This window comes from Miniopterus schreibersii, assembly GCF_964146895.1.
Source record: "Miniopterus schreibersii genome assembly, chromosome: 2".
Lineage (NCBI taxonomy): Eukaryota > Metazoa > Chordata > Mammalia > Chiroptera > Miniopteridae > Miniopterus > Miniopterus schreibersii.
In genome coordinates, this window is record NC_138102.1 from 160,305,550 (window position 1) to 160,593,907 (window position 288,358).

The following is a 288,358-nucleotide window of genomic DNA, read 5'->3' on the forward strand; positions in this document are numbered from 1 at the left end:
GCCTGGATCCTAGGTCGACGTTCAACCGCTGAGCCACGCCCGGCTGGGCAAAACATGCAATCTTAATAACAGTGTCCATAGGTGACTTGAATTTTGGCACAACATGTAAGATTCCCAGGTTTGTGGAGAGTCCATAGAAAACTTGTGTGTGACCAAAAAGGCACTGCTTGCCCAGCAGGTGTGGCTCAGTGGTTGAGCATCGACCCATGAACCAAGAGTACACTGGTTTGATTCCCGGTCAGGGGACATGCCCAGGTTGCGGGCTCCATCCCCAGTAGTAGGGGGCGTTCAGGACACAGCTGATCAATGACTCTCTCATCGTTGATGTTTCTTTCTCTCTCTCTCTCCCTCTCTGTTCCTCTCTCTAAAATCAATAAAAACTTTTTTTTTATTTTTTAAAAAGGTGCTACTCGAGGACAGACACAGCCTTGTGGAGGGAGCATGCTCAGCAGGCAGTGGCCTGAGGATGTGCAGAACATACACTGCCTGCAGAGCAGGGCACATACAAGAAGCAACCAATGAATGCATAAATAAGTGGAACAACAAGTCAATGTTTCTCTCCCTTCCTCTCTTGCTCTAAAATCAATTAAAAATAATAACAATGAAAATAAAAAGTGCTTTCTGCCTGTAACATAGTCAGTGCTCATTAAATGCTATTTTCCCTAGAAGAGCTTAACAGAAATTTAATAAATATGTTTTCTTCAGGAGATATTCCAGCAGTGGTGGAAGTCTCAGATCTGTCAGGACCTGAGATGATGATGATTAATAATAATAACAAGTATTTATTCAGTTTTTACTTCTGCCAGGCATTATCCTAAGAGCTTTACATGTATAATTAATTCAATCTTCCCAAACCTATGAGGTTGAAATTTGTAAAATCCCCATTTAGAGATGCAAAAAGGCCCTACCCAGAGTCCCGGGGGACTTGTCAAGGTAAGAAACATCCAAACCTGTAGGGAATTTTTATGAGTTTATTTGAGCCAAAAATGACAACATATGCCAGGGAGCAAGATCTCAAATACTCCCCAGAATATGAGTTTTACAGTTTCTTTGTGTTTTTGTTTTCCCCACACTGTACAACCTCCTTCAGTGCTCACAAACTATAGGTAAGGAGGCTGGGCAATGGTTCGAGGCTGTAATGTATTTCCTCTGGCATAGGTGCACCCTGAGAGGCCCACAGAGAAGAGCCCACTAAAATCCATTACTGTGCGCTGCAGTTTCTATTATGTATTTGAAATGAAGAAGGAGACAAAAAGACAAAAGGTGTGTTAACCTTCCTCAGCAATGTAAATTACAGCATAGGAAATATAATCAATAATATTGTAATAACTCTGAATGGTGCCAGGTGGGTACTAGAATTACTGGGGGAGATCACTTTGTAAATTATATAATTGTCTAACCACTATACTGTGTGAATGTAAGAAACATTCAAACCTGTAAAGAATTTTTGTGAGTTTATTTGAGCCAAACTGTAGACAATTGCTGGCAAGCCAAATCTCAACACATTGAGATAAGGCTCCAGAGAATGGCAGTTTTGCACCTTATTTTATACATTACAATCAAAAGAGAAGATGTAAGTGGTTTACATGAAATTCATTGGTGACAGAGGTGAGAGAAAGCAAGAGGATGGGGAGCTCTGGGATTGGAGAAAAAGTAAAATGATTCATCTTTTACATAGGTGGGTACGGGATAGTTAACAGTCAACAATGATCACGATAAATTAACACTAGGGGATGTGTAGTCTCTGCCCCGATGCACTGGTTGTGCCCCAAGAGGTCTGGAAAATGGGAAGTTGCTCTGACATTCCAAAGGTATGTTAGCACAGATGCAGAAAACAATTGACAGTTAAGGTAGAGATTGACTTTTGTCAAAGAAGATTCTAGCCTAGGACATGACTACCTGCCATAAACTGCTTTTAGTTAAAAAGTTTTAATTTCAGACCATCCTTTATGGTTACTTTAGATCTCTGAGTTTGCAAGGCCACCACGCAGGCCTTCCCTGAGCTTGTCAGGTTAGCATGTGGCCCCTTTTCGTCCACAGCTGTATACCTGAAACTAATATAAAATAATATTGAATGTCAACTGTAATTCAAAAATAAAATAATGCCATGATATTGGGAGGAAAAAAATGTGGATATCTGGGCAGCCTGAGTCTGCTTAAGGTGGGGTCCATCAGTCAGGCACACACACTGCCTGCCCAGGAGGTTTCCATGCTGATGGTGAGCTATATCCTTGCCCTTGACCAATTTCTAATATTGTGCATTCTCAAATAAACTGTGTGTGTGTGTATATATATATATATATACACACACACATATATATATATAATTTTTATTTATTGATTTTAGAGAGCGAGGGAGGGAGAAATATCGATTTTTGTTGTTCCATTTATTTATGCATTCATTGGTTGATTCTTGTATGTGCCCTCACCTAGGATTGAACCCACAACCTTGGTGTATTGGGATGACACTCTAACACCAGACCAGGCAGCTGTATACAGTAGTTATTTTTTTAGTATTTTTTAAAAATTGATTTCAGAGAAAGGAAGGGAGAGGGATAGAGATAGAAACCACCATGAGAGGGAAACATCAACCAGCTGCCTCCTGCACGCCCCCTACTGGGGACTGAGCCTGGAACCAGGTCATGTGCCCTGACCAGGAATTAAACCTTGATCTCCTGGTTCACAGGATAGCTCTCAACCAACTAAGCTACACCATTCAGGCTACAGTAGTTATTTTAACACTTGAGCTAACAAACACTAGGTTGTAAGCTGATTTCCCTTGTTTCATGAAATGTGTTTGTTTAGTGGACTTAAACAGTTTCAAATCTACTCCCAAATTGCAGTCCAAGCTCCCACACACCGACTTCTAATCTTTTTCTAACAGCCTTGCTAATACTTTAGTTTATCTGTCACTAAAATGGTGTGTTTCATCTGTTCCCATTCCCAAGAGCTTTCAGTGAACCCAATCATTGTTGTCATCAACTTCTCTGCCATTGATATGGAAGCTAACTTTAGTTTAAGTAACAAAAGTTAGTTTGCCTGTAACAAATTATGCATTTTAGCGCCTGTAAAGCATGTTAACCTTTCCCTCCTCTGCCTCAATAGCAGCTATCTATGTGTAGTGGCATATCAATGACAGATCTCTTCAAGCTCATCTCAATGAGAGATCTTCAAAACACTTTTGGCCCCAGAATTCTTAGCTATTAAGGTCCATTTGGGCAGAGACAGTTCAGACAATTTCCAACAGTCTGGCTAACAGGCCACATGTGGCCATAATTTAGTATTTGTATTTATTCCACAAATATTTTCTGAACACCTACTATGTGCTGGGATTTGTAGTCTCTGGCAAAAAATTCAGAAGTCTCTTTCTGGTTGGAGAAAGGGGTGGATAAAGCTCAGAAACAGGAAAGAAGCAATTCCTAGAGGCACAAGGAGGCTATAGGGAGAGCCGGGGAGTTCTCATTGGCTCTCTCAGCTAAAGAACATGTCTATAAACAACCAGACATGATGCAGGTCCTGTCTAAATATTTGAACCTATTCCATCTGTGGTAGGCAGTTAGACGAGCAGAGCAAGGACGATGGACCAGGTAGAAAAGGTCACCAGGGCAGAAGTCCTGGGTAACTAGCAAAGGGGTAAAACTGGGAAAACAAGGACATCACCCCAGGGTATCCCTTCCTCCCCTAGCATACCTCTGGCCCTTTAGGGCCAGACCTTTAGACCCCTGACCTTTCATATCATTGGTCAAGCTATTTGGACCCTCCCCTGGCATGTTGCTAGTCAAGTGGCTGGAGAATAGTCCTTAAGAAGAAGCCCCCAGGACAATGTGAGGTTCTGACCTGCATCAAATACATCTAGACTTCAGTTGTGTTTCAGCCCCAGGCCCAGAAAAGCAGCAAAACCAGACAAGCGATGCCACCACTGACATCAGGACCAGCTGCCTTGACTAATGACAACCCCCCACCCCCCTACCCTGCCCTGGTGCTGACCAATCAGTCGAGACCATGACCCTGAAAGGACACACCTGGAAAGCTGATGAATATTCTACTGAGATCCTCTTCTGAGACCCCCAGAAAAATACCCTAAGGAGAGGTCCCCGTGTGGCTCTCTCTCTGGAGCACACCCATGCCTTTCGCTCAGGGGGTTTTCCTGGCTCTCTCTTTCTTCTAAGCTCCAAAGGCCCTTTTTGTGCCTCTGTAAAACTTGTTTCCTGAGCCCATTTCTTCTACAGCTCCCTTCTTCCACCTCTGACTTACTTTTTTTTTTTTTAATTTCTTTTTTCTACCCCTCCCTTTTTTGGTTTTTTCTTTTTCTCTTTTCTGTGACTTCCTAAATAAATTTCCTCTTATAGTTTGAGTCTTGGCTCTGAATTCTTAGGCAGAACTCAAGTACCGAGGTCACTGAATTAAGGTCCAGGCTGACTCCACCTGTCTAACGCCTGCTCCCGTTTTGCTCCTAACACATCCACACCATTTGACTGGTGGGAAGCCCTTGCTCTCTGTGGACTTACTCAGGGGAGACACAAACCTCTGACACAATGAAGTGGCAGGCGGCGTGCTTTACTCCAGCTTCCCTTGAAGGGAGACAGTAACAGCGTTTCTCCCGTTAACCCCAGGGTACACATTTACGCGAGGCTGCCCATACTTGTATGCAATCGTCTGTTAAATCCAACAGGCTTCAGCTCTGCAAGATACAGTAAATTAATTCATTTATATCCTCAAACAAGAAGAAAAAGGAAACTTAGCAGTAAAGTTAGGACACTGGGCCATATCTTGGAATGAGACAGTCTGATCCCTGAGAAGAGCAGTTCTAAATGTATGGATTTTTTGCCCTGATCTACTCCATTCTTGCACATTTCTGACAACCACACAAACAAGCTACAGGCTGAAATCGGTTCCCTTGAGCATATTTAGCTACCAATGAATCTGGGGGAAACTCTAGACTTTAGAAGGCAAAATCTAATGGTGATTCAAAAAGTTTGCTTTTAAGGAAACGGAATATAATTATTGCTCAGGAGAAATTTGCATGCAACCCAATGATAATTAGGTACAAAGCCTAAATTAGATGCAGCACTTGCTAAACTGACTCTCTGTAACTTACAAAAAAAAGATTCCTAAGCAAAGCCCACAACATTATAATGAAAAAAGCCATCTACTAAGTCTGGTCTGATTGAGTTGGTCAAATGGTACATAAATTAAATCCATCTGAAGAATCTGATCTCCAAATGGGATTTTCATTTCCATAAGACTTCAGTTTAAACATATGTGTGAGGTAAGAAAGTAAGAGTAAAATCATTTCCCCCCACGGCTGGTGAACTTGGCAGCCCATGTGGAAAGTGAGCCAGCGCTTCCCTGCTGAACAAATCCATTCAAAGTGATTTCATAGTTTTCCTTCCTCAATTTTGGAATGTGGAAGCCATTTTCCAGTGAGCTTAAAAATTATTTTCTCAATCTAACCCTCTGAGAGAAAACACTCTTTTTTTTAAAATTCTCCAAGGGTACCACAGGATAATGCAATGGGGATTTTTTTTTTTTTTAAGCACAAACGCTGTAGGCAGAAAGTTGATTCAACCTTGTTTAATTAGGACCCAAGGGGAATGGTTGAGCCTAATATAATGCAAAGTTCGGTAATTGAACTAATATGATTTTGCAACCACCTGCCAGAGAAATAACAATGCAGGTAGATTAAATGATATCGGAAGTGGGTTTTTTGCTTTTGTATTGCAAAATTAAATAAGCTAATTAAAATCAGCTTGTTAGCTGGAGACAGCTAGCTTTTATACTCAAGTTGGATTCTTTTCGTGGGTGTCTTATTCCCCTTACCTATTTTTTCCCTCTGCATCCTAACCCAAACTCTGTCAGGTAGGAAAGATACGTACATATTTGCTTGTCTACGCATAAAAATATATCTTCTAGAACAGAAACGCACACAAAACTTTTTAATTTTTGCATTTTTTATTTTCTGGTTATTTTGTATTGGTAAAGTTAATTTATATATTGGGACCCACAAAATGAAGGCCACCCCAGTGGTCCGCGCACGTTACAAATCTAAACCTGAGTCAGCCTGCACTTAGGGAAACACGTGTCACAAAACCGTAACACACACACCAATCACAACCCTCGGGCTCAGCTTTAGCTAGCTTACTCTCCCCTTAGGAAACAGGACCTGCTGGCCTTCTAGAGAAATCCTGACCAACTAGCGAATCATCACGCCCCATCTCCCTTTCGCCTTTCCTGACAGTCTATAAAACGCTAAAAACTCGTTCTTGTCCCGCATCCCTCGGGGACAACGCCCAGCTGTGTGCCAGGCACAGCATTCCCCCAATTCACGACTACCCCTGCATAAAGAACATCAAACTCGTGACGAAATTGCTTTGCTATTTGACAGTAAAGGTCATTTCTTCACATTCATCCAAACCGAGGAAGGTCACCCAGAAAAGGCTTTCCACCCCTACGCCTCAGCCGCCCAGTTTTCCTTTCCAAAGAAACTAATATTTTAAGTGTGTTTCTATTTTGTTGATTCTTTTGCTGAAAAAAAGTATACCTTCTTTTTCCCCCGGAGGCGTGTAAAAAACAACAACACAACAACAGGTCAAAATGGAGTCGATTTGTCTAAGCCATGTCACCCGACCAAAACTAAACGATGCCTAATTGCAGCTCCAGATACTCCCAGGAATGGAATTTTTAAACCAGTCAGTCGGCAATGTTCTGGTCAGCACTGGTGGGGTGATCTGCCTGATGGCACTCCCTGCCTTCCCCTAGGGGAGGGTGTCCTTGCCTGAAATAATCCACTCTTCTAACTTCTTCCTTCCACCCACCCTCTTCCTGCCTATTGTAGACAAGAAAGGGGCCACGTGCTAAGCCTGACATGCTCCGGGGAGGCCTGCATGGCGGCCTACAGACTCAGAGACCGAGAGTAGCCGCGTAGAATGGTCTGAACCTAAAACTTCCTAACTAAAATCGAGTCACGGCGGGTAGTCTCGATCTAGACTGGTATCTTTCTTGACAAAGGTCAGTCTTTACCTTAACTGAGCCTGTCTATTGTCTTTTTGCATCTATGATAACTGCCTTTGGAGTGACCCCCTTCTTCCAGACCCCTCAGGGCACAGTCTCCCACTAGGCCTTACCTTGTTGCCCAAATACCTTCTCTGTGCTGTAAATGTTAATTGTTAACTATCCTACATCCACCAATGTAGAAGAAGTATGTATCTTTCCATTTTACTTTTTATCCAATTTCAGAGATTTCCCTGCTTTGCTTTCTCCCAGTGGATTACATGTAACCCTCCTTACAGCTCCTCTTTTGATTCTAATGTATAAAATAACCAGTGAAACTGCCATTCTCTGGAGCATTTTTTCCATCCATTGAGATTTTGCTTTTTGGCAATTGTCAGTTTGGCTCAAAAAAACTCATAAAAATTCTTGACAAGTTTAGACATTTCTTACTTCGACATTATAAAAATCTTCCATTTTGTACAACTCCTCAGAGTGCCCTTCTAGTTGCTAAATGGGATGTTGCTTGATTCATGAATCACTTAATAAAGCCAATTAGATCTTTCAATTTACTCGTGGGATTTTGTTCTTTAACAAACATTTTATGGATATTTAAGTAACCGCATGTATATATTCTAAATTCCAATCTTTATTTTTATACAAAGAGTAGCATAGCAAAATATTAATTTGTTTTACTTTTTAAAAAATTTTTGATTGGTTGATTTGAGAGAGAGAGAGAGAGAGGAAGGGATAGAGAGACGGAGAGACAGAGATAGAGAGAACATGGCTTTGTTGTTCCACTTATTTATGCATTTATTTTATCATTCGTTGCTTCTTGTTTGTGTCCTGACCAAGGATCAAGCCCCAACTTTGGTGTATCAGGACGATGCTTTAACCAACTGAACTACCTGGCCAGGGCCGGGTCTTTTTTAATCTAAAAGTATATACACTTTTACAAAGGAGCAAAGGCCGAAACAACTGAATATGCACATTTAAAAAAAAAAGAATCTAGACACAGATCTTATACTCTTCACAAAAATGAACTCAAATGGATTGAAGACCTAAATGTAAAATGCTAAAGTATCAAACTCCTAGAGGATGACATTGGAGAAAACCTAGATGACCTTGGGTATGGGATGTCTTTTTAGATATACCACCAGAGGCACATCCATGAAAAAAGTAATAGATAAGCTATTCTTCATTAAAATAAAAACTGTCTGCTCAGTGAAAGACTGACAAAAGAATGCAAAGACAAGCCATACACTGGGAGAAAATATTTTAAAAAGAAGTTCTGTGAGCCATTCTAGCAAATGACTGAAACTGAGAGGGGTTCATGGGAACCCCTGAATTGTAATTGTTTGGACATCTGAAGTGAGGGCAGACTTCTGAGACTGACCCCAGGTAGATAGTGCCAGAAATCAACTGATTTGTCAGACACTCTGTTGGTGCCAGAGAATTGGAGAATTGATTTGGTGTTGGAAAAGACACCATATACTTGGTGTCAGGGGAAAAATACCCTCACATTAAGACAATGAACAACCTGATTAAAAAATGCATGAAAGACTTGAACAGACATCTGACAAGATATGAAAAGATGCTCAATATCATATGTCATTAGGGAGTTATAAATAAAACGACGAAACACCATTCTATACCTATTAGAATGACAAAATGCTGGCCAAAATGTGGAGCAACAGGAACTCTCATTCATTGCTTGGAATGCAAAATGGCACAGTCACTTTGGAAGACAGTTTCTTAGTTTTTTACAAAATTAAACATACTCTTACCATACAATAAATACAGTATTGTGCTTCTTGGTATTTACCAAATGTGTTGAAAATTTATATCTACACACCACAAAGCTTGCAACCAGGGCAGTAATAGGCAGTGGCAGTTCATCCCAGGCAAGCCCCCTGAACCTTTCTGACTTCTTAGTGAGCCAAAGTAGGCCAGCCTAGGCTCATCTCCGCAGCCCTTTCTTGTTTCACTGTCCTCAGCTTTAATAAATGTCCTCTAAAATTCAAAAAAAGAAAGAAGCACAGCTGGCATGGCTCAGCGGTTGAGCATTGACCTGTGATCCAGGAGATCGAGGTTCGATTCCCAGTCAGGGCACATGCCTGGGTTGCAGGCTCGATCTCCAGTCAGGGGCATGCAGGAGGCAGCCGATCAATGATTCATTATTGATGTCTCTCTTTCTCTCTCTCCCATCCTCTCTCTGAAATCAATAAAGATATATATACACACACATATATGTATATACACACACACATATATATATATATATATATATATATATATATATATATATATATGAAAGAAAATTTATATCTACACAAAAACCTACATATGCATGTTTATTCATAATTGCCCAGACTTGGAAACAACCAAGATGTCCTTCAATAGGTGGATGGATAAATAGACTGTGTGATATCCAGACAATGGAATATTATTCAGTCCTAAAAGGAAATGAGCTATAGAACCATGAAAAGATATGCAGGAAAATTAAGTGCATACTACTAAGGGAAAGAAGCAAATATGAAAAGGCTACATAGTGTATGATTCTAACTATGGGACACTCTTGAAAAGGCAAAACTAAGGAGACAGTAAAAAAACAAAACAGTGGTTCCCAGGAGTTAGAGGAGGGGGGAGGGATGAATAGACAGAGCACAGAGGATTTTAAGGCAGTGAAACTATACTGTATGACACTATAATGGTGAACGCATGTGATTGTAATTTGTCCAAATCCATAGAATGTACACCACCAGGCTGGACCCTAATGTAAACTATGGACTTTCAATATAGGTTCATTGAGAAACAAACGTACCACTCTGGTGCTGGATAGTGGGGGATGCTGTGCATGGCTGAGGAAAGGGAGTATATAAAACTCTGTATTTTCCACTCAATTGTACTGTGAACCTAAAACTGCTCTAAAAATAGCCTATTAAAAAATTCCAAAAAAAACCCAGAATATATATCTTGGAGATACTTCTGTATCAGTACTGAGATTTTTTTCAGTCCATTTGGTAGCTCTATACTATTGTGGATGAAAATGGGTGCTGTAATAAATCATAAATTCCTAACTGCACGGGTCATGGTGGGTAGTCATGCCCCAGGCCTACAACTTTTTTTAAAAAAATAAATCTTTATTGATTTCAGAGAGGAAGGGAGAGGGAGAGAGAGAGGTAGAAACATCAATGAGAGAGTCATTGATCGGCTGCAGCCCTGACCAGGAATCGAACCCCGATCTCCTGGATCCTAGGTTGATGCTCAACCGCTGAGCCACGCCCGGCTGGCAGGCCTATAACTTTTTAGTAAAAGGTTTATCTTTGCCTTAAGCAAGCCCTTTCCGTTGTTTCTGTGCATATAGGTTAACACACCTTTGAAATGCCTCTTTTCAGACCCCTGCTTCTAATGTGTGAACCACTCTTTCAGATCCCTCCTTCTAAAACATAACAGCCCTCAAGAGAGCAAATAACCTTAACTATCCTGTAATCTAATCCCTGCCTTATTTTCTCCCACCTTCATATAATCTTCCTTATGTTCCCTCCTCAATTTTCTCTGCATAAAATCAACTGCAAAACTAGTCTTCCCTGGAGTATTAGAGATCTTGCTCCCTCGCATATATTGTCCGTTTAGCTCAAATAAACTCTTATAAAAATTCTCTACAGTTTGGACATTTCTTACGTTAATACTATGGATGTCCCATTATTTGTATTACCAGTTTCTTGTCAATGGACACTTAAGTTTAAGCTTTAATCTTTCTAATCTTTTGCAGTTATTACAAACCATATTGTTACAAAGTATGCCATTTCACATGCGTACATGTATAATTTTAGTATAAATGTGCCTTTGTAATTTCTATAGGTGCCACCAAATTGCCTCTATAGAGGTTGTATCAATTTTTACTCTTATCATCAAAATATGAGTTTCTGTGTATTTCCCAGAAACTCACAGAGGGTTTTATCAAATGTTTGGATTTGTGCCAATCTGATAGGCTCAGAAAATGTTATCTCAGTTTAAAAAAAAAAATTTTGTCTCATGAGTAATTTATATTTCCTGCTCTGTAAGATTTTTAACTTTTTGACGGTTAATCCATCTGGAATTTATTTAAGGAACAGTGAGAAAGAGATAACTATTTTTCCTTCAATATTATATTCATAGCAACTTTATTCATAATTGCACAAACTTGGAAATAACTAAGATGCCATTCAGTAGGTGCATGGACAAATAGACTGTGGTATATCCAGACAATAGAATGTTATTCAGAACTAAAAAAAAATGAGTTATAGAACTATGAAAAGATGTGAGAAATAAATAACGATTTTTCCTTCAATATTATGTAATAGGAGTCATTGTCCACCATTTTTTTTACCTATTTCAAAGGCTCCCTCTTCCTGGATGTTGTCTTTTGTGGCTGTATTTTGTTATACCAAATATGAATTCCTTTATGGTTTTAATGACTATAGTATTAGACTATGCTTTACTGTCTAAAAGGGCCAACCTTACTTACTAGTCTTCCTTCTCTGAAATTGCTTTTCTATTAATGGCCATTTATTCCACCAAATGAATTTTAGAATCAGCTTGTCAATTTACATAAAGAATACTTATGAGAAATGACCACTTACATTGAATTCATAGGCTGATTTCATGACATAACTGCTGTATTTTGATTTAGGAATATGGTATGTATCCCCACTTGTTTAAGCCTTCTTTACTTCCTTCAGTGATGCTTTATATTTAAGTTTATTTCTAAGAATTTTAGAGGCTACTCAGTTGTTGTGACCCAGATCTTCCTTTATTACATTCTTTTGAACTTTCCAATGGTTATTCCTATTGGGTAGGATAACTTAAAAAAAAAAAATTTCTTATGAGACATATCTTCTATCTCCTTCGGAATGACGTAAATTATTTTTCCCGAATTGACATACAATTTTGAACTGGTAATATTTTTTATGCAAGTAGAACTACTGTTTGCTGAATATCCACTACTACGAACAACAGTTCATTTTTTTTAGTGCTAAATAATATTCCACTGTCTGGATGTACCACAGTTTATTTCTCCACTCACCTATTGAAGGATATCTTGGTTGCTAACAAGTTTTGTTTCTTTTAAAAAAAATTTTAAAACTAATTTTTAGAGAGAGGAAGGGGGGAGAGAGAGATGGGAATTGAACCTGCCACCTTTTGGTGTACAGGATGATGGTCTAACCAACTGAGCCACACTGGCCAGGGGCTTCCAAGTTTCGGCAATTATGAATAAAGCAGCTATAAACATCCATGTGCAGTTTTTTATGTGGACATAAATTTTCAGTTCATTTGTGTAAATACCAAGGAGCATAGCTGCTGGATCATATGGTAAAAGTATGTTTAGTTTTGCAAGAAACAGCCAAACAGCCTGGCTGTAACCACTTCGTATCCAGCAATGAATGAACTCAGTTTCTGTTGCTCCACATCCTATATACCCACTAGAATGGCCAAAATACCTGACATTTTTTAACCTTCTACCTAAATGGATGGATTATATTTATTGATAAAGTGATGTGAAGTAGCTCTCAGAGCTAAGAACTACTTAGGGGTCTCCAAATTCAAACTTCTAAAACTTTGAGTAAAATTAGATTCAGAAATAAAAATGTAGATTTTCTGTATTTGGCTCCACTCAGTATACAACAAGTATTCTCTCGATTCTTATAACAAGCATAACATAGGAGATTAGTAAGGACAAGGGAGAGCTAGTTACTGGGTATACCTGCAGGTCGATTAGTAAGACCGTCTAAACGAGGAAGTTCATTAAAAATGTTAAGGAACCCCAGCCGGTGGGGCTCAGCGGCTGAGCACCGACCCAGGCTCCAGGAGGTTGCGGTTCGATGCCCGGTCAGGGCACATGCCCGGGTTGCGGGCTCCATCCCCAGTCGGGGGCGCGCAGGAGGCAGCAGATCAGTGACTCTCATCATTGATGTTTCTCTCTCTCTCCCTCTCCCTTCCTACCTCTCTGAAATCAATATAAATATATATTTTTAAAAATGTTAAGGAACGTTTTGGGCAGTTTATTAATCTTTGCTGATTAAAATCAATGATAGTAACTTACTGTTCCATATCAGTTAGGAAGGAATATGACATTAGCCCAAGTCTTAAGTTATGTCCACAATGCTTCCTTATCTACCAGAAATGCCCTTTAAGGTCCTGCTAAGAACTCTCCAATTCCTTAAGAATGCTTGAACTTCATAAATTGTGAGCTGTTTGGACAGACTGATTCAATTAAGAGTATACAAAAGAAAAACACATATAACTATTGTCATAAAATTCTTTAAAATTATGCAAAAGCCACATGATCTTCCTCAGGTAGGACCGAAACACAGAGCTGTTTTCTTTCAACTGTGTGCTATTGAGTTTAATTGCTTCATTCTCGTGATTGCTTTTGAAAGAAAATAAATCAATCAAGCTTTCACCAAAAGCGGATGCCACTGCATTATGTATGAGGTTGGCAAGGGAAGAGAGACCTGCGACCTAGAAGGAAATCGGCATCTAAAGCACATACAAATGTGAGGCTCTTACGTGTCCCAAGTCTCCTTTGTCAAGAGGCAAGCTGCCTTTGAACACGAACTTCAACATTATCCACTTAATATAAGTCTCTCAAGTTTACTTTTATTTGTTTTTTATTTTAAGATAGAGCAATCCCTTGACTATAACGAGGATGCTACTATACAGACCAAAAAAAAAAAAAATACAAACACACTTTGCCCAGGAGTGTTGAAAAGGCTCTGTCTACACGGCCTCCTTACAAAAGCCTTTGGGAACTTCCAGCATTCATTTTCGAGATGGCAAAGCAGGATCAGGGGTGTTGGTGATGGAAGGAAATGTGCCTGTTTGAACCTCCTGGCCCTCTTGGGGAAGCCCTTGGCCTCACTGGCACCGGAGTTCAACAAGCTGACTGAACTGGCATAGATTCTTCGCTTAAATGCCATTACTGTATGTCACCTACGTTAGACAGTAGGGGTAGGAAAAAATCCTTGCGTTTCTCCTCTAATTTCCAAATCTGTCTCCACATTAATGAGTCTGTTTCCTTGTTATAACAGCAGGTGACCGTTGGGAACCACAAACATCCACCGAGACTGATTGATTGAGTGATTGATTTAATTGAGATATACATCCAGAGTTTTAAAGCCATGTTATAAGCCATGCTATTCTCCACCATAGCTCCGCAGCAGTTTCTCACTGAGAGCCTTCCCATCCAGCAAGACTGGGCTTCATTAACGTGTAATTTGTCATCTCTGTAGGCAAGATTTAGCAGGCAGCAGAAACAGCTAGCAAAGGCAGGATATTTTAAGTGGGGTGGACTCTCTAGAGGGAAAATGAGGCATTCTTTTCTTACATGTCTAGTTTCCCTTTTATTAAGTATAACTTTAGTCTACTAAATGTTTGAACGTGGAGCCAGACTTCCTGAACACACATTCCCTCTTTCACTGCCCTTAGGATGGGAAGGAAGAAAGGGGCACTACCATTTTTTGAGAGCCTCCTTAGGGCCAGGTACAGAACTGGGTAATATTCCAGCTTCCTTTATAATCAGATGAGGAAACTCTGGGAGAAGCTTGTCTGAAGGGAGGCAGATGGTTGGGTAAACTGTGAGCAGGGACCAGCCTGGTTCACGCCCCTCTCCTTGCTGAAGACCTGGTCCCTTCTAGGAAGGGAGAAAGGGAGGGGTCAAGGTTGTACAACTGGGGCGGGTAAAGTGAGGCGTGGGGGTCCCCTATGCTCAGGCAGTCCTAACGGTGCTCTCCTGTGCTGTAACTGTGTCTTGTACGCCCTGCACAACACAGAGCACAGAGCGGGAAGCATGGTGGTCCTCAAAGCGTGGTGTGCAGCGAGACAGTCACGAGCAGAGAGCAAGGACGATGGGCCAGGTACAGAAGGTCACCAGGGTGGAAAGCCCCGGGTGCCTAGCAAGGACAATTGTAGGGTGGGACCTCGCCCGAGGGTGGCCTTTCTTCCCCTAGCATATCACTGGTCACAGGATTTGGACTCCTGACCTTTCCGCCCTACAGATAACATCTAGGCCTCAGTGGTATCTCAGCTCCAGGCCCAGGAAAGCAGCAAAACCAAACAAGTGACGCCAAGGCTGACCTCAGGACCAGCTGCATTGAGTAATAACCCCCCTGCCCCGGCGCCGACCAATCAATCAGTGGAGACCACAACCCTGAAAGGACACACCTGGAAAGCTGCTGAATATTCTATTGAGATCTTCCCCTAGGATCTCCCCTAAAAGTTCCATCCACCCTTAAAACCCTGAGAACAGAGGACCCAGGGCGTTCTTCCCCCTGGGAGCACTCACACCGTTTCCCTCCCCATCCCCTCAGGGGTGCCACCTTTACCTTCCTCACTCCCAAGCTTCTTGGGCCCTTCCTTTACCTCTGTAACTTGTGTCCTAAGACCCTTTCTTCTACGAATTACTTCTGCCTCTGTGATTTCATAAATAAATGTTCTCTTACAGTTTGAGTCTTGGCTCCGATTTCTTTCCTAGCCAGAACCCAAGGACCGAGGTTGCTGAGCCCAGACCAGTGGGGTTGGACTGGACCTAACACCCAGTGTGCTGTTCCTGCTGCCCACAAAAGGAGGTTTTGGGAACTGGTTCACATTAGCATCATTTAAGACATATGTAAAATGTCAGAGTCACCATTGCTGTAAATAGACTTTGGTCATCATTTGAGTGTTTTTTAAAAATTTATTGGGGTGACATTGGTTAATAAAATTATATATGTTGTTCACCACCTCAAGTTGAGTTCATTTTTTTTGGACAGTTTAAACACTGTTGCTGGAATAGAATGACAGGAGCAAGTGCTGGGTAGTAAGCTCCCACTGCAATTCCAGCAGAAGAGTCTATTACTAATATTACATTAATAGCTCAGAATTTGGTTGCCTTCTTAATTAAGAGGCACTAGGCAGGACCAAGACAAGTTGACCCAAATAAAGTTAGCTGTCAGGTGCTACAATATTCGTCTCACGTGCCGTATAATCCCTCTGATTCATTTCAGGGCTCGGAAAGCATCAGGCGGATGGGTCAAATGCCCACAGTACCTCCAGGCAGGCGGGAGGAAAGGGAAGGTAAACTGAGGGAGGGAAACTTGAACAGTGCTGTCAGGGAGCAGCAGAGTCATAAACAGGCACCCTGCCTCGGGGGCAAAAGGTCTAGTTTTGTGAAGTTAGTAGAATCACTTAACTTGGAAACGTGGCCTTTCTCTCCCCGCCCTGTTTAGAGATGTGGGGGGAGAAAGGGTTCTCTTTTGCACAATTTTACAGTGAATTCAATAGGTAACTGCTCAAACCGAGCTCCCCGCTAAGGCTTAAATACTGAAGTTTGAGTCTTGTATTGGGACTCTCCTGCTGGCATTAGGGAACGAGGGGCTCGAACCCTCAGGTGTTCACTCACAGTTCTGCAGGTGACGTCCCGGTGGCTCCACTGGGTTCTCTGCTTCAGGTCTCACGAGGCCAAAATTCAGGTTTTCAGCTGGGCCGGGCTCGTGGCGGGGAGCTCTGAGAAAGATTCCCCTTCAAGCACATTCACGTTGTTGGCAGAGCTCAGGTCCTGGTCGCTGTGGAAATAAGGGCCCCAGTTCCTTGCTGGCTGTCAGCCAGGGGCTGCTCCCTGCTGCAGGCCACTCGCATTCCTTCTTATGTAGTCTTTTCTATCTTCAAACCACCAATCATGTGGCAGCGAGTCCTTCAAACTTTAGACCTCCCTGACCTCTTCTGCTACTCAGCAGAGAAGTCTCCTTGATTTTAAAGGGCTCATTAGGGAGATGTGGCCCATCTGGATAATCTCTCTTTTCCATATAAATGTGACCTAATCGCAGGCAGGGTGGCTCATCACAGCTTCCACCCACACTCTAAAGAGACAGCCAGACACACCTTGGCGGGCCTCAGTCCAGTACTTCCCTTTCGGCCTTCTAGTTCTGAGGATTGGAAAAGGCAAGGTCGGTGATCCTGATGGCACTGGCGAAACGCTCTACCTGGGGCCTGAAGAGCTTGGTGGGTCTCACCTTCCCACTTGAACGCGTTGTTCTCTTAAACACAGGGTCACACTTTTAGAAAGTCAACACATTTCCTGTTATTCTCTTTCCCTATCTTACATTCCTGTAGCCTTGGGGGGGAGAGAGAGATAATGAAATTTGATTACTGAAAAACCGCATTTATTACATACTTATTCAGCAAAGATTTACTGTGTGCAAAGCACTGCACTGGCGGTGGAGATACAGGATGATACATACAGTTGCTGACGTCACAAGATGACTACGTGCCAGGATAGGGGAGAAGCTAAAGCAGTGAAGGACACAAAGAAGGAGTGTTTCATGCCAAGAGGGATGATGCAGTCAAGAAACTCTTCTCGAAGTACTTGAGGTCTCAGCTGAGTCAAGGTCAAGTAGGAGTTTCTTAAAGGGCAAGAGTGTGTGAGTACTTGCACGCCTGTAGGGAGTGTCCCGAGCAAGCCTGTCTTTCCCATTCATTTGGATCTCCACCCTCCAGGAAGCTTGAGCAAACAGTACGATTTGAAGTGACAGGTAGTCAGAGGATTGTTGTAATTAAGTGCACAGACTCTGAAGCCCTCTGTGTTTTTTGTTTTTGTTTTTAATTTATTTTAATTTATTTTTTCCCATCACCATGTATCCCCTCTATGCCCTCTTTCACCTCCACCCCCCCATGTGTTCTTTTTAATTATGGTAAAATACATGTAATATAAAATTTACCATTTTAACCTCTTTTAAAGTGTGCAATTCAGTGGCATTAAGTACATTCACAATTATCTAGTGTGCAAACATCACCACTATCTAGTTACAAAATTTTTCACCACCCCAAATGGATACCTCATACTTATTGACTAGTCATTTCTCACTTCCTCCATTTCCCAGCCCCTAGAAATTACTATTCTGCTTTCTATCTCTATGAATTTGCCTATTTTAAATACTTTATATTAGTGAAATCATGCAATATTTGGCCTTTTATGTCTGTCTTCTTTCACTTAGCATACTGTTTTAAGGTTCATCCATGTTAAAACATGTATCAGCACTCCATTCCTTTTTTATGGCTGAGTAATATTCCATTGTGCTAGTATAGACCACAATTTACCCATTCATCCATTATGGATATTGGATTCTTTCCATCTTTTGGCTTTGTGAATAGCACTGCTATGAACATTTATGTACAAGTTATTCTTTGAACACCTGTTCTCCATTCTTTTGGGTATACCTAGGAGTAGAATTATTGGGTCGCGTTTAACTTGTTGAGGAACCACCAATTGTCTTCTGTAGTGGCTGCACCATTTAACCTTCCCACCAACAATGTGTGAGGGTTCCAGTTTCTCCATATCTTGCCAACCCTGTCTGCTTTTTAATCCTGGCTCTACCACTCACTAGTTATAAAATCTTGGCAAGTCCTTATCTTCTCTGTACCTCAGTTTTTCTCATCTGTAAAATGATGAAAATGAAAATGGTCTTCTTTTCCAGTTTGTTGCAAGAATTAAATTTAGTTAATATGTATACATTTAGTTAATATGTACAGGGCAGTCTTTGGCATGAGTTCATTGAACCACAGTAAGTTGCTGATTGACTCTTACTGATGCACAGAAAAGGTAACTTTATATGACTCAACCTAATAGCAAACAGTTTATAACAATTTGTTTCTATTAGGTAAGAGCCAAGTCAACATAGCTTATCTTTTGTCTGAGATAAATAGGGCCCTCATTAACAGGGGTTACAAATAGGGCAGTAATATGATGACATAGAAAATAGACAGAAAGTAAGAGGTAAGTCTGCATTCAGTTTGAAGGCTGGTATAGTAACTGAGGTGGGAAATAATACTGGCAGTGAGGATGAAACTAAGTAGATATAATCAAGAGAGTTTTAGAAAATAAAATGGACAGAAAAGGCATATTGATCAGATGTGAGCAGATGCTGATTCTGTTGATTTTATGTCTTAAATATAAATATTAATCAAACATAGCTAGTTTTCTCCACCTCGTTTATCACATCACCAGTCTGTCATCACCTCTCAAGTAAACTACGGTAATGATCTCCTAATAGCCTTTCCCTATCAATTATTATTTTTATTTTTTAAAAAAGCTTCCTATTTATCTTTAGAGAGTAAGAGGGAGAGAGACAGAGCCAGAAACATTGATTTGTTGTTCCACCCATTTATACATTCATTGGGTGATTCTTGCATGTGCCCTGACCAAGGATTGAACCTGAAACCTTGGTATATTGGAACCGTGATGCTCTAACCAACTGATCTACCTGGCCAGGGCCTCAATTATTACTTTTATTCCATATCAATTCTTGATTTTTCCATTCCATTCTCCATGTTGTAAAGTGGTATTAATGAGGTATTTCAGTCACACAGAGAGAATAAGGAATCATGTATATTCATGAATCCAAGTAACATATTAAAAAGTGAAAATAGATGTGGTTGTGCCCCTCTTGTGACTCTGTCCAATCATATCATTCTCTCCTCATTCTATCTGTAATTAAGTATTTCAAATAGAGGCGACTACTGTCCTGATTTTGGTATTTATCATTTCCTATACTTTTACAACATCCATGTGTATTTGTGTATTTCCTTGAATTTTAATACTTCCTATAGGTGAAATCCCATTGTGTGTATCTTCTGTCATTTGTTTCCCAGCCCCAACCCCTGCTTAAGCTCATATTAGTGTGAAGTTTTCCTGCTGAAACAAGTTGTTTTAGTGCATTTATTATCAGTGCAGTGGAATCCTTTCATTGTAAGAGTATACAAAAATGAAAAGACAAGTTATCTATTCAAGGGGCAAATCTGATCATGTCCATCTCCAGCTTGAAATACCTCAGCAGCTTTTCCACTGCTCTGAGGCTCGAGACTACAATCAGGCCTGGCTGGGTTTCAGCTCCTTCTGCCGCCAAAGCCTCATCTTAAGCTCCTTACTTCTTTCCCTTCTATTAATTAACTCCAGCTTCTTCTTCAGATCTCAGCTCAAATCTACTTCCTTGAGAAAGTCCTTCCACCACCACCAAGCTTGCTAGATCACATCTCTCATATGCTTTCATAACAAAGCAATCTTTCCTTTACAGCACTTAGCAGAACAAATGATCCCGATGGAATTAGTGTTAGTCCCTCCCCTCCCCAAACTGGAAGTTTGGGAAGGCTTTATCTATCTTTGCTCATCACTGCACCTCCAAGAGCCATGCAGAGTGGAGGTTTCAAGGCTGTTCTCTCAGTAACTGATATCATTTTGGGGTTTATGTTTTTTCTCTTCGTACTTAGTTTTGAATCAACCTAGAGAATCTTATGGCTAAGACTTGGAGGTCACTTGGGGGCAGGAGGCCTCATCAAATGGTAATGGTCTACATCCTGATTGTGGTAGAGGTTACATGGGTATATATATTTGCAAAAACAAAAACAAACCAAAAACAAAAAAAAACCCTGTAGATTTAAAATGGGTATATTTTATTTCATGTAAATTATAGCCTAATAATAGTTGATCTGAAAAATTAAATGGTTAAAAAATGCAGCTTCCTTGGATACACTCCAGACTTAGTGAATCATAAATCTGGGATGGCGGGGCTCAGGAATTTGCATTAAAACAAAACATAAGCCCTAAATGATTCTGTTGATCAGCTAGGTTTAGGAAATGTAGATAGTTTCGGAAATATGAATAGTCAGGGACATTTTAAAATTTGATTTTAAACAGTCTATTCTTTGGGTTTCACATTTTATAGAGCTGCTAAGTGAGCTCTACCCTTGCGTGCCCTTGGCCTACGTTTTTCTCTAAGCCTCAGCCCATCTACCCGCTAGTCCTCGGTCCTTCCTGCCCCCAGTCCTCATGTTTAGATCCTTATTATCGTTTCCAGATTTCTACCTTCACTTGCTTTTTCTTTAGGATTACTTTACTTCTGTAAAAGCAGGTGAAGCGTCCATGGCTCATATATTCTTTCTGCAAAGTGTATGTGCTGATTCTCCTTTTGGTCTCCACAGGAATCTTATGAGAATCGATTACTGTCACTTTGAAAGGAATCACAGCCTGGCCTGGCGTGGCTCAGCGGTTGAGCATCGGCTGGTTGAGCCAGGAGATCAAGGTTCGATTCCCGGTCAGGGCACATGCCCGGGTTGCGGGCTCGATCCCCAGCAGGGGGCGTGCAGGAGGCAGCCGATCAATGACTCTCTCATCATTGATGTTTCTCTCTCTCTCTGTCTCCCCCTCTCCCTTCCTCTCTCTGAAATCAATAAAAACACATTTAAAAAAAAAAGCAATCACCGACTCCTTTTGAGACGGGCTAGTAAGCTAGGACAAGTGGACTAGGGAAACTGAGAGAGATAAACAGCAGTTTGCCTCCATCTAGTAAATCCTATCTTCCCTAAACCAAGTGTGCACTTAAGAGTAAATCATTTTCACTTTTCCCCAACCAGAGGGTAAATAGCTTAAATCACCCTACTCAGGGAGAGAGGGAGAGAGAGAAGAAGAGAGAAGAAATCCAATTTGTGCCATTTGCCAACCACACCCAAGGATAGATTAAGTTAAGGGAATAAATCTCATTTTGACACATCAGCATAAAGCTGAAGGATATTCTATTGAGAGCCTCCCCTAAGATGGCCCTAAACACCCAACATTTATTTATTTATTTATTATGGGATTTTAAAAAATATATGTTTTTATTATTTCAGAGAAAGGAAGAGAGAAACATCAATGATGAGAGAGTCATTGATAGCCTGCCTCCTGCACGCCTCCTATTGGGGATCAAGCCCACAACCCGGGCATGTGCCCTGACCAGGAATCAAACCACGACCTCTTTGTTTGTAGGTTGACCTCAACCACTGAGCCATGCAGGCCAGGCAACAACCAGCCTTTAAAACCCCTCAAAAGGAAGGTCCCAGAGCTCTCCCTCCCAGGAACATGCCCAAGCCTTCCCCCCCTCCTCCCATCCCTCTTCTTCCCCCACGGGCATGCATCTCCTAAACTCCAAGGGACTCCAGGAGGCTTGCAACCAGGGCAGCAGTGGGCAGTGGCTGTTCATCACAGGCTAACCCCCTGAACCTGTCCCAAGGCCCCCTTTCTCTGACTTCTTAGTGAGCCAAAGCAGCCCCGCCCAGGCCCATGTCCCCACCTAGTCCCTCTCCGGTTATCCTAGGCCCTCCCTTATTTCACTGTCCCCAGCTTTAATAAACGTCCTCTAAAGTTCACATGAATTTGTGTTGTGAAATTTTTCCTACATGATGTCAAGGACCCACACACTACTGGCTGACCCTAAGCAGACCTGGTAACGGCCAGGTCACCTTTCTGGTAACACTTTGAATTTTCCAGAACATTTTGGCCAAAGACTCTTCAAATCAAAGACTTTTTGGATAGGATAGACTTGTGCTATTTGTTTTTTAAAATAGGGCTTATTTTGATTGAAAAATGTACCTCTGCAAATTGTCTGTTGCAATGTCTTACGTTACTTATGAACCATCCGGCCAGCAGCCAAACAAAGGAAATCACTTGAAACTCCAAGGAGAGCCTATGTTTTATGTTGCTGTTCCTGAGATTTCCTTGGAGCTGACACAATTACAGTATCAAATTCTAGCAGACCGATTCACAGCAGCTTTTTCCTTAGCACACTCACCCATGACTTCTTGGCACGCGGCTCCGGCTTTCTCCCACATCGGGCTCTTCAGGATTCTGAGCTGAGTCTATTCCTGCAACAATTCTCACCTGGCCTCATCAACTGAGCTTTGTCAGACCACTGAGGAAATGCTGGAGTTTGTCCTCGAAGAAAGACAAGTGAAATGTAACAGGCTGCAAGGGACTGTTTCCAAAGTAACTTATTTATGGTTTTCTCTTTATTCTTGGCTTTGACTCAACCTTGAAGATTTTATGGCTAAGATATGGAGGTCACAGGGGTAGGGGGGCAGGAGGCCTCATCAAGTTGATTTTAACTGACTAAAGATCCAGGATTAACATTATCATGTGTATCAAGTTTTACTGTGAATGTATAGTATACGCATGTATTTTTAGCAAAATGAGATCCCATGGAACATATTATTTTATTTATTTATTTATCCTCACCTGAGGATATATATATAAATATATCTTTTATTGATTTCATAGAGAGGAAGGGAGAGGGAGAGAGAGAGACAGAAACATCAATGATGAGAGAGTCATGTGCCCCAACCGGGAATCGAACCGCCATCTCCTGAATTCTAGGTCAATGCTCAACCGCTGAGCCATGCCCAGCCAGGCGAGGATATTTTTTTTCCATTGCTTTTCAGAAAGAGTGGAAGGGAGAGACAAAAGGAAAGAGACATCAATGTGAGAGAGACACATTGATTGGTTGCCTCCCACACATGCCCCAACTGGGGCCGGGGATTGAGCCTGCAACCAAGGTACAGGCCCTTGGCCAAAATCGAACCTGGGACCCTTCAGTCCGAGGGCCGACACTCTAACCACTGAGCCAAACCTGCTAGGGTAGAACATATTATTTTATAATCTACCCTTTTCACTAAATACACAGTGATTAACATTAACCACACCACAGTTACTGGCTGCATACAATGGATATTCTCTAATTTAGATCAATTCCTTTCTGGTGGACACATAGGTTGTGGGCTGTTTTTTGCAGCTTGGCTCACTAACACCCACTTCAACTCCCTTCTCACTGCCCTCCTCTGTTCTAAAAGCTGGAAAGATAAACACTTGCTTTCCCAGATACCCTTATAGGTCAGGTGGCCCAGTCATTTGGTTCTGGCCATTGAGACAGATGGAAGCAGTTGCTAATGCCTCTAGGGCTTCCTGCTCTCCACAGGTGACACTGCCCAAAGTGTAGAGGTCGCTGCTGATAGCACAGTGGGAAGAGAGCATCTCCCAGTCTCCAGTCAGCTCTGGGCTCCCTTCCACTGTTGGGACTTCTTATGGCATGGGATAAATAGACCCCTTATTTGAACCACTAACAAAAAAGACTCACTGGGTTATTTCTTTAAGATAAATTCCTAGAAGACTTGCCTGTCAAAGAATATGCATTCTTTTTTTTAACTTTTCTTCTTTTGTATGTTTATTATTGATTTTAGAGAGAGAGGAAGGGAGAGAGAGAAACATCGATCAGCTGCCTCCTGCATGCCCCCTACTGGGGATTGAGCCAGCAACCCTGGCATGTGTCCTGACCAGTAATCAAATCAGTGACCTCTTGGTGTATGGGGCGACACTCAACCACTGAGCCACACCAGCTGAGCAAAGAGTATGCATTGATTAGAAAGTCACTGATGGGCCACCTCCTGCACGCCCCCGACTGGGGATCGAGCCCGCAACCTGGGCATGTGCCCTGACCGGGACTCAAGAGATCTCCTGGATCATGTACCAATGCTCAACCACTGAGCCATGCCAGCCGGACAAAAGTATGCATTCTTAATGCTTTTGAAAGGTTTTATCAACTGACACTCCTACAACCTCATATGAATATGCCCCTTTCTCTACACCCTGCTAACTCTATCACTCTTACTTTTATTATTTAAGTATATTTTTTATTTATTGATTTGAGAGAGAGAGAAACATCGACTTGTCCCACTTATTTATGCATTCACTGGTTGATTCTTGTATGTGCCCTGATTGGGGATCAAACCCACTCACAACCTGGGGGGTATCGGGATGACGCTCTAACCAACTGAGCTACCGAGCCAGGGCTCTATCACTTTTTTTTTTTTTCAAAACAGCTTTATTGAGGTATAATTGATATATGAAGAACTGCACACATTTAATGTGCACAATTTGATGAGTTTGGACTGAGGTACATGCCCTTGGCCGGAATCCAACCTGGATTTCAGTCCTCGGGCTGAAGCTCTAACCTCGGAGCCAAACCAGCCAGGGCTAAGTTTAACTCTTTAGAAATTTTGAAGTGCAAAATACCATACTACATCATTACACGTTTTTGGCATCATTTCCAAAATGATGAGTTAAAAAAGGATCTCATGGTCTTAATTTGTGTGTGTGTTTAAATATGTTTTTAGAGAAAGAGGAAGGAAGGAGAGAGAGGTAGAAACATCAACACGAGACACTGATCGGCTGCCTCCTGCACACCCCCTACTGGGGATCGAGCCCGCAACCTGGGGATGTGCCCTGACCAAAAATTGAACAGGGGACCTCTTGGTTCATGGGTTGAAGTTCAACCACTGAGCACCGGCCGGGGCAATTTGCATACTTTTATTGCCACTGATAATGAGCATCTGTTTGAATGTTTATTGAAAGCTTATATTCTTTGTAAAATTCAAGTTAGACCAAGGGACCTTTCTCGAAGTGGTTGCTTCCGCATCTTTGCTTGTGGTCAGTTTTGAGGGATATGACTAGGGGCCAGTTTGTTTAAAATGCTAGCAACTCCAGCCCTGGCCAGGTGGCTCAGTTGGTTGCAGTGCCCTCCTGTGCACCAAAAGGTTGTGGGTTCAATTCCCAGTCAGGGCACATACCTAGATTTCAGGTTCGATCTCCGGTCCGGGCATGTACAGGAGGCAATTGATCGATGTTTCTCTCACATAGATCCTTCTCTCTCTTTTTCTCTCCCCCCTTCCTCACTCTCTAAAATCAATAAAATCATACCCTTGAGTGAAGATTAAAAAATAAAAATTTCTAGCAACTTCATTATCTGTCTGCCACGTTCCAGTAGAATATGACAAGCATGAGCTCTGCTTCAGGCTTGCTCTTTGGCAGTTTCCAGATGCTTCTACAACACACCACACTTGGCAGAGGCCTAAGTGAGGTGTCATTTCTTAAAAAAAAAAAAAAAAAGCTGGGGATCTTTGAGCATCTGCTTCTTAGGGCATATCCTGAACAAGTTTCCAGACAGCTTTAGTTGCTACTTCAAATACAAAGGAATGAGTCATTTGTTTTCCTGTGTTGGTTAGAACCAGACAACTAGCAGGCACTAGTAGGCAGAGAATAGAAACTTCTTATAAATAACACAAATGTCCCCGTATAAATCATATATTTCAAATAATATAATTTGAATAAATGACACAATTTTTTTTCACAGGTGCTACTCCATTTTGATGTGGAATAATACATCTTCATTGACCCATTTTTTTTTTTTTTAAGTATGTCTATTTATTTCAGAGAGAGGAAAGGAGAGAGAGAGAGAAACATCAATGATGAGAGTCATTGATCGGCTGCCTCCTGCACACCCCCCCCCCCGGGATCAAGCCCATAATCCGGGCATGTGCCCTGACTGGGAATCGAACCTCGATCTCCTGGATCCTAGGTCGATGCTCAACCACTGAGCCACGCTGGCCGGGCTTCAATGACCCATTTTTAGTTGATGCTTCTGTAATCACTCTAGGCTAATGAGAATAGAAAGACTGAATTGGGCATGAAGGCTAGATACAAATCCAAGCACACCTGGGAACCGAGGAAGCTGACACAGAAAAAGAGCGCCTCACCCTTTCTAGACCTTTGCATGCCTGCACACTGTTTCTGAAGCATTTTCCAGGAATGACTCACAGCCCGCAGGGCCTATGAGGGACCCACAGGCTCTGGATGGCACTCAGGGCGGCTCTCAATTCAAGGAGCAGGTGCCATGATTTGCAAGCGATAAGAGCAAGCAGCCTTTTTATTGGGGAGATGGGCTGATATTTTCTATTTGTCTTTCTGGATCTGCTATTTTTCAGCTGCGCCCTGTCGCAGGAGGCTGACCAGTATGAACTGGAGGAAGGAGGTTTCTCCAAGTGCTTGGTCTCAAGGTTCTTGCATGTTTAACAATCGACTGTAAGTAGCTTGCCTTGTGGGTTATACCTATTGGAACATACTGTTGTAGAAACTAAAGCTGAGAAGTGTTAAAATATTTTCTCATTCATCTAAAATAAGAGTAATAAACCCACTACATGTTAAAAATAAACAACATACTTTTGAAAAAAACACTGCTTTCCATTTTTGCAAATCTCTTCACCCTCTGAATTAACGACGACCACTAATTTTCACATCTGCTTCTGCACTCAGTCTGCTCAAATAGCACAGGTCAGAGAGTCTTTGGAAAACACCACTATTCACTGTTAAGAATGAAAGTGAGAAAGGCAAATGACATCTTAGTGTTATGAAAATAGTTTTGACTTCAAGGCTCTCCTGAAAAGGTCTTGGAAACCCCGAGTTCCTAGCCACACCCAACACAACTCCTGTGACCTCTGAATCCCACTGAGTTCAGCCAGTGGGAGCCTGAGCAAGAACCTGGGGACAGTGCCATCAGAATATTCATTCTCCTGCTCAATCCCCGTGGGGCTGCCTACACCAGGGGTGGCTTTGTCTCTTGAAAAGAGAGGAAGGGCTTCTCTCAAGTCAACTCCTCTATGGATTCCAGTTCCTTCTCCCGCCATCCCTTTGGGCCACAGGGTAAAACCTCCGGGTTGTTCCATTATCCTTCTTAGTCTTCTACACTCCGTGCACCTTTGCAAATAAAAACTGAATTTACCCTAATTCGATTCCATTACACGTAAATGAAACAAAAATTCAACAAACAGCACAGAGCCTTATTATACGCCAGTGGTTCTTAAAATGTGGGCCCCAGAGCATCAGCATGAGTATTACCTGGGAAGGTTTTACAATTAGAATTCACATTTTTGGAACACACTCCAGACTGACTAAATCAGAAATTCTAGGGCTGGGGCCCAGCAATCTGTGTTTTAACAAGCTTCTCAAGGGATTCCAATGCACGCTAAACTGCAATCCAGTTTGAAAACAAGCACTGTTCAAACAATAATAGTGCTCTGGCAAATTTACTTATTTAAATTTATTTTTAATCCTCACTTGAGGATATTTTTTCCAGTGCTTTTCAGAGAAAGCGAAAGGGAGACAGGGAGAGGGAGAGGGAGAGAAACATGGATATGAGACAGACGCATGGATTAGTTGCCTCCCACACGCACCCCAGCCAGGGATCGAGCCTGCAACCTAGGTACGTACCCTTGGCGGGAATCGAATCCCAGACCCTTCAGTCCGTGGGCTGGGCTGATGCTCTAACCACTGAGCCAAACTGGCCAGGGTATGCCCTGGTAAATTTAGAAATTACAGTTAGATGAAGTTAGCCCTTGGTTAATAGCTAATGGCAGGAAGCAATTACATGTGGCCAGGCATTGCTCTAAACAATTGACAGTTTACTTACTTAGTTGTTTTTTTAAAAATATGTTTTTATTGATCAGAGAGATGGAGAGGAAGAGAGACAGGCATCAATGATGAGTCATTGATCAGCTGCCTCCTGCATACCCCCCACTGGGGATCGAGCCGGAAACTGGGGCATATGCCCTGACTGGGAATCAAACCGTGACCTCCTGGTCCATGGGTTGATGCTCAGCCACTGAACCACACCAGCTGGGCAACTCACTTAGTTTTGACAACAACCTTAGGGTGTAATAACCATTAGTAGACCAATTTTTGATATGTAGACAAAATTACCGAGAGAATAAATACGCTAGCCCAAGGACACATAGAGCTAGTAAGTGGCAGAGCTGGATTCCAACCCAGGCAATCTAGTGCCAGAGTCCGTGCTCCCAGCCACTACATAATAAGGCCCCATAGCAGCAACAGGGGTCTGGAGGGACTTGGGTTTCCTAGCAAGAGTTGGTGGAGGGTCCCTTCCACCACCCTGCCAAGCAGGGTGATCACCTAGACTCTTTCCCAGCACTGGAAGGACTTCTAGGGAAGAGCTGGAATGGTGAGTCCCCACTCAAGTAGACGAGCCAGGCTTTTCTGAGCCTAGTTAACAGAGGTGAGGGATCTTCGAGTTTGTGAGGCACCAAGCTTGAGGGACATAGCTCAGGGTTTCTGTCCTGTGCTTCAATGTGTTATCCCAACCTTGAATTACATGAAACAGCTCTGCTGCATTCCAGCCCCCGTGCCACTGACCCAGTCTTTCACCTCATGTTTTAGGTTGAGTTTTCATTGTAAATTATTTTAAAATTAAATAAAAATTTAAATTTAAAAGTTAAACTTAAAAATTTAAAGTTTCTGCTTTTCTCACACAAAACCATACACTTCAAAGGATTCTGGGACACTCCAAATTACTTTAGCAAAACAGGAAATATTTCACTTCTGCATTAAGTGAATCAGTTTATTCCCCATACATTTCACAGTGTTGTTCAAGTTGTTCTGTAGTGAGTTCCTCTGCCTTGGTGTTAAATCTACAGAACAACTTTGTATGATCAAAGCGGCAAGTGTGCAGAAATCAATAACCTTACACGTTTTAATGGCCAAAAGTCTAGGGCAGCAACTTCAGATCAGCACGCAGAAACATTTCCAGGGTATGTACCTGGGTGAGGATGATTTCACTGGGCTCAGCACTTAGATCTTTACCATCCACATGAACTCCTGCCTAAAACAGGTTACCCCCCAAGCTCCTGAGATCAAGGCACCTCTTTCATAGCAGCTCCTTCTCCTTTACAAGCAAAAATCTTACTTCTCTCAATCTTGCTCTTAGATTCCAGGGTGTAAAATCCTGCAGGATGGTTAAAAACTGAATGACTGCAATGGCTGAGTAACGAGATTTCACAGAAATGGATGGAATTGGAAATAATTAACATACTGTAATTTGTTGTGATCAAGTATGATGGGGGAAATAAAATGGCAATATAAGTTCAAGGAGAAAAATGATGTAAAATATCGTGTATTAAAAAAAGCTTGTGCCCAGCCGGGTGTGGCTCAGCAGTTGAGCGTCGACCGAGGACCCAGGAGATCGTGGTTCGATTCCGGGTCAGGGCACATGCCCGGGTTGTGGGCTGCAGCCGATCAATGGCTCTCTCATCATTGATGTTTCTATCTCTCTCTCTCTGTCTCCCTTTCTCTCTCTGAAATCAATAAAGATATATTAAAATAAATAAATAAATTTAAAAAGCTTGTTTGCATCTTTTGAAAATAGATGGAAGTATCAAAACAGTATTTAGATTCTGTGGGCTGTGTTTTTAAAAACTGCTCTAACAGCTTTATTTTAAAGTCGGTATTTACAGTGTGTTAAAACTGGCATCCTTTTCAACTATTGTACTTATGAAAAATTGTACATGTCAAACTGAAAATGTGCTAAGGGGAACATAATGTTTAAAAATATCTATTTTTTGTAAGCAAAAGTTTTTTGTTTTGTTTTTTAAAAAATATATCTTTATTGATTTCAGCGAGGAAGGGAGAGGGAGAAACATCAATGATGAGTCATTGATCGGCTGCCTCCTGTACGCCCCCTACTGGGGGTCAAAGCCTGCAACCCGGGCATGTGCCCTGACTGGGAATTGAACCAAGATCTCCTGGATCCTAGGTTGATGCTTAACCACTGAGCCATGCTGGCCGGACACAAAAAATTTTTCAGATTACTTGTTTATGGTTATCTGTTTAATTTTTGACCACCTTTTTTTTTTTTTTGGTATGACCATTAAGTTTCTATACATTGGGGGCTGGTAAATGTGGCCGACTTGGATGTAATGACCAAGAAAAGAACCTAACAGGGCATGCTTGCCTTAAACTTTGGTGCTTGCTTCCATGCCTGAGAGGGGCCCCCGTGGCGATTTCCCGACTTGGAGTAATTGCCCTCTTTACCATGCGCCTCCTGATTTCCTGGGCTGTGCGCCTCTCCAAGAAGAAAGAGGGAGTTGGGTAGGTGAGGTTTAGGTGAGATAGAAAATACTGATCTAGTTCAAATTTTTGAAGACCTAGTAACCCTTTACTACATCCTGTAACAAGTCCCTATGCGGACTTATTGTTTGTAAGTATATGATTAGCATCTGGCTTTCTAAAATGTTGACAGAATTACAACTCCTCTAGACAGCTTTCTTCAAACTCCCGAAGCTTCCAAGTTTCCCAGTATGGGGACACGTTTCCCTTCATGAAATAGTTTAAAAAAAAAAAAAAGGTTGTACTTAGATGTATATACACATACATACAAATGATCAAGACATAAAGATGGAAAAAAATTATAGATGATGCCACCTGGTTCAACTGTGGATAATAAACACCTAAAACACTAAAAAAAAGAAAAAAAAGTTGTGCTTAATAAAACCAAAGCAAAACACACACCACACACACAGTCAAGACAAAAGCCCCACAAAAAACCCCAACCAAAACCAAAGAACAGCAACTCTCCCCAACACACTGACAAAAGATCTGTAACGGTGACCGGGATCATAACTCAAGGGAAAAATAACCTGTTGACTGTTTCCCTTGAGAAGACCTGTGTGTGTCATCTTTAGATAAAGGCAATTTGTGTAAACATGTTTATATGGACACAGAGAGCCAAACACTATTCTCCCATTTAACCTCGCTTTTCAGTCACCCACGACACTAAAGAGTGTATAGATGTGCATTTCTTTTTGAGTGTTTCTGTTTGGAGCCAGATGAATTTTATATAGCTGCATTTTGAATTAAATCTAAATCCTCTTTAATATAGCATGGGGGAAAAAAAAAAAAGACTGACCGCTGCCAGTTTAGTTTCAGCCATTTTATACAGGAATCCAAGAGCATCAAGTTTCCTTGTACTCTGGGAACAATATCGAGCGGGAACAAAAGGTTACAGAGGGAAGAAAATGTAATTGATTCTGAAGAGCGTGAACATCTGCAAAGAATGAATTGTAAGAGAAAATGATCTCTGAGGGCCCGACTTATGATGAAAGTTTCTAGTTACTCATGTTGGAGAAACAACGCTCGGATCTGCACACCCCTCTCCAAATCCAAATCACCAAGCAGAGTGAGACCACAGATGCCTGGAGCTCGTTTCCACAACTCAGAAACTAGCAGGAACAGGTATAGGCTTCAGAAAACTAAATTTGCCCAGTGGTGCTGACGGCCTTAGAGGAAAAGGCAGAAAAACTGTATCCTGGTCCAAATTCTGTCATTAAATGAAATGTGACTGTGGCCAAAGCAATTTCTCTCTCTGGGCCTCAAGTTTCTCAACTTGACGGGGGAGGGCTGGACTACATGACAGAAAAGGTCCTTTTGTGATACTCTCAACAATGGTAAGTTTAACACCCTTTTTTTCCCCTTCTAGAAGTCACTGGGGCCTCAGACTTTCCATTTTAGATGGAAAGAGCAAAAATTCTAACACAAGATTTAAGAACATCAACATTTATTTAACATGATAAAAAAAGAAATGAGATATGAACATTTGCATTTAAACAATAGTAAGTAGCCTTTAATACTTACATTACATGTGCTCATTGTATAATATATACACAATGAACATAATTACATTTGTACACAAACTAAGTACTGGATTTGAAAGCCTTATTGCTGTACACATCTATTCCAATGAAGTATGAGCCCAGTACTTCAAAATACCCACATTTTATAGTTTTTCAAGAAACAGTAAGCGATAACATTTGTGTTTAAGCTGACAAGAGTGTGGCAGTAACTGCTGACATTGCAATCTGACTGAGAAATAATTATAGCAGGAAACGAGACATACTTCACTGAGCAATAAAATGGCACATTTTAAATATATATATAAAATTTTTACAAATAAAGTGTGAAACAAAGCATTGCAGTAGCCAAAATGGGAAGGGGAAAAAAAAAACCAAAATAAAAACAAGCTTCACCGGAAATAACTAAAATGATGTACCGAGAAGAAAAAAGAAATATAACTCCACCTAGACTTCAGAAACATCAAAAATCTGGAAATCAGCAACTGAGTGAGCTGTGGTTGTGGACCGCACAGGAAAAAGCACCTTGACTCGTGTGCTCTGAAATCATAGCAGCAAGCTGGTGTCAGAACGATAACCTTGAGATTACGGAGTGCACATATGGGCCGTTAAAGCTGTTTTGGAATAAACATTTTCCAGAAGTGATAAAATGATGCTCTGTGGCCAAAAGCATCAGAACTATGAATTTCATAGATTTAAAATATACTGTACAATATCTTCTCACATTGCCGAAGGTCCATGTCCTTAGGTCTGAATAGTTTCCACAGACGTCAGTATAGCTGAAAAATAAAGAGAGGGAAATTTACTTCGACACCTGCCAGTTAATGAATGACCGTTTCCTAAAGTGACAAAGGGCGACATTCCGTAACAATAGAACCGACGAGCATGGCCATGAAAATTCGAAAACATAATGCAATTAAAGGACATTTTCTCTTCATTTCCATAAGCTTAACCCACAAAGCAAAGAAACATAATGCAATTAAACAGCAATTCAGAATCCAGAAGATCAACGAATGAGCTAAGATGCGCATAACTTCGTATGTAATATATAGTGAGCTGCCCACACAGCAGTCATTTGTAAAACTTTCCTAAGTTCTCCCAGAATGACTAGTGCAGAAAGATGACATATGTACTATACAAAGATATAAAATCAGCCACGTCTGAGCGTCACTGGTTGTTCCTGGTGGCTGCCCGCCACGAGACTGGAAAATATCCGGCAATAACTGTACCTCATTCTAGTATGTAATGCTAGTGGCTCTGGAAAGAAAAGTAAAACAAAACTAAATCCAATAATAACAACTTAAGGAAGCTGGAAATGTACTCGAGGTTTAACTGTGAACACTCTTGATTACCAGAATGGCCTGTGTGCAACGAGTTGTAACCTGTTTATGGAACAGATAGATAAGAACGTTTTTTAATGCACATTTCTCCACTAAGACAGAGGCCCCTGACCACCTCTTTATACAAGAGGAATCAGATGAGCATGTTTACTATTCCTCTGTCTGATGTTATTCTGTCACTAGTGAGAACTGTAACTTCCCAACATATTAAAAGTTTAAATACATGAGTGACAGGGGCAAGGCACAGGTAAGACTATAACTAATAGACGGTTTGTGGCGCCCGAAAGGATGTCAGTCCTGCACAGATACCAGCAGACAGCAAATAAAGGCCTCTTCCAGGCTTCAGGTGGACATAATCTTAAATAAAAGTTACAAATAGGACAAGACAGTTAAATATAAACCTTCTTGGCTGAAAGGAAGGGCACAGTTCATAGCTGCTACCAAATGTGAATGGAAATGGACTCTAGAAAGGAAGCACTCCTGAATAAACATAGTCGAGTTAGTATCTGTACTCATTTCTCTCGGTGTTTTCGCTGCTTATATTTGTGTAACAGAAACCGGTGGTCACCTTAAGGCACCAAACATTACTAGATCTGGGAGATACTTTGAGAGAGAAAAAATGCAGAAAAAGGCATAAAATGCTCACTCCGCCCTCACAGCTCTTCTGAAAAGTTAAAAACAGTGTACACCTACATTTCCAGAAGTGCAGGCAGCATTTAGTGATTGAGACCTTAGGAAACTATCGTCACTTCTGAAACTGGGGTCGAAGGAACACTACTCAAAGGTTTTCTCCTTCCCTGCATTCCCACCCGTGGTTTTCTGAATAACTATTTCCCTGTCTTAAAAAAAATTAATTATTTAGAAACAATTTCTGATAGATCTTAAAGATTTTAATATTCCATCTATTTGGCTATACCATAAACATTTCTTTGTCCCTTAAAATAATTAACAAACTCCCAATGCGGTAGATATGTCAAACTAACTTAAAAAACATTACTCAATCAAGATGTAATGACTTAAACAGACTTCTCAGGTCCGTCTATGGAAAGGAACGTTAAATGCGAACACAGCTGCAAAACCCTGGGGCCTGCTTTGGCATAGGACGCACCCCTCCAGGTTTTGCTGGTTTTACGGATGAAATAGGAGACGGAGAAAACGCTGTCACACGGCCAGTCGCTGGAAGGGCCAACGCTGGAAACGTGAGTTACTGCCCGCGGTTCCAATACTTGCTCTGCCAACCATCCCTCAGCACGGACCAGAATTAATCTCAGTTTTTATTCACTAAACCAGCAAATGGATACAATTCCGGTCAGAAAGTCTCAGGGCGAAGCACAAAGGGGACCACGTACTTGTTCTGGGACTACACACACATGAAATGCGATCCTTCCGTGAGCTGCGGCTGAGCGGACGGGCCCGGGGAAGCCGAGGACTCGGGAGACGGGGACAGGCTTTTCACTACAACGCACCGAGAGGACGAGAAGAGAAACATCCTTAGGACACTCAGGGAAGGAAATCTGACGCTGTGATCCCACCCGATAAGAACATGTTTGGAGAAGGAATTAACAGCTGCATTGGGGTTGTTACTTTCTAATCCAGGAACTGATTATTCAGTATGAAATGTCCACGGAAGACGGTATTCTTCTTCCTTGCACACCTTAAACTTTACGATGTTATATGGCAATTGCATCTCACTAAAACTGGAAAACATTTTTTTAAAAAAATCTTTTTTTGTGGGTGCTTTGAAGTCAATTTTTAGGCATCTCTCAGTGAATCACTTTTAGAAGCTTTCCTAGTTCTGTGCAGCTAGACCTGCCACAACAATAACTGTCAGTGATTATGAAAAAAGTGAGAATTCCTGTGTACACCACCTTGTAAGTGATAGAGACAAAGGACAAGGCAGTGGTTAATATTGGTTACAAACAATCATGATGGTATAAATTTGCATGTTATATGCATATAAGATGCAAAAATGCTCTACCTAAGACCAATCCTGAATTAACTTATTTCTATTGTAGTCACCCTTTTGCAACATGGATGGGGGAGAGGGATGACTACTAGGAATAGTTTTTTGAGCTGATAATATCCACTAGTGGTATCATACCCACCCTCACCCTGTACCAAAAATCTTGAATAAAGAAAGAGAGAAAAAAAGATATGTGAAGAGTCTAAAAAATGTGAAAGAAGAATAGCACAGAAAATTTTAATTTTTAGCTATGGATCAAAGTCTTCTACTATTAAAGAAAACCCCAGATGTGGCTTACAATCCATTACTATGGTAGGGGCTAGAGTAAACAAATCCATTCTACCAATTTAGATATCCCAGTTTCCAAAGGAGTAGGTTTGTGAACACTCTGAGAATCTAGCCTCAGGGACTCTAACAGGTAAATTTCCCAAGTACTGAAGAATCTTATTAGAGAAAATTTATGGTATGTGTTAAGATTAAAAGCAACACCAAAACCAACGAGGAATTAACTGGGTTTGTGCCAGTCTCTGCGTGGATCTAGCTGGTCAGAGGCATCCCCCCGAAGGTGCTTGTGGAAGGCAAAAGTTAATTAATCTGTAGTCAAGGTACTTAAGTGGCTCTCTTGCTGAAACCTTCACATGGGAAATAAATTCAGAGGTCCAGAGGAAGCACCAGTGAGAAAATGATGAAATGTGTCATATCTACCTGCCATTGTTTGGTTTCCTTTAGAAGCCTCATAAGAAACAACACTTTCTTCCTGCTCATGAATGCTGTCCTTTGTATTTTCTTCAGGGTGGCCTTCTGATTTATGATTTGTGATCTGTGTCTCATCTTGAAGACTAATGAAGATAAGATATTTTAAAATTTATTATAGAATGCAATTAATTTTTTCTTCCAATTTATTGTTATTAAAATTTTTTAACCATACAGAAAAGATGCCACCATCCACATTTAACAACTGCTAACATTTTACTTACAATCAATCTCTTTTCTTTATTCCCCTTTCTTACGGAACTTGTAAACATAAAAAAAAATTATAGCGAATAATATGAAACCTATACAGAGTTTCAGTAATTATCTACATTTTGCCAATCTTGATTCATCTAAACTCCGAAATTATTAATTTATTTATTGATTTTAGAGAGAGAGAGAGGAAGGGAAAGACACTGATTTGTTGTTCCACCCATTTATGTCTTCCTTGGTTGATTCTAGTATGTGTCCTGACCCAGGATCAAAGCAGCAACCTTGCCTGGCTGAGCATGGCTCAGCGGTTGAGCATCAACCTAGGATCCAGGAGATCGGGGTTCGATTCCTGGTCAGGGCACATGCCCAGGTTGCGGGGTCCATCCCCAGTCAGGGGCATATAGGAGGCAGCCGATGAATGACTCTCTCATCATTGATGTCTCTCTCTCTCTCTCTCTCTCCCCCCTCTCTTTCCTCTCTCTGAAATCAATAAAGATATATTAAAAAAAAAAAAGCAGCAACCTTGGCGTATGGGGAAGATGCTCCAACTAACTGAGCTACCCTGCCAGGGTTAAACTTCCAAATTCTTATTATTTAAAAAAAATTAAAAAAACCCAAACATATATATCTTTATTGATTCCAGAGAGAGGGAGGGAGAGAGAGAGAGAGAGAAACATTAATGATGAGAGAGAATCATTGATCGGCTGCTTCCTGCATGCCCCCTATTGGGGGTTGAGCTGCAACACAGGCATGTGCCCTGACCAGAAATGGTCTGGCAACCTCTCAGTGCACAGGATAATGCTCATCCAATTGAGTCACACCAGCTGGGGCTAACCTCCCAAATAATTTTGAAAGCAGACATATCATTCAATCTGTAAATACTTCAACTTATATGTTTTGTAAAACTGATTTTATCGATTGGCTGCCTCCTGCACACCAGGAGTCGAACCCTGCAACCTCTCGGTGCGTGGGGTGACAACCAACCAAGCCACACCAGCTAGGGCTCATAGACTTTTTTAAACATTGAGTTTACTGGGGTGACACTGGTTAACAAAACCATTCAGGTTTGAAGTGTACAACTCAACAAACATCTGCACACTGCATGATGTGCCCACTGCCCAAAGCAAAATCTCCTGTCTCGTTTATCCCCTCTGCCCACCTCTGCCTGCCTCACCTCTTTCCCTGTGGCTGTCACCATCCTGCTGCCTGTGTCTTTGTGTTGCACATATATATTTTATATACTGGATGGGTTTCCATCTATGCCTATTAACACACATTCAGCAGAGATATTTTTCTTATCAGCTTTTGCCAAATATTTTTCAAATTCAATTCTGCTATTCATTGAAGAGATAAAGGCATTGCAAATAACATTAAATCATAGCAGTTCTCTTTTCCAGCACTGATAATTTTTTTAACGAAGGTTGAGATTGAGGATACGCACTTAAGAATGCTGATTAACAGCTAAAAAATAAATAGCGCCCAGCCGGGCGTGGCTCAGCGGTTGAGCGTCAACCTAGAATCTAAGCGATCAGGGTTCGATTCCCGGTCAGGGCACATGCCCGGGTTGTGAGCTTGATCAATGGCTCTCTCATCATTGATGTTTCTATATCTCTCTCTTTCCCTCTCCTTTCCTCTCTCTGAAATTAAGATATATTAAAAAAAAAAAAAAAAAAAAGGCTCAATTCCTGGTCAGGGCACATGCCTGGGTTGCGGGCTCGATCAATGACTCTCTCATCATTGATGTTTCTATCTCTCTCTCTCCCTCTCCTTTTCTCTCTCTGAAATCAATAAAGATATAAAAATAAATAAATAAATAAATAAATAAATAGCAAATGACTATAATTTTTGGAACGATTACAACTTAGACTTTTGATCAATGTCTATCATTACGTAGGCAATACTGAGGTGCTTACTTTGCTATAGCTTATGTGCCTTGTGGCATTTAAAAAAACAGTGCTGCCCAGCCGGGCGTGGCTCAGCGGTTGAGCGTAGACCTGGGATCCAGGTGATCGGGGTTCGATTCCTGGTCAGGGCACATGCCCGGGTTGTGGGCTTGATCAATGACTCTCTCATCATTGATGTTTCCACCTCTCTATCTCCCTCTCCTTTCCTCTCTCTGAAATCAATAAAGATATATTAAAAAACAAAAAAACAAAAAAAACAAAACAAAACAAAACAGTGCTGACTGCTTCCTAGGTGCTAAGCACAGTGTTCAGTGCTATGCATGTATTTTCTTTTTTAAACCTTACAACACACTTTTGAGGAAGATATTATCACTATTTTTACAAGTGAGCAAACTGCATCTTAAGAAGGTATCTAGCCTACTGGGACTGGAATCCAAGACTTTTTGACTCTGAAGTTCACTATTTTTAAGCAGTTATACAAATGTGTGAACCATTTCTTTTTGTTTTCCTTCATTATTACCTGTATGAAACATCCTCTGGCATTTCTTCCTTGTTTCTTTCTTTATCCATCACTTCCTCAGAATCTACTCCATTTGGCTCAGGCTTGCGAAGTGTTTCATAAAAAACATTTTCACTTTTTTTAAACTACAGAAGAAGAAGAAAGATTTTCTTTTTCAAAGCATTCATACCACATCTAATATTTATTAGTAAATCTAAAATAATTTGCAAATAAGTTTATTTAAAAGAAATCATATCCTGTCAAATACTTATTGAAATATAAATTTATATTCAAGTTTCTTAAAAATATTAACATTTTTGGGGGGAATTTTTATGTTTATTTGCACCAAATTGACACTCCAGGGAGCAAGATCTCAAATGCTCCTTAACTTTTACTACTAATATAAAGAGCAATTTGCCCAAAAGGAAGAAGCACATTGCTAAGGGGTGTAAGATTCCAAATTTAATTGGGTTAGCAGTAATTGAGTCCAGCCTTGATTAATCATGTTTTAGGTCTTCAATTAATCAAATTATATAAAACCGATCATTTCACTTAGATCTTTGGCTTTTGTGGCAGAATGAAACAATACTTTCACCCTTATTACCATTTGATCTAATCTTCAAAAACCTACAGCCCCCCCCACCCGGGAATATCTGCCCTAAAATCATCTCTCTACCTCTTCGCTGAAATCCGTGTTTTGAGATTCAGCTTCTTTTAGTCGAACAATTTCTACAGCAGGAGTTTCATGGTTTGGCTTTACATCGTTTTCTCTAATGACAGTGTCCAGGTCCTTAACGTTATCATCCTTCCTTCGAGTCTGTCCAAAAGATACACAGCATTCTTAGAGTCACACTATGCAGCCATTTAGATCGCACCTGTCCACACTGAAAAAAAGCTGGATCTTCACTCACAAGGAGGCTTCTTTATGAAAACCAAGCGGAACTGGGTATATTTAATATACATCAATATACTTATATACATTAATTACTTGCATATTAACCATTTAAAATTTTAATACATGGCATATTAACATCTGGAAGTATTCCACACACTTTTTCACCCTCATCTCTTTAATTTTTTTTTTTTAATTTTATTATTGTTTAAAATATTACAGATGTCCCTTTTTCTCCCCAATGACCTGTTCCACCCTGTTCCTTCCCCCTCCCCAGTCCCTCTCGCCACCACTGTCCATGTCCTTGGGTTGTGTGTATATGCATATAAATTCTTTGGTTCATCTCTTTAATTTTTAAAACTACCCACTTTATAATTCGTAGAATGCAGTTATTCAATAGTTAACCAGCTGCCTACCCATTAGCAATGCCTGCTCTTGATCAGATAAAAAGGGAACTTCTACCAAGACAGGGAGGCATTTTTACCTGATCCATGTCTACTAACAGGGACAGGCCAGAAGAAAGCTACTGAAAAGGTTCGCTCTGTATTTATGCATCAGGGTAACACACAAACAACTAAGAAGAAATGAAATGGTGTCAGTTTAAAAGGCTCAAATTGAAATGCAATAGATAGTAGAACTTTAATTTAGAAGCTCTCTCTTCTGCTACAATTTAGGTCATGTTAAATTAGGCCACAGAGTAATACATTTTATTGGGAGGGGAATTGGGGACTATCTTGGTAACCTGCGTGGCACTTTACATTTGCTGAAAGCACTTTCATCTTCTTAGTTTCTCTGTGAAGGAGAGAGGGCACCACCTGATTTACAGCAGAGGAGACTAAGTCCACAGCTGGTTGAGGGGCATCCAACAAGCAATTCCGCTTTGGTGTTAGAACACACGGCAATTTCCATTGCACTAAAAGCTTCTTAGCGTATTATTATACAAGTTAAACAATATAAAACTGCAGACACGTGAAAACCCACAAAACACGTTAACTATGATTCAAAGATTCAAGTGATTTGAGATTTTCACACAAGAGTGATTAAAAGCAACTGACATACCTGGGTAACCCTGAACGGATTGTCCCGTAAGCCGGAGGGGCTCTGCAGGGGTGACTGGTCTAGAGCGCCGACACCGAACGCTCTCTTCTTCTCCCGTAAGCACGCCTGTTGGTGCCTCCTAATTCTCTCCATCTGCTCTTCCACAGTCATCCTCGGGCGAGTGCTTTCAGCCAAACAGAGCTGTTCCACTGCGCTTCTTGGTCTTTCCTTTAAGTTAAAAATACACATAGAAACACATAATTATACAGTGACTTCTGAAAGTATATAGAAATAAAACAGGCTCTAAAATGCATTTCTTTTGTTGTCAGAATCAAAAGTGGAAGTTTTGAATGTCATTTCGATAATGCCAAAAGCAAATTATTTTACCCTTTACAGGTAATTGGTGATGCATGGTCTATAAAGGAAAGAAAAAGAGAAGAAAGAGAAGAGAAAGTAGTCAGGGTATTTCTCTCTCTCTCTTAAATACAAAAGGGTATGGCAGCTCTGGGATGATTCTACCCCATGGCCCTGAAAGAGGAAACTATAAAACGCAAACTAGGAGGAAATAAGGGACATGGTTTCTAAATATCAGCGATTTATTTTAGTAAAAATGTAATGTTTTTAAGTCACTGTCAAAGACTAGTAGAGAAAATATCCTTAGTTTATGATCAGTAATAAAACTATCGAAATAATCTATTTTCTATAAATCAGAGGGTTACATTTGAAAACACTACATACATATGGCTCATTTTTATGGTTTACTAAAGGGTTTAAAAACATTAGTCCCATTAAACAACCAATTCTTACCTTTCACTTTCTTACTGAAGATGTAAAATGGTATTGGTATAAGATCCAAAAATAAAGACTATAATAATGAGTCATTATTATTAAGACTATGATACTGAGTCCAATGTTAGCTTATTTTATATAACAGAACTTTTAAAGATGAAACATATTCTAGAAGATGTGGAATTCATAGGTTTTTTTTTGTGCCCTCTTGTCTGAATTGGTGGAAAACGATGAAGACATTGGAAGAATTGTCGGAGTTTTTGGGAGAGCCCAGGACAGAGGTAAGTATTCCTGTGACCAAGCACTAAGTCAGTCTAATGGCGAAGATTCTTTTCTCTCCGCTCCGATCTGAACAACGCCTGTAGGGCAGGAGCTGTAACTCTAGGACTACCTTCTACTGTACAGAATAAATACCATAAAGTGCTCAAGTAGAAACTAAAGGGAAAAGGGAAGATGAAAAGGCTTAGTGGGCAGAAACTGTGATTCTCATTTATTTGTAAAATAAAACATATTTGCTTTGGAAAATAATAAAGAAGTAAAAGTAATCAAAGAACTTATATGTTTATAAGCATAACCCATGGACAGAGACACTGGTCTGGGAAGGCCTGCGGGTGGGGTGGAGGGGAGGTAGAGGGGATCAATGGGGGTAAAAAGGGGACATCTGCAATATTTTTCAACGATAAAGATAATTTGTTAAAAAAAAAAGTAAAAGTAAATTCTAGATACTGACTAGGAGGCTGGCTACTTTAGCACCCTTTCCTTTTATTTTTAGTAATCACAAACGTGTATTCTTCCTGGTTTTTCTATGATTACATAAAAACGTTATCACACTGCAACTTACTTTATCAAGCTATTATACGAATCTACTTTTTTCTTTTGAAATGCTGGATATTACTAGTTTTTAGGTCTGTTTTCCAATATGATAACTGGAAAAGAGTATCTCACTGGGGTAGCTCAGTTAGCATTTTAGAAATTATTACTGAGGCTGAGAAATTTTCATTTATTTGTGAACTACTGTTTCATATTTTCCATAAAAACCCTCACCATAGATAATTTATATTTACCCCTCATATATTATGGACCTTGTCCATACATGGCAGGTATTCTATTCCGGTATTGCTTATAAAGGTCTTCCTTGCACCAACATTATATAACTACAGTTTTCTATACCCCCCCGATTTGTTATGTATAAGTCTTCCCTTCTAGTATTTAAGGGAGCTGTAGAAAAAGGTAGTTAAAAAATAATATAAATCCACTAATATCTTTCTGCTTGATCTCAACATGCATTTTTAGTTCTTTTTCTGTTTATTTTCACATCACAATTCCCACAGAAACACCCTCCAATCTGCAAAAAAAAAAAAAAAGCCTAACTCTATCAATAAACAATAGTGTTCTAGAACCATGACCACTAATGTTAACACTGATACAAGCTATTTATTATTTTTATTCTACAATAATTACTTTTATAAGTCTTTGTAATTTTGGACTAATTGAAAATATAGTTCTTATGTAGGGAGATAAGCTCCCTGAGAATCTTCCCAAGAATAAGATCAGACTGGTTTAGAGCCAGTTTGAATTAAATGGATCTCAGATGGAAGTGTGAAATACAGGATTTATTTCCCAATCCCCAATTCACATTTCTCAGAGTAACCGAAGGACTGGCAAACTCCAAATCTATCCAGTTGAAAGGCCCTGCAAACTCAGGCTAGCTGGGAAATCCATCAACTTGGATGACCACAGGACATGTCTATCACTCGCCTCAAGGAACTTCTCAGAAGTGTCCAGGGATGTAACACAGGGCAGTGACCTGAGAATAGGTTCCACCAACTGTGGACTAAGCCCCAGGTCAAAGACGATCACAGGAAACCTGGATTAGGTATTGAGTAGGTTTGTCCTCTCAGGTGCTGATTCTCTGTATTTAATTCTAAAAAGACTACTTTTTCTTCGAGTATGTAAAATTTTGATAGAATACTAAAAATGGACACATATATAAGAAAGCAATAAATAGGTATGAGACTCCTTCTAGAAATTAATTTCTAGCTAAATACCGTTCTTGAATCCATCATCTTCTTAGTTTTCCTTAGGGTTACATATGAGGCTATTGTTGAAGATTCAGGCGTCGGTGACTTTGTTCTTGGAGACACCACTCCAACAGGAAAGTGGGAACCTAAAAATAAAAATAGTAGTCATCTCTCACACAACATCACTTTCTTTGACATACTTGATTTCTGAGGCTTTTAAAATCACAGTGCAAGTTTATTGTTTGAAAAGAGCCAGGGAAAATGTAGTAGCCTTCCATTATTTATTCTACATCATAAGACAGCCAGTGGTATTCCCAGACAAATTTACGGTTAGATTTAGAAATAAAGTTCTACAGATTAACAGATGATACTAAAAATTAATGCCCTGGCCAGGTAGCTCAGTTGGTTATAGAGTGTTGTCCCGATACACCAAGGTTGCCGGTTTGATCCCTGGTCAGGGTACATACAAGAATCAATCAATGAGTGCACAAATAAGTGGAACAACAAGTTGATGTTTCTCTCTTTCAAATCAATCAATAAAAAATTAATTATAAAATTTAGTATACTTAATGGATCATATACCCTTCACAACCCTGTAAGAAAAATGTTAAGGAAGGGCAGTACATGGGCTAATTTGCTTCCTCAAGTCCACAGCTCAGCAGCAGTGTGGCTGTAGCCTGCATTAGCCCTCTGGGGCTGCTCTGCTTCTCCATGGAGCAGTCACATTTTCAGGGGTTGAAAGAGCCTTAATCTAACCTCTCACATATTACAGATGACCAAAAATGCCCGGGAAGGTTTAAGTGATTTAAATGTTTTTTTTTGTGTGTTTTTTTACCCAAATGTTCTTAATTTCCAGTTGGTTGCTTTCAATTACATTGTACTGTCTTAATAAAGAATCTACTAACAATGTTAACAATAGTTAACTAAAGTAATAACTGTCACTTTCTCTTTTACAATTAGAAAACAAAAAAAACCTCACATCAACTAGAAAAAAGAAGTGTCTTACCCCTACCCCCACCCCTGGCAAAGACAAATGGTAGGTCAATCACTCACGGCCCCTTTAGGTTATAAACCAAACAATTTGCAGCTTAATTAAGTTTTAATATTATTTATGAACTCTCTGAGTGTTTATTATAGAGTTGTATATTTGAGAATGTGAAGAGCTGAACTGACACAGAACACAGGTAATTTTGCAATTCAAACACAGAAAAGGCTCTACTATGCCAGTCAGTGGCCGATTTTTAAAAGTCCTACTTTAAGTCACGTGCTACAAATACACCGCAATTGATCTGTGTACTTTGGACAATTTATTTAGATGAGAACTTACGATTAAAAGTTAAACATCCAAAATTTTAAGAGGCAAAACTCTGAGGAAGAATGCAAACCATATTAAAGAATATATTTCAGATGTTTTTATATTTTTTATGAGTAAACACACACATTGGTGGAACAAATGATCATCTACTTCTTTACTTTCATGTCATCACCATTTGAGAAATATCATCATTACCTTTAATAGCCTTTTCTCAACCTTCCTTAAACCTCTTTTATGTTTTTGAAAATACCGTAGAGCTGTAATTTTAATTCAGTTTGACAATCTTTGTTCAGGTGAAGCATTTAATTCAAACACACTTATAATTACTGATATATTTAGGTTTATTTCTAACAACTTATATTTTGCTTTGCATTTTCCCTACTTGCTATTTCTTTCCCACTCTTTCTTCTTTTGGATTAGTGTTCAGCTTGCCTCCCTACTAGTTTGGGAGATCCATAGTCTACTTCTTTTCTTTATCTTACACCCTAGCATGCATACTTAACTTGTTAAAGTGTAAGTTAGTCAGGATCATTACAATCCTCCGGAATAATACAAGGACCTTAGAACATGTTAATACCAATGAGCCTCCTCCTGTTTTATACGCTACTGTTGTCAAATTTTAGTTCTATGTTTCTTAGATCCCCTTATCTGACTACTTTCCTTCTACCCGAAGTATTACAGAATTCTCCACCAATGGTCGGTAAGTGGCAAACTCTCCCAGGTTTGTATTTACTACCCTACCCCTCAAGTTTTATTCAGGCAAAATGTATATGGAAGTGTAGAGATCCTAAGTGTACAACAGGTAAGGTTTGACAAATGTATGCCTGCACAACCATCTGAGTCAAGATGAAGACCATCCCCATCACCCCACAAAGTTTCATTCCAGTCAATCCTACCCTCTGCCAAAGGCAACTACTTTTCTGCTGCCTATCACCAATGGACTGGTTTGCCTACTCTCAAATTTCATATAAAGGGAATCTTATACCATGTCTCCTTTGTGTTGGCTTTGTTCATTCAACATAATTTTTTTTCATGTTTATACATGTTGTTGAGATTTCAGACATGTTGTATATCTGTTTGTTTTTTAAAAGTACTGATTTCAGAGAGAGGAAGGGAGAAGGAAAGAGAGAGATAAAAACATCAATGATGAGAGAGTCAATGATCTGCTGCCTCCTGTATGCCCCACACCAGGGACTGAGCCCGCATGTGCCCTGACCTGGAATCGAACAGCGATCTCCTTGATCACAGGTCGATGCTCAACCACTGAGCTACGCCGGCCGGGCTATTAGTAGTTTTAATTGTTGAGGAGCATTCCATTGTATGGAGATCACAATTTGTTTACCTATACTCTTGTTGACTAACATATGGGTTGCTTCCAGTTTATTTTTTTTCCTATTTTGAATTAAAGCTGCTATAAAAATCCTTGTATAAGTCCTTTTGAGCAATTATGTTCTCAGTTTTCTTAGGTACAGATATAGGAGTAGAATTACTCTCTATGCTAATTGCATGTTTAACTTTCCAAGAAACTCCCAAACTGTTGTTCTATCCTATACCACCATCAGGAACATGTGAGTTCCAATTGTTCCACATCCTAACCAACACTTGGGAATCTTTTATGTTTAGCCATTCAAGAAGGTGTAAACTGTGATTTTGATTTGCATTAAAATGCATTTTTTTATGATTAATCAGTTGTAAACTTTTTCATATGCTTAAGGGCAATTTGTATACCTTATCTGTTAAGTGTCCAAGTCTTCTGCCTACTTTTCATTGGGTTGTCTGTGTTTATTACTGATTTACAAGAGATTTGAAAACTATAATCTGGATACAAGGCCTTTGTGTCAGGTATATTTATTGCTAATATTTTCTCCCATTATGGTGGGCAGAAGTTTTAAATTTTGATGAAAACAATTTTCTGTGAGAGTAAGTTGTAAATATTCTAAGTGTTTCAGAATTCACATAACACATTCTCCTACATAACCACAATATCATAGTATTACTTACTAGTAGATAATAACTAAAACATATTTAAATTTCTACAATTATTCCAAGATGTCTTTAGACTTTTGCGTCAAATCATAATCCAAGCAAGATTCAAGCACTACATTATATCTGGCATTTTCTAAGTTTTTAATTCTGAATAGCCCCCTTTTACCCATTTCCTTTACAACATTGAAGAATGACCAGCATTTCTGCCCGGCCAGCGCGGCTCAGTGGTTGAGCGTCAACTTGTGAACCAGGAGGTCACAGTTTGATTCCCAGTCAGGGCACATGCCCAGGTTGCAGGCTCCATCCACAGTAGGGGGCGTGCAGGAGGCAACTGATCAATAAGTCTCTCATCATTGATGTTTTTATCTCTCTCCCTCTCCCTTCGTCTCTCTGAAATCAATAAAAACATATTTAAAAAAAAATCAGTATACACAGTAAGGGTATTATTTTATGGAATTTATTCATTATATAGAAACTGTATGAAAATTTGTTTCGAACCTTAATCTTTTATGTACAATTTTTAAATAGAAAACCAACAACCAAAAACTGTAAGGTGAAAAAAATGCCTTTTAAAAGTGTGTCATAAACTTATTTCTCAATAAAACCTAACCTGAATTGATATGAAGCTTTTCAGTCTTTATCCCACGTAGGATGAATATCCCAGAAATATCAATGTGCTTAAAAGGGGGTGCGGCCTCATGCCTAGCTGAGATGACATAATACATGGTTTGGGTCATCTACCTTTCTAATATGTGAAAACTTCCGAATTCAAACACTTATCAGATTCCACTGTTTTCAGATAAGTGACTGTGGACTTGTTCTTGTACTAGGTCAACATGAAAACTGAATTTATTGCCAAAATTTCTGAAAAACACAGGAGATGAAACATATCCCAAATGCTGACCTTTAACTGACGCTTCTATTTCTGAAACAGGTTCTGATTTTTCTTCCCCATTAGATTCATCAACCTCTGCCACTGTTGTTAACTCTGGTTCACTCTTGTAGAGTCTATAATCTGGACCCTTGAAAGGAAGGTATGAATTAGAAAAACAATTGCTAAAAGTTTCTTTTAAAATGTTTACCTATAAAGACCCAAATCAAACTCTAAAAGTTAAAAGTCTCAGTTAGCTATCATGGGTATAACAATTAATTTATATAAGTTACAATTAAGGTAGAAAAAAAAAAAAGACTTTGAAGTATTTTTAACAGGCAAATGTTTTGGTTTTAAAATTAAGAATATTCTTCCTGGGGATAAAGTCCTTAGAACATTTTTGTCATAGTCTGACAATAATTATATCATATTAACTCAATTAGCCCTATTGACCTTTCCTCATTCTCTCCTCCTTGCTTATTGCATTTTACATTTATTTGTTTAACCCCACACCTCTGCTTCCAGTTTCCATGGGTAATGTCTCTGCTTGGCAATGTTTAACTAGACTGAACTGCCCACACCCCAATCCTTTTATCGCTCCTGGTAATCCTTTTTGTTTCTCGCTTCTTTGTGATCTAAAGGTTTCATTTGCCTGATATCCCGAAATAGTATATTTAAAATACCACCCGTTTGCCAAATACAAAGTAACCATTCTATAGAAAAATATTTATGAAAAAATATGAAATTATGGAAGATTATTAAAGCTGTGAAAATATTAAAAAGTGAGAATGATACAACCAAAACAGCAAAACACAAAAGGATAACATTATAAACAGAAAAAGCGTTGGCTAAAAGTGGTGTTATTAAAAAAAAAAAAAAAAAAAAAGTCTGAATGTAACATAAATTCACTTTCAAAAAAACCGAGAGGGCATGTGTAACTGATTGTTCTGTGGCTACTGCAGCCACTTACACAGTGGGATCCATTTCTTGTGTATCCTTGAACCTGATGAGTCTTCTTGTCTTCAGGCAGATGGACTGGGCCCCTGCTATAACAGAGCAAGGAGCTGCTGTCACTGGGCAGAGGGGGGACTATGGGAGGCTGCTCTGTAAAGTCATAGGACCGAGGAAGTGGAGGACGAGGTGGGACTACTTCCTCTTCCTAAAGATTGTAGAACAGTCACCTTATTTAGATAAGCATACTGAAGTAAGTGTATCTAAATTCTCTGCAATGGTAAGTCAACTTAAATTAGCTTTAAGGCAATTAAAGGGACACTGCCAAGCCCAAAGTCTCATACTGAGACGTGAAACATAAAATGCTTATGACGGCCAATATGGTTTTCAATACGGTTGCATCTCTTTTCGGTAACACAGGCGAGCTTTACTCTGAAGCTCAACATCTAAACGGATGTATGAAACTACTGTATTTCATTTTTAAAAATAGAGGGGGAAAAATTAATTTGAAAAATCTCACTGCCTATTTTTTTGGACAATGCTTAAGGGCAAAAAAAATACACATTTCTTTTTGATTGCCTTTTATACATAATTTAAGACAACAGATGCTTTCAGTTCGGTTGACAGTATCTCTTTGTAGTTGCAGTTTCTTTACGGTATGCATGATACACAGCCAACTTATCTATCAATCATCCTACAAACGTTACCACGTATAACAATGATAAATATTCAAATTACTTATAGTAGAGAAAGTATGACAATGTTAAAATTCTAACCGATGAAAAATAGTGATTAAACTCTTAGCATGAAGGGAAGAAAAAAAAATCACATTTGTTAGAAGTACCAAATCACCGAATCAGTGACGTTTCATGATTAAAACAATAACTAGAATATATTTAGAAAACATTTTTTTATGAGTAGAGAACACAATTCTAATTCATGTTTTAAACATTTAAAATAATTTATAGTTAGACAAACAATTCACACGTACCTCACTTTTGTACTTAACTGCTGAGAAAGTCTTTGATACTGCCATACCTATTAAAAAATTAAACAACACAACGCACTAAACATCTTTTCAAATCTACAGAAAAAGGGAATAATTTCATTTCACTTATTTTAAATTCAGCCTTCAGTTTCCAATTCCTCACTTTTTAATGTTTTCACAGAACTTGATACCAATTACATTTTTAAAAATACACATTAAAACAACGAGTTTAGCCCTAGCTGGTTTGGCTCAGCGGTTAGAGCGTCGGCCTGCGGACTTAAGGGTCCTGGGTTCGATCCTGGCCAAGGGCACATACCTTGGTTGCAGGCTTGACCCCTGGCCCTGGTTGGGGCACGTGCGGGAGGCAACCAAGCCAAGCCCTGTGTCTCTCTCACATCGATGTTTCTGTCCCCCAAGCCCCTTCCACTCTCTCTGAAAGAGAACGGAAAAAATATCCTCAGGCGAGCATTAAAAAAAAAAAACCCCAAAAACCCCCACAACTAGTTTAAACAAGGGTACAGGGAAATGAGTTTTTTCCAACATTTACTGGTATAAGTACATTCTGATATAATCTTTTAGGAGGGCAATTTGATGTGCCTATCAAAATGGAAAATGCGTGCTCATTTCCCACTTCTTGGAATCCATAAGTACTAGCATATGTGTTTAGTTATATACACAATAATGTTCGTTATAGCATGGCTTATGACAAGAAAAAACAAACTCCAAAACAAAAACATGTTCATCAACACAGAAATGGATATAGTCCGTCAATACAATGAATTTAAAAAAAAAATATGTTTTTCTTGATTTTAGAGAGAGAAAGAAGGGAGAGGGAGAGAGAAAGAAAAATGGATCACTGGCCTCCTGCACACCCCCTCCTTGGGATCAAGCCCGAAACCTGGGCATGTGCCCTGGCTGGGAACAGAACCCACTGACGTTTTGGTGCATGGGGCGACACTCAACCAACTGAGCCACACCGGCCAGGGCTGTACAAGGAATTCTTACACAGCAATTACTGTATTGTAGTTAAGAACAAAAAAGCAAATAGTTGAAAATAGGCATAGTATAACTCCATTTTTTGTTGTGTGGGGGAAGAAATCTCGTAAAACCAACACTGTTTGTGTGTTTATAATTACAATACGCAAAAACCATGATTTATTTTTGAGTGGGTAAGGTTGGCAGAACTTTTGCCTTTTTACTTTATAAACCTGTGTACTGACTCAATGATACCAAGAAAAGTGCCCGTTTTCTGAAGTCTATTAAAATAACAAAGGTAACACAATGCTCTGTGTCATCCCATTTAGATATAATAATATGGTCAATTACTGCGGAACACAATACAAAAAGCTAACCTACCTGTTTCTGTAGTGCCTCTTTGCTGTTTGTGCTTACTCAGTCCTTCCATGACATCTTGAATTCTCCAAAGTTCTTTCTGAATCTGTGCACGCTGAATTCCTGCTGATTCAGTCTATCAGTAAAAACAAACCACATAGAGAAAAAAATCATTAAAGTTATATATTCTACTAATTATGTATTTTAAAAAGAGAATTTCAGTGGCAAAGAGAAAAGATAAAGCAGAGAAAAGAATCTGATTTTTCACCCTTAAGTGTACTATTTCACATCTCCTCGATAAGCTTTGCCTTGTGTTATTTATGACTCCAGGAAGGAATACTGATCAGAAGGGACTAAAATGGGAAAGAAAAAAAAAGCAAAAGGAAAACAGAACAAAATAGAAACTCTCACTCCCTGCCCCCCCAAAAAAACAACACAAAAAACATATCTGGAAAGTATACTAATTTCCTAAATTCTAGAATACAAAGAGACATACCCCTCACCTCACCCCCAAATTAAAATGTATTTAGGATTGTTTTGACTCATGGAGTTAAATGTATTTGCAGAATTCATTTTCAATTTTGGAATCGTTTTTTTAAAAATATATTTTTATTGATTTCAGAGAGAGGAAGGGAGAGGGAGGGAGAGACAGAAACATCAATGATAGAATAATTGATCGGCTGCCTTCGGCACGCCCCACCACTAAGGATTCTAGCATGTGCCCTGACCAGGAATGGAAACTCGATCTCCTTGGATCATAGGTTGATGCTCAGCTGCTGAGCCACACTGACTGGGCTCAATTTTGGAATCTAAACTTATCATTGCCGTTTTTATTTTATTCTAAGTTACAGCCACTTTCTTACTGCTGCTACCCCAATTTCATGCCTTCAGGCTAAGTACTCTAACAGAACCCAAATTAAGATCATATTGGTTTTCAGCAGGACTGTAATAGAACTCTATGACTCTTACTGGTAGATACTTAGAGTAACAATAAATATCATTTTTAGTAATAGAACTTTATTTTTAAAAAAAGGCCATGAAGTATAAAACCATCACATTACCTAGAAAAACATGTTTTTCACTAAATATCAGTTTTTGACAACATTAGGTATCAGAATATAATCAGTATTTCATTAGTAAGCTAAAAAAATCCTCCGAAGGGTAGAAATAAGTTTTCCAAATCTATAAACATAAGGACTACACGCTAACACTGCCTCAAAAAGGCATTGCATACCCTTAGTTACCCAGTTTTCCAAGCCACAGGCTGAAAACATCAAAGTAAAAGAAGAAAGCACTGACATGTGACCCAAGATGATGACAGCCCAGAGATGTAACTTAACACTGATATGGCATACAGGGGGGGAACAGCAACTTTAATATCTGACACTTGCACATGTTCTATATAGAATATGTGTTACTTTTGCAACAATTAAAATATTATATATATGTATTTTTGCCTGTCTGAAAGGTACACAGCGATAATGTCATTTTTATTTTGCATTTCTCTGATTACTAGTGACTTTGAACAATATACAAACACTTGTTAGCAATCTGAATTTTACTTTTTATAAATTAAAACTACTCATTTTCTTTGTTCATTTTGTTGATGTAATGTTTCTCCATATCAAAAAAATTCTTTGCAAATCTAGATAGTAACTCTTATTGAATTCTAGTAGTCAAGATGCTTCTTTCCAGTATGTCACCCATCTTTTGAGTTTGTCAATGTTGCCTTCATCGTTTAGTTATTTAACAAACACTTATATAGTATGCTTTATGTGCCTGATGCTATCCTAAGTACTCCAAAAACATCAACACATTTAATCATTATAACAGGCCAATGGAGGTAGATACTATTATTATTTTCATTTTACAGTTGTAGAAACTGAGGTGTAGAGTTGCAATGTAACTGGTCTAAGGTCACATGCGCAGTGGTGCTTCTCACAAAGTGGCTTCTAGTTCTTTACTTTTACTTCACGTTCGTTACTTTTTTTAAAAAAAATGTGCTCTTTATTATACCTTAAAAATATTAGAATAAGTTTGTTAATTTTTCCCCCCCAAAAGTTTTAGAAATTTGGCTGAAATAGAATTGAGTTATAAGGAAGAATTTTCATCATGATATTTAGTGTTAAATCAGGCCACTGAACATAGTATACCATTTACACTTTTCACTTATTCAAGCCCTGTTTTACGTCCTATAATGTAATAATTACATATTTATGATGAACATTTTTTGTTAGGTTAAATCAGGGTTGGCAAACCCTGCTATGACCTGCAAACTGAGAATGGATTTTTATATTTTTAAGGAGCTATAAAAAATAAAAACACCTAAAATTATGTGATAAACATACATATATATATATCTGCACCATTTAAAATATTTACTATCTGGGCTTTTACAGAAAAAGTTTGCTGACTCATGGGCTACATCTTAGATAGTTATAGTTTTTTCCTATTGTATTTAGTATTTATTAGTGTAACTTAACTTGAGTCTTCAATATATGTCATAGCCACATATAGCTACTTAAATTTAGATAATTAAAATGAAATAGCATTAAAAAAAATGCAGTTCCTCAGTCACACTAGCAACATTTCAAGTGACCAACAACTGTATGTACTTAGTTACTACTACACAGAGTGGGGCAAAAGTAGGTTTACAGTTGTAAGTACGAGAAACAGTTTATTCTTGTATTATTATTTATTACTGTATTATTTATTAATTACTGTAAACCTACTTTTGACTCACCCTGTATTAGACAGCACAGATAGAGGACAGTTGATTTTCTATGAGTCAACCTTACTAACCTATTTAATAATCTGTTGTATTGATTTGTCTACTGAGTCTGCTGGGCTTCCAAAATGCAGATGGTCAGATTTATACAGGGCCACAGCATGAAATGATTTAAAAAAATTTCTTAAACAGCCCGGCCGGGCGTGGCTCAGCAGATGAGTGTCAGCCTAGGATCCAGGAGATCATAGTTCGATTCCTGGTCAGGGCACATGCCCGGGCTGCGGGCTTAATCTCCAGTCGGAGGAGTGCAGGAGGCAGCTGATCAATGACTCTCTCATCATTGATGTTTCTCTCTCTCTCGCTCTTCCTTCCTCTCTTTGAAATCAATACAGATATATTAAAAAAAAAAACACACTTAAAAAAAAATTTCTTAAACATGTACTGTCTCCATTTATCAAAGAAAAGCTTTAGGACAGGTATTATTCTTTTTCATTTTATAAAAAAAAAAAACTAACACCTGGAACTTGATCCCAGATCTGCCTGTTTACAAAACTGTATTCTTTATTCCAAACTGTGCTGTATCTTCCCCTATTCTAATAATAATAGGCTAAATGTAGTTTGTTAAAAAAGAGACATTTAATATAGAATGAATGAGTAAATAAGAATAAATAGAAGAAAGAGAAAATATCCATTATTTCATAAATTCATATAATTAGACACCTCAGTACCAAGTGACATACAGTTAGCTAGGAGCACAGAACACTACAGGGCTCACACCATGTACCTGACAGAAGAACCTTTTTTTCCCTTTTTGGTAACTTACCTGGGGGGAGGAGGAGAGGGAAGGGAAAAGGAAAGGCACCAGAAAGGAGAGTGCCAGAATAAAGAACTTTTAAACAATGAGAGATGGAGTACCTTGTGAGATAGTAAGATTCCTGTCATTGAAAGTATTCAAACCCAGGTCTTAGGTAGCCAATATTGCAAAACCTGCTATGGGCTTACACAGCTCTAACAAGGTGGGCAGCAGTCAAAACCAGTTAAAACAATGTAAAAAACATGAGAGTTTTGTACCTGAACTTCGCCAAGGCGATCTAGCTGCTCTTGCATCTGGTTCCTGGTAATAGTTACATCGTATTCTAACTTATCATATTCTCTCCATGCTCGTTCCAGTTCCTAAAAATCAGAGAGCTTTAATTATTCTAATGGACAAAATGTGCTTTTATACTGTTATCACTGCAATTATGTAGTTTACATTGGGCAAAATAAAAAACCTTTATATTCATTTTCCTTTATTGTTTAAAGCATTTTTTTTATATGCCTTGGTTAAAATTTTTCCATGAATAAAAATACTAAATATGCTGTATTTTACCATATTAGGTTTTCAATAACACCAGAAGCCTTACGTGGCTTTACTTAATTCAGCTAACTACACAGGCCAGTGAATCCATAGAGACTTAACACAGGCACTACCCACCTATACTTCTCTCCTTTGGAAAAACCGTCACCCTCAAACCCTAAAACCATACAGAGGTTTTTCATACTTGGTCTTTAACTACCTGTTATCTATTGAATGTAGAATGATCCTACAAACGCTCGAATTACACCATCATTTCATTCTGTTTTAGGAATGCTGTTTGTGGGAGGGTTGGTATTCTTCTATGGGTTGTAGTTACCCTTCAGACATTTTAGAGAGCGGCACGAGGTCAAGAAATTGGTAAACTAAGGGCAGGGATGATATTTCGTTACTATTTTATCACCAGTTATCTACTGTGGTGCTGGTACTCATAGGTACACATAACACAAACAACAAATATTTACTGAATGCTGTTGTACAATGAATTAGTAACTCTTGTCAAGAAACTCCCGTGACCAGGGATCTCTTGTCTCGAACTGCTGCGACTGCAGATCCCCTGGGAAATGGCCGTTTAAAAACAGCAATCATCTGGAGATAGGAAAGAGGGTACTGAGTGTGGAAGAAAGTTAAATTTGGCCATTTGGGATAAATGCTTTTCTGGGGGGAATATTTGCTTTTTGAATTTAAGATTCTCCTTAACAGGTTTTACAATGAATTATATTTTTAAAAAAGCAGAGATAAACCACTGATTGATTTCAGAGAGAGGAAGGGAGAGGGAGAGAGAGAGAGAGAAAGAAAGAGAGAAAAACACCAGTGATGAGAGAGTCACTGATTGGCTGCTTCCTGCACGCCCCCCACTAAGGATCAAGCCCGAAACCTGGGCATGTGCCTTGACTGTGAATCGAACCATGATCTCCAGGATCATAGGCTGATGTTCAACACCCGAGCCACGCCGGCTGGGCACCACTAAAGACTTTTTTATCATCTCTATATTATATAGGTAGCTTAAGGAGTCTAATAAGCAGATTTCATAATGAATTAAATTTTAAAAAGGCAAAGTGATAAAGGACTAAAGATTTTTATCTCATCTATATGGTATAAATATTAGCCTCCTTACTTGGCTTCAGCAAACTCTTTTTACCTGAATAAATAAGGATATTATCTCCTCTAATAAAAATAGCTTCCAGCCAGCTTCTAATTTGTGCACATCACAAAAATTTAAATAGTGGCCTTGCAAAGGCTTCCGGAGGGTAAGATGAAGATAAGAGACCCGGTGCCAGCCCAGAGATTAGGGAAGACGGTGCTGCCAAGCTAACACCTAACCTCTGGTAGAAAAGCCAGAGTTCAGGGTGGGCCCAAAGGCACCGCACAGGCAACTGAGTATAAGCAAATTTTAGGATGGTGTGAATCCTTGTCTTTCTTACAGAAACATATGAGAAAGAGAGATTGAAAGCTAAAGATTACTTTACTGAATAATGCTGAAGGCAAGAAAAACAAAACAAAACGAGAAAAGTGATTACATAGGATAACAACCAGAAAATGGGAAACTAAAACATAACTGATTCCTATTAAAACATTTTTAATAAACTTCCATCAGTGCTGGAGTTAACCTTGGGATGAAACAAATTCTAAGCCTACTAATGAGATTTAAGTGTACATCCCTAGTATTTCCCCAAACAGGTACCAATCATGAAACAGTTCTAGCATTTCCCCAAACAGGTACCAATTATGAAATAGTTTCCAACAAAATTCTGATTTGACTCAGGTTGTCACAGGGATACTGAAGTTTTCATTAGCTCTGCACTGACAGCTTAACCCCATTTCCCTTTCAAATCTCATATTCCGGATCCCCTAATTCTGGTCAGTCTGTTCCATTTCTTGCTTCTCCAGACATGTCTCCGACATTCTCATTTCTGTGATGTGAAGCATTTTGTCCTGTATGGACCACCTTTCACTCCCCCCCTTGATTCCTATCCAAATCCTACCCATCATTACCATCTTGCAGACAACATTTCAGGTGTATACATTTTCTTTATGACTAGATTACAAAAATCCATGTAGATCTAAGTCTTCAGGACTATGGTCAGAAGATCCAGATTTGTGTTCTGGGCATAACTTTGAACTGGATGTGGTTCTGATTTCAAGGGGACCACAACTGAAAGGATATTAAATTCTCAAAAAAAAAAAAAAAAAAAAATCTATAAATATACAGTGTGACTAAGAGACTAAATGAGATAATTTAAATAACTTTCAAAATCAGAAATAGGTATATTAAATATAAGGTGTTTAAGAATCACAAAATCTAAGTTTTGATTTATTTTAAACCATGCTGTATTCCTTTAAAAATAGCTCATGCTTGGAATGTTATTTTATGTGTTTAGAATTGGAGCCGTGTTGAGATTCTGGTATCCTGCCAGCTTGGAAAGACCTCTCTTAGTTAAGCTATAATGCCTGTGGACCTTTTTAAAAGGTAGCTGTTCCCTAAAGAGCCCACTGAAGCTACAGACAAGGGTGTGTTAGCAGTTTTCTTTAACAGGTGGCTTTTGCAAGGATTTCTCTTTCAAAGGGCTGCTTGGGCAGGTGCTCTTACTATGTTTAGAGATGACTGCATCATAGGATCTAAAGCAGACTGTTTAGACTCATAAAACACTTAATTTACAAACTCTTAAGTAAGACTTTTGGATTTGGTAATCCTAAGAGACTCTTTATAAAGCGACAAGACTGTAGGTTAAAAGGTTCTACTAATTATATTTCTTACTCAAACCTATCATCTAAACTTAGATCACACTGCAGCTACGAAATGGTAATGTTGACAGTTTCTTAAAAGCATTTCACAGGTGCCTTTTATTGAAATGGCTGGTTAAGTGAACCTAATTACTACCTTCTCAAAATTACCCTAACTCCCTTAAAACCCAAAAAGTATTTATTTTCCTAATACAATGAACTTTATTTAAGGATATTTCATTTGCATAATATGTAAACAGGAGTATTTACCTTGTAAAACAACTATTTCACAAAAAAACAAAATGCCTACTAATTAGAGAAATAAAGACCACCCTTTGTTTTTGATATTAATAACAAATTAATTTCTTGTTATAATAAAGAACAATCCTAAAGACAGTCCAATCAAATAGAAATATACATTAAATAGAAAAAAGAAAAAACTGCATAATATTTCAGTGAGTCTTACTAGTAAGAAAAACAAACCCTGCTACTTACAGCAGTGGCTCTAGAAAGTTCTCGACATGTACTGAGCAGGCCGTTCTGTAAATCGTCCCTCTGTAACACCACAGTCTGAATGGCTGCTGGGTTATCGGCATTCATTTCTATCTCTTGGCTGGCTGATAGCAGAGCTTGCTCAAGCGTGTACTATTATAATAAAAATAATTACATTTAATGTTCTGCATCATCGAATGAATTCTTTTTTGCTTTAGTTATCACAGTGTCCTGATAATAACCATTAAAGTAACATCAATTGTAGATAATAAACATAATTGTCCTACTTTCTCCTTGTGGAGTTGCTGAAGTTTCTCCTCCAAAGCATGTACCACTTTATCTTGTTCACACAGACGGCTTAGCTTGGCCTAGGTTGTAAGAGAAGATATCCTTCGTTAGCAATTTTTTCTCCCATTATTGGAGGTACGTTAGTCATCACTCCTGTAACTGGAGGTGATTATAACAAGAGAACACATTTAAAACAGTTACGGAACATCTAATTATATGTCAATCTTTATTTCAATGAGTAAAATAAAAATGTAAATATAGCTTATAAAAGATAGAATGCTTTAAACAACATAGAAAGTGATAAAGCATTTCAGCCATACTATTTAACCTAAATAATTCAAAATATTCTTAGTAATCAAGCAGTCTCATATGCTTTATACAAATCATTTCAACATGGCTATGATTTTCCCCCCTTTCAAACTATTGGATAGAGGTTAAGTGATATATGCAGCCCTTAATTAAAACACCAAATGGATTCTGTTTTTGTATTCTTAAAATTACGCTCTTATGTTCTTAGAAAAGAATGTAAATGAAAGATTGCTTCTAACTGCAACAACACAAATAAAAATGTTGCTAGTGGTGAAAAACCACTTGTAGTAGTTTTAATGTTTTTTGTTTTTTTTTAAAAAACATATCTTTATTAATTTCAGAGAGGAAGGTAGAGGGAGAGAGAGAAACATCGATGATGAGAGTCACTGATCGGCTGCCTCCTTCATGCCCCGACTGAGGATAAAGCCCGCAACCTGAGCATGTGCCCTGACCGGGGATCGAAGAGCAATTTCCTGGATCCTAGGTGGATGCTCAACCGCTGAGCCACGCCCGGCCAGGCGTACTTTTAATGTTTTAAACTCTTGGCACTACTCTACTTTTCAAATTATGAAAAATAATTGCACACTAGTAAAATTTCAGTATCATAATAAACCAGTTCTCCAAATGTCTGAAAAACCTTAACCAAACTCTAATAAATATGACCCAAACTTTATAGCACAATGAAAGCACTAGGAGATTTCACTTTCTTTTCTATTTATCTATTAAAGTAACTACATCATCTTTGTTAGACAAAACTCAAGCTACACCAAATGCAATACAGTGGCCTCCCCTTCCATGGGGCATACGTTCCAAGACCCCAGTAGATGCCTGAAACTGTAGATGGTACCAAACCCTAAGTATACTATGTTTTTTCCTGTACATACACACATTTTTACGGCTTAACATGGGCATATCTGAATTGCCAGCATCACTACTCTTGAAGTTTGGGGTCATTATTAAATAAAATAAGGGTCACTCAAACACAAGCACTCAACACTGGCTCTGATAACGGAGATGGGTACTAAGTGATGAATAGGTGCGGAGACGGTGGACAAAGGGGTGAGTCACCCCCTAGGCAAGATGGGTGGGATGGCATGAGGTTTCATCATGATACTCAGAATGGGATGAAATTGAAAACTTATGAACTGTTTATTTCTGGAATATTCCATTTAACATTTCAGACCATGGTTGACTGCAGGTCACTGAAACTGCACAAAGGGGGGACTACTGTACACTGAATTGAGAAAGAGGTACAATTCAATGAATAAAGCCAGGGGGAATGAGGGAAAAAGAATGAGACACAAACAGGAATGAATGGCAAGCCGCCGGCCTGAAGTATGATTAAAAAATACTACATTTAAACAATGAAAAAGGAAGGAGTAATAACAGAATTTGTAGAGGCTGATACTTTCTCCAAAAGGCTTAGACAATTTCACTTTGTCTCCAGTACCTCCATAATTTTTAATAAAACAGTCTTTTACTTTCCTTTATGTGATTCTTAATATAGTCAACTGCTAACTATGGGGGTGAGGGTAGGAAGAGAACAGACTGCGGAGTGAGCGTTTAATTGAATCTAAGTGCAAAAGAAGAAAATGCTAATTTATTTGATGTCATTTTGGAGGCCAGCGGAAGAGAACTTTTTGGTCGTGCTTATTTACAATGTTCTGGCAGAGAAGACGACAGCACTGACACTATACAGCAAAGTAATACTTACATCAATATCTACCTCGTCAGGTCTGTATTTGTATAGGGTGCCTCTGCACTCATCTTGTGACAGCTACAAGAAAAAATGTCATATAGCAACTTTAAAATTAATATTTAAAAATATACTTACTTAGCCTACAGTTAATATTTTAGACTTATATAACAATAATAAAGATGGGATTTTAATGACTCTCATAGTTTCATAAGTTTAATTCAAACACAGATCATTACAAAAATAGAAAAATATTTAACAGTGATACAATATGTAAGATACATAAAAATGATGTTAACTTTAGCTTATCAAACAAAATAATAAGCTGGTCAAACAAAACTATACAGCACCTTACATTTTCCGTTTGTAAAGACACACACTTTAATGGAAATTGACAAAAACAATCATAGCAACTGTTTGAATCAAGTATTTGAATCAGGTATATTTCAACAGTCAAAACTGTCCTTCACAGTATACACATAATCACACAACTGTGTATGTGTACACCCAAATGTCAACACATCTTAGTACAATTTTACTAACAAAGCCTGTAACATATTGTATACATATACATAATATATAAACACACATACACAATATAGACTTATCTTGTTCTTCTGTCTTAAGAACTAAAAGATAATGGAGGAAAAGTATGGGTTTAATTGAAAAGAGGAAAAAATCATTCAAAACCTCATAAAACCGAAAGCCTGTGTTATAAACTATGATAGTGAAATTTCATAAAAAGCTCTATGTGTTCACTGAAACCATTATATTGTAAATAATTATCAGTGTATTTAAACATGGTTTCTTCAGCTTCTTCCAAATATCTTTTGGTCAAGCAAAGCCTCGTTTCTGATTGAGCTTACCGAGATTTCAATAGCCACCCCCAGTCAGTTACACCACAGATCACATCATAGCCTTGGCAGTCAATATTTCACTCTCTCGCACTTTTTGACTTTATATTGTCTGCTAGACAGTAACAAAAGCACAGTAGAAAAATTTAATTGGGGCTCACTGCATGTTTATGAAATGGCACACTTTTTCTCAAAGTGGGGATGGGAGTAGTGTTTCCCAACTACAGTCTAGATTAGAAAATTAAATTTCATATATACACATAAAAATGTATAAGAATGTATAAATTGTAACTATATATGCCCCTTTTTAAAGAAACTGCTTGACAGCTACATCTTTAGAAGGAGCCATAATTTAAACAGCAGATAATTTTGAATGGATCTGGAAATGTGGGAATCGGGAGGTTAAATGTAAGCATTCCAAACATACAATAATCATCCTGGATTTCCGTGTCTCATTTCAAGACATGACTTTCACGTACCTCATGCAAATGAACCTGTGACTATTTAAGGGTATGCACAGTGATTATTAACCACAAAACTTTCATAGAAATGAACGTCACATGAAAAATGAATTTAATGACCAAAGTCAGGATACTTGTGCACTATTTTAAGATAAAGATCGCTGAATATGTCCTGTCACTCTAAATGAAAGCACCTAAATCCAAAAAAAGAATTTATACTCCTATTATTAAAAAAAATTTTAAAATGCCTAGATCCATGACAAAAAACGTAAGGTGACAAAATTAAATTTTCTCATTCATAAAAAGTGAAAGATATAAAGCCTTTAGCTACTAAGTGTCCACAAAAACTTTGCTTATTTAATATTTAAAGTTAAATGCAGAACAGCTTTACTAAACTATGGAATATGTAATTTGAATATAACTAGTGGATAGTGCGACATACAGATTGAAATATGAATTGTATCCTATATCCCAGGGTCAACAGCAAAAAGACAAGTAATTTTAAATAAAAACTTAGTAGTGTGTAATAAATATTTAGGATATTTGTATAACATTTTTATTTAGGAAATATTGCATATTCATTTTTTATCAATTGGCATATTATAAAAAAGAAAAACATGTACTGTGTAGTTATGATTTTAGAGTGATATATCTTTATAGATATCGAAATATATTATCTCCACAAATTAAATTTTTGTTGTGCCTATTTTTTAGTACCCCTGAAAATTTTATTGAAACCTTTTATCAAATTATTCAATAAAGATATTCATCATTAGATCCAAGTTAACAAAAATCTTAAAATAATCAACCTTCTACTATACATTGCTTTTACCTGTCAGAAGAAGAGTATAAGAAAACAAGGTTATTCTTTAAATACTTAACTTTTAAGCATGGCCTATTTTTTCATTACTGACAATAATTACTGAGGCTTTTCTTAAGAAAAGACGAATATAATTTATTAAAAAAAAACCAATATGAAAATCCTACTAAAATGGTACCTAATAATCTTTTAAAAAAATACTGGCTTGGAATTAAGTTAAAACAAAATTAGTTTTGTTCATTAAAATTCAACTTTCTACAGTTTCCCCTTTTATGTATGTGACATGTACATACATACACAAACCCCAAAAAGGATTTTCAGGAAAATAGTTGATAAAATTAAACATTATATCCCATGAGGATTAAAAAGTGCTCACAGGGCTCTAAGTATTTGCTAATATTAGTGTGTATGTTTTAAAACAATTATTTATCAGGTGATTAATTTCACTAATTATATTATAAAAACTCTGGTACAACAACGTAATTATAGAAGGTGGTAAGATGATTTATAAATGCAGAGGAAGTTTTTAAACTTGATGCTTACTGCCTTAGCATTTGTTTTCCTTCAGTTTTAGGTCTTACTTATTTGACTAATTTTAAGATAATTACTGCCTAGGCAATTTCTTCTTCTAAGAAAATGCCAATATAAAGGTCCTCCTGAAAGAAAACCTGAAATGCTGTCATTCAGAATTACAGGTCATCAAACATTACATTGTCACTATATTTTCAGCTACATTTCAGGAGCCATTAACAATGTATTGTAATGCAATGTCAGATAAAGCATAACAGTGTTCAATATAAAATCGGAAAAAGGTTTTCTTTAGATGATAATATGATAAAGAAAACCTGGAGGAAAAAAGTCTAATTTCAATTTGTGCAAATTTATAAACACAGTTTAAGGAATGTGTCTGACTGTAACTTTTATCCATCAACAATGCTCTTCAAAAATTAAGTAATTTACCAGTGGCTGAGTTAAGAAAAAAGTCATCCCTGAAGACTCTTTAGACTCAACAGCGCTGAGAGTTAAGAGTGATTACTCAGCAACTGGTTGCCCATCTCATGCCCAGTGATGGCTGTTTATATTAGACATTCAGATCTTCCTGTTGTGTACAATTTTAGTTCCCCCCCCGCTTCAAGTATTAATATGAGAAATGTATTTATGTAAACCTATTGTTCTTTCCGTACTTAAGGTCACTGATATGACCAGTCTCAGATATTGCCATCCTTTCTAACTTAGTTTTTAAATTTTAATTCTCACGAGAGTGTGTTTTTTCCATTGCTTTTCATAGAGTGGAAAGGAAAGAGAGACAAAGAGAGAGAAACATCGATGTGAAAGAGACACATTGACTGGCTGCCTCCCGACCAGGGCCGGGGATTGAGCCTGCAACCGAGGTACGTGCCCTTGGCCGGAATCGAACCTGGGATGATCTAACCACTGAGCCAAACCAGCTAGGGCATCGTCACATTTTTAAAAAAGCTTCAATCAGAACTTTTAGTGTGAACTGAGTAATTTCAATCAGCAATGATGTCTGCATCATCAATGCTGATTAGTGATCAATATAAAAAAGAAAAAACAAACCAAACCAAACAAGAAATCCAGGATAGTCTCTTATTGAAAATACGCAAAATGTACAAAATGAAAACATAATCTAATACAACAAAAAGGCTTTGATCTGATATCAATTTAGCATTATAAAAAACAATAAACTGACAGCTTCAGACACTGGAAAAGGTATCAACTCTGGAACTAGTGCTGAGGCACTCAAGTGTGATAATCTGGAAATGGAGTGTCAAGGTTCTATACTCTGGTGACTTTAAGAATGGAAAGATTCCATTTTCTTTTCAAAAGTAAAGCTGTTTAACTTTAAATATTTAGTACTTTTTCTCCTTATTGCAAATGAAAAACTATGTTTAATCAGATAATATACTTTAAATGTTTTGAAAACTGCTCAGAAATGAGTCACCCTCCCCCGAACTGTTTCAGTCTCACAGTTGCAAGGCCATGATGCAGACCCCAAGGCAACTAAAGCAAACCAGAAGGCCTTTAAAGCCAGTGTGGCCTCAAGGTGCTCTTTTTCTTAAAAAAACAAACAAACAGATGTTTTACATATTTTAATCAAAACATAGATTCATTTTTCATGTTAGTTAATTTTCTCCTTCCGTACGATTTAAGTAACTGTAACAGGTCATAGGCCACAGTCAGTTGAGAGTATTGAGGTGGAAGAAGCTGATGTTGCAAAACACACAGCTAAGAACATTTAGACCATGACATACAAAAAAACTGGAGAGGAATGTATAAAATGACTTCTTTTGCAGATCTGCAGATTACCAAGGTCCTAAATGAAAGGCAGCCAACTCCATGGTACACATTCTCAGGGCAAAGACTGAGGAAAGACATGACTATCCTGATAACTGCGTAACAATGATAAGAATACAGGGAGCAGATACTCCCAGTATGTTAAGAAATGGCCATCGTTAGGTTTTACCATACCACAGTACAGAAACCAGATTTAAAGAACTCCCACACAAATATAATCTATTCCTAAAACATTGAGGGGAGGGAGGCTGCCCCTGAAAGGAAAAAAAGTTGTTTTTTAAGCTTCCCCTAAAAATCATGTTTTTACAGGTAGTCAAAATTAATGGCAATCTATTAAATTTTTGCAAATTGCACTGCAGACCTCCAAGTACAGATCAATCAAATACTCTGCACAAAAACTTCAGGAAAATGGCACACTTAATATTCAATAGCAAAATGTTCAGCAAAGCCATGCTAAGAATACTGCAGCATCTTGAAAAGCATGGATGAATTGCGTTTTTCCAAATAGACATAAACAAAAAATGGAAGAAGAAAAACACTGATGTTATGAGTAACTCTGAGGATAAACCAAAACTGTCACTGAGGGATTTTGCAGATGGTAAAGCAGTGTCATTCACTGTCCAAGACCTTACTTGCTGGTACAGTTGGGGTCTTAGCGCCGAGTTCTCAATCATTGTGTGAACCATGGTGATAATAGGTTCATTTTCTTTCATCTATTTCAAATCAGGAGGAGCATACAGCAAACATCAGTTTACAGCATAGCTAGATTTGAAAGACGACACTGTAAATATAGCCTCTACTTTAATATCTCCTAATAGTGCAGTTGTTTACATTTTACCCCAAAGTTGTACAGATCTAACTTATATAAACCATCCTGAACAAGTATTAAATGCTATAAAATATGTTCAAGGTTATTTAAAAAAAGCTTACTAACAACAATATTGCTGCAATTAGGCTTTACTTAATAAATATAACCAATATAGTCAATTTATGAAGACTCCTAAGTAAATTAGAATAGATGATAAAGCATCATGACTCCAAGGATAAACTAGAGGGTGACAACAAATGAACTAACAAGGAGAAACACAGCCTCATTTAACTGATTACTTAATCAGTAAAAGCTTAAAATGATATTCAGTTCTTTATAAGGTTAATCAGAAAATTTAGTTCTCTACAAATATTAACATTTTTAATAAAATTGATGTATCTTGTCACTTAATCACACATTTTATTAAATTTAACCTTGACATTTATATATACCATAATCTAGATCTTCTCACAGTATAACACCATATGTAGAATTATTTCAAGGATATGCATACTAAAATTTATTTAGCAAAGACTTAGTGTATCTCCCTGGCTTCTAAAGAGGCTGAGCCCATTCTCACATTTCCAGCGATGTCGTACTTAATTACTGCCTCTAGAAAAATATTTGTTTTAGCCGGCTCTGGACTCAAGAGTGAAAGCATTCAAAAGACAATCATCATGATGTATATAGAGTAAAAGGCCAACAGAGTTCACCCCATTTGCAAGCAGACAAGCCTGTTTATAATTGCAATTTGTGACATTTAGTTTACCCTCCATAATTCCCACCCTCCATATTATAGAAAATAAGCATTTTTAATCATGGTTAACATGCTGTTTTACTGATTTAGCTAAATCTACAACAAAAGTTTACTAATCTTAATAAACACATGAAATAAGTGAAAAATAAACCTTAAAAACTGTATCTAGACAATTTTATTTTCAGTCTAGTTACCAATGTTTTATGTCAATAAAGTCTGTTTTGGTTGTCAAATTAGAAACTTCCTGTCACTGGTTTCAGCTGCTTTTAAAAAGTTTTATTCAAGCTAAGTAATGTATTTTTAAATCTACACATCTACATGTTAATAGAATTTCTACACAACGGTGGGACTCAAATCTATACATCAGTTAATTTCAAACTTCTTTTCCCCCCTCCAATATTATCTAGCAAGAAACCAAGGCATTTGTAGATGGGATCTCATGCCCACAGGAAACAACTGCATTGATATGTAGTACAGAATAAATTTTTTACAGTGTTGTAAAGTAACTTATAAATAGGAAGCTATGGCTATAATACAAGTAGTTTAAGTCCTTATTCATTTTTGATATTATTTAATTATTTGTTATTTTTCAACAGCATGCCATGGAAATTAGACAGAAAAGTCTGTGACTCTAAGATTACTGGGGGTGGGGGGAGTGGAGGTCAGGGGCAACAATGCTTAAGAAGTAACGGAAATCAGATAGTATCCAAATGTAAAAAACACTCAAGGTCAATCTGAGATTCCCTATTGAGTCTTGGATGTCTGGCACTACAAATGGGCCACTGTGTCAAATGGCCAGTTCTGTCCACAGGGCTCACTCCTTTGAGTGGAGCTTCAGTGTGGTACACATCAATGACTAATGTTCACACTCTAGGCCTGAGGAACTTACTTAGAGAAGGGACAATATGGTTTCTGCAGAAGGGTAATAAGGCATGATTTATTTAGTGGAGTACTTTGAGAGGGTAAATATGCATGGACATATAAGGAAGCCATGTGTATGATTTTAAAATGCCTGTTTTATTTACATGTCAAAGATCATTAAATATTAAGTCACTGAGAAGGGATCATTGCAAAAGCAACTGGCTTAAGGACAGATAAACAGCGAAAATAATGTTTAAAGAACACCAACTGCAGAGTGTCTCAGAGTCACTTCTTCATTATGAAAAATTTCAAACATACACAGCAAATCCTAGAGTATTAAAACTAGAAGGCCTCTTGGGAAGCTGGCAATTTAGTAGAACAACAAAGGAATGAAAATGTGAGCAGCAATTATTTTCAACGGTGGGAATGTGGATTATTCTTTTCTTTTTCTACACTTCTCTACATTTCCCAAATTTTCTCTGCTGAACAGACGGCTTTTCTAATAATAAAAAGTTATTGAAGAGTCAAGAATAAAAATACATAAACACGAAATAAACTAAATTAATGGAATTATTATCCTCTGGCAAATACCCCTCGGTGACATAAAGAGGTAAGAAAAATGTTAGCCCTGTATGTTCATACCATGTTAATCCTGGAGTCCTCTACTGAAGCGAGGCTCGACCTGGAGAACTATTCTCACAACCTTTATTGTGGCTTTTGAATCTATATCCACATCAGAAATTTAGTGGAGGAAATGTTAACTAATTAAACAACAAGCCACCCAATGCATTTGTAAATACATATGGCTATCTTTTAACACCGTCTTTCCTTTTTCTTACTGGCTACTTCAGAAACTGAAGTTCAAGCTTATTTAGACCAGTGGTTCGTTACCCACACCAGAATCACGTGAGGGCCTTGAAAAGAACAGTCACTCTGATTCCCATATAATTCTAACGTAAATCTTGAGTCTCTGATGTAGACAGTATCATTAAAACGTCAAGGTGGCAGGCTGGTCTAAAGATCCCTCTGGAGTTAAAGTAAGCCAAGTGTGATTTTATCATAGTGAGCGCTCCTCAGCTCACATGCTCCTTGGGATCCCATTTTGTTCAAGTTGAAGAGATGGGATAAGACAATATGCAGAAAGGCAAAAGCAGTGGGGCCATTTCAGAATTCCCGTGGGCATTGTACCCACCTACTAGTGGCTCCCAGGATGACTGGGTAGTGGGCTGTAAAATGACCTGCACCCGTGAGTGGTCCTGTATGTGGTGGCGCTCTCCCTGTACCTGGTATGCAACGGTGGAAGCCAACTGAACAGAACAATCAGAATCCCATACTACGCAAGTTTGGTCCCCATTAAACAATTTCAATGATCTGATGGAATCTTCACTCTTTGCAGATTTACTGAATTGGAAATACTGGATCAGCTTTGTCTCCAAATATATCCTAGAAATAGGCTAGTGGTTACCTCTGAAATATTCTGTATCTTAATACTTAGAAATTAACTTGTTTCTGTAACTTACACTGAAATGGGACACTTTATCTGGCTTTTGCTATGTGAACTTTGTAATAGTTTTTGAGTTACAGCAGTCAAGTCTAATCTAAAAAATAAAACACATAATGCTCCATGAGCTCCTTGGAATTTTGTGTTCAAGTTCTTAAAAAAAGGGGGGACAGGTAGAATATCCAACCAATCTCTCTGCTGCGAACACAAGAATCCTAGACAGCATTATGATAATGGTGTTGACAGCAGACATGTTTTAAGAAATGAGAGCAGGAGAAAGACTAATTAGTATGTGGAGGATGTTTAATAATTTACTTGGGATTGAATTAAATGCTTTGCTTCCTGCTTTAATTCCTTCTTTGAAGAAACAGGTAATACAGGTTCAGGTTTCAGTTAATTGCTAAATTATAAAAGTTCCATTATTTTATAATAATAAAAATGAGAATGAATGATTCAGGAATTCCATTATTTTCATAATTAACTTCAGCAATAAACAAGAAAAAGTTTAAGCGGAAACATCTTAAAAATACATCTGTGTGCCATACAAGAAAAAGGTTAGAAAGCACTAAGATGGTGCTTGAGAAAAACTATAGACTTCTTTCTTTGGTGTTCTTGGTGAGTATTTACCTCAGTAGTTTTTAACCTGACTGGAAAAAAAAAGTAACCTATGGAGATTTAAAAATATATGCAGGGCTGGGTGGAGCTCTGGCAATCCTGACTGGCAGACAGAGGGCCTTGAGTATTGGACACTTGGTTTTTGTCTTTCCGAAGACCCACTGGAGGTTCTGACAGGCAATCAGGCTTGAGAGTCTTGGTCCCATCCTGGCACAAATGCACGTAATTGAGAACTAATTCAATCGTCACCAGTAAAGACTTTTTCAAGGTCCTAGTGGGTGAGGATACCTGCACAACTATCAAAAGATGAAAACTTCGAAACAAATTATCCAAACCCAAGTTGCATCAGATTAAAATATTCTCTTGTCACTGTATAAGATATAGCATTAAGAGACTTAACCCCCTTTAAAAAATAAATGAAATCTTCTTATTAATAGTATTAGTAGACTCAGTAGAATGAAGGGGGATCTGGGACATTCGTCAGGAATCCAATCTCCAATTGTCAGTTGTTCTATTATTCTAGCAACTTCTAAATATTGGTTTCAAAGACTCTATTGCTTTAGAAATTAGACTAGCTACAAATGCAGAAGGAATAGGAAGTCGTAACTCATGAGATAAATGTGCCTGAATAATGTTTAGGGGGAAGGGGTGAAAGGAGAAAGAGATTAGCAGTGAGCAGTGCCAAGATGTTCATTCATATAATTTATCCTTGGAAAAGATTAATTCTCCAAACCTCCTTTAAGTATAAGAGGTGGTTAAGTAGTGGCTTAATTGCTATTTAAAAAGTTTATATAACAAATCATCTAGAATGGCACTGTCCAACAGAACTTTCTGTGATGAGGGAAATGTTCTATATTGGTGTAGTCCAATACCGTAGCCACCAGCACACGTGGTTCTTCAGCCTTTGAAACGTGTCTAGTGCAACTGAGGAAATGAATTTTACTATTATAGAAACACAATTTAATTTGAACAGCCACATACGGCTAGTGGCTATCACATTAGACAGACGGTCTAGAAATTCTAGACCAGTAAAATAAGAATAATCCGCCCTCCCCACACCGATCTGGATCTCATTCCACCGAGAGGAAAGCCTTTGCTAAGCTCTGTCTCGTAACCGAGTTTCCCCAAGTCTGAATCTGTGCTGACAGCTTCCTCTTTTTCTCCTTTGAGCAAGCAGCCTACGCCACACAGCTTTTGTCCTTCCTTGATAACCAACGAGAAGACCAATTTCTGTGCTGTCATTTCCCATTTAAAAGGAAAATGGACTTTTCCCAAGTTCTTAATGACGTCTTAGGAAAAGAATTTTTAAGTTGGGAATCTGTTTTAACAATAGCAAAAAACCGTGATTGCCTAATCACTGAAGAATCCATTTCTTAAGAATGTCCTCCTGCGTAGATCCATAACTCTTAAGATGTGTGGCACAACTAGAAAGCTAAAGAATTTGACATGCCTGGGGTGAGGCTTTGAGGAATGCAGGGGTCTTTATAAACAGGTCATTTAGACCATGACAATGAAATGCCTTCACTCTCACTGGGGGCACATCTGAAAGTCCCAGAACCTGAGAGTGAAGGCTATGACTGACTACCTATAGAAACTACTTGCTGTTGAACAGGAAGCAGGGAAATTCGAAGTGACTTTTTCAATAGAAGAATGTAAATAAGCCTCTTTGTAGCTGATGGGGCCAAGTATGGAGGCCTATCTGAAAATTTTAAAGCAATCAGAATAACTGACCATGCTACATATGTTTTCTAAAAATAACACTTAGGAAAAATATTGCAATTGTTAAGAATTAGAAAGGAACAACAAATTGGGACACTAACATAGGAATCAAACATACCTGACATTCCCTTAAAAGAAAAAAAAGGCATTTTCTTATAAAGCCCACTTACTGAGAAACATGAAACTACCCTGAACCCAGCAAAACAAACTTTTAAAGTTGCCATTTTGAGATATATACCTGTGTTATATTTTGAAAAAAACTTCAAAGGTCTAAGCTAATGTCTTTCTAAATCATTAACTTATATAATTTACTTACAGCGGGTTTTACCATTAAAAAAAACAAAAAACTAACGGTCTTTTAAGTATTTTTTAAAAATTAAAATCCTTTTGGCTATAGGATAAATTTTACAGATCTGATTTTTACTTCAGTGGCTTAATCTATTTGCCTCAAGATTTCTTAACCATTGTCCCTTTAACTTCACGTAATATATTACAACCTCATGCAACCACCTTTATTCCTGGCATTCACAGGCCACCAGAAATATTAAAAGAACTCAAAACCCATTTTGTAAAGATGCTTTACTGTATAATGTTCAAAATGGTCATATTTTCCTTTTCTTAGCAAGCGTTTAAACAATACCATTTCAAAGGGACAAAAGATTCCAAAGTGGAAATCTCACATCTCTGTTAGTAAAAAAAAGATATCTGTTCTGGCCATGGGTATCTACTCTAAAATATATCTGAGCTTTAAATCAAAATGTCTTCTAGATATAAGGATCTGGGTTTTATTAATAGCAACTGTATTCTTACTGAGTTACAACTGGCACTGAGTAGCAGAATTCCTGCCATTAATTCAAAGATTTATCGGCTTATGTATGTAATTAAAGACATAATCATACCCTTAGGTCAACCCTAGAAATGTTTTTGGCATTTATGCTCAACTTTATTTCCTTCCTGGGCTTTAAAAATCATTTATGAATTCTTACTTTGTAAGCACTAACACGTTGCCCTACACTGAGCTCCATAAATCTTCGCTGAATAATTTTCTGAAAAAAATAAAAATAAGATAAAGCAAAAGCTACGGTAATTGGGTTATAAAAATATAAATACAAAATAGGCCTGTTATGCATTTTAGGAGGGGTGGGGAAATTCCGTTTTCATTTTCCTATCTTGTTAGATAGGAAAATAACTAGTATGTAACCGGGAGCTGATAGTTCTCAGGTAACAAAGAACAGCAACCTGAAAGAGAACTACTCTAAGTATAAGAACAACTCCATTAATTTTAAAAAGTCAAAAGTGATTAAAAAAAATTCACTAATACAAGGTATTCATCCTAGCTTTGTGATTTTAGGCAAGTTATTAAAACAGTAAATGGGGATAATGTCATTAAAACAGAACGGGGTTAGAGGCCACACGAGGTTATAGATGAGAAGCCAAGTGGGACACTGTACACACAAGTGCTCTGAAACTGTCACGTGATATTCAAGCTATGAGGATGGACCGATGCTGGGCAGGCGCACAGTGCAGCGGATGGGGGTGCTTTTGGAGTCCTGGGGAAACTGAGTCGCTGGCTGGAGAAAAGGGTTCATAGGGGAAGAAGTGTTTCACAGGCTGGGGGATGGTGGTGGTGGAGTGAAGGCTTGAATGACAAACCAAAAAGAGACCTTACTTTGTAGGGAACAGAAAGTTTGTGAAATTTCCCAAGTTAGACGAGGCATGTGGCAGGTGGTTTTTGCACTGCCAAGATTTGGTGACTAAATGTTGGGGATGTACTGAAGGGCAGAACTTCCAAATGGAGATCTCCATGAGCAACTAGAAAGAAACAACTGAAACTATGGGGGGAGAGGGGGGAGTTTGTTTTAGAACTTTTGTGCATGGGGACCCACTGGGTGCTCATGCATGTGTAATGTCAATGTGCTGGCAAGTTAGTCGTAAGGGGAAACCCTTGGTCAACGGAGAATGAAAGCCAGTACAAATGTTTCCCTCCTCTATTGTTCAGGTGGGTAATTCTGCAGTGTTTCTATGCATTTGTCAACAAGAATGAGTCAGATGAAGCTCAAATTGCCTATGCAGCTGATAATATACCCATGCCCTCCTTGGTATCACTCCCCAAAATAAACTTTCTGCAAACAAGCCCACATCACAGGCCCTGCTTTCTGGGAGAAACCCAGGGGCTAGAGATGAAAAATAACAAAGAGACAACTAGTAAAATGACTGAGTAGATGAATGCTCAGATGAGAGAACACCAAGAAAGAGGAAACCTCTACAGTTAGAAATGAGCTGGGTGAAAACAGCAAAAAGGGACAGATTAATTACTGGAAGAAACAGGAGAACCGTGATAATACCTTGTAAGCACTGGACAGGCCAAGAGATCAGAGTACCGATGCACACATATTGTCTTCCCACATTCTAAATTCTAATCTATCCATTGTCTTCTTAGAGTTCTACCACTATGATGTCATATGCAGTTTAAGAATTTTCTGGGTTTCTCCCCCTCCCCTCCCCACTACTTCTATGATCAAATATGCAGAGGAGAGGGGAGACTGAAAAGGACAAAAAAGGAGGAATGGGGTGTGAGAGAAAGAGAGACAGCATCATTCTTAGTAGCAAGGCATAAGAAAATACAGATATTCTGTACCATGTAACTAGTTTGGGTTAGCAAGTGTTAAATAACATACATTCAGTTTTCTATTTCCCTTGGTTTGCTCTTTCCAAATGCCTATTCTGTATCGCCTAGAAACATGACCACTCGTAGCTCTCAATCATCCTTAAAAATAGAAGCTCCAGGACCCCTTGAAATATTAGAGAAAATGGGATCTTGCTTAATAGCTCAGTAGAATGAAGTTGCTGAACTGACATGAACAATGAAAGCCATCAAGAATCTTTTCAATCATCTTGTTAGCATTTCTTCCCTCACAGGGAACTGTCTTTCATGAACACAAAGAACAAAATGCAAAAAAGTTCTCTTGGATTTTTACCTCGAGTGGTTTCAGTACCAATTACATACACCCAGCTAACCGTTCCTTTTTGCATTTTCCTTGGCATGGTATATTTGAAAGTGGTCAGAGTTCCTGTCTACAGAGTTTTCTCATTGTGGTTCCCTGAAAGGATTTAGAAAGCGTGCTGATGAGGAATGTCCACAGCAACCAATGACAGAATATCAGACGTCTTTCAAAAGTCACCAGTAGTTTTAATATACAAGTTCATAAAATATGAATATTTATTTTTAAAAAATTCACATCATAAAATCTGAATGTTACTTTAAAATTTTTGTAAATTAGAAAGTTTAGCTTACTCTTCAAGATGGTTTAGAAGTTAGTATTTAAAAAAAATGATTTTCTTATCTTTCCCACAAGTACTTGGTAATACTTTTAAAAAAAAAAAAGTACTGATAAAACAAAAGAAGGATTTAGCTACTGACTCTTGCGAACCTTAGACGTTTTCATGTAACAAAGAACACCGCAGGAATGCTTAAGCTGTATGTTTCTTTTAGTCTACTGTGGCAAACTGGTTTGTCATGAGAAACTTCCAGCTTCTCCATTAGAATTTAAGGATAAGGCCCTTTAGCCATCCGGTGTTAGAGAATTGAGAAAAGAGAGATAAATCGAGTCATTTCAAAACATAGCTGGAGCTGTCATCCCAGAGGAAGGCTTTTGTACGTCTTGTTCCTTGAGCCTTTGGAATGTTTGAACAGGGCAAAATAACCTTTGAACTGGCCCAAACCAACATTGTCTCCCAAACAACTGTTTGTAAAGCTAACAGGAAGGCAGACATCCTGACTACGAGGACTGAACATTACGGACATTCTTTAGAAGTTGCACCACTATGAATAGCTAAAGAATAACTTAGCTTATTAGCACCTATAGGAATTCCTTCATTAGCTTATTAGCACCAACAGCAATTCATTCCTTCTATTCATGTAATTATTTCCTTTCCTTTCTCGTAAAAGCCCCTGCCTTTACCCCATAATCAAGACATACTTTTACTGATTTCAGAGAGAGGAAGGGAGAGGGAGAGATAGAGACAGAAACATCAACAATGAGAGTCACTGATCGGCTGCCTCCTGCACGCCCCCTGCTGGGGATCGAGCCCGCAACCCGGGCATGGGCCCGGACGTGGAACTGAACCTCCATCTCCTGAATCCTAGGTCGATGCTCAACCGCTGAGCCACTCCAGCTGGGCCATTGCAATTCTTCTTGATCTCAAGGAAATGCTTGTTTCGTCTCACTTTGGCTTTTATTTTTAGGTTAACAGAATATAGTATTTGATGCTATACTAAGTATGTTCTAGCTGGGTGGCGACAGCTCCAGCTGGGTAGAGGCAAATAAAGTTCATGGAATGATGGCAGCAGAGGCATATTCTTTTCCCAGAGAACATAAGTGTGGCCAACTGAGGTGTGTTCCTTCCTTTCCCATTCTCACGCAGATACTTCTTCTGCAATTAACTACACTGACTGTTGAAGGGAGGGGGTAAAGACAGAATGTCATAATTTTAAGGGCAGATTTGTAAAAGCACACTGTACAGTACACTTTTATATGTAAAAGATGAAAAAAATACCTGCTGCAGTACCAGTGCAAGCAAAGCTCAGATGTGTCAAAGTGTAGAAGTTAAACTCAATTAACTGTAGCAGGTATTCTCAAGGAGGGCGGCTGGCGACTGAGGTGTTCTAATCCTAAAGGCGGGGGTGCGGCTGGTATATATTTAGTTTACCCACAAGGGGGCAGCATGCTTACAAAAGGCTTGTGAAGCACGGCTCCAAGTTTCTTGACCCTCTGTCCATCCCTGCCTGTGTGTCTCTAAGCATCTCATTTTCTGTTATCAGTGCCTAATATGAAAACTGGCGGGAAGGTTTTAGGAAGAAGAAAGAGGGAACATCACTTAAATTCCCTCATAACCGCTCCTCAGTCACTAATAGGGGAAAGTTAGAGAGAGGAAGCAAGTGAGGAAGAAAGGAACAAATGGAGGAAAACAGGTGAAGGGAAGGGGGGAGTTTTAGTTCCCTCATTCCTATTAACCCTCCCTCAACACTGATCAAAAAGGCTCCAGCTTTTGTTCCACGTCTTCATGGAGGGGACTTCCCTAGTTCCTCGCTTTAGCTCCTGGTCTGGTCTCTAAAACCCCAACTTCATTTTCTTGCTCAGTCCAACCAGCTCTGGTCCAGGCTGCAGGAGCCAAGAACTAGACATTGGTCGGGGTATATGACACTCTGAGTACAGTTTCTAGGTATAATAAATACATAATTTTATGGCCTGGGCTGGGAATTTAACCAGCAGGGGGACTATTAAAAACATTTAATAACCAGTAAGGGTGCAGGAACTCAAACAATCAGTTTGCCCTTTCTGTATCTTACAGCTGAACACCAGATGGTTGACTACAATAAGCTTCTATGGAAACTGTTCCTTCTGTTACAAACAAATGATTTACATTTAACTCCACAGAAACATTAGGAACTCCTAATAACCAAGTTCTTGTTCAGCAGAGCCATGTAGTTCTATAACTCATACTCACTCTGCCGTATTCTGAGAAGGAAATATATCATGATATTCTCCTTTCCCTCACTTTCAAGGAATTACAACATTCTTTTCCAGAGGAAATACCATTCTAAGGGCTGATAATCTCGAATTTACTTCCAACCTCCTGGGAAGTGCAGAGACACCTGCAAAACTTTACCTATAGTTCCCGCCACCCGTTTCTGTATTCTGCTAGGCAGAGGGATAAACAAGGGAAAAACTAATAAATGTTAAATCCATGTCATAGGTATATTTTAGGATAATGTTTGAAGTTTCATTTAAACTGTAACCAAAAGTTCCTCAAATATTCAGTGATAAGTAAGCTGAATAAGAAAATGAGTTAATGACATACTATGTACTTATTCATTTTTTTCTTTTTAAAATTCTTACCCGACGCTATTTTTTCCATTGCTTTTCAGAGTGGAAGGGGGAGGGGAGAGAGAAAGAGACAGAGAGAGAGAGAGAGAAAGAGAGAAAGAGAGAGAAAGAGAGAGAGAGAGATCAATGTGAGAGATACACACCAATTGTTGCCTCCTGCATGAGCCCGGACCACTGGGGCCGGGGATCGAGCCTGCAACCGAAGTACATGCCCTTGGCCAGAATTGAACCAAATTATTAAAGTGCTCAAGTTCCTGATATCAGAAGTCAAGATTTTTTTGGATTGACTGTATAGTATGTAAATCTTCAGAATTTCAGATAAGGTATTTTCATTTTTTATTTTAAATATTCTGGTAATATCAGAAATGAATCTACCCGTGAAGTAACTCAGAGACTACTCCTTGGTCTTATTTTTCATGAATAATGATAGAGATTAAGAGAATTTAAATCAATTTAAATTCTTCTTTTGATGGTGGTGGAAGGGGCAGCAGGAAGACTGCATTTTGTTGGCCTTAGGCTATTCTGATGATTTATTAGATCAAGCAGAATAAATGTTGAAAGTGAGTATCAATTAGTACATGTTCATCTGGTATGATAAATAGCATAAAATGGGACCAGAGCTTTTTTCCTTTAAGATTTTAAAATCTACTTTCCAATTTGTACTTAGATAAAATTGATGAATTAATTTATAAACCCAGGCAACCAATAATGCCCATAAAATCAAGAGACCTGGTAATCTAAAATAGGTTACTGGCAGTAACAAGAGTAAAAGCTGGAAATGTTTGAGCTGAATAAAACTTATTGTTAAATTTCAAATTTATCAATAATTCTTTTTATATAACTTAGTAACCTTACTACTGATATAAAATATAGGATACTGAGAAAGTAGCAATTATTTGATACCATAAAACATTTTGATTTATTTAAAGAGAGATTTTCTTTAGGAAACCTTAAGGACATATACATTTAGGAATATCTGAGTTTCTGGGCAAAGCTCCCACCATGTTTTCATAAATTGTCTAATTACTACCTAAAAATGGCCCATTTTCCCCCCTCCAGAAATAGTCTTATTTCAAAGCAATTCAAGAAGCTGAATTTTGGAATTCCTTTTTTTTTTTTTTTAAATATGTGTTTAATGATTTTAGAGAGAGGAAGGTAGAGGGCGAGAGATCAACATCGATATGAGAGAGAAACATCAATCGGTTGCCTCCCATACACACCCTGACCAGGGATTGAACCCGTAACCTGGATGTGTGCCCTAACCAGCGACCTTTCGGTGCACAGGAAGACACTCAACCAACTGAGCCACACAGGCCAGGGCAAATTCTGTAATTCTTTACATTATCACATTATTTAAGAGTTGGAATACAACTTTATTTCAGGATCTAAGGTAAGAAAAAGATGAATTATTGGAAACCCTTTGCTGACATGTTGAGAGAGTAGAGAAGCTCAATAAAAAGTTGAGATTTTTAGAAGCCACCTGTATGACCACTAGCAAGGTGCAACAGGAGAGGCTCGGCAGAGGAATGACAGGAATATAAACTCAACCGTGGTCTGGGCCGCTTAGGTAAAGGGAGGGACCCAGGTTGACCTGGGAAAGAGCGCTGAGGAGAAGCATCTCAGCAAACAGTGGTATTTTTGATATATTTACCTGTCCTTTCCTAAGATTTTCCTGAGTTCCATGTCTCTGCAATTCTAGTTTTGATTATTGGGGTGAGTAATAGATTATAGTAAACCACTAGATTTACCTCCAGAGATTCTAGGTAACTTTAGATTCAAATTTATATAATTATTTTTTAAACCTAATTTTTATAACAGCCCATTGTTTTCCAGAACTATTTCTAGAGCTTTTTAGACAAAGGGGCTTTTAAGAAAGTTATTTCCCACGTATCTTAGTAGTTTTCAGGCAGCATGAAATTTTGAGGCAAGACTTTGCTAGGCTGCTTTCAAAGTAGATGATATACACTGTGGTTAAATTTCAACAGCACCAGTCTCTGGAGTGAAGATCTGAATTTGAATTCATGAAATGCTGACTTCTAAAGCATTCTAACAGGCAAAATTATGAAGAAAACATTTCGTGGAAAAATAAATAAATTTCACATTAACCAACATCTGTATTTTGTTAAATAAACAAAAAAAAATGATTTAGCATCTTTTAAAGGGTTATCCTAATGTAAAATCCCTCTTTAAATTAGAAAAATAATTTAAAGCAGTGCATTATTTTGTTTTCAAACAGGCAAGTAAGTATCATGTTTTCCATAGTAACCTCTTTCCTGATCAAACAGTCAAGTTTGAACATTTTAAAACAAGCTCAAATTGTATTCACCGAAGAAATTCTACGTTTAAGAAGCTATCAAAAATTCTCATCAAATTAAAATAAAATATTAATAGAGAATTTCATAAAAACTAAAATATGGAAGTGTCAGTCCTGGTTCACGAACTCACACGTCCGAACCTTCACCTTAGCCAAGTGCACCCTCTGCCACCACTGAGGTAATGCTGGGCCCTGTAGGTCCCTGTAAAACTGACTCATGTGGCTTGGCAAAGACCAGACACTGGGAGGAGATGACAAACAAGGAAGAAGAATGCACATTTTAAAATAAGCCCCGTGACACGCTTCCCCCATCTTTAAACTCCCCTTTGGGAATACGGAGCGAGCTGCAGCTGCCCTCCTGGCCGCCCAACAGGGCACTCACAGCTTGCTCCAAGCCGAGAGAAGCCTCACCGAGGAGGAGTTTTCTTGGAGAAAGAAGCCTCGGGAACTCAGGCTCTCAATTTTAGGTGACCCAGCCTTTGTACCCTTCCTCTTTTCACTTCTACAACTCTTTCTACCTGTTTTTCATGGTTTTCCTGAATTTACTCGGTGAGGGATTTCTTATCCTGTCACTCGTAAAAGTCATGCTATTAACTAAAAATGACAGAAACATCTGGTTAGCCTGAAAAAATGGCACTACATTTAAAGAGCTCTATTAGGTATTATACGTAAGAAAATTCTTCAAATCCCACCTGATGATCCAAATATATGGTGTTCCTTTGAAGGTGATGCGAAAGAATTTCATTCTAGCAGGCATCAATCAAGAAACAAAGGAACAGAGAAAGAAGGTGCAGAATTCATGAAAAGGTAAATTTTGAAGTAAGAAAAGCAGGTAGTTTACCACAACCTATTATATCACAATACACGATAACTCTGACACACATGCTCCCCTGTAAACGGTACAGATGACGTATTAATTATAAAGTTGCACTTGGTTTTGGAAGAAATTAAATAGACATGCATACAAGCGGAAATGTCAAGCAGAAAAGTCCTTTGAGTGGCTTTCGCAGATGCAATGGTAGAAGCGTTACAGGCTAATTCTTTTCTGCAATATAGCACCGCTTCTCCGGGTGTTTCTCATATAGCTGAAGGCTATTAAACCCTTTGAGAAATGTTAACATGTGTTCATTCTTTTTAATCAAGAACAAAAGAAATATCTTAAAATTAATCTTTGACATTTAATAGGTACTAGTATTAAAACCATAATCAATCTTCAACTTAATACTTTACGGGAAAGTACTGGACTTTTCAATATCTGTTTTACGACAGTATTTGGTAAGTGACAGCACTGTTTTGAAGTCTGTATGCATTTCCTTGCTCACAGCCGAAAGCTGGCAGGTAAGCGGGTGGGGGGAAGGCTAAGAAGAAATGCATCCTAGCCGTGTTTTCCTTCGTAACGTACAAACAAGTGAATTCTCAAAGGGTCAATAGGAGGTCCTAACGCTGTCACCGCAATGAGGTATGGGCTCATGCTCACCACTAATGACATCGATCAAACTGATTAATGAGTGGCTCAAAATAAGTGACAATGGCAGACGACACAGACAACTCTGTTGATAGCTGACCTTTGGGCTGTGGGCCTCAAGCTTTAGCTGCATGAGCTGTGCTAACGTATGCTCCCGGATACTACTCAGTTCGGCTTGCTGCCGTCTCAGCTTTATTAGCAGCAGCGTAAGCTCCTCTGGCTGAAGGAGTACAATTTAAGAATCCAAACAGTGGAAAACAGATTAATTGTTGTCTTAAGTGACAGACATTAAACCAAGATTTCTTGGCAAGTTTCCTCTTATGGTTGACATCAAACATAGTGCCTAGGCACTATGATGATAGGTCCTACATAAATGCATAGAAATCTAGAGAAATAGAAGGAACAGTGTTACTTTAAAAGACACAGCAAAACAACAGTATATTAAGGCAATTTTCTCAGAACTCATGAGAGAACTTTAAATGTTAAGTATAAAAAGGCATAATGCCAAAAAACATTGCAAAGATTTATACGTAAGAGGTATATAAAGGATTATAAAAATATTTTAATAAGATGTGTAAAAATGACACCTAAGACTTTTACACCAAGGGAATAATACTGGCATGTCCAACACTCTATTTTACAGAGAACAGAAGGTAAATAAAAAGAATTAAAATTCACGTAAAACTTGGACAGTATCGGTATATTTACCTCATTAGATTCAGTACCTAGGATCTGTTCACTGCTTCCCAGTTATGTTTTTAAATGCCACTGTTAGTGCTTTCATAGGATACTTTATGTGATCAAAAGATCAGTGTTGACTTTTTAAGGAAAAAAAAAGTTTAACACACAGAGAAAGTTTCATGGGTACAAAAACCTCCTTCCACCTTCTGGGGAAAGCAGAGAACCTTTTGGTTCCTGATTGCTTACTATGATCCTTAAGTGAAAGAAAAATTTCAAAGGTAGATAAAATTCCTTAACAGTTCAATCTGATAAATCTTTCTTCGTTAGAAATGTAGTAAAGTATGAGCACTGGTAATGTTATAAGGCATAAAATAGTACTTGGTGTTTCTCTGAGCTTTGTTATGATTAAAAACTGCAGCTGGGCCAGAGGGAGGCCCTCCTCCCGTAAGGGCTACAGTGTGCTCTTAAAACTTCCAGGCCAAAAAGCATTCCTGAGATTGATTTGTTTTGCCTACAGCACAGCATTTATACTAGTCTCTTCTGTTCTGTTCATTTGCTGTTGCTCTTTTTTCCCCCCATACATTTTTTTTTAAGGGACAGAAATCATTTTAAACTAGTATTTAAAATTACATTTAAAACTTGGGCCTTCAGGTGAGAAAAATGTCAGAATAAACCAGTTGCTATTGGATTCTTTAGTTAAATGGAGTCTATAGATGAGACAAGAGTCTTTTACATACAGTAAACAGCCTAAGAATGTGTATGACTTAAAGAAGAAATTTCATAACAAAAAAAATAGCTGCTTTTGATCTGATGCCAACCACATCTTATGACCTCATGACTGTGGGTAGTCCGTGTCTTATGATCAAGCCCTTGAGGTCTGGCCAGGCAGAAGGTAGGGTGGGTAAGGAATTTAAATACTGTAAGACCCAGGGTGCTAGTTGACAGAAATACCAGAAGAAGAACTCCTGAAACTTTGGTTTGTTGTTTACGGAGTTAAAAAGATAAATATATTTTCACACAAGGATGAAATATTCCAATAAGCTTGCAAGGTATTCGAATTTTGAGACAAAATCAAAAGAGGCACATTCGACTCCCTCGAAAATAGGTGGTAAGTAAATTTTATCCTAAACATCCACTAGAGGGAGCAAGGCAGAAGAGAAAATTTTGTAGTACAGAAAATTTAGCATTATCTTACGGTTAATGTCTGTTAGATCTACAATTTACTATTTTAAAATTCCAATACCTAAAAGTTTTTAGTTTTAGCCAAGCAATATTTTTAACCTTGAATAAACAAACCACAAGTAGTTTAAAGCCAGGGAATCTTGCTTATATCTAAACATGTAAGAGATAAAATAAAAGAATGTTTGCAAAATACATGTAAGATGAATTTGTTCTGATTACAGCAGGAAGACAATTTTAAATAAGTAACATCTATATAGGTCCTCAAATCATATCTTCACAGAAAGTGAAACTACCTGATATTAAAAGAATGCCATTAAAATAAAATGAAGTGATGAAAAGTCACCCTTTCTCTTTCATTTGAATAGTGTCCTGATAATATAACTCCTCAATTTGAACATAACACTGACAATAAAATTATAATGGTAAGTATTTTTATAGTCTTGCTTTCTCTTCATGGCTGCCTGCTGACTTTGTCCCACTAATGAACTACACCCCAACGTCTGTTTTAAGGATGAGGGAATTAACATCCAATGAAGTACAGAAACCCACCCAGGTTATACAATAAACCTTGAAAATGTCATCTTACTTATACCGAGGCAGTCAGGCATTTAGGGAGAGTTATCTAGTTAGACTCTGAAATGGCCACATGATTCCAAATTCTTCTGATGAGCATGCTCTTCCACAAAAACAGTAATGTTTTTCCTTTGGGAGGCACCACTCTGAAACCTCAAACTTAAAAACTATGTCATATATGTGCTTTCACGTGTAGCACATAAATAAAACATGATATGATAAATAAAGATATCGCACTCACTGTTTTGCCTTGGAGGCTCTGGGGACTAACAGACTGTAAAGTCAGGCCAGCTGGCATTGATCTCCTGTCAGGCACATAGACATGCTAGGAAATAAAAGCACAGTATACATTTCTGTGGTCAATGTTAGCGATGAGAAATCTTAAATTGATATTGCAAAGTATCATTTAAAAATTGCCGTCAGTGCTTATGAAAGAAGACATAATGGTGGAGGTGGAATAGGGTATGGGGGGAATAAATGGTGATGGAAAAAAAAAAATAATAAAGAAAAAAAAAAGATACTAAACTTTCTTGACTAAAATACAGAAGCCAATAAACAGAGTAATTCTCTATAGTTTGGCTCAGTGGTTCTCAAACTTATTGGTCTCAGGATCCCTCTATATCCCTAAAAAGGAAATTTAATGACAACAGTGGTATTGTTTTAGTTTTGTAAATCTGCTTAATGCCTGGCTAGATTTTCATATCTGCTGCTGTATTCAATCTGTTGTGATTATTTCTTTTAGTGGAAGTACATGAAGAAAATCACCCTCAATGTGTACACATATGTACTGAACAGGAAAGAGCACTTTAGTAGCTTTTTTGATAATTGTAACTATTTATCTTTGATAGTACACTAATCAAAAAGTTACCACTTTTCTTAAAGATTAGTTGCAAAGTGGTATCTGAAACTATATCAATGAACTTTTTGTACTCTGTTACAGTAACACCCATGAGTCTATTTGCACTTAAAATGAATCTCCTACCCACTGGTGATTTTGTAATATCACACATTGGTCATGTGGAACATACTGGTCTAGTGAGTTATGCAGATGTTCCCAAAGTTGACACATATCAGTACACAGTATTAGTAACTCCCACTTGTTAATTTCACCACTGACCTTAAAGCACTGGAAAGCTATCAAGCTCTCAGTGGCAAATACAAGACTTCTAAAATTCTAATTTTTGTTTGAAAGCTAAAATGTTACCACCAGTGACAAATACTGTCAGCTGCTTTCCTTGAACCCAGGGCCAACATTTCACTTTGAGAAGTGCCTGTCAAATACAAAGCCTGAAAAACTATAGTTTGTCTGTCATTTGCTCTTCCAAGTAAAAATGGTGCTTCATGAAAAAAGCAGCTAGTTCAGCTTGCAACTCAAATAACCATGCAAGTGTTTTTCTGGGAGACAACCATTAGTACTTTAGTATGCAATAGAAATGCTTGAAGTGTATTTCCCATTTCATCACACAGAACATTAAAATCATAAAATTATCCTTTACTGTTTCATCAAAGGGATTCTTAAATGAAATTGGTCCTTTACGTATTTATTTTTACTGCAAGTATGTGGCTGTAATGCACACAATGACCTTTAGCATGGTTTGGAGCCCCTCCCTTGATTTAGGCTAAGGTGCCAGTACTTTTACCCACCACTGCTTTTGTACTCTTAGAGAATGGTAACACAATGAAAAATGCTTTATTATTATAATAAAAATAGTTTTGAGCTTACTTACAGATTGTTTGATTGGATCATGCGGACTACCAGGGACACCTCCACCTCCCAGAGGTCTATGGACCATACTTTGAGAACCACTGATCCCATCAAAGATAAGATCATTTGGGGGGGGGAGGGCAATGTTGGAGTTTTTTGGGCAGAGGAGTTAACTGGGAACTGGATAAAGAGTACATATTTTGGCCAAGAATATGAAAAACACTAATAAACACAAGAACGCTTTTCAACCACACATTAAGATATTTGATCAGGTTTCTCTTGAATATGGTTACTATTTTCATCAAACGTGATTTGCCTTTGGATATACGAAGTGACAAAACACTAAACATTGTGACAATGAAGTTCAAAGGGAGCCTTGTCTTGGTGAGGCTCACTTCCTCCAATCAGAACTCCCGGCTGGCATGGCTCAGCAGTGGAGCGTTGACCTAGGACCCAGGAGATCGGGGTTCAATTCCCGGCCAGGGCACATGCCCGGGTTGCGGGCTCAATTCCCAGTCAGGGGCATGCAGGAGGCAGCCGATCAATGACTCTCATCATTGATGTTTCTCTCTCTCTCTCTCTCTTTCTCCCTTCCTCTCTTTGAAATCAATAAAGATATATTAAAAAAAAAAGGTGCATCTTAAAATGGTGTAATGCAAGACATTCTTTAGAATTAAAAGAAAATGGCAGGACAGACATTGGAGAACTGGCTGCACACAGGCTGTCCGACCGAAACAACTCTTCAGCATTATATGACAAGTTGATCAATACAGAGCACTCTGAAGTCACTTCTAATAATCTACTAAGCAACGCTTATACTAACTTGAGGTACAAATTAAAACATGATGTCTATCTTAATATTTCAAAAGTATATACCAGTAAGCATGGCTATTCTAATACTAGACTGGGTATCTGAGGAGATATTTAAGTATGCCATATATTCAGCTGGTGGTTAGGAGATGAGGTTGGCACTTTTAACTTAGCAAAGAACAGGACGAGCCTGATACAAGCTTGCAGGCATGTTAGAAAGGGAAGGTGCTGAATCTGCAAGTGAGTGAAGAGCCAATAAAAATGCATGTGGTCTTAACCTACAAGGAAGGCTGATGAGATATGCTATCAAGCAGAAGGATGCATAATGCATCCGCTCAAAAGAACTGTTCCTATGCTCTTGAGAGATTTTATACATGAGACTTTGACACTGTAGAATATTCTTCCTTAATTTTTAAAGCAAAAAAAAAGGAACCCTGGCTAGTTGTGCTCAGTGGTTAGAGCACTGGTCTGTGAACTAAAGGGTCCTGGATTCAATTCTGGTCAAGGGCACATACCTCAGTTGCAGGCTTGGTCCCCAGCCCCGGTCGAGGGCACATGTGGGAGGCAACCAATCAATGTCTCTCTCTTCCACTCTATCTAAAAAGCTATGGAAAAAAATATCCTCAGGTGAGGATATGTAAGCTGCCTTGCTTACATCTCCCTATTTATTTTTTAAATATGCTTTTTTAATTGATTTCAGAAAGAGGAAGGGAGAGGGAGAGAAACAGAGAATCACTGACCAGCTGCCTCCTGCAGGCCCCCTATTGGGGACTGAGCCTGCAACCCGGCATGTGCCTTGACCTGGAATGGAACCCTGGCCTCCAGGCTCACGGGTCGACGCTCCGCCAATAGGCTGGGCGCTCCTCCCTATTTATAGCAACTGTTTTGTGAGTTTAAAAGGATTTCAAAAATAAAAATAGACACACAACAAAAACCATAAAATAAATAAGTGTACTAGAAAAAAACAAAACGAAACACTACAGCATCATATAAAGTAGCAGTTAGTGCAAGATGGGCAGACACTCACCTTAGGGTGGTGGGCCCTGTGCCTGCGGTCCACCGTCACGTCTCCTCTCTGAACTGGCGACGACACCTCTGATCTGTAGGTCCGCTGAGGGGAGTACCCTTGATAAGCAGCTATTGACCCATGGGAAGGTGACGTGGGAATGGAGTGCATCGTCTGCTCAGAAATATTAACCATGGTTTTCGGGCTGGTCAAAGCCCCGTGGCGAGGGAGGGTGCTCTGCTTGTTATAAAACTGGCGCTGCTGCCACTCGTAAAGCTGCCACATCGTGTCGTCCCGCATCGATCTCCGCTTCTCTTCCGCGCCGGGGCCTCCTGTTCTGTCGTGAGCAGAAGGAGTTACGCTGCAGAGGCTTTCCGGCCTGGTCTTGCTGTTTCTTGGGAGGGTTCTGTAACCTTCGGGATATCGGGCCATAATCTGGGCTCGGTGGCTTGGCATATTTCTTGGTAATGTTTGGTAAGAAATAACTCTAAAATAAAAGAATTGAAATGTGAAAATGAAGGGGAGAGTTGCTTTCCAGATTCTCAATTAGAGTACGTCTTTTCCTTTCTGGTAACTAAAATACACATTAGGACTTGTTTTTTTAAAAGGTCAAAATGTTAAGTATTATACAAGGTATAAATTATTAATGAACACATTTTAATCTTATGAAATTTAATTTGATGGATTTAATACATTAAGTAAACAGCATCTATGCCACTTACATAAAAGAGTGTCAGTTCCGCACAATGTACAGTTTGGTTTAAAGAATAATATTCATACTTATTTTAGAACTAAGAATATTCAATATCTAATCCCAAATCTGTCTCACATCTTACTTGTTTTTGTATAAAAAACAAACTCCTAGAATCTCATGCTCCTATATCTCACCAGAACAGTTAAACAGGACTTCTGTGTATGGCTGGAACACTGAAGTTTTGAGTTGTGCCCAAAGAACATGAAGACAGGAAATGAACTATTTATTGCAGGTCTATGTGACTACTCTATTGGACCATTTCCTTCAGAAAGCATGACCCTGGGAAAAGGTACGTCAATACATTTGTGGTTTAAAGAAATAATTTCCCTTGATTACTTTTCTTAACTTGAAAAATAAAAATGACTTAAAGCTAAAGCTCAAAATTTAAAGACAAAATAATTCAACAAAACATATCAGACATAAAATTGCAAACAATATGTGGCCAACTGAAAATGTGGGGGATTTGGTTTTCTCATCTAGGTGATGATGTCATCACCATGTTATGTTACAGCTTGAAAATCCCATGTCTTCTTCTGTATTCAAGATATTTCCAGTTCTTTCAATCTTTTCCCTTAATTTCCTTCACCATGCTAACTGTTCTTCAGCTTTTCAATGTCTCTAATCAAAAGAGGCTTGCTCAAAATTGAACAATGCCCTCCTAGACAAGAAACACTGCGAGGCCAATCATCTGGTAACGCTGGGGTTGAAGTGCCCAATGCTCTGATATAACCAGTATAAAAAGTTCAATTCTTTGCTGCTTTCCTTCCATGTGTATTTCCCATTTTTCACCTGAGTGGCTTCCCTTCCTGTTTCCCCATCTTCTCTGCTAACATGAAAGCCAGAAACTGAAAAAAAGTCCAGAGTTGGCAACCCATGGCTGCCTGCTTAGGGAGCTTGTCAACCAGGAGAAGTTGATTCCATCCAAGAAATTCTGCCCTAGTCCTAAAGTAATTTACCCTAGCATACCTTGGTTTATTTGAGCATTCATAAATTTGAGAAATACTATAGTGGACTTAATATGTGAAAGGCTCAGGATTGGGCACTGACCCATATCACAGAAGCATATACTGAAAATGTAAATAATATGAACTTTATGTCAAGTTTGTAAATGTGTGAAAAGATAATTTATAATCATATGAGGAAGGGGCATACATTGTCAACCTATATAACACACTAAAAGCTGCCTATAAACTAATGTGTAAATTCCAGTTCAGGAAGTATAATCACACCAGACACCTCTGCCAGTGCTGTGAAGCATTCCTAACATGTGAGATGCTCCGTGTTGTAGAGATATGTACTGATCATGAACTGTTAGACCATCAAATGATCATTAACACAGGCTGTTTTCCTACTAAGTTTGACTAATTAATGACTACAAAGTTCAAAACGCTCTTCTGCCATCTTTGGGATCACCTTCAGGGAATTTTAAAAAACCAGGCTATTTATCAAGTAAGTTTATTTTTGCCCTTTTATCGTCTAGCATTTTGAGACCTGTTTTTCAAAAACTACAGTTTCCTTCAGTGGTCTTCCCCAAAGAAATTCAAATTAAGGAAAAATGTGATTTACTTTTAAGTGAAAGCTTAAGAAATGAACACTGTAAGCTCCTTTATTGGGCTTAGCACTCCATTCACCAGCAGCTGCCTGTCAAGCACCATGAAAACCCGGGCCCTGTGATTCTGCCATGCAGAACAATGGCGTAAGACACCGGGAGTCTTAACAGTGCCCGCCACTCACAAAGAAACTTAGAGCTCTGTTCATAGACCCAGGGATCTACTCTTTGACTACATATTAAACCTGTTTTCTTTCTACCAGAACGTCAACAATAAAAGCAAGCTTTTCATCAAGTTTTACAAAATAAATTATACCATGGATTGCCATTAGGCTTCTTTCCACCAATAAAAATTAAATTATTTCATTATAAAACATCACAACTACTTCTTTTTAGTATGAGGTTTATATAATAATGGAGATGATATATCTCAATGATCCAAACTGGAAAGTAGCCAGTGAACCCAAAGTTGGAAGAGCAACGCAGAGAAAACCTTACCTCAAAATAACCCAAGACAGGCCTTCAGACGCTGCACGTCTGCCTTCAGAGAAAAAATTCACAAAAAGCCTTGATAGGTGTTAATTATATCCATCAAGGGACCTAAAAATACTTGGAAACTAATCTTTATGCTCAATAATTTAAAAACTAACTTCCAGGTATTTGTTGAACTCTTTTAACTATACACTTTCAACCATAAGAAAGTATGGTTTTACTTGTAGAAAAGTGATTCCACTAAGAAGTGAGATTTAATTTGCTGGGTGCAGATTCTGCAAATCTTCTGGCTGGGATTTTTATTATTGCTTCCCTGAAAATGATTACTACCTTAATAAGTATTTCTACACATCCTTTCTTTTTAATTTTTCTTCCCAGAACCACCTCTGGCTCCTCTTCTGTCTAATCAAATTTTACTTTTGAAACAGCAAATATTTCTGACAGTTCTCCCTTGGGAAAGTTAGAAGAGTGAGCACTGAGGGTGGAGAGGAGGAATGTGGAAGTGAACCACACATCACAGGAGACTTTTTAGCAGCCTTGCTGGAGATAACAAAAGATGAAGCCATGTGCACCCAGGCTTTTGAGCTGCATTGCTGAAAAGAAGAGAGACTTTGGCAGACAACTGCGGACATGAGCCATGAAAATCGAGCAAACTAGACGTGCCCTCTTAAACCTCAGGAGTTTCACTATTAAAATAAGTTAATCTTCATTTAATCAAAACATGAATGCCTTTGTTTTCTGGTTTTCTATTACTGAGAGGTAAGAGTTACAATAACTCGCCAGTTAACTTTTATGTACATACACCAGTGCATTACAGTACTTCTAAAATTCTGCATCATCAAATTCCCAACGAATGACAGAACGCTTTTACTCATCCCACAGGCACCTGCTTTTCCTCCATTTCTTCTGGCCTTCGTTTTTGTCTCCTTTGCAGACCTTCCCCCTACTCCCTTTTCCCCCTCCTTAAATGTAAATACTTTCAGGTTTTCCCTTAGAATTTGTATTTTACCCATCCCTGTGCTGAAGGAACTGACCTACTCTCATTCTTACTTTTCAGTACTTTTGATACAATGGTGCTGCTGCAACCCAATTCAAGTCCAGTTCTCTCTCTGGAGACACAGACTGCCAGCACCTCAAATTTAACATGTCCAATCATTCACTGCCTTCTCAATCTTGCCAAATCTTTTCTACGCAGTGAAAGGCACCAGACGACCCTTGATGACCAGGCCCCAGATTTCGCCCCATCACTCAGACCAGACTTGAGTGAGGTCCCCGGGTGGATATAATGAGCACATGTGAGCACTCAACTAGACTTGTCAGTTGTCTCTTGAATACATCTCCTTCCTCTCCTCATTTCAGTTACCCCAATAGCTTCTGAACTTCCTCCAATTCATTCTCCAGATTTGGCAGCCAGGATGATCTGACTGGAACACGAATCTGACTACATCTCTCCCGCCTGTTTCTCATCCAGCATCACAGCAGTTGTGCCTAAGCCCTACTGGATGTCTCTGGATCCCCTCCCTGCTCTCTCATCTGGAGTTCCGCAGGTCCTAGCCAAGATAAGCAGCCATCCTTTGCATGCCTGCCGCAGTCTCTTCCTCCGGAAAGGAGTTTCGCCGGTGCTCAGACGGTGCCGGCAGTCATATAGCACCCTCTCCCCCTCCACTCTACCCGCACCGTATGCCGCACTTGTTTATCTCCTAGGTAAGGGCCTCGGGAGAGACCTGGACCGCACGTTTTCATTATTTTACCTTTTGGTTCATGATTAGCACATAGTACTTAACAATAAATATATGAAAGGGCAAGTGTGTGCACGAATGAATAAGTGCTGAGGTGAATAAATATAATACTTAGTCATGTATTACGAGTTGAGAGAGTCAGGCAAGGAGATGGAGAACTAGGCAGCACAAGCCTTTACTGTCTCCGTTACTTGTCTCAGGAGATCTCCACACAAGTTACTAATGGCAGACAGACCAGGGAGGTGGGGAGGGAGCGAAGGGGGGAGGGATAGGGCTTACTCCCTTCCCTATCCCAGACAAATATGGTCTCTACCCACAACCTAAGCCTTCTCTTGTGCTGGGCCAAGGAAGAATAACTCCTTGTCATTATTAGTAAAGTTGGGTGACAACAATGGTAGACAGAGAAAAAAACATTTATATTTGATTACTATAAAAAAGATATAGCCTGGAGAGGCGTGGCTCAGAGGTTGAGCATCGACCTAGGATCCAGGAGGTCATGGTTCAATTCCTGGTCAGGGCACATGCCCGGGTTACGGGCTCGATTCCCCGTGGGGGGAGGGGGGCGTGCAGGAGGCAGCCAATCAATAACTCTCTCATCATTGATGTTTCTACCTCTCCCTCTCCCTTCCTCTCTCTGAAATCAATAAAGATAAATTTAAAAATATATATACACTAACAAAACTGTACTATCTAAATCACATTTTAAACGAATACTTTTAATTGGCATCTCAGAAACCAATCTCCACCAACAGAGCATGAAAGAAATCTAAGTTCGTAAACACGTAATAACAAGACACTTACCCTCTGGTTTCTTCTTCATGACCCCTCCCCTTCTGGATTTTAATCCACTGCTCCAGCTGTTGCATTGAATTGGTTCTCTGTATGACTCGATCAGCCTCTGTGTGGAAGGGCCCTGTATTTGGGTGACTGCCACCTCTAAGATCCGCCAGGCTAACATTGACTGTTTTGTTCTCTGAACTATTCACACTGACTGCCCTGTAGTGTCCGGCCTGAGCTGGGCATGTTGACCCATCATATTCAGATGGCAGAGGATTCAACTTTACACTATTAATTTTTGTTAAAGGTCTATCTTGACCATCCTTCTGAAAGCCATATTTTTCAGCTTCCAATGCCTTTTTTTCTTCATTTTTGCTGATTTCCTTGTTTTTTTGGTTATTCTGGACCTCTGGTTTAATGAGCACTCTGTGGTTGGGGAAGTTATTGATTTCTTTAGCTGGTACACTTTCAGATGTGATCTTGTCCACTCTGAAATCAGAGAAGAAAATCATAGTAAATCAGGTGAAACAATGGACATATTATTTCTGGGAATCAATCTGGGAAAAATGTAAAACTACTTTTTACTTTACGGAAAAAAAACCTGAAAGGGTCGCAGAGGATGAATCCCCAATCAGCTGTGGTAGGAAACAAAACATACAGCGTATAAAGCACTGGAGGGTAAAAAGTGAGCGATGAGTGTCCCCACCATTAGAAATCTGGAACTATGATTTCACTCATGTGTGGAATTTAATGAACAAACTGAACTACCAAGCAAAAATACAGACTCACAGATAAGACAGCAGGCAGCCAACTCTGTTGGGGCAGGGATGGGGGGTGGAGGGATTGAGCAAAAAAGAGAGAACTCATGGACAAGGACAACATTGTGGTGATTCTGGGGGCCAAGGTACAAGAGGCCATAGAGGGGATAAATGGGGATTAAAAAAAAAGAGAAAACGGCATATTTTTAGAGGACACTAAAGTGGAGAGGGTAAAAATGACATGATATTTGAGAGTTGCTCTAAAATGTTTATAGAAATAAAAAATAAAAACAAAAAGAAATCTGGAAATAAAGCCAATAAGAGTGCCCTTTCACAGTGAAACCACAAAACCCACTTAAAGGGTTAACTCATCATGAGACAGACATGAGTCTGGTTTGTGGAAATGAGGACACCAGGAAATTACAGTTTGTTGCTATCAGAGATTTGAACCACATGACTAACCAACTCTGTTCATATTCAAGAGGACCTGAGTTTTAGGTTAATCACTTTTGGAGCCAGACTGCACATATTCAGCTTTCAGCTCTACCTCTAACTAGTTGTGTCTGTCTTAGGGCAAGGGGTAGGAATTTACCATGCCTCAATCTCCTTTGTGGTAAATGGGGATAACTGTAGCACCAAGATTACAGGATGTTATGAGGACCAGATGAGTAAATCGGTGGCTGCCACAGACTTTATTACCATTATCACTCCATCTCATCAAGCGATTTTGGATCAGAATCTGGCATCCCATGTCCATCTCTCAGAAGAATGTGCTGCTTAACAGTGTGTGTCTGGACCACTGGACAGTTTTACTGCTCACCAATGCAGTTGCTATGCCTAGGTCTTTTTGATGAGAATCAGCTGCCCTGAGACTAATCACTTCCAGGCTCTGATAAGACCAAACTGAGTGTGTGAACCTGAATAAAAATGGCCAAGATCAAGCCGCTCTGGGAAGCCTCTCAGGAACTGGCCACGTTTTGATATGTGAAAATGCTCCTGTTGAACCCTACGTGTGTGCTGCCGGTTTCAGTGATGTGTAGAAAATAATCCACAATAGCCCAGCCGGGCGTGGCTCAGTGGCTGAGCGTCGACCTAGGATCCAGGCAATCGGGGTTCGATTCCCAGTCAGGGCACATGCCCGGGTTGCGGGCTAGACAGCTGATCAATGACTCTCTCATCACTGACGTTTCTCTCTCTCTCCCCCTCTCCTTTCCTCTCTCTGAAATCAATAAAGATATATTTTAAAAAAAAAAAATCCACAATATACAGCCATCAATAGATAGCTTGGAGTATCATCAGTGAGGAAAAAATAAAACAGGACTACTTTTCTTGGAGTTAAGTTATGGACTATCCATATATTTAGGTTAGGTAAAACTTACAGCATCTAGACTGGAAGCAATATTAGATATTGAGAAAGTTTACTAAGATATGCTGTGGAGCTCTTTTACCTTGAAAGACAATAGTCAGAGGAGACTTACACAAAAGCACACTCATCCTTGCTAAATCTGGGGGGGATTCTTAACACTGAATATCAAATATCTGAAAAGATTTTTTAAACTCAGTTACTTCCAATCTATCTAAAGCTGTATTTAAAAAAAATTATATATATATATATCTTTATTGATTTCAGAGCGAGGAAAGGAGAGGGAGAGAGAGAGATATAAACATGAGAGAGTCATTGATCGAGCCCACAACCCGGGCATGTGCCCTGACCGGGAATCGAACCCCGATCGCCTGGATCCTAGGTCGACGCTCAACCGGTGAGTCACGCCAGGCCGGGCTAAAGCTGATTTTTATTTTATTTTATTATTTTTTAAAATATATCTTTATTGATTTCAGAGAGAGGAAAGGAGAGGGAGAGAGAGAGACAGAAACATCAATGATGAGAGAGTGATTGATAGAGCCCGAAACCCGGGCATGTGCCCTGACTGGGAATTGAACCCCGATTGCCTGGATCCCAGGTCGACGCTCAACCGCTGAGCCACGCCCGGCCGGGCTAAAGCTGATTTTTAAACCAGATCTGCATTGCCTTTTTCTCTTTATTTTTTCAAAATATGTATCATTTAAAAAATGTAATTAAAAAAGTCACAAATGCTGACTTTTCTCTAAGTGGAACAAAATTGACTCAGAAATGCATGCTGGATAACATAAATAATGTAAAACTTGTGATCTAATTTTAAAAAGCGACATTTCAGTTATTGCAGAAGATACACGGAAATATAGAAAATGAGAATAATGGGCCATAGAGATGGAAATTATTCAGAGAATGTATATTATGCTTAGATTGTTTATGCCATCAAAGATCTGCGTACAAGGGGACTGTGTTACTGTAGTTCACAGGTTGCATGCTTGATGAATTTAGAAGAAATGAACTACCTAGTTAAAAACTGGATGTTTTTATCTCTTAGGTGATATGCCTTAATAAATATCTGTACGTATTCTGGCCATATAGGAAAGAGAGACCATTACCCTAAAACCAAGAAAAGAAAATCTCCCAATACTAATGAAATGAAATATGACAATAATTAGGTACCTTCAGTTTTAATAACCATATTAACAGGAAAGGATGAAAATGTAGCAGCTGGAAGTAAAATAAAAAGTAATTTCTACTTGACAATGGTGATTGACACCTGGACACATAGGTAGTATTCAGTAATTTCTGGCTAAACACACAACTGGCTAAAAATTGCTACAGGCACATAACTAACAGGCTGTCAGAAATCAAACCAAAATATCGACTGTCATCTTCATAACCCTAAATTATGAGTAATTATTCATTTTTAGAGTGGGAAATACCAGAGAAGAATAGTTAAAATTCTGAGATAAGTACAACATATAATACTGAAATTATCTGGAAATCAAATATTTTAACTATTATCTTGATTTCTGAATTCTAAATAATTCCCTAACAATTGTACTTCAAAGTTAAAATTATTTTAAGACTTTTAATTATTTTCACCTACATTATCTTCTCTCGCAATCAGTGCTAAACAACCTCATTGTTATGTCTATTTAACTCACTTTAACGAATGAAATTCCTTTTATTAGCTCTCAATCTAAAATATGCATATGGTTGAGATAGTTTTTCTTAAAAATATCTGTCCTAGAGTTCAATCCTGCCCACCCCGACCCCAAGCCACTTTCCCAAGGTTCAATTACTAGTGATTGGTTAAGATGCTTTGGACTTGATATTTTAAAAAAAAACCAAATATATAGCATCACCTTAAGTCTTTTTTAATCAGTAAGTCATAAGACTTTATATGCACACACAGAAAAAAAAAAAAAAAGAAAAAAAATACTGAGGATTTATATTGTAACAATCCTCTTTTTTCCTGAGAAAAAGAGAAAAAAAAAGTCAAAATTGCAAGCTAGCACTTTCTTTATAAGATATGCTCAATTATCGCTGACTGGGAAAAAAAATTAACTTTATCATACATCTTTCTTCAAATTTTAGGAATATAAAGAATATTTTTAAAGTGCATTATTCAGCTGCTATTTACATAGTTATAGAAACAGATTTCCTCCCACTAGTTCTCAATGTAGTTTAATATTAAAATGACCCATGTTTAAGCGGGGGAAAAAAACTCCCACAGATCAATTTTAACAGTGTATATTTATATTATCAAAGAATCTAAGTACTGAAGTTTCAGAAGAAAAAAGGCAGAACTCATCAAGAAGTAGATATATTTAGAAATAATTTAAATGCTTGATGAACTATTTCCTGGAGACATTCATCATAAAACAATCAATTAAGCAGAAAATGCTGAAAATACAAAACTCATCACAAAATTTTATTTCAATTTATTAAACTTTGCAAACATACAACATTATTTTAAAAACACAATGAAATTAACTTCATGAATATAAATTCTATTCTGAGATTTAGGACCTTAAAAAAACACTATCCTGTGTAGTTTTAAGATAACAATGAAAAATGTACTTACCGGAAATTAAAGGTAATTCTGTAAGAAGAAAGAACATTCAGTTTGAATGTTAGAATTCTGGATTCACCTTAGTACACTGACAGGTGAAAATGAATGAGGGAAGGTGGAATAAAAATGCAGGTGGTACCTCAAACTAGCTAAGGTGTATTAACTTCATATAGAACATGAATTAATCCTTGCTTTCTGAGAAAGAAATGATTTCATACCCTAACTATTAAAATGATATGTACTATGACAATGACATACTTACAGGGCATGGGATAAAATATAAGTGGAAAGAACCATTATTTTCCCTACAAGCCTTTACCTTTTCACAGGTTCTGTCTGTACCAGGGCAGCATCTAACATGGCTTTCATCCACAACTCCATCTCCTTCCCTGTATCAGTGCAGAAATAATAGGTCCTCATGTTTGGATGGGCTGCCTGATTGAAAACGACACGATCACTTTAAATAGGAATATGGGATCTGTAAAAGAAAAAAAAAATTAAGTGGCTCTGTGTATAGATCACTACTATGAAATTTCAAAAGAGCAGACTTGTCTTACCTACAAGATATAGAAATGACTTAAGAAAAATATAATTCAATCTTAAAAATATATAAAGTTTTTTCCTAAGTTTATGATTTCTCTTTTAAAATTAAAAAAAAAAAAAGTGAATGGGAAGGAAAGGAGGTAAGAAATGAAGCACATAGTTGTGTCTGTTCCATGTACAAATCCCTAGCAATTTCCATTTACTATAATTCATACCACTTTATTCAAGAATGTTCCAGAGTAACCAGCAACAAAAGTAACCAGCAATAAAAGTACATATCATAGTATTTCCTCCTTGTAGTCATTCCTTTAGTACTCAAAAGGTGCTGCTTTTAAAGTATTTGTCTAATCCTTACAGACACCTATATACAAACATAACAGATGTTATATAAATAATCCAAAATGGTATCTCCCTTTAACTTTTATTCTCAAGTTTCAGAGTAGAAAATATAAACATTTTGGGTTTGTAGAAGGCCTACTGAAGTGGTAAGTAGTTTTGTATTTTTCTTTATGGTGGTTCAATCTGCAGAAAGTGCTGATGAGACTGCTACCCTGGGTATAAGCACTGAGCACTCAGCTTTACCCATGGGCTGACCAGGCAAAGATGGGGAGCATCTGTAGCTGCCTCAAAGTAAAAACACAGGCCAAGGTGGTGATTCTACGGGGGAAGCATTTTAATTTCCATTTGAAAATGCCTGTGACAGTTTCCTATTAGACACTGACTGATGAAGAAAGATAAACAAAGCCTATTTCAGCACAGAATGAGGTAAAGGGAAGAGTATTAAGTATGAAGTTGGTCTGCTAAATATAAAGATGAGAGGAATAAATCTGGGGCCAGATACTTTATTCCAATATCTTGACTGTCTGCTTTATTGACATCACATTAGTTTCTTCAAAATCTTTTTCAAAGAGTTAGAATATAAATAAATTCAATAAACACAATAACCAAAATAACTGCATAACCAACAAATTCCACTTAACCATGTAGAAGATATAAAACTATCTACAGAAATAGCTCAAATGCTACATGTTAAAATAATTAAAACTACCACAAAGAGCAACTGGACTGTCTGTGGGGTTTTGGAGAAATAGTAAAGACCACTGCCCATATTTTGATCAATGGAAGACCGGCTGGTGCTAAGAAGATGCAGTTGCAGCCCTGACTTAGACACTGACAAACCACCCTCATGCTCGCCACCAGTCAAATGGAAATATTTACTAGATGATGGCGAAGTTCCCTATGTGGCTTTCCGTTCCACACTGTGTTAAGAGCTGTCTACGAAGTTTCTACTTACCATGGTGATAAGCAGTAGCATCAGCATCAACACACTTAGCAGTAAAAACGGCTCATAAATGCAGAGGAAACATCGCAGAAGAGAGAATTTGAAACAGAAATTACTATTGTTACAGATAAAATTTAAATTAAATCAAATAATTACAGAAAAAATACACTTAATATTCATTTTTACTGCTATCTTAACATTCTAGTATTTTTTTAAGAGTCTAAGAGCCCAACAAAATGTCCTATGAATAGTACAAATTCAACAAACCCTTGCCAAGTTAACGAGCTAAGAAAAAAATTAAACCCATGGCCAAATACCAGTGTCAGTATGACACGGGTCTCCATGTATACTTTATAAAGCTATTATTTTAAGTTATCGGTATTGAAATTTGTTATTAAAATATTTAATTGTTTCTGTGGCAACACTATTAATGAAATTTATTGTAATATGAAGCTATTCCCCTTTTATCCACAGGTCTTCACTCAGATTTTACATTCTTCTTGAGACCATCCATCATCCCTATGGCCCTGATAACTTTCCTGCTTTTTTCTCCATAGCTAATAATGTAACTTTTTTTTTTTTTTTTTAATATATCTTTATTGATTTCAGAGAGAGGAAAGGCGAGGGAGAGAGAGTGATAGAAACACAGTGATGAGAGAGTCACTGATCGAGCCCGCAACCCGGGCACGTGCCCTGACTGGGAATCGAACCCCGATCGCCTGGATGCTAGATCGATGCTCAACTGATGAGCCACGCCTGGCCGGGCTAATACTGTAACATTAACTAGCAAAAGTTGTAAATCAGCCAGTCCCGAGTGTTCTTTAAAAGTGAATGTGAAGTTACAAAATAGTCACAAGGATGTAAAGTAAAGCATAGCGCACGTAGTCAATAGCGTTGCGACAGCCATGTGTGGTGCCAGTGGGTGCTATAGATGATCAGGGGGAGCATCATGTACAGTGTGTTACTGACCGCTAAGTTGTACACCTGAAACCAATGAAAAATAAAACTGAGCCCGGCCGGGCATGACTCAGCGGTTGAGTGTCGGCCTAGGATCCAGGAGATTGAGGTTCGATGCCCTGACGCCCCGGTTGCGGGCTCGATCCCGTCGGAGGCGTGCAGGAGGCAGCCGATCCATGACTCTCTCATCATTTATGTTTCTCTCTCTCTCTCCCTCTCCCTTCCCTCTCTCTGAAATCAATAAAGATATATTTAAAAAATAAAAATAAAACTGAAAGTGAACTGTAAAAAAAAAAAAAAAAGTCATTTGAAAATTAAATCAATCTTATAATGGTATAAACATTTTCATTGTTAAGTAACAGCATGTTATCTTATTTTTCCCCCTTGCCCCTTAAATGAAAATTTTATATTAAATTCTTTAGAGTTAATTTAAAACTGACTTAAAAAAATAGGTGACCAGTGAAATGTATTCCGACCATATCATAAAAGCAAAGAATGCAGCATGGTTTTAAAAACAAAAAATAGCCAACCTAGCATTAAAGTGGCCTCTCACTTAAGGGTGTTTCACAAACCATCGAATCACAGAGGTGGGTGGGTATTGTCAGTCAAAGGAGGGGGAGATACACAGGTCTGCTTGATTGAATAGTAAATTTTACGTCTTAACTTCAGTATTCTCTCAAAAGTACCTGATGTTAATGATGTACGTAGACCCCAAAAATCTTTGCAAATATTCTATAAGATCATAAATGTGTATATATTATGTTGAAAGTACAGCTGTCTCTTATAGTACTCTTCCCCAAAATTTATTTTGAAAAAATTAAAACATACAGTAACCTTTAAAAAAATAGTAAAATGATCACCAGGACACCTAAAGCTATATTTACGTTATTAGCATTTTTACATATCTGCTTTATCTAGAACCATTTGACAGTATAGACATAAAGAGAGTTGGTTCCTAAATATGAGAGCATGTTCTTCCTAATTAAAGGGGCATTCTCCTCCTCAATCATAAGATTATTAATATCTTTTAAATATAAAAATGACTGTAACAGAAATAAATCTTTTTATAATAATCTAAGGGTCAATATCCATTTTTAAATCAATGCAAGATTCAATTAAAAAATATGACAATTTCCTTACCTTAAAAGCATATTTGCGATTAATGTGATCCTCAGAGGTAAGCATAGCTATCTGAAAACTGGGTAACAGTATGCTTCCCAAGATACCCTCTTCTTTCTCATCTAAAAAATAATTTAACATCCAATTAGAATTTTAAATGTCCTCATGAAGCAGAATACATTTTCTCAAAACTTATTTTGATCAAATCAAAGGTTGTTATACATAAATGACCTGTATTCATGCATTGTTTAGATTAGTTCTTTATAAGGCTCTAAGGGAAAATAGTAAATACAGAAGTATATTCTTCTTTACTTTCAACAAGTTTCTCTGGTAACACTGTTAATGAAATTTATTGCTTCCCTATCATAGCAAATCAGAATTGGTCCCACACATTAGGAAAATGTCAATTAGACATAAAATCAGCATACATTTATTTCGCATATATACTGAATTTTACAAAGTCCTTTGACATGCAATTTATTGAAAATATTTTAGCATGTAAGTAACAACACAGAACTTTACAAAATTAAGCTACCCACATTTCTATGAGGATTTAAATGCCCAATAATTTTGAGCCCAGACAAATGCATCGCTCACCTAACATCCTTCGTTCTTGGCTCAAATGACTCACCAATAAGGCCTTCCTTTATCCGTTTTAAACTGCTTCCATCCATAGCCATCCCAGAACCCTCTCTTCTTTCTGGAACTTTACCACCCTCTACCCTCAATATCCCTGACACACTGTATGTTTTAATTATTTATTTACCATCTTTCTCTCCTAAACTCCGAGTAGTAGTAGATGCGTAAAAATTTTTGAATAAATGACTATATATACAAATATGTATTTTAAACTATAATATAAAAACCTATGATTTCTAGAACATATAACCTTGAATGTCTGCTTTTAGCAGTCATTCTGATACACAATAACGTTATGGGAATAACGTTATGGGAATAAAGTAGAGGCCTACAAGGCAAGCACATAAAATAAACTTAGGAAAATGATAAAACATTAATCTTGGCATAGTACTGATTCACGTTATTAACTTTCTGCTTGGGGGCAGAGATGTTTATAAAACTTAAATTATGTAGTTCATTGTTAGAGACCCATAAGACAAGTTAATAAAGTTATGCATTAGACTGATGAGCTCATCAAAGAAAAAACCATTAGAAACATATTTTTTTATTTTGCTTGCCATGTTTTTTTTTATTGTCATAAACTTAACAAGGAATTTTTGCCCTCATTTCTAGAATATATGATGAACTTCCAAAACAAAAAGAGTTACATTAGATAGATATTATTTCTATAGCTTTTCTCATAACGATGGAACAAAATTTTGCTTTTACAATACTGTGCTCATTCAGGTGTAGTTCACAAATATAAGAAAGAACGAACAAATGTGCAGATTTAGTCTAAAGGGTCTAAAGAAGAGCTACAAAGCAGTCATCAATTACAGGAAACATGACAATTTAAAACAGTCACATTCTGCCCTAACCGGTTTGGCTAAGGGTAGTGTCGGCCTGCGGACTGAAGGGTCCTGGGTTTGATTCCAGCCAAGGGCACATACCTTGGTTGAAGGCTTGACACCTGGCCCCAGTCGGGACATGTGATAGAGGCAACCAATCGATGTTTTTCTTTCACATCAATGTTTTTCTCTCTCTCTCCTTTCCACTCTCTCTGAAAAGCAATGGAAAAAATATCCTCGAGTGAGGATTAAAAAAAAAAAAAGTCACATTCTAATTTTAAATCCAACTTTATGTTTACATAAAGCATATAATCAGAAATAGCTGATAAAGTCATCTTCAGTAAAAAAAAAAAAAATTATCACATAATATATTCTTTTTTGTCACATGAATGGGAAAATGGACTTTCCTGAAGTTATTTCAGAATATGCAGAGGCAGTGTGGCGCAGGGCGACTTTACTGTTTGACCATGGACTGTTTCCCAGCCGGACACCAAGTGCTGTGAGATCTCAGGCAAGTAAGTCACTGACGCTGTGTATGTTTCATCAACCATCAATTTGAGGAAAACAAGACTCACCTCAAAGAGCTGTTGTGAGGGCTAAATCAGTTAACATACATAAAGAACTCAATAATATACTCCACCTATATCAAGTGTTCAATAAATACTGCCATTATTATATAAAATTAAAGGCACTACAAGTAAAACCTTCATCTTCTGTCAAATGGCCATCCTAAGAGTTCTTCACTAGGTTCTTCAAGTGTTCCTAATCAGGGCATTCTTCTGTTTGGTTCTCTACCAAGCCTGACCTAGATAACTGTCTAACTGTCATAGAGCTTGCTTCCTCTTAAGACAGAACCACAGAATATCACCATTTTATTGGAATCAGGTGACATTTTAGATACTCCATTTCTACTCCAGCTTTAAAGACGTTTGAGAACAAGACAAGGATTACATACAAACTTATAGAACGAATTATCACTAATTATCATTCCTCACCTAGAAAGCTTCAATACTTTGTTAACTGGTCTCTAGGCTTCTAGTTTTAGTGTTAGGGTGATTCTTCTAAAGGTACACTTTATCCTGTTATTATTCTTGCATTCAGGCAGAGTTTAAACTCATTAGGGTGACAAACAAATGCCTTTTATGCATTGATCTACTTTGTAGCCTTTACTGTCTGCTAGGTCTTCAGACATAACCTTCATTCCGGCAATATAAGCACTATGTATAATTTTACCAATATGCCACGTTCACTCATGCTAAGTCCTTTGCCTAGATCACAGTACTTTCCTAATCCCTTCCTTGTACAGGCCGGTGAACACTCACTCAACAGAACTGAACAATGACATTCTTTCTCAGACTCCTTCAGCTAATCCGTGAGTTCCATAAGGAGAGGGCTTTATATTGTTTTCTTCTACATCCTATTACCTAGTAAGATCTCTCATATATCAAAAGAACTCACTGCTGGCTACCACCTTAGTTTAGACCACTGTCATTTCTACACAATAGCTCCTAATAGTCTCTGCTTCCTTCCTATCCCTTTATAATCCACTCTCCAAGAGCAGCTTGAATCACTCTTGTGCTTAAAAACACCCAATTGTATCCTTAGAGCTTTCATGGTAGAATCAAACTCCAACAGAGTCCTACATCAGTGTGATCTCCATTCCTCTCATCCATCTCTTCTCTGCCAGCTCCTCAGCTCAGCACACTGGTTTCTTTCTGCTCCTTCAACATTCCAAACCCTTTCCTACCTTAAGAACCTTTGCACTACTGCTCCTCCTGCCTGGAATACTGCGCTCACTCTAGCTTCTCCTGGCAATTTAGACTTTGCTACTTAAAATATCTGCTCAACCGGCTGTAGTGGCTCAGCTGGCTGAGCATTGTCCTGTGCACCGAAAGGTTGCCTGTTTGATTCCGGGTCAGGCACGTACCTGGGTTGCAGGTTCAATCGCTGGTTGGGGCACAGAGGGAAGGCAACTGATCGATGCTTCCCTCCCTCCCTCCCTCCCTCCCTCCCTCCCTCCCTCCCTCCCTCCCTCCCTCCCTCCCTCTCTCCCTCTCTCTCTTTCTCTTTCTCTCTCTCTCCCTCTCCCTCCCTCCCTCTCTCTCTCTCTCTCTCTCTCTCTCTCTCTCCCTCCCTGCCTCCCTCTCCCTCACTCTCACTCTCACTCTCTTTCTCTCTCTCTAACCATGTCCTCAGATGAGGATTGGAAAAAAAAAAATCTGTTCAGAGTACCAATCCAGAGACCTTTCCCCAGGCCCAACTTTCATAAGACTGTACTTTTCTAAAAGCACCTATCATGGTCTTTTTTACTTATCTGAGTTTATTTACGGTCTCTCTGACCTCTCTTCATGAGAGCTCTCTCTCACTGCTGTTCTGACAGCACCTGAAATGAAGCAGGTCCTGCTCAATAAATATTTGGTGAGTGAATTAAGTTCCATGGTAGGTTTTGTCAATAGACTGACTATAGGACAGAGCAATCAAGTGATTTATAATAGGGTGCATGATCTGCCTGCTACACAGCAAAGAACACAGCAGGAACCTGGGCTTCCATCTGGAACGGGCTGCAAACCTACTATAAAAAATAGCAAATCACTTGTTCTCTTTCTGTCTTATTTCCCTATCTGCAGAACACAAACTGCACTGTCAAATTCTGACAGCATGCTCTGTGTGTTAGTATACTAGGTGCTTTGAGAGATATGGAAAAATGGATGAGGCCAATGTATTCAACTGAAGAGATCTGAGTGGGGCTAAAAGCCTCTGGTTATTAAGAGAAGTGCTGGGTGATAAGATTTCCCACCTGACCAGATGGCTGTGAGGAAGAGATGAAATAGATCATCTATGTTATGTGCTCAGCATATAGTAAACACTAAAAAAAAAAAAAAGCAACCTATTATGATCATCTCACTAAAATCTGATAGTTTTTATGGAAAATCTGACATTTCCTGTTGGTAAAATAGTAGAAGTACATAATATACACTTCTTTCCAACTATCTGTAGAACAGAAGTGAGTTAAAAGTTATTTGTTTCCTTTCTATTATATTTTCTTTCTTTCCTTTTTAACATTCCTTGTGTCTGGGGAACCACACTAAAATTAATAAATACACTGCATGTAAAATGCGTATGCCTAACAAGAATATGGAATCTTATACTCAACATTGCTTCTGAACTTACTTTTCTCAAATTACGTCAAAAGTTTTTCTATTTTAATAAAAGTGATGATGCGTATGTCATCATGAGCAATAATAATAGCAAATTACATGAAATTCAGTGTTGTTTTTTTGTTGCAAATTAGCATTGAGGTTTTTACATGAAAAGTAGTAATAAACATTTTCTTGTTCTCATTTAAAGTTCTAAATAGTCTATAAATATACTGAAAAGAAGAGGAAAGTACAAATTATAAGCTAGGAATAATGCTTGAGTTACAACTCCTGACTTTTCTGAAAGAGTGGGAAAGCCTTTAAGGAAAATTGCAGAGTATGCTTGGCACTGAACTGAAGATACCACCACAATTGCAGCCTGATCAACATCTCTATGACAAAATGAAATTTTATAGGTCTGGTTAATTCTGGCTCAGCAGTACTTCTCAACCACAGTTTGCAGTGGGGGGTGGGTGGGGGAGAATATGAATATAAGCCTGTTAATTTCACATTTTGAAGGTTAATATGCTTTATTATTGCTTTGACAGAGGACTACAAAATTTTGCCACATTCTTTTTCTGTAAAACCAAAAAGTAAATTTTAAAACTGCTGATTGGTTCTAAAATCTTGTCACATATTTATCTAGAATAGTTGTAAATTATTAATTACATGTTGACAATCTAATTCTTTTGTGACTGTTTCCAACCCGACTTCAAAGTAGGGAAGAAGTGATTATCCAGACTCATGATTTTATTTTACAGCTGAAGCCGATTTCTATGGCGAACAGTCCATGTACATCTTTCATTGTTAGGTACCAACTCTGTAGTGTCTAACAGATCCACAGAGCACACAGAGACTTTGACTTAAAACTACATTAACAAAGGAGTTTATGGTATCCATACAGGATAAATGAAGATTGCTACTCCATACCTATGCTAATACTTTATTTCCTCTCCACCAACACTGATAGCCTGGTATGTATCCTTTCTCCATGTTTCAGAGAGCTGTCATTGTGTGTTTAAAAGAGGGCGGGGGGGGGGGAGTAGGGGATCATAATAAATAGATTTCTTTGTAATTTTTTAATTTGCTAATACATTATAGTAGTCTTTGAAATTCTAAAATCATTTGCTGGGGAGAACTGGGTATTTGATAGACCTAAAGCTAGAACTGATAAAGCTGACAAGTGAACTAATCTCATCAAACTAATGATTTTTTTTTTTTTTTAATCTATTAGGCACTGTACTCAAGGATAACATGACTGAGTGAAGATTCATATGCTCTTTACACAAAACAAATTAGATTAGCAAAATCGGATTACAGAAACTGGACCAAAATGCAGACTAATCTGTTTGAAGCACTACTGTACACAGTCTTCTATCCCACCTCAATTACTCAGTATTATGTGTCAATGAAAAAAAGATTTTCTTGAAATTGTTTGTCAATATAACATCACAAAAAGAATTGTAATGTTTTTCTTAAAAAAAAACACACAACAAAAAACCACTATCCAATACTTAACATATATTTTATTGCAATTATGAAATAACACCCTAAGACAGTATGGTAAACTCACCTCTATAATAAAAGAGACAAAGGTCAGAAAGCACAAACCAGCGTTTCTTCCACAGCTTCATGCCAGTACTGTCCTGCATTAAATCAGCATAATAAAGAATTTTTTTTCTCATTTCAGAAAATTAAAACTCATTTCTGGTGCATTTATTTAAAATAAGCTTTAAAAATGAGGTATGTTTGATACATGCTACATAGAAACCTAACTAAAAAGCCAGTCAAAATTTGGGGTAGTTTCCCTGGGATTTGCATCCTATTAAGATATTCCAAAGTATACTGGTCTCTGAAGAGTAATGCTGTCATGTAAAAGGAATACAGTTGAAGCAATCAGATTTGGTTTCACGTTTTTAAGCAATGTGAAATTCACTCTTCTAAACCCACGCCTGCGAGCATGAGGATAATGTAACCATGAAGCAGTGCGTGCAGCCTGGTAAACCAGATTTAATAAATATGTTAATTTTCAACTAGAAGGAAAATATGTGAACTGAAATTATTCCAAAGGTAATGTGATTTAAAATGACTGTGCTAAAGGAGACTTAGCGTATAAATACATTTCATAAACATAGTTTTCTTCTTACATATATGGTTTGAGTTTTGCTCATCCTGCAGGAAAGAGTGCCTATTTGGCAGCTCTTTCTAAGTAATTCAGTTCATAAAAATACCAAGCTCAAACAAAATTACAATTTTAATAAAATTTCTCTTCCCACATGTCCCACATGCAATAAAGCAAAGCTGCAAGAGAACATGAAGCATAGACACCAAAAAAAAGAAAAGAAGAGGAAAAAGAAGGAGGTCTGTTTTGATGTGCTTCGATCAATACTTCTCAATCTAGGTTTAGGTTGTGACCAATATCTAATGACGACTTTGAACTAGAGAAATTATATGGATAAATATCTCTTGAAGTAAAAGATCTGTCCTTAAAGCTCACAGCTACACCAAAGGACAAAAAAAATAAAATAAAAAGCAAAAACTTAAACGGTATATGGTATTTTCAATTTCCTAATTATATTCTCTTTCTTTAGTACAGATAATTTTAAAGTGTTTAGATTTTTAAGCAGCTCTGCAAAGAAATATTCTATTTAAGCCACACGCCTATTACAAAATAAACACTCATGAAAGAGAAATCGGTTGGCAACACTTATGCAACACTAAATTAATCAAGGGATCAAGAAACAAGAACAAGAATCATTTTAAATAAGGAGGTCCATAACCTCCGTTAGGTTCAATATTGCACTGAGCTATGTGCACATAATGTGGTCTCATTAGAAAGACTAGTTAAAAAAACCTTTTAGCTTGGGTAAGTTTAAATATCAGATGGTTAAAATACAGCAAATGATCTTTAAATAAAAATGAAAACTTGAACCCAAGTTACACACCCAATCAATTCTGTGAAAGAGTGGCAAAACTAATTTGCTTGAACAACAAGGAATTCTTTGGATTTTAAGATGGTCCTTTTCCAATACATTAGTTTAGCTGTCACCCAACTTTCAGAGGGAACAAAGTCTAATGAATGTTTTTTATTAAATTCATTATTGATTTTAATGAATATAATGATTTGGTCATCTGAAAGCAATGAGCAATAATTGACAAAAGAAATGTGCGCCACCAATGAACTACTATTTAATTTATTCTGTATCATCTGTATACATGTAGAATAAGAGAGATAGAACAAAAGCAGATAAAGGTCTTAAATGCCAACTATATCATCATCTCAGTTATCTGGCGGTCACTTATTGGAAACCCTGTTGCAAACCAGAAATTAAAAAAGAAAACAGCAGCCTATAAGCAGTCAAAATAGATGTCAGACTGCCCAAAGCACATGCATCCTTACTAATTCCAAAACTAATGACAAAGTTCCAAAAAAGCTTAGTTATTGGGCTTCCCAGATAACAGAACAATATAAACCCCAACTTATCAGGGTGTGTGAGAGTGAACCATTTTTGAGCAAACAGAAAAACAAGAAAAGAAAAAGAAAAAAACAGCATTAAGAAAGTAGTCTTGAGAGCAAAGAAGCAAAAATCCGAAGAAAAAAAAAAAATCAGGAAAATCTGAAATTACAATCAGATTTCTCTGTAAGTTAAAGTATGTAACTGTACATTGCTCTAATGATATTTATATGAATAGAAAAATGAACAATACCCCTGTATGGTTTTTTTTCCAGTTTAAAAACTATGTCTGCCCACATAATTTTAGCATGTTATTCCTAACATTTCATCCAGCATGTATTTAGCTTCAAATCTAGAACTACCTATAACAAACGCAGTCTCTGTTCTAGGTGACCAGCCATTACTTCTTGCTTCACAGTTCCCCTAACATTCTCAGTGGTAACAGGAGCGAAAGAATCGGGATGACTCTCCAGATCCTTCTCCACGTTATATAACCAACCCAGGAATATTCAGGAATATTCAGCCGAAAAAAATCCCTTTTGATTCTATACTTTTTTCACATCAAATAGGAAAAAAATATATACCTGTTTATAAAGCCAACCTCGTCTGACCACGGGTGCATTAGGATTCCTTTTAATTGAATTTGATCTCTTTCCAAAATTATGAACTTTTTTCGAAGCCCGTGAAGTCTAAATAGAAAAAAGCACAATGTGGTATTAATGAATAGATATTTGAGTTTATTTTTCATTCTCATAATTTTAATCTCTTTTCAGATTCCTCTGAAACTTGGAGGACTTCAATCTTTTCAGAGGAGTTACTGCAATTCTGCTTTAGCTGGTTTAGTTCTTTCAAGTGTAATAATTCTGCACAAAGACTTCCCCCCCAGGATATTAAAAAAGGATCACAGGTTTTACAATCTCTCCTTTAGAAGACAGAAATATAATTTCTAAAAAGGCACCGGGTGTGGCAGTATTTTGTCCTACCTGCTATATAAATGGAATGAACCCTGAGTGAAGATTATTAACAAGTCTTTAAGAATAAACCAAAAGACAGAGTTTTATGTTTTGTATCTGCATTTAATAGTGTTGCTTCAATTAAAGAAGAAAGTTAGTGGCAAGTCACAAGAGAAATACTCAGATATAAAATATAAACAACCATATCACATCAAGTCAAAACAAGGCTAGAAGAATCTGCTTTATGTCATGGACAACTCTGAACTTGAATGATACCAGACAGATGGTGTTTACTATATTCTTAAAAGTACACATAAGGATAGACAAACTTTTAGGATACTGCTATGGTTAGTGTAAAGATTTATTTTGGCAGAAATGGTAGTAGAAGCCAACAAGCATAAAAACAAAGCCGAATTTTAATTTCTACATGAAAGTAAGTAATATCAAGTCATCTCTTATTTTTCAACTTAGAATCTCTGGAAATCTAGCTTATTTCATTAGAAGTTTTTGTTTTAACTAAAGCATGTGGTTTGGGATTTTTAAAAAACATAAATTTTAATTGACTTTTAATGCTTAAACACAACATAAAACTCAAGTGGGACAAAAAATATATACAAGGAACTCTACTTCTCTCACCCCTGGGGACCAGCACCCGAACAACCCCTACCCACAACCCTGTAAGACAACCATTATTGCTGTGTGTATCTCTGTGTCTATCCATTTCAAATAATTGTTTCCATAGATATGGAATGTCTTTTTTCCCTCAAATGATTTCATATGTAATACCTACTCTTTTCTTCCACTGTTTCTTGGAGCTCACTACATAAAGAGAATGGCTATTTACACTCTTTCCTGTGCTATAAACTTTTTAACCTTTGTAAAACAGGTAAGTGAAAAAATAGTGTCATTTTCTGGTTTAGCTAGCATTTTTCATATTATGAAGGAATTTGAGTACCCTTTTCACATATTTATAGTAAAATTCTATTTTTTCAACCATCTGGAAAGTAATTTTACATACTCATCCATTTGTAAGCCTTTTTCTTATTGACTCACAGAGCTACTTTAATTATAAAGGAATTATTCTTTAATTGTATGAATTGCAGATATATATGCATGCATAATAATTTTCTATGGCTGAATTTCTCAATTTGACTTCTGGGTTTTGTATCATATTTAGAAAGTCCATTTACATTCTAAGTTTCTTTCTTTCTTCTTCTCTTTTTAAATCCTCCATTGTTTAATGTAGTGCTTTTATAGTTTTAACATTTCAATACCTGAGCTACCTGGAAATTTCTGATGTAAAAAGTATGAGGCACAAATCCAACTTTCTTTTCAGACAATGGGACTTAGTGGACCCTAATCCATCTATAATTTTTCTAGATTTTAATTAAAGTATATTAATGAAGCATTATAATACTCAGTTATCCTACTAGAGTTTTATATTATACAAGAATTATATATTATTTACATTATTTTCTAAATAAATAAAAGTTTATTCTTTATCATACCTCAATTCTTTCACTATCCATTAATTTAGGAAAAGAGCAGTAACTCTAAGGCTATTATTTATTTACTCAGATTTAGTAGCAAATTTTCCAAGAGTTTGAAGAAATTTTCATATTAAAATTCTAAATTTAAAATAACTTTGTTTTAAAGTACAAGAAGCAATAACTATAAGTTTTAAAGTAGATATACAACTCTGGGATCATAGATTAAACAATCAACACTGTTATTTCTGATTATAAAGAAACACCACCCACTTCTATTTCCATATGGCTATAGCACTTTTCGTGTAATAGATTCTCAATACTTCATGGTCATCAAGCACACTGGTATAGAGTTTCCCTTTAGCAATAAGAGATTTTACATTTTTTTGTGAAAAGGGTAAGTCTGCTCACTACAGGCATACTTAATAGTCAGAAAACAGAATTTCTAGGCCACTCTATTAATCTTCACTTTTAAAACTTAAGTTGATTCAATAAACTGCCATTCTTTCCACATTTGTAAAATTATTCAAAATATTTTGCATCAAAGATGTAAGTCATTGAATTATTAAAATATCATCTTATTACTTTATATTCCAAGCCACTATGTTAATTACCATAAAAGTAATTAGGTTCATGTAATAAAAAAAAATGAAATGATCATTTTATAATTCTAAAGTCCACTGAGAGTCATAGTAAGATACTGACTACCAATTATACCAGCTATCAATAATTAACAGTAAGCAAAATAACTTACTCTGCCTATAGGGCTCATTGGATGTACTGCGTAATCTGAAGTCATGTTATAGTTAGAAGCTTCATTTATCATACTTATAGGTCGTTCCTTCTTGTCTTCAGATGTCATAGCTGGAACAGTCCTGAAAATAGATGTCAGAATGCTAGAACTTGCTGTATATGTAAACTGCTTTACAATAAAGCTTCCCTAGAGTTAACAATGCTGGTGTCCTACTTTCTCAAAAAAGTTGGATACTAGATAGAGCTGAATAAGCTCTAGAACCAGGACTTAATATTTACAACTATTTTGAATACAACTAACACCTCTCCTAATCACAACCTGAGTGAATATCATGCTTATTTTAATAAGCATTATTACAGATATTCTACTTGGTCATCTAAGTGGAAATTAAAAAATTTAGTTAGAAGATTAGCTATTCTAGTACTAAAAACAATAATGATACCAATAACTAATATTTGTGAACAGATTTCTAGTATAAGATATTTTCACGCATATTTCATTGGATGCTTATAAAAATCCTGAGAAATGGTATATTACCACTATCTCTGATTTAAGGATGAGAAAACTGAGCTCTGAACAAGTTTACAGTTTCTGACCTTACACCCTGGGCTCTTGAACTATCTCTTTTTGAACTACTGGAAAAACACCTTCTGAAATTACATTCCTCATAAAAAAAAAATTTCTGTCATGTTTCTATAACCATACATAATAAAAAGATGTCATTCTGTTATTATACTTGACTGCAAATATCCAGATGAGAAAACTGTTAAATTGTACAGTATCAAATATGGATAACAGCAATCTCACTGCTAAACCCATTTTGAACGGAGGCATTGCATGAAATTTTACTTACTGTTCATTCACTACAAAAATACAATTGTCTTGTGATGGTTGTCCTGTGACTGGATGCTTACAGGTCACTTTCCTTTCATTATGGCTGAAAGAAAAGAGAAACAGAAAATGTATGTATGTAATTTTATTATCACAAACATTTTTCTAATATTCTGGTAGCAAAACAGTCACTTCTATATTATAACATTAAAGTTAGTAAATAAAGAAGATGAAATTCAAAGCCCTAGCTGTTGAAATTTCTAAATACACCTTTTTTGGTATCTACTGTGTGTACGTGTGTAAATGCTACCTACAGTTTTACAATACAGATAAGCTCACCCCTCCAGTCTGACCTCAATTCTTTCTTCTCACTATTTTATAAACAAAGTCGATTTGTCTCCACAATCACTGCATTTTACATTTGATAGGAGGGCCACAAAAATAAGTATGACTATCTACCCACCTCTATTATTCTGTGTCTTAATTTAGCACCTAATGCCAAATTCACATACGGGGGAACCTACTATATGGGCACTAGCATATTAACAAACAGTACACATGAAGAGCAATAACTTATGGTGTTTTTGTTTTACAAAAGAATCATTATATAAATAATGTAATGGGATTGATATTTGTGATACATGAGGAAAATATGCTTACAAAAATGGATTTTGAAGGAGAAGAAAAAAAACCGCCTTAAATAAAATGTACAAATGATAACAGAAACAAAGAAAAAATCTATTTGTTATGTTTGCTGAAAAACTTTTTGCTTTGAATGAAAGGACATCGCTCCTCAGCCTTCTGGTAAATTAAAGAATGACTTTTTTTTTGAGAATAAGGCCTTTGCATAAGAAATAGTACTCTTTCAAGGTTAAGTGGTTAAGATTAGGTCTCCTACTGTCTTTCTGAAATGAGAGTAGGAAAAAATCTCAAACTATTTATCTATCTAAGCCCAAAATAATTGATGCCCAAAGTAATATGCAATATACATTGACATATAACACATTATCACTTGAAAATTAATATTTTTTCCCATTGGGCTTTATCCATAAAGCAACCTATCATTGATATGCCTGACCTTAGAAAATTTACTTTCATTACTAAAAAAATTTTCAAAATGTTACACTGAATACTGCTCTTTAATCTTAAAAGATTATTACACGTGCTCTGGATTTCGGGAACTCTATAACCACAAGCCACAAACTTTCTGGCAAACTTTAGATACTTAAGTTTCTTTTCCAAATCCTAACTTCTATTAATATTTTACTGGCAACTCAGCACTTGAAATTCTAGCCATTAAATACAACTAAAACCGTATTTTAAAAAAGGTACAGATACAGTTTTAAAAAAAATTACACATTGACTATTGTGACAATAGAATGATTGACAGAATATAATGAGTTTCTATTATTTCTTTAATTAACTGGTCTACTAAGCACACATTACTACTAAATTATCAGTTTTCTGTGATGGTTTGTCCTTATACAAACATACCCAATAGGTGTTAAAATTTGGTGGGTTTCAGATATTTATTTGGGTGGTATTTTTATACTACATAAAAAATAAGCAAGTGACTATCTTACCTACTGATTTAAAAAAAGGACAACAGTGGAAATGAGTCTGTGTAATAAGCAATAAATTGGTAATGGAATAACTAAGAAAGTATAGCCTCTGGAGGTAAGTGGAAATTATGTAAGTATTCAAATGTGATGTCCATTATGAATGTGTCAAGGTATGTAAATTCTGATATTTAAACAGTATAAAACAGAGGGTAAAATAACCTGTGATAGGGATTAGATACTTTACTAATGTAAAATGGAGAAGAGCTTTTTCCCCCTTAAAGCTTCTCCTTGGGAAGGAGCATTAAGGACCTAGAGTTGGCTGAGTGACAGATCAGAAATATGCAAATCCTTTCTATAAAAACCAATACTGCACAAAGAAAACAAACAACCAACCCCCAATATCTTGCATTATTTACCTATGCTATGTCATTTTACCTGGGAGGAATACAGTAGACTCTAATCCTAATATTCTAGAAGCTCTCAATTATAACAACATGGCTCTGCAGTAATGATCAGGCTAAGAGACTACAGTGATTTCGTGAGCACTAAATAGATTTAAGTATCCATTAAACAAGGATGTAGGACTATGAAAAAATTTAAATAATGAATGATTAAAATGGAGCCCAAATATTCTCTTCCCTAAAAGTCAATTAAAAATTGACACATTTATCATCTCATCTTAAAGTAAAACTAAATAAAAATCTTAGTATTACATCTTAGTTAAAAGTGACTAAAACCAACATAAAACATGAAGATATTTATAGTCTTTTACTACTTAACGTTCTGGTATTAAATTAACATAAATCTACAAGAACACTCTAAGGTCTTTTACTATTTTTTTAATAAAATGAAAGAACCTTTCCTAGTATATTTGCCTAATTCCTAACACATAGTACAAATGAAGTTTTCTCAAGTGTTTAGTCATTTGTCCGACTTATGCAATACTCCTAAAAGCTGGTTCTTGGTTACAAATTTTAAAAAATACAAGTGCATTTTCTAAAATGTTAAATCCTCAAATCTGTACAATGATATATTTTAAGTTACAGCCACTCAAGATTACTAGAGGTTTCTATAAAATTCAAATTCAGAATAATAAGATTTTACAGGCAATTAGAATAAAAAATAGTCATCTCCTCTAAAACAACATACTTACCAAATAGAAAAACCAACGTAATGTTTTCTAATCACTTCACCAAAAATGAATTAAAATAAATGAAAAGTATGACATAGCAAAATATCAATTCCAGTTCTAACTGTATAAGCGCGGTAATTTTCCACTACCTGATAGGATTGTCCATCCTCACTGCTCCTAGGCAAATGTACTTTATATACATTTTTAGATATTTAGAAATTTAATTAAAATACATTTAAAATTCATTCCTTCTTATTATGCCATTTACACTTCATTTTTTATAGTATGTTGCTTTTAAAAAAAAAAAAATCTTTGATTTCAGAGAGAGGAAGGGAGGGAGAAAGAGAGAAACCTCAAAGATGAGAGAGTCACTGATCGGCTGCCTCCTGCACGCTCCCTAGTGGGGACTGAGCCTGCAATTGGGCAGGTGCCTGACTGGGAATCGAACAGCAATCTCTTGGGTCATAGGTGATGCTCAACTGCTCAGCCACACTGGCTGGGCTAGTATGTTGCATTTTAAAGTACAATACTGGTAAAGATAAACATAATTTCTAAATCACTCACAGACACTAAAAATGAGTTAAATACTGACAGCCAATAAACATAACCAATGTAACTGAAACCCAAGTGAGTCTTTCTGGGGGAAAAAATTGTCCACGAAAGCATATGTTAATGTATAGAATTCTTTTAACACCTAATATATTCTTTAAAATGTGCATCAACAGGGCACTGTGGGAGGTGGCTGGCCCACTGTTAAGTGTCCAGTCCTGACCACTGTCCCTGGTACAAAGCAGCCTGCTCAGGGCCATGGGGGGAACAGCGCGGAAGACGGTGATTCCTGGCCTTTCATCAATTCAACCCAAGTTTGTCCCCTGCATTATTTACAAAGCATATGTTTTCATTCATCCTACATTTGCCATCCTTTTTGTAGTCTACAAGTTTGGCTTTTTTTTTCCGAAGGGCCTCAAAATTCAGATCAGGAGTACCATCAGTTTCATTATAATGAAATAGTGTGTTCCAGTGTGAGTCATATAATAGGGGACATTTTGAGCATCACATACATTTCATATTTGCTTACACATGATCTTGTCTATGAGAAACTCTAGGTGAGTGCAGAAAACTGCGCCCAATAGAACTCTAGCTGCACGGAAGTACACACATCGCACATATGCACAACTCCAACCATCTACCAGCTCTTGAGGTCATTGCTTGTTTTATGAAACACACTCATCCACACCTAGTGATACAACTTTCTAATTTCAGAAATCCCTATTTCCAACACTTCCCAGTCACTCACAGCTGAAACCCTTTCAACGTCCATTTCCACAAGCAAAACTGCAGGTCTTTTTCAAGGCAAAGTGTGTTTGCAGTACTTTTGTGTTTCCTATCCATTTAACATGTGTGAAACTGTGCAACCACTTTTATTAGGTTCCTATGTTTATTTGTATGAGTGACTAGTGAAATTTTTGAGTGGTATGCTCCTAAGCCTATTTGTAACAGAAGCCCCATGCTTTTCATTGCCCGATTTTGCACAGTAGGGGTGACTTCTAGGAACATATGTGTTGGGTTATAGCAAAACTGACTGTACTACTGTGTTAAGAAGTAACATACCTCTAGGCTGTTAGAAATACATTTGAAGCTTTGCTAGACAAGGAGTCATATTTAAAATCCTTGCCAGGGATTTTATATTCTTCATAAATGAAAAGGAAACATTGGAAAGATACGGTTTTATATGTTTGTGTTTCTAGAGGAATACTTATAAAGAAGGCATAAAATTCAGATCTTGATATAAAACATGCTTAAGGTAATTCCTGTCCTGTCTCTGAACTCACTGTGGCACACCAAGAAGTCCAAACTTTTCTAAATGTAACGCTAGGTGTTCATCGACTCTTCCTTCCAGACATCTGTCTGTGATATTTTATGTGTAGGTTTAGATCAGTAGTTCTCAACTAGGAGGGATTTTATCTCCCAGGAGACATTTAGAAATATGTGGTAATATTTTTGAATGCCACGACTGGGAAGCTGCTGCTGGTATGTAGTGGGTAGAGGCCAGGAACCTGCTAACCATCTTACAATGAGCAGGAAAGTTTTGTGTGTTTTTTTAATATATCTTTATTGATTTCAGAGAGAGGAAGGGAGAGGAAGAGACAGAGATAGAAACATCAGTGATGAGAGAGTCATTGATCGGCTGCAGCCCACAACCCGGGCACATGTGCCCTGACCGGGAATCGAACCCCGATCTCCTGGATCCTAGGTCGACGCTCAACCGCTGAGCCACGCCCGGCTGGGCACAAGTTTCTGACATGAAAGAAGTATCCAGGTCAAAATGTCAGTAGGGCTGACATTGGGAAACCCCTCACTAGGCTTCCAAAGCCCTCTAATGATTAATACTAATGAATAAGCCACATGTATTATTTCTCTAGACACAACGGAGGTTGCAGGAAATAATGGCAGTTGAGAGTACAAGTTCTGGTCTCAGACTACCTGGGTTTGAATCCCAGCTCCTCCACTTACTAGCTATGTGGTGATCTTAAGCAAGGTACTTTACCTCTCTATGCCTCAATTTAATAACAGTAGCTATGTTACAGGTTGTTGGTTAAGTTTTCCAGAACTGTCCTAAGTACTGGAGACAGAAGTGAACAAAACAAAAACCCTTGCCCTCCTGGAACCTGCTTTCTAGTGCAGATGTTCACGAGGGTTATGAGTGGAAGGTACAAACGTGCCCTGCAACACAAGTCCTCGATAATCACTTATTTTTATTATCAATTACAGGACTTTCATCATATGTCATTGTCATGAGATTACTGTTCAGCCAACTGTTTAAGTCAAAACAGTTTAAATTAGCACCTACCCAAGTAACTGTTTAAAACTCACGTTACTCCACTACTCATTATGTATTCTAAAATATAAAGATGTGATCTCTTTTGGTTTTCATGCGTCTGGTAAAAATACCTGCCCCTAATATGTCAAAAAGATAGAGGAGAAAAGTAATTCCAATATAAAAGCTCCAGAGGAAGATTATGTTTTTATGCTAGCAAAAGCAATATGTGAGCAGGTTCTTAAATAGTGACAACACTTTAAAAAAAAAAAATGAACTCAGCTATTCCAGGGAGTTCAGGACTGAAGGAAATAGGTCATTCACTAGCTCAATCTGAGGATCATGCTGTATCAAAGGCCCAGATAAAAGGATTAAAATCAATGCAATTTTTAGAAGAGTCATCAAGAAATTGACAAATAGCAACACAAACTGCTTGTTCTTCGGCACTGTGCCCTCTTCACTATTTGCTCCCAGACATTTAATCATTTACCATAACTAGAAGATCAAATGAAAGACCTGCTTATTTAAAGCCTCTATGGAACTATTTCATTCAATAATAATTTGGTTTTAAAGGATCTTTAGATGAATAAATCAGTTGTGTTATAAACTGGTGTATATATTTCTATCAAATTATGTAAACAACAAATTAAAAATGACATGTTTATCGGCGATAGTAGTTCATTATCTACCCAAATGCTTTTCAAATCTTACATATATGTGAATCAAAACAATGAATCATGTAGGTGACTGTACCTCGAAACTAGACTAAACTGTACTATTTTGAAGCAGTTCTAAGCCTTCTGGTAGCCTCCATAAAAAGGGAAAGCTGATAAACTACAGAGCTCCTACAACCTATTTATGGAAACAGCGAGTAACTGCAATTCTAGTAGCAGGTGCTTTTATACAACAAATAAAATGCCCAGCAGCGCTCTGAAGATAGGGGAAACTGGTATTTGTGTCCCTTTCCAGGATCACGTGAGTGAGACAACTTTGTGTTACTGTTCAGTCCACATCCAGTCTTCCCTCAGCAAAAGACTTATAAAGGAGGGTGCCAATGACACCTCTACAGAAAGACCCACCCCAAGAGATGCACACAATGCATATTTCAAATATAAACCCCAATAAAATTATGGGCTTACAAAGAGAGAGGAAAAAGGACTTGTTTGCTAATATATGGTATTTTAAATTTCTAGTAAAATGATAAAAGTCAGTGATACTTAAGTAACTATTTCATTCTTAAGTGTTATTTCAAACTACTCAAGGGAAAAAAATGAAAGTATTCAACACAATTAACAATGGGCTGACAAATGAAATCTGGTTTTAAAACTCCTGCTATCCAGTAATAGGCCAAAACTATGCAACCTTTGTTGAGTGCAAGAAACCATAAGTCTTACATCTGATATTTACATATAGCTAAATATCAGATTAAAAAATTAAAATGAAAAGTTAGAGCAATGCTTCACTGACTAGCAATGCTTCACTGAATATGAGCAATGTTTCATATTCTTTGAAATAAGTATAGAAAGGAGCTATTCCTGCCTGGCCTGTGTGGCTCAGTGGTTGAGTGACCTAGGAATCAGGAGGTCATGGTTCAATTCCCAGTTAGGGCACACGGCCGGGTTTCGGGCTCAATCCCCAGTAGGGGACATGCAGGAGGCAGCCAATCGATGATGTTTCTGTCATTGATGTTTCTATCTCTCTATCCCTCTCCCTCTCAAAAAATAAGAAACATTTTTTTAAAAGATTAAAAAAGAAAAAGGAACTATTACTGATTTAAAAATAACATTATGATTTCAAGGAGATATGATTTTAAAAATATATATCTTTATTGATTTCAGAGAGAGGAAGGGGGGGAGAGAGGGAGAGAGAGAGAGAGGGAAACATCAATGATGAGAGAGTTCTTGATCGGCTGCCTCCTGCACACCCCCTGCTGGAGATCAAACCTGTAACCCAGACATGTGCTCTAACCGGGAATCAAACTGCAATCTCCTGGACATAGGTCGGTGCTCAAGCACTGAGCCACACTGGCCCAACTGGCTTATCCTATTTAGACAGGCACCCTCCACGGCTGTTGCAAACTGGCTGCTTTAGTCTAAAATATCACATGCAAGACACCACAACGTCCAGAGACTAAATGAAAGTCTCTCTTTACATATAAATTTTCAAGAAGCTTCCCCAAATCTCCCTGGCGACCTTTTTTCTACAACGTCATTAGCCAGATGTATGAGTCCATGCCCAATTCAGTCAATGGTAGGTGAACTTACACCAATCAAGAGTCTCAACTTTGCCTGCCGCCAACCTAGAGCGTGAATAAAATGAGGTTATATTATGATAGCAAGAAAAAAGTTGGGAAGGGGCAGGCTAATAGCTAAGAAAACATCTAATTTTTCTTAAAGAAAGCAACTCACTTAAGTTCCAAGAAAATACTTGCACTAGAATATTCAAAATTAGGTTTTTCTTTTCTACTTGGTAAAAGAAGAAAGTGGTTTTATCAATTTCTTCCTTTGAGAAGCTCTGGAAAGGTAAAGAGGTTAATTTATCCTAAAGTTAAAGAATTCTTGAGGTTTTATTTCCACTCTCAGAAAATGTTTAAAAAAATCTTTTGGCTAATAACTATATCCTGGCTACTTCTTAGCATTGCAATTCTCTCCTGTGGGAGTACTTATGTTTGTTTGTTTTTAAAAAAACACCTTTGTGCCCTGGCCAGTGTGGCTATGTGGTTAGAGAATCAGCCCAGCTCGCACACCGAAGGGTCACAGGTTTGATTCCCAGTCAAGGCACGTACCTGGGTTACAGGTTTGATCCCCAGTCCCAGACCCAGCCAGGGTTTGAGCAGGAGGCAGCCAACTGATGTGTCTCTCTCACATTGATGTTTCTCTCTCCCCCTTTCTCTCTCTCTTTTCCCCCTTCCTCACTCCCCTTCCACTTCGTTTTAATACAAAATTTGTTCTGTTTTCTAATTTAAGAAATAAATACTGAAATTGCTATTAACATATTGTCAATAACAGCCAATATAGACAAAGCAAGCTTCATTAGGGTAGTGTTTTATATGTGCAACTGTGGCGATGAGGTTGAAAATTTATCGACTATGGATAAAAAACATGTTATTTTAAAAACCCTGTCCCCCTGAAGAAATTGTGGCTGTCTCTTGCTAAATTCAGATGCAAACCATTTGCATGATTTGCTCTGAATCATGAATTTCCCATGAGAAAGAAATAGGACTTAATTTAGTATAAGATAAATAGGATATCATAGTGGTTTGGCAATTCTTCTGGCAACCCTGGGAATGAAGCCAGTATCATGACTTGGACTTCTACAAGGACCCAACCCATAAAAGCAGCTACATAGCCACAATGTTGTTAGATTGGAGCAAGGCGAAAGAGGTGTGGAAACTATTTTTATTTCTCAAATTTAGGTAGAAAACTATACAGCCAACAGCTCAGATGTATACTTACAACACTTTTGATTTCAGTACCCTTCTACTCAAACCAGAGAGTATTGTACATTCTCAATTTGGCCTTGGTTTTATTACTCTCTCAGAGAATTATGCTCTCCAGCTTGTTTTAAAATTGAATAGCTTGTCGATAGAAATAATAAAGCCTTATCACTTTGAGACTCAAACGGTCTCAAATTAGGTTAAAAAAAACAACAACCACAACAAATGTATGTGTGGCAGTGACTTCGTTATTAAATTAGTTATCTCACTAATTAAATCAATTGGTTCTACGATAGTCCAAGTAATTTTTAAAATACTCTTAAATGTAAAGTTCATAATGTTTTGTACAGATGACTTTTAGTTTATTTTCATTTATTTTAATAAAAAGGAGCAAATGTTATGCTGAAATCTTACTACCACAATGATTGTTTCTGCAATGTATTTTTAAACTGAAAGTACGTTGGCGTGGAAAACTGTGCCTACAATGAAAGGCAATGTTTTAAGAACAAAAGAAAAACACTAAGAGTGCCCTGCCTTTTTTTGAGAAACCGAGTTTCTTGAGCCTTAGTTATGTGAAGAAGTAACCACTGAGTTAGCAATATGAAAGATTGTAATTTTTTTTTTTGCAAAATATGAAAAGTGTGTATTTCCATTCCCCACATTTAGTTCTAAATGCCATGTGCCTTTAACTTAGAACTAACTGCTTCCAGACATCCTGCCCAAACCTCAGTGATTCACTTACCCACCATCTACAAACTCTCCTTAAGGTCTTAACCCATTCTCGTCTACCCTTTCTCCTCTCATCATTTAGAAAATGGGTAATCTCAGAATTCCTGGGGGGAAAAGAAAGAACTCACCAGGTGGGGGCACCTCACTGACTGATCCTCACTCCCAGCATCCAATTTTAAAATCATCACCTTAATAACTACCACTTGGGCATCACACTCTGCTCACACACTCAGTTGTCACATACTGTACTTGAAACTTGACTACCAACCCTCATACAGACCCCTTGAGGAGTCACTATCTTCGCCTCACAAATGGGTAAACTGGGCTCCCAGAGTTTACAAAGTTGTCAGGAGTCACAAGGGGACACAGCAAGAAGAGGTGCCTCCAAGACCTGAGCTGCATTCTTTTCAGATCCTCACCTCTCATCCTCCTTGACTCTCATCCTGGCCAACAAGACTTTCCAGTGCTGCCCGACATCTTCTACCATGTTTCTGCTCAAGGGTACAAAAAACAAACAAAACACTATACTTCCCTTAGAGGCTCTTCCCCACTTCCATGGACCGTGAACACACAGCCTCCCTCACTGCTCCTCCTCTTTCCTCCTATCTCACTGCCTAGCATCACCCCAAGTCTACGTCTATCTGAAGCATGGTAATAAAACCTGTCCTGATTCTACTTTAATTTTAAACCCAGTATCATCTCTTTTCTACTTTCCTATTCTCTAAAGCTTCGTAATCATCTCCCACTCTTAGCTGCTCAGACAAAATTATCACAACGTATTTATAAATGTTACTTCTCATTTCTCTGATCATAGGTACCAAAGAATTTAGGTACAAATAACAACAGCTGTAAAGCATGGATTTTATAAAAGCACCCAACAGGAACTGAAAATCTTGCTTCTCCCAGTGGGAAAATATCAGTGAGAGGTAATGCTAAGTGTAAAGCTGAAAGCATTATTACAGACTAGAAACAATACAGATAAAAAATAGAAATGTCAAAATATGAGGCTCACATATAAATTCATCTGTTTTAGTTTTTGGCTATTTACAGATAATGCTCAATCATCCCACGAAAAAACCTTCTTCAATAAAATCAAACATACACATTCAGAATCTAAAAAATAAGCACTTGATAGCAAATTTTAAAGAACTTTGGAAGTAACACAAGAATAATTCAATTAACACCATGCTAGCTACAAATGATATGTACCTATCACACACAACTGTTATCCATCCTCAGTGTTACGGAACAATGATATTTTAGATCACTTGCAAATTATATTCTAAGCAAAAATGACTAAATAATTTTGGTAATTTTTTCAACTGTCATTTGAGGGATTCTTAGCGTTTAAATGACATGTTATGGTTAAAACATAAATACAATTCTTAGAATATACATAACCACAAAAGTAATTGAATTTTCTGCCAAGAATTCAAGAATCAGGTGATGTTCCTGGCTGCCACCCAGAACTCACCCTATGAGAGTAGGCAGCTAACACCACCATCACTGCTTTAGCTCAGGCTCTGATGTTCCCAACACTCTTAAAGCCCCCACAAAATATTAGCTAAACTTGACTGTGCTAGCAGAGTAAGATTTCTTAAAAAGAAGTAAAATTATGTCACTTGTTTTAAGAAGTTGTTGGCTCTCTGCCCTATCTTTAGTGTAAAATATAATGGTTTACATAAAACTATAATGTAATGAATGAGAAGCCTGATTATTTGATCTAAGGTTAAAGTTTACTATTGAATGATCTATGCAAGCACTTGTAAAATCACATAACAGAATGCAAATGATCACAGGGTATGTTTTAGTGGTCTGAAAGAATGATTTCTGAAAAATTATATATATTATTAATTGTAAAAGCCTACCTGGGGGTTTTAAAATGAAACTAAGCAGAGCCCTAATTTAGAAATATGTCAGTAGTTAGAAATATTCTCCTTGGCATTTCAGAGCAATAATGTGACATATATATGAATTAATGAAATTCTAGGGTTATAGATATATCCTTATGCTCCCTAATGAATGCTAATTAGTAATGTTTTATTGTAACATGCATTAAATGGCAGGAAGTAAACAAATTAGAAAAAGTTAAATTTAAACATTATGTCTTTTATGTGTTGTCATCTATTACTTGAATGCTAACCTAATTCTAACTTACACATAAATAACCACACAATTTCAAAAGAGATCCAATTATTTTATTGTAGATGAAACATTCTTTCCTAGAGTCAAACTGATAGAGTAAATAACTCAATTCAAATAGAAAAAAATCAGTAAGCATTTCATTTTATTATTCTTCACTGCAGAGTATTTAATCATTTTAATACTGCATGAGCTGTATCTAAACAATCACTTCAGGAACAAAAAGATAGTTACTAATAAGTCAAATGATACCTCTATGAAACAAAAAGATTTTGTAAAAAAATAATAAAAATGGTAGACCTTCTTTCAAAATGGCTGTACTGTAGTGTAACTTACATACTTTCACGCCTTCAATATGAGACAGTCATTGGTGAAATAGCCTTAGTAACATTACAAACAAACAGGAAGATTAATAAACAAACATGCAACGGGGAGACTGATTAGGGATTGATGTTGGTTAGAAAGGGAAGGGCAGGGGAGATGCCTCAGGAATGGCTGCCATTTGAATTGAGCCTCAGGATCAGCAGCAGTGGTCGGATGTGGCTGAAAATCTATTAGTGAGTAACAATAGTATAGTAGTATTCATGTATATAAAATTTTTAATATAAGTTTTGAAACAATGCATTTGCTCCATGCAATTTTTTTTTAATCTCTGAAAAGGTCCAAATACTAATGTACTCATGTGACGCACATAGCGCTTAATTAAGGCTCGGTTTAGTCAGCAAATCATTACCTTCAAGAACTGAGAAATTTCTCACGGACAGAAGAGGCAGGAGTGGGAAAGAACTCTGGCCCACTTTCTACAGCAGGGACACAGATAAAGCGAGCAGAGCCAGCAGTGAAATCCAGCGGCCGCCGCAGGACACTGAGATGGCAGTATTGTACCCCAGAGACACACTTCCTCCTAACCCGTACGAGGCCATGGCATGCTATGACCTGGTTAGATAACTAAGGGGTTTTCAACATCACAGTGAAGATGAAACTCTGTAATACAAAGATCAAGATATTCTCCTCATTCATTTTACTTGCTTAATCAATTCATTTATTTATGCTCAAATATTTACTAAGCACCTAATATACACAAGGTTTTGTATTGTCCACCACTAGGAAACAAAAATACAGTTCAAGATTATATGCAGCTTAAAGAATACTATTCCATCTGAGCTTACTAACCTAAATTCCAAGCTTGAAGAATAAATAGCACAATTATACTCTTCCATCAGGCTTCAGTACTGGTGGAAAGGGTTCCTCAAAGCATACTTGATTCACCAGAAAACAGACAAGCATTTACCTTACACTGCTTTAGACCTGAGTAAAACCTTTATGTTAATTTCAGGTTATCCCCCTTGCAGCTTGGCTCATTCCCTTGTTGTGTGTTTTTTTTTTGCCAGATTTAATTTCCTGTCCATACAAAAAAGTTTAAGTAGCTTCTCCTCACTTGAACTTTAATGGTATTTAGGCCAGTGACCTCTGATGTCATAATGCCTCAAAAACATCTTTGTTTAAAATGTATAGTGATATATTACAATTCATCATTACTACATATAGTAACTTACTGATTAAGTTTAAAATATAAGCTATTTTAAAACCATGATACAATATTTTAAGTGGATTCAAGATAAATTTTTAAAGGGAATAAAAATATTCATGAGTTCTCTATATACTTAAGTATTCTAGCTTCGGGCACAATTTTCAGCTGGGAGCTGAAAATTCTGCAACCTAAGGGAAAAATTGTGGATCTTGAATTAAGGCCGTCAAGTCAAATAAAATAAACTTGAAACCCTACTTCTCTATTTCTTATGCTTCTAAATATAGAAGTAGTAGAATGTACGAAGAGTCATAATATATAATATGAGCAGTTATCACTAATTCTTTAAATGTGCTATCTGCGCACACACATATAAAAAGCTGACTTAGATCCCTTTCTTTCAATACCTAACCATCTTAATCACATACAAAAAATGTATAACAAGTCCTATTCTTTAACTGCTTCAGAAAACTGATGTGAAGATATTTAACATATTTATTAAGAATTTCCATATTGCCTTTTCCTCAATTAGACTTACAAAGTAGAAAGTGCCTGTCCTTTAAGAGAAAACTTTGTTTGAAATTTCCTCTAAAGGACCTTGAAATCACAAGGCTGCTACTGAACCTGCATGGAAAGAATTACGCCTAAAATGGCAAAATGTAGAAGACTTTAAAGGCTTTATAGTTTGTACCATATAAATAGTATGAAATTAAAACAGTATTAAAATAGTATCAATCATGAAATTAAAATGGAGAAAAAAGTTGTAAGAAAAACAGCTACATTAAAAAATCTTATTCAATAACCTACTTCATAAACTATTGCTTTCAGAACAACTAAATAAATTCACAATAGTGCAATTCAAAGACACATGACTTAGTAGTAAAGAAATAAATCTTTAAAGCGCATAACCCAGCCTTTATAATCAATGGCAGTAATAACTTTCTTAATTTCTTTAAATGCCAAAATATTTTCTAGAATGATCTCCTGTCATTATGTTGCTCTTAAATTTTAAGTTAACAAGGATTCCCATTTTGAATCACATTACTGAAACAGCCCAAATAATTAAAGAATTAAATAAATATCACAGCTTCAACAAACTGTTAATTAGTTTAGACTAATATTAATACACTTTTTAATACAAGAATGATATAATGATATTGTTAGCATCTCCACAGGATCTTCTGACAATTATTCAATTAGTTCTCTATGAAAATAAAAAACCAAGTTTCTCCTCTGAATAAGTTTAAAAACCCCCACAAGATAAATTAAAATGTTTTAATGAAAATCTTTAGGCCTTAAAGCAATTTGCAACTACCATTCATTTGTGTAGCTTAAAGTTAAGGAGAGACTAAGAGGAAGATTACATCTTAAAATGCCGAAGTCATTTGAAAACCTAATTATGTATTAAATTTCTATAACAATATAATACTTTAGTTATAGAAACACTCGTAATATGTAAATTCTCTGCACGAGGCGCTGTGCCTGGCATTAGAGCTACAAAGATTATCTACCATGGGATCATTAACTGAGAAAAAAGGACTACTGCTCAACTAGCCATTAGCTATTTATATATAAAAGTAACAAGAACTACTCACCAGCCTTTAGCAAACTCACATTCGTAAACAGACATTCAACTACAGGCAGAAAACACACTGGAATAAAAAAGACTCAACTCCTTTGTCTTTGAGCTGCTCCCAGCAGTGTGGGGACTAAGCACTCAGGAAACGCACCGTGGCTGTCAGGCTGTCTGCCATTCCGCGAGTCTGACACCAGACTGACGTCACACACTCACATGTCACTGCAGCCACAAATTAAGGCAGCTTTGTCAGGACGAATTTGTTGTGTTTATGCATGCTCTCCAGCCCTAAGAGTAAAATGTGACTTCAATTCCCTTAAAGCTGGCATAGAGCATAGGGTGAAATACCGGCATGTATGTCTGCACACAGCTCTTGAAGAAAATGTCCAGTGAGAAATTTAAAATAACCTTAGCTCAAATAAATAGGTATTTCCTGTTAAAACTCTAAGTATAACAATTTAAATGACTCCTTTAAAAATATTTTGTTGTTTCCAAAGTTGAAACATAGTTATTTCAAAAATTCAACCAATAAAAGGTTTATAAAGAAAGCTAAAGTTGCCTGGAGTTCCACTACCCAGAAATGATAACAGCTACTCAGGTTTATTGATCACTTGTTACTTGAAGCACTTTACAAATGATACAGGTTCTGTAATTATCTTCATTTTACTGAAGAAACTGAGTCACAGAATAGTCAGGTAATGTGTCCATGGTCACAATGCTAGTAAGTAATTCAGCAGGATTCAAACCCGGGTAAGAGGGACTCCAGTGCCCATACATTTGATCACTAAGTTATACTGTCTAGCTGTTAACATTTCGGTGAATATCCTTTTAGACCTGAGTTTGTATATATAAACATATATTTATTCAACACAGAGAAATCAAACTATGTATGTTGTTTTACAACCTACTTTTTCATTCAACAATATATCATGAATAGTTTTCCATGTCAGTAATTATATTCCTAACTTTTCTTTTTATAATGACGGGCCATCACATATCTAAACCTGTTTACCACTGGACAATTAATTTTTAATTTTTTTGTTATTAAAAATAATAATATATATAACTGTCTAGACATCTTTGTGCCATCTGCATTCACCTGTGTAAGATAATTCTTAGAAGTGGGATTGACAGGCCAAAGCATGTGCGTGTTTTCAACCGTTACATGCTTTGTCGTCCAAAAAGAGGTAACAACTTATATTTGTACCTCAATAGATTAGATTTTTCTTTTCCCCACATACTGGGTATTCATAACTATTTTTCTTTTTTGCAAATCTAATAGTTAATTCATGCCATCATGCAGTTCGAATTGTGTGGATGTGTTTTAATTGCAAGTGAGGCTAAGCCTTTCTTCATAGGCCAGATCTCACAGGAGGCAGTCCAGCTTAATGATCACAAGGATGTAGGTTCTAGAGCCTGATGACCCCAGTTCAAGCCCAGCTCTTCTCAATAGTTCTCTTACCATAAGCAAGTTGTTTAGTCTCTCCATACCTCAATTTCCTTACAGGAAAAAAAGATAACTTAATCCTCATGGGATTTTGGTGAGAATTATATGAGAAAATTCACATAGTCGAGACAGTGCTCACCAAATGTGTTTAAATGTTAACTCATATTTAATAGCTGACTACATTTCTTCTGCATTTAATGCCCTTCACCCAAAATTATTAGTATGCTAATAATGTAAAAATGTTCAGATATCTCAATGTGAGTTGTCTCACAACTAAATCTGCCATGTAACTTAACTAGTGTTAAAACACTCTTTTCATAGGATACTGTTATAACAAAGATTTAAAATAGCATCTCAAGTTGGGAAAACAAAACTGTTTCATCCTGTAGTTTGAAATACGGACAAGCAAGCCAACACCGTTTCCTATAACCAGAAGGATTTGCATATGTTTTAGACAAACAGTGATTCATGATCTTTCCCATCTTTTTCCAAAGTGAAAGTTTTGCTAGTCTCAACTATGTTCAGTTTAAACTTCTCACTGAAAAAACAAAACCCATTCTTGAAAACATCAAAAAGAGGATATTTTTTTCCATTGATTTTTAGAGAGAGTGGTGGGAGGGGGGCAGAGAAAGAAACATCAATGTTGAGAGACACATTCATTCACTGGTTGCCTCCCACACATGCCCTGACCAAGGCCACAGATTGAACCTGCAACCCAGGTACGTGCCCTTGAACCCTTGACCCTTCAGTGGGCAGGCCTACACTCTAACCACTGAGCCACACCGGCCTGAGCAGGACAGCCTCCTTCGAATGATATATCAACCTAAAAACAATATGTAATGGTTAAAATGTAGTAATAAGCTTATCATCCATACCCCCAAATCAATTTGACCTCTGTTACATAATAGTCTTCAACTATTTTCACCACCAGGACAGTTATTATTTTAGCAGATCTGGTTTAGATGTATTCATTGTTTTATATGCTGTAAAATTATCCCACTGGAAAGCAGACATTTCTGTAATAAAACTGCAGCATATGTTTGCAGAATCCCATAGTGGTATAGTGATTCGCACACTGCTGTCAGGAGGAAAACAACAACAATGAAGCAGCAGAGATCTGTCAAGAGAATGGAAGAGATTACCAGGGGCACTGAGAACTAACAAGTTGACCATGTGTCTGGTTTATGAAGTTTACAGCACCCTGCACTAGTTCTCTAGGACCTGGGAGGCCTGCGCCCCTCCATCACCCACCCACCCACTGATTAAAGGACTTCCACAGGGAAAACACAGTGGTCAGGTAATGAACATAAAAGAGGGGATAAGACAAGGTCCCTCCTTCTCAAGGCCATTACAGCCTAGAACTGACAGTTTATTAGGGAAGAGAGAGCTGTAAACAGATCATTATAACATAACCTGATTTGTGCAGCACAGAAGAGGAAGTGACAAAATGCCTGGGGGAAATCTGGAAAATGCTTATTAGCAAAGTAAATGACAGCTGACCTGACTATTCGAAGAGATTTCAGTGAGAGACAGCAGTAGTTGCACAAGTACATATTTAAGATGCAATCTTAAATTTACACCCATAAGAGGCGCCCAATGAACAGAGAAATTATTCATTTACGGAAAAAAAAAAAAAAAAAAGCATACCAACAGGGCAATTCTCACAGGTACCTTATAAAATTCTGCCCTGCTTTTCCCAAATGCCAGCGACGCTGGTTTAGCTTTCTCAACTCTGCCCAAACCACATTTTAGGAAACGGAGCCGAGGCAGCCACGGATGGATGCTCCACCTTTGTTGGAGCAAATAAACTTTCTTAAATCGGTAGTGGCCCTAAATCTCAATCATGATTCTCTTTTCATGGGTCTCCACGCTACAGGGCAGGAATCATACTTTACTAAAAGAAGCCACAGAAAAATGCAGCCACAGTGAGGGCCTCCAAAGCAGTCACCAAAAATAATGTTTCAGTGCATCCCTCAGTTATGTGTGTGACAATGACTGGGGATCAGTTGTGACAACTATCATGTTTCCGTTCTTACTGTTACTTTACTTGACAATGCCACCCTTGACCTTGACTCATGTGACCTGGTTCCCCAGTGTTCACTTTGCAGAACAGGCTGTAGTCCAAATGACTCAACCCAGCACCCAATAATCGGTTTCCATACGTTGGTGCCAGTCCGTTCATCACTAATATTCAAAGTAGCAGTTATTTTAATGGGTAAGGAACAGATCTCCTACCAACCTCTTCTCCTTACAGTGTCTAACAGTGTTGCATAACATAAAGACTCAAATGTTGCATCAGTTGATTACTGATTTTTATCTCCTAGGTCATTTAATATACAATTCTTTCAGATCAGGAAAATACTAGTACAATAAGAACACAAGTGTGTATTTCCAAAGTGTGTTTTTTCCAGTACCACCAAGTAATTCACTCAATTCTGACATCACATACCCAGAGATAAGCATCAGAACTCACCGGTGAAGGGCTCAGCCCTACAAGACTGCCCCCACTTTAGACCTGCCAGATGCAAAGCCGAGCTTCTCACGCACTGGCTGTACACTGGAGGTTCGCATGACCTCCTCCTAGAGCTTGATTCATTTGCTAGAGGGGCTCACGGAACTCAGAGAACATTTAGCTATGTTCGCAAATTTATTACAAAGGATATAGATGAATAGCCAAGTAAAAAGGTACATAGGACAGGGTCCTGATCACAGGAGCTTCTGTCCCCATGGAACTGAGGTGTCCCAACCTCAGGGCGATTAGATGAATTCACAACCAGGAAGGTCATCAAGTCTCGTTGCATCCCCTGACCCCAACCCTCCGCCTTCCCCTTCCAGAAGTGAGCGGGGGTGAGGGTTCTAACCCTCCCAATACTGAGGCCATCGAGGGTCCCCACTCCAAGTCGCTTCATGAAATGACACACCGCTCTGATCACTCAGGAAATTCCGAGGGTCTGAGTAGCTTTGTGCCAGAAACTGAGGACAAAAACCAAAAGTATTTCTTATCACAAAACAATATTCAGTTACAAAGTTGCACAGAGGCAAGGCAAGAATACTGACAGTCTCCTTTTCTTTTCATCCCAAATTTCCCAATTCACCTATCTTGGCATATCACACACCGTACCTTCATGATTTAAATACTAACGCCAAGACAACATTAATTACAAAAACAGTAAGTTTTAAATAACTTGAAAATATGGTCTCTCACACACCCTCATTATCTTCTGCTAAAAAAACGGTAATCAGGTAAAGAGTAATCAACTCATAGAAATTAAACACTCATACCTGATGATAACCTGAGATAGATTTTAAATATACTCACAGCACTAACCACTGCATCAACTGAAATTCAGCATAGAAACAAACCATGCCACCAAGCGGGACAATGTGAGTGTTGGGCCAACAACTTCTAAACACTGTTAGTCATCCTCACTTGACACTGATGTAAACGGTTCAGATCTTCTCAGTTTACTGCCCACGGAATGTTCTAGGGCTGCTCCATGCTATCTGTCATCCTGCTGCTCTCTCAGAGCTAAAATTCCACAACGCAGCAAATTCTCAGAAAAAGTAATTGGAAGAGTTGAATGATTTAGGCATCAAATTAATCCATACACATCTGCTTAGGAAGGGAGCACTTACAATGACAAGTCCTCCTGATCATTAGAACCTTCTTCCCTGGGAGTGGCAGCTACTAAAATAGGCTTGCTTCCTAACAGGGTTCAGAATCTTCTCATTTAAAAACATACAGTTCTCAGGTCAGCAGTGAACAAAATTGGCCCTCTAAGGCCAGTTTACTAAAGCCTTGACTCAGGCATTTTATATTCCCTGTAACTTATTTCTTTTTCCAATTATTTTTAAGTTCTTCCCATTTTCCTGTGTTTCAGATTGGTTGCCACACTTCCTCCTTCTAAACTGTCATAACATGGGGATAACTCCAATTTACATGATACGGGTCTAGAACAAATGTTACCTCCTCAGAGATCTCCCCAACCTCTCTCACTCGGGTGGCTCTACAAGAAATCGGGAGTAACTGGTGTGAGCAACAAAATGCGCTGTCTTAGAGCCTTGGCTGGTTTTGCTGAGTGGTTAGAGCTTCAGCCCGGGGACTTGAGGGTCCCGGGGTCGATTCCAGCCAAGGGCGCCTACCTACCTGGCTCAATCCCAGGCCCTGGTCGGCATGAGAGAGGGAGGCAACCAATTGATGTCTCTCTCTCACATTGATGTTTCTCCCTCCCCCTCCTTCCCCCTTCCACTTTCTCTGAAAAGCAATGGAAAAAATACCCTCGGGTGATTAAAAAAAATAAATAAATAAAAAAATATATATATTGCTGTCTTACAAATATACATACTTACATCTGCCAGCAAGTATTCATATAAACTCATTTGAACAATAAATAAAAAGTATGTACTCACGGAGAATGGACTAAAGCTAGCAAGTTCATTTACACAAAGAAATACAAAACAAAGTGAGAGAGAGATACAATCTAAAAGACAATGATGAGGGCATGGGGGCCGATCACCTTCCTTCCCTATTACCATATGAAATCTCCCCGTCTGAGTTATAGGTGTAATGGCCGGTTATATGTACATCTCCTATGAATATCTGAACTCTCTGGGTGCTTCAAGAAAATTTCGCCTGATAGAAAAAAAAAGTATTCTCAGTAGTGAATTTTTAATAGGTTCTAGACTCTGTGCTTTCACCTTAACTGTTACATTTCTAGAAAAACTTCAAGTCAAGGAGTAAATGTGCAATAAATGTAGTATGGAAATTTTAATTTTACTAATTTTGTATTTAAATATGTAATAGTAACTAATATAAAATTAAATTTGGAAATACAGTTCACCCTTGAACAACGTGGAGGTTGAAGCGTGACCCCCATGCAGACAAACATTCACCTATAAATTCTGACTCCCCCAAAACTTCAACACATTTTGTATGTCATATGTATTACATACTATATTCTCACAATAAAGTAAGCTAGCCAAAAGAAAATATTAAGAAAGTCGTAAGGAAAATACATTTACAGTATTGCACATATTACCTGAAAAATAATCTGCGTATAAGTGGACGCATGCAGTTCAAACCATGTTGTTCGTGGGTCAATTGCACTTGTGTTTTATGAAAGGTAATCTTTTTTTTTTTTAAATATATCTTTATTGATTTCAGAGAGAGGAAAGGAGAGGGAGAGAGAGAGATAGAAACATCAACGATGAGAGGGTCATTCATCGGCTGCAGCCCGCAACCCAGGCATGTGCCCTGACCGGGAATCGAACCCTGATTGCCTGGATCCTAGGTCGACGCTTAACCACTGAGCCACGCCCGGCCGGGCGAAAGATAATCTTAAATGCTAGCACAATAAAGAAATTCAGACTCAAGAACTCATTGATGAGTATAAAATAAATCAACAACCAAGCTGTATGAGTAAGAAAACAAATAGAAATTCAGCTCTAGTTTCCTTACCTAGTCCCAATTTCAACTCTGGATGAATATACATTTTTGAGTGATAGTTTGTGACTTACACTGTATCTGTATATAGATGGGTTTTCATTCTGAAAGAAACTGTAAAATCTGTCTTTCTACAAAGTGATTTACCAATAAAATATTTATTATTTATTGATTCTACACTTGTACCATCTGCCTCAAAGATACATGGTTTGTTTTTCATGTAGAACAGAACCAAACACATGACAGTGTTACCAGTTTCATTATCCTCAAAAAATAGGCCTCAAAGAAACTATTATAATGGTTGCTTTGTGTGTTGACTTAATTTAGTCAATTAGAAACTCTTGCTAGGAAGCAAGAAAACATGAATGTATTTCATTCCACAGAACAGAATACATTATGTAAACTCATGATTGAGATATAACCTTGGGACCTATCCCTACAACAGACTCAATTGAAAGGTCCCGAGAAAGCAACTGACTTCCTAAGTTGTCCTTTTCTCATTATACTACATGACACAGTCAGGAGGTCTTGTGGCAATAAACACAACCAAGACCATTTGCCTGCCAAGGCCAAGTTTTATGGAGGTATGGGAATTCTCCCTTAAAACCAAAAACAAAACAGGTTTTAACTTGTCACTTTTCTACACTCACGTTTTCTGGCACTGGAGGCGTAATTTCTTTGACTGTTTTTACACCCGTTTTGTATAAATTCCTTGGGCCACAAGTTTTTCCTTCTTTTAAATATAAATATTTTGGAAATTTATTGGAAATGTTATACATATTGCTGCCTAGTGTTAAAAAGAAAAATAACCAAATCTGGGGTGAGATTTAATTTCCTTGACTACTATTAATAGATTTTTAAAATCCATTCAACAAAGATTTATTGAGGATATTGCTTCTTCTCTAAAAGAAGCATTTGCTAGAGCCTGTGAAAAAATTTTAAAAAAAGAAAAAGAAATAAAACACTTGAACTAGTTGTGGGTAAATAAGTACATAACTGAAATACAAGTAGGAATATATGCTATAGCATAAATGGATTCTGGATCAGGTCTTAGGAAAACTACTGTGCCTCTCTGTGCCTCAGTTCTTCATCTCTAAAATGGGAAGAAAAATAATATCTTCATCATAGAGCTGTTATGAGGATTAAATGAATGGAAACATTAAAGCTCTTACAACAGTATTTGATACATAATTAAAACTCATGAAGCAATAACTATGACTGTTCTGAAAGATGTGGCTCAAAACAACAAAGGTAAATGCAAATGGACTTTGAGCGTAAAACCCTATAAACCATGGGTAGGAGGATCTGGAAAGTAGAAAATAGAAAAGTCATGATGAAAAAACAGTATACTAAAAATGAGACGACTAGTTTGGCAGGGTTATAATGCAATGGTTTAGAAAGGCAGGTTGAAGAAGAGGGCTGAACTTTGTGAACATTAGACAGGTGTTACCTGGTAGGCCATAGAGCTAGTCAAGAGAGAAGGCTTGTGATCAAAGGAAATTTATCAGTAGAGTTTTATAAGTCACACAGAGGGTTGGTGGGCGCTTGGATTTTTCAAATGCCCTTGAGAAAGCGGATTTTTCCATAAAGCAGTTCTGCTTACTATAAAACAGAACTTATACTAACGACCTCACCACTACAAACAGAAGCAACGAGCTGGAGTCTCTGTCATCGCCCACGGCTCCACGGGTGCCACTGCAGCTCCAAGCAGCACGTTCTCACAGGAAAAGGCATGGATTCCCGTCTTAGGCTCCTTTTGTAAACAAAACGAAGAGAACTTTCACAGAAGTTCTTTGGGTAAAACTAATCACTGGTGTGGGAAATAGGACAGACTTCCCAAAGATAATTATTATCCATACCCTGGGTGGGGCTCAGGGGCCCACCTTCTCAGAGCACACGGAAGAAAAACCGCTAGGACAAAATCTGGACTCTTTCAAACGGGAAGAAAGTTGGAGGGGAGGGAGGGTAGCAGTTTGTCAGGCACCAAGAGTGGCCCACCACATGCTGTGACAAATTAATAAACCATATGCAAGCCAATCAAAATGTAACTATGCGTGGGAAAACCAGTTCAGTGCATTACATGACTGGAGAACATTAACCAGCAACAATACGAAGGAGAAACAAAAGACATACCCAAAGGAAACTGAAGGGATGTAACCCATAGTTATGCAGTAAAATTACTGTCCATCAAATAAAAAACATCCTGTAATCTATCTGTGTATCCATTACTCCGATTCCTATGTTGACTAAATAATTCAAAAGTATTACTTACATATTAGAAATAAAAGACAAAACAATAAAGGAATAGATGACTGGATCAGTTCCATAGGCTGCCTTTGAAAAATTTCATAAAACAACATGTACTACTGTTTACTAAAATCAACAAGAACTATTCCTTATTGTTCAATATTTAATCTGGAAGCCCCAGAGCCGGCCCAGAATCCCAGCCCAAATATTTCGTGTTGGCAGGAATGTAAAGAGAATGGTACTAACACATGCCACAGTGCGGATGAACCTCAAAACCATTATGCTAAGTGAAAGAAGGCAGACACAAAGGTCATATACTGTGTGGTTCCATTTATAAGAAATACCCAGAAAATGTAAATCCATATAGACAAAAAGCAGACTAGGGGTTGTCAGGGACTGTGGGGAAGGGAGAAATGGGGGAAGGCTGCTTAATGGGCACATGGTTTACATTTGGGATAATAAAAATGTTTTGTAACTAAAATAGGTGGTGGTTGCCCATCACTATTAATGTACTAAATGCCACTAAACTGTACCTTACAACAGAGAATTTTTAAAAAAAATCCTCACCTGAGGATATGCTGAGAGAGACAGACAGATAGAGACAGAAACAGAGACATCAATGTTGGAGAGGAACATCAATCAGTTGCCTTCCATACACTCCTTGACTGGGGAATTGAACTGGCAACCTTTTAGTGCACGGGATGATGTCGAACCAACTGAGTCACTCCAGACCAGCTACAAGGCTAATTTTATGCTAGATGAATTTTACAGCAATTAAAAAATAACTGATGAAGCTGTAACATGAAATACGTAAAGATATGGAGATGCACTTTGGAGTTTAACCAACCCTGGCGAGTAGTATTTCAACGAAAGATGACATCAACAGATTGTTTACTCCTGCTGCTGTTTTAAGGTGAGGTCTGCAAGTCCCAGAGTGGTCCTTCCCAGACGGCAGACCATACAGTATAAGGGAACAAGGGAAAAGAACCACCGACACTTGCAATTTGGTATTCAATTTAATTTTCTGTTAAATTTTTTATCAACACCCCACACATTCCGTCATTAAAACTCCATCTTTGTCTAGAATTTTTACTTGTCTGCAAATGTTTTAGATGCGGTAAGCAAGTTCTTGCAATGCTCCAGAATTTCTGCCCTGAGGAAAGTAATGAAAGTAGCTGCACACTTCTCCCCTGTGGTATGCGGGCTGGGGCTCTGGGCAGGCATCTCCCTGCAAAGATGGAGCAGACGCAAGCAGTTCTGGGCCCCGGAGTATTTAGATATCGAGATCCTCACCTTTAGGGGAGCAGGCTGGAGTCAGCAGTACAGACAATAGCTAGGAACTGCGAGGCACTTCACAGAGTGTGGAATTAAGGGAATGCAAAACCCTTTCCACTGGTGTCTACTCACTCACTGTCCTAAAATTCCTGCTACACTGTGGCTAAAAGAGATTCTGACAGATTCTAATACATTTATAAAATACGATGAATAGATTTTACACAAGTTAATGACATGAATCCTTTTAGAATGTAAATATGTGTTTAAAGTCATATACTGTGAAAGTACCATGTTAATTTTACTATACTAGAACAGTGGCTGATAATTACTGAAAATGCTTTAAGTGGAAACAGTGGCTAAGGTAAACTGCCTAAAATTCCATGTCATTCATATTTATTTAGGAAAATTTTATAAACCTCTCTAAAATGGGAGAGTACTTAAGTTTATCTGCAACAAATTCTTTTAAAAAAATTTCATATGGCCCGACCAGGTGTGGCTCAGCGGTTGAGCATCGACCTAGGATCCAGGAGATCACGGTTCGATTCCGGGTCAGGGCACGTGCCCGGGTTGCGGGCTCCATCCCCAGTCAGGGGCATGCAGGAGGCAGCCGATCAATGACGACACTCTCATCATTGATGTTTCAACTCTCTTTCTCTCTCTCTCTCTCCCTCCCCCCTTCTCTCTGAAATCAATAAAGATACATTTTTTTTAAAAAAGGGAAAATTTCATATGACACTATTTGGATATAAAGAAGGTAGGTATTTTCCTTGGGATGATGTCTTATCAAGAAATTAGTCCAAAGGTAGGGAACTAGCTTATCTATCAAATAAGAGCACCACCCACTGACACCAGAAAAGTGAGAAAAGAAATTAACAGTAGAATACTGCCCAGAAAAGCAATTCACTTAAACCCAAGTTCTCTACTTTAATCATTCCTGGCCATGTTTGAGATTCTGCCATATCCAAGTATCACATGTACTATTAACAGTATTTGAGAATTATTTTATTTTTAAAAAGCAACTTAAATAGCATCATCCTAAGCAGTATCTATAAAATTGCAGTTTTTATCCACTAGCTATATTTTTATAACATGGAATAAATATTAAAACAAGAAAATTTTAATCACATACTACCTTGTTACGCTGTCGTTAACTTTAAAATTCTTCAATATAAAGAGTGGAGAAAGGTAGATGGTTAATATAGTAAATACCCTATCAGCTATCCCCATTCAGGGCAACTAAAACCATCACACAAGCACTTCGAATATCACTAAACTGTATCAGAGGGCTCATTAGCTTAAAGGACATTGGAACTAATTTTTTACAGTGAAATAAGGGATACTCAAGGTAAGTTGATGGTTAGAAGGTCCTTACGTAAATAGAAAACAAAAATTTGGCTACCCCAGCAGCCAAACACCTTGGAATACTGACCCAGTACAGAATTTCATTTGGTTCTTTCTTCCTCTCAGGGGAGGAGTCCGCTGTCTGAACCTATTAAGTTGGCTGATCTCCCTGTCAGAATATTTCATGTAAGGTGCTTGCTAGGATGCCTAAAAAGGCCACAAAGTGTGTGTGGGGGAGGACGGGGACACACGCACTTTACTATTCTTACAGAAATAGGTTAAATGACTGTTTCTGCGCCCACTTACTAACAGTGTATGTGGCAGAATTCAGCCTTGGACTTGCTTTAGTGCACTAACACAACTGATAGCAAGACTGTGTGGAAGAAAAATATGGGTCACAAAGGCGAACGCCCAAACTGGCTCATCTCAGCTTACAATATACCTAAAAATCACTTTATACACGACCAGTAACATGGGCACCATGCTTCGAAAATGCCAAATTAAACCTTATGTAAAAAAAAAAAAAAAAAAAGTGAAACTATTAAATCTAACAAAATGAATAACCATGGCTGCAGACTGACTCCCAGATTTCCCAGATGAGTTGCTAGCGTCCAAAAGTAGTAGTATACCATCTCCCAATGAGAACGATTATACGAACAGGCATGGAGTGTGCCTGGTTTCATTTACTCTAAGAAGCACTTTTTTTTAATGATATATATATTTTTAAATATATCTTTATTGATTTCAGAGAGAGGAAAGAGGAGGGAGAGAGAGAGAGAGAAACATCAATGATGAGTCACTGATCGAGCCCCAGCATGTGCCCTGACCGGAAATCGAACCCTGATCGCCTGGATCCCAGGTTGATGCTCAACCGCTGAGCCACGCCCGGCCCGGGGGAAAAAAAGCACTTTTTAAAAAACATTTTAACAGCTCTAAAATTCGGAGGCTTCTCACACCTCAAGGCATCTTATGATCACTGTCCACCAGGTGGCAGTGGTGACATCATTTCTATTGCCTGTGTATCTCACGTGCCAGCATGGTGTGTCAATAGTTTAGAATAAAATCCCAGAGGGAAAAAGCAGAGCAAATATTTACCAGTGGTTGTGGGGAGAAGGCACTCAGCAACATTTCAGATGCAGGAATCAAAATTAGGCTAGGACTCTTCTTGGCTGTGACAGTCTCTTAGAGGTCCCTTGCTTTTGATGACCCAACTCAAGTGCTTATGTACAATGTTTTTAGACTGTCTTTAGCTTTACAGGCTCCCCTCATTTCCAAAGTTACTTAGGTCAGCACCTTGTTGTCCCATGTCCTCATATAAGGTTGTGTCATATATTTGTGGTAGATTCTTTTGTCACAGTCTGCATTTCATCCTGGGATCCCTCCACTTCCTAAATAATTTTAAAAATTTGCATAGAGGTTTCACGCTTTTTGCTGTAAAGTTCAGTGGGTTTTGACAAATGTGTAGTGTCATGTAACCACCCGCACAGTATCACACCAGTTTCACCACCCTAAAAATCCCTGTGCTTCCCTGTTCAACCCTTCTCTTCTCCCAAGCCCCTGATCTTTTTACTGTCTCTATGGTTTTGCTATTCCACAAGGTCCGTGGGAACCCTACACAAGGTAGGGTTTTTAGAATGGCTTCTTTCATTTAGCAACATGCACTTAATACCCATCTGCATCTTTTTATGGCCTCGCCATTTCTTTTTACTGCTGAATAATATCCCATTATATGGATGTGCCACAGTTTGTTTATCCATTCACCTATTGAAGGATATCATCTTGGCTCCTTCTAGTTTTGGCAATTATGAATAAAGCTGCTATAAACATTCATGTGCAGGTTTCTGTGTGGATGTAAGTTGTCAGCTCATTTGGGTATATACCAAGGATCATGATTGCAGCATCATATGGTAAGACTATGTTTATTTTAGCTTTATAAAATTCCAGACTGCAAAATGACCTACCAATTCTGTATTCCTACCAGCAGTGAATGTGAGTTCCTGTTGCTCCACAATATTGCAAACAAATGGTATGGTCAGTTTTTTTGGATTTTACCCGTTCCAATCGGTGTGTAGTGGTATCTCACTGTTAATTTAACTTGTAGTTCCCCAATGACAAATATGCTGAGCATCTTTTCATATGCTTATCAACCACCTGTATATTGTCTTTGGTGAGGTGTCTGATCAGCTCTTTTGCTCATCGCTTTAACTGGGCTGTTTGTTTTTTTACTTTTGAGTAAAGACATTTTTAATGAAGACAGTATGTTTCTTTTTGTTCAGATTCACATAACTTACTAGAGAGTAGATTATAAATCAATATCATCTAACTCAACAAAATTGGAACCAAGAGCAAACTACTTGAGTCTTTGGGTTTTCTTTCTTTTTAAAAGCAGAACATAAAACTGACCAATCCAAATATAAATTTATGGAGAAATGATTAAAGAAATTACATACAGTGTACCACAGAGCTTTTACACATGCTTATAATAAGTTCTGACCACATTTTGGCTTTATAAAAGGTCTAGAGTCTAGAGTTATACTGTTTAAAATATGAACCACGTAAATGATACAGCTTGCCCACTATCAGGGCTTTGGCAAGCATTTTGTATGTTCATTTTCATACCTCAGTCAAGCTTAATGATACAAACTGCAAGTTAGTTAACGGGTACAGTTTCTCGAGTGGCACTGGGCATTTTATTTGGAGATGTGGCTAATAACAACTTAAAGGAAATGAATTTCTCTATTTTTGGTAGAAGTTATAACTGCATTCAAGGAGCCAATGTGATGGAAGCATTCAACCAAATGTAAAATAGAAGAGCTTTTTCATTTTCTTTGTGTGAATTATTTTGAGAAGAAAAATCTTAAGCAAGAGTATGTATTAACTGCTATTTTATAGTGTGTTTGACCCAACCAGAAAGAAAAGTGCTTCTACTCTTCCCATTTTTTAATGACTCCTCCCTTTCATAACCACTCAAACCAATTATACAAGTACACCTTAAAGCCACACAATGTTATGTCAAATTTATTTAATTAAAAAAAATTAAGGCTCCTTGCCCAAACGAAAATAAAACATTTATTTTTATGTTTAACACTCAAATCCTCACCCTGTAGTATTCCTGACAAATAGATTAAATATTTGGTTATTAAAAAAAAATCACTGGTATTCCCAATGTTTTATTGAAGTTTTCTCAAATGTAAAGAGAACTCTTCCCTCAGTTCTTGCATCTTTCTACTTCCGCCCAACCTCTCTAGAGGTCTGCATCAATCATGCTACTAAAACTGCTTCTCAAAGGGCAATCGATAGGCTCGTAATTGCTACGTCAATGGTCTGTTTCCTTCTCATGCCTTTGATGTCTATGCAGCTTTTGACAACTAGAAATCTCTGCATCCTTGGCTTTCACGACCCTGAATTCTCCTGAGTTCTGACCCTACTCTTTGCACTAATTTTCTGTTACTCATGTCCCCTAAGCACAGGCATTTCTCCAAGATTCGGATTCCAGTCCCCATCTTTTCCCGCGATAGGTCTGACAGCAACAGCAGCATCACCCAGCACAACGGAGATGCGTGAGCGCTAAAATGTGCCTTCGCCAGCCTCTTCACACAGCATATATTCCATCCCATACAGGGGCGGCCTGCCTTGCCACTAACCCCTTGGTGCCTAACCATACTCTGGGGAATCTACCACTTCAGTCAAGCTCTTTCCCTTTCCAGGAGTAAAAACTGCATTCCAAATGCCATATTCTCTTGTTTACCATCATCTCCCCAGCGTTTAGAACAGGGCTTGACATAGAGCAGGTGTCTACGGAGCACACGATAGGATATTTACTGCACAAGATACTGGAAAACTCACACATATCCCATCTCTTTTTGAGACAGGGTGGGATGCAATCAAAACTAGACTACCGGCTTAGAGTAGATCATTTTGCCTTACCTTTTGTTGAGGAGACGTCTTCAAAAAACCGATATAAATAAATCTAATTCATACCAAACTCAATATTATGCAACCTTTTCTAATACATATTACTAATAAGATGGGAACTAACTAACTGTAAATTTTTTATCTTTGGAGGATACAAATTTAAATAGAAACCAAACCCAAAACACTCTTTGAGTTAAATGAGGCCTGCTAGATGAACTCAGCTCTTTAGTACCAACTGGTTAGAACAGATTTATTATTTTTTAAAAATATTTTTATTGAGAGAGGAAGGGAGAGGGAGAAACACTGTGGAAGCAACACATCGATCAGCTGTCTCCAGTATGCCTCCTACTGGGGACTGAGCCTGCAACCCAGGAATCGAACTGGCAACTTTTTGGTGCATGGACCAATGTCCAACCAACTGAGCCACACCAGCCAGGGCAGGACAGATTTCTTTAAACTTGCTAAATAATTTGAGAGTTCTTTAAAATGGTTAAATAAATTTAAGAGTGGGTCTCAGGGATTAGGACTGGTCCTTTATATGGCTTATTAGGACAATTTTCAGAAGAATGTGAGTATATGGTTTCAAATACAAAAATGCTTAAAAATTTCTTTAAATGTAACTTGAAGTGGGGTACGGTGGATACTGTTATCAGAACTACTTCTATGCAACCCACACATGTGGCAAAAATTTAAGCTGACACACACAGGGCTAAATCTCAGCTGTTAACATGTCAAGAGTCCATATTACCCTGGCCAGCCCTGCATGCTAGAGAGCACTAAACAATAATAGTTACTCAATGTCTGGATTTAGTTATAGCTTCTGTATTATTTATAATTCATAACACAGTTTTATATTTCACATTTAAAAAAACACACAACTTTTGGCTAACTTAAACCAGCTTAAACAGACAAAGATTCCAAGTATTGCAAAAGAATAAATAGTTTCTAGTAAGAAGCAAATAAATTTTGGAGGGTAAAAAAGAAAAGGAGAACCACGCTGGCTTTTAAAAAAAAGCGAGCATCTAACCACGCAGATTGATGTGATAAACAGTCCCTGGCTTCCAGCTTCACATGGGTTCTCAATACCACTTGGCAGGCAACTTTTTAATTTGCTTTCATTTTCCCTTTTAGCAGCTATTCTAAAATTTTTGTAACTCCTTAAGCCACCTATTCAATCCCTCCACAGCCCCCAAGTAAACTTTTGTTGCCCCACAGCTCAAATCTTAGTAGGTAAGCCCATTCTTATTTCTTCCTTCAAGCATTCAGCAGTTGAGGCGCCTGCCCTCTGCTCTGTGTGCATCTCTGACCCGTTTTCCTCCCGTTTCCCTGGGACCTCATTCTAACAACTGGTTCTTCTCTCTCTTGCATCTTCAATCTCCTCTGTACTGGGCTCCTACTTTTACCAGTTGAAAAAACTTAGTTATTTCCATTCTTTGACGCATCTTGTCAATTAATTTCTCTTTTTTTTCTTGGCCCAAAGACTCGCTCCCACTGGTTGCTTGCACTCCAGTCCCTCTCACCTCCCTCATTCCTCCACGAACCGTAAAATTCCTTATATACTCCACACTCCCTCAGTCATGGTCGCTGACGTCTTCCTAATGGACCAAAATCAAAGAATGCTTCTTGGTCCTCATTTCACAGGACTGATGTGTGGCACCTGCCACAGGTATGCTCCTCTCTCTTGGTTTACCTAATCTCGCTCTGGTTCTCTCATGCTAACCATTTCTTCTAAGTTTCCTCTGCCTGTCACCTAGACATGTGGTTTCCTTTAAAATTCTATCTTCAGTGCTCTTTCATTTACACCTACCATCCTTAAGTAATTCAATTCACTCCTTATTTAATGATTTGTTACTAAAAAATGATATTGGTGTTTTAATTACACTTATACATTCTAATCTGTATCTCTTGCCCCAGTATTTTTTTTCTTGCTCTGCAGAGACCTAGAGATCTCATATCTACCCTCTCAACAAAAGGGATATCCTATCCATATCTCAAATTCAAAATGCCTAAACCTATTTATTCCCAGTTAAACATATTTATATCCTAAATTTCTCATCTCAAACATAATCCAAATGCTAGCCAGCAGGCAGCACCCAGCGCTACTCTGATCTGCCTTCATTAGTTGCCTAAGCTCCCTGTCCCTAAGCCCTTCACGCCCAATACTCTAGCAGCACTTAAGTAACTATTCCTTGAAGAGATCTGTAAACCGCAGGTCTTGCTGTTCACTGTTTAGAGTGCTCCCCACCCCGGCTTAGTAAATTCTTAATCATCCTTCAAAACCCAACACAGACATCATCTGCTCTGGGAAGCCACCCACACTCTCGGATCCTTGGGTAGGAAGTGCCGCTTCCTCCTCTGTGCCCGCTTCTCCACCCTGTCCTCAGCACCTGCCCCAGACAGATGTCGCTCGTCTTTGGAGATTTATTCACCTGGGTCTGGACTGCGTAAATGTTCCCATGTTTATTTAATTATCTGACAGAAATTACCTCTTTTTAGGCTCTGCTCCCCTCTACTGGATGGATTAAAAGCTGTCTGAGGCTCACCAGAGCCTAGCACAGGAAACAGAATATCAAAAACACAGAGTTCTTCAGGTTAAAGATGAAGAATTTGGGAGTTAGACAGATCTGGGTTTAAATCCTGGTTCTGCTACTTACAAGCTAAGCTCTGTAAACTTAAAACAAAGAACCACTCTCAAAAAATATTTTCTTATGTCTAATACTAATACCTTTCCCATAGAATATTGTGAGGATTAAATGGGATAACAGATACTCAATAATCTCTAACATAAGTATATGTGATGTTTGGTGAATTTATGAACATATTGGTCATGCAAGATTTCAAGTTATAAATATTTGTTTAAGATTAGAACTGCCCAGCCGGTGTCGCTCAGTGGTTGAGCATCAACCCATGAACCAAGAGGTTCCCAGTTTGATTCCCAGCCAGGGCACATGCCCCAGGTTGTGGGATCAATCCTGGGGGGCGAGGAGTGTAGGAAGCAGCGAATCGATGTTTTGACTCTCACATTGATGTCTCTCTCTCCCTTTCTCTTCCTCTCTCTCTCTAAAAAAGAAAAAATCTATAAAAAATCTTTATAAAAATATTAAAAAATAAAAAGTAATCAAATGCCTATAGAAGTAAAGTAACTTATTCAGTGTCTCCTGATTTTATTATTTTTCTATGCCTCATCTTTCTTACTTGTTTTAAATTAATGTTCTCTCTCTATGCTGTTTTCAAACATGTAAGCAAGTTGTCTTAAATCCTTTATAGAACAAGGCAGGTATGTTTACACAGAAATTTCTCAAAGTCTCACGGCTAAGTAGGATTAATATACCAAAGCCTCTGGGTAATTGGCAGAGGCCCTTCTCTGGGATTAGGTTATCAGTACACACACTGACAGTGTGGTAGATGTCACAGAAGTAACTGTGTAGCTGACAGAGTTGTGAAGATTGACGTGACGAAGGTAGAAAGTGAAGTGATCCCAATAAAGTCAGGACTATGGGGTTTTACTGGTTTCCTTAGGACTACTGGTAACAAGTTACCACAACATCAGTGGCTTAAGACAACAGAAGTGTATTCTCTCACAGTCCCGGAGGCCAGAAATCAGGCTGAAATCTGTTTCACTGAACTGAAATCAAGGTGTCGGCAGGGCCAAGATCCCTCTGGAGGCTCTAGAAGAACATCGGTTCCTTGCCTCTTCCAGCTTCTGGTGGCTCCTGGCATTCCCTGGCGTGTGGCTCCATCACCCCATCTCTGCATCTTGTGTCACAATGCCTTCTCCTCTTATGTTTGAAATCTCTCCCTGACCATCTTCCTTTATAGACATTTGTGACTGTAATTAGTCCTCACCCCCAGTATTAATAATAATTTACCCATCTCAAGGTCCTTAACTTAATCACACCTACAAAGTCTTTGCCTTGGGTAAAGGTTCCAGGGGTTAGGGCATTATCCTTACACACAGCGGGGGTGGGGGGGGGGTGGGAGGGGGATGGGGAGAAAACTTACAAGACCAAGAACAAAGTGTCTAGAAGTAACTGTCCGCTATTTCCTTCTGTTTATAGTCAGTCTAGTTGATTTAGATACAAAAACTGCCCCTACAGCTATATTCTTTCTATCCTAGCTCTGACAATATCCCCAGATATTGCTAAAAGTCACCATCTTAGTTATCCAATCAAGACCATGTAGCTTCTAGTACTCTTACGAACATTTTTTTAACAAAAGAAAACATCACCTAGATTCAAATTTGTTATAACAAAAATTGTGGTTTGTAGGAGGAAAAAAACCCTGAATATATTGTTTTCTCTTAAAATTACTTAAAAATATATAAATCTACCATTAAAGGAGGAATTAGGTATTTAAAATTAAATCACTCCTCAGCTACCTAAAAATAATTGAAATGCACAACACAGTAATAAATGGTTCATACAAAGTTCAAGTTTTTATATGTACTGGCAATTTGTTTTGTCTTAAGCTAGATAGTGAGTATATACGGGTGTTCTCATTCACATCCTTTGTGTATTTTTACAATTATTTTATAATTTTTAAGTATTAAAAAGAAAAAGTATACAACGTAATCTTCCTCCATAAGCCCTAGAAAACAAGCAATGTGCTAAGCTTCGTGTCAGTATCTAGAATTGCATCAGTAACTATCAAATGCCACTGTTAAAATCTATAAACAGATCAACTCTTTGATTATAAAAAAAATTCTTGCTTCCTTATAAACTCATTAGGGAAGTGAGGAAAAGGTAGTGAAAAGAAAACATCTTTGACCAACCAGGAAACAGATACGCTAATTAAGTTTCCCAATGTTCACATCCTTTCTACTTGTTTATATAGAATGATTTCTGCACTATTTCCTAAGATTAAGTTATCGATACCCAAGATGGATTTTGCTGGTTAGCTGTTAACTGCCGCAGTTCTCTTTTTCTTGCCATAAGCAACTTGTCCTCAAAGAAAAGATATGTTTCTGAAATACTTATCAAATCACTTTTAGTAGACAAATCATAGTTTCTCATTGATTTAAACTGTCATTTCAGAGATTAATTCTTCAGGAAAAAGTATAGTCCTAACAAAAATTTTGCTTATATCCAAAACATACTTTCTGACAGAGAAAAAAATTCTATCATAGTTCATGTGAATTGGAAAAAAATAATCCAAAGACGTGTGCTGGAGAACAGACAAGCTATCAGATCGTGACCCAAAGCACAAGAGCAGTGATGCTGGCACATGCCAAAGAGAAGCCATAAAGCACCTCCTTTCAGAGAAAATAAGATAGTAAAGTAAATAAGATACTTAGACAAAGACCACCTTCGCTGTTATTAAAGTATATTGTTATAATTGCTCTATTTTATTATTAGTTATTGTTGTTTATCTCTTATGGTGCCAAATTTGTAAATTAACGAATAAGATAGTAAAAATGGGGTTTGGTACTATCCACGGTTTCCGGAATGCACTGGGGTCTTGGAACATATTCCCCGTGGACAAGAGGGGAACTACTGTATACCTGAGGCACCGATGTTAAATCATTTATACCCCTGAGATCTCATATTAAAATAAAGTAGTTTCATATCGAGTCAGCTAACTGACCTTGAATTTGTCAAAAAAGCTAGTCTTAGAAGAAACGTGCTGGAGAGAAAATAATGTGCAGCAGCCATGGACCTAAAGACACAGTATTCCAGGTGTTTTTCCAGTGGCAATCCATGTACCCATTTAATCTCTGATAACTGAACCCTGTTATATAAGGGTTAAACTGGGCCTGATTTCACCAAATTTTCATGTTCCCGTCAATTCACATTATCAGCTCCTTTATGGAGATTATATAATGGAGTCTAAGAATTTAAATGTGTTTCTTAAACAATAATAGTATGAAAGGGTTTTGTTTTTAAAGAACAGCAATCTTCGCAATAGTAGAGAACAAAGAAACAAAAATTAAGCTCTGAAATAGTTTTATTCATTGATATGGATCGAGAAACATGAAAAGAAAAAAAATTAATTCAATAAACATTTAGTGAGTACCGTGCGTTAGGCACTGTTAAGTTCAACTAATTTAAGACCTCATACTTCAGTAAATGTGATTTTATTTTTTTAAAGTTGTTTGTATAGTTATAAAAACAAATTTGAGGTATTTCTTAAATATGTTTTTGTTTCCCCCCACACACACTGATTTGAGACAGAGGAAGGGGGGAGGGAGAGGGAGGGAGGGAGAGGGGGAGAGGGAGAGAGGGAGAGAGGGAGAGAGGGAGAGAGAGAGAGAGAGAAACATCAATGATGAGAGAGTCATTGATTGGCTGCCTCCTGCATGCCCGATACTGGGGATTCAGCCAGCAACCCAGGCATGTGCCTTGAATGGGAATTGAACAGTGACCTCCTGGATCTTGGGTCGACACTCAACCACTGAACCACGTGAGCTGGGGTAAGGTATTTCTTTAGCTAATATATTCGCCACTTTGTCTACCAAAATATCCAGATCCAAAATATCTGGAAAATATAGGTATTTAGCTATTACTATATTTATAAAAGTTGACGAAGCAATGGAGAGTCTTTCAACATTTTATCATTTATACATTCTGGCTCAAACAATCTATTAGCATAAAGAGATTCCAAGTATATTATTTATAAATCAGTACACTTCTCTGACTTGGTATTTCAAACAGGATTTTGAAAGATTAAATTTTGAAAAAATTTTAACACAGAAAATACATAATTGTTTGGAAAGAAAATTAAGGAGACAAACATTTATTGAACATATACTTTGTGACTAACATAACGCTAGGTTCTTTATATAAAATTCAAGTATCATAAATATAGAAGATATATATTGATATTTCTGCTAACTATAAAAACAGACAGCAAATCCTAATAGACTAAATATATTAGAATTTAACTTTTAGTTAAAATTATTAAATGAGCTCTTCTGAAGAGTCATAGGTCCACTGGAATGTTGTCATGTCCTCGGGCCTGCAGGCCTGCCTGTAAAGCAAGTTTCAGAAGGTATACTCTGCTTAAGATAATAGAAGAAGGGCAGCCTGTTAAGCAGGAGACTACCTGGCCATAGTCATGTAGAACCAAACAGAACGCTGCCAGGAGCTGAATAAATCAGGCTGCTAAAGCTTGCATAAGAACTGACCGATCAACAGCGCCCACGACCCTGAGCCCCTTACTCATGATTACTCATGATTTTTGCCATTAAAAGCCTCAAAACTGTTAGAAATTGGGGAGTTTGGGGTTTTTTGTTGTTGTGGTTTTGTTTTTTAATGGAAACCCTTTTTTAAAAATATAGCTTTATTGACTTCAGAGAGACGTAAAGGGAGAGAAAGAGAAACATCAGTGATGAGAGAGTCATCATAAATCAGCTTCCTCCTACAAGCCCCCCCGACTGGGGATGAGCCCGCAACCCTGACCAGGAATACGAACCGCAATCTTCTGGATCCTAGGTCAATGCTCAACTGCTCCGCCACGCCCGGCAGGGCTGGGAAGTTTGGGTTTTCAGCGATATAGCTTTCTGGTCTCCTAGCTTAGCGATCTGCAAATAAAACAACTCTAATTTCTCCACTATAGAACATGGTGTTTAGTGTTCAACTCTGCTGTGCACCGGGAGGGACAAACTCTATTTGATTATACTACTGAAAACACAAAGAACAGAGAAATGAAGGTACTTGATGGAAAAGACAGAACTCAGGTCCACCAGATTATAAATAACCGATCACCTATTTCCCATTACAAACTATATTTTTAAAACTAATTTGTTTCTCTACAGGAATAATCTAGGCGTGACTTTAAAAGAATGAATGGGAACCTGTGAGAATTATCAAACCTTTACATGGTGATAATGTGCCCCAATTTCTTCACATAGTATTCACTGCCTACACCTGTAGAGATTGGGGTTTTCAAAAATGTTAATTTTAGCTTATATCACTATTACTATCACTAAATCTAATCATACTTTTTATTTTCCATTTACATAGCAATTCTAAGATTGTTCTTCTAAACAAAAAATGACAAAAGAACTGAGGCAGTTTTCTGGAAGATGTTAGCAAAGACATGATTCTTCCTTCACTTATCCAGATATTTCAATATAAGAGTTCATATATTCAAAATTATAAAATGTTTGCTAAAATTTTAATATGATGTATTGGTTTTACTTTTCAAAAGTAAACCATATTCCAGAGAGAATTAAGTTCTAGAATAAACTTCTAAACAAGATGTTAAAGGCCAAGAAGTTCTGCTATAAACAAACCCTTATGGCCCATTATTCCCCAAACCTATGTGACCACAGACCCCAATTTCAAGTAAGATCTTGAGATCTTTAAGCATTATTAAACTTCATAAAAGTTGGGAAAGAAATGTTCCTCAATTGGTAGATGTTAAGTTAAATAAGTGAGCTGATGAATTTAATGATTTGGAAATGAACAAAATATACAAATGTATTCTTAATCTTTACAAACCCGGCAAAGAAATTCTTGTCATGAGTAATTTTTCTTTTCATATTCCCATCCTTTCACTTCTCCACAATTTCTCAATATTTTTCTTCAATAGATTTTACATTGATTATCTTTTTAAAAAATGTTTTTATTGATTTCAGAGAGGAGAAGGGAGAGGGAGAGACAGAAACATCAATGGTGAGACAGCCATTGATCGGTGGCCTCTGCACCCCTCCCACTGGGGATGGAGCCACAACCCAGGCATGTGCCCTGCCCAGGAATCAAACTGTAACCACCTAGTTCATGAAAGGTTGATGCTCAACCACTGAGCCATGCAGGCAGGGCTCATTATCTTTTTAATTGAATATATTGGGTATATAACATTGGCAAATTTAAGGTGTACAACATGTCACCTTGATATACTTACATACTGTTATAAATATAGCCTTTGTAGCTATATTTGTTACATTATATAATTATAGTACAAAGTTGCTGTCTGATTATCTTCTACTAAAGATCTATGAAGATCTATGATCAGAGGTAAATGGGACTAAATACATGAGAAAAACAGTGTAAAGTAAAATTTTGCCATGAAAATTTAATAATTATCCATAGTCTAGAATAAATATGGGGAGGGGGGAGTTAAAAACCGGTCATATTTAAATTACATAATATACACGAAATATGTATTTTTGGTAAATTAGTTTCAAAGACCAGAGGACTTATACACATTTTACACAGCTGAAAATTTTTAATTAAAAAAAAAAAGCAAGCAATTGATAAGATTCTGTAAAAGCAATACTTGTTTTTACCCCATAGCAGTTATCTGTGAATGACTTATGGCACCTCATAAATCTATACAACAATCCAAGAAATAATCTTATTTACTTTGGAAACATTAAATGAACCTCCTATTGCCATGGTAAAATATTATATTTAAGAAAAATGGAAATAAATGGGTGTGCATGCTGCCCAAGGTCACACAAGTGAATCAGTGTTTAGGGGTGGGAATGGGTTTCTTGAGTATTGTCACCTCATTCTCTTCTCTAACTGTTAACCCTCCCTGTTCACGAACTCGAGAGCTGAAGCACACGCCCACCTCCTTCACATGTGCCAATCCTAGAAAATGGCACAGTGGGGGCAGTTCGCAAAATGAAGATATTTCAGGAAAGCATCACGTAACTGCCTGGCATTTGAAGGCACTAAGCTCTTAGTATTCTCTTCCTATTCCTCCCACCCACCTACATCATTTTTCTAGAACTCTTGAAACACAGTCTATACCTCAAATTTCCCACCTGACTTCCCGATTCAAACACTATTTTCCTCCAAGGAAATAAATATGGTAATTACTGCTTTCCTTCAAATCTCCAAAAACACAAGGATTTATCTCAAGCAGAGTATGCAATTTTAATTTCCAAGAGAATACCCTGAAGATTTGGTTGCCAAGTTTGTCTGATATAAATATATAATAAAAATCATGTTAATTACAAAGTAATGTACAGATTTTAAAGATCACTTGATACTATGAGAATACAATATGGGAGAAAAAACACACAAAATCTCCCCCCACTTTAATTTCATGGTAAAACATGAATACTTTGAATAATAAAAAAAAAATCACAAACACTTAAATAAGATTATCTCTCCAGTAATCACCATAATATGAGCTCAAGGGAAGTAAGAGCCCAAAACAGCAAAACTATTATTATGCTCTAAACACTTCTGTAGCTAATTCAATATCTAAAAACAGACAAACTATAAATATGAATCCTGAATAATTATAACAATTATTTTACAAATATGTTGACAACCTCACTTTACTTTAGAGTATTTTAAATGATCAATTATATAACAAAACCAACTTATTTTTTAACTACCTTTTGAACAATATGTAGATATCACTACAATATACCCTTCTCACTTTCTTTAAAGAATTCTTTGCTCTTCTACTAAGTGGGTCTTAACCACTACTACTTTTTAGATTTAGTAAAGAAATGTAAAAGCAAAAGCTATAATTTCATTAAAATACAAGAACAAAAATGCTCAACTGTCCACACAGACAAATCCTGAGCTCTCTCAGCACATAATTCTGCCAGCATTATTCAACAGCAGTGAGTAAATGAAATTTGTGAGGAACATGAAGGAGTGTCAGTATCGCAATTCATGAACTTGTCACCTCACAAATATACAAAAACACTGAAAATACTTCAAAAGACAGATATGGACAGCAGAAACTATTTTCTCCCAATCTCAGCCAAGTTACTTGCTACATAAAGCTTCAGCTTAGTATAAAACAAGCAGCCGATCTAAGTAAAGACATACAGAGGCTTGCTAAGGATGATAAAGTAGAACAAAACAGCTAATCAACTCACCAAATAGTCTTTTGCTAAAACCTGCACTCTTCTTTTTGTCTTGGGCTTCTGGTTTCCAAAGACAAATTACATGCTCTTTGACAGGATGATGACAAAAGGGCACACCATGATCTCTTTTCTGCTCTTTCCACTAAAATAAAACTGAACTACACTGCAGTCTCCAAAAGTACTTCCTAGGAGCATGCTCAGTATCTAATTTAAATGACTTGGTATTTCATCTCGGCATGAGATGGCCTACTTCCCAACAAACGCAGAGCTACAAATTCAATCAAAGATCATTAACTGCAATAAACTACACGGAACCATCAAATGATAATTGATTTGTTTTTAACCTCCTGATTTCTGCGGTTCATTTAACCTGATGTGACTGGAAATGATTATCTCTACATTTTTATTAAAACAAGTCCTTAGCTTTCAATATTTCACTATTTCAACATAAGTATTCCAAAAAGTGCTGGCATGAACAGGAAACTTCAAGACACCCAAGATATGATCCCCCAAAATAAATCTGACCATTGAGAAATAAAGCAAACTATAAGCCATTTATATTTCATTTTTTAAACCCCTTGTTCTGCCCTCTTGCCTAGTCACCAAATAAAACAATCTGCAAACTATCTGGTAGTATTTTCATTTCTCCTTGGGAAATATTAATAAATATCAGTAAACTGAAATTTTCAGTACCTTTAGTAAAAATGTCTGCTATCTTTAAACTATAGCAACAGGATATTTCTCATGTATAGATTTTATATACTATAATAGATTATATGCTTATATAACAACACACCTTACTCAAATTTGCTAAAGCTACAAAGAGAATTAAAAACAATATTTTTTTTGCATTTCCAATAACAAATTTTACAAAATACCACACACACACACACACACACACACACACACACACAATCAACCAAATAGTTTACATATATTATGTCTATGCCATCAAATAACTAATTAGTCTGTTAAGTTGCTGCCAACACTGTATAGTTTTGCATGATGAAAATATGGTCAAGAAGCTTATTTTCTGCTCACTGTGACCATTTCAATGTTCCAGAAATAGAAATCTAGCACAGCAGACACAGCCCCACCAAACCACCAGACAACTCTTGTAAATCCATTTCCCATTTTCACCTTGGGCAGACAAGCAAAAGCAGGAAGTGTTCACATACTTGACGCACCAAGCGGGATGGCAAACCACTGCTGGAGTGGGACTGACCCGTCTTCACAAGCCTTCCTGGTTACTTCTATCACCTCCCTATTGTAAACTACCGATCCACCCCCCACACACAAATGTCTCATTTTGTGAATAGTAGCCCTGCCTACCCGTTCTCCCCCCAAAATTAATGTGGAAGGCCTGGGAAAGCAACAAGGCATAGAAAACAGACAAATTCCATAGCAGTAGCTAAGATAAGGTCCCTCATAGATGATGGGACAAGATCATTAAAAAATCCAGAGGTTGTAAAAAAATAAAATGTTAAAGAATTTTTTCCCAAAAACCACAGAGAACCATTTATGAAACCACATTTAATTCCAACACCCTTCCAGGGGAAAAAAAAAAAAAAAAAGTGAAGTTCAAAGAAAACCACCAACACACCATTTTCTTGATGTTCTACCAAAGCAACTCATTCTTCTTCTATTTTTTTAAAGAATAGCTTACTGATTTTGACAGGAAGGGAGAAGAGAGAAACATCAATGTGAGAGCAGAACATCAACAGGCTGCCTCCTGCACCCCCCACTGGGGATCGAGCCCCCCGACTGGGAATCATCAGCAACCTCTTGGCTCACAGGATGAAGTCCAACCAACTGAGCCACAACAGCCAGGGCAGCAATTCATTCCTACTGACAAGTAGCATTAGGTAGGTATAACTGCAAGGTCTGTGGATACTATATGTTATATAAATAAGTATTCTAGCTCTAAAGGGGGGGGGAGTCAAGGGAAATAGGGAGCACACAACAAAAAGCAAATACCAAGAGTCATAAATTTGTCAAGAAGTGTAAATATGCATCATGTTTTGTGTACTGTATGTGTGAGGGTGAGGATTCTATAGAAAGAGAAGGTTACCTAGGGCACTCAGGAAAGCTCTAAATCCCTGAGTGAGAAAGAAAAAGTTCTTCGCTGGAAACAAACAGATCTACTTCTGATCTATAAACATGTATTGGGAACATGTTATACAGGAGGCATGGTGCAAGGCAGTGCACAGTGGGAAGAAAAACAAGCATAACTATCCCTGTCTTTCTTTAAAAGAGCACAGAGATGGCGAGGCAAGAGCACAGAAAACTAATACGAGATTATCATGGCGAAAGGGAGGTGCTTCCGTGCTCTGGAGAGTTCAGAGGGAAGCGAGAGAGCAGTCTGACAGGGGAATTCAGGAAAGTTTTGTGAGGGGGTGGATGCTTTGAACCGCCTAGATGAATTCTGAGGATCTGGGCCAGAAGGAGAGGGAAGGAAGAGGAAGCAGCCAGGTGGGAGGCCGAGGAGGAGGAGAGCAGAGGACCTGGGGACTGGTGTGGGCACCAAAGAGCTTGGGCACTGGTGGTGCGAGTACTGGAAAGGGAAGACTGTCAACACTGGGGAGAGGAAAAGAGCAGAGAAGCTAAGTAATCTGGGGTGGAATTTGGAAGCAGATGGCAAGAAGCATTTTCCATCCTGGGTAATATAAGTGGATATTGTGTTGAACAGCAGAAGGAGTCAAGTTTGGAAAGACAGATACAAAAGAAGTAAAAGAGGCATTAGTACCAGCACACTGGCACCAGAGGTCCCTCTCCTAATTCATTTGCTGCTTTCTTCCATATCACTTAATTGCTCTTTAGCCTGAACGTCCTCTCTCTTACACAGTCAACTATAGCATTCTAATTTAAAACTGAGGTCATTATATTTATCCTTTGCTCTTAATTAGAGGTCCTATTTTTAAAAAATCTTTATCTCTCATCACTCATTCTTTAATTCGCTTGCTTACCCTTTTCCTACCTATAAAACCTGATAAAATAGTTCCCAAATTCTACTCCAATAAAAATGAATGAATTTTTAAAAATTCAGTGAAAGATACAACCTATTTCTAGGACAAGTGAGTGACTTCTGAAGACTTTAGGCAGTTCCGTTGCATGTACACACGTAAGGGTGGATGGCGTTCATGAGATACCTAACCACAGGGAGGGAATGGGAAAAGGGTGAATGGAAATGGACACATGAGCCTTACGTTGCAATTTGCTGTTTGTTTGTTTTTTTACCATCGGCTCAGGCTCACATGAAAATCATTTGGGTAATTAAGAAACACTCAAGCACTGTGTGTTCAGGGTCCGGAAATCTCTCTCTCTTTTTTTAAATATATCTTTGATTTCTGAGAGAGGAAAGGAGAGGGAGGGAGAGAGATAGAAACATCAATGATGAGAGAGTCATTGATCGGCTGCCTCCTGCAGCCCCGACAGGGGATCGAGCCTGCAACCCGGGCATGTGCCCTGACTGGAAATCGAACCCCAATCACCTGGATCCTAGGTGGGCGCTCAATTGCTGAGCCACGCCCAGCCAGGCCAGAAATCTTTCAATCAGACCATTTAGTGTGGGGCCAGACATTAAAGATGCTCCCTTTGCTTAAGAGCCACGGCTCTAGGTACTCACTAGTTTACAGGGTGAGCTGGACACATAAATAGTGAAAAAACAATGTGAGAGAACAGGAAAGGAAGTATGCTAAGAATATAGTAATTCTGCATGATCCACAGATCAGGAAGCATTTGAGCAGGACTGGCAGGAAGAATGAAAAAATGTTCAGGTACAAAGTCGAGAACGGATACTTTAAAAAACAGGGCACAAAGGAACAACGTGGTCAAGGCATAAAGCCAAGGCAAGTGCGTATGTGTGGGGAAAGGCAGTTCCAGCGTGTGTAGGGCACTGGGGCAGCAAAGCAGAGAGGGGCTGGCCAGGAGTATGGGCAATTTGTGAAAGACTTTTTAAGCAATCCTAGAATTTATTAAATACATGAATGAACAAATTTATCACTGCAGGTATTTCAGAGACACTAAATATTTTTATTTATTAATCCTTACCTGAGGACATGCTTATTGATATACTTTTTAAAAATATCTTTATTGATTTCAGAGAGAGGAAAGGAGAGGGAGAGAGAGAGACAGAAACATCAATGATGAGAGAGTCATTGATCGAGCCCGCAATCCGGGCATGTGCCCTGCCCAGGAATCGAACCCCTGATCGCCTGGATCCTAGGTCGATGCTCAACCGCTGAGCCACACCGGGCGGGCCTGATTTTTTTTTTGAGAGAGAGGGGAAGAGAGAGAGATAGAGTAACATCGATGCGAAAGAGAACACTGATTGGCTGCCTTCCATACGTGCCTCACCGGGGATCGAACCTGCAACCCAGGTATGTGCCCTGACCAGAAATTGGAACCTGCAACCTTTTGGTATACAGAATGACACTCCAACCAACTGAGCCACACCGGGCAGGGCGACACTAAATATTTGTAAATGGTGCAGTGACATGGTCCTATTTATATTTCTAAATATAATGTAAATGGCAACTTGTAGAAAATGGATGGGGAGGAGAAAGGAGGGAGATTAATGGCTGGGGGACTGATTAGCAATATAAGTATTAGAGGGAGCCCTGGCTGGTATGGCTCAATAGGTCAGGCATTGAACCAGCCATTACCACATCCAGTTTTAGAACATTTCCAACACCTTTAAAAACTGCATCATGCCCATTTACAGTCAATTACAACTTCCATCCCAGGCCCTAAAGCAAGAGGATCTGAAAATGAGAAATAAACCACAAGTTAGAAATAGTCACTGCTACCACTGTCACCATTTCCTTCTCTGGGAAAACCAATGACAAACCTTAGCACAACACCATAACAATCAGTCACAAAGCACTGAGTCTTATTGGTAAAGGATCCTATTTATATTTTATCACTTTCTCACTCAGAGATCTTCTCAGGGCATTTAAAAAACAAAGGAAAAAATCAGAAGCACTTTGATTTTTAAAAACATTTGATTTAATAACCAATAAAATTAGGATTTCCCTCCCCCCCCAAAATATATAGCAAGTAAGCCAGCCTCAGGAAGTGTACAATGCAAAGGAAATCGTAACAGGAAGACAAAATCTGGGGCATTTGATTTGCAAGAATCTTGGGCAAAGGAATAAATAAATTCTGCATAATAATTTGTTACTGTCTGACAGAAAAAAAGAATTATAAATTTTACAACGTATTTTCATAGAATAAACTTAAACATCCCAGTGGCTTTTACTGCAGGGATAAATCCTTAGCATCTACTTAGCATGTGGCAAGATAATGAACAGTCCTAATTATACATTATTTTGCCATTCGAACTGTCAAAGCTTAGAATGTAAGACAACCTCCCGTGCTTTACTAGAAAAACAAAGGCACACACAACAATTCTGCCTATAAATAAAGATATTATGGGGAAAATATTTTTTAAATATTGTACTGTGCAAATGGAAAGAAAAAAATGAGGGGTAGGGAGGACTATTTTCTGCTTTCTAAGGGACAGAACAGTAAGAATTTCTTGGTGTCTCTTCCCCAAAATCAGAATCGTCAATTTCTTTCCATTCTGCTTAAGGATATTCTTAATCCATTAGTTAAAATTTCAGCTTAAGTATTACAGAAACCTGTAACTTTTAAAAAACCATCTGTACCCTGTATGCATTCGTTTTCTACGTATTAGGGGTACAGCGGTAAAAAGGTCTATGTGCTTGTGAAGTTCACATCCTCATGGCGGGGACACTTAACAAAGAATATGTAAGATAGTGGGAGAGAGTTATGCCAAGAACTAAGACAGGCTGGGCTTGAGAGAATGGATGGTCAAGAAAACTGCTGAGGATACAGCATTTAAGCACTGGCTCAAACAATGACAGAAAAGGGGGGAAAGAAATCCAGATGGAGGGGACAGTCAGTGTGAAGGCTCTAAAGCTGGCATGCCTGAAGAGAAGAAGGAAGGCCCCTGGGACCAGAGCATGGTGGGGTGAAGAGAGAACAGTTCAGAGTTGAGGTGTGAGAGGTAACAGGTCAGCTAGCGTTGGCCTGATAAACCAGAGATGGGGATTTTATTCTAGGTGTTACAGAAGGCTACTGGAAGGCTGTGATATGATCTGATTAATTTTTCTACATTTTAAGAAGATGCCTCTGACTACAGTGGGGAGAATGGATTGCGGAGGGTCAAGAGTAGCAGCAGCAGTGGAAAAGTGAGAGCATCTGCAATTGTTTGGGTGAGATAATGCTGGCCCAAGTGGGAGGTATGGCAGAGAGAGAGAGAAGTGGGTAGATTTGGGCTACTTTTTGGAAGGAGGAAATGCCAACAGGTCCTACTGATAGACTGGAGGTTGGGGGTGGGGGTGAATAAAGGAAAGAGAAAAATCAAGGATGGCGACAAAGTTTCTTTTCTGATTGTTGTGTAGTAGATACCATGTGGAGAGGTCAGTGAGGGGAGAAATGGAAAAACGGTCTAGGCTGGGGATGTAGATTTATGGGTGACTGGCACATGGTGTGCAAAGATATGGTAATAAATGAAGTGACCCAGAAGAGAACACATGATACATGCTTCATTAATCAACAAAGCCTACTATGTGCCAGGCCCTATGCTAGGTGTTCGGCACGACGGACAGACCTGTCTATCAGAGAAGACAAATACAAACATAATAAATAAATAAATTGGGTAGTGTGATAAAAGGGTAAGTGGTATGGAAAAAAGAAAAAAGTAGAGAAGTTGGGGAAGTGGGTAGGGTGATGGAGCTAAACGGGGGACACGGTGAGCCTCATTCAAAAGGTGAGATGTGCGCAAAGGGCCGGGCAGAGGGAAAGGTCAGTGCAAAGGCCCCGAGGCAGGAATAAATGAGATCTTCCTAAATTAAGTATGCCTGGCAGATGTGAAAACCAGCAAGGCCAGTATGGCTGAAGCAGAAGAAAAAAGAGGTAGCAAAGCAGTGGCCAGAAAAGCAGCATGAAACCCAGAGGTGGATAAAGACAAGGGGAAAAGGTGTCAAGGGCCGGCTGTGCTGAACGCCGCCAGGAGGAGTAAGACGAGGCAAAGAGGCTCTCATCGCTGGAGTGCAGTGTGGCTGTGGTCAGCAGAGAAGGCAGCCACCTCTACAGAGGGCAAGGGAGGAGGTCCAGCTGGCGGGAGGTATATTCCCTTCTAAAGGTATTAAGACAAGTTGGCTCTCAGGACTCAACTAAATTCTTGGTCTATTGCAGCCAACAGGCAAGGGTTTGAAAATTTTAGTGATACCAATATCATTAATCAATCCTGGGATCCAAAAAAGTCCATTTTGCTTATTTTCTCACTCAATTATAAACCCACCCCCAAATTACTCTACTCTATTTCTCAAAAAAAGAAAAACAGAGGGGAAAAAAGCTAAAAACATATAAACCAGAGTTTCAGCAGCAAGCAATACCATTTGTTGAGAATCATATGGGTACTGTGGATAGACGGCTGATCTTTCATTTGCATGAGAATGCTGTCAGGTAGATTTTACCGTTCACGTTGCAAGTGAGGAACGGTGACCGGGGTTTCACTGCTAGGAGGTGAGGGAGTGGATTAGGAGCCTGTGCTTTTCTACTCTGCCACACAGCATCTCTTTTCTAGTCACATTTTTAAAATGAGAGTGTAGACGGGTAGGTTTCCTTCTTGCTTTGTAAGACACTCTTGCTAGACCACCATGGTGATTTTTATTCTTTATAATCTACTATAACCATTAACACTTGTACTAAAAAATAGACAACTTCCTTAATATTTTTTGTTCCCTTCCCCACTCCTATCTATCCTCTCATCTCTTCATTCATTTATAAATATGTATCAATGTCTACTATATACAAGTAGATGCTCTTGCACATAAGTTCTGCTGCATTTTAGAAAAGTGTTTTCTTAAAACAGAAACAAATCAAAACAAAACCGTGCAAAATAAGCATCACTGCCATATAAAAAGCAAAATTAACCAATATATCAACAATGATGGTAAATTGTACACTTCAATAAATTACTATAATGACATGAGGAATTAGGTTATCTTAATGCTCTTTAGGAAAAACTACTTCCCAAAAATTTGTGGCTCAAATTTTTTCATTACATATATTTAAAAATATGTACGATTTTACAGTCGAATGAGCTCTGAAGAATCAACTCTAAAGTCATCTTTATGTGGTAATTTAACACATTTGATTGAAGTAGAGGACCCCTAACAATGTTTAAATCAGTACTGACGTAAAATATAATCTATCGATAACTGAGCAAAGGAGGAGGCGGACTCTTCAAGGCGTTTAAGAAAGGGTCACAAGACCTCATGATACAGAAACAAAATCCTATTCAAAAAATTAAAGAGTCAATAAAATACCATTCCAGGTCATGGGAAGAATGTAACTATTGCTTTCTGAAAATGATCTAGGTTGACAGGTACACTTCAGTCATCTCCATTAGCGTAGGAAAGGTGCACCCCAGACGCTCAGTAGGCAAAGTTATATGAACAGCAACGAAGAAAGAAAACAAGATGCCAAAAATCAAGAGAGAAGTCAATAGGAATGGATGCACAAATTAAAGTATATCTGCTCTATTAATCACGGCACACAGCTGCATATGAGTAATGCAAGAAAATAGTAAAGGTTAACAGTGTGGATGAAGGCTACTTCCATTTTTCACTTTATACCCTTTTGTGCTATATAATTTGTTTTGATATTGATAAGCACGTGTTAGGCGATTAACAACAACAACAAAAATAAAATGGGAAAAGGGAGAAGGAGTGGTTAAGGTTAAACAAAATGGAAAGGAAAACAGGAGCCAGGAACGGGATGACAGGTTAATGGGCTAGCACTGCGATGTGGAGTGAGATGTCCCCGACTCAAGTCCCGCCCAGCTACTACCTTTGGGCAAGTGAAACCCTCTAAGACTCAGTTTACTCAGGTGTTGGGTGAGGATGACACTATTTCTTACCCTTTGGAATTACTGTGAGCATTAAATGAGCTACTTTTGAAATGTGCCCAGCACAGTGCCTGGGACAGTGTAACTGGCCCAATAAATGGTAGCTAACGCTTCTTTCTTAAATTGAAATGCTCAAATAACATCACCTCTAAATCGTTCCCTCTTTATACCACAATCTTAAAGTATATTTTATTTGATATGAAATTTTTTACTAGTTTTAAGAATGACCACAAAACCAACCTGGTAGGAGAATATAAGCTGGTGGCACTATTAGAAATATATTTCACCTGGGATGTCCTTCTCCAGCTGCCGTGACTGCCTAGTTCCTTGCCCTTGCTAATTCGATGCTTAGCAAAAACTTTGTACTTCTTACCCAGAAACTTCACATTTCAATTTGTCTGCAGTATATAGTAAGACTGGTAGATACCTGTATCTTTTCAAGTCATTCTGTGGTAGATAGATAAATAGAGAACATTGCTCAGGGGAATAACCTCAGGACTATACTTTCATGTTAAAAAAAAAAAAAAAAAAAATCAAAAATCAAAACTCTAACCATAAACCAGAACAGATTTCAAAGTAGTAAATAATGAAATTCCTAACTTCCAATTGAGAGTAAGAAACTGATTAAAATTTTTATATTGCTTTTTCACAATAATCCAATTTAGTCAACATAACATTCATATTTGCTATTCAAATGTTGGCTTCATGTGTTCCCACTGGGCCCTATTCAAAGCTCATGAATTATCTTAATAAACGAAGTATTACCTAACAAGCATTATTATTGTGAATCTTAGTATAGCCTGTTCCTTTTCTGATTAAGACTTCTAAAAAAAATTAAAACTCTGTTAATGTTGCACCTTCTTTTATATTTAAAAGGTCACTTAGATTTATGCATCTGATCAACACTCCAAAAACTTATCTTTTATTCAAAAGTCTAAAATCTAGAGCAGGGTTCAACAAACTTATTTTGCAAAGGACAGTAAATATTTTAGGCTTTGTGGACCAGTCTTAGTCACAACTATTGCCTCTCTCCTTTTTACAATGAGAAAGCCTGTCACAGATAATACATTAGCAAATGAGCACGGCTATGTTCCAATAAAACTTTATTTACAAAAACAGGCAGCAGGCTAAATTTGGTCTGCAGGCCACTGTTGCCAATTCCTAATCAATTATCCACTCTTTCAAAGTTTAGTAACACATGTCTCTGACCACTTAGTTAATAGGTCACTTATTAGTGATTAATATTACTAATTATACTAAAAGTAAATTATTTTACATTCTTATTAAATTTATTTAAGTTCTTCCCAACATTTAAGTAATTTTTCATAATTTTTGTACTTAACTAAACAAAGCTTGCTTAATCATTCAGCATTTCTTCATGAATCCCATTTTCTAAAATTTATTATTTTTATACATTTGAATTCTCTCCAACTTTCCTGTGGAAAGTAGAAATGTCAGAATGCCGCAATCAAATGCATTTTAAGATTGAAAAATAAAACAAGCACTTACACGTTTACTTTTCCTTCATTAAAAATTTAAGGCAGTTATTAACAAAGATATCCTTTTAAGGTATGGCAGCCAGACTACAAGCTAGCCCCCAAGGATCCTCACCTTCTGGTGCAAACACCCTTGTTTTCTCCTCCACTGCAGCTTGTCTTGGTCTCTGGACAAAGCCAGCTGCCACGTCAGGAAGGCCACGTGGAGAGAAGCCAGCCAGCCAGCCAGCCAGCTCTAACCTGCCAGCCATGTGATCCTCCAGCCCCAGCTTTCAAGTTTTCAGACCCTGAGGCCCCAGCCAATATCAAACTACAGCCTCATGACACACCCTAAGCCAGAACTGCCCAACCAAGCAGCTCTAGAATGCCTGCCCTACAGGAACTGTGAATGCTAAGAAATGATTATTACACTAAATTTGGGGTAATCTGAGGCCACAGTGGATACTTCTTATCTGATTATTCTGTACAACTAATTATTTTGGTTAGTAGCAGCTGCAGTTGATAAACAAGCATCTCCTGTCTTGCAGTAAGATGGGTTTAGGGGGCTAGGTTGACATTAGCAACAACTAATTCGACTGCATGGCAGTGATGACTGCTATGCCGTTCAATGGCACTCAACGTTACCTTTGTATTTGCTCTGTGGAAAGGTCTGTGCAGGCTACCAAGGTTGCCTGATTTCTACCCATTGGCACGTTATCCATAATAACAGTTACATGCAAAAAAGGAATCCTTAACTTCATGTCCATTCTTGCCCATGTAATCCCACTGTTGCATAGGGCAGTACTTTTAAATCTCGGTCTTATCCACTGGAGCATAATGAAATGCAGTGAACGGGGTGCTTCCTACCAGCACTTTTATTTTTTTAAAATATATTTTTATTGATTTCAGAGAGAGGAAGGGAGAGGAGGAGAGAGAGATAGAAACATCAATGATGAGAGAGTCGTCAGTGATCGGCTGCCTCCAGGGCACCCCCGGCTGGGGATTGAGTCTGCCACCCGGGCATATGCCCTGACTGGGAATCGAACCTTGATCTCCTGGACCCTAGGTCGATGCTCAGCCTCTGAGCCACGTCCAGCTGGGCTCTATCAGCACTTTTAAATAATTAAACAGAAGAGAAGGTACAGATAGTAAGGGGAAAGTAGTTTTTTCTTTTCATTTTTATATAAAGAAATGTATTTGTATGTTAGCAATGGCTCATGCAATAATATGTATTTCATATCATGGATCATGGTCAAAAAGTTTAAAACCAGTGACATAAAATTCCAAATACGTTAATATCCTAGAGAACTAAGGAGTCCCCGTCATCTCCCAATTCTTACCCACTTCATTCATTCATTCATTCTCCTGTTCCGACTTCTCTTCTGCCTTCCTGTACAATACCTGGGCTTCACCGCTCATTTTGTTTTCACTGATATTTTAAAACTTCTGGGGGAAACTGGCTCTGGCCCAGTTGCTTTTTTCCTAACCTCAGTCCTGTCCATCTTGAGGGCTGAGAATAGGGAAGTCCCTTCTCCTTGGGGACACCCCTCATGCAGGCATGCTCAGCAGTTGTCTCCCAAGCGTAGGGCAAGCAAAAACAGGAAGGACATACAGGGAACCTGAAATTCCACTGAGGTCATTGAAATCTCTGACTAAATGAATCATCTTCATTTCTCCAACATGCTAGAGACAATTAGGTATTGCACTGGCAGCTGCTGGGTTTGTGTTATAAGGATGATTTTTGACTCTATAATGTCCCAGCAACAGTTATATCTTCCACTAAGTAGAGTTTCAGATTGTTATTACTTACAGGTGGTAATAGAGCTCTCTGCTTCTATGACAAGGGTATAGATGTGGGAAGGATCTCAAGGCAGGAAGCAGTTCCCAGCTCTCTCTTCTGTAGCGTCGGGCACGGACTTTGCATTCAGTTGAAAAATGAATGAATATTAAGAAAAAAGTATTTTGAGAATAAATAAAAAAAGGGGTAGAAATATTCATCCAATCAGCTGTAATTCAATTACTTAATTGTAATGCTTCAAGGGAAAGGCATTATTTTCCATAAGAAAGCTTTCCTAGCTTGAAGCCAGTATTTCGATCACTGAAAATATGAATACTAGTCAATGTAGCGAAACATTTCCTAAAACTGTCTAATAAGAGGAGGAAAGATTTCAAGATTACTCCAAAATGAGAGAATAAATAATAAGGTTAGGGTGATGGTTCTAGTGCGCACTGATGGTTTTCCATCAAAAGGGCACAGTGAAGCTTATGAAAGGCCACAGAAAAAATGAGACCAAGAATAAGTCAGCTGATTAATAAAATCCAAAAGGCATGCTACAAGGAGGAAACGAGGAATCAACATGTTGTGAGTAGATCTCAACACTTAATAAGAAAATGGATTGATGTCTTCGGAACAGCACAGAAAAGCAAGTAATCAAATTCCTCCAGAATGAGATCAAGGGGGAGGTGGGGAGGGTGTTTAAATCACAAAAAGCTCTAATGAAGGGAAAATTCTGGCTCTTTCCAAAAGGCCCTTTTCTAGGCAACAGTCCTGATTTTTATTAATTGTTTAAAAAGCAGTTATTTTTCATGTCAATAAAATTTTAGCACAATTATGTTATCCTAGTCCTATCACTGGTCCAAACAAGAATTAAAAATGTACTACAGTCGGTTTACTGGCCTAAATAGCACAAATGTGTTGACATTGCCAAATTTATTTCTCTAACCTACTCCTAAATTCCAGACTCATATTCTCAACTGCCCGCCTAAAATCTTCACTAGGCCTCCCACAACCACCTCAAGTTCCCTACCAAAAACCAATCTCTGGATCTCCACCCTTCAATCCACAACTCCTCCCCGACTCACCCCACTTCCCAAAAGAATAAACCATTTTTCTCATTTCAAATATGAAACTTCCAACCAGCTGCATAAATCACAAAGCTGGAAATTATTCCTCCCATGTAATCCAACAAATCCTGTACAATCTACCTCCCAAATCTCGCTCCAATTAGTCTACTTCCCTCCATCTCTGTTGGCACACCCTGAATTCATTCGCCACCTTTTCTCATTGGGAGAATGTAAAAGCTTCTTAACTACTCTCCTTTTTCTATTCTAAATTTAATTCTTCAACTGGCAGCCAGAGCAATATACAAAATGTAATTCCTCCATTTAAAACCCTCAACAGTTTCCCAAGGCACCTGAAATACAATGCCCAGACCTTAACTGGTCTAAAAGTGTCCCTGCACCATGTGGCCCCTGCCCTGTCTCCAGCTACAGTCAACAGGGCAGACATCCCCCTCTCACTCCAGGCATCCTGGCTGCTTTCAGACCTTGTGGATCTCCGAAGCCTAGAAGGCTCTTCTCTTGCAAACTAACTCCCCCTCCTCATCTTTCTAGTCTCAATTTAATATTTAACTGTGTGGTTATCACTCTAATGTCCATGTCTCCTCTACACTGGCAGCTGCAAAAATTCAGTGACAGTGCATGTTTTGCTCATCACTGTGAACCCAGAAGCCATCAAGGGAGGCCCTGTTATAAAACAGAAGCCCAGTAAAGATTTGTTCAGTGAAAGCACTTTCTTTTAAATTTATCTCAGTTAAATTTTCACTAAGTATATACAATGCCTTTATACATAAATTATAAATGTAAATAAACATTCACTATTTGTAAAGTATATGATTCTCTAATCAATATGCTGTTACACTTGAAATAATACTGAATGTAAGCTGTAATTGAAAAATAAAAATTTTCAAAAAAATAACAAGATAAAATAAGAAATAAATACATTAAACTCATAAAATAAAAACGGAACACTCTGAATGAAATATATCCCAAAGGAAATAATCTCAACGTATAATGTATTACAAATCTATCCTTTTGCCTTTGGGAATTACAAACTTATTAATATATTCATTTCATAAGGCAAATTTGCAAAACAAGACCTTAAAGATAAACGGGCTGTTATAGTTATTCCATGGAAACATTTGCTCTAGGTTGGCCATTACCAGAAGCCCCATTAAAATTGCAGAGCCAGGAAAATCATTTTTAATATGCTTTGTTTCTAAAATGGTATTGAAACTATTATATGAAAAACAGATCGATATAGTTTTAATCTTTTAAATTGCTTATATCCTCTGATACTTTTCTTTCTCATGCACTCTAACTACTGAAAGCATCATTGTTGTATTTTCAAAATGAGCATACCAACCTGAAAACAGGCTTTATTTATTAAAAAATGTATTAAGATAGGATGGAAAATAGAGGAGGAAAATAATTTGGGGGGAGGGTAGGAGACAGGAGTGACAACTTTAATTCTCTTTTATAAATTTACTTCAAAGTCCTGATGTTCTTAACAGTAAAGTAAAATTCTGGTCTAGACATTTTACTCTCAGCTCTGTTCATATATGTTCTTAAAAACCCAGCTAAGTTTAAACCCAAACATGCAGGAAGTGGCCACATCCCCTGACCACCCAATCAACTGTATTTTCTCCATTTTTCATCATGACCTTGATGAGACTAGCAGGATGTAGTCTAGGATGTAGACCAAAAATGGTGCTCGCTGCTCTAAGAAAAATATGTAAGTAATCTGACAAAGAATCTCTGAAAAAAAAGCAGCCGTCTCTGAGAAGCTTGGTCAGCCATCATCTACTAAGCATTCTCTCGGCAGAAATATTTCTCACCACCGAGTGGCACAGAGACGTGAGCTGTAATATGTAATAGATCACATTAAAAAAAAATTAATATGTTCCAGTCTCACATTCATAAAAGAATGTTCTCATAAAATTCATTTCTATTACTGTTCTTTTCCTACTTCCCTAAGTGCTGCATTTAAAAATGTCAGCTTGGGAGCATTGAGAACTTACTGACATTGTCCCAGGGGAAAGAAGAACGAAAATTAAAATGAAGATGAGCTGGTCTAATTCTTCAATCCCCTATTTCACTCTAAAATACTTCCATTTGAAGATTTACTTGTATCTGCCTATGGCCCAAATTCACCGACAGATGCTTACAGACATGGAGTTACAATGTGTGTAGCCAGCATACAAAGTGGCCCTCAATGATTCTCACCTCCTAGTATTCAAGCCCTTTATGTCATCCCCTTGTACACTAAATAGATCCGATTTTTATATCCAATAGAATACTGCATGAATGACAAAAGCTTGACTTCTAAGGCTAGGTCACTGCAAAAGCTGTGGCATAAGTCTTGTTCTCTTTCGAATCTCTCACACTGAGTAAAGCCAAGCACCATGACCTGAAGAACTGTGGCCTCCCGCCAGCTGGGATCAACATGGAAGCAGATATTCAAGTCTTCAGATGACTGCAGCTCTGACAAAACCTTGACTGCAGTCTCCTAAGAGACAGAGCCAGAACCACCCAGGTGAATCACTGTCACAATTCCTGACTCACAGAAACTCTGAGACATTGAATGTTTACTGTTTTAAGTTGCTCAATTTGTTAAGCAGCAAGGGAATCCTTAAGACACAGTATTTCCTCATTTTTCATCTACCACATGTACAATCAATTTGAAGCTCACACGCCTAGAAATACTGGATGCAGGTAGGAAAATACTTTGCTACCCAAATATGGAATCCAAAAAGTCGTATCTGGAATTCCTTCCATCTGCTACTGAAGGCCAGAATGCTACCACACCAGACAAGGTACCCTTAGAGCACTAATAAAGACTGTCATACAGAAGATGCTCATTGCATGCTTGATAAATCAGTGGACCAATAAATGCAGCAGGAGTAAAAGAAATGGATGATGCCAAGGCTGGTAAGAGTCTTAGCACACAGCTTTGTGACCGCTTGTTGCAATGTCTCTTTCAACCACCAGAGGGCAAGCGTGGCATACTGTTGTTCTTCGACCTTCTAGCATCTAAAGCCTAAAGCATGTACATAGTAGTAATAAAATAAAAATTCTGTACAAACGGAAGCAGGGAGATAGGATGAATGTTTGTTAATAAATGAGAAGATATTACGCCTAATTAAAATGATCAAAAAAAGCTTCTTGGAGTGTGAGCTGAGTTAGAATACAAGACTCCAAGGGATGGATACTAATACACAAAGGGCATTCTAGAGAACAGAGCAAAGCACAGGGCGTTATTAGCACATCAGGACAATCTCAAGCAACATACGACCAGAGCAAAGGGAGTGTGGACTGGGACCCAACATCAATCTAAACTTTTTACACTCCTTTTTTTCAACCTATTAAAATTAGTTGGCATTATTCTTTAATCAACAGGCGATTATAATCCAACTTTCTTGCTTTATATTAACTCAAATGAAGCATCATCATGTACCTGTTGGAGCTACATCTATTGCAGGTATAGTACCAAAAAAGAAAGAATCACCCTCTATGTGCCAGCCTCACTAACTCACAAACCTAGTAAGTGACGGCAGATGGCACAATGTCCTCCGAAATACTATTATCATAGCAGTACATTCCAACTGCCCTATTAATTTTAATGTTACCTTCCAGCAAGTAGTCCTTACTAAATTATATTTTAAAATATCCACGATTATTAAGTTGGAAGCTTATTCCTAATGACAAATTTAGCAAAACTGTTTTCCTTTTTCTTTAAGTTACTTAACTTAGGCTAGAGTCAGGGACAACTTCACATTTTATGGGGCCTCTGGCAAATTATATTGCTTTCATGGTTTACGGTCTGATTCCTAGACCTAAGATTTATGGTTAGCAAGAATATCTATAAGCCTATAGCGACAGATAACAAATAAAATGGAATCTCAACATTTCAAAAAGGATATCCTTGCTGAAAGAAACTGGAGATAAAGGGTTAACTCTTGATTAATCTAAGAGGCATTAATAAAAAGATCTCATTTCCTTAACTACAATAATAACAAGATGTCATGTGTATGTCTGTACCAAAGATCAAATTGTTCAAGGATGGCCATTAATTAGTTAATGATAACAATACTGGATCTAGATTTGTGGCGAAAATCCTGTAGATGAATACACTGAAGAAATAAAGCAGAGGCATTTATTTCAGTGCAGTGGGCCCCTACAGATCTGTAAACCCTGGAATCATTTGCATGCCTTTAAACATATAAGTATACAGGCATTCTTCAGGGGAACGAGATGCATACAGCTCACATGATAGAAAATCCAACTCCAAATAACTTAAGCAAAAGACAGGAATTTACTGGCTCAAATGACTGAAAAGTCCAGGAGTAAATTCAGGAATGGCTGGATTCAGAGACTCAACTCATATGATAAAGGTGTGTGCCTGTCTCAATCCCTTACCTTCCTCCCTCCCTTCTGCCTCCTCCTTTTCTGTCTCAGGAATACTTAGTCCCATGAGGAAAGCTCTAGGATTTACACCTTTCCAGCTTCACATTCAACAAAAGAGGAGAGATTCCCTTCCTCCAGGGCTGAAGGAAAGTCCCAGGATCAGGTGTCACTGGCCCAGCTTACATCATGTTCACACTCCTCAACAATCACTGGGGTCAGGTCTACAGCAAACACTCCTAAAACTAGGCCAGAGAGTGAGGAAGGAGTCCCTCTACAAGGAAAACACAGGTCAGATTCTGAGAGGAAAGACAGGATGAAGGGCAGGGAGCAAAATAAATGCATGGCATCTAGACATGTCCATAATTTCAGAGTTCCCTGAATGCCCTCTCCAAAGTTAAGTGTAAACAGGTTTAGAGAATAGGTACAATTCTAAAATGTTACCTGAAATCTAACATTGCACTACACGCGCCTATTTAGGTAAGTGGTATCTTAATCAAATCCAGTGCCAGTATTACTTGGCCTCCTAAACTTATAGGAACTGCATCCCCCTCTGCTTACCATACAATCATTTTTCTTTCTGCTTTCTTTCTTTAATATATGCTTATTGATTTCAGAGAGATGAAGGGAGAGGGAAAGAAAGAGATAAAAACATCAATGACAAGAGAGTCATCGATCGCCTGCCTCCTGTACGCCCCGCACTGGGGATCGAGCCTGAAACCGGGAATGGGGGAATCAAACCGTGATCTCCCAGATCACAGGTTGACACTCAACTGCTGAGCCACGCCGGCTGGGCTAACTGCCTCTTCTTGAAATACAGTTTTCTGACTTTGGCTTCCAGGAAATACATTAGTCAGCCCACACCAGCAGATGGCCTTTTTCAGGTATTCCCCAGTTCCCTCCTCTCTTGCATCCAAATGACTTGACTATTCATCTCCCCCCATTTCTAAAAGCCAAAAATATATACCTCAAACCCTAGGAGTCACACTCAAACTATTCAGAGCAAACATATTCTCTTTTAACAACTCCAGCCCTTCTTCCTTCAGACATCTGAGAAACCATCTGATCACAGGATTCAGCTCAAAGATGACATCTTTCATGAAACCTTCCCTCCCCTCTCCTCCCCAGTCCGGGTATGTGCGTTCCCAGCACCCTGCCCAATGTCAAAGTACTTATCCCATTTTAGTGTAATGACTAGTTTACTTCCTGAGCTCTCACACTGGACTGTAAACTTAATAGCAAGGGCACAGCTGTGTCTTACATCTGTTTTCAAAACACAAAGTAGAGTGGCTGACACACAGAAGGCTCCTAATGAATGCTTAATGAAAGGGAGACAAAAATTTAATTCTTATTAAAGATCTCTAATTTTCCTGGTTTAAAATATTTACTATTTGCTAAAAAGGACTGTCAGCAAAAAAACCAACCAAACAAAACCCCCAAAAAACATCTGTTTGGTTTACTATTCAGACAGACTTGAATTTTTTTTAAATATATATATCTTTATTGATTTCAGAGAGAGGAAATGAGAGGGAGAGAGACAGAAACATCAGTGATAAAGTCACTGATCGGCTGCAGCCTGCAACCCGGGCATGTGCCCTGTCCGGGAATCGAACCCTGATCGCCTGGATCCTAGGTTGATGCTCAACCCTGAGCCACGCCCGGCCGGGCCAGACTTGAATCTTGATCATGTCTAGGCAACAAGACTGCGACCAAAATTTATAAAATACAAAGTCAGGGAACAGAATTAAAGTGAAGAATTCACTCCTTTCTTCTTTCCTTTTTCTTAGCAACCTGCTGGGTTAAAAAAAATAATGATGGTCCATGTCATACACTAGGAAACTCTTTTCTCTTTAAGGGACTAATAACAGTCCCTCAGCAGGACCAGACGTGCTTGCTGCTGAAGCCTGAAGTCTTCCCTTGCAGGGATCAAGCATCCCCGCTGCTATTCCTCGACACGCCAGCAGGTGGCCTTTCGAGACAGCTGGCTGGGAACCCAACCCTTTCACCCCAAAGCCCTTGCTCGCACTGAACACAGGAACTAATGCCTCAGACTAAATTTCCTCATCTGTAATATGGGAATGGTAATATCTGTCTCGCAGGGTGTTGACATGCACCTGACGCATAAATGGCGCTCATTAAAGGGTTATGATGACAGTGACTAAAGCTGCCCTCTGGCACTGATAAAGGACACTAAGGTTTGCAGGCTCTGCTCAGCTGAAACCCCTTCCAGAGCCAGCTGACAGCAGCTCTCTCTAGCCTGCTCCAGGGAGGTTCATACCCATCTTGTTATACACCTATTTTTAAAATATTTCATTCCTTCCCACGACTCCTAAAATTGTGTACAATTTTAAACAAACTTGCTCTCTGATCCCATCCTTGCTGGTTTTCCTCCCTTTTAATCTTCAAGTCAATCCAGGTTTGATGTTCGTTTTCATTAATGCTTTTTCAAACTATAATAAGCAACAGTTCCCTGCCTCATTGCTGTTCAGAAACTTAACTTTTAAAAAAGTTGTAAATTTTGCTTATCTATGGTGAGATGACAAGCGTTTTAGTATGTGGATCCATTAAAATAAACCTCAACGTTATTCTGTGCTTATCTCCTTACACTGTTCACATCAAAACCAAGTAGCTGCCGTCTGTATTGTTTTTATTATCATTACCCATAGCCTCAGAAACCTCATCCTACTCAACCTAGCCCCCCCCTTTTTTTAAAACATATTTTTATTGATTTCAGAGAGAGGAAAGGAGGGGGAGAGAGAGAGATAGAAACATCAATGATGAGTCATTGATCAGCTGCCTAGCCCAAAACCCGGGCATGTGCCCTGACCGGGAATCGAAACCCGATCTCCTGGATCCTAGGTCGATGCTCAACTGCTCAGCCACACCCGGCTGGGCTCAACCTAGCCCTTAACGTGCCGTATTTCTTATATTTTACTCAAAGGTGTCATAGATTGTGGTCTTTATATTTTCTGTTTGTTTGTTCTAAGACAAAACATGTCTAGTATTTTATTTCCTCTCCACTGCTTCTGAATGATTCTGATAGCAATGTTCAGTGTAAAGCAGGTATTAGAAATGTAATGAGGAGAAGAGTCTAGTCAAGCAGGGCCCCTTCATCCTGCTACGAACAAACTGAGAGTCCTTAAATTAGGTTAAATTTCAACTTCTATTACTAAGTATAAGCAAAATAAGGAACCACATACACATTTGTTTTCTTAAAACCACCTTGTTGCAGAGAAATTTTATCATTCATTTTAAAGTTTCTGTATATAAAAGCTTTGCAAGAAACTGAGGCTTTTCCTTCTGGGGAAAGATCAACCTATAAGAACAGAACACAACAAAAACATTAAAAATGTGAAAACTATTTCTCTCACTGGCAATAACAACAGAAAGTAAGTAACAGTTTGGATGGGGAAACACTAATCTGCTTCACAGCCTAAACTCTACAAATGTAAAGAAAAAGTGCCCTCATCTGGTCAAACGAAAAACTTAACATTTTAGGCACACGCATTAAGTCCTGTTCAAGAGTAATTTTTCAGGGCTTTCGATGGTATAGAAATAAATATGAAGATTTTTTTCAAAAGCAGCAATCCAACGGTATGAATTCTGTTTTGCTGCCTTTTACAAATATATTTGCTGCTTAAAAACAACTACTAAAACCATAAAATATAAAGCAAATTATATAATACACAGTCTCCTCAAGCAGCTATAATCTAGCAGCCCCTATTTTTGTCCCCGAGTACGTCTAAAAAAATAATATGGCATTTAAAATTAAACGTTGGCAAATGACTTATATTATCATCAGAATGACATCTCTGCCAAACAGACCCAGGAGCACCGTGAATGGAAATAAAATGTTCAGTTTTCTGCAGCACTGTGACACTAATGTTACCAATGAAATTCTAGGGATGAGTAACCCTACCATTAACAGTAATAATGGTGACAAAAAGTTAATCATATTGGAAACCACTCAAATGCCAGCTATTTGACAGGTAATATGGCACTGTGGGAAGGAGGCAGGATACCCACCCACCCGCCCAAGAAGAAGTCCGTGCCCTAACCCTGGAACCTGTAGGTTACGTTACCTGTCTACCTTACAGGCAAAAGGGACGAGATGTGGCTCAGTTCAGATGGGGAGATAAGATGGAGAGGCTGCTCTGAGCCGTGTGGGCAGAAGAGGGGAGCCGCAAGGTGCGACTGTGGAAGGGCTGAGAGGCGCAATACTGCCGGCTTGGAAGGAGAAGCAAAAAAACAGATTCTCCCCTTGAGCCTCAGGAAAGGAATGGAACTGTCAACACCTTGACTTCAGCCAGTGAGTCCCGTGCCGGACTTCTGACCTACGGGACTGTAAGGTAAGAAATCTGTGTTGTTTTAAGGCACAAATTTTGTGGTAAATTTTACAGCAGCAACGGAAAACTGATATGCTGTGCTAAATTGGGATACTCCTCCTACTACGAGGTAGGTATTGTTATCTAATCCTACTTTAGCAGGAGGAAGCCGAGACTTACACAGAGAGATCAAGTTAACTGGCCTGAGGTCACAAGCTAGATAAACTTCAGACCTGGATCTGTCCATCTGATCTCGGCACCAGGCGAGGGTGAAACCTACCTCCTAGGTCACCGCCTTCAATCTGCAAACAAGGCACTAATGACCTCTGGGTGTTGAGTCCTCGGTATCTGTCCAAATTGTTCCCAATCTGTTTGGTGCCAATTTAACACTCACTTTCTGGATTGGTCTACAAAACAAAGCCCCTTGTGTTTTATTATTTTTGTGTGTGATGTACCAGATTTAGCATGCCTCATTCCCAAGAAAGGCTCCCCTCCGGGGCTGATGGAGGAGCTTTCTGCTGGGCCTGCAAAATGGTGTGGAGAATGAAAATGTCCTTGATTACTGTCAAATGACCTAGTCTTTCAGAGTAAAAATTTAAATCCCAATGGTGATTTAAAGTCTATATTCAGCTGTTAAGCCCTTTTGGACTCAAATAGCAGACACACACAATAAATCTCAAAGCTGACAGTTTGAGATGTGCTTACTACCCTCTGGCACTTCCATACTCTAAAAAAAAAAATCATTGGCATACTGCACTCTGATACAAAACATAAAATTAAGTATAGCATTAACTATATAAAACTATAATATAAAACTATATAAGGGAGAAAGGAGGCTCTGAAAGACTTTTGCTTAAATGCCATATTTTCATATAAACCTCTCAACTTACATTCTACCTCATTCTATTTATTTTTTCCTGTTTCTTTCACAAAAAAATTCTACTACAATTGTGTTACAAATAAGAGAATAAATTTCAACTACCCTGAAGTTAACTTTATTATTACTACTGCAACAAGCCCATTTCTCTACTATACACCAGAGGAAAAACTTATATCCTAAAATTCCATATTTAATTAACACGTCATTCTTTTGCAATTCCAATTGTTTTTCAGGGTCCCCTCCAGTCTTTAGCTTTACACATAAATTTAAAAAATTGCAATCACAGTGTAACACAATTGTTTCTTCTGTTTCAATATAAATAATAATGTAAAACACAGGCCTTAACAATAATGCATGAGGCCTTTACCAGTAATGAAAGGGGTTTAAAAAAAGGAATGGAAAAATCGTTCAAGAATAGTTACATACAACAGCTAATTTCACATTTATATGAAAAAAACTGTACCCAAGAAACAGATTTCACAGTGCCAAGGAATGAAATGTCTTTCTTTAAAATGTAATCACTAGTCTTAAGAATCATAAGAAATTCTGAGGCAGTGTGTGTCTGCAATTAAAATGACACAAAACCAAGATGTTACCTTCTTTCTTCTAAGTACCTGGTTTCTATTCCCAAGAAGAGTAAACCAAGGAAGATATACATAGATTTCTACATTTCAACTAATCGGACTAACACATATATATCACCACTCACTATAAGTAATTCTACTTCTTTTTAAATGTTCTTTTTCCTTTTTTAAAAGAAAGCAATGAAAAAACATCACCACATTTTAGCCCATACCTCCTCCATAGAGATGAGAAAACCAACCCCCAGTGAGGCAGAGGAAAGTGATGATGCCTGAGTTCCCCACTTTCTGCCCAGGATAAATCTGCATCAACCAGAAAGCCCTGCAACTACCTCACCAAACAAAGGGAGGAGGCTCCAAAAGCTACTGACTGTTATCATCCTACTTCTATGCAACATCATTACAATTTATTTTATCACATGGATTTTGTAACTCTGATCATGAAAATTAAGAATAAAATTAATTACCCATCTAGAAAAGGTGGTCAAGCACTTCACGGCATGTCCCTCTTCACGCAAGCCCCTCTGTCACAATCTGTCTCTCTAGGTCTTGATTTCCTTCTTCCTCTATAAACTTTGTATGCTGGCCTAGAATAATCCCCGAATACGCTAATGCCCTCTCTAATGATGTGATCCAGGCGATCTCTCCTGCATTAACCTGGGGAATAATGAATTCTGCGCAAAATGGAATGTATGGGTGAAAATCAAACCAATGTCTGTGTGACACTTTATAAATATGTGGTTTGCTAGCAAGGCTTCCTCAACTTTCCTCAGGTCACAGCACACAAAGGAAATATATGTGGTTTGCTAGCAAGGCTTCCTCAACTTTCCTCAGGTCACAGCACACAAAGGAAATGCTAATACTTGGGCAGCACACTGGGGTAATGGACCAAGAACTCTACTGGTTGGGTGGTTCAGGCCCTGAGGTGGGGGAGAGAGGGGGAGAGGGGGTGCTCAATGGCTCCACAAACCTAATCCTGGCACACGAGGGGTGAGGGGCAGTGGGAGCTGTGTGCTTGAGTATGAAAATGATGATGACACTCTCATCGGTACAACTGCCACAGTGAACGATTTGCTCAAGTTCACAGAAAGGGCCTCTACTTCTACTAGAAGTAGATCTAGTGGATCTCACAAAGGCATGCGACTTGTCAGACAGAAACTGATCATCAGCCCTGCCTAACCACATTAAATTAAAACCACAGCAAATATTCCCAACATCAGAATGACAAAATCAAGCATTTTTGAGTAGGGAAATCATTTATTATTAATTATCCTTAGAATTACAAATGTATGCATAAATTACAATAAAAGTATCTGCACAGGTTTGATGTTCTCCTCAACTATGAGTTGGAAAAAGGGTATGGAGGGAGCCACCACTTGGCATCCTGGAGTTCACACTGGCGCCAGGTCCACTCTTGGTGTTCTTTAAAATCATTATTGATTATTTAAACATTATTATCAAAAGGTGAGCGCAGAACTTCTTCCTGAGACAAGGCATGGTGCTGAGCGTGTGGAAGGAGGTAGGAGCTGAAGGGCTAGCACTGGCGTTTCAAAACAAGGCTCTTCTACATAACAGCTGTTAACACACCTCACCCTTCCTTTCCTTTTCTATCAAATAGAGGCAATATCACCATCCTTACCAGATTTTTGTGAGGATTAGAGATAATAATATAGGAAACGGTGTCTGATACTCAAATGCACTCAAAAAGCATTATTATAACTACTGGTCCTATTTTTGCATTTATGCATTTGTTTACTTAACATTAATTCCTGTGTCTTTTTTACAAGTACTTTCACAGTATCTGTATCCAATACTTTTCAAGGCTACATAATATTCTATCTTGTTATCTCATGGTTTAGTCAACAGGAGTCAATTGCTAGATATCTGTATTACATTCATTTTCTATTACAAAGTTTTAAAATTTTATTTCCTTAGCATCTAGACCCAGAAATAAAATTACAATGTCAAAGAACATGATTACCTTTATAGCTTTTGATATATGCACTTCTTAGACATATACCTTCCTAAATGAAGACTGGAGTACAGGCTATCAGTGAGGTAGAATCCCACTGGTTTTGAAGCTTTGCTGGTTGAATCTCAATTACTTTAATTGAATCTTGGAACTAAATATGCTTTTTATATGAGAAATTAAATTAAAACCATTTTAACAATGAACACATCTTACTGTTTTAAATTTTCTTTAACAAATGCAACATACATGCATTGTGTGTGTCTGTGTATCTTTTTTCACAAAATACATGCGGGTTTAAAGTCTCTACTGCTCCATCCTCAAAAGTCCTCATTAAAACCCAAAGTCATTAACATTTTCATTTGTTTACCCAAAATTTTAAATGTTAAAAGCATAAGTATGTATATCTCTATACATACGAAAAGCTATAAAACTTGCTTTTTTTCTTCTAACAAATCTAGGACTTCAGCACATACACATCTGCTACTACACATATTCTATTATTTTCTACCATTCTATAATTTATATAACTAGCTCATTATTAAGATACTTGAGCAATTACCAGTTTTGCTATTTTTATGTGTGTATAAAAACAAAACTTCAATAACCATCCTGTCACATCATTATAAACTATGAAAGTTCAAACTTCTATTAATACTATTATATTTGTAGGGCAAAGTTGTAGTTAGAAAATTGATGGGTCAAAAGGTATGACCATTTTGTATTTGACGATTTTCACCAGTTTACAGTCCCACCAGTAGATAAACAGAGTGACTATTCCCTGTTCCTTCACTAATACCAGGTATTATCACACTTAAATCTTTGCCAATTTGATAAGTAAATAAGGTATCACGTTCCAGTCAGCATTTTTTTAAAGTGCCTATTTGTATTTCTTTTAGTGTGATCTGACTTTTACTGTTCTCATCTCTTATCCACATTTTCTACTAGCTTGCCCATTATTTTCTTATTGGGAATCAAATATTTTTAAATGCTACATAGTCAATGTCATGCAATAAAATCTCTCTCATGACAAAAATAATTCTGAAAACTGACTGTAGTTTCCTTGTGCTATTTGAATTTTTACTTACTCCTGTCCAAGTCCAACAGAGACGGCTGTCTGTAGATTTGTTTTACATGCATACATCTATTGTGAAGATCAACGGAAATACAACCAAGTGGAGCTCTGGGGTGGAAGGAACTGGCAAGGACAGAGCATGATGCAGGTGAAAGGCCCAGAGGCCAGGGTCCCTCAGTTTTGGTCTTAGCTCTGCCACAATAAGCTGAATAGACCATAAGTGTCATGGAGTATCAGGCCCTCAATCAATAAAATGAAAAAGTTGGGCAGAATGGTCCCTAGGGCTGTTTCCAGGTATAAATCCCAAGAGTCTAAGAGGTTTCAACATATTTTCTTAGGATCATGAGACACCTATAGTAAGATAGAACTTGATCGTTTTAAAGTAAAAAGTGAATAATAAATATAAATAATCAAAACTAAGTATGGTTTAAAAAATAAAACTAACTCATAATATAACAAGATTATCAACCTGGAAATATACAGTTTCTTAGACAGTTTGATTATTTTAAGTCCTTAGACATTTGCTATTAGGACTTAGCTTGAAAACCTACACATATACTGACTGAGTATATTCAAAGTATCCCGTGTGATTTTTTTGATAATCACTGTATGAGTAATTTAACAGAAATGAAAAATGAACCTACATAAGAGCCCACTGCTATTAAAAGCTGCTTTGCTGCTGGAGTGACGCTTACCGGTATTCATGTTATTTTAAATTTTCAACTCTTGGTTTAAAAGCGCTATATCACCCAGCAGTTGAGCATCGACCTATGATCCAGGAGATCGTGGTTCGATTCCCGGTCAGGGTACATGTCCGGGTTGTGGGCTTGATCCCCAGTTAGGGGCCTGCAGGAGGCAGCCACTCAACAAATCTCTCATCATTGATGTTTCTCTCTCTCTCTCTCTCTCTCCCCATTCCCCTCTCTGAAATCAATAAAGATCTATTTTTAAAAATAAATAAATCAAATAAATAAATGCACTATATCTACATATCAAATTAGGCCTGTATTTGAGTTCATATGATTCCACCATGAAATCAATAAATCTCAATCAACTGAGATTTGTGATCGAGTTTTCATGTATCCACTCATGAAAATATTAAAAAGAAATCACCTTTCTCTCATTTAAAAAAGTATTTCAGCCTGGCCGGGCATGGCTCAATGGTTGAGCATCGACGTAGGATCCAGGAGATCCCGGTTCGGTTCCTGGTCAGGGCACATGCCCAGGTTTTGGGCTCCATCCCCAGTGAGGGGCATGCAGGAGGCAGCCAATCGATGATTCATCATTGATGTTTCTCTGTTTCTCTCTCTCTCTCTCTCTCCCTCCCTCCCTCCACCCCTCTCCCTTCCTCTCTCTGAAATCAATAAAGATATATTTTTTTAAAAAAAGTATTTCAGGGCCACAGTGCCTACGCTTATTCATTTTATAGTTTTAAAAACTGTGTTTAAGAAAAAACTGTCTCAAACACAAATTTTCTGTAGGCGGAAGAATCATTGCCTAGCAACAGTCGCTTTCAGTTTATGAGAACCGTAAGGTGAAAAATTCACATTTCCAACACTTCACTTAATTGTTTGATTTTTGATGGCTGTGGGCACAGAGTGGTAGGTAGCCCCTGTCCTTTCAGCACGACTATCATGAACTGAATCCCAGTGAGACTTGGCCAAACTCAAAGCCTTAAAAGAAAAACTTATATGCTGTGTTCTTCAATGATAAGGTTAACTACTATAAATCAAACACAACACTTTAGGCCACCTCCCAGGCTGTTCTCCTCTGCCTCCTGTTTGAATGGTGAGTGACTTGTGTATCTTTGAGGTCTGTTGCTAATAAGAAGCACTAGCACCATCATGCTATCACTTTGGGTGGAGGGGGTGCACTGGTCCCAGCTGGAACTGGCATCTCCACCCTCAGCTGTGGCTGGCTCCAAGAATGCAGCATATCTCTTTCTGAGGATCCTTTCTCTTTGCTGTTCTGATGGGCAGAGGTCGAAAACAAGCAACAAGAAGAAATTAAAACAGTATTTTTCTATAAACAGATGGCAAAAATTTTGTGTGCATGACTGCATGTATATAAGAAAAGAAAATCAGGAGCAGTTTTCTTTAAAAAGCATTTTCCCCCATACTAATGTCCAGGTGCAACACATACAAGGGAACGATCAGCGCCATTAACTTAACCTGATGGTACATGACCCACTGAATATGGTGAGGTAATAGAGTATTCACGTGATTCTGTAATATTTTCCTGGCTCTGCCATTTACTAGTTGTTCAGCTGTGGCCAATTTATTCATGTCTCAGATCCATCATTTGAAAATCTGGATAATGATGGTGGTATTCTTATAGCTGTGCTACACAGACCAAATAAGTTCATATATGTAAAGCACCGAGAACTGTTGCTGGCACACGGTAAGCACTTAATAAAGGGAATAATTATGTTCACTGTTTTGAGTCCTGCAGTGGTACCTAGATTATGGTTTTAATTTGCATTTCCTGAAAGACCACTGATGTTGAGCCTCTTTTCACGTGTTCGTTTGTAATTTGTACATATTCTTACTTAGTGAAGAGACTTTTCAAATCTTTTGCCCACTGGATGGTTTGTCTTCTTATTGTTGAGTTCTAAGAGTTCTTTTTGTTATTTGGATACAACTTCTTTGTCAAATGTATGATTTGCAAATATCTTCTTCCAGTCAGCTCCTTATCTTTTCTTTCCACTAACAGTCTTTCACAGAGCAAAAAGGTTTTAATTTTGATAAAGCTCAATTTATCAATTTTTTCTTTTTGTGGATTATGCTCTTGATATTATCTCTAAGAAATCTTTGCCTACCCCAAGATTACAGAGATTATCTGCTATATTTTCTTCTAGAAGCTTTACAGTTTTAAATTTAGGGCTATGATCTCTTCTGATTTTTATACTGCAGACAAAAAATGGGGAGGGGGGATTCAACAGAAAGTATAACCTCACAGGGTTATCTGAATATAAATTTCTAACTGGGAAGGTCATGGTGGGTAGTCACAACCCAGGCACATGACTTTTTAGTAAAGGTTTATCTTTGCCTTAAGCAAGCCCTGTTATTTTTGTGCATCTAGGTTAACACACCTTTGAAACACCAGAATTAATACCCCTGGAAGGGGATATTAACCTTCAAGAAAGCAAATAATCTTGTTAACTGTTCTGTAATCCAACCCCACCTTGCTTTCTCCCACCTCCATGCATGTTCCCTCTTTAATTTCAAATACATAAAAGAAATTGCAAAATTGTTATTCTAGGGAGCATCTGAGATACTGCTCTTTGGCATATGCTGTACTTGGCTCAAATAAACTCATAAAAATTCTCTATTAAGTTTGTAAGTTTCTCATGTGGAAATATAAAGTATAAAATGGGTCCAAGTTCTCTTTTTTACATATGAATGTCCAATTGTCCCAGCACCACTTGTTAAAAAGACTAACCTTTGTCCATTGCAGTACCTTTGTGCCTTTCTCAAAAAAATAAATTTTTTTTGAAATCAATTAACCACATTTGTATGGGTCTATTTCTAGGTTCTCTTTTGTTCCACTATTGCTGCTTTGTGCATGTGTGTATGCATATGTCTGTCCTTTCTCTGATGCCACACTGTCTTCATTACTATGGCTTAATAGTGAGTCTTAAAAGCAGATAGTGTGAATCTTCCTCCCCCTTTGTTCTCTTTAAAGTCTGGCTATATAAATAAACATATAAATATAAATAAATTCACATAAATTACAGGATAGCTAATCAAGCTTTATAAAGCAGGGTAAACCCATACTTATAGCAGCTATTCTTATAGGGTGTTGTGGAAGTCATAGGTAATATACAGTGTCTCTTAATCCTCATATTAAAAGAAACGCTAACATCTTCCCAGAAGCAGATGAAGGAGCTGATCTCCATGTTTCAAAGTCTTGTGACAGACTTTAAATGCTCATGCCCTCCATCGATTTCTTAATAATTTCAGTCTTTTCAGGCATAACTTGATATCACGGTCCTCAAGCTGTAAATAAAGCTGTTTCTCTCTAGCACGCCCCCCCCATAAGTCAAGCCAGGCCACCTGGGGCTTCTCTCTGCAGTAGCAGAAAAGGTGGCTAGGAGATATTTCTCTCTGTTCTAGCTACTATTCTCATTTTACATCTCCAACTGCAGAAAATTTTTCATTTAAGATTTTATGAACTTCTTGCAACTGTCTTATTAGCCAAACATCAATAATCATCAGAAATCAGCAGCAGTATCAGTCAATAATTATAAATAAGGATTTTCCAACTGTGGTTTTATAAAGCATATGGGTTGTGACACAGTCATCCTCCCAAGTAATTCAGCTGCCCTCCTAGGACATAAGAAGGAAAGCCAGTATCAAAAAAATATGTAGACACTAGAAATGAAGGATGATAAATTATTTATAAAATCATTGCAGGAAGATTTCAATCTCATTTTGTGCAGAAAGTTACTGATCTGTATTAACAGAGTTTAAAACAGGGTTTAATGCCCTAAAACAAAACCCTAGATAATCACAGCCACAGATGATATTTTTTGCCTTTACAGTTTCTTTACAGGGAGGGAAATGCTGTGCAAACATATACAACTGAAAAATCAAAACATGAAACACACAAGAAAGCCATTAAATTATTCATTTACTATGTTTAAGACCAGGTTTAAAATTAACCTCTGTAAATACACGCCATACCACCTATAGTAAGTCAGACAGGCTATCCATCTTCCCATTTTCCACTTCAGAGGTTAAGAACAAACCTTAACAGAAAGGAGCGCAATTATTTCATTTCTGACCTGAGTTTCCTACAATTTAATTAAGCTAAAGTCAATGACAAATATAAAAATGCTGTTGTCGAGAGTTTTCTGAATTGCTGCCTCACAAATGTCCCACATACAATTAAAAGTGTTTACCTCAATCAGGCCTATTTTTCCAACTCCAACTGAGAAACAAAATACTTGCAGAAACTTCAGTACCCAAGGATAGGTGTGGTACAGGGTTTATTTTTTAATTTAAGGGGTGGGGGGTGGGGAACACTCCAGATAAGCCAACCCTAAAAAGATTTTTTTGATCATATGGCAATGATCATACACTTGAATTTTACCAATAAATGAAAATAGACAGAGGGGGATTTCACAACACTGGGATCACCTCTGCACCTGATCTTGTTTCATATTGTAATGCAGGGTTTATATGCAGCCTACTTCCTGAAATGGCTCACTCAGGGCTAGAGGTTGCTAGGCAGCTCGAGAGCAGACAGAACACACATTATTAACAATGCATAGTAAATACTGATAAAATATTAATTTCTTTTACACACTGCCTTTTCTCTACATATAGAGTTTAACATTTCTTTCTTACTTCACACCGCTGAGTGAGGAATGAGAAGATGACAGAAACAGTTTACAAAAAGGTGGTCTATGATGGGGGATGCTGGTAACAGGGGAGGCTATGCCTGTGTAGGGACGAGAGGTATGCAGAAAAATCGCTGCACCTTCCTCTTAATTTTGCTGTGAGCCTAAAGTTGGTCTAATGAACAAAGTCTTAAAAAAAAGAAAGAGTGGAGAAAGTTACACAAAGTAGAAGAAAAAGAGCTGCAAGTTATCAGTAATGGCCCAGAAAGATGTTTAGTCCAAGCTCTGTCTACCAGACTGTGGCCCAATTAAACCCTAACCTAGATTTTACCCGAACTCTTTACAGGGAGCCATGAGGGTTCATTAGCATGCAGGAGACAAGGTCTGGGAACACCTTAACTGTATCAACACATACAAGGTCACAAGAAAGACTTACTAATGTGTTCTTCAAATTACACATTTCTTGGGTTTACACATTTTGATTCACATTCTGATGTTTATGAAATTGGGTTCATCTTAAATTCAATGTGTGCACATAATGTAGTAGTTTGTTTTATCCCTAGAAAAGTTAGTACGAAATCACTGGCGAATCTTCCAATCAAAGCGCCTTCAAAAGGGATGTGAAACTCAAATCTACCACTGGCACGGAGAGACAGCCAATTAGTACTGTTCTACACACCTCTGTAAACTAGCTGAGTAAAGACCAGAAGACGCTGGAGGCCCTCCCAGTACTGGACAGAGAGAGAGACAGCTCTGATTCCCTTCAATGTAGTATCATTGGAAACCAACTAGGCAAGCGACACCAACTTCATTCATCTGTGGCGGCTTTAGTTTACAACCAGCTTTTTCTTTCTTTTTTTAAATAGCAATGAATAGACTTTTACTTAGGTCCAAAGATAAAACTAAGTTAGTCACCTGGGTCTAAACTACCTATACAACATTAGCAAAGCTATTAAACCCATTACTCAATTTTTCTTTAAGGGTAAAAAAAGTGGGGAGAGGGGGAGTGGCACAAGCTTTCTAAGACTATGATCAGAATAAATTAAACCAAGCAATTTGTTTTACCTTTGATAAATTACTTCAAAATAATACCTATTATATCTTATTATTTACCTACCTATTACTATGTGCCAGGATCTTAAAAAGTATATTACTTTAATCCTGTATGGTAGTGGTTAATCTCATTTTACAGAGAAAGAAACAAGAGACTCAAAGAGGTTGTATGGCTAGAATCAGGTCTGGGATTCAAAGCCAAGTCTGTCTGATTCCAAAGACCAACGTTTTCTACTTTATCAAGTTGCATATTGACTTACCAGATCACCATCATTCATTTACCTTAACCGTGTTTCTGAATATAACACAATCTCAAAATTTGGCATTACCCACTGCTATTCTACTCTTCCCATCACTTGAAGAGCATTTTCTTATTGATGTGGTTGTTTCTGATAAAGTATTATGAAAATGAGAATGTGTGCATATGTGTGTGCTTGCAGATGTGCATGGGGGGAAGGGAAATGCAAGGGAAGATGCAGAATTTTAAGTAAATTTACTATGTAATCAGACAAAGTCAAAGATATTGGTATCAACTTTTTATTTCTCCCTCCCAAAAGAAATCACAAGATAGCTACTTCTTTGTAAATCCCTACAATAAACTGTCTTCACTTCAGAGCCTTGTGGTTTCCACAAATGTACCTGCCACAATTGATTTATTTCATCTATAGAATAAATATGGCATAACTCACTTTGGCTGTTGAAATTCTGAAGTTTATTTTGTATTAGAATAGCCTATTTACACACAAAACAGACTATTTTTTCCCTACTGATGGAATCCAAATACGTAATTTCAATGAAAAGGAAATCTCAAAAACCATTATGTCAGCCAAGGACAATACTTCCAAAGAAATGAGGCCAAATGGCAGCCAAAAGATGGCTCCTTCTGTTTATCTGAGAAAGTTTATATCCCGAAGACAATCAGAAGGTATCTCTAGTCAAAAGACATCGCTTTAATGGACTGAACTCTATGATCCAAAAGTAATCAAGAACTCCTTCAGGGGCTGGCTGGAGGTAGGGAAAACAAACAGAAGCTTTCAACTAGTGCGAACTGTTATGAAGTAGTAGTCTCTCCGCTAATTAACTGTACTATACTGTTAAGGCTAGAATGATTACACTGCCTGCAGTGAAATACAGAATTATCAATGACCAGAAAGAATGCCTATCGCCATGGCTGCCTTACAGAAGGGGGATGGGTAGGAAAATCTCCAGCTATCCAATGACGAGCAGACAAGGGCCATCTCAAGACCTGTGTCATTTTTCCCAACAATATTTAGTTTTCTTGCACAGGGAAGCTGATCCAGGGGTTGCAGTTTTTCAGGGGGCGGGAGAGTGTAGCAAAATGGAAGAGTACCAGGAAAACAAGATCCGTGGAGTTGAGAAGATCAAAGGAACGTGTAGTAGATGTTAAGGGGGGGGGGTGTCTCATCACCTCACAATTCTCCTAACACTTAGGGGAGCCCCAAAAGCCATGCCGGTGCTATTAAAGTGAAACATGAAACCGCTTTTTCTGTGTGGCAAAAACAGTCAAATACGTGCAAATTAATATGATTCAGTTTACTACATATGGCTCCACCCTCCCATCCATCAAGCAAATCAGATTCTCTGTCTTGGGAATTTGAGACTTGAGTAAAGAGATGGTCAGAGCTGTGTCATCTTAATGAAAGCCCTGCAGAGGAGGTTCAGAGCTCCCACTGCTCAAGGCCCTAGATTCCTGCCCTGCCCAAAGTTTAGCTGTGCAGCAGTTCCTTTAAGACTGCAAGCTCTCCAAGAACGCTTTCAAAAACCAGTTATAACAAATAACTTCTGTCTTTGCAATCCAAGGAAACTTAACAAATACTAACTGTAAGCCTGGGAAGTTAGATGGGTGGTTCCGTTAGGCCTCTGAGCTATCAGTCCAACACCCAAGGTGTTTGTTTTTCCCCACAGTGGTCACAAAACCTGAGCATGACTGCTGATTAAACAAAGTACAGCAAGCAAGCAAGATTCCCTCTTTCTTCTTTGAGAGACCTTACAATTGCTGCACAGATACAGGCTTACTCAAAGCAGGTTATGTAAACTGAGGGAGAAAATTGTGTTAATTAAAATGATATAAAGTGCTCATTAAAAAAAGTTATCAAGATCTTGATTTCCACTAAAAAGAACCTATTTTAGCTGCAATCAGCACTCAGGCTGGCAGGTATATTCGCCTCCCCCATGACTCTGTGAAATGGAACAGGTCACAGGGCATAACAGCCAAATAGAAACTCTGGTAAATTAGATGGTAAACTTATGTAATCGGGGAACAGCTAGTACAGAGAAGACTGTCCAAATCTAAAAGCATACTAGACCCTCTGAGCCAATAAAAGGGGCTCCACCTTCTCTGTGATACAGTGTTTAATGCTTACTGATGCTACCTTTTGTCTATGGCAATGAGACTCTGCTTCAAATGGCACAGAGAATTGACACTTTCTACCTTACTCCATCCTAATCGCTAATTATAAGGATATTTTAAAATACATTGCAATAATTTTATATATGTTCACACATTGCTAATATTAAAAACAACAACGAAAGCTACTGGGACAACTAATTTTGGCAAAAAATAAGATTCTATACGCAAAATAATTTCCAGATGAACTAAAAATGTTAATATGAAGAATAAAAACATAAACATATAGAAGGAAATACCACTATAGCTTATGTTTATAATCTAAGGGTAAATCCAGGTATGACACCAAAAAAATAAATCAAAAAAGGAAAGGACTGAGATTTCACTGCAACAAAACAAAACTTCTCTGGGAATAAAAAAAACGACAAAGTACAAATTAAAAACTTACTGAAAAACTTAGTAATAAGAAAATAACTAACATACTGAACAAAAATGGACATTGAGGGCAATTAATCTGGAGACCAATAGAGGAATGTGTATCAAAACCTTAAAAATGGGCTTATACCTCACACCTCTTTGCCCATCAAACTTTACTTCTAATAATTTACCCTATGAAAACGATTTTCTTATCAAGAAAATTCACTTCAGCATCGTGAATAGCAAACAACAAAACCATGAGCATGTTAAATTATATGCCATCTGCTCAATGAAATAATCTACTGCCATTAAAAACAGAACGAGATCTATATTCACTGGCATGAAAAACAGTCACAATGTACTATTAATGTGGGAGAAAAAAAAGAGGGGTTACAAAAAACAAAAGACAATGTGCACGGCCAGCAAGCGGACTATTAAAGTACCTTCTTCCTGAGCACAGGAGTAGACCAATATTTCCACCCCCATCCTTCTTGCTGACACACTCACAGTGCAGTATGTCTTGTGATCATGCTCTCTACAACAGATGTGAGCAGAGGTGTAACCCTGGAGCTATATTTTAAAGATGGCAGTGACAACCCTGGCCTGAGTTCCTGAAAGACGGCAAGGAGTGGAAACGGCTCCTCACCCCAATCCCAACCTGGAATATCTACCCTGCCCTGTTGTGTGAGAGAAAAATTAACTTCTGTTGTGTTTGTGCCATTCCATTTCTAGCCAATATTCAGTAGGTTGGCCTACCCTAACTAGTACAGTAGAATACCAGCAGTTTTACTCTTTAAAGAAATCTATTATGAGCATATAAATATTTTTAAAGGTCTGCGAAAGTGTTTTATTGTGTGAATATGCCACGATTTATTTACCTGTTACTGACAGGCATTTGGGTAGTTTCCAGTTTTTCTGTTTTTATAAAGCTATACCATAAATAGTCTTGCACATGTCTTTTGGTGAACATACATTCATATTTGTTGGGTACTTACTTAAGAGGGGAATTATTGGGTGATAGGACATGTATACATTCAGCTATAGTGGATACCACCAAACAGTATTCCAAAGTGATGGTGCCAATTTGCACTCCCATCAGCAGTGTGCATATGAGAGTTCAAGCTGCTCCACATCCTTGTCAACACTTGCTATTTTCTTTTTTCATTGTCGGCATTCTGGAGGGTAAGTACCATACACTTTTAATTATTCGCAACTTAAAAGACTTTATTATCTAAAATTAAAACAAGTTTTGTCAATTACAAAGCACCTCTACAATGAAACAATGCAATTTCAAAATGATATATAAAATGTGTTCTCCATGTTGTAAAATAATGTCTAGAAAACACGAAAGGAAAATGGGTTGCCACTCTGTAAACTGTAGACATCTGCAACCTGACTTCCCTTAATTTAAAGAAAACTATCCTCCTGATGCCTGTAATTCATGGGAAACATCACATGGGCTCTGAAGTCAGAGTGCCTGGGCTGGAGTCGCAATTCCAATTCCTACTGTGCAGTGGGGCCTTGGGCTCTAACCTCTCTAACCTACCACTTCAGCTTTCAACCACTTAAAAGAACGGCTAAGAACTTGGGTTCTAGAAGTAAACTGCCCAAGTGCAAACCCTGCTCTGCAATTTCATAAATTTCTCTGGGCCTCATGTTCACCTTTAAGTAGAGAAAATTAAAGTTTCAACACCTCGCCCTGGCCAGTGTGGCTCAGCTGCTTGGGTGTTGCCTGTTCACTAAGAGTTTGCCAGTCTGATTCCCAGTCAGGGCACATGCCCGGGTTGTGGCCTCAATCCCCAGTAGGGGACGTGCAGCAGGCAGCTGACTGATGTCTTGCTCTCACACTGATGTTTCTCTCTCTCTTCCTCTCTCTCTAAAAGTCAGTAAAAAAAAAAAAAAAAAAAAAATCTTTTTTTTTTAAAATTTTATTTATTATTTTTTAAAAATATATCTTTATTGATTTCAGAGAGAGGAAAGGGGGGGGAGAGAGAGAGAGAGAGAGATAGAAACATCAATGATGAGAGAGTCATTGATCAAAGCCCGCAACCCGGGCATGTGCCCTGACCTGGAATCGAACCCTGATCGCCTGGATCTTAGGTCGACGCTCAACCACTAAGCCACACCCAGCCGGGCAAAAAAATCTTAAAAATAAAATAAAATAATTAAAGTTTCAATACCTTATGGACCTATTTGAGAAGTAAATAGTTGTACATATGCAGAGCACTTAGGACGGTGTTAGACACAAAAACAATAGGCATTTGCTACCACCACTGACGCCACCGCCACCAAGGCCACCATGAGTCTCATAGCAGGGAAAAAAAGAGAGAAGCCAATGAAATCATCAGAAGGCAAGACAGGACTTGGACCTCAATTCAAATGAGCTTATTCTCTAAGACAGACAGTTGATCACCAGAGAAAGTGGCCATTTAGCTAGGGGGTCTCCTGAAACCTTCACCTTCACTTACTTCCAAGTAGACTAAAGGTCCTTTGCAAGGCAGAGGAAAGACAAGCTCCCACCATGCAAATCCCAAATACAAAGCACAAAGATGGTAAAATAAGGGCACCATTTTTATATCTGAAAATTCATTAAAATGGCATTTCCAATAGTCTCCTAACTAATTTTCCTACACCCAATCAGGTCTATCTAATCCCTTTTCACAGGATGAGTTTTTAAAAACAGAAATGTGATCTTGGCACTCTTTTCCTCCGAGGATAAATGCAAAATTCTTTAACATGGCCTTTGTGGTCCTGCTTGGCATGACGCCGACCTAATTCTCCCGAGTCAGCCTGCCCCGACTTCCCCATCTACACACAGCAGACACATAGGCCTTCCTCGAGTTCCACAACCCATCATGCTTCCTTCCCTCCATAAGGCTTTTTGCCAACTATTCCCTATGCTAAAAATGACCTGCCTTTCCTTCTTTGCCTGAGTAATTCCACTTATCCTGTGGATCTGGATCTCAATTCAGTCAACTCCGCATAGACTGAGTCTCACGACACTGTGAGCCTCTCCTTCGCTAAGCTTTTCACAATTGTAATTTTGCACTGATTTGCGTGACAACTGAACTGGTTTAGTGACTGCCTCCCTCACAAAATGAAGACTCCACAAGGACACCTGTGTTTGCTCACCACAGTAACCCGGGTGAAGAACCTATCACCTCGTGCAAAGTAGAGGCTGAAGAAACATCTTTTGGTTGATTGAATGAATAAAATGAATGGAACAAAAATAGAGATGAAGAACTGAGTAACACAGGTCAGACTAGTAGGGAAAAGTTAGGATTTCGAAACATAAAAGCTACCAGCGACAAAAGTTTATCTCAGCATCAAGAATGAATCTGCCCACAGCCATGTTTCCAAAGCAGAAAAAAAGAGGCCTCAAAAGACTTTCAGTCTTAAGTAAGCAGGGCACCAACCCCCCAAATCAAGGCTACTTTCTGCATAGTTTCCTAAATCAAACAAGTTATTCCATCTGCTGCCACTGTTGTCCATCTTATGAGTAAGTAGCTACATTAGGCTCACCCTTTTTGAAAGACACACACTCTCTTTTTAGTGGTTGCTGGTTTCCAGAAGAACCTGAGATCAGATTACTGCTCCAAGGTTAGCCTGGAAGTTGCTTTCATCACTGATCTATATGCAAAGTACAGATTGCAAAAGGGAAACTACCTAAACAGATACAACAATTGGGTAAGCAATGAGGTGGGAAAGGCGGGGCTTCGGTGTGTGAACAGTATCAGTCTATTCAAGTCACAGGCAGTAGGTAGTACATGTATCAGAAAGTATATGCTAATGCCGTCTTTCACTTTTTATTTTTTGGTGGCGAAAAGATTATAGAAGAGAAGTTTAAAAGCCAATGGCTCATATAATAAACTTAATTCCAGTTAAAATATAACATGGATCATATAATCGATGAGTCACAAAAAGTGACAAATCACAGGTCAAATGGTCTAAATAATTAGGAAAAACTAAATGTATGTTGCCATGGTCACTACTACTTTCAAGAGAAAAAGAAAAAAGGGTGAAACATACAGGTGAGGTTTTTGTTTGTTTTTTTAAGTTCAGCTTATCATTATCTACATATAACAGCTACAAACATGGAAACTTGATATTTAACTAGTACACTAGCGAAGTCATAATCTGGAACTTGTCCTGGATTGCTGACAGCCTTTGCATCGGTGCTAGGGAGGCAAGTCCCTGGATCACTGCCACTGGTCAGCTACGGTTAAGTGGCAGACCATTTAGGGGTAAAAATCAATACAAATGTGTGCAAGTTGAGTATAGACACAAAGATCCTACCCAGGAAAAGATCGCCAAACACTCAAATGAAAGACAGGCAAAAGCAGAAGAGGTAATGAGGTAACACTGTTATCTTTTGCCATTTAGGTACAAAACATTAGGTACAAGACATTTAGTACCTTGACGTGTTGTGTAACTGCACTGTTTCAATGAGATCAATATTACCTGGAATAAGCTGGATAAAATTAAGTCAAGTATTAAATTTAGGTTATACTTTTTTCAACCCTGCTCTAATTTGGTACTTTTTTCCTTTATGCTTTGACATAGAAAAGAACTGCTACGATTTTTTTTTTAAACCCACACATAATTTATAGGAAAAAGAACATCTAGGAGAGGCTGCCAAGTGTAAGAATAAGGACTTTAGAGCCAGGTCCCAATTCCACCACTTGCTACCTGTGTGACCTTGGGCAGTCACTGATCTCTGTTTGCCTCAGTTTCCTTCTGTAAAATGTCATGAATAATAGTGTCTACTTTGTTGTTACAAGAATTACGTGAATTAATACTGTAAAAAAGTACAAAGACCTGTAAGATGGTATGCCTTATATAAGTTTCTATTAAATAAATACCATTTGCATTTCTTGCTCCCTTTAATTAGGTTAAGTAGTTTTCTAAAATTCCACCATGTCATAAAACACATGAAAGAGTTTAAGTAGTTAAGAGACCAAATTGCTCATACATTCTTAATAAATTCTATCAAAAAAAGTGTCCTGCCCAGTGTGGCCCAGCCAGCTGAGCATCATTCTGTGCACCGAGAGGTCACCAGTTCAATTCCCAGTCAGGGCACATGCCTGGGTTGTGGGATGGATCCCCAGGAGGGGCTGTGCAGGAGACAGCCGATCAATGTTTCTCTCTCTCTCCCCCTTCCTCTCACTATAAAAAAATCAATAAAACATATTTTTTAAAAGTGTCCATGTTTTACTTTGATTCAATGTAAAGGAATGGCAAAAATTAAAAAATAAGCTACCACTTACTGAGAGTACTTAATTTCTGCAATGCATGTTATATAACCCTAACAACCAACAATCCTATAAATTAGATGTCATTATCCCCATTTTACAGATGAGGAAACTGAGATTCAGAGAGGTTAAAGGACTTGCTGAATGATATATCCAGCAAGGTTAAAGCTGGAATACAAACCCAGGTATTTCGGATTCCAAAGTCGGTCTTTTTAATCCCACAATATCTTGTTTTTAAAATTAGCTTTGTTATCTACTGAGTAAAATGGTTTTTAAATATTTAGCTTAACTACAGGTAGACTTTTAAAAAAAGATTAGATTACCTTAATGAAAACTAGGTTTTTAAACAGTAAATAGGTCTTACAGAGCATTAGTTCCACATCTTATAACAACTTCCAAAATCAAACTGACCGACAGAAACTAACTTGCATTAACTAACAGTACCACGATAATAAGTTAAAAACGCTGGGGACAATAATTTCAGAATATTATTTCTGGAAAGAGTGGAAGGGAATTCTTAATCCTGACTTGGATAAACAGGGCCCAATAACTGGCTTCCTCCTCAATAAGAGGAGTCATTTTGTCCAGGCTCAATATTAATTTAGTTGGTGTCAATATAATGCAAAAAGTTGGAATTAAGATACATAATTTCTGAATCATATTTTTATGTTCAAACAGACCATTCATGTACAATGTGAAAATAATTATAATAGGGATATTAACCACAACTGCCAATATTCTATTCTTTTTTTTTTTTTTTAAGGGAGTAGAAGGGAAGGGAAGAGAGAAACATCGACATGAGTGAGACACACTGGTTGGCTGCCTCCCGCACGTACCCTGGCCAGGGCCAGGGATCAAGCCTGCAACCGAGGTACGTGCCTTTGACCGGAATCAAACCCACAACTCTTCAGCCCATGGGCCAACCATCTAACCACTGAGCCAGGCTGGCCAGGGTTCTGTTCCTCTGTTAAGGGAAGTAAGGGAATGGTAGAAGGGGCAATGCAAAAGACAGTAAGTAAGCTTTGGTGATCCAGGGCACATAACCTCTGGATGGATGAACAATGGACAGACATGTTTGGATTTACACTAAATCATCTTGGTTAACACTTGCTCAGGATGAAATCATGACTCAATTAAATCCAGTTTCCTAGTGTGTAAACCCATCTAGCACATGCATGTCCCCTTGGAAATGGGACCTTTTATTTAATGCTGCATTCTCTAAGGATCCTATCACAGCACCTCCAGAGTCAGATTTCAATAAATCCTGGCTACTGAAGTGAAAAGTTATTAGATCTTCCACATTTCTGTATACTGTATAAATTGAAGCCAAAGTTAAATAATGGTACTTAGGACAACACCAATTACTTTCCCTTTGTGAACCCTCTTCAAAACTGCTCACAGCACAGCTGTGATGTAACCACACCCCCGTAAGTGGTTTCTGTGTTTGAACAGTCGGACCAGGAGTCTTAAAGGATGAAAGATATCACAAACCGCTTAGAGTAGGAAGTTCCCCAGAGTGGATCCTGCCGAGAATCTGCCCCGTCGTGGTTATGGCACAGGCTGAACAGGTATTACAGGTTTCCAGTTTGAACTCCTTTCTTTACTTCACGCTTCAGACCTCACCTCTGAATGGCAAAGATTTTATCACTGTCAATTTAAAACTGATTAAGAATGTGGGTGAACTAAACATTGTCCAAAGACCTGTAAAAATGATGTCTAGGATGCTGACATAAAGGGTGCCTATCCAGAGATAAGATTCTTTTGATCCTAGATTTACTATATGAACTGAAAGGAAACTAGGGTTAAACAACCAAGAAGGGAGGTACTTATAGCTCAGGTTTGTAATTAAAACAAAAACGTTGGCTGAGCATCAGGCATGAACCAGGTATAATGATGTATACGTGGAAGCCTGACCTAAATAGTGTGATATAGTATATGTTCCTTACAAAGTCGCTTACAGAATACTAAGTAAGAAACCTAAACCTCACATGACACTTTTCAGAAGGCTTGCAACACATCTATCATCTTCACCCCATTAAGAAAAGAATTTTCAGCAACTCCAAAACTGTAACCTTTACGGTGTTTTGCACAATCTAAGTGGGTCTTCTGGAAGACAGAGCAAGGTTATTTTTGTTTTGTTTGAGGGGGGAATTGGTTTGTTGCTTTTGAAGAGAAAAGTGGAGGAAAAATGGGTTGAGATGGGAAAAGGGGAGAATGTATTTACTTTGGAAACCTTTAATTTATAGTGCCTGTGATAACCACAGGCAGAAACAGAAAAATGGGTTTGTAGCTGGGAAGAGAAGATGGTGAGAAATAAAAATTTAGCAGGTATCAACTGTGGCTATAAATGTTACAGTGAGAGTACAGGATCACTCAGGGAGAGAGGCTATATCAAGAAGAAAGACATGTGAAGGACATGAGCAGTAGTGGCCACCAGTATTTGAGGTTGAAGATAAATAAGCATTCTCAGCAGACTGAGACCTACTCAAAGAAGCATTAAAAAGATTCCAATGTGAACGATGCTAAGCCAGGCAAACAAAGGGATTTTAAAGAGTGGGAAATGGTGCCCAGATGGCATAGCTAAGCGGTTGAGCATCGACCTATGATCCAGGAGATCACGTTTGATTCCCCCTCAGAGCACATGCCTGGATTTCAGGACACATGCCCGGGTTGCCAGCTTGATCCCCAGCAGGGGGCGTGCAGAAGGGAGCCAACCAATGACTCACTCATCATTGATGTTTCTCTCTCCCTTCCTCCCTCTGAAATCAATAAAGATATATTTTTTAAAAAAGAATGGGAAATGGTGTCAAGGAAGGCTTATAGCCACGCTGAAAAGAAACTCATTACTCTATTAAAAAATAATTTGGAGAGAAGGGGAGGAGAACTTTGAAAAATGAGAGGGAAGCCTCTTCAGAGAGGGGGAGGCTTGGGCAAGTCTTCTGATTTGAAGACATGAAACAGACGGTAAAAAGGGTGATTAAGCAATATCCTAAAAAGACTTTGGGGTGATTGTAGGATCAACAGCAGAAGTGGGAAAAAAATACTGATCACTCCTCTAAAACTAAGAATGAAAGTAAAGATGGGATAAAAGTACCTCAATTTGGGTGGTGGAAGAGAAAATTTGGAGAAAAGAAAGTTCTTAGGCAGCCTCACTTTTCTCTAGAGAAAGAAGGGACAGGGGTTGTCCGCAGAGGTGATCAGGGACCATTCAAAGGGTCACTGAGTACTACTGAGTACTACTGAGGACCCGGGTGAGGGCTGGGAATTACAAATTTATAATGGCCCCAAATGGCAGAATTATTTTATTTTTCCCAAGACAACAGAAAAGAGCAGATGGGTGTATAGCCCATACTAAAAAACTAGGAACAGAAAACATGAACAAGAGGTCAACCACAGTTTTCCAGAGAACACAAACTCATTAGCATTAAAAACCAGAGATAACACTTGGAGGCATGCAACCTCCTCTCAAAGAGTATGACAGAAAGATCAAATATAAGTGGCTTCAAATTCTGATTCTTGGTTAACTAGCCATGACGTTAGTCAAGCTATTGGTTTTTGTCAGCCATGAAAAAGGAGTTTGTAATACCTATCTTTACCAAATTATTCTGAGTGAAAAGACCCAGTATTGTTTCTGATACTTAATAGGTACTAAATAAATATTAAGGATTTTTTTGTTTTGTTTTTTCCTGCATAAAATGAGGACACTAGACCAGGCTAGAGTCCCATCCACTGTGAATTTGTCTTAGATTTAGTTGTGTTGGCCTCTCTGAATTTCGTGAGTTTCTTTCCACCACCGCCAGGACTAATCATGATGCCATCTTATACTTGTAAGGTGCTTTGCAGTATAAAAAGCACTTGCTTTCATTATTGCATTCATTAGTCCTAACAATAACCATCTGAGGTAGGCAGAACAGTTAACTGCCATCAGTTTGTGTATAAGGAAACTGAGAGGCAGGGAGATTAAATGACTTGTCCCAGGCCAATTTAATGTTCATTTGGTTATCTTTGTTCTGTAGAGTTGTTGAACTTCATTAAAAAGAAAGGTGGCCTGTCCCTGGTGTAGAAAATAGGCTCCCTTTGCTAGTTTTTTAAAAGCTGATTTTATTTGTATCTTATTTTGAAATGTGCTTTAATTTGCTGATCATTTCACCTGTCTTTTTAAAAAGGACAAGATTAAACGCTACCCATAAATCAGAGAAAATATCTAAAATCAGATAAAGTATGTAAAGTATCTTGATGGGTGAAGCCAGGCACACTATAAATGTTTGTTGATATGCAAAACACCTTCTGATGGAATCCTAAAAATACTTCAACAATTTAATACATACGAGAATCCTTCCTGCATTCTATACTTACAGGTATAATTTATTTCATCAAGGAGGCTACAATTTTTACATGAAAATACCCTTTAGCCCGGCCGGGCGTGGCTCAGCAGTTGAGCATTTACCTAGGATCCAGGAGATTGCAGTTGGATTCCTGATCAGGGCACATGCCCAGGTTGCAGGTTTGATCCCCAGTAGGGGGCGTGGAGGAGGCAGCCGATCAAGGACGACTCTCTCATCATTGATGTTTCTATCTTTCTCTCTCTGAAATCAATAAAGATATATTTGGAAGGAAGGAAGGAGGGAGGGAGGGAGGGAGGGAGGGAGGGAGGGAGGGAGGGAGGGAGGGAAGGAAGGAAGGAAGGAAGGAAGGAAGGAAGGAAGGAAGGAAGGAAGGAAGGAAGGAAGGAAGGAAGGGAAAATATCCTCTAATTTGCTTTCTTCCCTACATACAAATAGTACCCTAAGGAATCAGGGAGACTATAGAGGTCAGGGGATGAAATTCAGAAAGTTAAGGTGGGAACAAAAATATCCTCAACTTCACTGATCTGTAACTGAAATTTAGCATTTCCTTCAATTATGAATGCAGACAAGAAGCCACACTTGTATTAGCAGTACTTCTGATTTTTATCACCAACAGAATTCAGATATTTTATATCATACTATAGTCACTGCAGATACCTTGAAATATTACTTACAACCATTATCGCTTCAAAATTACAATTATTAGTAGACTCACTTCTAGATTTTATTTAATGTTAACAAAGAACCAGATATCGCTATATCAATAATTTGTTTTAAATTGTCATATCCATATTTCAGTCATAATCATAAGTGTGTAACATAAATTTTATAAGGTTAAAAACTTCTGCTTTGAAGGATGGTTAAGACCCTAGAATTTCCCTCTTTGTGCTCTGATTCAAGAGATTTCCATCTCACCCATCTCCTCCACCCTGCCTGGCTCCACATGCGAGGAACTCAGAAACAGAAAGAGGGCGAAGAGTAAAACGTACAGTCAATTCTGATCCCTTTTTTCTCTCTTCAACTATGGGCACCATGATTACCATCCATATCCACTGTCTCTAAATCCATTTCCTCTCCTAAACTCTGAAATGTCCTTTTTGCTCTTTGCTCCCTAAACCCTAACACCACTATCAGTGATAAAATGTCAAGGGCAGACACACAACAGCCTTTTAATACCCAAAGACCCATAACCTATGTGGCTATACAACTGATAGAACATGGTCTACCGAAAAAAAGAGAAAACAGCCAGGACAGGGAGGTGAGTGGCAGGTGGAGAAAATAGGCTGGGGAAGGAAGGTGGACTGCTGGACAGAGTTTTTGTTTCCCATCTTCCTACAATTAGAAAGAAACAAGGAATGAATAAAGGAGAGCTCGGACATACACTTTCACACCCATAAAAACCACCACATAGGCTGTGACGCTGCTTTGGGAAGGCAGAAGAAATAAGTGAAAGTGTGTCGCTATTGGAAAAAAGATGTGCAGGTTGAACTGAGAGAACAGTGAAAAAAGAAGACATGATGGTTGGTCTTTGATAGTGAAAGACTCAGCCAAGCATGTAGTTCAAGTGTCCAAATAGGAAGCCCAGGTTTATTCATATAGCTCTTCTCCCCGGCTTCCACATGCCCAGAACAAAACTTCCCCTGGAGGCCCTCCACCAAGCCATAGGAGCTATCTTCAGAAGCTTAGAGCTAGAGATACTCCATCCACTTGCTTAAGAAGCAAGGGGGAAGGCAAGATTACAGTAAAGAGACGTACCTGTCCAATGAAATATTGCAAGTGAATTAAAGTTTTCCAGTACTGTCACTACTAAACATCATGAGTTGGCTGGTTTAAGGACAAATTTACCTACACAATAGTGTTTCTATGGGAAAATGTACTGCAAGTTCTAAACAAATGATTAATATAAAGTCTGAACATGACTCATGACTGAGAACTACTTTAAAAAAAAAATTTTTTTTAATTGATTTTTAGAGACGGGTGGGGGGGGGATCAAAACATAGATCGGATGCCTCCTGCACGCCCCCTACAGGGGATCGAGCCTGCAACCTGGGCAGGTGCCCTGACCAGATTCAAACTGGCAACCTTTCAGTGCAGGGCACCACATCCAACCAAGTGAGCCACACAGCCGAGGTGGGCCTGAGAACTACTTTTATTAACTGTCCTCCAAAGCACTGACAAATGTAGCAACAAAAAAATTAAACAGCAAAAAGTTTAAGAAATGATGAAAACATTAAGTGGTAAGTCAATTTTAAAAGAAATAACAGTGATTAATATTTTACACAAATTTTAGTTGATGACACTTTATCAAACACTACAATACACAAAGCATAGGTCAAGCTTAAATTTAGTATATAAATTTGATGCTTTAATGTAAATTTTAAAACACACACAAAAATGGGCTGTTTTTCTACACTATTTCTCTATACATTTTTCAGTAAAAAGCCTTCTTCTCCTTTTTAATACATAAAGCATTCTCAACCAGAAAATCAAAATGAGAAATAGTATTTACATTATACAATAAAATGTCATTCTTTTCAAAGATAAAGCAAAAACTGTGTAGGTATGGCTTATAAAAGCAAGCTAGAATTTTTTGCTGACTTATGAGCAAAAATTAGTTTCGGAAAAATTGTTATTCTGATAATGTTCAAATAAGAATATTTTAAACTCAAGTGAATGTAACAGCTTACTGCTACTTGAAAATACTAGAATGAAATGACATATCAAGGCTGTAAACATTAAAGAAAATGAAAAGGCCTACTATATTTTTCCAAAGTAATTGTGAATGTTGACCCTTCTGTACTTCCTAAATTGTTACACTGCCTTGTTTTCACCTCTCCTATAATTTCGAGTATTAGTTCATCACTTCCTTACTAATATAACAGATGGAATAAAATTTCTATCCAAATTTTTTGGTAAGGTCCACATTCTTACAAGAGGAAATGTTTAAGTGCTTTGTTCTTTAGATTCACAAAGCAACCTCACAAGAAATATATTAAGATCCTAAAACTGAATAGCTGGACTAGAAAGTACATACAGAGTCTTCCTTATAATTTTGGTTTCTTTACATCTTAAAATTACACTGTAAGAAAAAAAACTGTCTTCATAAAAATGAATTGAAGGGATGAACTAATTATATCCAGCAATTCCACATTCAAAAGAAAAACTGATTTTACCCACAATAACCCATTTTCTTTGCCTACTTGCCTCAACAGAAAACAATGTTCCCAAAAGTGTTCAATGTAACACTCTTATATGGAAGAGTCAAAATTAAGAAACCCATTTCTTATGAAAAAATAATGCAATAAATCAGCAGTCATCTTTTTAAAATCATTACCAAGACTCTGGCAGAATAAAAAAATGAAAAAAAGCATTTACCTGGCATATAGTAGAAGTTAAGTAAAGGCAATTAGTGTTGAAAACCTTCCAGGGGAATAAAATGAAGTTGGAATAGCAACTTGTCCCTCTCATTCAAATTACTTAAATATAAGTTGTATATTAAGGAAAAACTTAAACTAAGGCAAATGTATAATAATTCCAATATGCATTAAAATAAATTTGTATTCCTACATAAATATAAAGCAATTGCTAAAGCAATAAGCCTAACTGTAAACTTGCTGCATTTTCCCAAAAATGACTGCATCATAGCACAATTACTTTTCAGAAGTTAAAAGATCTGATTTACATGAGATGAATAATGATTTTTTGGGTTTCTTGTTTTGTTTTGGCCATTTGCTTAAATGAGTGTGTGCAAATCTATATTATGGGAACAAAAAAAGTAGGACTTTATGACCCCAGGAAAATCTACTTATTTTGTTTTTTAAAAGGAGTATCTAATTTGAATGTCAAGATTATATTTCTTTCCTTTACCCTGAAGGAAGAACGTTCTCAGTTTTGAAACTGGCACCCACATACTCAATCTTGGCTAATTTCCAAAGGCGCGTATGTTATAGTAAATCCTCCTTTCAATGCCAAAAAGGTTTTGCTCTTAGAAATTGTTTTACTGGCACATTCTCAATATATCAGTATTTCAATACCTGCTAATTCTAGAGAAATAAGAGTGGCCAACAGATGAGAAAAGTAAAGGTTCCATTTCAAATCTATAAAAGGTTGACTTTTTCTTTGAACAAGATCTTATCTGTTAAATCTGAGTTTAAAAATAGTTCTCAACCTAGGGTGCACATTAACATCACAGAGTAAGAGGGGTGTTGATCATGTGTTTTAATACATAGCTACTAGACCTGCTAGCTCTTAACACATAAAGGATTTTCTTACTAATGAGGTAACAACAGAGGAACATATTTGGCCAATTCAGATGGAAGTTTTATGACATTTACTGACGTGTTTTTCCAGTGAAAACCAATGATTGGCTCAAAGACAGGGGCGCGAGCACACACGTTTGCTTTTTTCTTCCTTTAAAAAATGAGGGTAAGTTGAAGACTACAAGGAAAAAATTCCATTGAAATACTTAAGTTTTTCCACTCTCTTTCTTCAGGGAATGTTCTAAACATTTCTAACACATAAAATATTAACATATCCCTGGCTAATAAAGGACTTGAACTTGTAAAAGCTTAAACAGGTTTTTTAAAGACAATGTAATACACAAATGACATATTGTAGAATTGTACACTTGAAATCTGTATAATCTTATTAACCAATGTCACCTCAATAAATTTAATAAAATTGAAAAAACAACGGAGCGCCAGACATTTCAATGAAAGAATGGTGTTTCCATAATAAACCCTTTGATTTAAATGAAAATAAAACCTTACTGCTTTCTTTTATAAATGCAAGTTACTATCATTAATGCTATTATTATTACTGATTTTATTTTAGTGTTCATTCATAAAATCTGAGTCACAAAGAAAAAAGTATTTCTTAGGACAACATTTAGATTATAAAACTTTTGTGACCACCCCAAGTTAAGGTTCAATTTTAAAAGACCTCATTATAATAAATGTCAAAAGTTTAAAATTAATACTAGTTAATCCATCAATTCTATACCTGTGAACTTACCTGAAGAAAATGTCTTAAGGAATTTTTTGAAAAACATATCTTTATTGATTTCAGAGAGGAAGGGAGAGGGAGAGAGAGAAACATCAGTGATGAAAGAGTCGTCCTTTGTCGGCTGCCTTCCACACGCCCCCGACGGGGGATCAAGCCTGAAACCCGGGCATGTGCCCTGACTGGGAATCAAACTGAGATCTCCTGGATCCTAGGTCAATGCTCAACCACTGAGCCATGCCAGCCGGGCTAGAATTAACTTATTTTAATAACAAAGAATTATCTGATATTATATTAGTAACTAACCACTGAAAATAGGAAGTTAGTGGAATATATTATGGTATATCTTTACAATACAAAACTGTGTAGTCATTACAGAATAAGAAACTGTCACCAGTGGTTGGGGAAAGAAGGGGGCTGAAGGGGTTGGGAGGAGAGTGAAGGAGCTTTTTCAGTCCTTTCATAGCCCTTTATACTGCCTGAATTTATCATCAGCATGTATTTCTTTTCTAATAATTACTAGAAAGATGTAGAAGACTAATAGAAAATGGTCCAAATGTATTAAGTGAATCAAGTTATGAATGTGTATACTGTGATCCCAATCTTCTTATGTGTGTAAATATATAGGAAGGAAACAAAGAATATATATCAATAGTTTATATAAATGGGTAACAGAGTATTGGTAATTTTTGAGTACTTTTCTAGATTTTCCAATAGGAACTTATATTTTGTTTATATAAGTCAGAAAAAAAAATTTTCACTTAATATATTGTTATGCCCCATAAACACCATCATTTGGTTTAAAAAGGAGTAAATTACGATCCAAGCCTATATAATCATGCTAAATGGTAAATGATGATGATGATACAGGAATGGGGAGGAGATGATTATCAGTGTCCAATAATGCAGACTTTACTTCAAAAAATAACACTAGAATTTGATATGAGTTACAATAAATAAATTTAGGAGAAAGAAAACATTACATCAACACACACTTAAAAAAATAGATTTAACAGAGTGAAAATAAGTCCATGGATGATAAATACATAACAATATGTTAAGTAAAATGAGAGTTATGTGGGGGGAGGGAGCTATCCCTAAACAAATCACATAAGCCAACTATGCCCTACCATAAGATCTCCTTAATTCCACTAGACAGACTGTCATCTGAAGGAGCCACATCATCTTGCTATAATAAACAGCTTACTATTGCCAATTATACGTAAATTGCTAAGTATGAACATGCAATCCTGGATACACATAAAAAATAAACTCACTAAGGCCTCTGCCACACCCCTTGCCTAGGTTTACGATTAAGAAATACTTCAAATACTTTGGTTAGTAATTTCAACTGTTCAAATGAAGTTTTCATTTAGCCATACCTGACTTTCTTAGAATAGAAAATTTTGACCTATTATAATGAGCATAGCATAAATGGCTTTAAGAAAATATTTAAACAGTACAATGTCCAGAAAAAATGATATTTATTACTATAAGTAATGCTATTTTGGTACTAAGTAAACTATACAAATGCTTAACGATGGGATACTACAGGGTGGGGCAAAAGTAGCTTTACAGTTGTTCATATGGAAAATAATACGGTAATAAATAATAATACAAGAATAAACTCCATGTTTCATGTACTCAAAACGGTAAACCTATTTCTGCCCCACCCTGTATGCAGAGGTTAAAATTAAAATGACTCTGGAGATGAGTAAGAAAGTGTTACCACAACCATGGATGATAAGAGCAGTGAAAAGAGCAGACTGCTAAAAGGTATGTAGATTATGGCTACAACTATATGAAAACGGGTGATGGTGAAATTGTGGGCAAGTATTTTGTGGGCAAATATTTGAAAAAATATTTTAATATTATAGATATATTATTGTTTCAACTGAAAAAAGATTTTTAAAAATAAAGACAAGGCAATTTTCCTAAGTCTAAAGGCCCTGTTTGCTCTTTTGAGATCCAGATTTTAAGTAGAGGAATCAAGAAAAATATTGAATGCACAGCTGTTTGCTTCTAGGAATACAAACAGGAGGAAATAAACAGAGGGAGGCTAATGTCTGCGAGATTGGACTAACAACTTCATTCCCAGCTGTTTTAATCTGTATTACTAAACAGTAACAATCTCCTTTTATGACAGAGGCTGAGAATCTCCATTTGTGCCCAGTGCAAGTTAGAGACACACTAGAAAAATACTTGGAATGTTAGATTCAGTAATTTACTGTCTGGCCTATATTCTAAATTGTACAACATCAGCTGAATTATTCAGGAGTTAATTCTAATTTAATGCCATTTAAAAGCAAAGACAATAGCAAAGATGCCTGATCACTTACAAGTGACTTAAAATATAAGAAGAATGGGCAAATTAAAAATCATACCCTTTCTGCTGTGGTAAGACAATTAAGTCAATAATAAAGCAAGCTGATATAGACTGAGGTCAGTTTATGCCACGGGATCATAATTGCAAACAGCCCTGTTCTTTACTCTTCAAAAACTATAGCTATAGCCAAAGAGATCAGGGAAGCAGAGATGTGTTCAAATGGAGGTGAAGCAATGTTAGCAGGTGAATGTGTTCTTTATAGTTACTTTTTAGACACTAGCTCCCTCATGTATTTTCATTCACTCATTTGATTCCAGAGAGAGGAAGGGAGAGGAGGAGAGAGAGAGAAACATCGACATGAGAAACACTGCCCTGACGGAGGACAGAACCCCACAACCTGGGTATGTGCCCTGACGGGGAATCAAACCCGCCACCTTTTGGTGCATGGGATGACACTCCAACCAACTGAGCCACACTGGCCAAGGCCTTTTTAAAAATCTCCTTTTAAATGAGAACTGTAATGTCAGTGGAGGCCCAGACCTGTAAGAAATCAAGAGGACATTCAAAAATTTACTATAAAATAGAGATGATTATTATTATTCTTTTAAATATATATCTTTATTGATTTCAGAGAGAGGAAAGGAGAGGGAGGGAAGGAGAGAGGGAGAGATAGAAACATCAATGATGAGAGTCACTGATCAAGCCCACAACCAGGACATGTGCCCTGACCAGGAATCGAACCCCAATCGCCTGGATCCTAGGTCGACGCTCAACCGCTGAGTCACGCCCAGCCGGGCTAAAATAGAGATTCTTCAAGCTATTGATTTTTAATGCCATCAGCCCAAGATGACTAACTACCTTTACACGGGACACTTGAGATTATAAGAAAATAACACTAATTTTCAACCTAATTTTATAGAATTAATTTTTTAAAATTTCATTATAAATTTGATCCTAGATTTATGGCAATAGCTGTATCAGTTGAAATATGTGGAAGTTTTTTTTTAAAAAGCTGAAAGTTTTCTTAAAAATAAGTTACATAAAATGATTAATAAATTCCATATGTGGGTATTACTCAAAACTTGTTGCTTTCTTATCAAATTTAGTGAATTTTAAATAATCTGATCACCTATTATTTATACTGCAGATGAAAGTGTTACCATAAAGCTCAATTTTTAAAAGATGTTTTGGCCTGGCCGGGCGTGGCTCAGCGGTTGAGCATCGACCTAGGATCTAGGTGATCCGGGTTCGATTCCTGGTCAGGGCACATGCCTGGGTTGCAGGTTCGACCCCCAGTTGGGGACGTGCGGGAGGCAGCCGATCCATGACTCTCTCACCATTGATGTTTCTCTCTCTCTTCCTCTCCTTTCCTCTCTCTGAAATCAATAAAGGTATATTTAAAAAAAAAACAAAAAACTTTAAAAGATGTTTTGCAATAGGGTACAGACCCATGATTGCCAACCCTCCCCATGCCTGATTCCCAGCTCTGACAGTTCTCTAAAGCTTAGGTTCCTCATTTTTAAGGAGATGAAATGCTTACATAGTGACAAGTACATAAGTGCTCAACAACGGGTGGGTTGGTTCATATATGGCATATGCAGTAAATTACTTAATGCATATAAAACGCCCAGCAGAGTGTCTGGAGCATAGCTACATGTTTCATAAATAGCAGATATTACATAAAAAGTACACAAGAACAAAGAAAATGAATGTAGTTCACTAATTCAATTGTTTTCTCAACATCTTAAAAAAAACAAAACCCTACTACTGGCATGCAATTTTTTATCCTTAGCGTCTAGCACCATTCCTAGTAAACAGTAGGTACAGGATAAACACTGTTGCATCACTAAGTAATGGCTAGTTTGTAGACCTCTATTTCATCTTTTCTTCCTACTGCCTGGCAGATTACACAACACAGTATTCAGCTAACTGCATCTTTTTTTCATTCCATTAAAATATAAATTTATCTGAATTTTTAAAACTTTAAAATCAGTGCAAGGGGTTTTGTGTTTGGATTATGACATATACAGGGGTGTGGGCCAGGTCTGTCTGGTTCATTACTATATTTCCTGACAGACAGTCAATGTTTAACACATATTAGAGACTCAAACATTTAAATAAATGCATGAATTTTTTTCATTTCTGTAGAAAGAGAAAAACAAAACCATAATTCCTAACCAGAGTTCATACCAAACATACATGAGAAGGCTATAATGAAAAATGACTGCCAGGAAGCTCTGTTTTAAGAAAAAGTCTTGGTTTATGGCCAGTATATCTCGACAAAGCTAGAGAAAAAGAAAAGAAAGTCTTGGAAGTGACAAGTAGAATAAGCTGATCACAGTAAGGGCCTAACAGCAGTGTTACCATTTTGGATTCCACAGACATTTATTCTAAATAGCATACTGAATTTTTGTGTGTTTTCTTAAAACTAAAACATAAAAATTCAGTGCCATATATAGTTATACCAATAATACATGTTTCATTATCTGAAAGCTCCATTCAACCAACTTTATAAAGTAAAAAGTCTTCACACTGAAAACTTTTCACACTGCTCTATAAAAATTTCTAATTACTTCCTCTTGTTTCCCAGAAGTTGTAATAACTGGCTTGGTTCCATGCCCTAAAAGGGAAAACAAAGCAAGGAAATGCTCTGATCTAACCTTTTTGACCCCTCTGCCAATTAAAGAGCATACTCCAAGGGAGGTCCCTGCAATACTAACTTTGAGAGATAATAACTTACATAGGAAAGCTCAAAAACCAAGATTGTAAAATGGAAACTGTTTTCTAATACAAATAATTCTCTCAAAAAGCAAATAAAAATAATATGTAGCAATTATAAAAATTACCTTTTCTTTACATGTGGATCTACCTATATAAACTATTACTGAGAAAAGAACCCTTCATTCCATGTACACTTTTCAGGAATGTCTCTGAAGATAAACAAGATTCTCAATCAGAGATCTGTTTTTTTTCAGAACCATGTGAGTTGTTTCAGAGAGTATTAGTATACAAATGGTCCCTGACTTAAAATGGTTCAACTTATCATTGACTTTTTTATTTTATGATGGTGAAAAAGTGATACATGTAATAATTACATGAGATACTCAATACTTTATTATAAAATGGGCTTTATGTTAGATGATTTGGCCCAACTGTAGGCTAATGTAAGTGTTCTGAGCATGTTTAAGGTAGGCAAGGCTAAGCTATGACATTTGACTGGTTAGGTGTATTACATGTATTTTTGACTTATGATATTTTCAATTTAGGATGGGTTTACTGGAGCATTTCCTTAAGTCTAGAAGCATCTGTATTTGGATACGGTGTTATGCTCAGGTCCACAGAAGCCAAAAACATCACTATTCTTTTCCATGTGTTTGATTATGAGGAAGTAATTCTGTCTCTGATAGAACCTTATCACCCAAGTGAAGGCCTTTGCAGTCTTGAGCGCAGAGCAGTAACACATTTTAGATAAAGATTAGTTAATATTTTATGCCCAAGACTATGGTTCACACCCTTACATTATTATTGTCTTTTGCATATTTGATTCCAATTTAGTTCTAAGTAGGTCACATTTACTGGTGATTCTGAGGATCATTTAAACATTAACAGGCCCCACCTTGGCTGGGTGTCTCAGTTGTTTGGAGCACTGTCCAGTACACCAAAAGGTTGCAAGTTCCATCCCTGGCAGGAGTGCACACAGGAGGCAACTGATCAATGTTTCTCTTCACCTCCCCAAATCAATACAAACATATCTTCGGGTGAGGACTGAAAAAAAAGAAATCAACAGGTCTCCCAACCACACTAGATCAGGTGGATATCTGACTAAAGACTAATAGAGCAACATACAAATGGAACCTGAAGAAAAATCATGGTTTAGGGACTGCATAGGAAAGAATCTTGCTTTCTTTCATTCCTGGCAGACACTCTCTTACTAGATAGAGTTGGGTTCATTATTCAGAAGCATCTAATAAAAGCATTTTTATTTAATCTCATGATGAAACAGGTTCAGAATTGTCTGGATTTCCTTCTTGCCAGGTAAAACAGCTGGTATTATAAAAACACACCCAAGCTATTTTACATAGAACTTGTCTTCCCAGTATGTGACAATGAGCTTTCAGATAGGACGAGCGAGCAACGTAAAGAAATACAAGAGTTAAAATGGAAAATAAAAGGACTGGAAAGGGGAAAAAAACCAAAAAACCTCATAACTTACAGAAGATAATTATGTTAATCAAAAGATCCCTTAAAGAAAAGGGAAGGCAGGCTACAAACTTGAGTTTACAAAAGATTATTATCTATAATAAAAAAAAAGAAAATCACTAAAAATCATAAGAAAAAAGATGCCAAGAAAAGCGAACAAAAGCTATAAAGGCCATTTCACAGCGGAAAACATGAAAACACAATTAACTTAATAAAAGATGCTTAATTTCATTAATTTGGGAAATTCAAAGTAAAAGTCACAATAAGAAAACATCAAACAACCACCAGATTGGGCAAAAATATAAAGTTGGACAATATCAAGTGCTGACAAAGATATGAAACAAGAACTCATGTACTGATGGGCGGATTCTAATAATGCAATCCCTTTGGAAAATAATTTAGATTTGTTCAATAAAGTTGAACTGCATATACCTTACCACCTCAATTATACTCCTAGTTATTTTTCTAGAGAAACCCTTATAAATATGCATGAGGAGACATACGATAATGTTCACATAATAGCCATAAAATAAAAACAGGAAACAAGGCTCACCAACAGGAAATGGATACACTAAAGTGCTATAGACATAAAAATAAACTACATCAACTGTGGGTGAATCTCACAAGTAATTACACTTAACATAATAAGCAAATCACATACAGAGGGACTTCCTTTTTTTTAATTAAAAAAAAAATTTTTTTTAAGTATTACAGATGTCCCTTTTTCTCCCTAATGGCCTGTTCCACCCCATAGAGTGACTTCCCTTTTGTAAAGTTGAAAAAAATAAGCAGGGGAAATTAAACTATGCATTGTATATGGACTCAGGCACATGTGGTAAAATTTAAAGAAAACTGTAAAAATGTTATAAACACAAAACAAAGGATGGTGTGGCTACCTATGGGGAGGCAGAGGGATGAAATCAAGAAGGGCCAAGGGAGGACTTCAAAAGTCTGAGTCCGTTCTAGAGCTGAAGCCGAGTGTCATGTGTAGTAGTTATTCATCTTGTTTTCCTTTATCTCTGACATATTATGTTCATTTGGTATGTATTAAGTTTTTCATAATGAAATAAAACACATACTCAAAACACGTTTTAAAATGTCTTAGAGCAGATAAACACAGTAGTGAAATATTTCACCCACAGAGATTAGACTATTGCTAATTGCATAAAATAAACTCACCTGTATCGTACAGTTTAAACTACACAGATTATTTTAACCTGCCTTGCTCCTTTCAATGGAACAAGTATGACCAAAGAGTTAAAGGCAAGAAAGTAATTATTATTAATTATTCTTCATGTGAGAGTCCCTACTTATGAGCTTAAGAGTCAAGTCATTTCCAGGTGGTTCTGGGAATTTGTAAATCTTCCACGGCTGTCACTCCTATTTTGTTGCCTATTAGGCAACTTTGTGGTTTAAAGATTATGAAACTTTGCTCTGGTTCATAACACAGTTTAAACTTTCAAAGTGACTAAGAGCAAAAAGGAGAAATTAAATATTTACATTTAAGATATCTAGTTTGTTAATAACAAGTAAAAAAAAACACTTTACAAAAACTGGAAAATATTAATCTGAAAATCCTGATCCTTGGATTTTAGATTTGATATATAGCACTACACAAAGTAATTAAATCACTGTCCTTTAGCATTTGCATATTTCATTAATGTTTCAGATTTTTAAATAGTTTACATTTGGAAAATGTCATTTTTAATAAAAAAGATACTAAAATATTCTGAAAAAGAACTACAGTAAAAATACTTAAACAATAAATGAGTTATATCTCTGTCCAGTATGTAAGCTCCTAGGCAGAGCTCAGAAATTCCTGGACTAACCACTACACCATTGCTCAAATGTCATGGCCTCCGTCTATTAGTCACTTTTCTCTAATATTCTACTGAGCCTAAATCCATCAAGCCTCTCAATGCCCCAAGTTCAGACAGTATCCATTCCACTTCTCAATCCATCCCTTGAAGCAATATTAGCCCCATGATGTTTTGTTCTGTCTGTCCTGCCTAGCCTCCACTCCACTGCTATCTTGTAAACTAAACTACCTATGGAAGCTTTGCTCCATCATTAGTAAACGCCCCCATATCCCGAACCTCTTTTCAAATCATTACCCCAATATCCTGGCTGTTAAAGACTTCCCCCTGAGGACAAAAGCTGTCCGGCTACATTCTCAAACAGTAGATATTTATTCCCTACTCTTCAAGGTCTTTCAACCACCCGAGCCATTCATTCCCTTAATCCCGGGATCTGTCATACCCATAACATGGCACATCTGAAATCACCACTTCAGTGACTACACTCCATCAATACAACCCCCAGTATGCAAGTTTACCCACTCTCCCTCTGTGGATTCTCTGTTCTTGGGAGAATCCCTATCCCAACCCATTACATTTCTTCTTGCTCCACTTCCCTCTTTCCCAGCCTAAAGTCCAACAGTCTAACACTGCAACAAATCTATCATACCCTAAACTCTCGGGCTCGTGTCTGCCTTCCACTGCATTTAGCTGGAAAACCTTTTGTGGCTCCAAGTATTCCTATTCTCTGGGCTCCCATTCCCTTGACCCTCCCCTAAAGAATCCATAAATATTTAATGAACGTCTACAACGGATCAGAGACAGAGCATATAATACTCTTTTTAATACCTTGCTGACTTATTACAAAATTTTTATTACAAATATTCAAGATATATTTATGGAGCATCTCCTAAGAAGAAAACACTACCCTAAGCTCTGAGAATTCAGTAGTGAACAGGTCTCTTGTGAAGCTTAAATCCCAATGGAATTAGACAAATGACAAGAGTAAATGAACAAGAACATGAGCCACTGGTTAAGTGCCACGAGGAAAATAAAGCTTGGTAACATGACAGTAAATGCCTGGCCAATGGATTTTGGGTGTGGACAAGATTCAGGCATCTCAGGGATTGCAGGTTTGGTTCTGGACCACCACTATAAAGCAAGTCATAATCTTTTGCTGGTGGAGGCATTGCGGGTTTCGTTCTAGACCACCACTATAAAGCAAGTCATGATCTTTTTGCTGGTGGAGGGTCTTATCTTCACTTTGTAAAAACACAACATTTGTGAAGTGTAATAAAGCGAGGCACGATAAAATAAGGTATGCCTATACTTGAAAGCCTTCTCAGAAACACACTGAAACCTACAGTGTCTTCTTCACCTCCCACAACGGAAACACTAGGGCCCACTCAGAACCTTAAACTGACATGGCCTCACTGAGAGTACCAAACCAACTGAATACATCATCAAAAGGAAAAAATAACCCTACTCTATATGACTTAGGTACTAACTGTTTTAATAAAGAAAAGAATCTCAGCCCTGGCCAGGTAGCTCAGTTGGTTAGAGCATCGTCCCCATGGGGCAAGACTGCGGGTTCAATCACCAGTCAGGACATATACAACAATCAACCAACGAATGCATAAATAAGTGGAACAACAAATCGATGTTTTTCTCTCTCCAAAAGCAATAAAAAATAAAATAAACCTTGCACACATGTCCACTTAACTTTCTATGTAATTGAAGGAACACATGATCAGCAGTGTGACCATGATCAAGTGTAATCCCATATATGAGACAGAGGAACTTCAATGCAGCTGGGTTCTATAATTTTGGGGGCACGTGTGTCAGATGGATTATAAAAATTTTCTAATTCTTTATCCCTGTCTTCAGAAGCTTTACAATATGAGTTTCCAACTCTTCCCTATTTACCCAGTCCTTGAATCTGAGCTGGCCTAGTGATTTTGACGAACGGAAAGCAGTGGAAGTGATGCCGTCCCAATTCTCAGCTCAGGCCTCAAGAGACACGGAGCACTTCCGTCCATTCGCTTTTCCAGCATAAATAACACCTGCTTTCATCACAAGAGCAAGCCTGGGCAAACCTATTGGAGGATGAGAGATCATGTAAAAGAGCCAAGTCCAGATAAGGCCATTCTAGACCAGCCAAGATGAGCAAAGTCTCCTACTTGCCCACAGTTGTTTACAGACAACAGTAAACCCAACAGAAACTAGAGGAATTGCCCAGCCAACCCAGGGATGTGTGTGCTGTAATATAATTCTCATTTTAAGCCACTGCATTTTTTGGATGGTTAGTTATATAACAAGATTCATCAATCATATCTATTAAACTCGGATAATCTATTACATTTCTTCTTTAATGTTTTTGAGGAATTGAAGCCAAACATTGTGAAATGTTTTAATTTCAGTGTCCTCTGAAATGAGACTGTAATAGAAGGCCAGGCAGGAACTATTACTTACGGAAAGGATTTAGAATCCTATCACAGGATTTTCTTTCTCCTACCAATAATACTGCTTGTTTTCCATTTAGAGTTTCTTTTGCAGCTCTGCTGAGAAACAAACAGCAGTTGGACTTAAAATCATTCAGATGATATTGTAAAAATTTGGATTATCAGATAAATGTTCAAAACAGACCTGGGATTCCTTTTTGGGTTTTTTTTTTTTTTTTAATATATTTTTATTGATTTCAGAGAGAGGAAGGGAGAGGGAGAGAAAGAGATAGAAACATCAATGATGAGAGTCATCGATTGGCTGCAGCCCGCAACACGGGCATGTGCCCTGACCAGGAATCGAACCCTGATCGCCTGGATCCTAGGTCAACGCTCAACCACTGAGCCACGCCTGGCTGGGCATGGGATTCCTTTTTGTAAGAAAAAATTAAGTATTGATTTGCTTGTCCTTTTACCTTTCTTTTCTGAAATGCAGAAGTTTCTCAATGTGAACGATTTCTGAGAAACATATCTATTTTTTCCAAATTCATAAAGAATTTCATTTCTATTTTGCACACTGTCTTCTACCTCCTCCAAGAGTTTAAGCAACTCTAGATAAGTTATACTTATCTAGAGATAAGTATACAGCCTAACTCAGCAATTCCACATCTAACAACTATTTTATAAAAATATCTGCATATGACCACAAAGTTTATATGTATGTTCACTGCAACACTTTTAGAAATTGAGAAAAAAATAAAAACCTAAATGGTCAACAATAAGAGTATAATTAAATTACTAAAGCATATTTTACAGCTATTAAAAGGGTGTTTACTTTTAACTACTAATATGGAAAGACCTAAGATGTTTATTAAGTGAAAAGGAGTCAACAAACAGTACATACAGGACAAGCTCATTTCTGTAAATAAATTAATTAATAATATATACACATATATGCATATGTATATAAATGCAAAAATGGGGGATCAGAAGGATGAACCAAACTGTTATGTATATAACCTCCTGAGGAGCAGAATATGGGGGAGAGGGGGAAGCATAAAAGAAGGCCCCATAAACTGTGTCAAGAGCAATAGTCACATTTTCCAATAAATCTTCCTCGGAATGCAGAGGGCTATAGTATCTGATCTTAAACTGTCACAGATCAGTACTAGTTAAACCACATGAATTAATCCAAAGGTCAAGTTGACAACTCAGTGAAGCACTTACAAATCACACACTCAAATATACATATCTATATAAGCAACTCTACCTACCTACCCACCCACCCACCCACCCATCCATCCATCCATCCACCCACCCACCCACCCACCCAACTATCCATCCACACATACGACCCTGGGCTGTGCTGTCTTGATCACTACTACAGGTACTTAGATACTCATCTATAAATTCTGCTACATCTTTTTCACTCAGCAACAGAAACTAATCCAGCAGAAGACACCAATTACTGATACCTTATACTACCAATTGTATTACCAACCGTCGAAACGAAACCAGGATGAACAAAAGCTTAAGACTCAGTTTAGTCAAGTATTCAAATGTTTGTTAACTACTTGGGCTTACACGCAAGCTCATGAATTGCTTTTATTTTTTAGGTTTATGGCTTTATGATATAAATTCATAGATGTCAAATTAAGGATGGTAAATGCGTCCACATCCTCACATAGGCCCCTACAAACATCACTAGCTTATCACAATATGCTTTCGTACTGATCCAGAAGTTGGCCTCCAAGACTTCTGAATACAGTGCTCCAAACTGCTACTGCTAATCAATTAGAGTTGCAATGCTACTGAAACTCATTTATCATCTCTGGTAGTCCACTACATCAAAGGTCTACAACAAACCACACCTCCAGGTATTTACAGGCTTGTGTAGTCCTCTCCCACTTTTCATTTTGGCCTTGGTCACAAGACCTGCTTTGGCTAATCGGACATAAGCAAGCATGATGCAAGCAGAGGTTTTTATAAGCCCTAGCACACTGGGGCTTGTCCTCTTGGTATGTTCCCTCTTAGAAGCCAGCTGCAATATTATAAACTCTAAACCTCACTAGGTGATAAAGAGGCTACAAGGAGAGAGACACTGGATATTCCAGCCATGGCCCAGTTCCAGTGGAAGACATGTGCACAAGTAACCTCAGTGATACCACACGGAACAGAAGAACAACTTCGCTGAGCTTAGTCAACCCAAGGAAAGGTGAGGTATTAGAAATCATAATTTAACAATCATGCTGTCTTAAGCCACTAAGTTTTGGGGGCAGTTGGTTATGTAGCAGCAGATAACTGAAAGACTAATCGCTGTTCCAAACCAACTGAATCACTAATAGCAATCCACCTAGACTCTCCATCAGTTACCTTTAAATTTCATCCAATCAAGAGAATTTATTGCAGGTATGAAGAAATGGTCACACTTTCATAGACTCTCATATACTGTAGGAGAGAACATAAATCTGTACAAATCTTCTGAAGAGCAATTCGGCAAAATGTTAAGTGATGAACCTTTTAAAAAGCTCAAATCCTTTCCCAATAATTCCAAGTCTAGGAAACAGACATGCATATCTGAATGTTATGTAAGAATTTTTCTCTCAGCAAAAGGCTGGAAACATAGCCACCTAAAAATAGAGGAATGATTAATCTATTATATATTCATAAGACAGAACATCACAGTTAGTAAAAAAATCTCTTTAATATATGAGGACACACCATATAAATTTAATTAAAATAGTATTCAACACAGTATTAGCAATAAGACCCAAATATTAAAAAAATATATGCATATGATTATGCATATAATCAGAAATATGAATAGAAATTCTCTGTGCATAATAGGAGTGGGTGATTTTTATCTTTTCCTTCTTTATACTCTTCAGTTTTTTCCAAATGTTCTATAATAAAAATACATTACTTCTATAATCAGAAAAAAACACTTAACATTATAAAACAGGTTAGAAAAAAGCACACATACTAAACAGAGACATATTATTTATTTGATAAACTTACTGTGTAATTTAGAATCCTCTGATATTTCTTTACTACATTTTTTTAAAGGCCATAATTATTAGAACGCATCTATATTCTGTGATGGAACAACTTTTTAAAAAGTAAATGCAGTACAACAGATGGATTTTCAACGGAGAAAAAAACTGATATTAACATGTTACTTTCCCTCTATCACTGCTTTGTACTATAAGAACTGGGCAAGGAGCTCCTTATTTCTTTTTTTTAAAAAAAAAAAATATCTTTATTGACTTCAGAGAGAGGAAGGGAGAGTGAGAGGGAGGGAGCGAGAGAAACATCAACGATGAGAGCCTGGCCGGGCGTGGCTCAACGGTTGAGCATCGACCTGGGATCCAGGCGATCAGGGTTCGATTCCCGGTCAGGGCACATGCCCAGCTTGCGGGCTCACAGCCGATCAATGACTCTCTCATCATTGATGTTTCTCTCTCTCTCCTTCTCCTTTCCTCTCTCTGAAATCAATAAAGATATATTAAAAAATAAAATAAAAAAATTCAACGATGAGAGAGGCAAGAGGAGTCATCGATCAGCTGCCTCCCGCATGCCTCGGACCAGGGACCAAGCCCACAACCCAGGCATGTGCCCTGACTGGGAATCGAACCGGGATCTCCTGGATCCTATGTCAATGCTCAACCACTGAGCCACGCCTAGCCGGGCTCCTTACTTCTTTTCAAGACTCTGCCATGCTGGCTTACTTTACTGAGTTTTGAATTTTAGGTTGAACAGCTTTATAATATTTAATAAAATGGGTATTATATGCACCTTCGACCAAGTCAGCAAACCCTGTTGGAATTGATTCAATATGAAGACTAAAACCATCTTTTATCTCAGAGGTAAATTCTCCCTTTTTTATTTTTAAGACCATGCCTATCCAAAGAAATAATATGCGTAATGAATCTAAGTCATTTGGAAGGGAAAGGGAAAACAAAACCCATGTAGAACATCATTGGGAGGTACGTGGTGAGCAAGTCTGGTAGCACATGACTTAAGCACCGACACTGGGAATTATTCTCTGAAGTGGCCAATAATTTCAGAAGAACCAAAGGGAATCCCTGGCCTACCATACCAGGGTGGAGTTTTGAACCCAGTGAGATTCTATTATCTGGTTTCCTCAATCTCCCTTGACCATGACAGCCAGTATAAAATTGGTTTTTATTGTTTCTTCCTCAGACTTCAACAATTCCTCTTCATTCTCCCAGGTCCAGGCCTAAACCATCCTGCACATCTTCAACTACTCTCCCTGAATGTAAGGCAAAAGCTTCCTTAAAGAGCAGTGAGAAGTCCAGAGGGCTTCTTTTGGGTGCTTCTACAGTTACTGGCCATTTCAGAGAATAATTCCCAAAGAGTGCAGAGGTTACTCCGAAGTGGCCAAGGAGTTCCCCAAGTGGTTCATGAAATTCTACCATCTGTACAACATGAGGCCTATTTTCTATTTCTATGTAGATTTGGTCTACATCACTTTACACACACTCTTCATGACAGTATAGACTTCAATACCTCCCTTGTTCTCTGGAAACCATAACAGCCTGAACTGTGAAAGTATCTAAATGGAAAAAGCACGGTCTGGGTTTCAGCTGTCTCCAAACAGGACTCAGGGGTCTCTGCACTATCTTGGCTTTGTCAAGGATCTGGTCCTACTACCATGAGGCCTCTGGGCAGATCCTATCTGCCTCTCAAAGAAAAAGCACATAAACCAAACCTGACCAACAGGTGGTTGACTAACTCACACTGAGTTGGATAAATGTCACAAGGAGAATATTTAAATTTCACAAAGAGCTAAATTATAAAGTTTCTGAATAGCATAAAATCAGGTTGACTGTCATCATCAAAATTCATTCACTGGCCTGGCTGGGTGTGGCTCAGCTGGTGGACATCGACCTAGGATCAAGGAGGTTGAGGTTCGGTTCCTGGTCAGTGCACATGCCTGGGTTGCGGGCTCGATCCCCAGTCTGGGGCATGCAGGAGGCAGTCAATCAATGACTCTCTCATCATTGATGCTTCTATCTCTCTCTCTCTCCCCCCCTCTCCCTCCCTCTTCCTTCCTCTGTCTGAAATCAATAAAGATACATTTAAAAACAAAAAATCATTCACTCAAGAAATATTTATTGAGGAACTACTATGAGAACAGTTTAGGCCAAGGGACTAAAAATATGGCAGTGAACAAGACTGTTTTTCATGAAGCTTACCTACCACATGGAGTGTGTGCAAACAGGTATTAAACTAAGTGCTGCCTTGATTCTAACACATACCCTTAAAATATACTGTTTCTGAAATAAGAATTGAGGGTTATTTAATATAATATGGTCATGTCTCTCTTTCCCCCCTGAAAAGCTGTTATTAAATCAATGGTAACTGATAATCACTGGCAGTTTAAAAGAAATATGGTAATTATATCATTAAATATTTAATCATAATTCTAAGTACTAAGTATGAAGAAGTTTAAGGAGAGAATCTGACAGAGGACAAAACTTGCTCTGGAGGGGCTCCACTAGCTCTCCAAAATCTCGTCAATGACGCTTTCAAAGTGTGAAGCTGGAAAATGTGTCTTCTCCACTCAGACCTGCAATGGCTCATCTCTCCGAGTAACAGGCAATCACATCAACCAATGAGGCCCCCAGAGTCCAGCTCATTACTCCGTTGATTTCATCTCCCTTTTCTCCATGCTCCTTCCTCCCCACCCCTGTCCTGATTCTCTTACCCTGCTCTATTCTTTTTTTCTTACATTTATATATTCTTAGATACTATACAATTTACTTATTTGTTTCCTTGTCTGACATTCTCTCCCCCTAGCATCCTACTCCCCAGAAGGGTAGAGTTTTGGGGTCTTTTTTGGTTAGTGATGTATCCTAATCACCAAGGCATATAATTATGAGTTCAAAATGTGGTGAAGAGAAATGAAAGTAGGAACGCATCAGTGGATGACTGATTGAAAGACCTTGCGGCTGGGACTGAAATAATAACTGAGATCGGTTGGCCAAGCCTTGCTCTCTTCTTGATGGGAGACAGTTAACTTCAGTAACTTCAGCTGTAGTTTTACTCCTTTTTCTAAATCTCCACATCATATCAATCCCATCCCAAGTCTTTCTTTAGATATGGCAACATAGGTTATGGTTCAATCTCAAGCCTCAGATGCTAATTATTCTTCATCTTTCAGGTGACTTTGCACTGCTCTGTTCTGACCCACTCTGGAGATTTCACAGCTCAACTTTCAGAGGCAGGCTCATCTCTGTTTGTGAGAAAGGCCTCTTCCAGTAACCCCCATATTGAGCCACATCCTCTTAATGTGTCTGGTCAAAGCATGATATATATTTCACAGCACTTATCATAGTCTACAATGATATATTTGTGGTTACTTTATTATTGTCTCTCTCACTAATTTAACTATAAGCTCCTTAAGAGTTACGGTCCATGTCTATTTCACTGACAAAGCCTCAATCACTTGGCACACAGTATTTGAATAAATATTGGATGGATGAATATGGCATTCCCCATCTGGCTCTATATATACAGAGAGTCAATTAGGTAGCTGAGATAGGATTTTATGGTGGGAGGGGGTTGTATTTCTTGTTCATAAGGGAGGAATAGAAAGTAATGCTGGGAGTCCTATGGAAAGGCCAGATTTTAGCAACCTACAATGCGATGCCCAACAGCTCAAAAACCAAACCATCATTAACACCTCCATTTAGAGTTCTCCCTCACCACCTATTCCCTTATTCTGGTCAAGGGTACAACAATAATTCCTGTAGCCACTCAGGATTCAAAGGCTTTGAGTGACTTTTGACCTCTCTTTCTCTGTCAACCTCCTTGAGCTCAGCAAGATTTCTAAGGCCTGTCAACTTCTTTTTAATATCTTTGATGAATGGCCTCCTTCCTTTCCATTCCTGCTGCTACTTGGTTCAAGCAACTACCTCCCTAGATTACAGCAACAGACCCAGAATTGATCTCCTTGATTCCAGGCTTGTCTTTCTCACTCATGCTGCCTAGATTAAAATCTCCCTGAAAACCTTCCTTTTATACTATTAATGCTACACCAAAGGACATCTGCAATGGCTTGCCTACAGAATAAAAAGCTCAGCCTGACAGTCAAAGATCAGACATAATATAACTCCAAATAGTATTCCTTGTTTTACCTCCCATCATCCTAGCATTTTCTATGGTGACATCATTTACCAGCAGGGTAGTTATCAATCTTCATCACACACTTGCCACACACATTATACACATCCCCACCCCTATGAATTTATCCTACCATTCATTTATATCAACCCATGTGAATTCCACCCATACCCCCAGGCCTAGCAACCCCTTCCTCCTTCCTTCACGCCTGTCCAGGACAGCCCAGTCAGTTTGCCTCTTCCTCCTGATATCTGATGACTCCATCTGACAGACAACTAGTATAATTTTTTTCACACTATTGCTCCAACTTACTTATACACACATATACATGTAACTTCTTACCATTAACATCAACTTACACATATCTGATATAGAAATATGAAAAGGTCACAGTAGAAGAGCATTGGTCAACAACAAATGCTAATGAATTCTGTCTTTCACAGGACAGACGGAGGTGGGTAGACAGGGATGTTGACATCCAGCTAGTCTCCAGGGCCTCCAACTCTGACTCTTCCAACTGATTTCATCTTTTTTCTACTCATTTCTTCCCTCTTCCTAAACATATACCAGCTTTGAGAAGAAGAAGAAAATACACAAGGGGTCTATCCAAGTTAGGGGGAAAAAATCATTTGAATCCAGAAAGAGTTCTCAAAATGCAACCATTGGGTTGTGGAGACGCAATTAATTCCTTCAAAGACTAGGAGCCAGCATCGTATCAGCATCACAGACACAGCTTACTCAGAGGGGGACTGGGTGCTAGGCATTGCTATCCATGGGAACTCCAAGGAGAGGACACCAGGAAGGTCTGGTCTTGAGCAGTGGTCCTGAGACTAAAAAGTCAGACAATGGGATTCCACAATAAAATTCACTGCGGTTGGAAGTCCTGGTATCCCAGCCTTGAAACTCTAAATGCATTTTATCAATGGAACACTGTTATTTATGGTAAACTTTCCTAATCTGTCACAGAACACTATTCTTTCCCTCTTTGAAGATGCCATTTTAAAATCATGTTTTTTTTCCATTTTTTGTTTTAATGTTTTTCTCCTACTAGACTATAGGCTCCAAGAAGGCAGGGTCCCTGTAGTGTGGTCCCCCATTAATTCCTGAGCCCCTAGAATAGTGCCTGGCATTTACTAGGCACTCCTGAGTGGATGAAAAGGAATGACCAAGTTCCAAGACCCTGTCAATATATAATACTAGTCAATAGGTTTTTTGAAAGTTAAATAAGCTTTTACTTGTAAGCTGGTCTGCTATCCTAACTACTGCATTCGTTTCTATTAAAGAATACCTCTAGTCTCAAGCAACCAACTTATGGAGGGATATATATTGTAGCACCTGCTAATAATGCCCTGTATTTTTAGGTATAGAAGGGTTTTAGCCCAGAGCCCTTAATTTGAATGCTAGTGACTAGTATTGAAGGTTTATGATCTACAATAGGTCTTTAACCTCTTTAAGTTTCAGTTTCATCATCTGGAAAAAAAAAAGGAACATTACAAAAGGATATTGTGAAGGTTAAATTAGTTTAACATTATGCTGAAATGCCTAGCACTAAATAAGTCCATGTTTCCCACTCCTCTTTTAATACATGTCTTTCTACTACAAACTCCTTGAAGGTTGTTCATAGTTGTGTTGTGCCTACTGAATTAGTATAAAGTGCTTTACGTTTGTAAGAATTACATATTACAGTCCAAACTCTGTTATGAAAATGAAAAAGAAATACACTGTCTATGAATGGTTCTGAGCAGTATACAGTTATTGCTTTAGTAATCAAAAACCAATTATAATATTACAGTGCTAAGGCATACCAAACAATTTAAAATAAGAAATACATAGTAATATATTCTAACATTCTTGTGGCAATTTTTTTATGTTCCCCATCTTCACTATATTTTGTATTGCAATAATCTATGAAGACACACTTTTTTTTCTCACTTACAACCTTAAATGAATGGCTACTTCATGTCAGAATTCCCCTCACTGCAGCTTAGTTTGAAATTCTCAGCACACATTAGATCTAGCTACCGCAGATATTGAAATAAAATTTCATTAGTCAAAATCAAACACTTCTCTATTTGCATATCTAAGAAGAAGTTCAATCTTCAGAACTTAAAAAAAATTTAAGTCAAGGAAAAAGCAATATGAAAATATAACCTCAAAGTTTACATACTATTTTATTATCCTACAGTGACTTTTTTTCATCTCCCATCCTGCCACATAAAACAATGACCTTTAAATAATCAGAACAAAGTTTCTCACTATTCAGAGGACACTGTTTTAAGATTTACTGGGCACTTTAAGTTAACCATCTCAAAGCTTTGAAGCACAAAGGAATAGTCAATGACACATCCATTTTAAGTTACCATGACCTGTCATTACAGCATCATTAAGTGATATTCTCAAGGAGTAAGCAGAAAGCTTTATAACTTTTAAATATATAATGTTCTGTACTTTATGGGCTAAGGTATTTGAATACTTCAAGCTACACTTTATAAATTATAAAACTCAGACAACTATTCCTAAAGATGTGTAGCATGAATTAAGTCTTAAAAGCAATAATACAAACTCAATAATCAAATTCAAACTGCACACATGTATTTACACACACACACACGTAATAAAATAATTGAGAGGCTGGCTAGCTTAAGGTACACAGAAAAACTACTTTTCTCAGAAAAAATTAAAATATTAAATATTTATATTTAAGATAAATAATTTTCAAATATTAACATTTTTTTTTGGCCAAATGGATTTAGAGTAAAATACATTCTCTATATTACATATTCTGTTACCTAAGTGTCAACTTTTATCAAAAACCAATTTCAAAAAGTGTATAATGTAAATTGATTATCCAAATTATATCTGTACAACTCTTACTCTAATCAGGTCCTTTGTTAACAGTTACACTGTTAACTGTTTCATGCAGCTCTGCAGAGAAGGTAACAAAGGACAAACTGCAGCAACAGAAAGAAAGAAAGCACACACAACTCTGCCACTGCATACTTCATACTTATCTGTGGTTATCTGTAAAAGCTTAAAGAGAGAGACTAAAATAGCTAAGCAGAACAGCAAAGCTAAGTAGCTTTCCCTGTTGCCCACATCATCTCTTCTTGCTGCTGTGAGTTCATGATTTTGTAGATTACTGTAAATTCCCAGAATAGTGTAAAATTCAAATTTAAAACTGGGGTAGAATTTAGAAGATGCCTTTTTCAGCCAGCCTAATTAAAGATGTGAAGACTGAGATGGGTAGGGGGAGGTAGGAGACGGTGGAAAGGGGATTAAAAAAAAAAGAAAAAAACATGTGAAGACTGAGCTCCCAAGTGTTTAAGAGGTTTAAGACCACTGTCCATCTTTACCGACTCTTCCCTAGTTAGATGCCTTACTGCCCACATTGATTCAATCGTCAATACCAAAATATTATCCAAAGTCAGTTCTTTTTGGCAATCTGCCACTGTGAGCAATAACCAACACATGTTCAAGAGAGAAGTAATTTTGAGTTCATTGTTCCTCGAGTCCTTTAGGTCTCCCGTCTTGCACACAGGATTAGGAATAAGCACAAGGCTGACGTGTCTGTTTCTGGCCTATCATCCCTCTGCCCACGTGAACAAAATCCACTCCGCTCACTGTATCACCTCTTTTTCTTATAATCTGGTCCATAACCTTTCTTCATGTAAGAACCAACAAAGAGAAATACATTCACCAATATTAATCACTTTCCTGCTTCAGATTTCTATCCTTTCTTCTACTCAGAACATTCGAAATGCTCCTGCTGTTTCTCAATCTCCCTTCTTTGTGGACTGTAAGTTCCCAAGGCATGTTTCTGTTGTTTTATTATGTCCTGTGACAATGAACACAGTAATTCTTCCTACTACTTTCATGATTAAAATGAGATTCAGACGTGGTAATATAAGTGGAAGCGCTTTGTAAACTATAAACGGTAAGATAAAAGTAGTGCGACCCTGTTTGAATGATAAAGCATCCCTAATTGCTCATAACAACACAAGTAAGTAAAAAGTTTCTAAGAAATTACAGCCTAGATGAGGAATACAACTAATCTTAAAAGAAAATCATCCTCTGATATAACCCAGAAAGGAGAAACAGTAGGATCTACCATTCAACAAAGCATATATTTTAAGTAAAATAAGTTTACTGAGTGATACGTTTCTATAATATGTTCAATTTTAAAACAAATTACTTTCGCCCGGCCAGGTGTGGCTCACTGGCTGAGCATCGACCTAGGATCCAGGAGATTGGGGTTCGATTCACTGTCAGGGCACATGCCTGGGTTGCGGGCTAGGAGGCTGATCAAAGACTCTCTCATCATTGACGTTTCTCTCTCTCTCTCTCCCCCTCCTTTCCTCTCTCTGAAATCAATAAAAATATGTTTAAAAAATAAATAAATAAATAAAAATTACTTTCATAATCTAAGTTATTTATTGTTATTTTTAGACACAATTACTGGCTGTCTCTTAATACCACGTGACTAAAAACCGCTATTTAAAAATGTCCTCAGAGTTAAAGTAAAGTTACAGCTGACTTAATATTGTCCTCGTTTTCCTTAGAAACTTACTTAGGTGTGCCACTTGAATAAGATTCTTATTTGTTTAAGTCAACATAAAAGAAAGTCTGATCAAAATGGCTAGTAAAACAAAAGAAAACTCGGTCTCTCCAACAGCTTAGGTTCTAAATTAAGACATACAGAGTAACATTTTGCACTCTCAAATAAACATTCGCCTAAGAATGTACACAATCACAGAAATTAAAACATTACTGAAGATGGCTGTGTTATTCCTGTACTTGTAAGACCAATGAGGCTTACGTAGTTAAGATGACACTGGGTAAGAATAAATGAACTCCACCTTCAGAAACATCAACACTACATCCAAAAAAAGAAGCATCCCCTTTCAGGCCAATAAACACTCACCTTAAATTAAGATGAAAATAACCACTAGAAAAAATACTTGATGATGCTGCACTTTACCCATACCTTTCATTTTTAGGCCATCTAATAATGTATACCACAATCTCCAAATACAAGATGTAACTGAAAAATACGTAGAAGTACCACACTTCTGCTTTCTCTATTTCTATATCCAAAAGCAAGCATTCCTAATACCTATAAATATCCCTTGACATTTCATATAAATATCATTCTAAATAAATGTTAAGGCCATACAAGTAATTATAATTTAATGGAAGCACGGCATAATCTTAGAAATGTCATTTAGCAAAATACCTTAAAGGGCCTGATGAAATAAAGGTAACTTTAGCTGGTTGTCTGTTATTATTAATAAACTACTGACATCTCAGCCAAACCTTGTATTCTCTTTCAAGCTTCCATTCCTTAAAATTAAGCCAAAAATTTTAAATCAAACAAAAACAAGCTCTTAAGTAAACTAGCTTCTAATTGAAAACAAAGATAAAACCACCTTTATTTTCCCTTGGGGGGTAAAAATTTTTCCTACTTCATTTGACCTCAAGCATTGTATTTGTCTTCAAGTACTACCAAGTTAACTGTGAATAAAAATTAATTCAGTATTTCATAGAGTAAGTTCAAAGGTCAGGACTGACTGGCCTTCTCTCCTCTGCATGCTCCACTGAAAGCCTTGTATTCAATCACGAACATCAGTAACACATTTAGACATAATTCATAAAAACTTAGATAAATTACAAACAATGCTCAAGAGATGTTTGTGAAATATTCAGTATTTACTCGTTTTCACTTTCAGCCCTGTCATTGTTCATCAAACCGTAACGTAGCTTTCCATCAGTTTTGCTACTTAATAACTGCTCTGAATAAAAAACACATGAACAGAACTCACATAAAAAGGAAAAAAAGATAACATGCTAAAGACAAAAATATTATAATGCCATATCACCACCCAGGAATCAGAAAGACCAAAAATCTAATTGTGGTCATAAATGATTTCATTTCCAAATCAATGAATGTCCAGGCAAATAACATTAAAAAACTAAGAGTGTCATCTTTTCTCTCAAAATTCCAACACCACATGAAGGATAAAAGGTCCGTATTATATGATAAACCTTAAAAAATCATAATCCTATCTAGACACACAACTATTCAACTGAAGATTAATCATGACATTAGAATTACCACGGAAAAATACATAATAAAAAAAACTCACTTTATATAGTATCTTGCACCTTCAAAAGTATATGCTTCTTCCCAGCCAGTAGGCAAATCTAAAAGACATACATTTCACAATTAGTATCACTTCAATAGGATAACAAAATAAATTTCAATCCATTTTAATTATTCATTTTCATGATCAGCCATTTTCATTTATTAAGTAGACGTCTAACAAAAAAAGTGTTGGGTTGGTAATAAAACTCACAGTAGATATGATTTTTAGGAAAATGGCAAATTGAAAACCATCAGAAAAGTATCACAATATTAGAGATTATCTGATATGATTATGCACTTTAATGATCAGAATGGAGAGGAACTATGCTGACATCCAAAAACCAAACGAAGCCTTCTAATCCTAGGTAAAATAACCATGAATGGTTGGCCAAAAAACACACACCAAAAAAAAATAAACCCTGTCCATAAAAGGTAACACCTGCTTCTTCTTAGGTATATTGAGTCTAGTTGAGACCATACCTTTCAGCTACATAAATGAATTCATCCAGGAAGTTTCACTGATGAGAAAGAACTTCCTAAGTACTAAATTAGGGGAAAGAAATCTGACATCACGTACTTACACATGTGTGTTTCTACAGATGTGATTTTAAGAGATGTAAAGTTTCAAGTAATAAACCTGAATAATTCAGATGAACCATGGTAACTTTATTGCATATTACTTACAAATGGCTAGTGGCTTGGATTTAATCATAGTACCTCTCTGAAACAAAAAGCCATTGATGTGTGTACGAAACCAGAGTCAAAGCAAAGTAAACCAAACCAGAAAAAAAAATTTTAAAAATCATGATCATGTTTTTAAAAAATTAACATGAAATTATAAAAGAGAATAAAATCCTTCTGTGGTGTCAATGTTATCAAATCTATGGGGGTAAAATGGGATACACATAACTAAAATAAGCAAGAAACAATTCCACAAGATAATTAGGTTAAGTAACTGAAATACTACATAGTCTTCTAAAATAAATTTGTTACTATCCAGAAGGCAAAGAGGCCAGCAAAGCTGACATATGTATGCTAAACACTGAAAGGTATATTTAAGTCGAAGACTGCTTTGGGGAGTTAAACATGACAGTGTTATTAGTCAGAAATGCCTTAAAAATGTAATCTCATGTTTGCTACACTAACTTCCCTTTCCTCCTCCACCTTTTTGCAAATTTAGAGACATTAGTCACTTTAGTGCACTCCAGATTTACAAGAAAAAGCAGGTTTGTTCAATATCCTGGCAACTTTAAGTTACAGAATCCCAGAGTTGGAGAGAAAGTAGTATCCTGGAAGGCAGCTCTAAAGGACTTCTGAAGCCAGCCTCACCTTCGACCCAAACTGTTCTCAAGCCTCTCCAACCACCAGATTTAGAAGCCGGCCAGTAAGAGAACACATGTTACATTTCAAAGACAAACAAGTTTCACGAATGTAAACAAAGAATGACAAAAGAAAGCCAGACCAGCGCTGAAGCTACAACCAGCCCTTCTCCAGCTCAACTCACATTTTAGGATTCAAACAGGCTACCAAAGGCACCGGAGAGACCCGCTTCCCCGCTGATCCCCTCCAATTAGGACACACATGCCCACACATGGGACACCCCCTTGCACGCCCACCGCCTCCTGGCGGTAAGCGCAACCTCGGCGCTGCCGCCGGGGACTTTGATTCCGGCTGGCCGGCAACTGCGGCTGCGAAAGCCTCCGCCCGGCTGCTACTCCAGTGGCAGGAGGGAAAGCGCCCTGCATTTCCTGGGCAGTTCTCGGGCAGGGATGATCGCAGCACCCCCAAACTCCACTCTTCCTCCCCGGCCAACCACCGACCCACTAATCCCACCTAGGAGGAGGAGGGAGCTACACCGCAGGAGGCAGCTCCGCCGGGAGGAGGGAGAGGAAGGGAACGCGCTATCCCCGCGGACCAGGGGCAGGGTCCCGGGCCGCAGGGAGGGGAGAGGGAAAGGACTCCTGGAGGTTGAAAGGGGGGAGATTTGGAAGGGGAGGGCTCAGGAGGAACAACTCAGGCTTCCAGGCAGAGGCGAATCGGCCACCCTGGGGACGTGGGGATTGTCCAGGTTGGGATGGGGAGAGGGCGCAGTGTCCAAGGGGTGATGAAAGGCTGCGGAAAAGAGGCGTCCAGAGACTCGAGAGAAGTCCGGCGGCGGGGACCCCGCCTCACCTCGCCGCCTCCCGGGGCCGGCGGCTCGGGGCAGGTTGCCGGCGGCCGGCGGCCCGGGCTCTGCCGCCTCCTCCCGGCGGAGCCCAACTCCGCTCGGGCCCGGGCGGGCTCAGCGTTACCTGTGCTCTGCCGCCGGTGTCCGGTGACCACGGCCTCGCCGGTGACGGGGTGCAGCCAGGTGGTGCTCTTCGCCTCCTCGCTGCAGGGGCGAGAGAAGGGGCAGAGACCCAACGTGAGTGGGGGCGCGGGAGGAGCCGAGCGGCTGAAGCGGCACAGCCCGGGCTCGCCCCCCCCGCCAGCCTCCCGCACCCTCCGGGCCCCCGCGCCGCCCCCGGCTCTTTACTTGATGAAGAAGACTCGGCCGCCCCTGGTGATCCCGTAGGTCCAGGACCGGGGCAGGGAGCAGACCCACTCCAGGTTCAGGTCCGCCGCCATGTCTGATCCCCAGCCGCCAGCGCCGCCGCCTTCTCCTGCTGCCGCCGCGGGAGGAGGGAGCGAGCGAGCGAGCTAGCGAGCGGAGGGAGCGCGGAGCGAGCGCGGCTCGAGCGCGCCTCCCCGGCCCGGCGCGGCCCCGCGCGGCCCCGCGCGCGCCCTACCCCCTCGGGCGGCGCCCGCCCCGCCGCCCGGGCTGGGTCCGGCCCGCGTCGCCGCCCCCCCGCATCCCCGGCGGCCGCCGCCGCGCCGCGCCGCGCTCGGGGGATGGGCCGGCGGCGCCGCGCCCGCCACCAGACCCCGCCCTCGCGCCCCGCCCGCGCTCCCGCGCCCCTCGCCCGGGCGAAGGTTCCGGGATCGATTTGGGAAAAAAAAACAACCACCGCCGCTCCCGCCCCCAGGGCTTTGCCCGGAGGCTCCCCGCCCCGGGCGCCGGCGGGCGAGCGTAGTCCCCGCGCGCCCGGAGACAATGCTTTAAACCGACAAAAGCACGGCATAGGAGCTTTGTTTTAGAAGATCTCCTGGGTATCCAAGAGATTTTTACTATATACATATATCTTTAAAATAGAAACCTGTTTTTATTAAAGCACGCTGACGCCTGTTCGCGTTTGTGTTTTGTGCGCCTGATATCAAAGGTTTGACTAGTTCCCAGACCGGTGAAATGCAAGTGGATGCAGAGTTGACAAAACACATTTTCCTCTTCCTACGCCCCTCAAATCACACAATGTTTTATAAAATAAAATTTTGCTTTTTTTCTCTTATATTTTAAGAAAAGGTTCGCTTATTGTCAATCCGGATTTCTACTTTACTTTCTCTCCCATAAATTACAATAATAGCTAACTACACCGAGTCCTTGAAAGGGTGTACATTTTAAATCCACACGACCCTATAGATGCTTTTATAATCCCCATTTTCCGAATGGGAAAAATGAGGTTTATAGAAACAGCAGCTTGCCCAAGGTCATAGTAGTAAGTGGCAAGCCTGAATTCAAACTGGCTCTAGTATTTCAAGTCTATTTGTATAACCACATTGCTATACTTAATTTCAAAATCTTGTTTCACACCCCCCACCCCCCACCCTACTCCCCGGCCTCCTTTTGTTCTTTGAGCAAGAGAAGGGCAGATTTCGCTACCGCAAAAGAGATCTTCTCCCTTAACACCACTTAAGAATACTTGCCTCTTCCTATTGTGTCTGGTCCTCAGCCACTCTTGGAATTGCTTATGCATTTTTGCAGCAGGATGGCTCATTCCAACAGGATCCACAGTTCAATTATAATAGTACTACTGTACTTGGTATTCTTAGAGCACCTTTTTTCTCACTAGTTTGGGGTGCCCCCAAAGCATTATCTCATTCATCTTCCCAGTAGCTCAAAGAGGCAGATAATCTTTTTTAATATTGAAGGAAACTAAGGCACAGAAAGGGTAAATGACCTTGGCCAAAGCCATATATCCAGCAAGTCAGGTGGTGCAGGGATGAGAATGCAGTTTTATGGACTTTTTCACTCTTACTCTAATTCCCCAAGGCCATTGTGTCTTTGGTGAAAAGGAGTCTGCAATTACTGCTATAATTTTCCTGTCTATCTGCATACACAGGGAGAAAAAAATAACGTCACTTTAATGCTTTCTCTTTTTGGTTCCTTGGCATTCCCCTCTTTCATTTCACTACTTATTACTTCTTGACATCTTATCTCCTGCCCAGTTGGTGTGTGTGTGTGTGTGTGTGTGTGAGTGTGTGTGTGTGTGTGTGTGTGATTCCTTTAAAAAAAAAAAAAGCAATGAATAACTAGCAGTAAATGTTCCACATTACCATCAGTGGTCACTGGATAGAGCATAGCAAGAGAATCAAGACCTACTGACTTTATATTGTACTGTCATTACAAATTTTAAAAATCTAAAGCAAATCTTTTAACTATCACAATCACTTTAGAAATCTTGTACCTCTTCTTCCAGCTATAATGTTTGACATTTTGATCGTGTGTTGCTGAGAAGTCTTTAAGTTGGCCACATGTTGTATGGGGATTCCTTTTAGCTGCGCATCTTGGCATTTTTAAGATTCATTAGTGAAAGGGATATTTCAAAAAGTGATAGAGATTCACTTAATAAAAACATGTAACTTAAGAAACTGAATTTGCAGTGCTTAAATGGTAATCTAAAAGCTTCAGTACAATTCTATAATATGTCCCAAAGTTTAGGAAAAGCAGTAAATAAAAAACTTGGGGACTTAACATACAAAATGAGGCATGCTTCTGGCTTGGGGAAATTATACTCCTTGTGGCTTCCAGGAACTAATAAAAGTACCTTCATGCATTAGAATGTCAGGCATTCTGGATAATTTTCACCCTTAATGAATAAAGCTGCATTTTTCTTAAAATTTTTCTAAATGCCCTTTTTCTGTAACCTTATTACCTTATCCTTGTCTGCTTTACTCTCCAGTTATGTGTATATGTATGTGTGTCTCCTTCATTGCAGGAGGCTAGGGATCGTGTCTTCCCCATCGCTGAATTCTCCTCAACCTTGAGTCAGTACTTGAATGGTTATTGAGTTTCATTTTCTTCTCATGCCTCAACCTCCCAATAGAGTTATTTCTAAATAACACATCCCATTTTTATCACCCCATACCTCTTCAACAACTGACTCAGACCTAAACTCATATCTAACCCTTGCTGTTTTATTGCACTTTTTTTCATGTTTCCATCCTATGAGACTCTTCAGTTTCTGATATCATAATCTGCCTTTTTGAGGTGTATTATCCTATGGCTATTGCAGCGTCTTTGGAGAAAAAAAAAAGAGGTTTAAAAAAGTACTGAGCACTAAAAATAAACATCACTCTATTCCTCTATAGAGGGCAACGCTGTTCTAAAAAGCTTCCAGTTCAAATATTACAGATAAATACACATGGTAACAAGAAAAACTCAAAGGAAAGTTTCTTAAAATATGAAAAAGGAAACAGAACTGGGTGACATCTAAGAAAACAAGTCAATTTCCCCCCTTTTAAAAGGAATGAAAAAAGCATGAGCTCTACAAAGTGGAAAAAGAGACTCTTGAGAGAAACAAATTACCCTTTCTTTCAAAAAAATCTCTTATTCATAAACATTAATGCTTGTTAAAATCTACCAGCTAAATGTTGTTCTTTGGTTATGTTGTCTTTCCAGATACAAGGTTTCCCCCAAAAATGCATACACACTTCAACAGCTGATAGCTCAGTTTTGAAAGTGAAATGTAGCCCAGCTGGTATAGCTCAGCAGTTGAGCATTGACCTATGATCCAGGAGATCAAGGTTCAATTCCAAGTCAGGTCACATGCCTGGATTTCGAGCTCAATCCCCAGTAGGGGCCATGCAAGAGGCAGCCAATCAATGACTCTCTCATCATTGATATTTCTATCACTCTCCCTCTCCCTTCCTCTCTCTGAAATCAATAAAGACATTTTAAAAAAAAATCAATAGCTTTAAAAAAAAAAGAAAATGAAATGTATTTTAATAAACACTGCCTTTATAATTATTCAAAGTGTGTATATATTTTTGGGGGGCACCCTATATATTTGTGTTACCTTGTATATTTTGTTACATTATCAATTCACAAAATAAAGAATATCATAAAAAGGTCCTTTAACTAGTCAACTGTAGAGTATTACGTACCATGAAAAGTCATAAGGAAGGGCAGAGGATCCAATTAGCTTAGTGTATGTCTAGGCAGAAGGGCTAGAGATTGAGGACAGGGAACAAAAATAATATGTAAGAGTCAATTTATTAGGGACTTTTTTTCTGTTAAAGAATAAACTGATCAGCCCTGGTCAGTGTGGCTCAGTTGGTTGGAGTGCTGTCCCGTGCACCAGAAGGTCGTGGGTTCAGTTCCCGGTCAGGGCACATGCCTAAGTTGCAGGTTCGATCCCCTGTCGGGAACACACGGGAGGCAACCTATTGATATTTCCCTCTCTCTCTCTCTTCCCCCCCCTTCCTCCCTCCTCTCTAAAATTAATTTTTAAAAAAGAATAAACTGATCAGAGAGCTATGAATAAAATTATTTTACTCATTCATTCAACAACCATATACCACATGCCATACATTCTTCTGAGTAATAGGGGTTAAAAGATTTGGCCTGCTTTGGGTAGCTTAGAAAGGGAAATGGAGAAGTAAATATTTAAGCATAGTGTGGGAAGTAGCATCTCTGTCCTTGTCATAGAAATAAACCTTCCATAACAGTGTTTTTCAAGCTTGTCCTGTGAACCACTCGAGGCCTGTCTCAAACTAGTCTTTTAATATTGATGTCTTGGAGAGCTCTTCAATTATGAATGGGGATCACTGAAAGAAATATGTAGCAACACTAGTTACTCTGCCACTGGCTGGTCCCTCTACTACAGCTGGGGTTCTAGACTAAGTGGGCACCTCTCTTGAGGCTGGAGAATAAGAGGGAAGGAGATAGTTCACAGATGTCTTCACGGAGCTTACATCTGAACCCCGGACTTGTTCAAATTAAATACCTCTTCCCTTACCCCAATCAGCAAAGCTCCAATCATCTGCATCTCTCTCTTTGCTTAAAAGACCAAAATTCAAATGACTGAGAAATAAGAAAGGAAGTATAGTATAGTGTAGGGGTAGGCGGCCAGATAAAGGGTGGGGGGCATTCAGTCAGGAGTCTGACCAAATTTTAAATCTGGCTTTGTCATTAATTAGCTGTATGACTCTGAACAAATAACTTAACCTCCATTCCGCATTCAAACCTCTGGATCCTCATCTGTAAATTAATAGCTCTGGCCTATTTAAGATATTACATAGGATTCTTTTTCCCTCTACAGACCTCTGCTTTTATGGGGTGAGCACTCCAAGTACTGAAATTGGGGTTGGACAGACACAAGTAAGATGCCTGCTGGATAGAACTGTTTAGGATTATCTGCTACTTAGTTTGTTAATAGAAAAGTTTGGAAGAGTAATTTACATCATTCTTTCACATGCAATATCGTACTTAACTTGTACAAAGAGCTCTGTAACAGACATTATTAACATTAAAAACAAGAAAATGGGCTGTGTGAAGATGTGTAATATAGCCATTAAGTGGCAGATTTAGGACTTCAACCTGGTCCTTTGGCTATTAGATTTCAAATTCTGTCTACAAGGTATTTCCTTCCTTCCTTCATTCATTGCTTTCTCCTCCTACCCTAATCCCTCTCATACCTACTGCAGCCGGTGTCTGCTCTCACCACCTCACTGCACTTGCTTTTCCGAGTTACCAGTGGCCCCCAGTAGGCCGCCAAGTCCAGCAGATGCTTTCAATTTCAGACTTTCTTAACCCCCTGACTGTATTCACGTGTCACCACTTCAACTCCTTGAAACGTGCACTTTTGGGTATCATAACACCACTTCCTTGGAGTTCTGCTGCTCTTGCTATAGACCATCTGCAATAAGGCCACTTGGAAGCTTGTTTAAAGCTTATTTAAATATTGATTCCTGGGCCTTTCCCCAGACCCATTTAACCAGAACCTCTGGGGATTAGACTAAGGAATTGGCATTTAACAAGCACTATGGTGATTCTCATATACACTAACGTGTGATTCTTATACACACTAACCACAACTCCATATGATAATATAGTTGACCCTTGACCAACAAGGTTTGACTGTGCAGATGCACTTTTTTTTAATCAATAAATATACAGTTGGCCCTGATATCCCTGGGTTTCACATTCACGGATTCAGCTAACTGTAAATCGAAAATGGTATTTTTGATCAGTGGTTGGGAATCCCAGTATGCGGAGGGCCAACTTAAATTATACATGGATTTTCTACTGCATGGGAAGGGGCTGTGGTGATTGGAGCCCCTAACCCCTTGCATTGTTCAAGGATTAACTGTAATGGTTGAATCTACATTTTAGCCTAGACCTCTCTCCTTAGTTCTAGACCATATATCAAGTTTCCTTCTAGACATGTTCCTTCTGGAATATTCCTTCTGAATGTTTCTTAAGTCAAACTCAACAGTCCAAAACAAGTCACTTTTCCTTCAAATATATGTATCACCTCCCATATTCCCCTCTTAGTGAATGGTAACAGCATCCAAACAAATGTCCACATCAGAAACTTTGGAATTATCCTCCCACAACTAGTTGGTTAATAAATTATATTAATTGTCCATTAAATATATCACGAAATTAGTTCTCTTTTCCCATATCCTAATATGAGCATTCATCACTGCTATCAGAAGGATCTTTTTAAAAAATACTAATCTAATTATGTTTCTTTCTTGCACAAAATCCTCTCATAAAATCCAAAGCCTGTTGCCTGGCATTCGAGGCCTTTTTTTGATCTCAGCCCTGCCCTCCCACATGTTAGCCATATGGAATAGCCTACTGTTCTCTGACAAGCCGTGCTCTTTTAAGTCTCTGTGCATGCTACTCTTTCTGCCTAGAATACTTATGTTTATGTTTAAACTCTTAGTTCAGAGTCACTTCTATCAGAAACCATCCCTGATTCTTTTGGGCCAACTTAGTTACTCCTTCCACAATGATACCATATCTTCTCTACCAAATTGTTACTATAGCCTGCATCTCTTTCTCCTCCCTAGGCTCCCTATATGAAAATATTTTATCTACATCACTTAGCATTTAATAAATATTATTTACATGAATGAATAATAGTACTTACATTTACATAGTGCCCTATATTTTATAAAGCACTCCATATTCTTCTCTTTGTATTGCTACAACTTACCAGTGAGTCATGTTTCTATCCTTTCTTAGATTTAACCTTCTCTTTAGCTTTTTATAGACTATTCTATATAGAAAAGAAAAAATGGCTTGGACCCAAGAGCAACATAGCAGTATGTGCAATAGCTGCTTTCTTTAGAGTATCTACCTGTAATTATATCGAATGAGATACTGAAGGGCAGAAAAGACTCAGCACTATATTTAATTTATTAAAGGGGTCAATGGAAACTTCTTTTGAATACAAATAAAAGTAATACGTATTACTTAGAAAATAAAATACTAGAGCTGGATGAACTGGGGGAAAAATGGGTTTCAAATGAAAAGGGCTAACAAGAATAAAGCATAGCTTAAATTTCTTTTTACAGGTGGTGCATGGGTAACAGAGGGAAGGAGACACTGAGCTGTGGAACTCAATTTGGTGAAAGCCTTGTTGCCCACTGAAGGTCTGCCCCAGGGGAATTGTGTGAGGATATAAACCTAGGAAACAACATTCGTTTGGAGTCATGTGTGTCGTTCTATTTCCAATTGTGTCCTTCTGAGCTCAACATTACCATTTGTATAGAGGAGATAGAATTAGTTATTTATGTTTTTTACTAGAGTCCTTTTAAGAAAGTTTTTTGAGGGGGCAATCTTGATAAAAGGATGATTTTTTAAATTTTATAATTGTCTTAATACTCATCATTGACTAAGTACAATTAATTATAAATTTGTCAGCAATATTTAACATGCTCAGAAAATTAGATGATATTTTAAACCTTGCTGAAAATAAAAGAATTCTTGTTTATAAGCAAAAAAATTGGTGCTAAATACAGGGTATCCCCCAAAAATGTATACACACTTTGAATAATTATAAAAGCCAGTGTTTATTAAAGTATATTTTATTTTCAAAATATAATAGAATCAGCTGTTAAAGTGTGTATACATTTTTGGGGGATACCCTGTATTTTGATAGCTGTAGAAATTCTCTCTATACTATTACTTACTCTGTGGTAACTACCTTTATTATATTTGATGGGAGACCATCTATCTGAAGTGTATTCATCTAATTTAAGCAGTAGAACCTTTTTATGAATCTAATGTAGGGATACTGGAAATATAAAAAAATACAAATTCAAGTTTTGGTCATTAAGGCTTTTCAGTCAAGTTGGGGGAGGGAGGTAGCAGGGAAGAGATAAACAGATAAATACTCTATCAGTAATAAATTATATGATAGATACTGAGCAAGATAGAAGAAAAAAGCTTGTAAAAACAAAGACCAATTTTGCGACTATGAGGAGAGGTTGCTAGGGAAGACTTCCTGGAGAAAGTGGTACCTGCTTTATGTCGTTAATTAACATTACCTCTGGAAGGATTTCTTGAAATTGGTAAAATTGCACTTGAAGCTCAATCCACTCTCCTCTCTCCCTCTCTCAGCTCTGTTAAGTGTGTTAGTTACAGAGATCTGGAGCCATGTGTGGCAGAAATTAATTGTTTACCTCTAACATCTCTTCTCCCCTATTGGATAGTCCCTGATTTTTTTGTTGGATACATGGGTGCCTGAACTAAAGACATATTTCCCAGGCACCCTATTACCTAGATGTGAGCCCTTGGATTGGCTGCTGGTAAACTGGATGTAAACAGAGAAACGTATGGCAGATTATGGGAAATTTTCTTAAAACACGCCTGGCAAATATTTAATTCTGCTTCTTTCCCTCTTCCTCAACGACGGCTTGAAACGCGGCTAGGATGGCTGTGGTCCATTTTGGATGAAGAAGAAAAGGCCACACCCTAGGGAAGGCAGAGGAGACATCTGGATGTAGCCCGGGTCTCTCAGGACTTCAGGCAGCAGCGCCAACTGAATAACAACTCTGAATGGCTTCCTTCAGGCTGAAGTGTTAAGGAGAAACGCTGAGATATAAATTCTGTTATAAATTCTGTACTGCTCAGATAGAAATTTTATCTTGATTAAGCTAATGCTATTTGGGGGGAGGGGTGTCTCCTGCTCCTTTTAGCTAAACTTATTCTTACCTGACATATCATGTCTATCTTACCAGCGCTGAGCACAATGCCTAGTATGTCAGGTGCTCAGTATTTTGAAAGAATGTGTGAATCTCCACACAGACATCAAAACTATATGCATAAAATCTGTCTCATGCATCAATAACTCCTAATTATTTTTTTAGATGAGCCAGATATTCTCATTGCGAACCTTATTTCCTGAGAGTAAGGCAGGTCTTTACAGAAGCTGCTTTAACTCATTCTGGTAATTGGACTATTAATTTCTCTGATATCTTAATTTGAACTATAATAGCCAAAAGTTAGTTGACCTTCCAAATAGCCATAATACTTTACTCTCTTTACAGACTACATGTTGGAAATGCATTATCATATTATTGCAACTCAGAAGCAAAACTGACAGAAAACTTGAACCAAAATAGGTACTTTTGCCAACTGTGCACTGATGGACATATGTTGTATTGCATTTGTGTTCTGCCTACCCAGCTCTCAGGGAGATGCCCAGAATACCAACCATACCAATATTATCAAAATTCTCCCCAACACATGCTCTGTTGAAAAGCTCTACTTATTAGGGGGAAGACAAAGTTGTCAAGAATATTTATATCATATAGTTTGTTCTACATATGAAGAAGCCTAAAAAAAACAAAAAAACCTTTCAGATTATTCCAGTCCATTACTTGATAGTGTGTTTTTATTTCACATTTTGAGATGCAACAAAAAGCATTAGACTCAGAGATCTCGGATTTGTGTAACTTTGGTGCAGGTTATTTTTACTTTCCAGCTCTTTGTAAGATGGTGGGATGTTTACCCGCCACATTTCATCATGTGTATTGAAACAGATAACATCTTGAAATAGCTTGAACTGCTCAGATATAAATGTTTTAAAATAAAGATGGCATTTCTTTAGAGTACAGAAGAAAGGTAATTTAAATTAGTGTAATTTGCATACCGTTCCCATCTCTGAGCAGCTTGCTGTGATTTGTTCTTCTGTCGTCGTCCATCACTTATATCCAAAATGATCACTCAAAAATAAAACTGGAGTAGCATTTGTTCCATCCTGGAATAGTTGTATATTAGAATTGCCCTCTATGGCTCACTTAGGGATGGAAATGAGTTGCTTTTAGAAACAGTTAAGAGAAAGAGAGAGAAAGGAAGAAAATAAAGGAGGGAGGAAGGGAGGGAGGAAACATACTGTACCATGATTCTGTTTATCTATGAGTTAATGCTTTTGAAGCTCAAATTGATTTTTCAAAGCCTTTCTTTTTCTTCTGTTCAGTACTTTCATTACAGACAGCTATGTTTGATAACTCTTTTCAGGCCAGAAAAAATTATCATTAGAAGTAACTTTCTCTTTTCAATCCCTTCACACTTAAAGGTTAATGGCTGCAGTGCTGCAGGAGTAAATATAATTCAATGCCATTATGAAGCAGAATCCGAAGGGAGAGGCTGAAGGAGCCTGCTGATGGAGATGGGTTAGACAGGACTGAGTGCATCACAGAGGGAAGAACCTTCATCAGGCAGTCGGAGTGGCTCTCAAAATTGTTCTAAGGTATTTATGTACCTAAACAGCAGCCTCTTGTTTAGTATTCAGGAAAAACTCATCGAGTCAGAATTGCTGTGGCTTGAATAGGCCTCTTTTTTTTTTTAGGCCTCATTTTTTAAATCTTGTTTTATACGTGAGGAAGTAGAGACAAGACCGCAACATAATTTGCAGGGCCCAAAGCGAAATGAAAATGTTGGGCTCCTTGTTCAAAAATTCTCAGGCGCCCAATGGCAACAGCAGAGCATGAAACCAACCAATCATAGGATGCCTCTGAGAGCAGGGCCCTTTGGGACAACACAGGCTGTGTGCCCATGGAGCCACCCCTGAGATGAGGTCGGACAGGTCAAATGATTTGCCAAAGGTGATAAAACTAGTTAGGAGTGGACCTAACCTGATTCCTTGTTTAGTTTTTCTTTTTTTCCTTCTGCATTCTATTATTTCCTTATATTTGCTTCCTGTTTAGCTTAGAATAGTGTATATTTACTCATTCATTATTTAATTTAGTAAATATTTCTTGAACACAGACTATGTGGCAGGCACTATATTAAGAACTGAGCCAACAATTATAAGACAATTCTTTTCCTTAAGTACTACTTTACACTGGGTGCAGGAAAAGGGCGTCGGGGGAAACCCACTTTTACAGAGGTTGTGGGGAAGGTGGGAACTCTTATGTACTACTAGTAAGAGGTCAGGAGGTATTAACTTTTTGGAGGGCAAGTTGGCCCTACAAGACAAATGTCTTAAAATGGATCTCTCTTTCTCCCTCCCTCCTCTCCCTCCTTTCTTCCCTCCCTTCCTGCCTCCCTTCTAATATCCTTTGGCCCAGAAATAACACCTTTTGGAATTTATCCTAAGGCAGAAATAAGTAATGTGGGCAAAGTTCTCCAGGCAGAGCTGTTCATCGCAGAGATTTTTTTTCCCTCATAAACGCCCAAGAATTTGGATTTTGTTAGGCACATTTTGGTATATCTATGTTGTTAACAAATGTCCATTAAAATTGTGGTTTTAGAAGACTATTAACAAGGTAACTGTTTATAATATATAATTAATAAAACAACAAGGTTTAAAATAGTATAGCTTTTTTTTTTTTTTTTTTGGTTAGAAAATATCTGTTTGTAACACATTCCCAAATGTTAGCAGTGATTAACTCTTTGTAATTAGTTTTTCTCTTTCTATTTGGTTATATTTTCTAATATTTCTTTATTGAGCATATATAATTTTTATACAAAATTTTAAGTTCCATCTATATTAAACTATGGGAATCTATGTTTTCTTTACTTCTTTAAAAAAATTTTTTTATTGAATTTATTGGGGTGTCATTGGTTAATAAAATTATATATTTTATTATATAATAATAAAGTTGTAATTGTTCAGGTGTACAATTCTATAATACATCATCTGTAATTGATGTATTGTGTGTTTACCACCCCACATCAAGTCTCCTTCTATCACCATTTATCTATGTTTTCTTTTTTTTAAATATATCTTTATTGATTTCAGAGAGAGGAAAGGAGGAGAGAGAGAGAGCGAAACATCAACGATGAGTCATTGATCGAGCCTGCAACCTGGGCATGTGCCCTGACCGGGAATCAAACCTGGATCGCCTGGATCCCAGGTCAACACTCAACCGCTAAGCCATGCCCAACCGGGCTATCTATGTTTTCTTAAATGCCTAGAGAAGAGGGGCAGTAAGTCTATTTTACTCCAGAAAAAAATTAATGATTAAATTTCATATATCAAAGTTCATGATAGACTAAACTAAATGTTCATCATAAGCTTGAACTATTCCGCTTCTAGTTAGATGAAAGAATTCTTACAGGTTATATAATCCAACCTTCCAAATGAAGAAATTGACTCTACAATATCTTGTATAATCAATATAAATTTACTGAATTTGGAGATAGATTTATTTTATTCATGAAAAAGTGGATCTTAGCTAAATTATAACAAAGAGAAGCCAATTTAGAATCAGAATACCAATACTCTGTAACTATACTATGGCTATCTAGGTGTAATTGTGCATAGTAAAGGAGTGGGTGTGTTACTGAATAGACACTTTTTGAAAAATCCATCCAAATAAATAATTGAGTTTTGGCCACTCTACTTGTTATTTAGTGTCACCATTCACCATAAACTCTATTTTTAAATACCCAGAGAAAAAAATTAGGAGCACTTCGCCAAAAGCACTCTCATAGATGCTGGTCTACCAGACCCTATCCATAAAAATACCTAGGACAGGGCATTCATCCAGAACCTCACTCGGTGACTTACTTTTAATTATTTTTTAATATATATATTTTTATTATTTCAGCGAGAGGAAGGGAGAAGGAGAGATAGAAACATCAATGATGAAAGAAAGTCATTGATCAGCTGCCTTCTACACACCCACTGCTGGAACCTGGGCATATGCCCTGACGGGGAACTGAACCGAGATCTCCTGGATCCTAGGTCGATGCTCAACCGCTGAGCCATGCCAGCCGGGCTCAGTGACTTACTTTATATTTGTAACTGTATGGGTAAAAATTTAAAAGATAATTATTACATTTTGTAAAGTCAAAGGCAACTTTCAAAAATTAATGTAAAATTAAATAAGCCAGAAATGCACATGCAAAATAATATGGAAAACAGTCACACTCACAGAAACAGAGTATAAAAGGTGTTGCCAGGGGCTGGAGAGGGGGGAAATAGGCAGAGGTTAGTAAAAGGGTACATACTTTTAGTTATAAGATGAATAAATTCCAAGAATCTAATGTAGAACAGTGATTATAGTTGATAACGCCGTATTGTGTAATAAAAATTCACTGCATACAACTTAAATGTTCTCACCAAAAAGGAGGGGAGGGTAAATATGTGAGGTGGTGGATGTGTTCATTAACTTGATATCTTTTCATATCTGATATCTGTACATATATCAAATCATGAAATTCTACACTTCAAACATCTTATATTTTATTTCTCAATTATACCTCAATAAAGCTGAAAAACATAAGATTAATAGTCTGGTGTCATTTTTAAATTCAAATTTTATAAAGAAAAATATGCAATTCATGAAAATGAACAACCTCAATGGCTTCCTCTGCAACCAACTTTGTTTCTCCATGTCCTTCCTGTGATTCATCAAGAGGATCCAGGAGCTCATTTGTGTCACTTGCAAAAATTTCTTGTGATATATTATCATCTTCTTGAAAATTTAGACTTTTAACAGCTTGTTTCATCTCTTTCCCTAATACTTGTGTTCTCCTCTTCCTAGAAGCTTTTTTATTTTCATATTTCTTTTGACTTTCAATGTAGAAAATGTCCTTAATTTGTCCCTCCCGATACTAGAGGTTTTTTTTCAGGAGATTCAGGACAACTCCACCTGGTGTTCTTCTTGCACTCCCGCTCATTATAAAAAGGCCACCATCCTGTTCATTCTCAGCAGTTCCCATCAAGTTTTGTTGCCTTTTTGTTCCCAATTATATGCATGATTGGGGCTATCAGATCTTTCTTTGGTTCCTGCAGCCTGAACGTAATTTCATCAGCTACTTTCTCCTGAGAATCGTCCCCTGTGATCTCATACCTGCCTTTATGGTTCACCTCTAGTCTGTCCTCTAGTCTGTCTCCTAGTTTGTCTTTGACAAGTCGTTTCCATTTGAGATCACCGTGCCCATTTCCTCTTCCTTTGAGCCTGTTTTCTTGCCACATCGCATATATTCTAGTCTTTGCCTAATTCTGCTGTATGTTCTTGAGACCCCCCTCTTAAGTTTCTCAGCAAGCGGATAATTGTGGGTCTGGGATTGCCTGCTTTTGTCAACAGTGCCTTCCACTTCCAGAACACCAAGTCCAGCGGCCACCGCATCTCGATTCTGCTCCTGCAGGACAGCGCCCTTCTTATCTCTAGCAAAAGGTGGGTTCTGGCTACTCTGGCCAAATGTCACATCGCCATGGATTTCCAAATTATTCATTTTGATCGAGGGCATAAACATTTCTAAAATTAGGTTACTTAAGATGTCCCGAGAGTTGACTATAGTTTACAAAACAGATTAAAGAAAAAATATGTAGAAAGTGATCACAAGGTATTCTTTACAGGCAATGTACTTGAACTCAGTAGTTCCTGACATGCATGGTGATTGAAGCTGGATTTAAGGATCTAAGCATGAAAAGAAGAGAAAAATCATTATTAGTTGTTTTTTTATTCATAAAGACTGCAAAAATAAAATTAGTTTTGGCAATCCTTAAAAAGAAAAGGAAAAATATACAGAGAAAATTATCACGAGGATTATAAGAAAATGTTAATAGTACTTATTTCTGGGGAAAAACTTAAAATAAAATGTTCTTTAATTCCTAGTTGCTGTACCTGCTCTGTGCCCCAGGTTTCCAAGACAAATGATTTAGGAACAGCTGTCCTTTATCTTTTAGTGTTTAGTATATAAAGATGGTTTAATACAGTATGCAATGATAAACGTGGTCTTAAAATTACTTTTCCTTACAAACGACAACCACTAAAACAATCAAAATCTTTGTTCTGTAGCTTAAGACATACTCTCTTATTTTAGAAAATATTCTGAAAATTTTTGTTCACTACTGGTCTGAGAGTTCTTTGAAACCCACAATAATTCCTATGGCGTTTGTTATAATCATCCACTTGACCAACTTTGTTACAATGCAGTTAGATTAAGTTTATGAGTTAAGAATTTTATCTGTGTTAGTTTCCGTTTCCCTCAATTATCCCTTCCCACCTGCCAAAACACAAAAACTGAACAAACAACTAAAAGTCCCTTTTTAACATCATTGTATCTTTTTTCTCCCCTCTCTGCACCCATCTAGGAAAAAGAGTGCAATTTACGTGAAGGTACTCTATATTGTTCCTTCCATTTGGCTTCTAGGAGTAGTTTTGTGGACAGATTGACTGTCAATTAAAATGTAAACTAAAAAAACTTTGACTTCAAAGGCTCTTTTTGTGCTTGTCTTTCAATTCTTACGATTACAGCATTTCAGATACTAAGCATCATCAATGCTGTCTCCTGGTCATAACTGGGCCTGCCTGACCTTCAAATTACCCCTCTTCCAAAATTAATTCTTCCTCCTCCCAAACCATAAGAATATTTCTACATTAAAAAAAATCTAGGAACTAATTGGTTCTTTCATAGGTCATATTAAGGTATGAATGACTGATAATCTGCCCTAAAACTCTAAAAAGAGATTGCTTATTAGTGGAAAAAAACATCCAGTTAGTGGAGTTTCAGGCAGGGGGCAGATGCTTTTGGATAAAGGGAACAATTTGATAGCTTGCAGGTAATATTAAGAGGTCTATCCAACTGTGTTCTGTTAAGATTCTTAGCCTCTGCATACAACTGACCCTAGAAATACACTACCAAATACATATTTTAGATAATTTCTTGCCTTTCTGTTAGGCCCATGGTCAGTTCTGTTTCTTTGTCCTTTGGGGAACTGAGCTGTTGCTAAGTGGACAACTATCCCTTGCTTACATCTATGGATTCCTTTTCCCAGATCCACCCCAGAAAAAGTTGTTCCTCTCCAGCTCTAGCCCCATTGGGTAGCTTGCACCATTCCAAGATGTTTTTCTTTAAAATTCAGCATGATGATCTTGCCCCAATCCACTAACTAATGCTATTTAATATAAACTCCACATTATGTAGGGTTGTTGCTCACAGCAAACTCAGAACTATGTTCCATTGCCTCCTCTCTTAAGGTCTTTCTTTAAAATGCAAATACTCCAAGTGTGAATAGCACTTTTGACTAATTTACACTGAGGTGTTAGTAATTTTTTTTTTATGGCCTTTTTTTCCTCAGAAGGAACTTAGGCTGGGAAGTTAGAGAACAGAGGAGGGAGAATATGGGAAAGGAAAGGGAACAGGAGGAGCAGAATAGATTCAATGACATGGAAGCATAGTTGAGACTGACTAAATGTCAGAGGGATGGAGGGGGGCGGGGGGATGGAGGGGGAGAGAGTAACCAAAGAATTTATGTGCATATATGCACAACCCAAGGACACGGACAATGGGGAGGGGGAAGGAACGGGGCGGGGGGGGGGGAATGGGTCATTGGGGAGAAAAAGGGACATCTGTAATACTTTAAACCAAAATAAAAATTATTAAAATAAAAAAAATAAAAAAAGAAAAGAAAGGGAACAGGAAAGAGGCAAAGAAAGGGAACAGGAGGCACAAGCATTACAGAAACGGACAACACCTGACGCTTCGTAATTTAGCCCTGTCGTGCTTTTTCCTCTGGGACGTTTTAGAATAACATCTGAAGGAAGTTCATTAAATGCGTTTACTCTTTAACTGACACTTCTAAGGAACCCAAGGACACCTATTGTGAATCCCATGTTTCCAAACACAGAATTTTTAATAAATATTGACCCAGACATTTCATGGTATATTTATTACAGATAGACAAGCTCTCATATTCTTGATCAATAAAAAATGTTTTCTATTCACATATCTCATGGGCCCTGTGAATTCTTCAAAGTTGGTGAAATAAAAACTTTTCCTCAAAGTATGACAATATTATACATGCCTTAGAACATATTTGATATAAAAACCACACACACAGATTTTCTCTATGCCATCTAAAGGGAAAGGGATATTTCTCAGAACTTAAGGGCAAGAAATACAGATGAACCTCTCAAGGGACTGGAACTGACAACTGAAAAGCCATAGGCGACCAAGGCAAGTGTCGGCATATTTTTCCTTTCTCTGCATTTTATCCCCTCTCCCACTGCACATTCGCCACAGTCCTTAATTTTCCTTATTTCTATGTTTCTGTTCTCTCAATAGGACAGCTTTCTTCACTTTCCTTTTTCACCGCACATCATGTAGGGTTTCCAGACTGAACAAATAAAAATACAGGAGCCTGTACTTTACTTGGTCACCCCAAAATCATGCCTCACCAACCCAGTGCCCTCATTTCCTGCGTCTCCCTGACTCATGACCAGGGCTAATGTGTAGGGGTCTCTGTGTTCGCGTTCAAAATTCAGGGCGAGAGTGCAGTTAGCTCAGCTTGACCAGCGGACGGCCCTAGGGAGTAGGGTTCAGAAGGCCTCTCTCTACAGGTGGGAGGCGCTGTCAGCAGAGGGGTAAGTGCCGGTGAGCCAGCCCCAAATGCGACCTAATAAACAGAAATGTCGGCCGTAAGTAAATCTGGCTGTGCATAGAGAAGTTGCCCTTACATGTTTGGTGAGTTTGTAGACCGGGTTTTATTGGTCTCTGTGTTCCCTGGTGTCTGCCATCTGGGACTTCACACGTACTGGTGAACTGAGTTAAACCAGAAACAGTTCAAAAATTATTCTATTTCTCTACTCATTGGATATCTGAAAATGTGAACAGAGACCAGAGCACTTTTCCAGAAATGATATTTGAAGTTGATAACCATATTGCTTTCAGAGGATAATGTAATAAGGGATCGAATGGAGAATTTGTTGACATAGTGTAGACAAGGGTCACTAAAAAGCTCAGTGACTAAAAATCTCAGCAAATATTTCCTCTTTGGCACACTTAACCAAACGGATATCTTTTAAAAGTACATAAATTACCTCCTGGCCCTTGTGGCTCAGTTGGTTGGGCATTGTCCTGTGCACCAGGAGGTTGCAGGTTGAATTTCAGGTCCCGGGCACATGCCTGGACTGTGGGCTTGATCCCCTATCGGGGGCGTGCAGGAGGCAGCCAATCTAAGTTGCACTCTCACATCAGTGTCTCTCCCTCTCCCCACCCCTCTCTAAAAATCAATAAACTGTTCTTTAAAAAAAAAGTAAAAGTACATAAATTAATCCAGGAAGGTTAATATATTAGCCAATCTCTAAGAGGGGAATTATTTAATTAAAATTTCAGATTAAATGCTTTTGTCCTAATAAATAATTTTTATAAAACCTTTTTTAATTGACCATCACCCTTTCATTTTCTTGCTTCTCTTTGGGCTATAATACTCTTTGTATGATGATTTAATCCTATTTTTCAGGTTCCTTCATGCACAGTAGTAGCTAGTGATTTTTTATTTATTACCTACCAGGTATATGATGCTAACTAAGTAGGGGATAAAAATCACCTATATTATCAACATCTATAGCACTGATGGCTTAAAGTCATAGTACTATCAATCCATTCAGGGTCAGGGTCACAGTATTATAGGAAACAGAGCATGGAGGGAGGAAATTGAACCTGAATCACATGACCTGGGTCGAAAGACGCACGGTTTGGGTTTAAATCCCAGCTCTCTTTACTATTCATTGTGATGCCTTAGGCAAGTTTCATAACCTCTCACGCCTTAGTTTCTTTAAAACAAGGATAGATAAATATGCCCTGGTCACCTGCCAGGATTGTTAATCAAATGAGATAATGTATGTGAAAGTGGTTTTAAACTATAAAACACTTCACAAATATAAGATTTCTCTTATTGTTGTCTGATAAAAGATGCTTATAAATCATGTTAATACTTAAGAAAAATGTCACTTGCTATATTGATAGTTACTATGAAATAGAGGTACAAGCTATAAAGATAGAATTACTCAAAGGAAAATAATCCTTTTGAAATATATTACTTTATGTACCATCTTTAAGGGCAAAACTATTTTTATTGTTATTATTATTTTTTTATATGTAATCTAAGATGAACAGAAAACACACTATTCTTGGGGGAAATATGAGCCATAATAAAAAAAATATATGGGTAACAGCACTCATGGTTACCACATTGTGAAAGGTAGGAATAGTTGAGGCTTTCTCTATTTGGTTTTCATGCTGTGCCACTCTCTCACCCCTTATCCTTGTTTTATCGGAATTTCCAGAGAGAAGGAAGGGTATAACTATTAGTGCATCCCTGGCCTCACATAGAGACTTTAGTATTGGTGCCTACTCTTTTCTCATTTCATTTTTCTCCATGATCTTCAGCCCCATCAGTTATTGAAAATGAGAAAGAGCTTCTCCTCACAACATTGTGGGAAAATAAAAATTTTTCTGTTGCTGAAAGTTCCCTTCTGGTAATGATTTTGGAGCATATTGGTCTTGTCTATGATGATTTTTAGGTTCTAACTGGGCTTGGTATATATAGATACCCAATAAATGACTATTAAATGGACAAATTGATTGATTGTAGCTTGACCGAATTATATTCTCAAGAAGAAAGATAAATATCTTTTTGTTAATTGATTTAACTATATAAATGTGATATTACAAAGAATTTGGCCTTGAAATTGTCTTTGGATGCAATCTCCCACTATAAAGTAGTTGTGGAACAGAATACTAATATTAAATCAAACACTTGTGACTTGCTTCATTTGGGAACACTTGTAAATATCCACTTTGAATATTGATAAAGCAATTTCCATATCCTCTTTTGTATTCATGATTTTATTAAATTTTTAATTTAAAATTTTAAGGTCAGTTGAAATCATGTCTAACCAAACTGAATTGAATTTCAAGTCTACTGTTAACTTGGAAATGATTAACATTTACAAAGGAAAGACAAGCAGGCTCTTTCCAGGCAAGTTTTATGTTTACAAGTTGTGGAAAGATTGCTTATTTTAACCAGTGGGATTGATCTGGGGTGATGAACTTTTAAAACAAGATGGACTGTGGCCAATTTGACCTAGAGACACAGAAAATGAGTTATGAAAACAAAACATGGGCCGGATAGAGTTACACTGAGGGGCAGTTTTTAATATGGAATTTAAACACTAGTTATTATTCTGTTTCTTTTGTTAGATTCATAGATTCTGTAGTTGGAACATTTTAACTAGTTCATATATCAGGTTTGCTCATAAACTTACTATCAAGTCTGGAATTGCTTGTCATTTCATGATGCTTTATTTGTTTCATGATGCTGTTCACTATCACCATCCCGTCTTACAGAATTCTGCCTCTTGTTTATAGTGTTAGTTTTCTGTTCTTATGCTTGAAAAAATTATCTCCACTTTGTTGCTTTCCTTTGTGACTTGATTCTTGCTTAGGTCCCAAGTTTCTGCCTAACTGGTTGGAGGAATACTTCTGGGCTTGCCACTGTAATTTGTTTAATCAGGTCCAGGTCATGGGAACAGAGCAATGATTCTGAGAATGATTTGCCCTCAGCTGAGGTCTGGCCACCCTAGAGAATAGACTTAACAGTATGGGAGCCACAGCATCCTGTCTCAAAGCAGGAGACATGCAACCCTGAGAAATCATTCTGGGGGAAAACCCCTAGAAATTAACCTGAAAATGGGAGATGCGGGGGAGGCTATAGACTGAAATAAAATATCTGCCACACTCGCATGGCATTTGCAGTGGTTATTATACCTTAGTTCAATTGTCTTGTCCTACTTAAAATGAATGTAATATATTTTCTGCTTCTATTCATAAGTAGTCACATTTACATATCACTCAAATCTTTCCATTTGGATGCCACCAAAACTTTTTCTGTAAAATTTTACTAATTTGAGTTTTGGATTACAATGATAAATTCATTTATCAAAACAAGACTTCTCTATTAAAGAAATAGGTACAACCTTAAAAAAACAACAACCAATCTTACATTATAATACAGGGAACATTTTGACATTTTCTAGAGATTCTCCAGGTATTGAAAATGAAGGCAAAACATCACAATAATGGTATAGTAACATAATAGCTCTATCTTTATGTTTGCTTACTTATATAATACATTTAGTAATAGTATAAAAATCTTTTGCCTCCCGTACTTCAACATGCCACTAAGATTATGTAAAATTACTTCTAAGAACCACTTTCAGCCCATTTGAAGCAGGAAAAAAAGTTGCAAAGAAAGTAATTAAAGGTTTCCCCCCACCAAACTTTTCTTTTAAAGACCAACTTGCTCACCACAAAAGGATTTGGGGGCTAATAAAGGTTAATTACTTAAAATGGACAGTGTGGCACGTGCAAATAAAACCAAACCTTGGATACTGTAATTTAAAATATGCTTGTTCAAAATATTATTAAGATAAACTTTACCATATGCACAGGATTCTTGACTGAGTTGTGATTGTTGCAAACCCAGTTAGAACATAATATTTGGAAAATCTGGTCTTTATTGGGCAATGCAGTCAAGGGTGGGGGGTGGTGTGGTAAGAAATAAGGTTCTCATAACATTCTCATGAAAGTTCAGTGGCCAAAGAAAAAAAAATAAGTCTTTCGTGTCCTTATCATGTTTGTGCAACATTTTAAAAAATTACTGCTCTAAACGTTGTGCAATAGAAAGTAGTCATAGTTAGAGCTTTATAAGATTGCGATACTAGGGACACAGATGTCATTTAACTATGTGCTGATTTACCTGTTCAGGCATGTCTTTGCTGTCCCTGAGTATTCAACAGAAGTTCAGGTAGAATTGCAACTAAGATTTTAAGTACTTGGTACTGTACATATTCAGCATTTGTATACGAACTTTTTTTTGGTAAAAATAGAACAGTAATGTTTGTTTTAGAATTCTGGGAACAGGCAAGCCAACTGAGGCCCAAAGAGAGAGTCCACTAGGTGATTCCCTCCTTCTGTATAGTAAGTGCTTTTCTGAAAAGGCAAGTCAGTAAACCCTAGGTTCTAGGATGAACATCTCACATGAATGTTCTTATTTTCCTTTTATTTATTTTTAATTTTTAAAAATATCTTTTTATTGATTTTAGAGAGAGAGGAAGGGAGAGGAAGAGATAGGAACATCTATCAGCTGCCTCCTACATGGCCCTTACTGGGGACTGAGCCTGAAACCCAGGCATGTGCCCTGACCAGGAATCAAACCAGTGACCTCTTGGTGCATGCGATGGTGCCCAATCCACTGAGCCACACAGGCCAGGCTTATTTTCCTTTCTTAAAAATTATTATCCCTTACAGCTTCTTTAAGCCTTAGTAGAGTATGCTAAAATGTGTTAGCTGTGTTTCCCAAACTCAAGGTAGAGAGAATCCACTTTTATCCTTTTGGAGGAATTTGTGGCTACTCTTGGGGAGGCTAAGGACCCCGGAGAGCTACAGCCACATGTAGTCAGTGGAGAAGCAGCAGCCCAGAGGATTTGACACAAAACACTCAGCGTGGATTTGTGAAACATGTGAGAACTCACTGAGAACCTTCATAAAGTCTAGGGGAGGGCATGGACTCCCTTCATTCCCTTGAATGCAGGCTCTGATCCTTCTTGCTTAGCCTTTAAAGACAAAAGTGATGTTGAAAGGCTAGAGAAATTATTATGTAAATTATTACGTAATTCATTTCATATGAGTATAAGAAATGAAATCCTATGTGACACTGATGCACTAGTGTTTGGCAGCAAAGTAACAAAACCATATCACCTAATTCCAGAACAACTTGGAGGTTAAAGAGAGGAAACTTTAAATATAAAGCCTATCACTTCTCTACTAAATGTGACACCTTTACTCATGTGTAAGGACATGTACAAAAAATACAAAGGTGTCCAAAGAGAATAATTTTAAATCCACATTAACAAAAATTTATAAAAGGCATACTGTTCACTCAGCATGGAAATGCAAAAAAGGCAGAAAACATAACCCTGCCCTTGAGAAGTTTACCATTATAAAGTCTAATTTGCATTACAAATAGACACATCTGAGGGACCAAAGAAACATGCGCAGAAATCTGTACCTTTCTTCCCAGACAGGATACACCTCCCTGGACAATAATGACTGGAAGGCATAGAAATAGTGACTATCTTTGGACCAGATTTGGGATGAGGGAGTAGAGAGAGCAGTGGGAGTTCTACAGAACAGTCTAGATACCAGTGGGATGCAACTGGGTTTCTAGCTTGTCAGAATTCAGTAGAGGCGGGGAGCCTCATTTGTTGCTCCTCTGCAGAGAGAGGGATAGAGTAGTGCAGTAAGAGGGGGTATGTAAATTTAAGTAAATATACAGAAGTCCAGAGCAGGGACTCTAGTGCCACACTTCCTGAGTTCTAACTTAGGCAAGTTACGTCACCAATCCACTCTTTTTCTCAAGGGGTCACCTTATTGTTAATGACAAAAATCAATTTAGGTGAATCACTAAAGAGGTGATGTTTTAAGACTCTTATCTGAATATTTCCACCTAGGCTCAGATGAGTTCTTATGTGATGATTCTGGATAGCAATTGGCTTCTGCCTACTCTGGATTCATTCTGGAAGTACCAACTAATCCTAGTTAAGAGCAATGGAATTATGTCAAGGTGAATTCCTTCCCCTGTAATTGAGGTTAAGTCTGTTACATTCCAGATCTAGGGTACAGATGGCCTCAGGGGATCTCCAGGATGATTAGCTGCAAATATGCTGGTTATAGATGAGTAGTACCATGAGAAGAGTTTCTGTAGTCATCATGGTTTTTCTGCTACAGTCTACCACCTGAAGACTTGGCAGTCTCACTGAGCGAAGGAAGCAACTGCTGAAGAGCCAACAGATATTTCTTTGCTAGCTGGGGTAATATATCAACTGTGTTGTCTGGTTAATTGAGAAGCTCTACGAAAACATAATGGTGTGATAATGCTTCTAACAGCAGTATTTTGTAAAACTAAATGAATTCCCTTGAGATCCCAAATGGCCTTTTAAAAAAGGTGATGTTTTATTAAAAATGTGGCATTTACATTACATCTCATTTCCTTCTTTTAAAAAGAATAGGTGTGCCTGGATGGCGTGGCTTAGCATTTAAACATCAACCTATGATCCAGGTGAACTCGGTTCGATTCTGTGTCAGGGCACATGCCCGGGTTCCGGGTTTGATCCTCAGCATGGGGAGTGCAGGAGGCAGGCCATCAATGACTCTCTCTCATCACTGATGTTTCTATCTCTCTCCCCCTCTCCCTTCCTCTCTCTGAAATAAAATATATTAAAATAAATAAATAAATAAATAGAATAGAATAGGTGTTATGATGGTAAAGTCATTCTGTACTATATTTGCTTTGTTTAATGATAGTTTTCCTGTATACAGTATTTATCTGAGCTGACATTAAAATATGAGCAAAATCCAGGAAAAGGAAGGTAGGAAAAAGGCAGACAATAATATAATCAGAAACAAATAAACTATACTACACAGGGTGGGGCTACTTCAAGAAAGAGCACATATAAAAGTATACTCCAAATGCTTTTTTCTTTTTTAAATATATCTTTATTGATTTCAGAGAGAGGAAGGGAGAGGGAGAGAGATAGAAACATCAATGATGAGAGAGTCATTGATTGGCTGCCTCCTGCATGCCCCTGACTGGGGATTGAGCCAGCAACCTGGGCATGTGCCCTGACCAGGAATCGAACCCAATTGCTTGGATCCTAGGTCGACGCTCAACTGCTGAGCCACAACTGGCTGGGCCAAATGCTTTTTAAAAAAGTATAGTTGTCATACTTATACTTGGAATAGTTCAGATTAGAGTTCCAGGCACTATACAAATATTCCACCTTTGTTCAAATTTCCTTGAAGATAACACTAACTGCCTTCAGTCTTATGGACAATATAAGTCAAGGATTAAAAAAAAATTCATTGCAAGAAACAAAGCCAGGATTCCTGACTCTTGGTTCCTGCTGTAGACACTCTCTCATCTGAAAAAGTTCCAACTGTCTGAAATCTTCACTCTAGAATCTTAACGTCTCCAGAAAGACATTACCTTTGGTATTAAGCATTGACCAAGGAAGGCTAAGGTAAAAGTCTGCTTTTGCATTCTGCCACTTTTATTTGAGAATGGCATGTGAGACATTGCAAAATTCAGAAATATGCAATGGTGGTGTTTGGCCACCTGGTCTCATTTGAAGTATCTTTCTATTCAAAACCTTTTAATTTCCATCTCACCATTGAGCTCCTTAAAACTAAGAAACTTGTCTGCTGAGAAGTTTCTCCCTCATTTGTAATTACCACGTCCTGAGTCATCTTGAGACCACGTGATTGGGGATGACTTAAACCCATGCACAAGCCACAAGGTGTCAAGATTAGGCAATCTACATTTCCCTCCCTCCCAAGCCCCAGTGCTGAATGAACTTGGAGCAAAAAATTTCTTAAATTAGCAGTAAGTCACTGAAGTTAGAGTTTCCTTAGTGCTCAGTGCACACAGAGTACTCATCTGTCTAATTTAGTCTTAGCCCTGGCTGAGAAACAAGGTAAAAATAGCAAAATTTGTTACACTCCTTTTTGTCTCAAAGGCCTGAGCACTGAGGCTTTCTCCTTAGTTGGATATTTTCCTGGCCTACAGAAGGAAAACGGCAACCATGTAAGTTATAGCAGTCCGCAACTTGGGGCTGCCCTTATCCTTGCTAAGACCCACATGACTGGCACATTTGTTTATAAGATTAACATTGGTAAGTCTGCAACCTTTGCAAGGCTCAATGGTCCCCTCAGTGGTCCAAGAGGTGTCTGATGGAAGCTACCCATAAGTGGAGCCCCTGCTGTCCCTGCCTCTATAGAAATAGCTGTCATAAATTGCAGTCACCATTCTGCGTGACCAAAACCTCAAAACTTCACTTTCAGGCTGTAGCAAGAATCTCCCCATCTGTTAAGTCAGCTTGGCTAATATAAATCTCTACAAACCACTGAGGTCAAAATGTCCCACCACTACGCCAAAATCTAAAGCCCAAAGTCACTTGCCCTGACCTCATCAAAAGCTATTCCTTTGTATATATATTTTTTCTGCCCCCCTAATTCCACTTCTCTTGCTTTATTTCTAAATGTTAGCTGACAATTAATTAAAAGTGTTTGGGAATCTTCTTGAAGGTCCACCAAATAGTTCCCTTCTTCTCTTTCTGGATTCTGAACACATTGAGAAATAAAGGAAGAGACTGGAATAGTTGAAATATCTGAACATCACAATTCCTACCCATAAAGCCTTAATTCAAGAACCAAATGGACTTCTTCATACTGAACTCCACAATTAAAGTCACAGCAATGCTGGGCCCCTACACGGAGTGTTTTAATTCGCCACATTTAACGAGGTGAAGAGAAGGCAGGGGTACCAGCTCTCCTCAGAAGTATCAGATTAGCCTTATCATGTCGCACTGCTTCATAATTCAAGAAAACCTCATTTTGTCCACTAAACTGGAATTCACCAGGAGTTTAACAGCACCCCTCATCTAGAATAAGAAATAAGTCAATGGAATTCGCCCTTTACCTTCCTTATTAGGGTGTAACAACCACCTTCTGTTAATTACAGAAGCTTTGTTTCATTTTTCCGGAAACACTGGTTAGGTCTGTTCTAAATCAGCAGCCAATCAGCTTAGCTACTGCTGGTAAACAAGGGCCGGGTTCTGCTCTCAACCTGCTTAGATTTCTGGAAGCAATTGAATGGCATTCAGCCTGGAAGATCTGGGTTTTGTTGTTGCTAGTTTTTTGTTGTTGTTTTGTAGTTGTTGTTGCTGCTGCTGGTGGTGGTGGTGGTGTGTGTGTGTGTGTGTGTGTGTGTGTGTGTGTAGGTAGGTAGGGCAGTGGAGAGGAAAGAATTTAATGGAAAATATCATTAAAGAAAAAAAGTAGTGAGAACAGAGCTACTGTAATGAAAATGTGCCTTTAGTTAGCAAATGTGAAATAGAATTAAAGGCACTGGCTCTAAGTTTACTGGGAAAACAAAGAAGGAATACAAATATTGGAAAAAAATAATACTCTGAACTAGAAGAATGGAAGTGGAAAACAAATGTCTAATACTGAAAATTTGTAATTTGCTAAGAAAATGTAACCTAATCTTTTCTAAACAGAAAGAAAAGGAACTAAGAAAGAGCAGAGATTTAGAAGCATGGTATCATATTTAAGAAAAAATGCCTGCAAACAATAGGGCAATAAAAGCAGTTGTTCATTTTACCTGAATGCTGAATTAGATTTCTTTTTTTCTTTTTTTTACATGAATGGCCTAAGGAATTTTGTACAACCGTGTAATTTAAAAAGGTAGCTTTTTTTTCTGGCATGCAAGAAAAATCTGGTAGAGGTTTTAAAGCTTATTATTATTATTATTTTTATTTTCAGTGTATGAATACTTTTCTATCCAGGTGTAAGCCTTTATCTTAAGTAGTCACCATAATTCACAATAAATAAATATATCTAATAACAGAGAAACATATGGATAAAGTAAGTGCAGTAAATTTATAATATGTTCTTCTAAAAAGCTATCTTTTAAAGTCGATTTTAGAATTAAAATAAGGTTATACAGGAAAGGTGAAGAGGAAATAAATTTTCCAAGTTGAAACTCATAAAAAATTTTCATCTCCATTGATTATACTTTTACAGAGAACAACTTTTAGAAATTATCAGCAGTTAAATGTTTGAATTTGGAGGAATTTATTCATTACGTAATTAAACTTTTTGAGTTTTCAAAAACACAGTCAATAAAAAGTCGGAATTATCAGTGGGAAATAAATAATGTGTAATCGAAATTCATAGATTATCAAAATTAACAATTTCGTTTTATTCCCTATGATATCTTTTAAAAGTAAATAATAAGTAGCCCTGGCCTGTGTGTCTCAGAGGTTAGAGCTTCGGCCTTCACACCAAAGGGTCTGGGTTTGATTCCGGGTCTGGGTTTGATTCCCGGTTAAGGGCGCATACCTGGGTTGCATGTTCTACCCCTGCCCTGGTCAGGGCACATGCAGGAGGCAACCAAATGATGTTTCTCTCTCTCCCTCCTCCCCTGCTTCCACTCTCTCTAAAAGTCAATGGAAAAATATCCTCAGGTGAGGGTTAAAAAAATAAAAATAAAAAAGTAATAAATAAAAACCCCCTCAATTGTACCTTATTTCTCATTCTATAAGGTTGTAGTATAATTAAAAGAGATAATATGGCATTGACTTAAGTGTTTTCCTCAAATTAATAATATTTTACTAAACAAAAAAAATTATAGTTAAATGAATTAGGAAAATTCTAGATTGAGTAAAATTAAACAGAGTTTTCCCTTTAAAATATTGCAGAGATTTAAGTATGCTAACTAACATTAAAGGAACATCTGACACTTAAACATATTTCCCAGTGGGTTTTATTGGATAACAGAATATCTATTCTCAGAATATCTTTTAAGTCTGGAGCCGTACACAGTATGTAGCTGTTGTGCTACATTTATTTAGGAGTCTTGTGAACAAGAAAAAAGGGACCTGGATGGAACATGGAAGCTAAATAATCCATGTCAAGGGTGGTTGCCCTTGGTGCTACTTATCAATATCCCGTTCTCTCCTTCCTGGCATGGCAAATACTGAACTTTCTAGTCAATGAGTTTTGTGGAAGTGATGTGAGTCACTTCTAGGCTGGAGCAGTTACATACCAAAGCAGACTCCTTAAAGCCCTCTTTCCCTTGACCACAACTCCTGGTCATATTGTCAGCCTCGGTCCCAGAATAAGGGAGAGCAGAAAATGGAGTAGAGGACTGAAGGGCAGATGTCCCAGCTGACTCTTCATGGACATATAACAAAAACAGGAGGAAAAATCTTGGTTGTTATAAGCTGCTGAACTTTGGGGACATTTGTTATCACAGCATATCTTCACTTATACTGAGAGCTATGCCAAATGATCAAGAGTATGTTACATTTTTAAAACTGGAAAATTAAATCTTCACCGTTTAGTTGAAAGAAAATTAGGTCAGAGCTTAATTGGTGACTTGACAGGCCAGAGCAGAGAAAGCAAGGATCCAGAGACTGGCTAGATCCACCAAGATGGCACAGGTTTTCAAGGGGGCTGGCTACAGAATGAACCACCAGGAAAGTCATGAAATAGAGTCTCAGTCAGGGAGACTTCATGGCTGCCAAAAAAGCCCAATGTGACCTGTTGTTTGGGACAGGCCCCAAAACTTCGGTTGGTCATAAAGAACAAAAGGAAATCCAATTTATTAGAACGTTTGAACTTTGTCCAAGATGATTAGATGATTAATCTACTATTATTAAATATTCTCTGACTGGAGATACCTTTAATTTCAGAGACTGCAAAGGGACTGAATCTACAGATGAAAAATAAGTGGTTCAAAATTAGAATAGCAGCAAGGAGCCAAGTGAGTTATTACAAATTAAAGATTTTGTGAATGGCTCTAGGAAATAGAAGAGTAGGATTTTGAAATAGATATTAGAAAAATGAGTTTCTATTGATTTATTACCTGTTAACTCCCTAAGATGAAAAACATTTGATTATAATGTGGTTATGGCTCTTTCTTAAACTTTAGGGTATATGGTAAAATATTCCAACTAGAGGTCCCTTCATGGACTTCTGATTGCACTTGCAGCACCTTTTATGGATTTGGGTTGACTTGACAAAATGAGGCCAGTTATGGGAAGTGTATTTGCCAGGGCTGCCATAACAAAGTAGTACCAACTAGGTGGCTGAAACAACAGAAGTTTGTCTTAGTTTTAGAAGGTAGAAATTCAAGATCGAGGAGTTAGCAGAGTTGGTTCCTTCTGAGGTCTGTGAGAAAGAATCTGTTCCATGACTCTCCTCTAGATTCTGGTGGTTTTCTGGCAATCTTCGACCTTCCTTGGCTTTAGAAACATCACTTTAATCTCTGCGTTTATCTTTACATGGTATTCTTCTTATTTGTATGCCTGCCTCCAAAATTCTCTTTTTTATAAGGACACCACTCAGGTTGGATTAGGAGCCCATCCTACTCCAGTATAAATTCGTTTTAACTTAACTGATAACATCTACAATGCCCTATTTCCAAATAGGGTCATATGCTGAAGTACAGGGGGTTCAGACTCCAATGTATGAATTTTGAGGGGACATAATTCAGCTCATAGCAGCACACATCAAAGGAGATTGTTTCTCCCACCACACCTACTTGTCCCCATTTTCTTTCCTTTGTAAGGCCTCTTACAGAAGCATTTATGTGTCTTTTTTTCTTTCCTAGACCATGAGCTTCTTAGGGTCAGAGACTATACTGTTTTAATCTGTCTAGCTCCTGTCACAAAGTAGAGTAGTCATATCTCCCCTGAACTAGTTACTGCAACAGCCTTCACTTTTGGCTTCTCCATTCTGATTCATTTTGCACAAACCTGTCCCTCATTAAAGAATGTCCTTTGCCAGTGGTCTACCTGGTGAACTCCCATTCACTCTTCAAATCTTAGATCAAGCACTACCATCTCTAGTGCCTTCTGTGACATTCCTGGGCAAAGTTAGGTAGCTAATTCCTTTACTTCCATCTAACAATGTGCATACCTATGCTAAGTATGAGGCACTCAATAAATGTTTGAATGAGCATTTGAATTAATTAAATAAATCATTTATAAAGCAAGTCCTATAGAGTAATTTTTATTCTAAAGATTTTGGGAAATATTTTCCTATTTCTGTTTGCACTGCTGAATTAAAGTGAATCACACTTAAGAATCAGTCTTCTGATACCTATATCACTTTTTAAAACAAAATTTGATTTAGAAATTGATATATAATTGACATATACTACATCACTTTTGACTGCAAAGAACTTCCCATAAATTTCAAAGAAAGTAATTTACAAACAGCACAGCATCAATGTACAATCTACAACTTTTTATCAAAGTAAAAAAAAATCTTGTAAGGCCCTTAAATCTTCTTTCAAATAAAGACTGGTATTCATAAAGTAGCTAAAAGAATGGTGTACCATTACAAATATGACTACCCAGAAATGCCATTAGCACCACTTGACAAATCAGAAAACTTCATCTGCAGAAGAAGGCCCTGGAATGTACCACTCCTTACCAATCTAGGCCACAATGATCAGGCGTCAAATCTTTGGGTAGGGCACACAAAAGGAGGCAGATGACAATCACGTTAACAGAGTGGACTAGGACAGTAAATGGAGCAACTCAAGGACGTGCTGAAAGCAACTTGAAAATCTCCACAGCATCTTCATTAGCAACAAGTAGAAAACTATTGCTCCTAGCAGAGCCAATTTGCATATGCTGAGTTTAGATTGCCTTAAAATGTGGAATATCTCACCTATAAGAAAATGCTGACAGCAAAGTCCAGGGATAGCCAACCCTTCCACCCGGTCTCATATCATCAATTTTCATTGCACTTATCTCCAAAAAGTCCTGCCCATTTGCTGTCCACATCTTCAATTCCCTTTCATGTTGCTTCAGTCCACTTCAGTCTGGCTTCTATCATCACAATGAAAGTGAGCTATATTTCTATTTTCTTTTAAAAAAATATCATTTTATTATTGTTTTATTCTTTAGGTATTTTACGAATTTTTAAAAAATAACATGAAATCTGCTCTCTTAAAATTTTAAGTGTACAGTATTGTTAACTATAGGCACATTTTTGTACAGCAGACCTTTAGAACTTTTTCATCTTGCATGACTGAAAATATATGCATCGAACAGCAATTTTCCCATGTCCCCCTCCCTCCAGACCCTGGCAACCAACATTCTACTTTCTGAAGCTATTTTTCTAGGTTACCATTGACTTCTTAACTGCAAAAAACCCAGTATGCTTTTCTGGCTTTTTGTTACTGGATCTTCTGCTGTATTTCACACTGATGATGAAGCTTTTCTTCTTGAAACTTTTTGTCTCTCAGCTTTCCTTATATTCTTTTACCATTCTCCATTTCCATCATGGACTCCTGTCTTTCTGCCAAAACAGTAAATGTTGGTGGCATCACAAAACCCAGGGATCTTCTCACTTTTACTCTCCCATATCTAGGTGGTTGTATCAGCAGCAATTTCTATTATATCTGCTCATTACTTCCCCAAGCATTGGAATTGAATATGCTGATGGCCATCTTTACTTGAAGGTCCCACAGGTACCTCAATCTCAATCTGTCTAAAATGAAACCCCAAATCCTCACCTATGATTTCCCTCAGTTGGTGACACTAACAGTTATAGTAACCCACACCAAAAGCTTGGGAATCATTTGGGACTACTCTTTTTCTTCCTCTCTACATTTACCAATTCTACTGCTTTTAATTTCTAAGCTTTTCTTGAATTTGTCTGCATTTCTCTATGCATCACTGATTTGGTTCAGGTCTTCACCTTCTCTGATCTGAAAATCTGAAAGCCTTCTAATTTTTCCCCCTGTTTTTATTTTATTTTATTTTATTTTATTTTATTTTATTTTATTTTATTTTATTTTATTTTATTATTTTATTTATTTTAAAATATATCTTTATTGATTTCAGAGAGAGGAAAGGAGGGGAGAGAGAGATAGAAACATCAATGATGAGTCATTGATCGAGCCCGCAACCCGGGCATGTGCCCTGACCGGGAATCGAACACCGATCACCTGGATCCTAGGTCGACGCTCAACTGCTGAGCCACGCCCGGCCGGGCTCTACCTGTTTTTAGTTATATCTTCTTGAACCGTTCTCCACAGAGCAGCTAGTTATATAACTAATACCTGAACCCAAATATGTTGTCTCCTGCTTCATGCCCTCCGGAGACTTCAGTCCCCGCCTGAGGGTCCTTGAGGCTTGGGCAACCAGAGTCTCCAAGGAGGACTCTTGGACTCAAGGCATGACTACTAGCAGTTTCAGTGGTTTAGAAGTCTATGCAGCTGTATTGATGTGTACCTGCCACACATGACATACTATTTCCTATCTGCACCTTTACACTTGCCCTGCCCTTCAACCTAACCTGGCTAATTTTTTCTATTATCCTTCAAAATCAGCTCAGATGTCTATTCCTCCAGAAAATATGCTTTTCTCTTCCCCTATGACATGCTTTGCCTCTATGTCTCCTGAATAGAAATGTCACTCTTTGCATTTTCGACATTAGTATTATAAACACCAAGACTGTGAACTCCTTGTATAGGGCCCATGTCACAAAGCCATGTTGCACAGAATCTGATATGTACATGCATGGTGAAGGTTACTGTGAAAGGGGTGGTCGGGTGCCTGGGAGGATCTGAGACCTAGACGAGTAATTCTTCATTTTCACTCCTACTCTTTCTATTACAATTTTTACACAGGCAAAATCAGGTCAACATGCTTATATATAAGAAAACAAAGCGAAGGAAGAAAGACATCAAGGACATCTTGAGGCATATGGTTGTGTAGGGGTGAAGGGCAAATCTACATCTTTGCTTTGGGAGACTGAGAGCTATAGTAAATAGGCCTTTAAAAAGTGTATTGTCTTTAACATCTGCTGACAAGGCCACCTCTTTCTTCTCATCAAACCATATCCTGACTTACTGCCTCATGGGTGCAATATGAGGGAATGTCTAGGTATTCCCAGGGACTGTCCTACTTCTAAGAAGTGTTGAAGTCTTAGGTAAAGACCTTAATAGTCAATATATACAGTAGATATTGTTTACTGATTGACTTATTTCCTGGCTCATTCTGAAAAGGATTTGAGGCTGATTATAATAAGAATGCATATAATCAAATAATAATAACATACAGACAGAAGTAGAAAGACTAAACAAAATAGTTAACCCTTATGATTTGCGTATTTATATGTCCTGGTATATGAACCACATAGAGGGGGTTCTCTGAGCAGGTTCAAAATGGATCAGAGATTGACAACGCATATAGCATACACATGTACCTAACTAATACATTTTAGTGGCCATTTAGTGGGAAAACAACAGACTTGAAATAAAGGAGATCTAGGATCTGTCTCAAGCTCACCAGCAATTGAATAAATTACTTACACCTCTTTGTGTCTTCAACCATAAATCGATCATCACTGTAATACTACTATCCCACCCTCTACAATGTTGCTAGGAGAATTAAACAGCCGTATAAATGCAAAGTGCTTTGTAAATTGTGAATTGTTATATAAATGTTATTTCTTTAAAATTATGAGCCCTTTCAAGGTAAGAAATGTATGTTATTTATTTCTGAGCTCTAACATCCCATGTCCTCACCATAGTAGTAGGCAAGCAACATGTGATTATTAAGAAGGAAAAAAAAAAACGGATGGGGAAGGGTAGGACAAAACCCTACTTTATGCCCTTGGAGATTATTTGACTATTCACACTTTTAAAATAATTATTAAAAATTTATATTTCTGAGTATCAAAACTACTGTCTGTCTACAGAATCAAAGAGTAATAAAACAGAAACAAGAACTGCAGTTTGTTTTACACCGAGGTTGGAAGATCCCTCCAGGGCTGGTAGGGAGCAGTCCCATTCAACAAGGGACTCTGCCTGAGGTCTGCTTTCCTCTCATGTAAAAATGGAACCCAGTGTGCAGTTTACACAGCAAGCTGGTATAAAGGTTGGTTTATCTTTTTTAAATAGTGTTTTTTTCTGCATATAAAATAAAAACTGTGTATTGTAGAAAATTTGGACTACATATTAAAGAAAAAAATTAAATCACCCAGAATTTGAACATTTAGAGGTAGTAATTTTTAACATTTTGATGATCACCTTCCAGTGTTTTTTTTCAATGTAAAAAGGAATGTGTGCACAAATTTGGCATCATCATATATACTATTTTATAACTCTTAGTCTCAATAAGACTAAAGATTCTTTTATAAAAAGATGTTTGATAGCTCCCAAGTAATTCATTTAAATCAACAATATTAGTTGCTAAAATCTACTGAGCATTGCTTTGCGCTAAAGCTAGATATACTTTAAATACTTATTTAATCCTCACAATAACTTACCAAGGTTACTTATTTTTATTTTGTTGTAGAAAACCAAGCAAGAATTTATTGGCTGCAGCAAAAACACACTCAGGACAGTGAAATAAGGAAGGGCAGAGAAGAAGCAATAGGAGAGACTAGGTTTGGCTGCTTTGGCTCACTGGGAAGTCAGAGAGACGGGGCACTTGGAGACAGGTTCAGGGGGTTAGCCCTGGACAAGCAGCTGCTACCTATTGCTCCCTGGCTGCAAGTTTCCTGGGGTCCCTTGGAGTTTAGGAGATAGGTACCTGCAGGGGAAGGAGAGGGGGAAGGGAATGGCATGGGCCCGCTCCCAGGAGGGAGAGCTCGCTAAGATCTTTGTTTTCAGGGGTTTTAAAGTCTTCACCAAGGTTATTTTAACATGAGGAAGCTGAGGCTTAGAAAAGTTAAATAACTTTGTCATTGTCACACAGGTAGTATGTGATATGAACTCAGGTTTGTATCACTCCAAGCACTAAGAATTTAGTCACTGTTGATGACTGGCTCATGTATGGCAATAACACACTGTATTTAATCAATTTTGTGTTCTCCTACATTTAGGTGATTTTAGGTGATTGCTAATTTGACGATGTGAATAAAACATATTATGGTTACCATATTTATAGGGAAATTTATATCCACAGGGAGATTATTTCTAGTTACATTGCTAGAAGTAAAACTGCTCAGTCAAAAGAACTGCACAATTTTAAGAAACTTTTTTTATGCTTATTGCCAAATTGCCCTCTGGAAATATTGAAACAATTTACAATGCCTCATCTCCTAAAATCACCTCAATACTAGATATTGTTTTTTCTTCAGCTTCTGGCATAAAGTTTTCAAGTTGTGCCCAGGAAAGTAATAATCCTATAGCTTTGAGGGAGTAGAAGATTGTCCTTTTTGAAAATTGGGTGGACTGGATCTTGATTCCATCTATGTGGTATTGTATCTGAGAAATTAAATCAATAAATAGTTTGGGGAGGATTGGAGCCCAAAAATCAGAATAGAGTTTGAAAATTTATGTTAGCAAGAATTTTCCCCTCTGATTTATTGAAGAACTTAAAGCAAATAAAAACTACGAGGAGGATTTGCTTTGTCTTGGCCCAAGGGGAATTTCAATGGCAATGCATCTTCTCTGTGATATATTACATTATATAGATGCACACAAACTTGATAGAAAAAGAGTGATTTTTCAATGTCATTTTTAGTTCTGTGAATATGGTATTACTATTTGATCTTAACAAAACTTTCCCTCTTCTCTCTCCAAACTTCTTTAGATATTTGAGGTCTAAGGACAGAAGAACCAAGGTTAGTGAAAATCAAAGAGAGCTAAGGGACAGTGAGGTCTAGTAAGATGATGACTGGGAATCTCATGACCTGGATTTTTGCCCCAGTTCTTTAATCCTTTGGGCAATATTCTTAACTTCTTTAGGCTATTTTGTTTACTTATAAAATAGGATTTGACCAATTAGTGGTTTTTGTACTGTTACAGGCATTCTAAGAACATTTGATTCAAATTTCACTTTTAAAAGGCAGTTTTTGACTATTAAAAAAATTCAATTAGTACAAACAAAAGGTGTTAAACCCCCAATTTTAGCATATTTGAGACCACTCAAACACTGTTACACCAACCTCTCTTTCTGTGTTAACCCTGGAATAAAGCTTCTTGTGCTTATATTTGACTGCCTTATAAATGTGTCATTGACTAAGTAGAATATAGTTCTTAAAAATTCTGCAAATTTCCTGCAGGTTCAGGCCCAGATCCTCTCATGGGAAACTATACAAGTGAATACAGAGGCTGCCATCAAAGAAATGACAAGTTAGATGCATACACATCTGCCTGGCCTGCTTCTGTTCACCATGTAATCGTCAGTGGTGCCATTCAAAGTGACTGTTTTCTACCTCCACTGAGAATGAATATGGCAGAGTGTTTTAATGCTTATTTTTTATTTTGGATGCTTGTTACTGGTCTTTGTGTTACCTATTTTGGAAGCTTTGTGCTTGACTTTTATATATATTAAAAATATTTATATTTTTAGGTGAAGCGGAATAATTACACCTACAACTAGAAATAAATTACTGGTTAAAAGAAGGACATTTAAAAAGCAAGTGTGAAGAAGGAAATGATAATATCAATCAGGCTCACATTTTAGGATAGATGTGCTATATTGATTAAGCTCAGAATAAAACAACTCATACTACAAACTACTAAATGCACCTTCAAATTTTATTAACCAAACTGACAGCAGTATGCAAATGAAAGCAATATGCAAAAAATTCTCCTTAAAATCACTATGATAAAGTTCATATTTGTTTGGCAGTTCAAGGTCCTAGTGAAATACAGCTACAGATTAAAGTGTCAGTAAAGATATGAAAACTTAAAACCTTAAAAGCACTATTTTAAACCATTATTTATCACTGGCATTGGGTTTTATGGTAATAAAAATACCCAAGTCTTCAATGTGATACACACATTAAAATTTTGCAAGATATTTCTATGTTCTATGACAAGCTACAATACCATTTCAAAATAAAGTTTTGTGAATGTAAAAATAAGAACTCCAAAGAGATGGAACAAGAAGGCAGTGTACCTGCTGCCTCCCCCAACCACATCAAAATTACAACTAAAATACAGAACCACCGTCACTCAGAGCCTCCTGAGATCTGGCTGCACAGAAGCCCCACAACCAGGGAGCTGAAGGAGCATCGAGACCGGTAGGAGGGGTGGGGACGAGGGCGGATCGGGGCAGAATCATGGTGACATGGCCGCGGGCCCACACCTGGTGCCGCGGGGTAAACCCTGGAGGACATCTCGGCGGTGGAGGTTTCCAGGAGGAGGGAGGGGTCCCAGCCCCACAGCAGGCCCCAGCCCAGGGCCCCAGGGCCAGGAAGAGACGTCCCCACAATTTCAGGCTGTGAAACCAGCGGGGACTGTGGCTGAGGGTCGCGGAGGCTGCGGGAGCCCCAGGTTTTCCTCTTAAAGGGCCCGCGCACGGACTCCCTCAGACGCTCCCTCTGAGCCCAGCACCGGGCAGCAGCTTGAAAGGACCCGGGACACTTGGGGAGGAACTAACCTGCCTGAGATCCGGGCGAGAGCTGGAGGGGCGGCTTCCTCCCAGGCAGAAGAGCTGGCAGAGGCCATGGCTCCTTTGGCGAATCCTACCCGCACACAGCCAGCAGGCAGGCGCCATATCTGAATCGCCAGCACCTGACTCACACCTTTGGCCCCGCCCCGTGATTCCCAGAAGCCCCGCCCCTCCCCACCTGCAGGCTCATCTGGGCCATTTCCAGGGGTTTTTCTGTGCAAGTGGCCTCTCCAGCCACATGCTTAGGACTTTCCTAAAATCTCTCAAATAAGCAGCAGCGGGCCCCATACAGCTTGATAAGTGACCCCAGGCCTGGCACTGGCAGCAGCCTGCATTGGCTCATAGCTTGGCCTCTCCTGGACACCTCCAAGCCCAGCACAAGCAGCAGCCAACTACCGTTTGCTGAGTAGCTCATGCTGGGTGGCCCTGGGCAAGGCACTGGCACAGGCTGATTTGGCACCTCCCGGAGGCCCCAGAGACAGTGCACCTGGTGGTCAGACTCGACTGCACTGGATTACAACCCTACCACATCCATGACTGACACACTCAAGGGGCGCACTTGGTGAACGCCAAAGCTCTACTGAAGTAAATCCTGCTCTGTAGAGGTGTCTTCGGCACAGCAGCTCTCTGGCTGTAGTTGCAGCTGGTACTCACAGCCAATTGGCCTGGGGGTCAGTTCCTCCCAGTGACGCCAACAGCAACCAAGGGTCAACTACAACAGAACAGTGCACACAGCCCACACAGGGGAGCACCTAGAAGGCCCAGCTCAGGTGACTGGAGAGGCTGAGCCACTGGACCCTGAGCCACTGGACCCTACAGGACACCTACTACACAAAGCCTCTCTACAAATTCCAGGAAACATAGCAGCTCTACCTAAGACATAGAAACAAATACCTGGAAGCAGCAAAAATGTGGAGGTAAAGAAACATGTCACAAAGGAAAGAACAGAAGAAATCTCCAGAAAAGGAACTAAATGAAATAGAACCAAGCAAGCTACTAGATACAGAGTTCAGAATTTTGTTTATAATGATGCTCAAGGATATTAGTAAGACTATTAAGAAAACAAGTGAAACCATTGATGACATAATAAAGTACCAATCAGAAATGAAAGCTACATGAACTGAAATGAAGAATCATTTACAGGGAATCAACAATAAAGTAGAGGAGTCTGAGAATCAAATCAGCAATTTGGAACATGAAGAAACAAAAAACACCCAACCAGAAGAGCAAAAAGAAAAAAGAATCCACAAATATGAAGACAGCATAAAGAGCCCTTGGGACAACTTCAAGAGGCCCAACATTGATGTTATTGGGGTGCCAGAAGGAGAAGAAAGAGCAAGAAATCGAAAACCTATTTGAAAAAATAGTTATAGAAAACTTCCTCTACCTGGGGAAAGAAATAGACTTACAAGTCCAGGAAGCCCAGAGGGTCCCAAACAAGAGGCAACCAAAGAGGCACACAGCAAGACACATCATCATTAAAATGCCAAAGGTTAAAGACAAAGAGAGAATCTGAAAAGCAGCAAGAGAAAAGCAATTAGTTACCTACAAGGGAGCACCCATACGACTGTCAGCTGATTTCTCAACAGAAACTTTGCAGGCCAGAAGGGATTGGCAAGAAATATTCAAAGTGATGAAAAACAAGAACCTACAACCAAGATTGCTCTACCCAGCAAAGCTATCATTTAGAACTGAAGGTCAGATAAAGAGCTTCTCAGACAAGGAAAAGCTAAAGGAGTTCATCACCACCAGACCAGCACTACAGGAAATCTTGAAGAGCCTTCTTTAAGAAGAAGCTAATGAACAAAAGAACCTGACGGACAAAATAGATCCAGAGACATTGATGCATGCAATAGCTGATCATATTTCAGAGGGAAGGGGGATGGAGGGTGGGAAGAGATTAACCAAAGAAGTTATATGCATATATGCATAACCCATGGACACAGTCAATAATGGGGTGAAGGCCTGGGGAGGGGATGGGAGCGAGGTGGAGGGGGTCAATTGGGGGGAAAATGGGACACCTGTAATACTTTCAACAATAAAGATAAATTAAAAAAAAGAGAATTCCATATTATTTCACAAGTGCTGTGAGCTTTTCCCATCCAGAAATGGAATATATTTTCCTTCTTCTTGAATCTGAGCTTGCCTTCTGACTTGCTTTAACTAATGGAATGCTGCTGAAGCTATACTGTTCAGCGGTTAGACCTCCAAAGCCTTGGAGGTCTTGCCTTTCCTTTTTGAAATGCTCTGGCTACCATGAAAAGAGGCCTAGCAACTGAATGCTGAGAAACTGAGCAGAAAGAATGGCTTAGCTAACAGCCAGCACCAAGGCCCAAAACATAAGAGTGAGACCATCTTACACCTCCTGGCCCCAGGCAAATCACCTGATCAGTACAACTACAAGAGTGAACTCAGACAAGACTAACGAACTTGTAAAAAATAATAAGTTATTTTGCCCAGCCCATGTGGCACAGTTGGTTGAGTGTCATCCTATGCACCTAGAGGTTGAGAGTTCAATTCCTGGTCAGGGCACATCCCTGGGTTGCAGGCTTAATCCCCAGTAGGGAACATGCAGGAGTCAGCTGGTCAATGTTTCTCTCTCATCAATGTTCCTATCTCTCCTTCTTCCTTCCTCTCTCTCTAAAAAATCAATAAAAACACATTTTAAAAAATAATTAGAAGTTACTTTTTTAAGTCACTGATATAGTAACAAGCATAGGAGCATATCAGTAACATTATCTGATAACATATTCTAGAAAGAATGTATATTGAACTTGTATTAGTTAAGAAGCTGACATTTAATAAAACATAAAAAATAAAAATATGGAAATCTACACTTAAAACCTATATAATCTTCTTAACCAATGCCACCTCAATAAGTTTAATTTTTTAAAAAAGCTGAGATTACATGACTTCTTTACAAGTCAGTAGATGATACTGCAAATACTCTGGATTTCTCAGTTTTGGCTAATTTATGGTAAGTTCTGGCATACAGATGTAAAGATGATCTAATACTCTGTCAAGCACATCATTGATAGGAGCCAGAAAGAAATGATGAATTCAAATCTGTTTTTAAATACTACTAGTGTAGAAATGTCTTCAATGACTGTGTGGGAGCAGTGGTAGGGGCAAAAAAGCATCAAAGAATTTGTGGCTCATAGAAAAGCTGTTGCCAAAATGTACTTAATTAGTCATCATATGTTGTATGAGACAACCACTACTGTTAAGGAGATTCTAGCATCTTTGCATACAGTGTTAGATAATTCCATACAAATCTCAATTTTATTAGAGCTTACATTTTCAATTGCAGGAATGTTTGTAGATATTGTTACTTATTAAATATTGAAATGGCACATTCCTTTCAAATGCCCTGATCGGTTTCCCTGAATATGGCGGCTTGTCTCTAAAGGGGCCACCATCAATTCCTCCAACTCCTTGTATGCACATGCCATTTCCCACATTGAGAGATAGAGTCCATTCCTACTCACCTTGTACCTGGGCTGGCCTTAATGACTTGTTCAATCAATAGAATATGTTGGAAAGGATGATCTGCACTTCTGAAGCTGAGTTACAAGAAGACTTGTAGCTTCTGGAAAGGCCTCTTGGAATGCTCATCCTGGAGCCCTGAGCCACCATAAAAAAGTTTCACTACTCAGCTTCAGTGAGCGCGTGGAGAGGCCCTCAGTCTGCATGGAGAGGAAGAAGGGCTCGGCTGAGCCCGTCTACTAGCTGTTCTTGCCAAAGCATCAGACATGTGAGTGAAGTCATTTCGGTCACTCAAGACAAGGTCATCTGTCAGCTGAGTATCAGTAAAGAATGACTCCAGTTAATGCCACACAGAGCAGAAGAAACCAGTCATCCAAATTCTGCCTGAATTCTGGACTTAAAGAATTGTTGTGATTTTTAAGCTACTAAGTTTTAAAAGTTTTTTTTGTTTTTTGTTTTTATATTGCAATAGATAATTAGAGCACTGAAGAATAAACTGAGATAAGAAGATAAACTATTAGAAAGTTATTATCATTGCCATCTATTTATCTTGTGAATCAGGCAACAGAAATGGGGAATACAAGACACTATGTTCTGTTCCCCTGCTAGAAATAAACAGCATCATGTCTGATTTAAGACCATTTTTCTGATTTAAGACTACAACCAACACCAATAACCTTCAATATTTTTTATATCTTTACATTGGTAAAATAGCTATACTGTTTTCACTGTTGTGTTTTTTTAATAATCAATGCATATTATAAATCTGAATTAAGAATAAAATTTTGTGCCTGGCCGGCGTGGCTCAGTGGTTGAGCGTCAACCTCTGAACTAGGAAGTCATTGTTCAATTCCTGATCAGGGCATATGCCTGGGCTGCAGGCTTGAGATCATGCAAGAGGCAGCCAATCAATTATTCTCTCATCATTGAAGTGTCTATCTCTCTCTCCCTCTCCTTCCCTCTCTCTGAAATCAATAAAAACATATTTAAAAAAAAAGAATAAAATTTTGTTACTATAACATAACTTTTATTCCTCGGGGTCACTAATAATATTCTACTTGTAATATTTTATCTAGGAAATAGTTTCTGAACTTAAAAGTGTTTGAATACCACTGGGAAACTATTCCTAGTTCTAATATTTATAAAATGTGTCACAGTGGGCATGATGGATTCTAGGTGGATTTTGATTTGAGCTAAGTTCTCTCTTTGTCAGGGGTATCAAAAAATTTCTTCTTGGTGTTCAGACAGGATATTTTTCTTAACAAGGAAAGCAGAGTGTCTTAGAAATAATAGTGCCCTAATAGTGGTGAAATCATTTCTATTCTATATGCTCATGGTGTCATAAATCCAGCCCACAGATCAAACTACGTAAGAAGCGTACCTTTACTTTTCAATAACTCAGTTTCTGTTTGAACACCCATTCCTATAGCACTGAGTTGTTGTTAATGTGGTCAGTTTCCTTATACCTCTATTTCCCATTTCCTTGGGTTGCATTTAATACCTGCAGGACTTACTTAGGTCTAAGCCCTCAGGGCCAGAAAGGACATTTGATCACACAGGCTCCTCTGAGCTACCCATTGCCCCATCCTGTTCCTGTACCTCATCACGCATGCATTTTTTATTCTGTCTGAATGAGGCCTTCTGATCTGGTAGGCTCTTACCTACATTCACATCTTTTTAGGGTTCTTGGAAATCACACTGCTGCTTCTGTGTCATTCTGGGATTTATAAAGCTCTGTGGAGGCTGCCAGTACTTTCTATGCCTGCTCAGAAAATAGGACTCAGTCTCCTTTGCTGTAAGATCCCACAAACTCATCTTAGAGTTGCTATCTCAAAGGGGATTTGTTCTAGAAAAAGAGCACTAAGGTTTGATTCTGTCACCTCCCTGTGCCAAGGAGTCTATGATAATCAGGGGCCTAGGCCAGGGGCCCTTACTCTTTATATTGTTTCCTAAGTTGTTATGCCATGAGTCCTTCCTGGTCTACAGAGGTTCTCCACCTGTCTAGGTTCATGGTGTCTTTAGTGTGTCAATAATTTTTTCATGGCGTTTTTAGTCTTAAGCAAACAAATGACAAGCAACCAAACAAATAAAATACCAAAAACTTAATGGTTTCATTTATTAAATAGTTAGATTCAAACAATTTAATAGTAGTAGTTGGTGTACTGACAGCTGAAAAATTTAAATATGCCACAATGGTCCTGTAAATTCACCGTGGTGCTTAGGATCCTGAGGGCATAGGCTACTAAAACACAATACCCAAGAAGATGCCCTTCTCTGCTGTTTTGTGCCTTCCTATGCACAGGAGCTCAGAAAGGCTTACCTATTTGATTGGCAGCTGTGAGTGATGGGCTGCTAGCAGGGGAACAGAACATAGTGGAAAACAAATGCCATAAAAACAAATGAGTTCAGTCAGGACACCAGAGCCATTGTAAGTACTATTGGAACAAGGGATTTATTATAGCAAAGGGAAGGAGCTTGGTGAAGTCAAAGTATGGAAGGGGGGAACGAGAGGAGTAGGTTCTAACCAACCTGTTGTGACAAGTTAAAGACTGCAGGATCCCTGGCCAGGTAGTTCAGTTGGTTAGAACATCATCCTGATATGCCAGGGTTGTGGGTTCAATCCCTGGTCAGGGCACATACAAGAATCAACCAGTGAGTGCATCAATAAGTGGGACAACCAATCAAGGTTTCATTCTCTCTTCCTCTTTCTCTCTGAAATCAATTAAAAACAAAAACAAAAAACAAGGACTGCAGGAAAATCCAAGAAGTCAAGCACACAGAAAACAAAGTGCAAGTTCATGGAGAGATCTGTAGAAAACTTAGCCCTGTGGGTCCACAGCCAAGTGTCAGGAGCCACTGTTAGTAAAGCAGGACCCTAGAGGAAAAATATGTCCACATATGTGCAGCGATGGTGGTTGGAGATAGTTAGGAGGAAAGCTGAACAAATAAAGAAGAATTTTATTTAGGCAGACCAGGGGAGGACAGCATTTTCAGGTATCTAAGCAAATAGCCCCCAAGGAGAAAAACAAAACAAAACAACCCACATTGGATTCTGGGGACTGGAAAGTTTTATAGACAGAATAATAAAACTAAAAATGCTCTCTTGAGAAGGATTACCTATTTTGCAATAATTTGCACCTCTAGTAGTTATTAACATCCTCAGTAAGAATGATTGTCGTGTCAGTTGCTAAGAATAAGGGAAATCAGGACTAAATGGTGTGAGGAGATTCCTGTTTCCAAGTTTATAAATACAAGAGGAAACCTTCCAACGCTCTGATGGTCACCGGAAAGGCAGTCAGTTACTCTACTGTCATATTTCCAGACAAACGGGGTTTATGAGTTCAATTTGAAACTGTCACAATTGTAAAAGCCAATGAGCATAGAAAGAACATGCCGTTCCATATAACTCAATTCTGACATTAATTACATGGGGTATATTACAGTGTAAATATGAATTAAGTATTCATCTCTTCAAGTCATTTTACTGGTACTAAAAAGCTGGTAATCTGCTGGTCTAATGCTATAATGAACTGTGATGATGATTTTTGGGTGATTGAAAATCATGGATTATAGTTCCCATTGCATAAAATCCTGACAAATTTGCACAGAGTCAGCAGAAGATGTGCATTAGTTAACTAATGCTAGATGGCAAACAATCATAAAATCTAGTGGCATAAAACAACAAGCATTTATTTTGTGTTTACCCATTTGTGGGCCAACTGGGGTTCCGCTGCTCTAAGCTCTGGCTGAGGGTTGGGTTCAGGTCTCCTCCTTGAGTATTCATTCCAGGGCCCGGGTCAAAGGGGCAATGGCTCTCCTGCGGAAGTTTCTCTCGTGGCAGTGAGGAGTGTGAGAGGGCAGGTCCAATTACACAGACACAGTTCAAGCCTTTGCTCGTGTCATATATCCAACCATCTTACTGGTCAAAGCAAGTCACATGGTCAAATCCAACATCAATGGGATATGGAAGTATATTCTCCCATGGAAAGGGGAAGAGTGAATATCTTCTTGGCAACAATCTAATCTACCATAAGATGCCTTATTTACTTCTTTCTATTATTCCTCAAATTTTAAATTACTTAAGTTTAGATTCAATTTTAAGTGATAAAAAACCTTGGATAATAGTAGGTTAAACTATATAGAACTTTATTTTGTATATATAAATGAAGCCATAGAAGAGCAACCTAGAGTGCATGGTATCTCCATAATCTCCAGGAAGCCAGTGCCTTCTCTCTAGCTTTATTCCTATTTCTAGGCCAGCTCCTGAGCCAAGAAGGCTGGTGAAGCTTCAGCCCTTAAGTTCCCTTTCCAGACGGGGAGGTGGAGAACTGGATGAAAAAAGTTGCATTTCGTCTCTTCCCAGAGGTTGCACATAATTCTTCTGTCTACATCTTATTGGCCAGAAATAATTTGCATAATTATGCTAGCAAGGGAAGATACAAATTTATACTTTATTCTTGGAAGTCTCCAGGTGGCCACGTTTCCTGTGAAAAATAATGGGCTTTATAATGTTAATATACGATTAGGAAAGAACAGCTGTTAGTGCAAACAACTGGTAGTCTTTGCCACAAAATTTCAAAAACACTGCATTCTCAGCACTACCTACGCTTTAAAGAGATATTTAATATCTTTTCCCAAGTTTTTAAAATAAAAATATAATTGTTAATAAAGACACCATAGACATCATCCCTTAAATTAAATTTCTGAATTATTTTTAGTTTTAGCTGACAAGCTGCCAAAAGAAAAGGGGAGAGGGAATGAAGTTTCTACCATGTACGTTTAGTCTCAAAGGAGTTATCTACATCTACCACCAGGTTGGCCCTGAATATGAATTCGGGGGAGAATCATACTTTATCTTTTCCACTCTAATATGTTGGGTCTAGCACGTGGGTTCTGGAGACATTTTAAAAAAGAGAACATTTCCTGTTATGAAGAAATGGTTAAAACTGAATTAGCCCACAGACAGATCTGGATTGCTGGTTTTTTGTCATGATCGTTAGCCTGTAATGAAGGTTATCCAAGATCTGTTCCCAATATATCTTTCTAGGCCTATCTTACACAACTCTTTTTCATGTATCTTTATAAAATTTGTGGCATGTTGCAAAATGTCAAATATTATATATGATTTTCTCAAACAAACTAGATCTATTGGTCCACCCAAATATATCCTATATCTTATTTTTTTGCTTATGCTTGAGCCATCTCAGTAGAGTGACCCCCATCATATCCACTCTAACTTTATCCACTCATTTAAGACTTAAAACAAAAATTTACTTCTCTCTCTCTCTCTCTCTCTCTCTCTCTCTTCCTCTCCCTCTCCCTCTCCTTTCTTTTTCTCCCCTCACCATTTACCTCCCCTATACCCTCTTCCAGGTCCACCCCCCTCACCCTGCAGTCACCACACTGCTTTCCATGTCTTTGAGTACTTTCTCTTTCTCCCTCTCTCTCTTTTTGCTCAATCCCTCAAAAATTTACTTCTTTAAAAAAGCTCCTCTAGAATCCTACAATCACAAGTGATTTCTCTCTAAATTCAATATAACTAGATGTCATAGTCATTCTTTCCTTTATTAATTCCCAGTACCTACTATGTGTCACTGTGCTAGGTTTCATTCATGGCATTTATAGCCTAGTGTGGGATATTAATCAACTAACATTTTCTTATGTATATACCACAATCTATCTCATATTATATTTCTATTGTTCTTCTTGGTAACCTTGCTTTCAGTGCCTTTAAGCACTAAAAAAGAAAACAGCTGTAAAACCGTGTCTGATCATCTGTATATCTTTTTGACACCTAATACTATGCCTTGCATTGTTAGTTATATGGTCAGCAAATATATTTGATGAGTGAATATTCTTGGTGTGTTTCATTTACTTCCTTTCCCTTTCCTCCAGAGAAGCAGTTCCAAGGAAGTATGTTACCATTAAGTTAACTGCTGTAGAAAAATTCATTTAAAATCGAAGCACACACTTTAAAATATGTATGTGTATCTTCATTACTGGAGTGGTGAGGATGGAGAGGAATCTACAAGATGAAAATCCAGCATTTGCCTTATTAGAAATGCAAAGTGTTCAAATATAAGATTACGTGCATTTCAGGAGACAAGTGTCAGGTGTCCTGTGTCCAGAGTTGTAAAAAACCCCACATAGATAACAGCAAAACTCTGCCTTCTGTAATTAAAAGACAGAAAAAGCAAATCATGAAGTGACATATTCAGGCATTTCTGGCAATACTTGCATCCTGTTATAATCACTGTATAATGTGTTTTCTGGCTCAGCAGCCTTGTCCTTGTTTCTTAGTTATTCAGGCTCCAGACCTGTGGAGAGGATCATAATTAGGAATCTGGTCATTCTTTCCCCAACTCGGATTCAATTAGCCATATGTTACAGGCAGCACACACAGTGGCTGTCAAACTTCTGCAATTACCAGAGGGGAGAGAAGGTTGTGGGGTCAAAACCGTGGACTTATAAAAAGCTGTTGAAGTACAGGCGACTCCTGGTTATGGAGCATTCATCAGAATTTTGTCTGGTCATTCATCAGTCATCTCCGTGGACCAGCTCTGGAAATGACAGCCTCTCCTACACGTGGGACAGAAGTGTGGAGCTCTTGGAGCAAAGGTATCAGAAAATGACATGAGCAAATATGCAATTCAGTTTACATTCTTCATCTCAACAATGAAAAATCAGTAGGCTCTTAGAATATGGCCGTTGCACTTTTAAATGAAGGCTCTCCAGAAGTTATTTAAATTTTTTTTTTTTTAACTTGTAAGGGCCGATTCCAAACAAACAAGTGATTTACTCCTCATTGTGGAGCTCTTTATGCTTAATTGGGGCTGTGCTGGGTCAACCCTGCAGTGGGAAAGCCTTACCATAGAGGGCCACCGTTAAATTCATTTTAGTTGGAAAAGGTGGAGTTGAATTTAAGCATTTGAAATTCAAAGCTGTGTTAGTTCAGAATTTTTCTTCTCTGTTACACGCTGATTTGTTAGAGAAAGGGGATTGGAAGCCCTGAGGGTAGATACATTAAAAAAAAATAGTTGAAAGAAAATGAGTATTGAAACATGTTCTTGAGGAAAAACATAATTAGGTAGGCTTTGTGAAGAAATCCACTGCTTAAAAAAACCAACCTATTAATTTTTGCCTAACCTACCCATTTATGCTCTTCTCCAAAGAAGAGGGAACTGAGTTACAATACAGCCACACTCCATTTAAGGTAACATTTATTCAACAGCAGGTCTGCCTCCTAGGCTTACTTCCTCCTAGAAAAGGCCTATTGTAAATCCCAGTAATAGTCCCATGAGTTCTACAAAGAGTGTTTCTTCGTGGTGGGTTTGAGTATTTTATCCACTATAATTTAAATGTCTCAAACGATGTCATTTCAAATCATTTATCTCTGGAGTTTGCTCTAGTCTGAAAATTATCTTCATTAAGAGATTTCTCTAGTATTTAACCTGGAATTTTTTTATTCTGTTTTATCTGCCAACTGAAATATGTCCTTTCCCCCCTAGCCATGACCACTGAACTTTATTCAAGGAGACAGTTTGCTCTAGCATGATAAAGGTGGTTGCCATTTCTTCATAAAACAAGTGACTTTCAGCTCAATTGTACTAAGCACATGAAAATTCCCTTTTGATTTCTTCTGCTCTAAATTTGTGTCCTTGTTTATAGATACTAGTTTTGAGAAACTGGTCAAAGGAAAGTTGAGATTTAGTTGAGGGGGCGGGGCAGTGGAGAGGATTTTTAAAAGTAAATTTTTATTTTCTCATATCAAATAGAGATTTATTTTATTATTGTTATTTTTTTTAACATTGAGAGGTTAAACTTTAATCCGGTGGAATGGAAATTGAGGAAATCAATGAAGCTACAAAAATATAAGTGTGAACCTTTAGAATTTTTTCTCTTTAAGGTAAAAAAATTGGGAAAGCATCTTGCTAAGGAGTCAGGGCACAGACTTCTGAGCCCTTTAAGAACTTCTACCAAAATGCCTTACCTTAAAGCACTTCTATTTTAATTTTAATAACTTAATTGGAATGACAAGGATGGCGAGGGTTGCCAAAGCCAATACATTAAATGCTTGTCAGGACAGCAGGCTGCTCCGCAGGAACAGATAATTCACTCAACAATGGCGCTCCCTCCTGTGATGCTGGCCACAGGGATCCGTTTTTATTGCTGGCTCTCATTGGTTTTAAGTGTGTGTGCATATTGATAGTCTATCGAAAGCAGAGCACTCCAATGGTCCTAGATAGAGGGCCCATAGGTGGAGCAGCAGCAGAGACTTTTTTTTTCAACTAGGAGAGTTTAATTAAAACTCCATGTGGTTTGAAATGGTTGCCGTTCTTTCTCTTCTGACAATCCTTGCAAATCACCTTTCACAAAAAGAAAACTCTTAAGTCCTTTATTTAAATCTGTGAGATGATACCTTTAATAAGAATTGCTGTGTTAGGCATTAATATAAGGTTACTGAGGGTACAATACAAAGGCCAGAGCTGAATTTAGCAGACCATTGGCTGCAAGTAGCAGTGTCACACACCACAAACTGGTTCACGTGAAAGGTTTCTTTAAGTTTTAAAATTTTGAAATTTAAAACACCTGCAAGGAAATCCTGCCATTTGTGACAACATGGATGGATACTGAAGACATTATGCTAAGTGGAATGAGTCAGAGAAAAACAAATACTGTATGATCTCATTTATGTGTGGAATCTAAAAAAACACACCAAAAACCAAACCCATAGATACAGAGAACAGATTGGTGTTTGCTGGGGAGGGTTGTGGAGAAAAGTACAAATTTCCAGTTATAAGATAAATACTTCTGGGGGTGTAATGTATAAGTGGTGACTATAATTAATAATATTGTATTGTAAGTTTGATTAAAAGTTGCTAAGACAGTAGATCTTAAAAGTTCTCATCACAGAAAAAAATAGTTAAAATTATGTGAGGTGATGGATGTTAACTGAACTATTTGGCATTCATCTCTTGAAATATAAGTATATATAATCATATTGTACACCTAAAACTAATACAATGTTACATGTCAATTACATCTCAATTTTAAAAAATCCCAAAACTTATTAATAAATTAAATTTCAAAAGGTACAATTTGAAAAAACACACACAAAATGTATAAAACTAAAATGTGTGACCTAATGATTTACCATAAAGCAAACCTTCATGTAACTACCACTCAGATCAAGAAACAGAATCTTGCCAGTAATTCCAGAGCTCCTCTCATGATTACTCCCTCTCACCCTGGCTGTTATGAATAACTTCCTTGATTGCTTTATAGTTTCAATGTATCCTCAAACTTTAGAGTTTGTTTATCTTAAATTTTATAGTAAATGTAATCATACAGTATGCTTTCATTATGGGCTGCTTTTGCTCAACATATTTGTAAATTTTTCTATTTTTAATTCTCACCCAGGATATTTTTTCCACTGCTTTTTCAGAGAGAGTGGAAGGGGGAGGGAGAGAGAAAGAGAAACATTGATGTGAGAGAGACACATTTATTGGTTGCCTCTCACAGGAGCCCTGAACCAGGGCAGGGAATCAAGTCTGCAACTGAGGTATGTACCCTTGGCTGGAATTAAACCTGGGACCCTTCAGTACATGCTCTAACCACTGAGAAAAATCGGCTAGGGCCATATTTATAAAATTTATCCAGGTTTTGATTGTTGCTGTGTAACCAAAACCAAGGTTCACCTGCCTACCACCACAAAAACCAAACTCATGACACAGATGCTTGTGAAAAAGAAAAGAGGTTTATTCAAATGCGGGTCACCTGAGAAGATGGTGGGCTCTTGTTGCAAAGGTCATCTTTCCATCTCAGTGCAGGCAGAGGTTTTTATCAGGAGGGAGAAGGAAAGCAGAACAAAGAAATCAAGTGAAGGGGGTTAAACACTTCTCTATGTGCAGGCCAGCACAGTCCATTCTGATAAGGATCTCAAAACTGGTCAAGTGATGGGCTGGTGTGTGTCATCCTAGTTGGTTCTATAAGTGAAGGTTAGCAAATCTCCTGGAACTGGGATGACTGAAGGTCAGAATCTGCATCTTCTTTTTTTTTTTTTTTTTTTTAAGTTTCTTTATCTTTATTGTTGAAAATATTACAGATGTCCCCTTTTTATCCCCATTGAATTGATCCCCTCTACCCCACATCCATCCCACCCCCAGGCTTTCCCCATTCCAATGTCTGTGTCCATGGGTTATGCTTATAAACATATAAGTTCTTTGATTAATCTCTCCCCACCCACTTGCCCTTCCCCACCTTCCCTCTGAGATCCCTCAGTCTGTTCCATGCTTCTATGTCTCTGGATCTGTTTTGCTTATGAGTTTATTTTGTTCATTATATTCCACATATAATTGAGATAATGTGGTATTTGTCTTTCTCTGACTGGCTTATTTCACTTAGCATAATAATTTCTAGTTCCCTCCATGCTGTGCCAAAGGATAAAAGATCTTTCTTTTTTAAAGCTGCATAGTATTCCATGGTGTAAATGTCCCACACCTTTTTCATCCACTCATTTACTGATGGACACTTGGGCTGTTTCCAGATCTTAGCTATTGTAAATTGTGCTGCTATGAACATAGAGGTGCATAAGTTCTTTGTGATTGGTATTTCAGATTCCTTGAGATATATTCCTAGAAGTGGGATCACTTGGTCAAATGGCAGGTCCATTTTTAATCTTTTGAGGAAACTCCATATTGAGTTCCATAGTGGCTGCACCAGTCTGCATTCCCACCAGCAGTGTATTAGGGTGCCCTTTTCTCCACACCCTCGCCGGCATGTGTCATTTGCTGATTTGTTGATAGTAGCCACCCTGACAGGTGTAAAGTGATAACTTATTGTGGTTTTAATTTGCATCTCTCTGATGATTACCAACATTGAGCATTTTTTCATATGTCTCTTAGCCACTTGTATGTCCTCTTTGGAGAAGTATCTATTTAGGTCCTTTGCCCATTTTTAAATTGGATTGTTTGTCTTGCTTTTGTTAAGTTGTATGAGTTCCTTATATATTTTGGATATTAACCCTTTATCCTATGTGTCATTGGCAAATATGTTCTCCCATACAGTGGGCTCCCTTTTTGTTTTGTTAATGGTTTCTGTTGCTGTGCAGAAGCTTTTTATTTTGATGCAGTCCCATTTGTTTATTTTCTCCTTAGTTTCTCTTGCCCTAGGAAATGTATCAGCAAATATATTGCTACGAGAGATGTCTGAGATTTTGCTGCCTATGTTTTCCTCTAGGATTTTTATGGTTTCATGTCTTACATTTAAGTCTTTTATCCATTTTGAATTTACTTTTGTGTATGGTGTAAATTGGTGGTTTAGTTTCATTTTTATTGCATGTACTTGTCCAATTTTCCCAACATCATTTATTGAAGAGACTGTCTTTACTCCATTGTATGTTCTTGCCTCCTTTGTCAAATATTAACTGACCGTAATGGCATGGGTCAATTTCTGGGTTCTCTGTTCTGTTCCACTGATCAGTATGTCTGTTCTTATGCCAGTACCAGGCTGTTTTGATTGCAGAGGCTTTGTAGTATAACTTGATATCTGGTATTGTGATCCCTCCAACTTAGTTCTTTCTTAAGATTGCCATGGCTATTTGGGGTGTTTTTTGGTTCCATATAAATTTTTGAAGTGTTTGTTCTAGATCTGTGAAATATGCTATTGGTATTTTAATAGGGATTGCACTGAATTTATAGATTGCTTTGGGTAGTATGTACATTTTAATGATGTTAATTCTTCCAATCCATGAACATGGTATATTTTTCCATTTGTTTATATCTTCCTCTATTTCTTTTTTCAGTGTCCTTTAGTTTCCCGAGTAAAGGTCTTTTACATCTTTGGTCAAGTTTATTCCTAGGTATCTTATTTTTTTAGTTGCAATGGTAAATGGGATTTTTTTTAGTTTCTCTTTCTGAGAGTTCATTATTGGTGTATAAAAATGCCATCTATTTCTGGGTGTTAATTTTGTATTCTGCTACCTTGCTGAATTCATTTATTAAATCTAGTAGTTTTTTTGGTGGAGTCTTTAGAATTCTCTATATACAATATCATGTCATCTGCAAATAACGACAGTTTTGTTTCCTCCTTTCCAATTTGGATGCCTTTTATGTTTTCTTCTTGTCTGATGGCTGTGGCTGGGACTTCCAGTACTTCCAGTACTATGTTGAATAAAAGTGGTGAAAGTGGGTATCCCTGTCTTGTTCCTATTCTTAGGGGAAATGGTTTTAGTTTTTGCCCACTGAGTATTATGTTGGCTGTAGGTTTGTCATATATGGCCTTTATTATGTTGAGGTATGATACCTCCATTCCTGCTTTGCTGACAGTTTTTATCAAAAATAGGCATTGGATTTTATCAAATGCTTTTTCTGCATCTATTGATATGATCATGTGATTTTTGTCTTTCAATTTGTTTATGTCACGTATCACGTTTATTGATTTGCGAATATTGTACCAGCCTTGCAGCCCTGGAATAAATCCCACTTGGTCATGGTGTATGATCTTTTTAATATATTGCTGGATCCTATTTGCTAATATTTTGTTGAGGATTTTAACATTTATGTTCGTCAGGGATATTGGCCTGTAATTCTCTTTCTTTGTAGTGTCTTTATCTGGTTTTGGAATTAGGCTAATGCTGGCCTCGTAAAAAGAGTTTGGAAGCGTTCTTTCCTCTTGGATTTTTTGAAATAGTTTGAGGAGGATAGGTGTTAATTCTTCTTTGAATGTTTGGTAAAACTCCCCTGTGAAGCCATCTGGGCCAGGGCTTTAGTGTGCTGGGAGCCTTTGATTACTGCTTCAACTTCATCAGCAGTTCCTGGCCTGTTTAGGCTTTCTGACTCTTCTTGACTGAGTTTTGGAAGGTTGTATTTTTCTAGGAATTTATCCCTTTCATCCAGGTTGTCCAGCTTGGTGGCATATAGTTGTTCATAGTATTTTCTTATAATCCTTTGTATTTCTGTTGGGTCAGTTGTTATTTCACCTCATTCGGTTCTGATTTTGTTTATTTGGGTCCTCTCTCTTTGTTTCTTTCTTTTTTCTTTTTTTAAAAAATATATCTCTATTGATTTCGGAGAGAGGAAAGGAGAGGGAGAGAGAGAGAGAGAAACATCAATGATGAGATTCATTGATTGGCTGCCTCCTGCACGCTCCCGACTGGGGATCGAGCCCGCAACCCGGGCATGTGCCCTGACCGGGAATTGAACCCTGATGGCCTGGATCCTAGGTCGATGCTCAACCGCTGAGCCATGCCCGGCCAGGCCTCTCTTTGTTTCTTGATGAGTCTGGCTAAAGGTTCATCAGTCTTGTTTATCTTTTCAAAGAACCAGCTCTGGGTTTCATTGATCTTTTGTATTGTTTTTTTAGTCTCTATGTCATTTATTTCTGCTCTGATCTTTATGATTTCTTTCCTTCTACTTTGGGCTTTTCTTGTTGTTCTCTTTCTAAGTTTTCAAGTTGTAGGGTTAGAGAGTCTATTAGAAGTTTTTCTTGTTTTTTGAAGTAGGCTTGTAGTGCGATGAACTTCCCTCTCAGGACTGCTTTCATTGTGTCTCATAGATTTGGAGTTGTTGTGTGTTCATTTTCATTTGCTTCCAGGAAGTTTTTGATTTCTTTTTTGATCTCTTCGGTAACCCATTCATTGTTTAAAAACATGCTTTTCAGCCTCTATGTGTTTATATGTTTTTTAGTGTTTTTATTGTACTTGATTTCTAATTTCATGCCACTGTGGTCCGAGAAGATGCTTGATATGATTTCAATCTTCTTGAACTTGTAGAGACTTGTTTTGTGTCCTAACATGTGGTCTATCTTTGAGAACATCCCGTGTGCACTTGAGAAGAATGTATATTCTGCAGCTTTGGGGTAGAATGTTCTGTAAATGTCAATTAAGTCCATCTGATCTAGTGTGTCCTTTAGGGTCACTGTTTCCTTGATTTTTTGTCTGGAAAAATCTATCCAGTGAAGTCAGTGGGGTGTTAAAATCCCCTAGTATGACTGTATTGTTGTCGATCTCTCCCTTAAAGTCCTCTAGAAGTTATTTTTATAAATGTAGGTGCTCCTATATTGGGTGCATATATGTTTTTCAGGGTTTTATCCTCTTGTTGGATTGATCCCTTTAATATTATGTAGTGACCTTTCTTGTCTCTCGTTATGGTCTTCATTTTGAAGTGTATTTTGTTTGATATGAGTATTGCTACCCCAGCTTTTTTTTCATTTCCATTTGCATGGAAAAATTTTTTCCATCCATTCACTCTCATCCTGTGTGTCTTTTGTTCTGAGGTGCGTCTCTTGTAGACAGCATATATTTGGGTCATGTTTTCTTATCCATTCAGCCAACCTATATATTTTTATTGGGGCATTTAATCCATTTACAATTAGGTTATTATTATGCCTATGTTTCTCATTCTCTTTATTTCTACTTATAATTATAGCAGTCCCTTTAACATTTCCTGTAATGCTGGTTTTGTAGTAATAAAGTCTTTCAGCTTTTTTTGTCTGGGAAGCTCTTTATTTCACCATCTATCTTGATTGATAATCTTGCTGGATAGAGTAGTCTTGGTTTCAAATCCTTGTTTTGCATTATCTTGAATACTTCTTGCCATTCTCTTCTCGGCTATAGAGTTTCTGATGAGAAGTCAGATGACGTCCTTATGGGGGCTCCTTTGTAGGTAACAGATTGCTTTTCTCTAGCTTCCTTTAAGATTCTCTCTTTCTCTTGAATTCTTGGCATTTTTATTATGATGTGTCTGGGCATAGGCCTCTTTGGATTCCTCTTGCGTTGGTCTCTCTGTGCCTCCTGAACTTGTGTGGCTTTTTCCTTGACCAGGTAGGGAGGTTTTCTGCCATTATTTCATTAAACATGTTCTCTAACCCCTGCTTACTTTCGACCTCCTCTGGCACTCCTATAATAAGAATATTGTTATGTTTCATGCTGTCCCACAGCTCCCTTAGACTGTCCTCCTGTTTTTTAATTAGGTTTTGTTTTTGGGTCTCTGATTGAGTGATTTTTTGTACCATCTTCTAATTCACTGATCCGATCCTTAGCTTCCTCTAATCTGCTGTTTATTCCTTCCAATGTGTTCTTTGTTTCTGCTATGTCATTCTTCATAGTTTCCATATCTTTTTTCATGCTGTTGAGCATCCTTACAATCAGTATTATGAACTCTATATCTGATAGATTGCTTATCTCCATTTCATTTAGCTCTTTTTCTGGAGACTTCTCGTGTTCTTTCATTTGGGGCTTGTTTTTTGGCCTCCCCATTTTGGCTACTTTTTTGGGTTTGTTTTTAAGTGTTAGGTAGATCTGCTAGGACTCTCAGTCTTTTTGGAGGGTCTCTGGTACAAGCCAATGTCAGATGCAGTTTGTGACTAGCCCTAGTACCCTGTTTGGAGCTATCGACAACCCTTGGCTTGAGGTCTCCACTGCTGGGGCTCGGTGCATTTGGACAGGATCAAGATGCACACCAAAGTCTGCTTTTCTAAGGCCTGGGTCCCTTAAGCAGACCAGGCAAAGATTCAAAGCACCCTGAAGTCTATCTCTGCCTGCAGACTGAGTAATCTGATTCTCTTAATTAGCCTCAGGCTGTAGAAGCTCCACAGGGTGGGGAAGCTGGTTGTTATCAGTCTCATAACAAGCCTCAGGCTGTAGAAACTCCTCTGGGCAGGGTGAGAGGATTTCCAGCAGAGTGGGGCAGTTGCTTCTCCCCTCAGGCGAAAGATGAAGATTTGCTGCCTGAGAAAGATGTCCTCCACTGTCTGGGGGAATGACTCGGCACAGAAATCCAGGCAGGCACCGTCTGCTCTCACTCTCTAGAGTCCACAACCCTAGGCTCTCCCCACACAGCTCCAGTCCACTTCACTCTGCCTCCGCCGGAACCCAAGGTGAGTGACTGCACACGAAACGTTGTGCATTGGTTCTTCAGGAGGGTGCTTGCGGTTCCAACTGCCTCTCCCTGGCAGACAGAAACCCAGCTGC

The 288,358-nt window shown here is 38.1% G+C and overlaps 1 protein-coding gene and 1 pseudogene across 4 annotated transcripts; both read right to left on the minus strand.

The window, feature by feature from the left end:
* Window positions 1-32,025: 32,025 nt before the first annotated feature.
* Window positions 32,026-231,344, minus strand: PLEKHA5 (pleckstrin homology domain containing A5). Of its 3 annotated transcripts, XM_081124973.1 has the most exons (31): window positions 231,086-231,344; window positions 230,862-230,941; window positions 228,572-228,629; window positions 112,902-112,985; window positions 112,049-112,169; window positions 109,439-109,543; window positions 106,973-107,045; window positions 100,818-100,918; window positions 97,215-97,330; window positions 92,230-92,694; window positions 86,916-87,381; window positions 83,615-83,698; window positions 81,038-81,157; window positions 80,165-80,218; window positions 65,642-65,722; window positions 61,152-61,187; window positions 60,577-60,639; window positions 58,553-58,633; window positions 58,269-58,418; window positions 54,767-54,868; window positions 50,992-51,103; window positions 49,639-49,685; window positions 48,667-48,855; window positions 47,730-47,847; window positions 43,552-43,670; window positions 40,736-40,942; window positions 39,461-39,601; window positions 38,806-38,930; window positions 36,124-36,257; window positions 34,805-34,910; window positions 32,028-32,894 (listed from the first exon to the last, which is right to left on the minus strand). In XM_081124973.1, the coding sequence occupies exons 1-30, from the start codon at window positions 231,175-231,177 to the stop codon at window positions 34,816-34,818; spliced, it is 3,819 nt and encodes a 1,272-aa protein (XP_080981099.1). In that variant the 5' UTR covers window positions 231,178-231,344; the 3' UTR covers window positions 32,028-32,894; window positions 34,805-34,815. The 3 variants fall into 3 exon arrangements, with proteins under 3 accessions (XP_080981097.1, XP_080981098.1, XP_080981099.1); XM_081124971.1 differs by lacking the exons at window positions 48,667-48,855; window positions 61,152-61,187; window positions 65,642-65,722; window positions 80,165-80,218; window positions 81,038-81,157 and having other exon boundaries at window positions 32,026-32,894; XM_081124972.1 differs by lacking the exons at window positions 48,667-48,855; window positions 61,152-61,187; window positions 65,642-65,722; ... (3 more) ...; window positions 230,862-230,941; window positions 231,086-231,344 and adding an exon at window positions 127,822-128,008 and having other exon boundaries at window positions 32,026-32,894.
* A 13,082-nt stretch (window positions 231,345-244,426) lies between these two features.
* LOC308552590 (phosphorylated adapter RNA export protein pseudogene) lies at window positions 244,427-245,353 on the minus strand (annotated as a pseudogene). Its single transcript has one exon. The product of its transcript is annotated as a phosphorylated adapter RNA export protein pseudogene (transcript).
* Between the last annotated feature and the right edge of the window lie 43,005 nt (window positions 245,354-288,358).

Bases quoted from the DNA above. Each gene is read 5' to 3' on its own strand.
- PLEKHA5 (XM_081124973.1), bottom strand. From the start codon at position 231,177: ATGGCGGCGGACCTGAACCTGGAGTGGGTCTGCTCCCTGCCCCGGTCC. The intron at 228,630-230,861 runs GTAACGCTGAGC...TATGTCTTTTAG, and splicing joins ACACCGGCGGCAGAGCACAG to ATTTGCCTACTGGCTGGGAA. The intron at 87,382-92,229 runs GTAAGTGTCTTG...CTTTTATTTTAG, and splicing joins CATGAAGAAGAAACCAGAGG to AGTTATTTCTTACCAAACAT.